At 35.5% G+C, this 288,358-nt stretch overlaps 8 protein-coding genes and 1 long non-coding RNA gene across 15 annotated transcripts in view; 5 read left to right on the forward strand and 4 right to left on the reverse strand.

Moving 5' to 3' along the window:
* Window positions 1-11,762: 11,762 nt before the first annotated feature.
* LOC120771270 (G-protein coupled receptor dmsr-1) lies at window positions 11,763-92,831 on the forward strand. The gene is made up of 7 exons (XM_040099193.1): window positions 11,763-11,783; window positions 54,886-55,275; window positions 66,460-66,631; window positions 66,916-67,042; window positions 73,078-73,266; window positions 88,004-88,216; window positions 92,360-92,831. The coding sequence occupies exons 2-7, from the start codon at window positions 55,015-55,017 to the stop codon at window positions 92,679-92,681; spliced, it is 1,284 nt and encodes a 427-aa protein (XP_039955127.1). The 5' UTR covers window positions 11,763-11,783; window positions 54,886-55,014; the 3' UTR covers window positions 92,682-92,831.
* On the reverse strand, window positions 21,042-39,874 carry LOC120773127 (the record flags this gene model as incomplete). Its single annotated transcript, XM_040102123.1, has 2 exons — window positions 21,042-21,508; window positions 39,794-39,874. Coding segments are annotated over 2 exons (375 nt in total), but the record flags the coding sequence as incomplete, so codon positions are not given.
* Window positions 39,839-81,535, reverse strand: LOC120771272. 2 transcript variants are annotated; one of them, XM_040099196.1, is made up of 4 exons: window positions 81,488-81,535; window positions 81,177-81,431; window positions 80,840-80,997; window positions 39,839-39,878 (listed from the first exon to the last, which is right to left on the reverse strand). In XM_040099196.1, the coding sequence occupies exons 1-4, from the start codon at window positions 81,533-81,535 to the stop codon at window positions 39,875-39,877; spliced, it is 465 nt and encodes a 154-aa protein (XP_039955130.1). In that variant the 3' UTR covers window positions 39,839-39,874. The 2 variants fall into 2 exon arrangements, with proteins under 2 accessions (XP_039955130.1, XP_039955129.1); XM_040099195.1 differs by lacking the exon at window positions 39,839-39,878 and adding an exon at window positions 80,477-80,768.
* On the reverse strand, window positions 92,831-143,373 carry LOC120771268 (Bardet-Biedl syndrome 4 protein homolog). Of its 2 annotated transcripts, none has more exons than XM_040099189.1 (11): window positions 142,594-143,373; window positions 131,655-131,955; window positions 131,446-131,585; window positions 129,934-130,046; window positions 127,760-128,050; window positions 127,293-127,446; window positions 124,475-124,603; window positions 123,223-123,307; window positions 117,956-118,042; window positions 115,182-115,396; window positions 92,831-93,147 (listed from the first exon to the last, which is right to left on the reverse strand). In XM_040099189.1, the coding sequence occupies exons 2-11, from the start codon at window positions 131,725-131,727 to the stop codon at window positions 93,115-93,117; spliced, it is 1,320 nt and encodes a 439-aa protein (XP_039955123.1). In that variant the 5' UTR covers window positions 131,728-131,955; window positions 142,594-143,373; the 3' UTR covers window positions 92,831-93,114. The 2 variants fall into 2 exon arrangements, with proteins under 2 accessions (XP_039955123.1, XP_039955122.1); XM_040099188.1 differs by lacking the exon at window positions 92,831-93,147 and adding an exon at window positions 106,459-106,887.
* Window positions 134,419-141,453, forward strand: LOC120771269 (solute carrier family 35 member F5). Its single transcript, XM_040099190.1, has 10 exons — window positions 134,419-134,591; window positions 138,744-139,371; window positions 139,445-139,585; window positions 139,925-139,978; window positions 140,045-140,278; window positions 140,345-140,527; window positions 140,585-140,735; window positions 140,811-140,970; window positions 141,041-141,292; window positions 141,355-141,453. Exons 2-10 carry the CDS (start codon window positions 139,282-139,284, stop codon window positions 141,401-141,403), a joined length of 1,314 nt encoding a protein of 437 aa, XP_039955124.1. The 5' UTR covers window positions 134,419-134,591; window positions 138,744-139,281; the 3' UTR covers window positions 141,404-141,453.
* Window positions 143,374-143,632: 259 nt separating the features above from the next.
* On the forward strand, window positions 143,633-146,913 carry LOC120771271 (peptidyl-prolyl cis-trans isomerase 5). Its single transcript, XM_040099194.1, has 3 exons — window positions 143,633-143,821; window positions 144,151-144,275; window positions 146,103-146,913. Exons 1-3 carry the CDS (start codon window positions 143,732-143,734, stop codon window positions 146,503-146,505), a joined length of 618 nt encoding a protein of 205 aa, XP_039955128.1. The 5' UTR covers window positions 143,633-143,731; the 3' UTR covers window positions 146,506-146,913.
* Window positions 146,914-162,104: 15,191 nt separating this feature from the next.
* LOC120772702 (sodium channel protein 60E) overlaps window positions 162,105-288,358 on the reverse strand; it is a 284,826-nt gene continuing 158,572 nt past the window's right edge. The window contains exons 3-31 of one of the 4 annotated variants that reach the window (XM_040101445.1): window positions 203,511-203,719; window positions 203,110-203,437; window positions 202,964-203,046; window positions 202,505-202,724; window positions 202,304-202,438; window positions 202,016-202,237; window positions 201,374-201,950; window positions 199,490-199,578; window positions 199,290-199,415; window positions 199,050-199,220; window positions 198,789-198,982; window positions 198,483-198,714; window positions 193,361-193,375; window positions 192,616-192,825; window positions 190,048-192,539; window positions 188,291-188,618; window positions 188,119-188,219; window positions 184,819-184,993; window positions 183,905-184,201; window positions 182,973-183,127; window positions 177,279-177,412; window positions 176,429-177,098; window positions 175,962-176,321; window positions 174,531-174,639; window positions 174,282-174,463; window positions 168,453-168,571; window positions 165,045-165,260; window positions 164,781-164,969; window positions 162,105-162,688 (exon numbers count right to left, since the gene is read on the reverse strand). In XM_040101445.1, the coding sequence (XP_039957379.1) occupies window positions 162,123-162,688; window positions 164,781-164,969; window positions 165,045-165,260; window positions 168,453-168,571; window positions 174,282-174,463; window positions 174,531-174,639; window positions 175,962-176,321; window positions 176,429-177,098; window positions 177,279-177,412; window positions 182,973-183,127; window positions 183,905-184,201; window positions 184,819-184,993; window positions 188,119-188,219; window positions 188,291-188,618; window positions 190,048-192,539; window positions 192,616-192,825; window positions 193,361-193,375; window positions 198,483-198,714; window positions 198,789-198,982; window positions 199,050-199,220; window positions 199,290-199,415; window positions 199,490-199,578; window positions 201,374-201,950; window positions 202,016-202,237; window positions 202,304-202,438; window positions 202,505-202,724; window positions 202,964-203,046; window positions 203,110-203,437; window positions 203,511-203,719 (8,904 nt within the window). In that variant the 3' untranslated portion in view covers window positions 162,105-162,122. Of the gene's footprint in view, window positions 162,689-164,780; window positions 164,970-165,044; window positions 165,261-168,452; window positions 168,572-173,887; window positions 174,025-174,281; window positions 174,464-174,530; window positions 174,640-175,961; window positions 176,322-176,428; window positions 177,099-177,278; window positions 177,413-182,972; window positions 183,128-183,904; window positions 184,202-184,818; window positions 184,994-188,118; window positions 188,220-188,290; window positions 188,619-190,047; window positions 192,540-192,615; window positions 192,826-193,360; window positions 193,376-198,482; window positions 198,715-198,788; window positions 198,983-199,049; window positions 199,221-199,289; window positions 199,416-199,489; window positions 199,579-201,373; window positions 201,951-202,015; window positions 202,238-202,303; window positions 202,439-202,504; window positions 202,725-202,963; window positions 203,047-203,109; window positions 203,438-203,510; window positions 203,720-288,358 lie in introns of all 4 variants that reach the window. The other 3 variants (XM_040101446.1, XM_040101444.1, XM_040101447.1) reach the window with 3 other exon arrangements.
* LOC120772705 lies at window positions 203,987-204,680 on the forward strand. Its single transcript, XR_005705082.1, has 3 exons — window positions 203,987-204,077; window positions 204,353-204,441; window positions 204,522-204,680. It is a non-coding gene; the product is annotated as an uncharacterized LOC120772705 (long non-coding RNA).
* Window positions 207,728-288,358, forward strand: part of LOC120772703 (mitochondrial thiamine pyrophosphate carrier-like) — a 150,410-nt gene continuing 69,779 nt past the window's right edge. The window contains exons 1-2 of one of the 2 annotated variants that reach the window (XM_040101448.1): window positions 207,728-207,871; window positions 278,947-279,051. The gene's annotated coding sequence lies outside the window, so the exon portion shown is untranslated. Of the gene's footprint in view, window positions 207,872-278,863; window positions 278,885-278,946; window positions 279,052-288,358 lie in introns of those variants that run through there. The other variant, XM_040101449.1, reaches the window with a different exon arrangement.

Here is a 288,358-nt window from a genome sequence, read left to right on the forward strand (position 1 = left end):
AACTCAGATCGAATTATGTGAATCCAACTCCGCGCATTACAAAGGCTGTTAATTAATTTCCAGCAAATTCCATTATTGAAGCCCTTGCTTACAATTCACTACCGAGAATAGGCATTAAGCTTAATTCGTTTTAATGTAAACTCTCTCTGTGTGCGTGAAATGAGGCAAGCGTATAAATTACCAGTTCACTTGAGATGCACTTAAAAATGCATTAGAGATAGAAGAGGACTGCGAATGGCTTCATTTATGCACTGGTGCAACATCTTTTACATATTATAATAGTTTTGTTCATCCAACGTTTGTTTGTAACTCGAAGGGTGGATTGAATTTCTGCCGATCTTCTTGTTGAACATTTTTCCTGAATCAAGAAGTTCTAATTTTTATATCCTGAATAAAATATATTAAGATTGCCACGAAGTTTGTAAAACCCAAAAGAAAACGGCGGAGATCCTATAAAATACATACGTATGTAGCCATGTCCGACTGCCAGTCCATCTGTATATCAGTGAATAGTTAGTTCCCCAGTTTTGGGGTATCGATCCGAAGTTTCGCACCCATCCTTTTCTGCCCAAGAAAAAACCCAGTATGGTATACTGATCCATTAAAATCAAGTTCTGTTATAAAATTTGAAAAAAAAAACTCTTCATGAAATGTTGCATAGATTATAATATTATATTATTTTTTTCTTCTCATAACATACTTTTTGGGACAACTCCGAAGCATTTCCTAAGCAGATTACAAGAACTTTTAAATTTCGACCGCGCCCAAACTAACCCCTACCTTACTTATTTGATGTTATTAAGTGTTTGTTGTTTAAACAAAAGCAGTCGTTCGTAATGACAAAGAAGCGAAGAGGAATCGTCGTAAAAAATGGATGCTGAAGCACATTAGTGGCGTTTACGGTAAGAGAACATAATGTTCAACCGGATTAGGTGAGCAAGGACATTGAGTGATAAGAGTAGTTAAGCATTAATGTCAAGAGCAGACTGAAATGGATACAGACATCCATTCTCAAACACGCAAGTGAATAGTTCAACACGCGAACTGTTCGTTTCTAAGCGACAAATAATGACTACAAACCGAATTAATTTGAATTAATGAATGGAAAAAATTAAAGATAAGCTATAGCTCCATTTTAATAAGAGAAATTTACTATAAGTACCTCAGAAAGTGGTGAGAAAATGGTGGATGCAAAATTTCCGATCGATATCTCCAAAAATGAGGGACTAGTTTGCATATATACTCACAGACGGACGGACATATGGACATGGATTAATCGACTCAACTCGTTACGCCGATCATTTGATTACATACTTTATAGGGTCTCTGACATTGTATACCTACATTGACTGCTTTCCTTCGATGGCGACAATCAAATATTGATTCAATGAATTTCAATGCGGTCACACCCTTTGGATGAGCCACGCCCAAGTGCCTCGGAAATGGATATCACGAAAGTTAAAATGACTGAAATTCTCAATCTCGTAACGGCTCACGGACTGAAGGTAATAACTGAGATAGTATCTTCTTCTTTACTGGCGCAGACACCGCTTACGCGGCTATAGCCGAGTTAACAAGAACGCACCAGAACTTTCCTCACTTGCGTGAACTTCTGCACATGGCTCCACCTTCGTTCGAAGTCGTAGATAATTTCGTCTTTCTTGGAGCCAGCATTAACATCAACAACAACGTCAGTCTCGAAATCCAACGCAAAATAGCTCTTGCCAAACATGTGCTACTTCGGACTTAGTAGGCAATTGAGAAGTAAAGCCATCTCTTGACTAAATAGACTAAATTCTACAAGTTGATGAGTCAACGTTACGAATTTTCGAGAGAAAGTTTCTGCTGAAGACATATGGTTCTTTGAATGGATGAAAACACTCCAGCTATGAGAATATTCGACGCAGTATCCGCCGTGGGAATCAGAGGAAGAGGAAGACCACCAATCCGTTAAAAAGACTAGGTGGAGAAAGACCAGGCTACACTTTGGAAAGAAGAACGAAGAAGAAGGAAGAACGACTGGCGCGCTGCTTTAACCGTGTAAGCGGTGTCCACGCTGGTAAAAAAGAAGACTTGCGTTCAATAGTTCTAGCTTCGAGTTAGCCTTTTCATTTTCAGGCTACACTTTGGAAAGAAGAACGAAGAAGAAGAAAGAACGGCTGGTGCGCTGCTTTAACCGTGTAAGCGGTGTCTACGCTGGTAAAAAAGAAGATTTGCGTTCATTAGTTCGAGCTTCGAGTTAGCCTTTTCGTTTTCTGATTATCCAACGACGGTTCATGATATTTATCGAGTGTGTGCTAGGCCTTTAGGAGGCCAATTGTGCAGTCACCTAGATTGATACTCACTCCTTACGTCCTCTGTGAACCGTCCTGAGCTTCTGATGAAGTTCATCAGTACAAAGAGTTTTATCTGTTCAACTTCAAAACATCGTCAAGAAACCATCAACCGATAGTTGATTCTTTTTCTGTACAAAGCTTTTGCAATCGTCTAAATGTTTTATAGTCTCCTCTTCTTCTGCCTCCTCACATCTTCTATGGGGCATATTTCCTCTTTTCCGGAGATTAATTGTAGGGTGGTGCATGCTGGGGCTAGGTTTATCGTGAAATAGAGTGTTAGATCCACTAAGAGATCAAGACAATATTTTACTATTTTTGATGTAATCCTAAGAGACTTTAGTTATTTCAAAGCCACTTCGATATCTGTATCAATACATATATTTCTTGTTGTGAGCATACTCTTTGTCAAACAAGCAGACTTTCTTTAATTGCTGCGATATCAGCTTGGAAGGCATTGTAGTGGTCTGGTAGGCGATTTTAGTATCTAGTTTTGCTGAAAAGATATCACTTACCACTTGATTATCTACTTTGGACCTATACGTATAGATGATTATCCTTGTGTTCCTGTCCACCTGACCCCTTTCCCATTCTTCTCTGCTTTGCTGATTTGTGTGTTTGGTACCTGCTTATTCAGGAAGCGAAAAGCTTGTCTGACAAGTTTTATCATTTAACAACAAGCTTGGTTGAAATTTGATATTTTGATTGTAATCACAGCTACGGAATTGTAGAAAATGTTACAGAAGACTTGAGAATCGTCGTATTGGTATCAGAAAGATGGCTATGGATCATTATACCCAAAAAATTAACCAATATATTAACCAAATCACTAACCAAAGCTTTAACCAAATCTTGAACCAAAACATTAACCAAATCTTTAACCAAAACATTAACCAAGTCTTTAACCAAAACATTAATCAAATCATTAACCAAAAAAATTGGATCAAGCGTTGGATTTGATTTTTTGTCAGGTCGTGTCAAATGTGTTCAGATGGCTTACATATGTAGTATATATTTATCCGCGACTCTATTTCAAAATGTCTCTGCAACTATACAGTCTCCCATTAAGCTATATGCATTTGAGGTTATGTATAAAATACCAGCCAATTCGCATGTGCCTTTGATTATGTGCATTGACCTTGTGACCAAACAAAGCCAAAAATCATATATAAAAGAAATGTGTTTTTAATCCAAATGCAGTCAAGTTTTAAATGAATTTCTTCTAAAAACACAATTCTTAATAAGCACAACTGCACACATGCACACAAACTTGTTTACTGTATGCGAAATCATAGAAAATGCGCTTATGTCTAGCCATTAAAGGTAATTGCCACACGAATCTATACAATTTCATTTCAGAAAATGTTTTATTTAAAGTTGACACGGTCACACATACTTGCATATATACACAATTACATACATACTTGCAGTCACATATATGTACATATATAAATTCAAACAAAAATAAATATTTTCTTTTGAGCAGAAGCACTTTGCTTTGTATGTGGCAGTTCAGACGGACCTGAGCCGTAATTCAAGTGAATAAAAGACTTCTTAGCTTCTCCGCATAAATAGCGTGTGAAGATTTTAACAAAACACACACACACGTGCACCTGTTTTGGCATTTCTTTGTTAAAACACAAATATTTAACGCAATAAAGCCATTTAAGCCTATTATTGTCGTTTAATAGCTCGAAAATGTATTTTATTAGTCTGTTTGAATTATATTTTCTCAATAACTCGTGCAATTTCTCAAATCGCATTAAATGTGTGTGTATATGACGTCTAAGTTTTATTGGAAATCTTCGCCTTTATTGGTGAGAACACCACCGACGTGGTTATAGCCGAGTTTACAACAGCATGCCAATCGTTCTTCCTTTTCGCTGTTTGGCGCCGATTGGAGATACCAAGTGTGGCCAGGTCCTTCTCTACCTGGTCCTTCCAACGGAGTGGAGGTCTTCCTCTGCTTCCCCCGGGGTGTACAGTGTCGAATACTTTCCGAGCTGGAGTGTTTTCGTCCATTCAGACGTCATGACCTAACCAGCATAGCAGCTAACTCTTAACTCGGTGAACTATGTCAATGGCGTCGTATATCTCGTACAGCTCATCGTTCAATCGAGTGCGGTATTCACTGTTGCCAATGCAGTAGCACTTGTGGGCAAGAGTTATTCTGCGTTGGATTTTCAGGCTAATATTGTTGTTGGTGTTAATGCTGGTTCCAAGATAGACGATTACGACTTCGAAGTTTTGACTTACAACAGTGACGTGGAAGCCAAGTCGCAAATGCGAGGATAGTCCCATTTGCTTTGCTTTTACAATCCTTTCATCATCCTTCGAGCAGCGTGGTTGTTGAGGTCAATGATATCAATATCATCGGTGCACGCCAGCAGTTGTACACTCTTATAGAAGATTCTACTTTCTCCAGGAGTAGTTTGAAGAAGGATATGAGTCGTTGGCTTGGACGTTCGATCGGTATCAACCCAATTGGATAGATTTCGCCATGGAGACTGAATTTTCCTACTGCTGTACCAAATCACCAAGCACAATTTTTACACCGTGGCGGAGGCAGTCGTCAAAAGCGCACTCCAGCCGGTCATAAAAGACATCTTTCGTCACAACGTATGTTGAAGAACTTTGCTTTGATGCGAATTGTGGCTAGATCCACCGCAATGAATGCCAGGACTCTCAAACCACATTTGCGCTCCTTTATAAGGCCACTGTAGTAGCTACCATCAGAGCTTAATCGTCTCAGTCCTTGTTCCGTCCATCGCACTTCTTGGACGGCGATGTTGTCAGCCTTCTAACGAGGACATCAACCAGCTAGGCAGCGGCACCTTCCTAATTAAGGGACCGGACATTCAGGTGCAACCGTAATCCTTAACATGTTTGTACTGGTCGTTATGAAAAGAGGGTCGTTCACTCGATGCTGTTTTAATATTTTTATTGGGGATGCTTTTTTATGTGCTTTACCTTCTCACTTTAGATTGCCTTCATGCGGATGTTTTTTGGCTACTCAGAGGATACTTGATCTAGACTAGAAGTGCCATATGTAAAATAATCGTTTCTAGCCACTCCCAAGTGAATGACGCTCAGAGAACTTTCCTCACTTGCGTGAATTTCTACACGTGGCCCCATGGCTGTATTGGAAATACTGTTTTAATTTATAATCGGTTGGTTTTACAACTAATTTCCAAAGCTTTTCAAAATTTTTGCATTCTTTTGTGCGCACGATAAATTTTGTCTACAAAATTTCCTTTAATTGATTACACAAACTTCGAATTGAACAATAAGTTATTTTATTACCACGATTTTTCATTTTCATATTCATATACATAAGTATACTATATAGTACATACGTACGTGGGTATAATTTTCCATTATACGCCTGTTGTCTACTTTCTAAATGAGATTTCGATAAATTTGTTTTGCAACTAATTTTGACTCATTTTTCCTATACAACAGCCACACCAAAATCAAAATTTTCCCAAAGTATTCATATACTTACATACTTTTTAATGGCCTGATAAATTCTCATCAAAATGTAATGGAATCTATTACGTGATTTACGTCAATAACTATGAAATGAGCGGATATTTGCACAAACGGTTTAGGGACACGCACAATTATAAATATTGCACCATCGTAGCCCATCAGTAAATTGTTGTATAGCTTACAGGACATGGTGAAAAGTCGTCGTTAATGATTTTTAGACTTTAGCTGAAGTGAAGTTTTTGAATGTGGAGCCGCTCTTCAATTGCATTACACTTTATTTTTCGCTTTCCCCTAACCCTTGAAAGAAAATACAATTTTTCGAAAACATAAATGTAGGAGAAGTTTAAATTGAACTCGGATTAGTAACATTATTGATAAAATATGCTTTTGTTCTTGGGAAGTTTGATCTTCATATGTCAATTTGTATATATTTGGCAGATGTTTGTTTATGAAATGAAAGATTTGTCTGACGATTTCTATATATTGAATCAATGGACACGTGGCGCAATCACCAAAGCGGATTTTTCAGTTTTGAATTCAGAAATAGGTCTCAAGGAGCCAAACTGGTGCAAACAATGGCTGAGCGATGACTATCGTTTCGTGTTTCGCCAAATAGTTAATCTCAATCTTGCTTGGGCGCATTCAGGTCTTTTAGTGAGTCAGCATTCACACGTTTCATACCCAAAACATTAATCAAAATGTCGGTCCATAAGAGATGTTGAGATCCTTTGCTGTATTTCTGATGCCACGTAGACGATTTTCAAGCACTGTTTCTTAAACTTTTTCAAAATTGTCGTCATTAGGCAAGTTTTCGATGACGTCAGGACCTTCACTGAAAGCTTTGTGCCACTCATATACCTGTGGTAGTGATAAAGTAGACGCCGCAAAACAGTTCTACCACATTTTGACCGATTCTGTAGTCGGAAACACAAAATTTTATTCCAATTTTTTTCATAGTTTTAGATATTTTAGTACAAGTCAGCATTGACAAGCTTCATACCCAAAACCTTAACCAAAATGTTGGTTCATCGCCCGGTTAACTATTTACCAGTCCCACTCAAGTTTGATCTTGAGTGTAAATGACAGTAAGAGAGATTCTTCCTCTTCTCTTCGTTTTCTTTTCCCTGAAATTCTCGTCTTCTATTTTCGCTTCTTTTTTCTTATCCTCTTCATGCAATTTGAAAGATCAAAGGAAGCGAAAATCTTATATATTTTGTAGTAAAGTGTTCAGAACCCTAAAAAACAACAATCGACAACTGACAGTTTAGGCTTGGTTAAACTGGAGTGTTACACGATAGAACAGCGTGTATTCATTATCATATCATATTTCATATTTCAAAGGTAATGAAAGCTTGGTGACCTCAGTGCGAAAATTTCATACAAAATATGGTCGGAATAGTGTTTTAACTTCATCAACTGTGAAGTTTAGTTGTAATGTTTAATTGTTATTTTTGGGGCACCCTGTATATCTATAAAACTTTAAAGATTTGTCTAGAACAAAACTAGTTCGTCAATACGACGCATAGTTTTCGAAAATTCTCAGCTAAGAGTTTCTTTCAAAATTCCGAAAGCATTTGACAACCTATGAAATAATAGGATGATGACATTGATCCAAAACTCTTTTAGGACGAATTATTTAGTTATCGATCTGTTTGCAATAAATATGTTAATTATGTAGAGAAGACACCCCACTTACATCTCGAAAAATTAAGGATCAGCAGGCTATGTGAAACTTGAAGTATATGCAAGAGAAGAGTTAGGTTTGAAAGGGTTATGTGTGCGGTAAAATCACGGATTGATCTGTGACTGTCCAGATGTATATTCTGCTTCCCGACCTTTATGATCCTCCCCTTTGCTTTGATAAATCTGATACATATTTTCTTCGTTATACTACAAATATGTACTAAATTCCATCTGTTTTGTGAAGACGTTGCTTCAATATTCCTCTCCAGATTTTTCAGAAATTATAGCTATATAAAAATACTGATGTTTTTATCATGAAGCGAGGTTTCTTTTTACCAGACTGGTTTGCTATTCGCCTCTTGTGCATTTTGTACTGATATTCCTGCGGCTGTATTCGTCGATGAGAGGGAGTTCACTTCGTTTTCCAACCGGATTTCTTCACGAATTCCACTTCTGGATAACCGTGCGACTTACAGGTACTTATGGTAAAATGAAGCCAATAGATAGAAGCCAAAGAACGCGGTAGTCTAAAAATGTGATCGCAAGTTCTATAATCCCATCGTAGTACTTAACATCACTTGACAAAAGCTAGTTGAGTTCAGCACCCAGAAAGAGGAAAGGAAGGGAAATATTCAATTCCGTAATAAACCATAGTAATCGTACATTTGGAACTTGTTCTTCTTGCCCACTTTACCTTCTTCTTATAGAGCTAGCAGCAAAAGTTTCACATTGAGCCAATGTATGGAACTTGCCTTAAGCCATTCGAACATTATTTTCGTCTAATCAACCTTCCTCCACCACTGGGTAACTGTATTTTTACACATTTCTGTTCTTGTATTTTTGTGTATATGCAAGTGTTTGCGTGTCAATTTAATGAAATTGCCTAAATTGTGGGCGGGGATTTGTCGTTGGTTAACTTTGACTGGTTGTGATGACATGTTTCTGTCTATCGATGAAATGATTAATTACAGCGCAGTGCAGCCATGCGTTGAATTTCTCATTTGTGCGAGTTCCGCTGTGTACCCCATTTCGGCATTCAGTGTAAATGAAACCAAAAGCCCGACCGAAAATTATTTGGAAATAACTGCAATGAGGCTTTGTTTGCCTTTGTTTTACGCTCGTTTTGTAGACAATAGCAAAATGGGAATGGAAAGAGATGAAAATAAATAGGACGTGTAAGGGTGTGTCATACTCGTTTGGAGCGAAATTTTGAAGAGATGTAACCTTAGATTTTGAATAAAATGTTGTATACCTTGAACAGTTATTCAGTTTGCCAGGAAGTTTGTTATGCGCAGAAGAAAAGTTCGGGGACCCAACAAAATATTAGATTGTCATATATCTTCCTTCCTCCTTTTTGTCTTTTGAATTTCGCGGCTACGTAGAAAGCGCTACAGAGCTTGCATCTGGCAATACTATACATTTTTGAAAGGTCTTGACATAACCTACAAAACGTCATGATTAGTTTGGATATTGCGTTCAACAGTTATAGACGTGTAAACATGGACGCCGAAATTCGCGCTATTTTAAAGTTTTCCTTCGTTAAAGGCACGTTCCGTGAGACTAATGGTGCTTTTGAGGATGATACTCTATCACTTCGAACTGCGGAGGAATGGTTTCGACGATTCAGAGCGGGTGAAAACGGCACCATGGATAAGCCAGCCGGCGGAAGACCTGTGACGACGAATATCGATCAAATCATGGAAAACATCGAGTTAGACCGGCATGTGGCATCTCATGACAACGCCCAGAAGATGGGAGTTAGTCACCAAACCTTTTTGAGCCATCTGCAGAAGGCTGGATTTTTGGAGGAAGCTTCTACGAGGCGGGTATTATGAAGTTGCCGTCTAAATGGAAACAGATTATCGAACGAAATGGTGCATTGTTGAACTAAATCCGATCGCTGTAACACTTTATTAGCATTGAATATAGAGCAAAAAGCGGAAGGGATGTTTGACAACCTAATTTATATAAATAACCAGCGTGTCGAGTTGAATCGAGTTAACCCATTTCAGATGTGGAAACTTGTGAAGGGTATTATAGCTTCGGTTCAACCGAAGTTAATGATTTTTCTGGTTAAATTTACATTTTTACCTTTTGAATTATAATATTTCAATTCAATTACCAATGACCACCATATTATATTTGCAACGAAATCGTACAGCATGTATCATAGGTGTGCACGGCGTATGAGTAATATTTTGCAAATATGCAATAAATCGCCAAATTTCTTTATTTTTTCAAGTGGCAACTTTTAGGACGAAAGTGATATATATCCGATATATTTTATTATATAACTCAATTCCAATAGAGCTAGCATATAAACAAAGGCAAAATTCCTTAACCCAACATACTGCGCTGGAATAAATAATTTTCCAACACATGCAATATTATGTTTTTTGTATTTTTGCACTCGTTTCATTGCACAATGTCTTTGGCTGATATTATTGATAAGTTGACAAACTGGAAATTACTTCAATTTTCTCGCTACCGAAAGTGGAAAGTGGCTAATATTTCATCGAAGAAAAGAAAACAATTATTTTTCACAGCCAATACATACATTTGTTCACATATGTATTGTTTTTGTGTTTTTCCACTTCTGTAAACAATTTCTATTGTAATCAAGCACAAGATAGAACAGATGTGAAAAATACGAAACTCGTGTGGTCTTTACTCCGCCCAAAATTAATAACATTTTTCAGTGCGTCAAAAAAAATTATGAGTTTGACATTAATGTGCGTTAATGTTAATGCAATTTTTCAGCCTTCAGTCATCAGTAATGTATTTTCCCACATCCTCCCACAACTAAGTAAATGCAAACCCTAATCAAAATTTCAGTTGACAGCAGTGTGAGGCAGCTAAGCGTGACAGCCAATGCTCCTCGAGCATCGTTAGAATAGAAAATTGAACTTCAGTTTATTTACAGTTTACAATTTATGGTTATTTCCTTACAATTTCCTCTAGTTCCTTGTAAAATGTTACGCATACGCCACGCGCACTTAGGTGGCTCTAGGATTAAATTGCTAATTCCATACAGTTGATGTGGGTAATTTTAGTTGAATTTTTAATAATTCTTTTTATTTCTTTATTAAGGAAATTATAAAATTTTTAACTTTGCTTATGCTTTTAGGTACTCGTATGATGGTTTTAGATGCTGTAGGGGGGCAAAAAAATAATTAACTCATAATAGCTGAGGATCTCGTAGAGTACTTTATATTATACTTAAATACTTTATAGCATTTCATAATTCCTCTGTCAGCCGTTGAAAACTTACTCAACATCAGTCATTTACATATACATATGTACATATGTAAGTATGTATATACAATTTTCTGAAACCTAATCTCTATAATGGATGGTATGATAACAGTAAATATTGGGCAAATATTCTATTATTTTGCTAAAAGTGTGCTTATTCGACTAAATTTTGGGATCATTATACCTGCGCATATATTTCATCGATTCCTTTGCTCTGTTGTTGCTTGTTTCAGTTGATATTGATTGTTGTTGTTGTTTTCATTGTATAGAGATTAATCACTATACAAATGGTTTCAAACAAAAAATAGTAGACTTTGTTTCCTTTGTGTGGACTTTGCTGTCCATGTATGTCTTCTCGAAAGTTTTTGAGGTTGCTCATACGCACTGGTGGCCATCGCTGTATGTACAATTTGTAACATGCTTGTGGTATGAAAGTGAAAGATTGAAATAAATCGAACTGAAATTTTGCACACGTTTTTATTTCACCAAGAAGTTGCTCATTTATGGGAATCGCCGATATTGGGCCTACAGCTGTCATACAAACTGGCCGATCAAACTCGAGTTCTTGTATAGAAAACTTTTTTATTTGACGCAGTATCTTCACAAAATTTGGCACGGGTTTATTTCAAAGCTATCGCTATAATCTCGGAATAAATTGTTCAGATCGAACAACTATAGCTTATAGCTGTCATACAAACGGACCGATCAAAATCAAGAAAGGATTTTTTTTACGTTTTTATGCTCAAAAAAATGGACCTGTGAAAGAAACTAAAGCTTAGGTGCAGTCGAAGTTTATTTTTTTTTTGTTTTATGTATTAAAAGTGTATCACTTTTATATATTTGAAATTTGCATTTTGTTCTTTAAAGCTTAAAAGAAATCCGATTGAAATAGTTAATTGAAATATTTTGCCTAATACTTCTCTTCTAGCAAATTTTCCAAAAAATAAAATAAATATTACAACTAATCCTTAATTACTGTATCATTTTTCTTTTTATTACAGAAAAACTATCTGATTTGTGGTAAGTAAAGCATTAAATTTTTAAATACTACTTTTGAAATACATACATACATAAATTTAAGTAGTTCAAGCATTCGCATACGAGTACACACATATTCACAGAATTTTAAGAATTAACCGAATTTCCAGAATTAGAATAAAGCTTGCTGCTACTTAAAACTTTAAGTACTTAATGCAACCTCAAGCATATTTACTTCCCCAACAGATGCCTCCTTGAGCATTGGAAATATTTTTTACTAAAGTGAATAAGTAAAATCAATTTTTTTTTTTTTAATTTTCAATAAAGCTTATAAATTGGGTGACGCAAGAATAAAAGTTTTAGCTAGAGAAGACGACCTTGGGCTTTTAGCCACGAAGTGATGTATTTGGAATACTACCCTACTTTCGTTGTTGTTGATAAATGAAAGGAAAATTAGAAAGTGCTTCGCTGTAGAGAACTTATGAATTCCCATAATCCACCTTAATTGGCACAACACAACAGCGGTATTTCTAACTCAAACAATAAACCTAAGTAATTTCCATAAACAGAAGCATACTTTTATGCGCGCTACTGAAATGAAGGCATTTTTTAGATCTCCAAATCTACTTTAAGCTTCCTTTAACCTCTTTAATAAAAAATTGGTGTACAATTTTCTAACTGGGCGCAACCTTTTTATATATTTTTGTCATTCTAATAATAAATTAAAGATTAAAAAAAAAATAACCAAATCAACCATAGCTATCTGTATACCTATAACGTGGGTATCCCTTTGGAATCAAGTGGCACGCACTTAAACGTTTCTTTGGCTTAAAAAATAAGGGTATATTGAAAACAGGTGGAAACCCTGTAATATCTTTTTCGTATTAAATCACAAATCGAAATGTCAACGATGCGAAACGGTTCAACGGTTTTAAATGAATTACTTTTTCACAAGTGGCAACTATCATTTTTATACTATTGCGACATGTTGCTACAGAGTATAATAGTTTTGTTCACCTAATGGTTGTATGTATCACCTAAAACTAATCGAGATAGATATATAATATATATAAATGATGATGACGAGAAAAGTTGAAATCCAGTTGACTGTCCGTCCGTCCGTACAAGCTGCAATTTGTATAAAAATTGAGCTATCTTGATGAAACTTGGGGGACAGGTTTATTGGTACAAATTAAAAATTACGCGCTCGTAGATGGGCGTAATCACACCACTGCCACTCCCACAAATTACAAATCTACAAAGTGTCATATCTCAGCATTAAATTAAGATATAAAACTGTAATTTGTAAGGAGTCGGGGTAAAAATTGGACAATGGGCGTCCACTTTTTGGTGAAATCAGATATTTTGCGACCCGACTGACCGGTTTCGACTCCATCTAGTACGTAGCATTCTTCTCATATTCCTATGTCAGAGTCTGAAAATAGGCGAAATCGGACTACACCCACGCCTACTTGCATTTAATACAATTTTAAAATCTATTTGATTCTTTCACTTTCCAATTTACAAATAAAAAATTTAAAATTTAGCACTGATAATTTCTTTATTCCACCTTATGTCTAAAAATTGTCCAAATCTAACTAAAACTGATTCAAGCTCCTAGGTACCGAATATAAGGACCCCAGTATCTATAGTTAGCTTTTGACCGAAAATATCGGTGTGTGAAATATACAATTGAAATTCAGACAGAATTCGTTCCTGCCAACAGTAATTCTGTGTATCAAAAATAGGTTGAGACGAGCCAATACTTCCCTTAGAACCCATATATCTAATATAAAGATTTTCGAACTTCCGAAGGACTTTAAGCTGCAAATTTCGGACAATATTTGAGTTGTCTCATTGATAATTACACAGCGTGTTTTATTTATAATGGTGTGTACCTATCTTTGTGCCTAAAATAAATAAAATTGACCGAAGACTTGTCGTAGCCCGAATTGTATGTAAAGTACCTTAATGAAATCCAGGGAATATTTTTTTTAGTATATGACATGATAATAGTTAATAAATACTATCCCAACTCCCATATACTACGTATAATGAGTAAGCGTCCAGTTGCAAGCGATCTACGACTGCTGCTGATTCCTGTCTTCTTTGTGGATGTAACCTTAAACAAAAAAAAACAAATTTCTCTTTAGAAGATATTGTTTGTACATTACCTGCAGGTGAAAAGATCAACGGTCGTTATTTCTTAAAATTTTGGTTGTCTTTGGACTGTCAGATCAACAAACTGAGAGGTTTTTGTGTTAAGAATAATCGGATCGTTGGTCACCGATTAATCATTGAAGCAAAAACGCTTTAATTTGAGGAAATTATATTTAAAAGCAAACTAATAAAAGGTGATCCATTTGAAGGTTCTCTACTCTTTTAAAGAAAAAACACAGAAACTTGAAATTTAATGGAAAATCTTTATTATCATTCGAAAGAACATACTTTTGCATTTCTTTTTTGAAGATTATCTCTTCAAATGTTGACCCGACTGCGTCTCATATGGTTCATTCGTTAAGTCCAATTTTAGACGACTCGTTCTAGTACTGAATCGAAGAGATTGAGATTGTCCGGAAAGACTTTAAACTCATAATTTCCTCTAGTTCCTTGTAAAATGCTCAATACTCAAATCGGATCAGTAGCACCCATGTTTAATTGTATTCAGTTTTATTATCATGCCGTAACCAGTTTTAATTCCAAAACATTGTTTTCTTACACATTTTCTAAAAGAAATAAATTATTGGTAACTTTAAGGTTTTATTCAGTTTAAAGTTGCTTGGACTTCTCCCGCTCCAATAAAGGCCTACCATCTGGTTCTTAGTCTCACTGGCAAGAGGACATTTTGCACTGTGCCTGTGGGCTCGAATTTTTCCACTAGATGCTCATTTGTTGATCTGACATAACGAATATGACGACCATAATTTGGACGTAGCGCTTTTGAAGTTGAGTTGACTCCGAATTTCGATAGTAAAATTTAATAATTTCGACTCGTTGTTGGGTCGTATATCTTTCCATGATGAAATGGCAAACCTTATTGAAGAGAGATTTCAAAAAACTGGGAAGAAATATGGCGTCATCTGCTGCCCCTATCGGTCAACTTTTGTAGCGTCCGTATTGAAAATTCCGTTATTAAAGTAGGTATTCAAACTTTATATATGTACAATTGTCATTTAAGACATATCTGTATTTATTGCTTTCGCATCTTTAGACTACACTCAAGATTTTCGACTGCTGAAAAAACAAATCTACTCTGTGGGAAAAATTCAATTCTGACTCATTAAGCTCACACTTTTGTGTCAAAGTTTCTACAAACTTCATACCACTCTTAATTAAAATCCGTGAAATACTTTAAAACTTCAAAGTGAAGAAGCACCTGCCATTGATGATGTTAAAACCAAAAAACCGAGGCACGTAACAATTTGTTACCATTTGAAGTGCCAATTAGACAGAGAAAACCGGAATTGCGCATGAAGTGTTTTCGCTAAAATCTTTGCATTTGTGAGGGTATACATAGTATTCGTTTGCTTAGTTACTTAAAGTATGTGAATCTACGTGAAGGAAATGGAAATAGTTTCGCCACTGTGTTTTACTCCAGAAAATGGCAGATGCCGTGACACAAAAATTTTAAATATAAAGTTTTATAAAATTTTTGGTATTCTAGGCATTTTTAATTGTTTTGAAGCCTTATCTTATACTTTGGTTGTAGACGAATATTTGAAAAAACACATTTTACAAAAATTAATGTCTTAAATTTCTGTCGTTTTATTTTTTAAATTTATAATTTATCAAAACACACATTTCCTGTAATAATCCCATTATACGTATTATTTCGTAACAACACGTTTCTAAAAAACCGCTTGGAGACTTCAAAACATTTCAATGATTCATATTGATTTTCAGTAATGAACTTCTTTCCACCAAATTTTGATAGAATACTTTACTTTCAAGCACATTTCGGTTAGTTCTTCAAATCTTTTATAATACATCTTCCAAATAGAACCTATAACAAATCTCCAAATCGAGGTGAGTCCCATTTTCTTTATAATTCAGTGAAATAGTTGGACCATTTGAGTTATAAAAAACAAAAAAAACTGAAAATACGAATATTGTTTGTGGTTCTGATACTGTAATAACCAATCGTGCGCCTTTTCGGTTTCGTCGATTCCGCTCGGATAATTTTGACGTAGACGATGCACCACACCTGTCAAAAATGTCCTTAAAATAATGGAAAACAACGAGTCTGACCGTCTTATAAGCATTATTCCTATTACCCAGGAGCTAAACATTGCACAAAAACCGGTTTGGAATCATTTAAAAAAAGGCTGTAAAGGGGTTGCATGGCTTTCCTCGGGTAAAAAGCATCTTTTTTTCAAAAATTTTTTCTCATATAGGAAATGAAATATTTTATTAGAATTTTAATGTTACAAACATAAGTACACTACACAAAAATTGGATTTTTGGCAGACATTTTTACAAAAAAGTTAAAATTTTGCGAATTTTTTTTTTCAAATAGTTGTATATAGTAGAAATAATAGAATATAATAGAAAATAGTATAATAGAAAAAAATCCTTCCTCCAGGTCCTTAAGAATTGTATCTGAAAGACCTGCGTAAAATTTCATTACGATCGGTTGAGTAGTTCTCGAGGAATCTTGCCAACCGACTTCAAACACACAGTTTCGAGAAAAACTCATTTACAGACGGTTTTTAGCCTAGCTAGCCTCGAGCGCAGAAGTTCTCAAAGGTGTATCTCCGAAACATATACTCGGATCAACTTGAAAGTTTAGGCCAATATTCTGGAGGTGTTATAGAATTTAATAAAACCATAAAAAAATCGATTTTTTGAAACCCGTAAACCCATGTAACCCCTTAACAAAGGAAGCCTTATGTATGGGCATCACACGGATTAACGAAAGAAAAAAAGTATGGTACAAATTTCCAACTGCGAATCGCAAAAAGGCGATGCATTCTAAATGGTTACTGTTAATGTGAAATGCATCACTTACGACAACGGGAAGGGAAACCCGGTCATGTAGAATGGCGATGAGCTGGCCCACACATGATGAGTATGGACGGTTAGGAAGTGTTTTTTTTATTTCTTTAGTGGGGTTGGCAAACCATAGTCTGCTATTAGTTACATACTCCTCTACGGTCGAACTCTTAATACGGACTTCTGCTGTGATTGAACCATCTGAAGAAAAAAATCGCCCAGAAGCGCCTAGCTTTTGCCAACAGGATAGGAATTATGTTCCATAGGAACAAGTTCAGGCAACACTCAACGACAGTTATGCATCCCGGACACGGATTTTTATCCATCCAAGGACTGTCAACTCGACACCATTCCTCGAAATTACTTCAGGAATGTTTTCTGACGCCACCTCAATCACCTGGTTGTGCAGCCTCATTTAGTCTGGACCTAGCACCCAGAGATTACTATCAGTTTCTGCCTATGACGAATGACTTTTCGTTCCTCGAGAGAAGCTTATGACAATCAACTGTCTCAGTTTTTGGCCAAGAAGAGATTGGCATCCTCAAATTAACTTCATTATGGCAACAAATTATTTAAAAACGGTGCTTATTTGACCTAAATCGGATCATTCCAGGTATGCTAAATTAAACCAATTTAATGCATAAAATAATGGCTTTATTTTTACTAGAATTTATATAAGAAAAATTTTCGTAACAATATAATAATATTTCATTCATGCATTTGGTGAGTTCAAGCCCACTGTGAGATTGGCAACAATCAATACGCCAATTTGTCACTTCTCTTACACTCAATGCGCAATATCGGCTTAAGATTCAAGATTTAAGGTGCGAATCAAAGTTGAATTGTAACGCGCCGTCATATACAAACATATATTACGGAAACGGAAGTGAACCCAAACGGATAAGCCAGTTTGGATTTCAATTTACACCCTTACATAAAAACCGAAGCAAAGACGTGCTTTCATCCGCACTTGACTTGACTTGACAACGTTTACCGGCAATATATTTTTGCGATTCCTTCATGCACCGTTATTGCGAGGAATGTAACCCTACGTCCGTCTTTAAGCTTTACTCTCTGCTGTCAGCTTTCGTTTATGTACTTATGTAGAATGCGTTTCCAACAATCCGCTATACTTTTCAAGCGCTTTGTTTGCAACCGCCACACGCAATCATCACCACCGTTTTGGATGGCACCTTTCTAACAATTACTGTTGCCACGTTTGTATTGCTTCGTTTGCCTTAAGTGCCGTTGTTATTGCTGTTGTTTTCATTTTTAGTAACTGTATTGTTGATTGCAAACATCAAAGCAATGCCATGCGTTGAAGTGGCAATATGGGTTAATGCCTCTTAAATTGTTGATACCTTTTGCGAAATGTTTCCACCCAACATCACTGCTGATGACTGAGATGATTGTTAGCGTATTTTTTAGTGTTGCCTTACTTTTGACTTTAATTGTTGGTGTAAGTGCTATTTACATACAGGCAATGTCAAATAACTAGCGGCGATGTAAGCAGCAATTATATATTTATATTCTATAAAGCGTTTAATCTCGTTTTGCTAAATTTAAGACGACTTTAGTCAAAATTACTACAAAGTTTTTTTAGAATGTAGTTTTGGCATAGGAATGTTAATGATTTTATCTTATGTGGGAACATAAATGATCCATTTCGAGGTTCCCTACCACTTGAAATTGTCTGCTAGCCGAAGTGTTCTCTGAATAAATCAATTGATTAATGCGATATGTGGAAAGTGGCGCCGTATTGGTGAAACCAAATGTCGCTGAGATCACCACCTTCAGTTTCAAACATCAAATAGTCGGTTATCATAAAGGGATAAGCCATAAGCCATTGACGGTTAAGTTCTCACCGACATCATCTTTGGAGAAATATGAACCGATGATTCCACCGGCCCACCAACCACACCAAACCTTTTTGGATGAAATGGCAACTCTTGACTCTTTTCAGGTTGCTCTTCGCTGAACAAAATTTGTGTCGAAAACGTCCAATCTTCATGGAACTTTTCAAGAGTCCATAGAGCTAAGCGATGTCACTTGAGAAGGTCGAACGGCTTCAGTTCTTGCACAAAGGTTTTAAATTTAAGATCTCAACGAAAAAGGCGCCAAGTCGTTCCATACGTCAGTCCGGGTCTCAAGATGGGTGATGTTGTTACGAATAGTAAGCTCAGTAGACCATAAGTTGAGCGAAGCAGGCGAAACACATTCTTTACAGAATGTGAATTTTTGTTATAAAATTTAAAGATTTGTAAACGTTGTTCAGGCGTGAGTCTTTCCATGATGAAAAGCCAAAAAATACTGAACAAAAATAATATGACAGCTTTAGACGACACAGGTGTCAACCGGACGATATTTCCTTACTACAAAAATGAAAAGTAAAAAATCTTACTTCAATGTTTTAGAATAGAGCTTCAATCCATTAAAAAACTGAAAACATACTCAAATTAGCTAATAATTGCAAGCTCTTTTATTTATGTATATTTTAAAATAGAGTTTCCTCCGATCCGCGAAATTAAAACCGAACCTAATTATACAAATTGGGTTCGTGCTTAAAAAAAGTTTAAGAAAAGGAACGACAGATAAGCAGATTTTGGGATAAATATACATACATAGTTCAATAATTAAAACAATAATGTCTTGGAGAAGTCTTCAATTATAACATGATCTTTAAAAAGCCCCTCTAAACTACAAAAAAATAATTTTTCTCTTCGTTTTCTTCTAAAACAAAAAACTGTAGCAAACTCAAACGATCACAATTCGCCAGAGTTTCCGCTATCAGTTCTTTGAAACTTGTTATACTCACCTTCCTTAATGCTTTCTAGTATGGTACGGTCGAGTATAGGTCTTCATATAATTTTACCGTCTGATCAAATTTGGACCGGATTGACAAAAAATAAAAACTGCCAATACAAGCGTGCCAATATTTATACCAATTTTCCGTACATTTTATAAGCCTCGGCTGCGATAGCCTTCAGTGCCTGTAGCCAATTTGTTTTTTTTCGGTTTTCCTTCACTTTTGGAGCATTCTGCAGTAGATTGTTGGAGGGTTTCGACGCTATATTAATAAATCCTCTTTATGACAATGATTTTTATTTTTTTGGTATAAGTATAGCATCGTCATACTTTATACCCAAAACATTAACGAAAATATGTTGAGTCTAACCATTTGAGTCATTAAGATCCTGCCAACTCTTTGATGTGAACAAGACAGTTTCCAAAACACTATTAACCCTAATTGACACATGAAGATCGAACTTCGGACGAACATTAGTCTAAATCTTCTAAATACGGTCTACATTTCAATATTGTTGTTTTTGCAGTGGTGTGAGTTGACGGTCTTTTAGCAGATATAAATCGAGTCCGCTCCGATTAAGTTGACCTGATTGATGTGGGCACCATTTCAGCTGCTTCTCAGCTAAGGTCATCTCATTAATCTGGAAACATCCATTCCTTTTTCATTCACTGAGGTTGAAATATCTCGACAGACTTACTTTCGAGTCAAGAGACATAACCGAAACTGACGATAGCCGTCTCAACACCGTCTCAACAAATTTGTGATATACTCAAAGCGCTTTGTCCAAAAGGGTTTTTATGATCCATTATATAAGATTTTAAGTACCACAACAAATCGGCATTTTAAGCTGTCTGTGTGAGATCTTTATTAAGGGGCCACATTAAAGATAACGTATACCTATGATACCTCGCTCTCCTCTTAAAACTTAGTAGCCTTACAATTCTTCCTTACATTTCTACAAAGAAACTTTAAAAAATGTTCCAGTATACTCTATCTTCAGCTATTACAATCTCCTTAAGTCCACAAGGGAAACATAAAAAAACATCTTAAGTATCAAGCAAACGACTTCTTTATCACAAAATCCACAAATTATCCATTATGTCAAAACCGCAATTCTCAAAGGGATTTTAAAAATCAGCAAAATCTACGAATGGCGAGAGAAAGAATAAAAAAACATAAAGAAGTCAAAAAATAGAAGAAAAACAAAAAGTAAACAAATGAAAGTAAAATAAAGTAAACCGAGAAGCAAAAGCCAAAGAAACAAGAAGCCACAAAGTGTTGATATTGCTGTAGCCATTATTGACGCATAAAAGGTTTTATTTCGCCGCGCTGAGACTGTAAAGTGTTTATTTTGCTGTGCAAAAATGCCTTCGAGAAAAAATTTTGTGGCACACTTATAAACAACAAGCTTTTGTTTGCTGGAAATTTTAAATATAAAAAAAATTTGTTTTTAGTTAGCGTTACCATCTATTTAAAAATAAACTTTATTTTTCAATTGGTCATTATTTTTGTTTGTATTCTCGGCTGTTGTTGCTTGCCTCACTCCTCTCAACTGATGCTTCACCTTTTGCTGTCGCTATTTTAGTAAAATATTTTCTTATAACTTGTTGTTGTTGCCATTTATTTTCACACCTTTGCCATCCGCTACAAATTGAATTGCAACAACTTTGCGCATTTACTTGAGATGCAGCGCAGAGTAGGCTGGCAAGTGGTAGGAAGGCAGAATCGAATGCGAAATGGCATGCGAAGTGTAAATTGGTGCATGCTGCGTAATAATTGGCGCATGCACGATGGGTGCATGCAATAGTGGTGCCGATTGGAGGACAGTTGGTGCCACCAGATGGGTTGTTGAATGCGTCAGCAATGGTGCATGATAGCCCAGACCCAAGGCAAGACCACGCTTCTCCTTTGCCGAAGATTCCTCAGCGGGCGCAGCTATGACCACGCTGGCGGCGAAGAGTACGATGAGCTGCGTGGTAGAGAAAGAGAATATTAGTAATTTTTGTTTAATTTAAAATTTCTAAGAAATCTTTATGGTTACCAAAGATCAAGGGTGCAGATAATATTTAAAAAAATCAGTTCAATAGACATTCAAATTAATTCTTTTTGTAATACCAAAAATCTTAATTAAAAATTGTTTTAAAATTTTTTCAAAAATACTGAATTGAATTAAAAATAATTTGTTTACCCCGCAAATGAGATTAAATTTCAGATTTTTTAAATTAATTATTTCGGATTAATTTTTATTTAAATTTAACAATTTAATTTAATTAACTTAAATTAAAAAATCAAGAATTAAGTAATTTCTAAATTTTGTATATTCATTATAAAAATATAATTAAAAATTCAATTAATTAATTTAAAAAAATGTAAAATTAATCCCATTTTTGGGGTTAAAATTTATTTAAAATTATTTAAGTTTTGGTTTTAAATTTTAATAAATTAAAATTAATTTAATTATTTTAATTAAATTTTTAAATTTAAATATTAATTATTATAAAAAATAATTTTAAAAATCTTAAAAATAATCCCAATTTTGGGGCTAAAATTTTTTTAGTTTAATTTTTTAAATTAATTATAATAATTAAAAATTTAATTAATTAATTTAAAAAAATTTAAAATTAATTCCATTTTAAAGGGGTTAAAATTTATTTCAAATTATTTAATTTTTGATTTTAAATTTTAATAAATAAAAATTAATTTAATTAATTAAATGAAATTTTTGAATTTAAATGTTAATTGTTATAAAAAAAAATAAAAAAAATCTTACAAAATAATCCCCTTTTGGTGTTAAACATTTTTTTACTTAAATTTTTTAAATTAATTATAATAGGTAATATTTAAATCTAAAAATTTAATTTAATTAACCAAAATTAATTTAATTAATCAAAACCAGAAATCAAAAGTTAAATAATTTTCAAATTTTTTATATCAATTAAAATTTTAATTAATTAATGTAAAAATTTAAAATTACTTAATTAATAAATTTTGAAATTTTCTATTTTTTAGTATGTCTATAAAAAGAACTGTACGTATGAATTCGGAAATTATTTCATAAACACCTTTTGTACTGGCAAATTTTGAAAATTTTCTGTTTTCTGTTCCTAAAAAGATGGCAATCCTAGCAAAAAAAAATTTAAAGATTACGTGAAGATGATACTGACGTTTTTTATATTTTGCTTAGTTTTAATTTTTTCGGGCGGGTGGCAATTCTATGCCTTTTTAATCCATTTCTCAGACGGAAACTGATTTTGGTTGCAAAATAAAGTACAGGAAAATAAACATCTCTTATGTTAGAAAATGTTTTTTTTTTGCTTAAGTCGTTTTTCGGTTTCTCCTTTTAGTTCAACTTACATATGTATATGAACTCTTTTTAACTAAGAAAAATTCATACCGGATTTTCAAAGGCCTAGAATAGCCTTCAATAGCCTATTGTGTCCTTCGGCTATAACCGCGTAAGTGGTGTCTACGCTAATAAAGAAGAAGAAGAAATCTCCATTTGACAATTTTTTTGCTGCCTTTTATAAACATAAGCCCATTATAGGCGAAATTCCAATAATATTGTACCAGATATTTTAATATGATCAAAAACAAAAACTTCTTGAAAAAAGGCGATTTTTTTATTAATTTTGGATACTACGCCAAAGGTTAATAGAAAATTAAAAAAAAATTATTAAATTTCTGGCAAAAAAGTATTGGAAAACATTCCTGTTAAATTCTCTTGCTATAATAAAAACACTGCAATTTAATTTTTTTTTACCAACATTAACATTACTTTTATTTATAAAAGCGTAAAAAGCTTCAACACCTGCTGGTTAACAAATTTTCGCATTTCAAGGCCGCTCAATTAAAAATTTTTTGCGACTTCACTTTAATTTAATTGACACGAACACGAATTTGATTCGGTCAACTTTTTTTTGTTTTTTACCAAATGTTTTTAATTAAAAAGTCCTTTTTCTGACAGCGAATTTCACAAAAGGATAATACGCGCACAGACTTACAGCAATTTTCATGTTGCAAAAATCTCCGATTGAAAGGCGAAGTGATTGAAGCTTCAAACTTCTGCTGTGTTTAGTGACAAAGTTAATACTATAGACTACTTGACGCAGAACTACAATATTTATAGTAAATTGCGTTGAGTTGCGACTATTGAAATCGACGCAGCAAAGCATGTGGTCAACGTGTGTGCCGTTTGTGGCAAGGTAAAAAAGTGAGAAAAAAATTTGTCTAAGAAATGTATGAAAATAAATTGGTGAATTAAAAATAAGAAATAAAAAACACTAGTGTTACACATTTAAATTAATATAAATAATTTATTGCAATAAATGACTAAAAATTATTAAATGTTTTTAGAAATTATTTGATATCTGCCACATTGCGAGACTCTCATATACATATATGTAACTACGTCCACTCATGCTTAGGTGGGTTTACCGTGATGAAAATGAATTTTCTAATATAATGAAAGATAAATAAATTGATTTTCGGGTTCTTTTGCACATTACTAACTAGAAACATTTGTACGAAATTATCATAGAAATTACATAAAATTAACATAGAATACTATATAGTATATTCCACCAGTGTCAGGTTAGTTAAATAAGACGCTTTTGAAAAGTATAAAACTAGATAATCAGTGAGAGATTCTTCTGAAGTTACTGTAATTAGCTGAATTATGTTTTTGTAATTTTATAATCCCGAATAACGCAATTATAACCATCGATTCCGACAGATTATCGAATCATCTAGATTAACTTATTGGATCTATAACTAACTTCTAGCAATTTACGGATTATATCTCGAAAGAACCACGCGAGCTTGGCCGAAATGAATTAATCCAATTCTGATGTAAACTTTAGGGCAAAGACTGGACGATAAGGCTATACAGCCGGTGTTTTCCGTATAGTTTTTGTCCGGTCTTACAACATGAGACCGAACGTTATCGTAATGGAAAGTTATTATCTCGTGTCTGGTCACAGATTCTGACCGCTTTACGACAGTTTCTCAGTTTGGTGAACTGTTGTTGCCAGCGTTTTCTATTAATGCTTTCAGCTTGTTTTAGAATCTCATAATAAAGAACGCAGTTTTAATACCACCAAATACAGAGCATTACGTAGGCATCATGCATATTCGGCTTTCCCTTTGATTTGACCTGGTTTCACTTCTGATTTTTTGCATTTAGCGTTTTCATAATGGATCCATTTTCATCCGCAGTCACAATCTGATGCAAAACCGACTTATTTTTGACTTATTTTTGCAGTGTTCAAAATTTTTGACTTGCAAAATCTGTTCTCAACGTCTAAATGGCTTCAATTCATATGATACTCAATTACTTTGCTTTCGTTTGTATGCAGCGGTTTTTAAATGTTTTGAAATTACTGCTTGAGTGGCTCCCAAGATTACGTGACCTCTTCTTGAGTCTGGGAATAATATGCTTCAAATTCCTCATCAGCAAACTTTTTTGGCTGCCCAGTACGTTCTTCGTATTCCAAGCCAAAATCACCATTTTTGATTCGTGCCACTCTCAGCTACAGCTTGTTTACAAATAAAATTCCACCCAAATACGATGACCTTCGGCTGAGGTTTTATTCATATTAAAGTAATAAAGCCTACGTCCTCGCAAAAACATTTTTCTAGACAAAAAGTTCGACATATTTGAGAGAAAATAGAATTTTCCACATAAATTTTGAGGTTATGTGAAAATGATGTCAACACAAAAGTTATAGATCTTCTTATTTTCTCTAACTATGCCATATAACATATTTCTATAAGACCAAAGGTTTAGCCAAAAATAGATATAAATCATTTTTAACTCTTAAAAATTCAAACACGCCACTCTACTGTCTCTTCCCGAACACAGACCGCTTGTAAATTTAATCCATTTCTGCCATTTTATGCTTCGTTTCCAATGGTTTTCAACCATTATTCTCTAAACTGCAAATGGCAAAAGAGCAAAATATTTTCTGTAAGCTAATTTTAGTAAACCACCATAGTCGTAAAAAACGAAACACTAAGTTTAACTGCCTCTTGATCAATTATTCATTCAATTAAGCACTAAATCTAGACTTAACAATTGTTATCCATATGCATTAGTATTGACAATTTAATAATTGACTAAATTTAGTATAAGGAATTGCTTAAACTTGACTCATTATTGAGCTTATGTTAGTTCAGAAATTAAAATGTACGATTTGTTAATTATGCTCAATGAAACCAAATTAATTTAGCGTGAATTATAACTCAATTAATGAACTATTAAAGTTCCCTTAACAAACAAACTAATCTAACTAATTTATTTATTATCGTAAATAGAATTCAATTAAAGATAATTAATTGACTTAATTAAGCCCATAACTGGATTTAGTGATAGCTGAGATAATGCCAGTTGATAGATTGAAATATATAATTAAGCATTTATTTTAGTTGGGACTAAATTGAAGTCTTAATTAATTAAAAAAATAAATAAAAAATAACCTTTTATAATAACACAAAGAGTTTCAGCCGTGTCATCTCACTAGCCACCTAAAATCATGTCTAGTTGCAAGTGATGTCAAAATTTCCTATTTGCTACGGAACCAAAGTAAAATACAGTCGGGCCTCGAATATCCGTGATCCGATTAACTGGTAACCCCGATTAACCATGATAGGCAAAGATCAGTTTATTGTTTTTAGTTTGCTTCGTGATTACCTCTGTTATCCGTGATGGCAGAATTTTTTTTAAAATTTTGTTTTTATGAAGTACAGAAGCAACTAGGAAGCCTCATGTTTTCAGTTGAAAATTTAATGTATACGTACTTATTTAATTTAAAAATGTTCATAACATAAACTTCTTCAATTGGTTCTTTTTTTTTTTGATGTAAATATGTATGTCCACCAATGTTCACTTGTTAAATAATAAAAATATTTAAAAAAAAACTATAATCAAAATTGTTATTTGATTAACCGTGAAAATCGATTATTCGTAACGCTTCTGGTCCCGACCATCACGGATAATCGAGGTCCGACTCTGTAACACAAAAAAACATTTCAAACATTCATCGGCTTGCAAATTTTTCTAAATAAAATCGTGCCACAATTTTCGACCCCAATAAATGAGAAAAAAACGAAAGTATTCGCGTTAGACTCACCCTAGTTAATTTACATACACACATGTATCAAAAGTACAAATACGACCAAATGTAGCGCTTAAGCGGATGTTTCTGCTCACTGAAGCAAGCGGCAGAGACCGAATAGTGGGTATTCATATGAATGTATCTATGTAGAATTATGCAACTGACTGATAGTTCGACAAATGACAATTAGTTAACTAGGCGTATATTGCAAACAAATATAGAGCAGTCACGCTGTATATCATGCTGACCGCTCTCCTTGCCACGCACCTGATGAAAATAGATTTGTATAAAAAAGCTTTACGCACACCAAATATGATCCGACTAGTCTAGTATATATATAAAGGGTGTTCCATTTCGAGGTTTCCTACCTTTTTGAAGAAAAAACACAAACACTTCAAATTTAAGGGGAATGTTTGTTATCATTCAAAATAACATTCCTTCGCACTTATTTTTTTGGAGAGTATCCCTTTCAAATGTTGGCCGCAGCTACGTCTCAGATGGTCCATCCGTTGAGTACAATTTTCGATGACTAGTTCGAACATTTCGACTGGCAACTGGCGAATGACAGGCGCGATGTTTTACTCCATTCATTTATGAAAGGCCATAATCGAAGCGGGATTATCCTCATAGACTTTTGATCTTACAAACCAGGTGTGATATCACACGATCTTAGTGAAATTATCTGCTCTATCAATAAATCTGTGGAAAGTGCTCCGATCACACCAAATAGCGCCGAGATCACGAGCTTAAATTTCAGGCATCAGTAATGGTTAACATGACTCGATAACGGTCGCCATTGACGGTTACAGGGTTTCTCCGTTAAGTAATAGGTTTGATTTTCTTCCGGCCCGACTGTACTTCGGAGCGTGGGCGCACCAACTGGATTCGGAAGAGGACGTTCCTAGGTAACGAACGAGCGGCTGGTCAGTTGTCTCCACGAAACTCTGTAAATCTGCCACAGACACGTTTATCAAGCAGGCTTACCCAGATGTTGCTTTAGCAAGAAGTGCTGTGTTTCAGTGGCACCAGGCCTTTTTTGGAGTCCCGGGAAGAGGTCGCTGATGAAGACCTTGCTGGGAGACCTGCGATTGTGTGCGCAAAGTTTTGATCTCAGATCGTCGACCAAGCATTCGTTTAATTACCCATATGTTAAATTTATCAAAATTTTGTTTCCTTACCTGAAAAGGCCGATGAAAGGGAAGCATTTGAGGCGACAGAAGGGATCCAAGCAGCATGCACCTCGGCTCTCAAGGCACTTCTGGAGAATGACTTCCCTTACGCCTTCAATGCTTGGAAATCGCGCTGGCAGCGCTGCATCGCAAGGAACTTATTTTGAAAGTTTTTAGAGAACTGTAACGGTTGGTTTTCGGACAAACCCTGTACGTGCTTACCGGCATAATTTTCGAAAAAGTGGACGGAATTTCCACAAGCCCACAAACCATACCTAAGTGTTGTTTTTCTGGCTGAAAAGGCAGCTCTTGAATCTCGTCAGGTTGCTCTACATTCCAAAAGCGGCAATTTTGTTTGACTACATACACATTGAGTAGGAAATGGACCTCATCGCTGAACAAAATTTGGCTCGAAAACGCCGAAGCCCATAGAGCGAGGCAATGTCACTTGGAGAGGTCGAGTGGCTTTAGTTCTTACGCAAACTGCATTTCGTACATTTTCAAGGTAAGGCCTCGACGTAAAATACGCCATGTCGTCCCATACGAGTCCGAGTTGCTGCTAACGACTCGACTCGACGACGAATCGACTCTCCACGGTCTTCGTGTGCAGTCTCAGCTACGGTTAAACAAGTTCTTTACAGAACGTGAATTTTCGTAATAAAGTTAAACGATTTGAAAACGTTTCCCTCATAAGTCTTTCCATGATGAAATGCCAAATAATACTGAACAAAAATAAGATGACAGCTTGACACGACTCACGCATGAGCTGTCCAAAAAAGGCTATTGAAAAAGTGTCTCTATTTGGATCACCCGTTATATATATAATTCTAGTAGTGCGCCACTTAAACCACTCACCATTCATTCATTCATTCATTTATGCATTTGTTTACCATTTAACTCGTTATGGCCAGCATCACGTGAGTTTAACTCACAAGTCTTTTATTGCAAAAACTTGAAACTGGTTTAATAGTTTCATTTTTGTGCGTGTCATATTTGAGTATTTCAACGCCAGTCTTGTTACTTTTGTCAATCAACGAGTGTCTTGTCATTCTCTTAACTCTCTTAATTTATTCACATATTCACACAGGCATACAAATCCATTTATTTATTTATATATTTATGCTATGCAATTTTTTGAATTTAACGCTTGGCGGTAAACTGGAATGCTTTTTCGCCACAAATTGTGTGTCAATTAAAAAAGCGAGAATTTAAGTGGTTAATTTGGCAATTAACATCTAATTAGCTCAGAAAATATTTTCCTATCAATAAACTGTACATTTTGTAATATGCAAATTTATTTATAGCTTATTTTGATACACAAATAAAAGTCTCATGGCTAGTACTAAATCAAGGGTACCTAATCATAATCAAGGTGAAGTCTAAGTGATGTCTAGGTGATAACAGAACATGAACTATGTAAATTAACACTAATGGGCGATAAGGATTTGTTGCAAAAATGAACGAGTACAGCTTAGTTTTATATTTTTTTAATGTGATTTACAGAATTGAAGGTTTTTGAGTAGTATCCCAACTCGTTATTAATATAAGTTGTCATTCGGTTTTTTCAAGTTTTTCGTATTTTGTGTCAGTGACTGCATTCGTAATATGAACTAATTTCATGGATTTCATGGGGTTTTAGACAGATGGTCCATATCCATTCAACTATTTTAGAAAATAATTTTTAGAAAAAAGTTTATTTTCCCAACTCAGGGATACAATCTTTTCAATACCTTTTGTCTTTTGCTACTAAATAGGCCCTAGCCTAATTTTATTTCTAGTGAGTATTCTTGTAAGTTCTGCAAATGAAAAAAATGGATGCCTAATTCTTACCATTTTTTCTTTCACATTAAACCTGAAGCTCTGCTTCACATTCAAATAAGAATATTTGTGTGCGATTACGAATTTCAAAGACTCCAAAAATGCTACGTAATAATCGCCTTTTCAATTTTTTCTTTTTCAAGATAGTCAATGAAAATTATTTCACCCCAAAATACAGAATAACTTGTGCATTGTGCATTTCTACGCCTTATATGCGGCTAATCAAGTGGAATACACTCGAATGTCTATTGATTGGACTCCAACATGGTATGGTCGGATCTTGTTTTATTCTTTGACTCAAATCGAAGACAATGTTCGGCACAACGGTAGTTGAACTGGTCTAGACACAGCTCAGGACCATGACTTCTTTGTTATTTTTGGTTGATTGTGACCTCGACAATTGTACTCAATTATATCCAAATATTCGAGAACACGTTTCCATAATATCTTTAGAGCGTCAGCTTTATAGAACAAATTCATTCTGCGGGCATCTAAAATCATTTTGTGGATTATAACTGCATTTATTCAGCTCGGTTTTCACAACGCTGTATACGTAACTCAAAAATTGCTTAAGCTATCTGAAGAAAATTTGGTAATAATGCTGCATTGTCTTACTTAAATGACTTTCTTTTAGCTAAAAGACTAAAGCAGTAGAAAGAAAATGGAATCAAGCTTAGATAACTATCCTCTTTATCCTAAGAAAGCTATCCTCTCTTATAATAATGACTTTTACCTCCGCTGGTATTCTCTATCCGATTTATATCTATATGGCAGAAATTTGCTGAAATGTCCGTCAGTATAAAGTTGAGATACTCTAACAAAACTGGATCAGAATATTTCCAAGTACCATCGGATGAAATTTATCTCCAGCTGACCAAAAACAAACCTTAATACATGGAATGATGAATACATGGTTTGAATGAATAAAAAGTAAAAAAATAAAAAGGGTTAGAGATGGACAATGGGCATGGCACCGCCCACATTTCAGTGAAAATCAATATCTCAGAATCTACTCGACCGATATCAGCCAAATTGGTACATAATGTTATCTTGACATTCCTATGTTCAAGTATGAAAATAAACGAAATCGTACTATAATCACGCCTACTTCCTATATAACACAACACAATTTTAAATTCTTTCTGATTTTTTTCGCATTCCAGTAAACAAATCAAATACCAATGCATGTATCGTACCAATTGCGAACTTTTTATCGAAAATATCGATCAGTCTGTGAGATATACTTGTATTACAGAACTCGTAGAGAATCCGTCTCTAAAAATATTATGAAGAATGCGTTGGATCGGAACCATGATTTCTTTAGCCCCCATATACCTAATAGAAATATTTCGAACTTGAAAAGTTGACTTATATCGCATATATCGGCAAGTTTTAGAGACAATTTAATTAAATTGAGTTAGCGTATTTTAATGCACAATTTGCAACTCTGATGATAAGATAAAAGATATGGTCGGATGAAAGAATGCCCGTTCTAAATGTGCTCTGTCCAATCCCCAAACTCTGAGCCAACTACCAAGTTATAAGCCTCTTTAAAGTCGCATGTCAGGTCTTATCGAGCATAGTGTTTGAAAGACTGAAGCTCACCGTCAACAAACGGATTGGACCTTATCAGTGTCGCTTTAGGCCTGGAAAATCAACAACTGGCCAGATATTCACGGATCGACACACTCCATTTCATCCTCGATTTCAAAGCTATTTTGACAGAACGAAAAGGAACTGCCCCTATGTCGCTATGTCTGAACTCGATATCCCCGCAAAACTACAAGTAATACGGCTATGTAAACTGACGATGAGCATTATCAGAACGTCCGTCAGGATCGGGAAGGACCTCTCCGAGTCGTTCGATACCAAGTGATGTTCCACACAAGGTGACTCCTTTGCAAATTGGCAGCGGCGAATACCGCAGTCGATAGAACGATGAGATTTACGAGATATTCGGCGACATTGACATAGTTCAGCGCATCAAGAGACAGTGCCTGCGCTGGCTAGATCATGTTGTCCAAATGGGAAAGAACACTCAGGCTTTGAATTTCTCGATTCAGTACCTGTCGGTGAAAGCAAGGGAAGAGAAATACCACCACTCCGTTGGAGCGATCAGGTGGAGAAGGATCTAACTACACTTGGTATTTTGAACTGGCGCTAAATAGCAAAAAGAACAAACGACTGGCGCATTGTTTACTTGGCTATAACCGCTTATGCATTGATTACGCTAGTAAAGAAGAAGAAGAAGGTTATAAAAAGTAAAAACTGACTTAAAAACAATATGGCCTGTTACACATCGTTCACTCTTCTATAGGCAAGAGGTTAACAAACATATATAATTGCAAATTGAGGCATCCAATTAAGCACGTTTGTGGCGAAACCCTTCGAAATTACAAAATTAACACACATGCACATACATTTACATGTACATACGTACATACAGAAGCGAAATGTTATGTTATTATCTGCTCGTGCGCAAATTAAATGCAATTTATGTCACTGCCAACTGCCGCCAATTGCAGCAAACGCGCCAAAACTGCTATAAATATCGGTGTATCCTCACATTGCCTGTTGACTTTATACACACAAACACTTATATGGCATACATATTTATGTAGATATATAACATTTATTTTAAAATAAACGTAGGCTTATCAGCGCCTGCAATCTCACTGTAATTACCATCGCAGCATTCGCTACAAATCCAGAGTTATTGCAGAGATTTTATTGCCAATACGTGCGTAGCTGACGCGTTTGGGCGCATACAAATACGCTTACAATCACACATAGAGCTAACCACCAGCTAATGGTGAGTAATGTGCCCGAGGAACAGCGTTAAAATTCGCATAAATCTCTGCAAACAGCTGATTTCCTTGCCCGCTCCTACAATGAGCACACGAGGCCACCGCTTTTGATGAATGTGTTATTAAAACATATTTTGTAATTTTCAAATAATGCTATATATCCAACATAGCTGGAAAAGACAATAACAATAAAGAATTTTGCAAGTGGGTGTTAAAAGCTCCGTAATTAATAATATCACGTATACGCCTAGGGCCACGCGGCGCATTAAATCACCAATGTCGGAAGCAATAAACAAAATTACAATGCAGGAACTGAGTGACGACCCCACACGTACACATACATTGATATTATACATTCATTTTTATTGACTGCCACACATTTATTGCTTATAGATTGTAAAAATGCCTCACGTCTGCACTGAAATTGTCTTACATTATGTGCAATTTAATACTTATTATATATATATATATATGTATATATAATACACAAAAGCATGTATTTTTCTCCTTGCACCACTGGCAGCACCACTTCCACAAGCATAAAGCCATTAAAAATGCTCATTACCTAGACCCATAACTCAAGTGCTTGCAGGCATCGGCGCAGCTATTGATCCAGTGGCTGGTGGCTGTGCAAGTTGATTAATTAAGTAGTGTGTAAACATATAAAAAAACGCAATTAAAAACTTTATCTGACCACGTCAATAAGTGGCACGCTTTACATTCAATAAGTCTGCCGCAACTCGTATTAATCATGTGTGAAGAGAGACTTGGTCTCCGGAAAATAGGCACGCATTTACACACTGAAATCTGATGGCTGCCTATAAGCCCACGTTCATTGAAAAGTGCGTATGAAGTGTTCTCCATCGGAGTGAGAGTAGCACGCAAGGAATATTGGCTTGCTGGTCTCGCTTAATTGACTACAGCTTTATAGTTTGTGGCTGAAAAGTATATGGATTACATCCAATACCTACAAACATGATTTCACTTATTTATATTTATTTCGTTTTCCGTTAAAATTGCAGTAAAAAGATAAAGCTTTCTTTTCTTGTAAATCATACAAAATAAATGAGCTTATTGAAAACATTATTTTTAATTACAATACATACATATGCAAGTTACTAAAAAAAAAGTAAAAATATGTTTGGCCACCCGTTCCCATCATTTCATTGCCTTATAAAATTTATAAGTAGAAATATGAATTGTTTTGTGAAGTTTTTGTGTTTTTTATATAAAGCTATTCACTTTTTATCCCTTTCTAATCTTAAAGAAAAAAACCTCAAATTTAATGGGGAATGTTTATTATCGTTCGAAAGAGCATTCTTTGGCATTTATTTTGTGATGATTATCTCCATTAAATGTTGGCCGCGGTTACATCTCAGGTGGGCCATCCGTTGAGCCCAATTTTCGATTCCCACAGGAAAGATCTTAACAGTATGATATGATACGATCTTAATGGCCAATCGACCAGGTCAAAACGTGAAATTATCTGCTCACCGAAGTGTTCTCTAAATAAATCCATTGATGGAGGCGATGCGTCGGAACTGGCGCCGTCTTGTTGAAACCCAGTTACTGCGAATGACGCCGAGTCGACTCTTCACAGTCTTGGTGTACACTACGGCTGCTATATTTTCTCCATTGTGCGCTGAATGTGGTCCAATTGGTCGAAAATTATCCAATAATGAATTCTGGGTCTCCAGATGGGTGATGGTGTTGCAAATAGTACGCAATAGTATCGATTATGTTGACCATAGGTTGAGCTAAGCACGCGAAACACATTCTTTAGAGAACGTGAATTTTCGTTATAAAGTTGAGTTTCGATGATAAAATTCCAAACAATACTGAACAAAAATAAAATCTCAGCATGACACGACTCACTTGTGATCTGTCAAAAAAAGGCTATAGAAAACTATTCAAACAAACGAGCTATGAAATCTTGCCTCTTCATAACATTAATATGGATTATTAAGAAGGTGATATAGGACTATGAAATTTATTCATATTTTGTGAAACTGATCGATGAAATGTAGGTTTTGAGCCCGTCACAAATTTATTGAGGCAATAGTCGCCTCGATTCTAGTCAAATTGCACATTCTGTAGAAGGTATGTCAACCATGATCATTCAACCTTATTCTAGTGAGAGCTGGACAGTGGAGGCAAAAGTGTTGCCACCTGCCTTTCCGCCATACAACTTTGTCAGTTTGCATACTCGAAAATATTTAACCTCACCACTTGAGTACCAATAGGACTGTGTCTAGTTACAATTCTTATCCTTGCGGCGAGATGAGCCTTGCTAAGGGCAAATGATTCAATAGATCACTTACGATCCACGCTGGGTCAGATGTATTTCGCACCCGCTTATGTGCTTCTAGCTGACCAACGCTTGCTAAACTCGCGCGAAGATGATGAGAATGCACTCATCGACTTTACAGTTTCGCCTGTTCAACTGTGACCAGTTGCCCAAAGAAATACAAGTATATTATGAAAGTACGACATCTACCAATGGGGATGACGAAATTTTGACACCTCGTGGCGGCGTGTTTTTAATAGATTTGTGTAAAATCATCTTCTTAAAGGTGGTCAATTTTTCGCTTAATAGCTTCGTCAACAAAAAAAATTTTCGCTATTGGGGTGAGTCAAAACCTCGTGTCGTTCAAGAAACACAATTGCAGTCCCAAAAGTTGACCGTTTGGTGCTAATTGTGGTATGGCGGTATTACTGGGTCTTATGTATTTCGAAAAGAGGCAAGAAATGATGCTTTATGATACGATGTTGCCGTTTTTTTCCCCGGAATTTGATGGAAATCGACCCCGACTCGTTAATTTCGAGAAATAACCCAGTCAAATAGCCGCTAAGATCATGCGATTTAACGGCTCTAGATTATCTGGGGAACGCTCACTGAAAGAAGCTATATATACTATTGTGTTTGTTTTTTTTGAACTATTAATTTTTTCAATCCCGTCACGAAATTTCCTTGGAAATACCCTAAAAAAAATTCCCTGAAAATTTTAGCCCTTAATATTAACATTAAGAACTGGACCAAGGCCTGTAAAAATTTTCCATAGAAAATACACTAAAATCGTGAGTTTTTATCTTTAAATTCCTACAGATCAGAGGAGAGGTGTTTTATGGCATCGCTTTGACGTTAGACGCATATTTCTCAGAATTGTTCACTCTACAAAAGTGCCCAGTGCAACCAAGACGTAACTCACACCGGCGAGGTAGTACTGGGCTCTAAACTCGATTTTTCCAAGAATTTCGCATTTTTTGTATTTATCTCGTAAATGACAGAAGCTATAGAAAAAATGTGCATTACAAATTTGTAGGAAATTTTACTTGCTACAAAAAAGGTCCGAGGTCAAAATCGCTATCATTAATACTTCTCAAGATATTCGGCTTTTTAAGTAATGCTGTATGGAATTTCCATAGATTTTTTATTATATACCATCTACTTACTGAAGACATACTTACTTATAACTTATAATTTTGAATTAATTCGAATTAAATTTTTTAAAAACAAGTCCATAATATTTTATAAATATTTAACCAGCAATTAAAATCTTCAAGCTGGCTGCAGACACAAAAGTCTACATACCAATTATTAGTGAACAATGTTATTGCTGGCAATTTTTAAAAATTGCAGATGTGAACCCCACCTTTATACCAGTACACCTGTCTATTGGTCAAGCAAACTTGAAAACATTTTTCCAATAAATTGCGCAAATACGCATACATTTTTGCAACGCCACCGATAATGATCAAAACAAATTTTTCGCAGTTTAAGCAATCGAATTGTGCAAATCTCGAAATGTAAGCAAAATAAAACGATTAGTGCAGAGATAAGAAAACAAGCAAGAAAAAAAATCGAAAACAAGTAATCCATTCGAATATGACAAATATATGTAATGCTGTGGCAAAGTATACCGCTCCATCACTCTTCGCCTCACACGCACATTACGTCCTCTGGCCACGGCTATTGGCAATCACAACTTAGCGACGTTGAGCAGAGTTGCATAAGCGTAAATATTTATTTTCATATGCACATTCTGCAGCTCTTTTACAGTCGGATTTCGCAATGCATCCGCGCCAGATCGCTCTTTAATGCTTGCGTGCTCTGTGTTGCAAGGATAACGATGGCCACTTGATTGCCATTATAGACTGCGGCAATTCATGCGTCACCTGGCAATTATCTCTGATGATGTTTTATGCATCTGCATTTTGTAAATTGCAATTTGTAAAATAAATGAAAATAGGTGAGGTCGACGAAATTGTGTAAAATAATTGCATGCGCGACAGAAGTGCATTTTCTTTGGCTATAGTATTATTCTCGTTGAATTTAACAAAGACAGAGAATTATTAATTGGGCATATTTCGCAATAAATTCTCTTGGACGTTAAAAATATATTTCATGCATTATTTCAATTATCAATTTCTGGAATTATTATGGCTAGCTTGTGATCACTGAAGTTCGACATATACATACGTGGGCTGCCTTTTATATTTCGGGATTATTGAAAATCGTTTTATTATTTTACAATTAAGATTTGCACATACAATGTGACAAAAAAATGTACCCGGAAATTGTTATTAAATTCCCTGGTAAAGGATATTTAAAAAAAAATTATGCCAAGTTGGTAGGACCGTCCTTAATTACTATGCCAATGAGCGCAATCTGTGAACCAGTTTGTTTACAGCAGCTGCTTAAGTCGGTACACCTCAGTAGTGCGTTGCGATTTTTACAATGAATTAAAATATCAAAGAAAGAATTTGTCTCGAACTGTCTAACCAGATTTCGTGTGCGGAATCATTGCGAATGTTGGAAAAGGCTTACGGTGATTCAGTTTTATCCAAAACACAAGCCTACGAATGGTACAAAGCCTTTAAAGGCGGTCGAGAGATCGTTGAAGACATGCCTCTTTCCGAACGTCCTTCGACCTTTTCAACTGATGAAAATATTAAAAAAGTGAGGTATATGGTACAAGAAAGCGACATCTCTCTCGTGCGCGTTCAAATGATTTTGATGGATATTTTGGATATGAAACGCGTTCATGCTGGAGTCGCTTCGATAAAGCTAAATTTTTTTTACAAAGAGTACCGTAAATAGGTCTCCTTAGGCATGCTTGATCGTGTGATTTCCGATCCCACATTCATGAAGAGCATTCTCATTGCCGATGAGACATTGGTTTATGAGTTTGACATGCAAACCAGTCAACAATCACCGGAATGGAACTAGTGGATCATTCGATCGAAGAGATGAAACAAAATTTGCTGAAGGAGCTGAAGGTCATCCCAAAAAGATCTTATGAAAAATATTTCGAAAACTGGATAAATAGTTGGCAGAAGTGTATTATATCTAGTGGATAATACTTAATTTGATATTCTGCGTTTTATTTCAAATTTCCTGTTACTTTATTGTTATACTGTGTACTTTTGCATGTGTCTGAACCAATTCTCGAAGCATATTTGGCTCCTGTCACGTCTAATAGACGTGTTTCGAAGCACCACTATCGTACTTTTTAAACGTTTTACTCGACCAATATACACGAACCTTTTTTTGTGCGATAGACAAATTGCGTAGGATCCAACGTGAAATTCTTTTTTAAAGTCAAATATCCATGCAATATGTTTTCAATATCGCTCCAAGATGGATTTAATGAAGGTTGTTCAAAATCAGTTGTTGTTCCGGAAATCGTCGATTCTCATAAGATTAACTTGTCCCCTTGGTCCTTCCTGACCTTAAATCATCTCTTAGCCACCGACTCATCGCAATTCGAACGCGACCGGTTTTCCTTGAGGTTGTCGTAAGGAACTCACTTTTTTATTATCTTGGACATCATAATTACCAAAATGGAATCAACGAAACCAAAATTGCGTGTGATTTTATACTATATACATACATATTATAGTACATCAGAACCATAAGACTTATTCAGATTTTCAGCCCTCTGGCTTGCGATTTCGCCTTTATAGAAAGAAAACTGCAAAATATGGCTTACACATATCTATTTTCTCTTTGCAATACCGAACCAAACATTCTCAAAACTGTTTCTTATCTTCTAATATCATAAGCTGTAACCCGAACGCACTTAAAGGTACAACGCGATATGCAGATTATTAAAGCCATCTATTAGAAAAATAATTGATTTCCTATTTTTAGATCTTATTCGTTATAAAGTTTTGAAAGCGGTGAAACCCCCATCAAATATTTGTTTATAAAGCAATTTATTGCTTCGATATCATATTACGATAAATCTGTTATTTAAATCTATTTCATTCATACAGTATCATATATTCCGCTATCTATTTTCATTTCGATGATATATAGCCAGAGTCTGAAATGCTTAAGAAAATTTAAACTTCAGCGTGAAATTAACTTTAAAGAGCAAAGTACAAGAAAAGTCTTCAACGTTGCCCTCTTAAACACACAAAATTAGTGGTACAGGGTTTCAAAAAGAGTAAAATAATTTCTTTACAAAACATAACATACACTAATTGTTAAGGAAATTCAAATATTTTTTAATCAGTGTGAAGTACAATCGAAGCAATTAAGTTCTGAATATAACATTATTCAACCACGTCTTCTTTTGCAAGAATGAATTAATTAACCTAATTTTCGAGAACTTTTTCCAATAAATCAAGTCGTATGTCATGAATAGCACGTTCAATATTGACTTATAAAGCTTGAAAGGAGTCTGGTTTATTGCTAAAGATCAATGACTTCAAATAATCACATAATAAGTAGTCTAAGTAGTGTTAAATCACTACTTCTTGGAGGCCATATAATGTCACAATTTCTTGAAATAATCGAATCTCCAAGCCGCACGTGCTGTCTGCCACTTAGCTTCGTCTTGTTGAAACTAGATGTTCTCAAGATCAAATTCTTCCAATTGCGGCCATAAGAAGTTGGTTATCATTGATTTATACCGCTCTCCATTGACAGTCACCAGTTTCATTTCGAAAAAAATGCGGGCCCACGAATCCACCAGAGCAAAAACCGCACCAAACTGTCAATTTACGTAAATATAATGGCGAAAGCGCAAGAAAAGTTGCAATTGGAAAAACGCTTATTTAGATAAAAAAATTTATTTCTTTGTAAACATTGTTCCTGTAGATTTTTCCATGTCGTTGGGAGTTCTTATAATATTTGTGCTATGCTCATTTGTTTGTTGCGGCTTTAGTGGTTTAGGAGATATGTACATTAAGGGGTTATATATAGTTTGGAGGTCGAAAAAAGGCATTTTTCAAGAATATTTCTAAGCAAACTATTTGGTTTATTGATTTGAAACTTGGCAGGTATATTATGACTACCTTAAACTATATTCACATATTTTTTATTGCCAAAAATAATTACCGGGAACGTTGATATTGCCAATTTTGCAGAGGTCCGCAAAAAAAAGGCCTCTTGCGGTGAGCACGATATCTGTGGACTGGATCATCTAAAATGCAAAAACCAAATAAATTTCATTAATATAATAAATAATCTATAAATTAGCAAAAATAATCTAGAATTAGCAAAAAAAAATTGTTTGACAAAATGGCGGCTACTCAACGCAAAGGTTCGATTTTCAACCAAAATTCGGGTCTTCAATTGTTTATAAAAATAAGAAATTTTTAATCGGATGGCGATATCCTTCGATTAATTACTAAAAAATATAGTTAAGAAGCTTTTGTAAAAATTTCAGACCGATCTTTGGTTCAGCCGTTTCTGAGAAATCTTGCTCACCGACTTTGAAAACACCGTTTCGCGAAAAACGAGTTTAAAGTTTTGAAAGCACTTTACATGTAGTCGGCGCGCCTTCACTAATGTGTCTATAACTTCGAAAATATTCGTCGGATCGACTTGAAATTTTGTGTGTGTATACTCAGATATACATACATATATATATTAAGAAAACGCAAACAAAGTCGATTTTTTGAAAATCCTAATTGTATGTAACCCCTTAAACTTATTAGAGGGCGGAGCCACACCCACTTTTTCGAAATTTTCTGCCCACAGGTGTACCTTGCCACTGCGATCTTCTTTACTGGCACTTTATAGGTTTTCGGTTAATCGCGTTTGTGGGCGTGGCAGTGGTCCGATTCTGCCCACTCAGAGACTATCGTATGTATTATTCTGAAATTTATTTGTAAATATTTCACAATAATCTTATCGGGTAAAATCTTAAGTCGTTTTAAAATAAAGCAGGAAACCTAGCGGCTAGTTAAGTTAGATTTTCTAGCTGATATCGAAAATTGCCACGTTTGCACAATTCTTGTAATGACGTTTGGAGTATTTTAAATTTTAAAGATGAAATAAACCTTGACGGAATATGTCGGCATGGGACTTTGATGCAAAATTTTTCAATTGCACGGCTAAAAGAATGAGAGTCAAATTCATCAATGGGCTAAAAGAGAAATAACATTTCTAACCACATCAAATGGATTCCAATGGGGTAATGGCCAGTAACAACTCCTTTATGTAATGAGCAAACTATTTTGGTTGACTATTCATTTTCCAAAAATAAATCGAAAAGTTCAAAGGAACCCCTACTCTTCTTATTATCGACATGAATTTATTTATGTATATTTGCTGGCTGCATGAGCGAGACATTGGCTGTTAATTGTCACTTCTCTCTAATAAAAAGCGTCACACTTCAACAGCCGATGTCAAACATATAAACGTGTTTATCAACATTTTGTCATTTGTCGAACTCATTCGATAAAGTATCACTTACCTAGTTAGCATGACAATTAAGTAGATTGATGTTTTAATTTGGGCCGTCAATTGTTCGAACGGCGCAAAAGTATGAGAAGCTACCGAATGTCTGTCTGTGGCAAGCAGTCAATCAACTAAAGGCTGCCGACCTGTCTGCACTTGGCTGTCACCGTTAAACAGTAGCGCATTTCTATGTATATAAATTCATCGGAAACGCTCACCGGAGCTGCTTAATTGCGCAAATAACTTTAATCGATTTTGCAATCACGCCAAATGTGTGTTAATAGTGCCGCAATAATGTCGTACGGTAGACCACCTCTATTTCGCACCACCGGCTGTTGATCCCCGCCTGTGGCTGACCAGTTGTAACCACTTTGTTTGGGTTGCTCTTGGCTGGAATATTGCGTCGCCTTCCTTGCTGCACATTGGCCCACTCGGTGCGACGTTATTCCGGCCGTCGGCATGACTTGTAATTTATTGCCTCCGAATGTAATTTGTGTGAACGATTGGGCGCCACAACCCAACGGATGTGTTTATGCACATAAATTATTATGTTTATATACCATTTTCAATACTGCCGACGGCAATTAAAACTCTATATGGCATATGGATATTATATGGAGTGTGTATGTTTGTAAAGTTTGTAATTCACGCGATTTTGTCGCTGGGTAGTGAAGCCAGTTATTAATTTGTTCACTTGTTTTACCTGACAACATAGTGGGCAGGGTCAATTACACGTAATTCAATAGTGATTGCAATTAATTAATTATCTGTTTACGGCTAAGTGTGAAAAGTCGAATGCAACTATGTTCACGAGTCAGTTGTAAAATGTGTTGAGTTATTGATGGGATTCCCAGTATTTTGACATAATAGAGCATGAAGAGAACAATAAGTATTTTACAAAGCAAAATGCAAGGCATTTTGGAAATTGAAAGACTTACAATATTGGATTTTCATGTGTAAATTTGCAGAGATGGTTCCAAACTAATTTTGTTCTTGTTGACAGCGATTATCCATATGGCACTAAATTTAAACAAATTAAACAAATAAGCAAACAAAAATCTATTCAAAGAAGAATCTAGATAATTTATTATGTGTTGCAAATGGCGGCGTCTTGTTAAAACCAAATGTCACCGAGATCACAAGCTTCAATTTCAGGCATCAAATAATCGGTTATCATGGCGTGATAACGATCGGCATTGACGGTTACGTTCCTATCGGCATCATTTTTGAAGAAATATGGACCGATGGTTCCACTGACCGCAATAGATATCGCTTGGGAAGGTCGATCGGCTTTAGTTCTTGTACAAGCTATATTTTGTACGCTTTCAATTTAAGGTCTCGACGTAAAATGCGCCAAGTGGTTCCATACGTCAGTCCAAGTTGCTGCGAACGGCGCCAAATCGATTCTCCACGGTCTTCGTGTACACTCTCAGCTACGGCTGCTATATTTTCTTCACTGCCTACTGGACCTGGTCTATTCGGTCGAATAGTATCCTATAAGATGGGTGTTGTGAATAGTATGATCAGTAAGCCGATTATGTTGACTAATAATACTATGGTACAATACTAAACAAAAATAGCTTGACACGACTCACGATCTTTCAAAAAAGTCTTTTGAAAAAAGGACATCTAGTTGGATCACCCATTAATATCGTAGTTAGGTGTGCTGTTTCTTTACAGTTTCCATGCTACCTTCTAGGTCGCAGCTGCAGTAAATACTGTTATAAAGCAGTCAAATTTTTGGCACATGCTTTCCAAAAGACTTTTTACCTTTTAAGACTTAGACTTTGGACTGTTTAATAAATCCTTGGTTCTAGTTTTGTAATACTTGGTCCACACCTTCTTCGCTATTTTGCAGCTTATTATTGATTTCTATCTGTTCTGAGCAATTTGTAAAAAATGTATATAAAACTCTCTTTTGATCGTCCTCAGCGCGTATGGTGGTAACTTCGCCTCGAATTTGTCGAAAGAGACTCCAAGCCTTTTCAACTTCTATGCCTTTTTCTTGCCGAAAATTTTCCTGTGACCAAGACCACAAATTATGGACAATTGAAGGTGACCTGCCAATGAGCTTACACCCTTCCTGCAATTGTAGATTTCGCTGGAACTGATTTTAGACGACGACAAGGCTAGCAATGCCGTCTGGCTATCTGTATTTACAAAAATACTTGTAGCCTCCCATATTTTTCAATAGAACACTACACATCTTTTTTATGAGTTTAGTAGACGTATAGAGAGATGTCAAAATCATTGAAGTGTACCTCCGCATCTACTTCGCTTTCAAAATAGAGGTAGTATCCTCGTCTCCTACTAAACATTATTTCCGTTTAAAGGATGTCACATAAAATATTGTTGTTTTAATGTGGGCCACAAAACCAGTGCTCCATAAGTCAAAATTGGCCTAAAGACGACCGTGTATATCCACAGCTTATAATATATTATATATACTTGCATAAATGAAAATTCGACTAAAAATCAGGGTGAGATTTTAATGTTGATTGTGGCTAAGTCGTGGTTCGAGAAGTCAAAAGATTCTCATATTTTGGCCATTTAACACGCAATCATACCACCGTATCATTTGAAAGCAAAACTGTGGAATTATTTCAGAATTGTGTAAGTGAACTCGAATTAATGGGGATAATTTGTGTAATTTCCCCCATCTTAGAGAAAGGTCGATATAGATATTTTGCAATACATTTTCAATTGTAAAATAAAGTTACACAAAATATTAAAAGTCCATTAAATCGACTTAGACTGTTTCAATTAGTTAGAAAAACTGGAAAACAGCACAACGATTCATAAAAAGTATTTTTTTCTTTTTGAAATTGTGTGTTTTTATTTTTTCTATACTATTTAATAATACTCAGTCAACTCCTTTGGTTGTCTTTGAGCGTTATTTCAAATTTTATCTCATCAAAGTGATTTTAAAGTATATGTTTGCATAGCCGCTTAAAGCTTAAATCAAATTTCCAAAGTCTAATATGTAAAGGACTACTTTCTTTCTGCTAATGGGAGTTGGTATAATATAAATATGTAAAAAGGGATTTAAAGCAGTTTAAATAAAAATACAGCAGCATGTTTTAAACTTTTCAAGAAACTTAAACAATAATATGTATAGTTTTATACATGAGTTTTAGCAGTTTAATCAACACTTGTTTAAGTAGCATTCATCAGAAATTTGTAAAGACGCTTATATTTTCAGTAATAAATAACATTTGGTTATTTAAGATAATATATTTCTATTCTATGATATATATTTGCAATTTTTAATTCCTCAACAGTTTGTAAGGGAAAGGGTACAGAATTTGCCAGCGTGACGTGCTGAGACGATTTAGCTATGTCCGTCAGTTTGTCTGTCTGTATACATACATATACTGACGTTGTTTTCATGTAATACGCTATTTAAGGCTTTTCTTCAATCGTCATCTGTTGAATTCATTTCGAAAATTGCTTTTAATTAATTTGATTATTCAACTTATTTATTGGTTTTTACTAATAAAGTGCAAGTAATAAATAAATATCCCCAGTATTTATGTCATAAACAAATTAATAAGTGAATAACAGCGTGACATTCTCAAATATTGTGCAGTCAGAAATAATTTTCAACGGGTTGAAAAATTAATATAGCTTCTGGTTTCAATGAGATTCAGTAAATAATAAAACCTGGCAGAGGCGGTCGATCTCGCCACACATAAAAATATAAAAACAAATGGTTTTTTTCGGCAAAACCAATTTATTTTATTCAAAATAGTCTCCTTTTGCTTCAATACAGCTTCTTGCACGGTCCAAAAGCATGTCGAACGAGATCGTTGGCAGGTATGGTCGCCAGTACGCCGGTGCAAACCTTTTGAATGGCCTCTACGTCTGCATAACGCTTCCCTTTCATGAGCAAATGCATTTTTCCGAAAAGGAAGAAGTCGCACGGTGCCATATCAGGTGAATACGGGGAGTGGTTATTGGTTAAAATGTGATTTTTGGTCAAAAAATCGTCTTTCGAATGTTGGATTCTGAGCAATTTTTGGCCGTCATTCAATTTTTGCGGAACAAACCGTGCACACACCTCCCGTAAGCCCAAATGTTTGGTTAAAATGCGATAAATCGATGTTTTGGAGATATTCAATTCCATTTCCATGAATTTCAATGATGTTTTCGGCTGATTTTTGATAAATTTTAAAACAAAATTTAATGTTGGCACCGTTCCGCACCGATAACACAAACATACTGACACTTAAAACGCAATAACTTCACTTCCAATCGATGAAATGTCATGAAATTCTCACGGGACCGATAAAGATAGCAGATTGTAACGCACCAGTCGACGTGTAGATGGCGCCACCAGAGGGCGTTAGATTCAAAAATTCCTGTTTACTTTGGAACGCACCTTGTATGTACTACTAAAAGCAAAAATAGTAAGACTTTGTTCATAATTTTAAAATTCTTAATTTATTCTTCAAAATCGATGTCGTCCTTTTCAAAGAAGTCTTCCTTTCCCCCAATACACTTCTGCAAACGCTATTCCAATCCACGACACAGTTGTTAAAGTAAATTTTTGGAATAGACTTCAATGCGCGTAGCGATTCATGTTTAATGCGTTCAATTGATTTAAAACGGTTTCCCCGGAGCGGTTGTTTGAGTTTGCTGAACAGCCTGAGGTCTTATGAAGCTAAATCAGGTGAATACGGTTGTTGCGGCACCTTATTGGTTGAAAATTTGTCGAAAAGCTCACTAAGACTCAATGCAGTACGCGAAGATGCATTGTCGTGGTGCAAAAACCAAGAATTGTCGACCCATAAGTACGATCTCTTTTTACAAATAGCTTCGCACAAACGACGCAAAAAATCAAATAGTTCCTTGTTGACAGTTTGACCGGTCGAAAGGAATTCGGAGTGCACCACACCTCGATTGTCGAAGAAATCTGTGAACATAACCTTGATTTTTCACCTGTTTTCACATGTTTTTTTCGGCTTGAGTTCACTTTTGCTACGATATTCGGCCGACTAATCGCTTGTTTCCGGGTCGTAAGCATATATTAGTCGGAAAGCTTTGTTTCACAGAGTTAACGCGACGCTGTTTTTCGAAAAAATCTAGTTATTTTGGAACCAATCATGCTTTCAGTTTTCTTAGGCCCAAATGATCTTTCAAAATGGTTTTCACTGAACCCTACGATATTTCAACGATGTCAGTAAGATCTCTGCCTTCAGAATTGTAATTCTCAAGCACCAATTTCTTTATTTTTATAGACGTGAGTTGATCATCAGTTGATGTTGATGGCCGACCAGGACGTGGTTCGTCATCAACGCATTCTGAACCCTCTTTGAATAATTCTCACCAAAAATTTGATTCGGCGGTAGGTCATTTAATGCATGCTTTCATCCCCGAAGATCATCACCGCTTCAGTAGAGGACGGCTGTTCTAGGACCATTTGAGATTTCATATAATTTTATTTAAAATAAAAAATTGATAGATCATATTTTAGGCTAACACACTAGATATGCACCTCAAAGTAAACATTTTTCCAGATCAACGCTTAGTATACTGCTAGGTAATGTCCACAATTGATTAAAACTTATATCAATTCTTCCGCTGCTCCTAAAATTTTTTTATAAAGTTTTTTTTTTTTGAAATTTGTCATAATTGAAAAAAAAAATTATTCCTGAAAATTTTGTTTCGTAACCTTTAATATTTAACCACTTTTAAATAGTCACCAACACGACACTGTGCAGTCCATAAATGACCCTCGCAAGTCATAAGCAAATGAATTGCCACTTATTGGGTTGAGTGAATGTTGACACATTTGTATTAAAATTTTTAACATTTTTACTTGTCTGCATTGTGACATTGGCAAATCGAAATGCTTAAAATATGAATGCAATGCTTACGCGATTTGCCATTCAAAAACGCTGATATCACACAATTGGACCAATTGTGATACATTGAGAACACGTAGCTGTCATAAGCTTGCCACAAATGGATTTGCATGCGTTTCGTACGCTTAATGAGAAGCCGAGAAACCGAGCGGGCGAAATATGAAAAGTTGCAGAAATATGCAAAACGCGTCAAAAGTGACACACCAGCGAGCGACGCTGAAAAGCCAGCACCTAGTCAATTAACAAAACATTTTTGACACTTCTGTCACGGTGCGTGCATGTTTGCATATACATATGTCTTTGTGGCAACAAATTGCTGCTAATAAAAACGGTAATATTTTTTCGATTAACAAGGCTGATAAGTGTTTATTTCGGTGCAAAGTCGCTGCAGGCGGCTTTGAAATTGGAAAAATTAAGTGGAAATTTTAATAAAAATTTTATTCAGAAAAAACAGAGAAAAATATAATAAATTAAACAAAAAATATTTTAGTCAATATATCGTCACTTACACTGCAAAATAACTTAACATTACTTTTCATAAGTTTACAGGCGAAGGAAAAACGATAAAATAGAAATCATTAATATTGAAAACAAAATTTGAGTTTTGGTTATATATTGGTGAGCATACACTCGGATACACGTTATAAAATGGTTGTATATTGGTTATCATACAAAAATTTGAGTTTTGGCTATAATTCGTTATATATTGGTTATCATACACTCACATATACGTTATAAAATGGTTATATATTGGTTACCATACACTCACATACACGCTATAAAATGGTTATATATTGGTTATCATACACTCACATACACGTTATAAAATGGTTATATATTGGTTATCATACACTCACATATATGTTATAAAATGGTTATATATTGGTTATTATATCTGACAACGATTTTAATTTTTTTTGATGATACGTGGTTTTGCATTTTCGGTGACGATATGTAGTTTTGCATCTTGTCGTGTCTGTTCAGCACACAAGCCCACAGCTGTCAACACACCTGCGCACTGACAGCCATTTAAATGCAATAAGCTTTTTTACAGAGAAACACACTATCCAAAAACAAGCTATGGCAGCAGCAACACCTCCATTCACAGCAATTCGACATTGATCGATCATGGCTGTCTGTTTCCAAAATATTTGCATCCATTTGAATATTTTTGCAAAAAAAAACACTTTTTTTCATATCTATTATGTAGTTCAACATCAACGAGGGGCATCTTTCAACATCGAATGCAGCAATTGCTTGTTTTTGTTGTTCTACTGTGTTGTTCGTAAGCTCAGTACAAAAACTGAACATGAGAAAATATTTTTACTTATTTTTTTGCCACATTTGTGCAGCAAAAGTTGTTGCAATCAATTTTACTCATTCGTGTGCACGCAACACAAAATTGATAGCGATAGCATCGCTCGAGGACTGTCTGGTACACCAATAGAAGATACATATATTCATATATCATAAATATATAATACATATATGTATATGTATATCAAAGAGCGAATGACTAGATTTGCTTATGAAAACGAATATAGCAACAAAAAGAAGAAGAGAAAAAAATACAAAACATTCGTACATACAACAAATATATAATACTATGTCATGCATTTGCTGGTGTGAGCACCAGCACGTGCCGTGATTTTGCCAACAACACAACACCCATGAACCCCTCTATTACGCCTCCATCGGCGCCATAACACTTCAATTCATTGAGAATAGCCAAGTCATGTGTTAATGCTTATTAATAAAGTTACTATCTGACAGCTGGCAGGTAATAGTAACCAACAGCAACAAAAACAATAACAAATAAAATAAAAAAAATTAACAACACAAACAATAATAACAACAATCTTGGCGTCATGCACTAATTGTGTCTCCTGAGATTCGTTTAGCTGACTGGCTGAGTCTAGAGCTCAGGGCTAGTTAGTTACATACACTTATAAGAATTATTTGGCTTTTCTTCAAGTTTACTGCTTTCTTCTTGAATTTATGCTTTGCTTCTACTATTTATGTCTGGCGACTTAAATTAGTTTGGTTTTGCGTAGTAAGGCAACAAATGCAGAAATTATTAAATTCATAAAATTCATTCACATTTAATTTCAAGGCTCTACTAAATAAATACAAGCAACAACAAGTAATGAAAGACAAAGTTCGGGTAAAACCGAACATTTCATACTCTTGCAATTTGCCAGGATTAAAGCCAGAGAAGTACCTTCGGGTATATAAGGTTTGTAGGTTATGTGGGGACTAGGCAGAGTTTTCACCTGATTTTAATCATTCTAAGCGCAGATATGCACCGTTATAAGAAAAACAAGCTCTTTCAGTTTTATCAATATAAATCATATATATATACATATATGTATATACCGCGGCGGCTAAGGGAAGTATTGACCAGATTCAAAGCATTTTTGATGCACAGTGATAATATTATCAGGAAAAGATTCTCTGTGATGTAGGACTGTTAGTAGGATGTTATGACCGACTTTGCTCGAAATCGATTGGATCGACAGATCACGAAATATGCGGATTCGCCTACAAGTGGGCGCTGCCATGTCTATCGTCCAATTTTGACACCGGCTCCATTAAATCTCTCTCATACCATTTCGGGGGTAAAATATCTCTGGCATATTTGGTTATTGATTTATTGCTCTTTTAAAAGTTTTTGACAGTACCATTATATGGGAGTGAGCGGTGTTACCATCCGATTTCATTCGTTTTCACACTGTCTGTATTTCTTATAGTATTTGCGCTAGGTGAATTTGTTGAAGCTTGAGTGGATTAGAAGACGGAGCTACTTTCAATATTACAAAAGAAATGTCTACAAGTGCTTTACTACTTCGATTCCCTATGCCAAATAAGAGTTTTATATCTTAATTTATTGCTTAGTGAAGACACTTTGTATGTTTTCCTTTAATGATCTTTTGTGGGCGTGAAAGTGGCCCATCTACGAATTCACAATTTTTTCTTTCAAGGAACGCGCGTACCAAGTTTTATCGGGATATCAAGTTACAGCTTGCACGAACGGACAGAGAGACAGTCAGCCTTAAAATAGTCTAACTTCTATCGCTATATCTTTAGGTTTACGAAAAAACCGTTAGAGAGAAATTTTATGCACGATCCATAAAACGAAATATGTTTTCTAGTAGTTGGAGGCGAGATCTGAATTTTTCTATTTGATAATAAGAAAAAAATAGAAAACCGGCAGGCGGAGGACCTTCCTATCACAATTAAGAGCCTTGCTTAGAGCTGTTTACCAATTAATTTTTCGGAGCATGAAGCGATTCGTTTTTTTAGCCACCCTTCTGTTCGCCGTATAAAAATGTGCATTTACAGAATTTAATAAATCGACAATTAATTTTCAAAATTTGAATTTCCTTGATTCCGTGTTTGATCTCCAGGAGAACCGCCTAAAAATATATTTGCCTGAAAGGAAGATTTTTCTGCTTAAAATTATCTCAAATCATAAACCAACAAAATAGTTTATTATCAAGATAAATAATCGAAGGACCAATAAACATTTTGATTTTTAGCAAAATAGCGGATTTCTAAAAAAGTCGTGCTTTGTGCAAAAAAATTACACTTCGAAGGGACATAAAAAATGGAAAATTTTATCAAAGCTCTTATCAATGATCCTCACCCGCCAAATATATCTATAGCGGTCGTGTGAAAATTCTAAGGCAACCGGTCTAACCGTTTTGGTAAGTTTTTTTCACCGACTCTGAAAACAACGTTTTGAGAAAAACGCGTTTCAAGTTTTGAGAGCCGATTACATTCAGTTTTTTTGCTTTATACCTAAAATATTAACCAAAAAGTCTGGAGTCGGTCCACAAGATATGTCGAGATCGTCTGTTATCTCTATGATACCAGCTCGACGATTTTCAAGAGGTGGATGGACGACTCGCATGAGGCACGTCTTCGATGATTTCACCACCTTCACTGTAGGCTTTGTGCCTTAATCTAATTCTCTTAGCGGCCAAACACACACATTAATTGACATATTAAGATGAAGCCTCATACGAACATAAAAAGGTTATACCAATCTAGAGAAAACATTTTTAGCGATTCGGTTTGTGCGCGCAGTTTATATAGACCAGTTCGGGTTAAATTTGATTCTGAGTCTAAGATATCCGAATCATGTCTGCCACTTAGATACTATAATTTGACTCCTTTACGCTACTAACGGGGCTTTCAATAAGGACCGATAGGGACATGGAACGACTCCATAATTTTTACCGCTCTTTTGACTTTTCTCTTCAGTAAGACTTGCAATTTCATCTCGGAAAGATAAACGATCCAACAACGAAATTCGGAGTCAGCAGTCTCAACTTTAATATTTATTTGTTTGGGTTCAACAAGCCAGTAAACTCTACTGATAACTCAGCAATGACTGACCAGTTCAAACTCAATATACGCCGAGTTATAATAGCTATGTTAGTAATTGGACCCTAATGTAATAAACTACTATTTACCTCGAACATATAATAAACTAATAATATAAGTAGTATTCGTTGACAAAAATTCCTTCACTCAAAAAATAGAATAACAGCACATTCAAAACCAGTCAGCACATAACCAAATTAACTTTAATTTATATATAATAATAATATATAAGATATGTAATTAAATATAATTGTTAAAGTTTTTACTATAAAAGTGCTATGTAACATTCCCAGTAGATGCAGCAATTATGTCTGGCAATTATGCGCTGCTGCAATCGTATTGATTCCAGGTCAACAGGTTATGCTCACGCCCAGCCGCCGGCCGCTTAAATTAGCACCATAAATTTTCCAATCTTGCGACTTTAATTGCCGCAATTAATGCACGCAATGTTGACGGAAAATTAATTAAGATTTTAATGGCGAGCGACAAATGATTGTATAAACATATTTATTCGCTGCTAGCTCTGTTTCTATTTTTTTTGTTTTTTTTTTTACGCAAAATTAATCGAAATGTCTTTTAAGAATTATTACAAAAATTATGAGAACAGTGTGTTTTATATTTCAGTATAATTAAAATGAATAGAATTAATAAAGCGAATATAGTCTACTAGTTACCGTAAGAAATTTTTGTAAATGCTCACATTTAAAGTTGAGCAAATTAATGAGGCAAAAGAAATTAGAAAAGACGGTAATATAAATATTACTTATCTGTCGAGATAGCGACAAAAGTGATTTCCATTTTGTTGAATGAATTGTTTTTTTTCTGGTACCGGACCAAATATCTAAGGAAACGAAAGCACTTCCATCCCAACAGTATAATACAAGATGTGTTCCAAAGTAAACAGGAATGTAGCGCCCCCTGGTGGCGCCATCTATATGTCGGCTAGTGCGTTAAAATCTGCTATTTTTATTGATTGTCCAGTGAGAATTTCATGACATTTCTTTGATTGGAAGTGAAGTTATTGCGTTTTAAGTGTCAGTATGTTTGTGTTATCGGTGCCAAAATGTGCTTCGAACAAAGAGCCAACATTAAATTTTGTTTTGGCAAAACTTTTACCGAAACGTTTAAATTCATGAAACAAGTTTATGGCGATGATTGCCTATCCCGTAGCAGAGTGCACGAGTGCTTTCAACGTTTTCAAAGTGGGCGTGAGGACATAAATGACGATCAACATGTGAGCCAATCAAAATCCGTAATCACCGGAAATTCCATTGAAACTGTGCGTGAATACATCAAAATTCAGCCGAAATCATCATTGAAATTCATGGAAATGGAATTGAACATCTCCAAAACATCGATTTATGGCATTTTAACCCAACATTTTGGCTTACGAAAGGTATGTGCACGGTTTGTTCCGCACAAATTGAGTGACGACCAAAAATTGCTAGAATCCAACATTCGAATATCATTAAGGAGGTCAAAAAGGACAAAAAATTCCTTTACACCTCTCGTATTCACCTGATATGGCACCGTCCGACTTCTTCTTTTTCGGAAAAATGCATTTGCCCACGAAAGGAAAGCGTTATGCAGACGTAGAGGCCATTCAAAAGGCTTGCACCGGCATACTGGCATACGAGCTAAAACACCCGTTTGGCATGCTTTTGGACCGTGCAATGAACTGTATTGAAGCGGAAGGAGACTATTTTGAATGAAATAAATTTATTTTGCCGAAAAACCATTTGTACTGTTTATTTTTAAAGTCCTGTTTACTTTGGAATGCACCTTGTACTTTACACCATATCCAAAACTTATCGAAATATATGTTGGGTTCCTGATGAAACTGACCAGAGTGACAAAGTTAAACTTCGACCACTCCTTCTTCTTAACTTTAACTACTTTTCCTAAAAACAGTTAAAACATCAACCAATATCCTTAGGCGAGGACTATTGCTATTAGACTTAGAGAACCTGTGTATATGAGGTGTCTCGGGCAGTGACACACTAAAATTTTTCACTACTTCGATTTTCGATCTATTTGCGGAGTGGGCGAAGTCAGAATTGACGTGTGGACGTTTCGTGGATGAATCGAAGTTAAGAGCAAGGCAGAGTGGTGTCTTCTACCGGGAGCCCTCCATCAGCTCCAATTCAGGCTTCAGATACTGTACCGTCTTTTAAGAAGAGGTGGCTGACATCAAGGCAGCAGTAGATATACTGCTCCGAAGTGCAGCTTCCCTCAGCGAGCTGTGCATTCACTCCAATAGCCGAGCGGATATACTAACTTTAAGCTCGCTGACTTTGCACTCAAAGTTAATTAAGGAGTGAATGATCTCATTAGTAATAACTTCAAGCTACTTCCATATTAGACTTGTGTGCGAGCACGGCCTCAGCCGAATCACCGGAAACTCCAAATCCGATGAGCTTGCTAAGGAGAATACCCTTTCCTCAATTTCATCCTTTTGAAAGCGAGCAGGTTTTACGTTGTCTTCTTGTGTTCTAGCGTTGTACCTTTGGAACTCCAGTGAGCTCAGCAAGTAGTGGTCAAAAACCAGAACTTGTGCGATGGTGAGATTCTTCTGATCCATTATTGGTTCTTAGCAAAGTCAATATTGCCACAATTATAGATGTTCTGCCGTAACACTGTTCAGTAGGTTCACACGCGGTGCGGTGAAATATTCTTTCGGAGGGTCTTTACCAAGGCGAGGTGAAATCATTTTTTTCACTTTCTTCTTTATTGCCCATCTTTTGTCAGACTGACTGTCACACCATTGCCGCGCCTAGCGAAGTTGTTGCGATGGATATTAATCGTCTTAATAAATTTGTGGTAAACACAAAATACTTCGTCGATCTATGCGTATCTGGTGATCCACTTTAAGGAGTTTATGAGTAACACAACGAACGAATATCTTCCAAAGTGTGATTCATCGATTTAGGATCAACTAACTTAATTAGATTTCTGGGTTGAACTCCGCAGCGATGAGGATCCCACTTCAGAACCGATCCTTTGTGATATCATTCGCATAAGTGTTGATTGACATACTTACACGCAGCTTTGTAAATTCGATTAACCAAAGATATGAACTCCTAGATCTTTGGTATAGTGAAAATTGAGTTCAGTTGAAGATCACTTAAGAAATCCGGAACAAATTTCCAAAAAATACAATAATGTGATGATTTCGAATATACCTATAATATCACAGAAGATTGGATATGCTGATTTTGCTGGTTTTACATCTACCTTGGCCCATGTAGTAGTAATCACTTGAGTACAACTCAAATACTGCGATCAAACTTATAAAATCAGTACTGAAATTAATATAAGAAAAAATATTTTAAAATTCCGTAGGGTATATTTTTAAAAGTCATGCACTTATCTTACAAATTACTCTTATTGTGTTATATGTATATGTCACATAAATTTTAAATCTAACCCCAAATCTAAGCCGCAAGAAATTACAAATTCTAACCGAAGTATTTGTTTCGCTTTTTCCAGTTCGCCGAACACATTTTTGCACTTTTCACCCACGCAACAGAATAGTTAATTCCTTCTCCTTAACTCAACAAGGACGCCTCCGCTCTTCCATTCATATAACCGGCGGCAAAACAAAACGAAAGCAACAAGATGACATCGAATACCGCTTTATTGAGTGCGGCAGCACACGCGATGCTGTCATCCGACCTGTTGCCCAATGTGAATCTCTCTAATTGGGAGAAACTGGTAACCGACGATGAGTTTCGAGATTTCATGAAACTAGTGGAGAAGTACAAGAATCCCAATCACACGCAGGAGACGACTCTACCTAAATGCCATGACTATTGCACTGGTGAATTATATCAGATGCTGCGCACCTACAATGGCGTGCATGGATATGTGGCTTTGATGGTAAGTCCTACGACATACTAATCCACAACTTGATATCTGTATGTGTATATGTATATATGTAATATACAATGTATTTCTCATATAGTTCAAGCTTACAGATTTCATTTTATATACACGCTTATACACACGTGATGTAAGCCAAAAGGGTGTCTCAATTTTGAAAGGCAGAGGCAGCAGGGTGCTCACGTCACTTTTTTGTCTTTTCTCATTTTGTAAACTGTTTTGGCGTCACCATTTTAATGAAAGTTTCTTTTTTATTCCATCACAATTTTAAATTTTGTTTAGCTTGACAAGTGACAGCTTCAATTAACTCTCGGCTATATTTAATCTGAGCATCTAATATGGTTGTGTGTGTGGATATATAGGGCGAGCATTTAGCTAAGTGAAGCAGCTTTGTAAATAAGTGTTGCAATATCTCTTCGCAATGTCAAATAAGACACATGTGCCTTGAGGACCGTGCCCTACATTTTAGCAGATTAATTTAGCTTAATGGCAATTTGTTAGTTTAATTTTTTAAATTTAAATTAGGTTCATGAATAATTCGAACTAGTTTAAAAACTAGTAATAATTGAAGAATTTTAAAAATAGTATCACTCCTGACCGCCGAAAAGTCAACTAAATTAACTTTTTTCTAAAACTTTAAAAAACATGGGGAAAAGCAGTTCAAGCACATGTGATTATAGTGGCTTAGTCTACAAAGGAAAAATCGAAAATTTTAGAAAAATAGCTATTTATGTCTTAACAAGTCCCTTTCAGCTAGATAATACATACCTTAATTTTTTAACTCTTTACTGGAGGTCTGCAAAATAGCCCATCGTGTTGGCGATATGCTCTGCATTCGACCAAAATTTAAGTTTTTTTTGATTATGGGGCCAAAGATGGAGAAGAGAATGAATGGACAACATTTTGTAGCCTACTTTTAGCATTTTGATCATGGCGATAGCTGAACAGTGAGCCGATGCGTTGTCATGATAGAAGAGTAGTTTTACCTTCGCTAACCCGAACCATTTTTCTGCAATTCAGCTCGAAAAGGTCCTTTAATTCAACACAATAGTGGCATGTAATATCTTATATTTGTCAAGAGAGATATAGAATTATATACATTATAAATGATCAGGGTGACGACCAAATTTTCTAAGTAAAAATATTTTAAGAATTTCTACTGGCAGTGTGAAAATGGATGAAATCGGAGAATAACCCCGTTCACTCCCCATAACACGGTACTGTTAAAAACTACTAAAAGCGCGATAAATTAATAACTTAATGCGTCAGAGACGTAAAAATTTTCCGTCGGTATGTTATGAGAAAGCTTTATGGGAGCCGGTGTGGAAATTGGACGATGAGCGTGGCACCGCCCACTTTTAGGTGAAATCCCATATCTTTCGAATCGACTTACCGATTTCGATAAAATTCGGTACGTGGCATTTTTTTCATATTTGTGAAAATTAGCGAAATCGGACAATAACCATGCCTACTTCCCATATAACACAATTTTAAATTCCATTTGATTCGTTCAGTTTCCAGTACGCAAATCGAGAAGCAATTAACATATTAACGAATATTTAGACCCCGGTACCTATAGTTGACTTTTGTTAGAAAATATCGGTCAATGTCTGAGATATGTGTTTGAAATTCCGGGATAGCATTTCTCTGACAAAGGTATGTCTGTATGTCAAAAACGGGTTGAATCGGACCAATACTTCCCTTAGTCCCCATATATCTAATATAAAGATAATGGAACTTCCGTGTGACTTTGTACCGCATATATCACCAATATGTGAGTTATCTCAATGAAAATTAGCTAGCGTGTTTTACTCATAGTTGTGTATCTTTGTGCCAAAAATAAATAAATTTGAGTGAAAACTTGACTTACCCCCCATATAACTAATATCAGGATATTCGAACATCCGACCGACTTTACTCTATATGATTAGTTATTTAGTATGTGTTATATAGTACATGTTAACAGTTTGTGGTATTGGCCCCAACTTCCGTATAATACACATAATGGTTTTCGTGTTTCTATCAAACCTTATGTGTCTGTCAGCATATGAGTTATATAGTATTTATATGTATATAAAATCGCTTGGATTTCGATCCTCACGTTTTACATCTTAAGGTATTTCCCTAGCTTTGATTCCTGATTCGAACTAATTCCTTCCTTGCTTGTTTGGAGTAGATTCATCAAAAGAAGTCCACTGTTACGACGGTTTCTTAGTATCTAGTGTTTAACACTGGATTCCTTTTTTGTCATAAGTCACGAAATGATGCAGACACTCTTTCGCCTTTTGATAAAGGAGTGCCAAACTGTAAAATGGTCTCGCGGCTGCAATTGTTGTTAGAGGTGAAAAAATGCGACACCAAAAGCATTCTTACATCAGTCATTTGAGATGATTATTCTTCCATTGACGGTCTAACAATACAAGATCATCGACATTTGCTCCGTATACTCACTGGCAGTTCCGTTAATGGCAGCTGGGCGATGTTTATTAAAAATCAAATGTGACCACATTGAAATTCATTAAATCAATTTTTGACGGCCGTTCACCGTTATTCTTCTTTTTCGATTGTTTCTGAATTCCACGCGCGGTCAAAACCAAACCAATCCGATTCGGTTGAAATTTTACCGTTAATGTGTTACACGAAATTACATTTCTTGATATAATAAAAATAGTAAAAAATTCCCTCGTGTCTAGTCGCATATTACAGAAGTGTGGTTCGATAGAAACACCAAACGACGCGATTTTGACACCCGCTGTTTTGACACATCTCTTCAGTAAGGTTTGCCATTTAATGATGGAAAGATATACGATCCAACAACGAGCCGAAATTATAAAAATTTACTACCGAAATTCTCCCGGCTCCTCAGCTTTAAGAGCGCTACGTTCATAATCGTTCTGTCTGAACACAGTACAAAATGTTCCCATGCCAGTGGGACGAGGAAGTGCTGCCGCTAATGCATGAATTAGACTATTTCCTGTGGGGCTACGTCTAGTCTATGGTTTACTATATGCCAACAAGCCAGTGACGATTGATGAACTTCGTAGGAATATCGAACGTGAAAATGCAACAGTATCGGCCGATGCATGCTTGAGAATCGGATCGGCTTGTGGTGGTCATGCAAAAGAAATTGAAACTTTTGTAGCACTCTTATTGAAAACCCCACCAAATATTATCTTGGCGCCATGGATGTTTGACTTTGCCGTTGATTTGGCTGGTTGGGCAGTTTTTTAACATGATTTTTTGAGTTCAGGGTTGTCGTATTGGATCCATTTCACATCACCTGCCACAATCCCATGTAAAAACAATTTTTTTCTTTAAGCGTTCAAGCAACATTTCTGTAATGCAAAATTTGATTTTCAACGTATCTTGGCTTCAATTCATACGTCCCCACAATTTCCTCGCTTTTGAATGTATCCAGTAGCTTAAAATATATTGAAATGGCTGTTTGAGTGACTCCCAAAGATGCTGCGTGCTTTTCTTGTATTTGACAAAAATCATCATCAAGCTATGCTTCGAATTCCTCATCTTTAAACTGCCCAAGGGCTTCCTCGTCTTCCAAGCAAGAATCACCACTTTTAAGTTCTGCAAACAACTTTTGGCACATGCGCTCAACTACATATATCATGTTCACCATAAACTTTCAGAAAAAGACGCTGACTTTCGGAGGAATTTTTCTTCATATTAAATAGAAGAATTCCGCACAGAAGGGAATAATACTCAAGTTCACCATCTTCTGGCATACCCTACGAATATACTTGTAGTTATAGGTCTACTATATTTTTTAGATATATTTATATTTTTAAATATATTTATATTTTTATATATATTTATATTTTTCTACTCTCTAAAAAATACACTGAAATTTCTGAAAGTCTTTAAATTAATATAAAGATAATTTTTAAAATCCATCTACTACTACTTGCTATGATCCTTAGACCTCTCTAATACTTAAATACATACATATTTACTTACGTATACCATATATATTACAACTTGCGAGTATTTTATTCAATTAAATTTCTGCATATTTAGTTGAAGGACACGAGGCAAAAAATTTAAATGCTGCCAAAGCTTTAAATGCTAATGAATTTAGGAGTCATGCATATTTTGACTTAAAAAATGAACAAAGAACGCCAAAACTCGAAGCGCTCACTCATGTATTACAAAGGTATAATGGGTATGAGTGTCTTAAATGCTAATGGCTTTCTTACAAAGTCATGCGATGTTTCTCGGTAAAATCTCCATTAGCCGCAGACGCTGAGAAGTGTTTGTAAATACTTGTATGCCCACGACACGCTGTGTTGTACCGCTACTGTTCACGTTGCATCTCATTTGGCTGCATAAAGTCCTTAGCAGGTGCGTGGTAGCTTACTGGTGCTAGGGTGTCCTAACACCCGAAATGCGCACCTTCCATACAGAAGCGCCACAATGCGAAGGGCAGCGACCACGCATAGACGAAGATGAATAACGTCTGAATGAATAGTGTACAAAAATAAACAACGTCAAATGGCAACGGGATGGGGTATGGTGCGAAACCAAAAGGCCAATGGCTGGTAGTAAAAGCCAAAATACAAACACACGCTCCATAAAGCGCTATAATTGCGCAAATAAAATGTTCGCATTGGCGAAAATCTTGTACTTATTATTGTTGTTGTTGTTGCTGTTGGTGTGGGTGTTTGTAAATGTTGAACTTTCAGACCGCGATGGTGGCTGTAATATGTACACACGTCAGCAAAAATAATAAACAAACAAATAAGCGAAAAATATACGCTCACTCAATTTAAACGCTCACACCAGCCGACACTCGAAAGCATTTGCCAACGATGAGTCTTCATTACATTTGTTTGTGTATGCAAATGTTGGCAATACTAATGTTGCAATAACAATGACCGCATTGCCCATGAAATGACTGCTGACGGTTCTGTAGACACTGTGTGCTCACACATAAATATGTATGTATGTGTGTTTGTTTGTATGTATGTGAATATGTAAGTGTCGGTGCTGCCATGCGAAAGTCCAGCATTGTGCGTGCCATTGTTGCTCCAACGGTCTTCTTTAATTCACTGCTTTGTTGTGGTGTGGACTCGCCATAAATCCTTGAAACTTTGTTACAACGCATGCACTGCTGTGACTTACCGCCTCACAGCTAACGTCTGTTTACGCTTGCCTTAAAAGTTGAGATTAGTAGCTGTCATTTAATGAGCGTTGGTGGCAGTTTATCATGTCTTCGTGCTTCATAAATGTTTTTTCCCTTCCGAAATGTTCATTTTTAGGCGAGGAAATTGTTAAAAATTACATTGCTGGCTGAAATTTAATTAGTGAAATGAGGCATACAGGAAATTTAAGGTGTAATGCAACTGCATCCAGCTTTAAATATACCAATTTAATGGACAAGATTTTCGACAAAAATAATCAAATAGACAAGAGTAGTTCTGTATGTTCGGGGGCTTATTACTTGTATGCCGAGAGTCAGCGGCAATTAAAAAAGTGTAATTTTATAAATTTAAAATAAATAAATTCTAATATTAAACTTTCATATTGATATGTATGTATGTACATATGTATGTATGTATACGTATCGAAATGAAGAAAAATAGCATAAAATATATTTTTTTGAAGAGCGTTTGATAGGAAATGCATTGGATTTTCAAAAAATGGAGGCGATATCTGAGTTCATCATCTGATCAAATTTGACCCGGACTGATATTTTCACTCATTTTAATATAAATTTTTATTGCCTCTTTAAAAAATAGGCACCGGAGTCAATACAAGCATGCCAATGCTTAATCCAATTTTTTATACAACATGTGTATAAGTGTATAAGCCTGAACTAGGCTGACCTTCAGTGCCTTCAACGAATTTTGGTTCGCTTCATTTTTGTAGCACTATGCGCTAGATTGTTGCGCAGTTTCGACGTCTTATTCATAAACCCACATTTCATCATCTGTAATAATTTTTCGTAATGATCTTTGATGAATTTGGATCTCCAGGTACGTGATCGTTTGTTCTTTGTAAAAGGTTCAGGTTGAGAAGCTACTATCACAATCGACAGTGAAATGCTTTTCTACTCATCAGCAACTCGGTATAAGGAAACTGTGGGATTTCACTTCAAGCTCCTTACTTACAACTGCAAGCAAAACCGTTAGCCAGCCTACCTGGCAATGTTCGAAATTTCTACGAAAAATCGAAAATTTTACAAAAGAATGCAGGTATTAATGGACGATTTCAAGATCGGAGCATACTCTTCTAGGTAACATCTGGAGATGAGAAGTCCGGTTTCCCAATCGATGAGGATGGAATAGATGTTCCATTACCCGATTATGATGAGGTTCGAATAGAAATTACCCGCTTGAAGAACAACCAAAGGACAGGATCCGATAGATTACCGGACGAGCTATTCAAAAACAGCGTCAAAGAAAGCATGCCCGATGACTCGAACCTAAGTGTGCTCTGCCCAATCCACAAAAGTGCACCCCCAATCCGCGCCAAATACCATGGGATAAACCTTTTTAATATCGCACAAAAGGTCTTATCGAGCATAGTGTGTGAAAGACTGAAGCCCACCATCGACAAACTGATTGGATATTTTCAGTGTGGTTTTAGACCTGGAAAATCTACAATCGACGCACCACCTCTTCGTCGATTTTAAAGCTGCATTTGATAGCATGAAAAGGAGTTGCCTTCATGCCGCGATGTCTAATTTCGATATCTCCGGAAAACTAATACAGCTGTGTAAACTAATGTTGAGCAATACCAAAATCTCCGTCAGGATTGAGAACGACCAGGCATGAACAATGACAATATCTGATGAGTCGGCCTTAAGAATTTCCAAGAGATAAGTTTTGCAGAAAAATTATGGTCCTTTGGCATTAGCAAAGGCGAGTACCGCAGTGGATGCAACGATGAGCTGAACGAGATGTACGGCGGCATTGACATAATTCAACGAATCAAGAGAATACTCCAGATGTGAAGGTTTTGGATTCAGTACCCGCCGGTGTAAGCAGAGGAAGACCTCCACTCCGTTGAAGATATCAGGTGGAGAAAGGCCTGGTTGCACTTGGTATCTCGAATTGGCGCGAAATAAGAAACGATTGGCGCGCTGGTGTTAACTCGACTATAACCTCGTAAGCGTTGTCTAAACCTGTAAAAAAGAAGAGAGGAAAAACTAGATTTGATTTTGAAGAAGCTCTTAAGAAAATCTTATCAATCTAGCCATGTCTGTCAGCGTGTCTGCATATATGGGAACTATTGACACAGTTCTAGGGATATCGTTGTGAAATTTCGAACAAGTCCTTTCTCACTAAGAACCTGCACACCGCCCATACGCAGACCACTATATAGCTGTCAATCAAACTGACCGATCCAAATCAAGTTCTTGTGTGGAAGCTTTTTTATTTCTGAAAGTATTTTATTAGTTCAATGAGGTCGTAAGGAGTTGCATAGTACTTTACCTATTTATAGGGATGATTATTAACAAAGTCCAAAAAAGTGAACTCAAAATAATCTGGAAAAATAATAAATTATGTAAGATAATAGAAAAAGTCCCATTGTATGTCACCAATATCCGTGTTATCTTACCACAAAACTTAATGATGATAGAAGTTCCACTCGAAACTTATCTGCACATGTTCACATATATCAGTATACACCGAGGTTCGTACCATATACAATGCACATACATATGTTCGACGAAAAGTCATTGGCGTTCAGAGATTTACTTTCATTTTAATTGAGTTGAATGAAGCAAGAGAAGTGCACAAAAGCCGACCACAACGACCGAAATGAACAAATAACTTTTGTGTATACATATTGCTTATCTAATTTAATGCCACCATAAATGTCAAACACATACGCACACACTATTTAATTACACCGCAGATATTTATTTCAATGCGAAGATTTAAAGAGCCGCACTGATGTTGCAGGCCATTCAAGTTAAATTACACTTTTCCATATAAAAGTATGTATAGTATATAGAAGCATAAACATGTAGGTGGGTGAGCGCTTTTGTGTGATAATAAAAAGAGTGGGTCCACAAAAACGTTAATACCACCGGAAAGTGCGGAAAGTGGCACTAATGATGCTAATTACAGCAAATGGCCGGCTAGTGCAAAAACACGAGAGTATTATTTATTTAACGCACTACTTACATATACATATGTATGTGTGTGTTTGTTTGTATATGACTGCTATGAGGAGCTCGTGTTGGCCTGCAGATATGAGAATAAATGGCGTGGAAGAAAACGTCATCAACAGCATTTATTTATTTTTCGTGTGAAGCGGGCGAAGAACCACCAAAAGTACGCTTGGAGGTTATTTCTATGAATGTAAACACAGTTTTTCTGGTCTCTACTTTATTAATTATATAATGAAGTAAGTTATTAAATAGTGTGTTATTTTTTATAAAAAACCCTTTTGAACAAAATATATGTATGTATAGCACTTTTGTTTTAGCATTTATTACTAAAATCTTAAAATTAAACTGTAATTAACTCCGATGTGAGTATAGTATCATCTGATTCAAATATTAAATTTTTAGCTATTTGATCAAAATTGACCCGGACTAAAAAAAACTACATTTTCTTATATTATAATATATCTAAATTATCGCCTTAAAAATATTAAATTTTATACTTTTTGATCAAAATTGACCCGGACTAAAAAAAACTACATTTTCTTATATTATAATATATCTAAATTATCGCCTTAAAAATGGGCTCATCTTCAATCAATAAAAGCTAATTTTCCACTTTTTCAATTGTATAGACTCAAGTGGGTGTCTTCAGCGAATTTATGGTAGAGTTTTGCGGTCTCGGCTTATTTTTGTAGTGCCATTCTGCTTAGTTTCGACGTCATACTCGTAAACCCAACCTCTCGATACCAGTATTGATGCGTGTGATGAATGTAGAGTTCTCAAAGCAGCTGAGCATTTATTAATTTACAACCTTTATTCGACATCGTTTTTCAAATATTTTGGAGCGAGTCTAGCACACGCTTCATATACAAGACATAAGTCTAAAATCATTCATAAGAGATTTTGAGATCTTCTGCTAATTTCCTTCTGCCAAAACGATGATTTTCAAGCACTGTTTCTTTAATTTGCCGCTAACTTAGAAAAAAGTTGTGATCGATTTGGTTTGCGCCTGCAGTTTAAATGAACTAGTTCGATACAAATTTGATTAGACATCGGCAAACTATACTGTTTATATTATACCGCGATTTGTCAGTCTTCTAAAAATAGTAATCAACTTTGAATTGTCTGGTACATAACTCAAACTTCTATAACTCGAAGTTATCCTTAACTTGATCTTATGAATTGGCAATAGAAGTCAAAATTCATACAAATTTCCTTCCATAACTCGAAGTTTCTCTAACTCGAAGCCTTTTGTGAAATATGGTGATTCGAGTAAGGAAGATCCAACTGTATTTTGTAACAAAGGAACACATATAGCCTATTTTTCTTCTGGATATAAAACTACAAGGTGCGTTCCAAAGAAAACTGGACTTTTTGAATCTAGCGCCCCCTGGTAGCGTCATCTATATGCTGACTGGTGCGTTGGAATCTGCCATCTTTATCGATTGTCCAGTGAGTGAATTTCATGACATTTCATTGATTGGAAGTGAAGTTAGCGCGTTTTAAGTGCCAGAATGTTTCTGTTATCGGTGCGAAAATGAGCCTCGAACAAGGAGACAACATTAAATTTTGTTTTAAAATTGGTAAAACTCTTACCGAAACGTTTCAATTGATGAAACAAGCGATGATTGCCTACCTCGTAGCAGAGTGCACGAGTGGTTTCAACGTTTCCAACGTGGTCGTGAGGACATATGTAATTGACGATCAACATGTGGGCCAATCAAAATCCGTAATCACCGGAAATCATCATTAAAATTCATGGAAATGGAATCGATTTATGGCATTTTGACCGAACATTTGGGCTTACGAAAGGTATGTGCACGGTTTGCTCCGCACAAATTGACTGACGACGAAAAATTGCTCAGAATCTAATCATCGATCGACGCTTGTGACCGATTATTTGATCAAAAATCACATTTTAACCATTAACCACTCCCCGTATTCTCCTGATATGGCACTGTGCGACTTCTTCCTTTTCGGAAAAATGCATTTGCCCACGAAAGGAAAGCGTTATGCAGACGTAGAGGCCATTCAAAAGGCTTGCACCGGCATACTGGCGGCCATACCGGGCATACCGGCCAGCGAGCTAAAACACTCGTTCGGCATGCTTTTTGACCGTGCAAAAAGCTGTATTAAAGCAGAAGAAGACTACTTTGAATAAAATAAATTGATTTTGGTGAAAAAAACATTTTTTCTATTTTTTTTTTAAGTCCTATTTACTTTGAAACGCACCTTGTAAATAGCACTGTAAAGTAGTATCCTCATACTATCATGTATGAAATTCAACTCACTAACATTGTTCTAGCTTTCACGTGCTGAAATTTTTGAAAAGCAGCTAGTAAAAAAAGATTGCTTTAGTGTCTTTATATAACACAAAGACAGCTTGTAGAACTCTCGCACTTCTCATATGCCGGAGTGTACTTACAAGTTTTAAGATGCCTCCGAAAAGAAAGTCCTAGTAGCAATCGCTTTTAGAAAAGAATGTTTGTTTTTGATCTAGATAGAAAACTGGGATCGAATCATAGAAAAACTGACTATTAATTCACATATGACTTTTTTATTCATATTTCAAAAGTTCAAAAAAATAAATTTCAAAATAATAGAAGCGTGTGTTGGACCGAAAAAAGCGGACCTATGCCGTCAAGATTTCTACTTGGTCGTTTCAAAAATAAAACTATGACAAAAATGAGGAGTAGTTTCGAAATGAGTGCGTTTAAAATTTTAAGTTAACACTAAACCAGCTGGTGACAACGCTAAAATTGCTATAATTTTGAATATAATTGAGTTTTGATAAATCCTTTTTGGAAGATATTTTGGTTTATTTTAGCTATCGAATTATAAATCGAAGTCTCGAAATTTTGATTTTTTTAATTTCCAGACAAGAATAAGTGCTGATACCGAACATCACCTGGAATACTGAATATAAAAGTGTCATTTATTATTATACAGTTTTCGGTTTCCCTGAACCCAGCCCTTACTTGTCATTTCAAAACTTGTCGTTCTGCACATATTATATTTCACATTATGTTTTTCTTGTTTATCCACAGATCTGCATATTCGGCACAATTGCGAACATCCTGAACATAATCGTGCTAACCAAAAAGGATATGGCCAAAGCACCAATTAATAAAATCCTCAAATGGCTGGCGATAGCGGACATGTTCGTGATGATCGAGTACATACCGTTCGTTTCTTATCAGTACATCTACATGAAACCAGGTATGTGTAATTACAGTTAACTACGCTTTATTAAATATTTACCGTATACAAATATGGCTATGTAAGTAAATAATTTGTATTTACAAGCGGTAATTTACGGGTGCCTTGTGGCTATTGCATTTTCATGCTCATGACCACCTGTCTCCAATTTCATTATAACTACCTGTAGGCACTTAGTTTATGCTACATAATTACTGTTATGAATTTGCATTTATCACTTGTTTGTTACAAAATAATTAACTGTATACACACGTGTGTTTGTGTTTGTATGTATTCGGTTTCAGGTGAGGAGGATTTCAGCTATGCCTGGGCGGTTTTCGTGCTTTTTCACATGCACTTCACACAAATCCTGCACACGATATCCATCGGACTGACGGTGACTTTGGCAATATGGCGTTACGTGGCGATAAGGTATGTACGCATGTGTGTTGTGTGTGTTGGCAATTAATTGCCTTGTGCACACATGTGCTTACCATGTAAATAGTTTTTGTTTCCGTTTTGCACCTTTACCGTTATGTGTGGTCATGTTGATGTTGTTCTTGTAGACATTTTTTTAAATCAGGTGTGTATGAGTTAGTGTTTGACGTTTTGCAAAGTCATGCATGTGCCCCTGTGGCATTTGTTCGTGTTAAAACTGGGTTCTATGCATAATTTGCTTTGTTCTAATCTAGTTTATAGTTACTAGCAGCACCAGCAAAATTGCTTGAGGTTTTCCATGCATTTAAAACTTTGCTTTCGAACATTTCTGTGTACATTGTTGTAATTACTTTGTCATATCCGCTTTCATACGACAGAGAGCATACACTTTGCCAAAATATTGCGGTACTTATCATTTATGGGCACGCATAACGTTTAGCTTCTACTCAGAGCACGCACTTTACATTTAGCATTTCAGCAAAAAGAGACCATTGAATCATGTCATAACGAGGCATCACTATGATCCCGAACAAATAACAAAGAAAACATTAACTTTCTAATAATCGGTATGTCCGTTTGACTTTAGAGTTCGAGCAAATGTTAACCTCCCATAACAAGTAGTTAAATCAACACATATACGAATAAATTTAAAGTACTTTAGAAAGAGCAATATAAAAAAATACGTTAACTTCGGATGCACCGAGACTATAATGCTCTTCACATATGAGATAGATTGCTATACAATCGGTCGTTTTGCATGTCAGCTATATACTATAGTAGTTCGATCTTAACAATTTCTTCGGAGTTTGTATCATTGCCTTTGACAGAAATCCATGCCTAATCCCGTAAAGATATCTCGTCAAATAGCAAAGTTTTCCGCATAAGGATTTGATTTTGGTCGATCACTTGGCCTGGCAGCTATTTCTAAATTGGACCGTTATCGGCGGTTCCGACAAATGAGCAGCTTCTTTGAGAAATATCTAATTTTTTTCATTTATTTTCTGCTTAGTTTATTGCTTCTGTTTCGTTAATTACGTGGAGGGTAAAATGTTTTTTATCTAAATGTTAACACCTAAAACTAATTCAGAAAAATATATCCTCCATAGTAATGTTAAGATAAAAAAATGAGAATTAGATTAGAGTCTATTGTGCCCTTAGAACCAATATGCCATCATTTTCGATCTTCCGGTTGACTTTACATCGGGTATAATACAAGGTGCGTTCCAAAGTAAAAACTGAATCTAGCGCCCCCTAGTAGCGCCATCTACATGTCGACTAGTGCGTTAGAATCTGATATCTTTATCGATTGTCCAGTGAGAATTTCATGACATTTCATGGATTGGAAGTGAAGTTATTGCGTTTTAAGTGTCAGTATGTTTGTGTTATCGGTGCGAAAATGAGCTTCGAACAAAGAGCCAGCATTAAATTTTGTTTTAAAATTGGTAAAACTTTTACCGAAACGTTTCAATTGATGAAACAAGTTTATGGCGATGATTGCCTATTCCGTAGCAGAGTGCACGAGTATTTTCAACGTTTCCAAAGTGGTCGTGAGAACATAAATGACGATCAACATATGGGTCAATCAAAATCCGTGATCACCGGAAATTCCATCGAACCTGTGCGTGAATTCATCAAAAATCAGCTGAAATCATCATTGAAAATTATGTAAACGGAATTGAACATATCCAAACTATCGATTTATCGCATTTTGACTCAACAATTGGGCTTACGAAAGATGTGTGCACGGTTTGTTCCGCACAAATTGACTGACGACCAAAAATTGCTCAGAATCAAACATTCGAAAGACGATTATTTGACCAAAAATCACATTTTAACCATTGACCACTCCCAGTATTCACCTGATATGGCACCGTGCGACTTCTTCCTTGAAGTCCTTTTCCAACATTCTGATCGTTCCGCACCAGAAATTTGATTCCGCGCACAAAACTTAATGGAACATCTTTGCTGAATAATTTCACTCATCGGACGAATCGACGAATGTACTTTATGTACTACAGAAAGACAAGTGTATACTAAGCACTAATGATTATTTTGATGAAACATTTGACACAGATGACACTGACAGAGTCCGTTGTGATTTACGTGAGTACCTGCCGGCGAAGGCCTAACCTCACGGCGCTTTCTATTTCTAGAAGCACGTAGATCAATAAAATGCGTCGATCAGCGCCCCAAAGCATAAATGTATTCAGCACTCATACCTTAGAGAACCAAAGTATGAATGCATTCTGCACTTATACCTTGGGAAGGGTGGATAGGGACACCCTAGCCGCCTTGGTCGGGTACGAGGCCTACCTAAAACCGGCCGCAATGCGACTCCACATTGGACAAAATGCCCTGCCTGCATTTAGGTTCAAACCACAGCCACCACGAATCTCCACAAAGGGCCAAACCCAATGAGCAGATTGGAGTAACCTCCAAGGGCTAACTGCTCCCTGTGGTACCAGGTTAAAGTCTCTGGTGAGACCTTGTAGCTTTTGCTACTACCAGTTGAGTCCCCAAAAACTCAATCACTGGTTGCATTTGTCGCTGTCGCAAATGCTTTATATTAGGTGAATAAGCTGATTATAATAGCACTATGTATTTCTGACTTAGACCATGCTGACATTTAAACCAAGACCTGTTATGTCAGACACAGTGCATGTGGGTTTTAGAGTTATATAAGTATAATTTCATTCTATAGTACTTCAATTAATTTTTCTTTTATTTGGCAAGCGTTTCACATTTATTTAAACCACATTTCATGTTCAAAAGCCGGTGCATGTGTATGCTTATAATTATCCTGGTCCAGACACAATTAGTGAAATAAGTGCAAGCACAGTTAAAATAGAATAAATAAGCAAAAGCCAAAGTCATTTGTACATAAATACACATGTTATTGTTAAATTATATATGTATGGGATATACACATGTCTATATGTAAGCTTCATTTTGCCTGTAATCCAGATGCTGGTAATGCGTGGGCGTTTCTCATAAACTGAGCATAAAGGATTCCATTGAAGACATCGCCCGCTGATCCTCTGATTGCTGTTCACATCACATTCACTTATATACATAAACACATACATTTGTTTGTATATGTCCATATTTATCCATCATTAACCACAAAGAAAACCCTTCTATTAATATGCGAAAATGTGCGTGCTGCATTTTCAGCACTGAAATCTATGCAGATTGGTTCAATTATAATTTAATCTGATATCAGTAGTCATTGCCATTCTCTCATTTTCTGGAAAATCGTAATTACAAGGTCAATGGTACGTATATTTGCGCTCAATAATAATGATATTTGTAAGTAATTTCTTGGTACGAATTGCTTGGAAATATGAGCCAATAATACTGTTGTGCCACGTGAGGATAATACAGAAATGAAATGACAAAACATATATGTACATATGTAGATTAGAGTGATTCAAAAAAAACAATTTTTTTTTCATTGATATAAAATTCATAAGAAATAAAAAATTTTCCCAAAAATAATCAAACTTCAACCGTTAATATCTTTTAAACGGTTGGGTTTACGAAAAAATCATAATAAACCTTTTCGGTAGAGCATTCAATTTCCTACAAAATCTAAGGAACAAGATATTTTTTCAAGTAGTTGGAAGCGAGATATAAATTTTTCTATCTGATAGTAAGAAAAAATACTGTATGTAGGAGAACCTTCCCGTTACAATTAAAAACTCATGTTTGGAGAGGCTTTCTTAGAGGAGTCTAGGAACCTATTTTTCCGAGTACGAAACGAAAAAAAAACTTTTTTTTGAATCACTCTAATGTACATATGTATATACATACATATGTATATACATACATATATATATTATTCAAGATAAATTTTTTGTTGCAAGGATTTTATTTTGATTGGCTCCTTTGTATCTTAAAAACTGAGGGACTAGTTCGCGTATATACAGACAGTAGGACAGACAGACATGGCCAACTTGACTTAGAGTCTTTGGCGGAGTGTTACAAACTTTGTGGCAAACTTACTAATATCGTGACAAAAAGTCCACGGAAATTGTAAATAGAACGCAAAAAAATCAGTATTTATTTTGCCAATTTTTGCAGTACTCGAAATACTTTTCATAACCACTTTTCGAAATGGCCTTCAGCTCCTTCAGCGACTTTTGTTTTATCTCTTCGATCGACTGAAACGCATTCCACGTGACTCGATGGTGCATCATCATCGAGTAAAATCTATGAAATGTTCTTCCACAATTCCGTCCGTTTTCGACGGATTTTCAAACGCAAATGGATCAATACGGCTAAATTAAACTCCTTATTGACTGTCTGTCCCTCCGAAACAAATTCATGATACACGAAAAAGCGAATATCAAAAACAAAAAAAAAAACAAACATTGAACTCGCCTAGATTTTTGAGCGGCTTTGGCGTGATTTTTTTGGTTTCGGCTTGTTTTTCCCTTCAATTCCAATGATTGTTGTCTGTTTGCATGCCTAACTCTTAAATCCATGTTTCGTCGGCAGTTATAATTCTCTCCATGAATGTCGGATCGGAATTATTTTTGAAAAAAATTCAGTTTTATCGCGACGAGTCAAGCAAGAACGCGTTTCTTACCCAAAATATCAACCTATTCGAACGGACTCTTAAGAGATGAACTCTCTTGCAATCTCTTGCACCATATCCTTCACTTGTTCAATATTTTCATCAGCTGAAGAGGTCGAAGGACGTCCATGATCCGTATCATGTCTTCAACGATCTCTCGAGCGTCTTTGAAGGGTTTGTACCGCACGAAGTCTTTTGTTTTTGATAAAACTGAATCCAACATGGCCAGACGCTGAATTCTACCATATCCTGCAAACAACTGAACCGCTTGAAGCAGGCGATCGACCAGAAGCGTTCAGAATTGGCCAACAGGAAGGGCGTAATGTTCCACCAGGACAACGCGAGACCACACACTTCGTTGATGACTCGTCAGAAGCTACGGGAGCTCGGATGGGAGGTTTTATCGCATCTACCATATAGCCCGGACATAGCGCCAAGTGATTACCACCTGTTCCTGTCCATGGCGAACGCCCTTATTGGCGTAAAGTTGAACCCAAAAGAGGCTTGTGAAAAGTGGCTGTCCGAGTTCTTCGCAAATAAGGAGGGGGCTACCACGAGGGGGTATTATGAAGTTGCCGTCTAGATGGAAACAGACTATCAAACGAAACGGCGTATATTTGAACTAAATCCGATGACTTTAACACTTTGTATAAAGCATTGAATAAAGAGCAAAAGCGGAAGGAAGATATTTGGCACCCTTATATATCATAATTTTTATTCATTCTTATGCTTTTTGACGTTGCGGCATTCCACTTTTCGAAAACTAATATTGACAGATACTCAAGATCAAATTTTAACCGTACTGCTCCATATACCATAGAATAATTTGTTTAATCCTGCATGCATACATGATTATGTTTCAAAACTATTTGAGATAATCGTCTTAAGATAACAATCTAGCAGACATACATACATTTACATCCTAAATAACTCATAAACCCAAAATGGTAAAAGTTCAAAGGAAGGAGTAAAAATATTTTCGTATTCATTCATCATACAATGTCGCATTATAATAGTTTCAGAAATGGTAAAGACGTTCGTTTAAACATATTTTATTATCCTCGAACAAACTGTTTTAATATTGAAAAAAATCTAGATATTCTTTTCATTCTTAATGGCTAAGGCACTCATCAGTTGTGTAGTATGTCCAACATAGAAGTAATAAGTAGTTGTAACTAAAATGTGTTCGCCTAAAAACCTACTTTTTGACAATGCTGGCAAAATAAAAAACAATTTTTTAACAAAATTTTGAAATTCTCTCCCTTTTCATTCGATTTACGGTTATTCTTACTAATTTTTGTTCCAAAAAATACAATTATTTTTTCTTTAAATTCGGTCTGCAAATTGGTTTTATGGTTTTTATTTGAAAACTGCTTTTATCTCGCTTCCGGCCTTCCTTTCGCTGTTCTTTTTATTTTTGTAGCAAACTTTTTCCTACTCTCTTTTTCAGACATCCACATGGACGTTTTGCGGCCTTTCTGCTGTCACATTGCACCGAGGCGATAATATTCTCCTTCATTGTGTCACCGATTGTCTGCTTTCCAACACTCTTTGTGTTCAAGGTGCGCGAGAGTTATGTGGAGGACAGCCAGGTGCCGTTGTATCACGTCTACGCGGACGAGGACACGCAATTGTACAGGTGAGTGAGCATACGATACTTCAATTCGAGGGAATGAAAATAGGTAACACTTGATATACTATACATACTAATAAATATGCGCGGTTGTGCTTGGGGACCGGTGGGAGCACAAAATTCAAGTAAAAATTCACCACTAAAAAAATAAAATTATATTTTTGGCATCAATGGGAAACAAAAGTTGGCACACTAAAGATACATTTTTAACTGAAAAATGTGGCGCGTGAAAAATGGGCAATTTTAACAAAATTTCTGACATATTACGTATAAATCAGAACGAATTTAATGACCTTTTCAAGCGTTGCTGCATAACGCTTTCATGGTTTACCTTTCTGTTAATACAGATATTTGTTCATACTTTTTATGCTATAGTATGTAGAGTGATATATGATGATACCCCACTCATGTAAGAACCTAGAAATGTTCCGGCATAACGGTTTTCAGACAAACCGATTGCTTCGACTGCCTTAGAAATCAGTACAATTGCAATAAATGCTTGCTTGAGTTGCTCTTGGATCGATTATTCGCGTAATTAAACCAATCCCAAGTCATTCACAGCACTAAAGCTTTATATACGTGAGCTAGAGTCTTGAATAAATGTATTACGATTTCGAATATTTTTAAATAAAAGTTGACAAGTAAGTTCAAGGATTTTTGAAGAGCTCAACGACTCTTCCTTATTTTCCGTTTAGTGAGATCACATACGCTTTTGTTTCTCTTTATCGAAATTCTCGAGGCCTTTGTTGAAGTCAACCCTTCCTGATGCCACTTACCGTTGGTGAAGTCAATAACCCTTTTGTTTAACTTTAGCGAGGTCCACAACCCTCGCTTAATGAGATCAAAGAGATTTAGGATATTTATTCTGATTTGGATTAGTCAGTTTGAGTGAGAGCTATAGGCTATAAAGGTCCTAACTTAGAAATATGTTCGAATATGTAGCGAAGTCTTAAGTAATAAGATATGCCAAATTTCAGGAAGATACATTGTCAAATAAAAAAGTTTTGCATACAAGTACTTTATTTTGATCTTAGGTTTTTCTGACAGCTATATGCTATAGTTGTCCGATACGGCGGTTTCGATAAATGAGTAGCTTTTCGATGAGTAAAAAACGTGTGCAAAAGTTCAAACCGATATTTCAAAACTGAGAAACTAGTTCGCTTATATAGAGCCGGACGGATAGAAGGACATGACCAAATCGACTCTACTTGTTACGCTGATCATTTATAACGGTTTTTTTTAAATAAGACCATTCAAAATAGAATTAAAAATAAAAATATTTAAATAAAACAAAAACGGTTGGGGATATCAATAAAGCTCTTTATTCCTGTGAAAGTACATTCGGTTCTATATATAATGAGAATTCGATTTCTTTTGTATGGTCACCACCGGCATACTTGCAGAAGTTCAAACACTGAACCCAATTTCCAACGGTTTTCAAGCATAAATCGTCCGATACTTCTGCAATTTCACGTTCTGTATTCGTATGAAGTTCATCAGTCGTCGCTGAGTCGTTGGCATAGACCATAGATTTTACGTAGCCCCACAGGAAATAGTCTAACGGCGTCAAATCGCACGACCGAGCCGGCCAATTGACTGGGCCAGTTAGTGAGATAACACGTTCACCAAATTTGGTTTTCAATAAATCGATTGTAAAATTCGCAGTGTGGCCGTGGCGCCGTCTTGTTATAACCACATATTGTCCAAGTCCATATCATCCAATTCGGGCCAAAAATGGTCGGTTATCATTGAGCGGTAACGATTTCTTTTCACATTAACGTGCCGATCTTGATCATCACGGAAGAAGTACGGTCCAATGACATCGCCGGCCCATAAACCGCACCAAACCGTAATTTTTTTCGGAATGCAATGCTGACTAATGGAGTACGTCAGCAATTTAGCCTGACAAATAACGCATATTTTGCTTATTGACGAAGCCATTCAACCAGAAATGAGCCTCATCGCTAAAGATGATTTTTCGTTGAAAATCCGGATCATTTTCAAGTTGTTGGTCAGCCCAATTCATGAATTTACGAGGTCAAGCGGCTTCAGTTCTAGCATCAATTTGACCTTGTAGGGATGTAGGCCAAGATCTTTTCACAAAATTCGCCACAACGACATCATAGTAATGCCCAACGCTTCAGAACGACGAATGAGATATTTGGGTCTTCCTCAATTCATAAGCTACCAGCAGCAATATTCTCGGGAACTTTCTGTACTGTGCCTGTGGATTCAAATTTTTCCACAAGACACTCAATTGTTGATCTGACAGGCTGGTTATGACGACCATAAATTGGACGTAGTGCTCTTAGAGTTGGGGCCACTGACTGCGAATTTCGGCAGTAAATTTTAATAATTTCGACTCGTTGTTGGATCGTATATCTTTCCTTAATGAAATAGGAGATATTACTGAAGAGAAATGTCAAAATAGCGAGGAAAAATATGGCGTCATTTGCTGTATACTTTTGTAACGTCCCCATTGAAAATCCCGTTATGTGTATGGTATATACTTTAATGGGTTTCCAATGCTTTCTTTTGGGTGTTACAAACATCGTGGCGTCAGTTATTTTTCCTCGTAGTGCTACTACAAATGATTTAAAGAAGCCCTTTTCACTGCTCTCTCTTGAGTTGAAGCTGTCATCTTGAACTTAATAAATACAAACTAAAATTCTAAAAAAGAAATCATTTGATGTAGGTTAAGTCAAGTTGTCACTACAGCAATTTCTCAAAGCTGTAATTCATATATACATACATATACATTTATACTTATGTAATTTGCCCTCTTTTAAGTGAGTACAGTTGAACTTGCCGTACCAAGAAACCATAATTAAATGAAAGTGACACTATGCAAATGTGTTAAGCTGAATGGCCAAGCTGTCTTAGCGGAGCTGAACTCAGTGTCTGACTCATCAATATCATCAACTCTTGCGTAGTGGCCAAGTTTTCGCTGATGCCAACTTGATTAAAGCTGTGCGCAGTTAGTCAATGCCATTTACACATAAACGACATTCATGATGAGAAAGATGACGGAGGAGAAGAAACACTAACGCAAAGTAAATTGTATCAAAGACGTTAGCTTTTCCTTTATCTTCTCATTGCAAACGTTAGCTCAAGCTGCAAAGCAAGTATACACTGAAACGACTAGTATTCTATCCTGCCGCCACATTTCAATTTTGCATTCCTAATGTCGTTTATACAAGTTCTGTGTAGTGGTGCTTTAACCACTTTAGACTATTTTCGAAATCTTCTACGTTAGAACGAATTTGTTCTAAGGCTATCTTGTTGAATGTTTTTTCTTAGAGGTTTACATTTTGCCATTAAGTCTTGCCACATTCTAATCGGATGAACTGGAAATATATCAACCGAGACAAAATGTTAACTTCGGCTCCACCGAAGCTATTATACCCTTCCTTATAGGAACTACATCCATAACTAAATCTGAAAATATAACCGACCAACAGTTTGTATCCATCGGAAAACGTTTTGCTAGTTTTTTCTAGCCACGTTTTTCTATATAAACAACCTTCAAGCCGAATAAAGTTTACTTATGAAGATCTGTATCTCGATTTTGATTGATTTTTTTTTATGACAGGTATATTCTTTAATAGTCCAATAGCGGAGGTTTCGAGAAATTAATAGCTTCTTGAAAGGATTTGGAGGACGTGTGCAAAATTTCAGATCGATAACAGTCCAAAGAGCTGAGCAGATGGCTAGTACATCGATTCAGGTCAAAACGAAAACGTCGGTCTGGGTATTAATAACGTCGCGACGAACTTAATATACACTGTGCTGGATATAAAAATTGTACTATCAATTAGATTACTTTTATGAGAGTATGTAAAGTCAGTAGTGAAACCAACATTCGGGAAATAATTAGTTAGAGAGACCATTTTTGTTGGAAACTGTTGTAGAACTGGAACTTCTGGATAGCCATACTAAGATATAATCGCAGTAGTTATATAACTTTTTATTAGAATCATGGCAAGTCTGAGACCTGAAAAAGCAATGCCAAAATTAAAATTTTTTTTTTTTAATTGAATGGTTCGAATCGAAAAAAAATTATTTGTATCGTAACTGAAAACCTAAATTAAACCAAAATAATTTCAAAATGCAAGTAGGCTGGCAATATTTTTATTTAACTGCTCCCATTATTGAGACTCATCCGATAACAACAACATATGATTTCTCATCAGCAATCAATATACTTACATATATTATTATAAACAAGTAAGGAAGGGCTAAGTTCGGGTGTCACCGAACATTTTATACTCTCGCATGATAAAGTGATAATCGATTATACGTCATTTATATATTTTTAAAATACTGTACTTTTGTAAAGTTTTATTCCGCTATCATCATTGGTTCCTAATGTATACATATACATATTATACAGAGAAGGCATCAGATGGAATTCGAAATAGCGTTATATTGAAAAAAGGCGTGGTTGTGAACCGATTTCACCCATATTTCGTACGTGTCATCAGGGTGTTAAGAAACTATTATATACCGAATTTCATTGAAATCGGTCTAGTAGTTCCTGAGATATGGTTTTTGGTCCATAAGTGGGCGAGGCCACGCCCATTTTCAATTTTTAAAAAAAGCCTGGGTGCAGCTTTCTTCTGCCATTTTTTCCGTAAAATTTAGTGTTTCTGACGTTTTTGTTAGTCGGTTAACGGACTTTTAGTGATTTTCAACATAACCTTTGTATGGGAGGTGGGCGTGGTTATTATCCGATTTCTTCCATTTTTTGAACTGTATATGGAAATGCCTGAAGAAACGACTCTGTAGAGTTTGGTTGACATAGCTGCATAGTAGTTTCCGAGATATGTACAAAAAACTTAGTAGGGGCGGGGCCACGCCCACTTTTCCAAAAAAGTTACGTCCAAATATGCCACTCCCTAATGCGATCCTTTGTGCCAAATTTCACTTTAATATCTTTATTTATGGCTTAGTTATGACACTTTATAAGTTTTCGGTTTCCGCCATTTTGTGGGCGTGGCAGTGGGCCGATTGCCCATCTTCGAACTTAACCTTCTTATGGAGCCAAGGAATACGTGTACCAAGTTTCATCATGATATCTCAACTTTTACTCAAGTTACAGCTTGCACGGACGGACGGACAGACAGACATCCGGATTTCAACTCTACTCGTCACCCTGATCACTTTGGTATATATAACCCTATATCTGACTCTTTTAGCTTTAGGACTTACAAACAACCGTTATGTGAACAAAACTATAATACTCTTCTTAGCAACATTGTTGCGAGAGTATAATAATTGCAAGTATCATAAATATTATAAAAAATTATCAATATCAAAATCCTCAAAGCGCCACCTTGTTCGCATACAAAGCATTCATTACCACTCCCACTCGACCCTTCGGGCAACAACAACCAACCTAAAAATCAGTAGAACTGAACAATCAATCGAACAGGTAATCATAAAAATCAGAAGCGGGTAGTATTTGTTATTTCAATAAGGGAACACTAAAATGTTTTCAAAGCAAACACTAATAAATCAGTTTATGCGATGTTCGACCTTGGCGCACAAATAACTCGTGTTCCAATTGCCTCAAAGTTCCTACTTAAAATTGTTATTGTGTTATGCATTTGCAATTTCTTACCCGTGGAAAAATAACAACATACCATAGTTTCGTTTACCTAGAAAATTTGTTGCTGCATAATTCGAAGTTCGTTGAAATTGTGAGAGAGACTTAAGAGAAGTTAAGGTGATCATCTTTTCATTTTCGAATTTCAATTGCTGATTGATTGATTGTTATTGTGATTGTTGTTGCTGTTATTAGTATTATTATTTTTATTTTATTATGCCTTTTTTTAATTCGTTAGTAAAGAGCCACTTTTCGAAGCTAAAGCGAGTTGTGACATTGTAAATATTTTTATACTTTATATTTATTCACTAGTAACTGAGTATGTAAATTCACTACTTAAGCATTTTTTAACTAAAAAATATTTGCTCGCTTTTTACTTCATAATAATTTCAGACACTAGTCTAATCCTTTCTAAGTATTATATTTCCAACTGAATATCAATTGAAAATTTATAAAGTGTGATCCATGTTCCCTACTTTTTTAAAGAAAAAGCACAGAAACGTCAAATATAATGCGAAATGTTTACTATCATTCGAAAGAGTATTTTTTGAAATTTATTTTTTGAAGTTTATCTCTTTCGAATGTTGGCCGCGTGGCCGCGTGGCCGCGTGGCCGCTTCTAAGATGGTCCATCCGTTGAGTTCAATTTTTAATGTCCCGTTCGAGCATTTCGACTGGTAACTGGCGAATGACAAGCGAAAAGTTCTGCTCCAAGGCCTGAATCACAGTGGGGTTGTCCACATAAACTGTGTGATATCACACAATCTTGGTGGGCAATCGATCAGCCCAACACGTGAAGTTATCTGCTCACCGAAATGTTCTCCCAAGAAATCCATTGATTGATGCGATGTGTGGGAAGTGGCGCCGTCTTGTTAAAACTAAAGCCGGGATCACGAGCTTCAATTTCAGGCACCAAATAGTCGGTTATCATGGCGCGATAACGATCACCATTGGTGGTTAGGTTCCCAGCGAAATCTTTTTTGAAGGAATATGGACCGAAAATTCCACTGTGCCACAAACCACACCAAACCGTTTTTTTTTTCTGAATGAAATGGGAGCTCTTGAATCTCTTCAGGTTGCTCTTTGTCCCAAGTGCGGCAATTTTGCTTGTTGAGCCAGGATTGAGCATTTTCGCTGAAAAGAAATTCGGTTCAAAAACGTCGGATCTTCCTGGAAATTTTCAAAAGCCCATAGTGCAAACCGATATCAGTTCTTTCATAAGCTGTATTTTGTACGCTTTCAATTTAAGATCTCGACGTAAAATGCGCCAAGTCGTCCCATCGACAGTCCGAGTTGCTGCGAACGGCGCAGGCTCGACTCTCCACGGTCTTCGTGTACACTCTCAGCTACGGCTGCTTTGTTTTCTTCACTGCGTGCTGGACGTGGTCTATTCGGTCGAATATTATCCAAGCAATGAACGCTGGGTCTCAAGATGGGTGATGGTGTTGCGAATAGTACGCTCAGTAGGCCGATTATGTTGACCACGCGTAACACATTCTTCACAGAATGTGAATTTTCGTAATAAAGTTGAACGATTTGTAAACGTTGTTCAGACGTAAGTCTTTCCGTTATGAAATCCAAAACAATACTGAACAAAAATAAGATCACAGCTTGCCACGACACACAGGTGATCTGCAAAAAAAGGGCTTTGGAAAAGTACTTCTACTTGGATCACCCGTTTCAAAGGAAATTCTTGATTTTCTGTAACCTCTAGCACACAGCTGCCTTTCTTCAGTAGCCTGTTGCTATGCATAATATCAATTGTGGTGTACGCCTACTATACACGTGTCAGTTGCCATACATAATAAGAGCCTAAGAAAGGTCCAGCCAAGTCAAATTTTAGGATTTGACATATTTTCTTTTCGCTGACACACTGAATCTAATTACTACATTGTCAAAAGCTAAATCAGAATTATTTAGATTATTTATTATCAGTCATATTTTACATAAATATACAAATAATATCACTCACATGCTCGAACAATTTTGATTTAAGGCGGCCAATAGTTTCTTGCGAGCTTCGATAATACATTTTATGAATTCAATATTATTGGTGGTCTCTACATAACACTGATTTATTTCGGCTTCTTTGTATAAACGCATACGTTTGTTGATATCATAGCCGATTAGCTGAAATAAGAAAAATATTTAGTATTTTAATAAAAGCAAAACAAGATGCTTGTTTTGATACCCAAATTGTTTAAACAATTTTACTAAGCGCGGTTATATATGTTTTCCTAGCATACTTTTATGCGCCCATCTTTTTTTTATCTCTTTTAACATGTCTTTGTTAGTGTATTTGAACTCACCAGCGGCATTTCCATTTCACTTTGACCATCACTCAAAGCACATGTTTTGCCATTGCTTTCGCATTCCACCAATTTATTTCGGAATTTGTAAAACATTTCAGCTTCGGTTTTATACAGCTCGTAGACATCGCTCTGGCCCGCTTTTTGGCTATATATTTTACGGCATTCCTCACTCATGTCATTCATATCGGATTCCATTTGGAAATCACAAGTATACCAAAAGTTTACGAGTCCGCTTTGCTCGCCGCTACAGATCTGCAAAGCTTTTGCTTGTGATATTCTCTTGAAATTGTCCAGTAAATAATACTTACAAAGTGAGAGCTTATGAAAACCACGAGTACGAATAGAATTTTGATCATATTTAAATATTATACTATAATGATGAAAAGAAAATGTTTCTGGAAAACTTTTGACATTACATACATAAAAAAAATAAATAAATAATGGTGTCGAAGTCAAAACAAATAGAAAAAATTAGTCAAAAATATGTATTCTGTAAAGTAGGTAGGACTGTTCCTAATTAAGAAGACATGCCTCCATCTCTGATGAAAATATTAAAAAAGTGAAGGAAATGGTGCTTGAAAATCGTCAGGCAAATGTTAGAGAGATAACAAGAGAGCTCGACATTTCTTGCGAGTCCGTTCGAATGGTTGTGGTGGATATTTTGGGTATGAAACGCGTTCTTGCTCGCCTCGTTCCGATAAAGCTGAATGTTTGTCAAAAAGTGTAGCGTAAACAGGATTTTTCGGTCATTCTTGATCATGCAAATTCCGACCCCACATTCATGGAGAATAACTTCGATGAGGCATGGGTTTATGAGTTTGACATGCAAATAAGTTAGCAATCATCGGATTGAAAAAAACGAGCCCAAACCAAAAAAGAAAACACTCAAAAATCAAGGTGATGCTCATTACTTTTTACTATATTCGTGAATTGGTGGATCATGACTTTGTTTCGGCGGGGCAGACGGTCAATAAGGACTTTTATTTGGCCATATTAAGACGTTTGCGTGACAATATCCGTCGAAAACGACCAGAATTGTGAAAAAGAGTTTATGAATTTTACACGATGATAATATACCATCGCATCGAGCCACGCTTGTGTCTGAATTTAAAGCCAAAAACGCAATTAATACCATCGATCAACAACCGTATTCACCAGAATTCTGTGTGATTTTTTCTTGTTGCCCAAATTGAAATTGTCGCTCTGTGGAACCCGTTTTCAGTCGATCGAAAAAATAAAACGAAATTCGCTGAAGAAGCTGAAGGCTACCCGGAAAAGTGCTTATGAAAAATGTTTGAAAAAATATTTGGCATAAGAGTATTATTCTGGTTCAGTTAACTTTGAAGACGACAAAATAAATATGGATGCATAATTAAATTTTTTTTCGTTTTATTTATAAAATCCGGGAACTTTTTGGTCACCATGTACCACATATGGTTTGTATAAGTATTTATCTACAATTTTTGCATTTACAACCTTTTTTATTTAACCTCAATTTGTATGTGAAAATCAAAAACATTAATAGGCCAGGGGGTCATCTTTTTCAAAAACAATTTTTTTTTTGCATTTTCTGTTTCCTTATACCCTTAGAATTAACGTAGAAATCCAATTTACTATTGAAAGGTTTCGAAAAAGGCCCACAAATAATAATATCATTCACGTACTTTTTTTGAATAAATTGGGTTTTTGTATTTCAGATGATCCAAACATGAGAAATCGTGTCCGCCAGTGAAAAAATGCATCTCATTCACCCAGCCATTTCTCCGACAGATGTCATCAAAAAAATCCGAAAACATTTCTTTATACACTCCACAATATACCTCATGATATGCGAAAAAAATTCTATTGTAGAATAAAAATTTCTATAAAAAAAATGTCAAAAAAACAAGCCAGATTGCCCTACAGACCCCTTAAATAATTTTATTTTTATCTTTTTCAAAAATATTTTTCTCTCGACATTTATGCTGAACTAACCCTTTTATGTCCCAAACATTAATTTCTTTGATTTAAAATATTCCTTTCCAGTGGACTTCCACCAACTATGAATGTTTTCACTTTTTACCATTTTCAAGGTTCAAGGCTTAGTTTCCGAAAAGGGCAACATAAAGTATGAACTCTTCCAATACTTGAGTTAATTCAATTTGATTTAGTACATCGTATTGAAATTATATATAGAAAGTAAATAAATATCAATAATGATTGGAAACACTGCACCGTGAGCTGCGGAAAAAATGGCACATAAACGATAAAACAGCAACAACGCATGAAATGAAAACTGCTTCTTCTTCTGCAAACGTATTGTTTGCTAATTGTTGATCAAATGTCCTAGGCAATCATAAAGGGGTGGTAAGAAGATATTTCTCTCTCCCTTTCAATGCACAAATATCGCGAAGTTCGAATAGTGCAATAACAATAATTGTGAAGCAGGTAATACAGTAACACAGTATTGAGTATTTGTTATTTCAGGAACGGCGTGAAAAATCGGAACTAATATGTGTTGCTTCAAGGAGTTGATGACTGAAGCATGTGATGGCACACACATTTTTCTCTGCGTTTCTACTTCGATTCTGCCGCGCTTTGTAAAGTCTTTTGGGAGCAACTTGACAATTGGAACGGATTATGACTATCAATAAGATGATAATGAGTGAATTGGAAGACAAACATACATAAGTATAATTGAAACATGCTCAAGTGTGTCTGATGGAGTGATGCTGCTAGTTGATTTGTTGTTGGGGTTTCAAGGCAAAGCAATGCAGTGCCTCTTGAATTTATTTATTTTTTTCAGTTTGTTTTTTATGAGAAGTCAGTTCTAATATTGTACCTGGGATAGTAAAATAATCAAAGCAGTATTAACGAAAAATAATAGGAAAACAATAATGTACTATATACTATAAAATATGTATGTATGTACATAACGTCAAATATTTGTAATGTTACATAAGATTCATATAATAAAATGGTGCTTTTAATAGGTCGATCGACCGAAGTTCACAAAATTTTCTTTTATTTCACATGAGCATCAAACGCAAGGCACCTCATTATAAAAAAAATACAAATTACATTAAAGAAATATCTCTGAAAATTATCCAGCATATCATTGGTGGCCTGTCCTGGGCTTATGAACACTTTAGCAATTGAAGATAATGTTTGTTGTTTCCTTGTGCAATTATAAAGATGAAGAAAATAATCGAATTCGAGACTCGTCACCTCCACAGCGTTGTTTTTTAATTCTTGCTTTGTCCTACATTTTGTATGTAAAAATCGTGCAGTTATACCAGGCGATCATAAATGAGCGCCGTTGCTTTATAGTAACAAAAAATATGCTACATTTAGTGTTGTTTTAAGAGCGATATATTGGCGAAGCGAAATTGGAACGAATTTTTGTTGTTAGAGCGATCTGTTCGACATAAGGACAACTGAGAATTACAATGCCTTCAAAACACCTACTGCGCTGTTTTGTGCGCCTAGGAGAAAGCGATACTTTTGATACTCGAATTATCGGAATTACACGGACATGAGGATCATTTATCAGAGATTTTCATTCATTTTACAATAACAAAACAATAGCACCTTCTAGTCTAGTTACATGAAAGATGAGGAACGAATTTTTGTTGCTAGATCATATTATTGAAAAATCGACGACTGCGCCTTATGCGCACCTGTTAGAAAAAAGGAAATTAATTCGCTTTTTCAGAGTAATAAACTACACATACATATTAGATAGTCGTTTCATACACTAGGTCAGTCACTTGAATTTGCCTCGAATATCACCACAATGCACCAGGCAATCATAACAGAGAGAGAGAACGTGCAAAATCGATATCGAAATTCGAACTTTTACATTTATTGTTGTTTAAGGAATCACATGAGAACTGAAACAAATGAATTTACTGAGGATACTAATGAGTGAGTGAGAACTGAAACAAATGCAAGTTGTGGAAATGATAGTAGAGAAGAAGTGAGTGCGACACCTATTGCGCTGTTATGCGCGCTTGGTAGCAGGTGATGCTCAACTAGAGGTGTTTTAGGGTAAAAAACGACCTTGAATTCTGCTGTATGTAAAATTTTAATCTTGTCCGAGTCTCCTTCAGATCAAAGCTTACATTTCCCCTACAACAATAGCTCAACCTACGCTACCGTCGCTGCTCTCGCTGTGGCTGGTACCTGGCGTAGACGTTGTGAGTGGGTTGAGTCAGCGAATGCCACGGTTTTTGCTGTTTGGGTACGGCCACAGCCTACAATATTTAACATTGTCTGGTCGTATGTTCTATGAACTATGGCAGACAATACAGACTGTGTAATTTGACTGCCAGCGTTCTGGATTAACTGTATAGAATTTATTGCTCCAGATCCTTAATGTTACTTACTGGTTTACCATAAGATGAAATAAAATTGCTAGATATTATGTGGTGTTTATACATATCTTTATTAACCTCATCATATGAATCGTGGATTAACAAAGAAATTTGTATAGATGTTTACCAAAATATGATCCAATCGGTTGAAAATATAGTATATTTATAATAATTAGCTGTTGATCCGAGCAGTTAATACTGCTGTTTGAGAAGATTAAGCCAATTAATGTTTTAAACGATTTTTTAACCGAAAGTTGGAATTTTATGCCAGTTTTCAAATTGAATTTGACAACCACTAAAACTTATCCGTGTTACCACTGAAATCGATTACCGTAATGCGCTTCGGATGACTAAAAAAATAAAGTTGTATACAAATAGTTATGTTAATTAGGTAATACTAAATTGTTCAGTATTTAATTATTTACAAATATTTCACATAAGATAACAAGATAATAGATATATTACAAATAACAGATGTCCTCCAATAGCAATATCTTTTTTGTCAAAACAAGAAAAAACTGTAAATCTGGTTGTACTAAAACTGCAATGTCCTCCACAAAAAAAGGTTTTCGTAAAAGGCCGATCAGTTTGTATGGTATCAAAAATAGGCCGAAAGGGACAACAAACGAAGTCATATATTTTTTCCCACTCTTTTGACTTTTTTTTTTTGATTTTACCATGGAAAGATATACGATCTAACAACCAATCGAAATTATTAAATTTCCTACCGAAATTCAGAGTCAGTGACCTCAACTTCAAGAGGGCTACGTCCAATTTATGGTCGTCATTATCACCCTGTCAGATCAACAATTGAGCGTCTTGTATAGTGGAAAATTTGAATCGGCAGGCACAGTACAAAATCTTCCCGTGGCAGTGTGACAAAGAAGTGCCCTTAGTGTCGAGAATATTGCTGCTAGCGTATGTATTGAAAAAGACCCAAATCAGTCTCTCACACGTCGTTGTCAAGCGTTGGGCATCTCTGTGACGTCGTTATGGCGAATTTTGCGAAAAGATATTGAACATCTTTACAAGATCAAATTGACGCAAGAACTTAAGCCACTTGACCACTAGAAAGCAACTACTTGAAAATAATCCGGATTTTAATCAAAAATTCATCTGCAGCGATGAAGCTCATTTCTGGCTGAATGGCTTCGTCAATAAGCAAAATATGCGTTATTGGCCAGGCAGCAATGCACACGTACTCCATAAGTCACCATTGCATCCCGAAAAAATTACAGTTTGGTGCGGTTTATGGGCCATATGGGCCAGAATATGATATAGTATAATATCTAAAAATCTGAGGGACCAGGACATGACTAATTGGACTCATTTCGTCACATTGATCTGCCATATGTAATCCAGTCATTATAGTAAGTTCACCTCGGAAGGTATACCCTACCATATGTAGGTTTTGAGACAACTTTAGGGTGTCAAAATACAAGTATTTACAGACATATAAATGGGTATATTGAATTCCGAGATTCTTACCTAATTTAAGCTTAAATGACTGGACTAATAATCCTATGATCTACCAAGGGGTTACATGGGTTTAAACATGGTGTAAAAAACTGACTTTTCCAACAATTTTTTTCTCTTATAAAAAATGATTTATTTTATAAGAATTTTTCATTGCCACAAAAAATACATTAACAAAGAAATTCTGAAATTTTTGGGAAAAAATATTTAAACCCTGCCATTGCAAGGCCATTTCCGATGACCCCTAAGAAAACTATGCGGCCGCGTTGGTAGAATAACTCCTTACAGGATCATCTAAAGTGAAAAAATTCGCCTTTTAGTTAAAACCTTAACTTAGCACTTGGACGAAGGAAGAAACTGAATTGTATTTTTGGCAGACATTTTTACAAAAAAAAACTAAAATTTCGCGACATTTATTTTTTGAATAGTTGTAAGCGAAAAAACAATCCTTCGTCCAAGTCTTTGAGAATTGTATCTCAAAGACCTGTGTAAAATTTCTTGAAGATCGGTTGCTTAGTTCTCGAGAAACTTTTGCCAACCGACTTCAAAAGTGCAGTTTCGAGAAAAACGCGTTCAAAGACGGCGCACTTAGCCTAACTAGCCTCTAGTGCGCAAGTTCTCACGGCTGTATCTACGAAACTATTACTCGGATCAACTTGAAAATTTAGAACAATATTCTAGAGGTGTTGTAGAATTTAATAAGATAATAAAAAAAACGATTTTTTGAAACTCATAAACCCATGTAACCCCTCAAAGAAAGAAGCCGAACACTATTGAGAATGCGTCAGAGGACATGATAACGCCACTTAACTAGTAGCTATTAATATTGTTTGTTCGATTCTCTTTCTTAGCCAGGCCTTGGCGAATGGAAGACAGCTATTTAATAAGAGATTTTTACACTATTATTATTGAATAAAATAAAATATTTTAATTTTATTAAAAAAAAAAGAAAAATTTATAAATAGTAAATTTCAATTTTATTTTTTCCCATAGGATCAACTTTTGGATTCACTCGGTGATAATTAAATTGTTGCCCTGCTGCATATTAACCGTTATCAGCTTCATATTAGTACGAGTGCTATGTGAGGCGTCTAAGCGAAAGCAAAAGCTGAAGGACTACAATAATCCCAATAAAACTGGCAACGCCAACGGTGGCAGCAGCTGTGCCGGAGAAGTTCCTTTAACGGAGCAGCGGCACACACAACGGTGCGTATGAGTAATATTCTTTTTTAAATTTTAGAAAATTTTTAATTATCATCATACATACAATGATCTGCCAAAAACAGAAATTTCTAAAATTTAAAAAAGAACCGATCTTCATGAAATAATTATATTAAAAGAAAAATAGCAGTTATAATCAAAAGGTAGCAAAAAAAGCAAAAACATTATACAGTCAGTATTTCCATTTTTTTTTTAATTTGTTATTATTTTTTAGTTTTAATTTATTAATTTATATTATTAATTTATAATTAAATTTTAAATTACTAATTTATATTAAACCACACTAACCAAAACTATGCAGAAAGTTAAAAAAGTAATAATTATAATCTGATTGCGATCTACTAAAGCTCGCCGTTTTCAGTTAATCTTATACGAAATTCAACAATTATCAGCAAGTTTCGCTTGAACCGTTAACGCCATTTTGAAATTCCCGCAATTCATAATTCAGAAGTAGTAACCTCGTTCAGTGAATACAAGCTAATCACAAAAAGTGCCGTGAAATTTTCATTAAAAAAAACTAGTTTCCAAGAAAATCAAAATCAAGCAATCGGATATGACTGCAGCTCGCCTGATTTTCGGTGGAAATATTTTGCTGTTTGCAAGCCTTGAAATTTCTTTCCAATTTCTATGAAAGTGCGTTTTGTTACATTCAATGAAGGTGCACTTGAGAATATGAAATTATTTAATAAGAATTATGCTGGCAATCGTGCAATTTTTTGTTCAAAAACTAAAACCGAGTTTACATATAAAATAAGTTAATTTTGCAAAACTTGCAGCATGTGTAGCAAATTACTGAAGTTCGAAAGTATGTATGTACATATCGTCACCTAAAATGCAAAACAACATTTTGAAATGCAACAAAGCTCCTAATCCGCTGTTGATTTGAAATAGCTACTTATAAAATATATGGATCATATGAGAGAAGAATGCCAACGCTTATTTTTGCAGTTTTGGAGCGCAATTCCCTAGATAGAGGGACAGTTTAAACACCATATTCATAAACCCGCTTATCGTCACCACTAATGATGCGCTTGATGAATGTAGAATTCTCAGTAACATTGCCAACCAACTCTTTTGCGCCCTTTCCTCGACGTCAATTTATAGAAAGGATTCAGGTCTTTTAATACGAGCCCACACGCTTGAATCTCTAGCTGTGTTCGTGATAAAGCATACTCTTTAAACACACAACTACTCAACGATTCCGTAGCCGTAATTTTACTAGAAACACTAAATTTCAAGCAACCTCGCTGTTCATGACAAGACTCGGCACAGAAATGTTCGAGTCAACAGCTGTCAAACAAACAAGAACTGACATAGGGAGATCAAACTTCACACCAACATAAAGAGGTGACACCAATCTAGGAAAAAAATAGTATTAATTGGGTTCGCGCTGGCTTTAAAGGAGCCATCCCAGTTAAATTTCAATAAGAAGGTATTAAAATTCAAACCGATTTCGAACCTTTTTAATCCTAGAGCAAGATATTTTTGGAAGTCACTGCTATAGCCGAATCAAGTACTTATCAAAACCCCACAAATACATTATAAAATCACTTAAAACTGTTAAACGGGCTCGAGTTATTCATCACTCCCGTCCAACGAATTATGAGGCTTAAGCTGGCTTGGTCATGTCGTCCGAATGGATGAAAACATTTCAGCTCTAAGAGTATTCGACGCAGTAGCCGCCGGGGAAAGAAGAAGATATCCACTCCACTGAAAAGACCAGGTTGAGAAAAGAAAACTTCTATAGGCACTTGCTTTAAGCAAACTTAGTCCCAACAAAACAAGGAAGAAGTTTCTATTCGAAAGATGTGAGAACGAAATTTAACATTCAGAAGCTCTGATATCCTAATTGACGTTCTTTTGGTCAAACAATATCAAACCGAGGACGATGACGAGTTGCCCTTTTGAGAAAAACACAATTTCGGCTTGGTTCTGAAGCCCTTTAAATTTCCACTTATCTAGACTTGTCCCAGACGTATCCAATGAAGTAACAACAAGAGTACAACGAATCTAACACCCTTCGGACTATTGACCGAATTTATCGAAATTTTTCGTTTTCTGCACCTTTTCTACCTTTACAAATCTCTCCTAGACCTAGCCCACGAAGTACCGTACGCAACGAATCTGACAGCCCTCGAACTATGGACCACATTTATCGAGATTATTCGTTTCCTGCAACATTCCTACCTTTACAGACCCCCAGACCCCAATTAACTTATCCTACGACGTGCGAGATGCAGCGATTCTAACACCTCTTGGACTAAGGACCGATTTTTTTCTGTTGCCAGCGACGAGACGAATCTTCGTAAGATTGAAGACTGTATCTTTGCCGTTGGATCTGTTAGTATTGAATAGTTATATGAATATACCGGGGAACTGCTCGACATTTTACGAAATACATACAAGTACAGCTGTTGACAGCTAATTAGAAACGCTCCCTTTTTTGTAGGTGGCTGATGAGTATAATGATAAAAAATTTTAATATACCGTTATTTATTTTCCTAAAAGTCTTGCTACTCTATTCATTACTAAATTCACTTTGTTTTGTAGTTGTGCAGTTGAAGTTCTGTTAATTTTTTCCCAAATATTAAACGCGTTACGATGTAGAAGGTGAATTAAGTGCGACAGCTAATTAGAAACAGTTGTTTAAAGAATTAAAATTCCTCAAGGTGTTAATTTTTATTAATAATAATTTCTGGTAAGAGTATGTCTCAAAGTGGCGGTTTAAAATATATTAAAATGTATTATTCAAGTCTTTTAACGAGTAAAAGCTGCAGCTGTACACCTGCCCTACTTGGTTACATTTTTGACCTTTGTCAGTCTGGAAAGGCATACAAACAAATTTCGAATCAGGTCAAATGCTAAAAAATTGTTTTCAATGCCCTTAAACATATACAGAATTCTAAAACTATTTTCAATATTGCACGCAAAGAAAAAACCTGAAAAACTTCAACAGAAATAGACCGCAGATTTACTCCCGAAGGAACCCAAAAAAAGAGTTCCACTGACATTCTACATAAAATTCAAGACGAATATTATGCCCAAATATCCAAGAAAACAATTACCCGGCATTTAATCGAATTTGGATTTCACCGTAGGGCAGCACGCAGGAAACCACTTCTGTCTAAATTTCGTAGACTTTTCCATCTCTTATTGATCTTGGACAATAAATCAATGGCAGTATGTTGTTTGGAACGATGTAACCAAAATAAATCGCATAGATCCTGATGGTCGAAGGTATGTTTAGCGACCACTCTATCAAGAATTTGATCCTTGCTATTCTTCACACGTAATGAAGCATGGTGGAGGATCAATCATGGCGTGGGAATTTTTTTCCTGGAATGGTGTAGGTTCGCTCCATATGATTGATGGAGTTTTAAATAAAGAGAAATACGTCGACATCCTAAAAAATGTCATTCGTCCATGGACTAAGGACAATTTGCCTGTTATATGGAAATTTCAACAAAATAACAATCCAAAGCACACGGCAAGGTCAACACAAAAGTTTTTTGTTGAAAATTCCATGAATGCTTTGGAGTGGTCTGAAGGGAACACATCTGTGTTGATATCAAAAAAGCTGTAGGTATCAAAAATATCACAAATATGGATGTCCTTTTTGATGAAATTAGGACGGCATGGCAAGCAACACTAGTGGTGCGCTGTCAACAGAGTCTTATAAGTCAATTCGCAGTGGATATGAAGCAGTATTAAAGTAAAAAGGTTAAGCAACGAAATACTAACTGAAACTAAGCAATATTTTTTGCTGATAAAAAATTTTCGTTTCTAATTACTAGTCGCACTCAAATCGTTGATGCCACACATTTTTGTTGAAATCTTAAAAAAATAACGGATTTTTAATTAAAATTTTTACTATTAGAGCCAAAGTTTAACGTAAGTTTCAATAAAATGAGTGAAAAAACGGTAACAATAAGTGATTTATTCGAAAATAATTTCACTTACTTCAAAATATGTCGCGTTTCTAATTAGCTGTCAACAGCTGTATATATTAATATTAAAAAATGATGTTCTCAATTGAAATACTAAATTATGTTATAACTAATATATTGGAATAAGTTAAAGAAACGATATTTCACAAATTACTTTAACTTACTTTCGTACACTCCACAGTCCCCCGAAATGTGATCGTCGCACTGATCGCACCACCATGCTGCTGGTCGCCGTACTCATACTCTTCCTGGTCACCGAATTCCCGCAAGGCATACTGGGTCTGCTGTCTGGTGTGTTGGAGAAATGTTTCTTCTTCGTTTGCTATCCACCATTCGGTGAAATGATGGATCTGCTGGCGCTCATCAATGCCGCCGTCGGCTTCGTACTTTACGGACTGATGTCAAAACAATTCCGTACAACATTCAAATCGTTGTTTTTCAAAAAGAATTTCGGCAGCATGGAGATGACACGATTGACGCGGGTCACCACGACGTGTGTTTGACTCCGGTGTGGAGGGTCACCTTAACTGCTTTAAATGCTGCAAACGCTGCAAGGACTGTGTCGATTGTTAAGCGGCTTACAACATACATACAGACAAACATATGTATGTGGGGATTAAAAACTATGCGGCTTTGTCGACGACGGACTCTAATGCGTGTTCGGTATAAGCATGCGTACATGAAATTTGTATACGTGTGTGCGTGTGCTTATTTGTATATATGTATATGTCAGCAAGATCATGTATATATATGTACTTAGTGCGCATTAGCGGTTACCTAACAATTCGTAATTTTAGTTCGCAACGAATTTACAGTTATGTGCAATATAATATGCATATGTATTTATGTACATAAGTAGCTGCATATATGTATTGTAGAACAGTAGCAGTTTGTATTGTTAGCGCAGTGCTCAGCACTTTTGTATTTATGTATTTTTTACAGCAAATCGCTAGAGTCAAGGTGTTCCTCCTGTTGGAAGAAAATGTTAATTCAACAGTTAGTTAGCTAAGTGCATATGTAAGTACAATTTAAATGTGTGTGAGTGTTGGTTTATGGGGTGTTTTATTCGCTCCTTAATTGAGACTGTCTGTTAATGGTTGATGCAAGTTAAATGTGTTTTTATATTTTAGCTTGTTAATTTTTATAGTGAATTAAGCTAGATTTTTTATAGATTCACTAATTTAATGTTAATAATTAAGATGACGTAAGTGTTAATGTACTGCTTTATACGAGAAATTCTTCATTAAAAAATATGAAGTATTATGAAAATAAATAAATAAATTGATTGAAATTAAAAATTTTGCCAAGCACAGCATTTGAAACATGCAAAATAACCGTTAATTAATAAATTTGTGAACTAAATAGTTATACCTATATTTATATTGGTGTGGCTATTATTACCAAAATTAATTTCTTTTTACAAACGGCCGCTGAAGTTTCAATTTTCGCCCTAAAAACCGCATCCAACGCAAACAAGCTCTTTATTTTCAATGTAGAAACATGCCTAACTCATGCAGCCAGGGATATTTGATTAAGCGCAAAACAAAAAAATTTAATACAAATTTTGAAATTTTTCCTATTAAACACAAAGTGTAGCTAAGAAGAAGAACGATATTCTAAATAAACACATTTTTTTGTACTTCCAACGGTACACTTGTTGATCATCGTCTCGTCTTAGTGAAGCCTTTATAACTGTGAAAAGTCAGTATGTAAAGCGGGTTTCTCAACCTAAGCTATTTTCTTCTTTTCTTTGGGAGTGATTTTTAAGTGGCGGGTGCCCAGCGCACAACTCTTAGATCGCCTTCAAACAGACATTCAGGATACTTGCTCTAAGTCTGGAAGTTGTGAGCTACTTGAGCCATATCTAAAAGAACCGTCTCCCGCCTTCAAGTGAATGGCGCTCAGAGATTCTTCTTAACTTGCGTGTACTTCTACACATGGCTCGATTTCCTCCTGTATTTTCGGCTGTAACCGCGAAAGCGGTGTCTACGCCAATAAGGAAGAAGAAGTACGTAGAGAGATTTGATGCTTTGGGTATAAAAATAATAAGTTTTTGGAAATTTTTTCAACTTAAAATTTCTATACATGAGCCAAGGAAAAGCGCTAACTGCGTTGGAAATTGAAAGAATTAACTTTTTAATGAATAAGACATGTTGAATCGGCATATTGCACTCAAAATTGGCGGATCTGAGATAGTTGTTTGAAGTTAAAACAAAACACGTGATAAAAAGCTTAGCTTTCGTGTCAAAGCCCGAATTCGTAACGAAGCCATTAAAAACATGCAGGCTAACTAGTGCGCAAATAAAAGAAAAAAATATGTCTTGCGTTGGAGTAACGACATATTGCGTGGTTTCTCTTGAACCAGAAGAATAAAATGGAAGAAAACGTTCGGTTGATCAAGCTTGTCGAAGATAAAGCACAAAGAAAAGAGGTCGGCGTTGCTAAAAAAAAATATGAAGAAAAGTGGGAATACGCCATATTTTCGAACGAAAAGAAATTCAACCTTAATGGTGCTGATGGTTTGAGCTTCTCCTGGCAGGATTTCGACAAAAAACATGGCCAAAGAAAGAGGCGCAATGCTATGTGATGACTTTACATGCAATTATAAGCTGTCGCTGTGCTTCAATACTACAAAAACTAAATCCAAGAAATATATGAAATGCTATTTGTCATTATCGAAAACAATGTAGAAACAGACTACATTTTTCAGCAAGACAATGCCGTCATACATTGTCGAAGGCAGCAAAAAAGAGTGGTTTAAGGTCAAGAACAAAATTTATTGGTCTGTGACCCCCATTTAGTACAGATTGCAATGCCATCGAAAATTTATGGTCCATACTGGCTTCAAAGATATACCCGAGTTTTATGCAATTTAAAATAGTTTCCGAGCTTAAGCAACGAATAAAAGTATGTTAGATGGAAATTGAACTTGATGTCCTTAGAAAACTAGTAGAGACAATGCGCTATAAAAGGTGTAATTAATTATTAAACTACTGACTATTCACCAAAAAATACCTTTCCTCTTGTATTCCTTACACAAAGTCATATGTGTTTACTAAAATGTCCAAGTAGTTTGAAGTTAATACCCAAAATAAATTATTAAAAAATTTAGCGAAATAATTAAAAATATTTCTTCATTAGTGCTGGGTGCTTTAAAAAAAAATCCGTTGTAATAAATTTTTTTCTCCAAAACAAAAAAAAATACAACTTTTAAAAAATTATATTCAAATACAAAATCTTTTGCCTACCAAAAAGGTCGCGCTATTTTTCATAAAGGTATTTCTTTAAAAGTTTTACACCGTTAAAGTTGTATATGTACGAGATGTGTTCAAAAAGTATCGCGAATTTTGTGTTTTTTCAAAATTTATTTATTTATTCATGAATATCTATTTTGTCCCCTTCAAAGTAATCCCCATGAGATATTATACACTTGTGCCAACGGTTTTTCCAATCTTCGAAGCACTTCAAAAAATCATCAGAAAGCGATTTTTTTAAGGATTTTTTCGAGAGGGAAAGAAAAAAGTGATTAAAGCCAAATTTTTAGGATTTATAGTTATATATTTAAACATCATTCACAAATTTTTTGGAAACGAAATTTTTGATATTCTGCCTTTAGGAATCAATTGCCCGATGCAACTCGCATGCTCATTTGTCGGACGGCGGGCAGGATGCAGGTCGCAATTTCTATCGAAAACAAAAAATTCAAAGAGATTCATATTTTTTAATAATTTATCTCCTAGTTAAACTAAAAAAATTCCAAAAAAGTGTAAAATTTTATAAATTTTTTCAAAATTAAAAAAAAGTGGTTTTTGACCAAAAAGTATTACTTTATGTTGTTTAAAAATATTTTCAAACTTGACTTTTCTTAGTTTTTTATTAGTTTAAATAGAAGATAATTTAATGCCAAGGAAAATAAACTTTGCCCCAACTCCATACGACTTTTAGTTTTTTTTTCTATCCTGCCCGCCAATTAAGAAAAATCGTAAAAATGAAAAACCGAGAAATCGCGCGTCAAAGTTTTCGCTTTCTGCCCAATCGCTCATATGTCTGCTAGACGCTCGGTCACTATTTCCCTTCTAGCTTCGAAAATATTTCGAATTCCCATCTAAAACTTTGGGGACATGTTCTTAGACTTTTTTCAAAGAGATTTAAGCATAAAAAAAATAATCGATTTTTTGTAGCTTCTTAAGCAGGCTCCTCCTAAATGCAGTACACCATGTCGTATGAGCAACACAGAAAGCATAAATGAATGTATGAATGCTCAATACATTTGATGTGTAACTTTTACTGCGTTTAATTTTTAAAGAAATGCTTTTTTGAAAAAATTATCCAAACCTTTTTTATATAGCGGAAATTTTAGAAGTAGAATATATATATTTTAAAGTTGAAGATTTATTTTTTTAATGCAAAATAGTATGAAAAATCCTACGATATATACCTGGAAAAAAGAATATGATTTTGATACAGTTTAAATTTCAAATAAAGATCTTGTTTGCGTTGGTTGCTTCTTCATTTTACAGCAAAAACTGAAATTTCAGTGGGCATCTGGATAAACAAATGAACTTGGGCAATAATGGACACCGTAATATACATACATATTAATATAAGCTTTTGAGCTAGTGAAATTCATCAATACGAAGTGCCATTCATTTAAAAATGAGAAAACAAAAATCATATTTGTATACATAAAAAGTATTTGTAACTATATACTAAATAATATATATTATATATGTATATATTAGTTTATTAAACAAAAAATGATAAGCTCAAATAATTTTACGAAAAAAGATTAACGATAAAAATATTGATATGTGTAAGTAATTATAATAATTAAATCATATATATATATATATATAATAATTAATTAATATGTAGTTATATAAAATAATTGAAAGATAGTTGTATAAAAATGCAAAGAATCTTTATTCATTTATAAAATGTTAATAGGTAGCTTTTAAGCTTGTAAAATAAACACAATAATAACTAACTAATCGGTTTTGTAATAAAAGCCGCGAGTACTAAACCTGTATATGCAGTTCTGTGCTATGTAGCTTATAGATAATCCATATTTGAATTTCAAAAATTATAAAAACCTCTATTAAATAACATTACATAAATACGAAAAGTTTATATAAATGAGTAAATATTTTCATACATAAAAAAAATAAAAATAATTAATAATAAATTGGTATAAAAATTGAAAAATAATATCTGAACTCTGCTGGTTTAGCAGCTTAAGCAAAAAATTTATTCAAAACTTAAAGGAAATAAAATTTTTAAGTACTTTTTATTGTGTAAAAACTTTTTTTGCATTTAAAAGCCGAAAATATTAAAAGTGCAGTTATTTTTCGAAATTCGCTCTACACTTTAACTTTTTAATACGCAAATACGTTGTGAAAACGTATCAACAATGCAGAGGCGGTTCAACTCCTATACTAAAACCAAAGGCCACTAACGCTAAAAGGGCTGATAACTTTCCCTTATTATTTTTAAATAAACATTTGAGCTATTTCACTATTTCCTATTGATAAAAAAAAAACTATGTCTCTTGAGAACCAAAGAGATATTAAATTTCTACGCTTAATAAAATAAGTAAGACTTTGTTCAGAATTTTAAAATTCTTAATTTATTCTTCAAAAGCTTTGTCATCCCCCACAAAGTAATCTCATTTGACCCAATATACTTGTGCCAAAGTATTTTCCAATCTTCGAAATAGTTGTTAAATTTCCGGAATACCCTTCAATGCGTTTATTAACTCAAAATGGTTTTCCCGGAGCGGTCGTTTGAGTTTGCAGAATAACCAGAAGTCAAACGGAGCTGTCAGGCGAATACAGTGGTTGCGGCTGGATATTGGTTGCACAATTGGTGAAAAACTCACGAAGAATCAATGCAGTTTGCGTCGGTGCATTACCGTGGTGCAAAAAACAAAATTTTTCGGACCATACTTCCTTCTTCTTTTTACGAATAGCTTCGCGCAAACGAGGCATAAGACACAAATAGTAATCCTTGTTGACAGTTTGGCCGGTCGAAAGGATTTCGCAGTGCACCACACCCCGATAATCGAATAAACTGACAACCCAACCTTGGTTTTTGACGTGGTTTTCTCAGCTTCGGATCACCTTTGTCACGGTATTCGGCCGATTGGTCATCTGTTTCCCGTTCGTAACTATAGATCAAAGGCTCATCGCCAGTAATAATACGTTTCATGACATTCTGGTAGCGCAAAGACGTTAACGCGACTTTGTTTTTTGAAAAAATCGAGTTACCAATTGGTTTATTTTATTGAACTAACTGTTAGTCATCAGTTGCTGTTGATGGCCGTTCTCTACGTGCTTCGCCGTCAGCTCGTTCTCGACCCTCTTTGAATAATTTGTTCCAATCAAAAACACTTGCTGACGACAAAGAATTATCACCGAATACCGTTTTCAACATTCTGAATGTTTCTGCTCCAGAATTTTGATTCCGCACATAAAATTTAGTGGAATTTCTTTGTTGAACAATTTTACTCATCGTACAAATCGCCAGATGCACTTTATGTACCTCAGAAAGATAAACGTATATCAAACACTAACACAGATGTCACTGACAATCGTATCAACCACGAAAACAAATATTTCGCCGAATGGGTTTTCGCGCGAATTTTGTATTAAAAAGTCTTACTATTTTCTGCCCACGTGGTGTATCCTTAAAATTTTACAACATTACCTTCAGTAAATTTTTTCTAACTATCAAAAATCTAAAAAAAAATCAGTAAATTCATTCAAGATTTTTCTTTTGAATCTACGATAGTATTATGTGAATGCTTTCCAGGCTCTAACCTGCAATTAGCTTAAACCGCCCCTGCATGTGACAAAACTTGAGCCAACAATATGGAGTCTTTTGATTTTTTACACAAATACTTCAAATAAAATTACGAAAATATTCACTTGAATTACGAAAATGTATTTTAATTAAAAAGTAAACGAAACTAATTGCATTTTTTGCTTGAAGTAGTGTTTCACGGTTCACTACAGCAGTATCTAAGCAGACAACGATCATTTTAAGCGCGATAATAAGTAATGTATGTATGTATATATGTAAATATATATAAGGCATATAAGTACGAATACATAGTTGTCAGCCTCTGAATGTTTGTAATGAAATAACACTTAAAAAGTCTAATTAGAAATTTTAGGCATCTTAACGCATACACAAAAACCCATCCAGCGCAGCATACGCCTTCTTAGTGAGCCCCATAGAAGTGTATTTTGCAGTTGGATATTCAGTAAACACTTGAATTACACATAAGTACCTACAATAAATCTTAAAATGAGACTAAACATATATTTATTTATATATATAGTATGTACACATTAGGACCAATTAACGAAAATTTGGCAGGCAGGTGTACATATGGGTGTATGCCAGGCAGTCACTTCCAATTTATTAGATACAACAAAAAGATAAAAAATATAATAGCTGTTCTTGTTGTATTTGTAAGTACATAATAATAATTGTTAATGGTTGTGGGAGAATTTTTACTTTTAAATACAATACACTGTTCAATTGGTAATTAGCGCCTATTAGTGAATATTTCGGTTTCAAAACAATTTGTTTATATGAATTTGTTAAAAAAGTAAAAAATTTCATTGATATTAAAGTAATCGTATAATAATATTTATATTGCACATTGGCAGACATATTTTTCTAATAAAAATTTAATAAAAATTTAAAACATGTTATATGTAAATAATGAGGAGCTATTAAAATATGATCATTAATGATAATGCTTTCAATTTTTCATCATTAACGAACTTTTCCGATCAAAGAACAGTATAAAATTAAGTATTACTCGTATAGGAAAAATTCACGTTAATCAAAAATGATTATTTTTTTCAATTACCTTCAATTACCATTGATTACTATTTGTATTAATTTAAAATATATTATTATGATTGTCGAATAAAAGGTCCTGTAATCAAAAATTATGATTACTTTTTAATTACTTTCAATTAGAATTGATTACTATCAAAATTAATTTAAAACATAATATTGTGATTGTCGAAAAAAAGTCCGGTAATCCAAAATTATGAGTATTTTTTAATTACTTTCAATTACAATTGATTATTATTTATATTTATATAAAATATATTATTATGATTCTGTAAAAAAATTCCGATAATCAAAAATTATGATTACTTTTTAATTACTTTCAATCACAATTGATTACTATTTATATATAAATAATAATTATGTTTGTCGAATTTAAAAAATTAGGATTGTTTATCCTAACATAAAGTTTGCATTTCTAAGTGATAGTAATTAAGAGTACTCTAAAAGTAATGGAAAACTAATTTAATTATTTTCTTATTGTTTATATATTATTTCAATATTAATTATTTCTTTAATTATTTCTTAAATTATTTCTAATAATAATTAATTATGGAAGTCAAGTAATTGCTTTTAATTACCAATCGAAATTTAAATTTAACAGCTCCTAAATAACTATTAATTTGTACATTAAAGTTTGTAGGCATAAGTAAAAAAAGAAAAGTGTAAAAAGTATAATGCACCCACATAATGCATTTGTGTGCATTTTGTATGATAAAAATTAATAATCGCGATTAATATTTTGAAAAAATTAATGTTTGAAAATAAAAATGAATTACGACTATGTACAGTATATGTATATATACAAAGGAGTGTTTTTCTTTTGTGGCAAATTAAGTAATAGAGCCTAGCCTTTAAAAACTAAATAGTTTTCCCTTAACTGGTTTTTGAGAAACTTCGCCATTGAGGCAACCGAGAAAAAACAAATGAAGGAAAGGAAATTCCTTGTAAAAAGTATTTTTCACTGAATTATTTTAAATCTTAATAAATGCAAAAATCTAAAATTAGAGGAATACTCTATAGACAGCTGGTAATATTACCCAGCTTACAGCAAAGGTCAACCAAGAGTCAAGCAATGATACCGCCGTTCGTAAAGAACCACAAGAAAATTTCGGTTATTGATATAGTAAATATTATTCTAAATTTGAAACTTAGCGTACATGTTTACATTTTTCGCAGAATCCCTAATCCTAACCACTATCATTGCTGCCAATTGCGCATACATTTTTAGAAAAAACAATGGATTTATTTCTGCTCCTGATTCGAAGAAATGATTTGCTTCCATTTGGCAACCGTTTACTTGGAAACGGTATATGAAATGACTTTTCTGTGTTTTGTTGACTTCGAGCTAAAGTGAAGGGTAACTAAGCTGATTTATTTTTAATCTTTCGAAGAATCAACCATTGTATCACTTGTAAAATAAAAGTAAGTAATTTTCAGCATTATTTTAGATTGCTTTAAGTGAAGTACGTATGTATACCTCACTAAAAGCTACAACGCGTGTTTGGTTTCACGGAAGAGTGATGTAGAGAATAATTCATTGAATAACTCTAGAGTGGGACGAATTATTTCTTATTAGTCTCAGAAATTTCCTAAAATAATAATTATTTGCTTAAAAACCACTTTTAAACTATCTAAGCTATGAATAATAAGTAGGTAAAATCAAATGAAATCGGATTACTTACAGTATGACAACTATATATTATATTTTGTTCTTTCTTTGTTAAAATATACTTTTCCATAAAAAATATAAGTTCACTAAGTATATGTCTATTAAATGCCAATTCGTAATAGCGCATTAACCGGAAATATCTCGTTAATTTTCAGAAAATATTTATAAATGTAGAAAAGGCATGTGGTCAATTAGTTGATTTTTTGAAGTAAAAAAGTATTGATCGCCGTAATATTGCTCTGCTATTCAAGTTTTTCTTTTCATTCTATGAATTGTAGAAATTGCAAAGCTTATTAATTCAAACTCAAGACAAGAGAAATGGCAAAACTTGTTGATGTTTCTGAGGGCGTTGTTTCAAAAATAAGTCAACCAATGTACCCTTTATGCATAAAAAAACACTTCTGGACGAAAGCAAATTTAGAACGTTACACTGGGAAGGCACATTGTAAGGCAGATAAAGTTTGGTGTGAATGAAAATACGGACCAAATCAGGTGTCAGCGCTTCCACAGAGAAAAAAAAATGTGACAAGTGAAGTTATCTGGCAGAAATTGCGGCAAAAAAGGATTTCCACGGATTTGTCGAAGTAAAAAAAAAACACTTTTGACAAAACGACACGGTAAATTAAGACCCGAATTTGCCACAAAAATATAAAACATTCGGCAAAGGATTTGGAGACAACTTCTTAGACCTTTGACTAACTGTATTGTTCAACCAACGGCGAAGTTTGATGGGGGTAATGTAGTGATATGGGAATGTGTGAGGATGGAGAGGGCAGGAGAGTGCGTAAAGGTTGACCAATAGATGCCAACCCATATTTCCTTTAAAACTGTTTGTGTAGGAGACTAGAAGAGTAAAACAAGGATGTGTCGGATGTAATCCTCCAAAAAGGTCTGGAACACACTTCTAGTGCAGCCATAGTTTGGCTTCGAAACAACGAATTTGAAGTACTGGGCCTCCCAATCGCCAGACCTCACTGATAGGAGTCAAAATCTTAACGATTCATGCAGGAAGGTGGTCGAGTCCATGTCCAAAAGAATAGAGGCAGTAGCCAAAACAAAATGAAATGATATTTAATATTATCAGGAAAAAAAATCGTTTGTGTTAACCAATTGATCACATGTGCAGCAGTGATATTTGTAACAATTCTATCAAATTTTTTGAAACAAAAAATGTGTTAATTTTAATTTACAACCTTTAACTATTTTGTAAATGAAATAAAATTAGATTGACATTACAAATAAAAAATTTACAAACAAAAATCTTTTTCGGGTACTCAGATGAGATAAAATAATTGACATACTGTATATCTTTCTCTATGCCTTATGTACAGAATATGAGAGTAAACATTTGCGAAATAAGTTAAATTTTTCTGAGGTCTCTTAAATGAGCTCTAGGGATTAGGACTGTTCACACTTCAGTCTACTAGTTTCCAACACATTTTTCTTCAATTTTCAATAGCTGAAAAACATGCCACTGAACTTTTTTTAACTCTTAATAGTAATACCAAAGATGCCTGTTCCTAACTTTCCATTCTCCAAATGGCATAGAAAATACAATTTAAACAGAGTTTTTTGTTGACTGAAAATACAGATAAATATTAGACGATTCAACTAAGATGCCTTGTAAAATACAGAGCTGATTATCCATGTGTTTCCGACTCAGCTTCATTGGCACTAAATAATCATATTATTGGACAAACTTTTAGGGTCAATATATGTACAATCCTCTCTTGACTGTATGACTTGTAACAACACAAACAACCAAATATTTATTTTTAAAGCTGTTCATTTATTTCCACACTGATATTAAGTTGTAAGAGAAAAGTCAGCAACATTAAAGCAAGCAAGAGTTAAGCAATATTGTAAACCAAACAAAATAAACAAGATATCTTAAAAATTGGCACAAAACACACTATACTCTTTGGTTAATATTGCTGAAAATCGATTTATTTTCTAATTTGCCAAGCACTTCCAGGAACATGACAGTAACCCACAATGCTGCTGGTTAATAATTAAGGATGCGCGCTAGTTATGTACAGTGTTGGTCAGATAAAAGTTGCCTCATGATTTTTATACTCTCGCAACAAAGTTGCTAAGGAGAGTATTATTTAAGATAATTTTAAAAGAAAATTATATGAATATATTAAAGCTGAATAAAAATAGTGAAGTGTGATATTTCTTTTTTCATAGGAAATTTCCATTTTCTCATACAATAAATTCGGAATATTCATAAAGTATTTAAATGAAAAAGCTGGAAATCGGTTTGGAACCTTTAAGGGGCTATACCAGTGTGCCGCATGAAAAATTAGGCGACTTTCGTGAATTTTTTTAAGAGAAAGTACGCGATTGAATATTTCGAACTTTTTTGAAAATAATAAGGTACATTTTCAGCTATATTTTGAGATTTTTTTTTACAAAAATGTTTAAAAATAGTGGAGTTATGGGCTGTCTTCGGAGGTGCCAAAAAAAAGTGCCGCAACTGCTGACATGATTCCGGCCAAATGAGTAGCTGAAACAAAAAAGTTCAAAAAGTTTATTAAACTTAAAGATATTTACAATACAATGACCTACGATCTTTGAAAAATATCAAAAATTACCAAAATGACGTAATTTTGAAAAAAAAAAATGTTTTTTTATGTAAAAATTGGTCGTTTTTTTAATGCCAAATTGACAATTTTTAGGTCATTGTATAGTAAATGTATTCAACAACTCAACTCAACTTCAACTCAGTTTTAATTTGAAGTCGATCGGTTAATCTCTCGTTGAGTTATGATGTCAGCAACTTTGAAAAATGTCGCTTCGAGAAAAACGCGTTTAAAGTTTCACTTATATCTATATGCTTGGACCTCCGAGCGGTCGCTTTTTAAAATGCTGCCATCCATAAACTATTCAAGATACGACCTTGCCGATTTCACAGGATATCTTTGGAAATATAAACAATCGAGAAAAGCAAATAAAAAAATTAATTTTTTTTGCAAGTGTCACACTGGTATAGCCCCTTAAGGTATACGCAATATTTATTCTTTCCGAAATTCTTTTCGGGGGTTTATTCTTAGACGTAACTTTGCTTCTTAAAAGAGACCTGTCAAAAGTGTCAACTTTGTGATAGTTTTCGGTCACCACAAGGGTTTGTACAGGGTTTGTCCGGAAAGTAATATGGCTGAGTCGATTTAAAAAAATTTATTAAACCAATCGTTACAATTCTTTAAAACTTGTCTAAATAAGGTCTTTTTGAGTCGATGCAGCGCTGCGAGCGTGGTTTCCAAGCACTGAAGGCGTCACGGATGGCATTCTTCGGAATAGCCTTGAGAGCCGAGGCGCATGCTGATTGGGACGCCTCTGTCGTCTCAAAATGCTTGCCTTTCATCAACCTTTTCAGGCAAGGAGACAAAAAAAGTCCGGGAGGCCACATCTGGGCTGTAGGGCGGCTGCAGAAGCGTTGGGTTGCCGGCCTTGGTTAGATAGCTCTTCACAAGAAATGCGGTGTGAGCCGGAGCGTTGTCCTGGTGCAAGTTCCATTCGGTTGCGATGTCTTGTCGGACCCGATTGACCCTTCGTTTGAGTCTCTTGAGGACTAAAACGTGGCGTTGACGGTTTGTCCAGGAGGTGCAAATTCATGGTGAACAATGCCTTTGATGTCAAAAAAGACAATAAACTTCGTTTTCATATTGGCTTTGCTCATGCTTCCGGTATTCATCAGCGACCTCTTCCCGGCCCTCCTAAAAAGCCTGATGTCAACGAAACACACCATTTCTTGCCAAAGCAACATCTGGGTAAGCCTGCTTGATCATTTTAACGTACATTCATACAGTATTTAATCGCGTACCTCTGCTCTAACGAACGCTGCATTTTCGGCTTGCACCACTCACAGAAATACGTCGCGCGAAAATGTTTGTCCTGACTCTCTAAATTAGCTAGGAACGCCTTCCACCGAATTCAGTCGATGCGCGCACACTCCGAAGCACAGCCGCGCCGGAAGAAAATCAGTCCTATTAATTACCGGACAAGCCCGGTACATAATTTTTTAACCCGTCTGAAAAATGTATAAAGTAGAAACTCTACCCTTAATCTCATATTTATACCCTGAACAGGATATATTTACTTAGCCACAAAGTTTTTAACACCAAGAAACGTCGATGACGCTCTAAAATTAATATATTTGTAAATAATCAGTGTGACGACCTGAGCCGACTTATCCGTCTGTCCGTCTGTATACACGCAAACCCTCAGTTTTCAAGATATCGATCTGAAATTTTTCATAAAAATAATTAATTTTTTATAAGAGAAAAAAATTTATGAAAAAGACTGTTTTTTACCCAAGAAAACCAATGTAACACCTTAAAATTTATGTGTACAGTCACCTTTACAATAGCTACGATGTTTGTAGAGTTGCCAACTTTTATCTGACCACTTGTGTACGTACAATATTTATGACATTTCTACTTTTTGTCTAATCTTTATTTTATGTATTTTGCCGCATTTCTAGAAGTATCGCATATCCACCGAAGTCGTCCAACTCATGTTGACCAAGTTGTGCGCGGCAAACAGCCACAATGCCGGTACCAGCTTTCCACACTGTCATCGCTATTGCTATGAGACAAAATTTTGCTCCCACTGTTCGTTTTATTTTCGTCACAACGTGCCACCGCATTGTCTGTCCGTCCATCATCCTCAGTACAATTGCTTCGAGTATTCCCCTCAAGCTGCTCACTGTCGCTGACGTTCGTGCTATTGCTGTTGTTACGAATGAGGTTACTAGTGCTAGGATATACTTTGTTTGGGGATTGTTGTGGTAAATGTTCGCTGCGGCCAACGCGTCACTCATGCTCGTGTCAGGCATTGACCACAGCGTTCACCTCAAGTGGCATTTCTGCGGATGACGTAGTGAGCGCAGCCGCGTGAGCAGCAGTTGCCAGTGCTCTGGCCTTGGTGTTGCGCAATTCCTGCTTATTGCCGGCTGCTTGACGTTTCACACCATAAATTCCATAGATGTCATCTGTGCTATTGTTGCTCATACCGTCGCCACCGCTGCTGTTGTTGCCGGTGTCAATATGTTGGCCGTCGGTTGCATCAATGGCATCACTCGCAGCTCCCGTTGGTGTTGATGTCAAAATGTTACTTGTTGGAATTTTCAGAAGCGATTTCAGTTTGGTCGCTTGGAATTTATACTGAAGTGTGGCGGCATGAAAGAAAGTCGCAAAAGCACGCAGAGAGAAGAAAGAAGAAACAAGAAGGGCAAAATTGTAGAAGAAGCAAAATGGGAAATATGAGCATGATAGTGATGACTCTACTTAAAGTTGGTGTCTGCAAGCACACTCAAACAGCCAAACACTCAAGCATAGACACTCACACATCCATACATACAGAAATAGCTGTGTGCACGTGTTGCTTGCATACCCTTACGCTAGAGACTAGCCGTCGCAGCGTGAGTGACAGTGTGAAATACTGGTACATAAAACAACAACTATCTACATTGAAAATGAAACAACAACAGCCTGGAACATCTGCGCAAAATGTCTAGCACTTTAAGTGAAAAATTGCTAATATAATAAGAAGTGCTTTTGTGGCAGCATGGCGCTTTTTAATTTTAGTTGTAAGCGCTGCAATACAAAGCCACACACACACACACACACAATGAGCAGAAATAAAAAAGGCCAAGTCAGGCTGAAAACGCAAAACACTTAATAAATGTTTGTATTCAACACTTACACACACACACACACCCATGCATGCTAAGTGCGCAAAGTTTTGAAGTGTTTCAAACAGTGCTCAAACTTAAGAACTTGCGGCATTTTTAAAGTCACTTTCAGTTTTATCACATCGTCGATTTATCTGCTGATAGGAAGTAGCAAGTCAGTTACAGTAAAATCTTCAGAGACATCTTTCTTTGTTTAAGTGAGATGGACTACAATTCATTAGTTATATTTTCAATAGCAGAACTGCTCAAAGCGAGTTGAGATAAAGTAAGTGATAAAGATGGCGACAAAAATAGAAATCCAGAAAGAAAAACGACCACGAATGAAAATAAGATAATACAAGGCGCGTTCTAAAGTAAACAGGACTTTAAAAAAAACAGAACAATTTATTTTATTCAAAATAGTTTCCTTCTGCTTCAATACAGATTTTTGCACGGTCCAAAAGCATGTCGAACGAGTGTTTTAGCTCGTTGGCCGGTATGGCCGCCAGTATGCCGGTGCAAGCCTTTTGAGTGGCTTCTACGTCTGCATAACGCTTTCCTTTCAAGGACAAATGCATTTTTCCGAAAAGGAAAGAAAGTTTTTGTCCTTTTTGACCTCTTTAATGATGTCCTTCGAATGTTGGATTCTGAGCAATTTTTGGTCGTCAGTCAATTTGTGCGGAACAAACCGTGCACACAACTTTCGTAAGCCCAAAGCCACCAGGGGGCGCTGGATTCAAAAGTCCTGTTTACTTTGGAACCCATCTTGTATGCGGTACAAAGTCACCCGGAAGTTCGAAAATCTTTATATTAGGTACTTTGTATGGGGGCTCAGGGCAGACGCGTTTCAACCCTTTTGGGATACATTATTAGTATCAGGAAAATATTATCTCTGAATTTCAATTTTATATCCCATACATTGACCGATATTTTCGGTCAAACATCAACTATAGATACTGGAGTCCACATATTCAATATCTAGGGGCTTGAACAGTTTTTGTAGGATTTGGACAATTTTTGGTCATAAGGTGGCGTACTCTAAAAGCATTATTCATGCTACGTTTTATCATGTAATATTAATTTCTTCTTAATTTTTGGGAAGTATGAAAGCGTAGTTGTAGCGCCTATTTTAGCGCTGTGACATAGAGATCTAAGAAGAATGCCACGTACTAAATTTAGTCAAAATCGGTGGAGCGGGTCCTGAGATATAGGATTTTAACAAAAAGTGGGTGGTGCCACGGCCATCATCTAATTTTCACAACGCCTCTCATAAGCCGTTAATGTCTCTGTAGTATTTATTTATTGATTTACATATATCGCTTTTAGTAGTTTTACCGTTATATGGGGAGTGAACGGGGTTATCTTCTGATTTCATCCATGTTCACATTGTCGGTAGGAGTTCTTAAAATATTTTCGCTAAGCAAATTCGATTATTGTAGTTTTAGTAGTTTAGGAGATATGTACAATAAACTTATTAGAGAGCGGGGCCATGCTCACTTGTTAAAAATTGTTTTGCCCACAGGTGCCTTTGCTACTGCCATCTCCTCCCATCTGCGGACTGGTGTAACAAATTTTTAATACCAGTTTACTTCATATTCGTGCCAAGTTTAATATCTATTTCTATAAAAATTTATAGAAAATTGGTTAGATTGGCTTGAAAATAGCCTATTCCGAAGGCGATAGCAAAAATTTGTATTAAAATTTTTGAAAATATAACTTTCGATTTTTGTCAGTCCAAGTCAAGTTTGATTAGAAGGTATATTAAGTGTATAGTAGTTGGAGGGATATAAATATGAGCAAATATTTTAATGCGAAAGCCATGCAACTTTTTTCTTATCAAATTACTCAAGTAAACATTTCGCAGAATTCACTGAGAATTAACCAAAACATATTTATAATTTATACTCTTGAATTATAAACTTTTGTTGCACTGGATATCACAACAAATGTCGATCGTTTCAAGTGTCCAAATTACGAATTTATACATGAAAGTATTGAATGTGCTCTTGTCTTTATGACATTTGCATTTCATAGATTTTGACCAACTGAGGGCTTATTAGTCATAATTAATTAATTAATTTGTTAAACTGTATTTTTCTGTCATGTTTAGGGTTCTGCGCCTCTTTTCTGCGCATACAAGCTTTACACGATCCGCAACTTCAAGCTCTTTACCGAAAATATACAAAAACTTATGCGGTTCATAAAAAACAAGCTTGGTGATATTTCGACTTACAGTCCTTAAAATGTACTGGTTTGCTCAATAAAAATAACTCTTATTTAAAGATACAGATTTTACCAAAATTATGACTATGTCGGAAATGGAAGCCTGGAAAAGTTTAGTATTGATAGTCGAAATTTGCCTAGGTAAGCATAAAGCGCGGAATTGTGGAGAAATTATGAATCAAAATATGCTGACAAATTTCAAGATAGAATAAGAAAACATGAGTATCAAGTAAAACTATAAATATATATTCACAGACTATTTTTGATCCTTAAAAAAAGACTGTCAACTAAAAAATTATAAAGGAAAAACACGTAAAATGTATTTAATTGAGATATAATAATTTCTCTGTTTACTTCGATGCATTCTTAGTTTCCAAAACTAAACTGATACTATATTCTGATTCTCGCAACGTAAAAAGAAAAATAGAGTTGTGAATCTCGTTTATTTTACAAAATCACGAATAGTGTAATGAATTGTAGCACATACATATATGTATATTAAAAAGTGATCTAATAGGACAACAATGTGAATACCTATAATATCTCTTCGTCTAATTGAGCGCACATAAGCTAAATATTTTTTGCATCTCTAGTATTTTATTGACTACTTTCTACCAAAATAATCAATTTGAATTTTCAGCACTAATTGCAAAGTATAAAATTCCCAATTTAATAAAACAAAATTGTAAAAATATAACTGTTTTTATTGCACTATTTTAAATATAATATTTCTATGTATGGTCTGTATATGCTAAGCGCCATGCAGAACATTTGTAAATTTCAACAGTTCATGGTAATACTTTATGGTAAAAGACTCGATACAGCAGTGGTGAGACAAGGATTTCTTTAAAACAGTTTTTTTCATATGATATTACGTACTTTGTTTAAGGGAAATGATTTAAGGTAAAATTAAAAGTATTTTTTTTTAACTTTAATAAAATATTTTGCTGAATGTATAGTATAGCTATTTCTAAACAAATCGGTTGGCCTTCTGTGGCACTAAGACGAACTTGAAAACAACTGCACTCAAATCATTTTCATTCCAATTATGTTTATTTTTTCTAAAGCTACAACGAACAGTGAGTTCATTTCGATCGTTTGCTAAGCTTTTGCGTTATAAAAATTTAATATCTTTAATAAGCGCATTAGTTCTTTTCACAAATTAAGCGAAACACTTCTTCTAGAGAGACTTTTTTTTAGGTTTTATCAACGGAGAAGACCAGAATCGCTACAGCAGTGACGGACCTTTTTCAGGTCCGCTAGAGATCGCGTGTAACTCAAAAAATATTTAATATTTTTGTTCAAAAAATTTCCTGTGTATTCTTTTTTATCTCTGTTGGACATCGCCTTATTTTTTTCTTCATAAAATTTCCTATATTCTTTTTTAGATCCGTTGGAGATCGCGTGTAACTCAAAATATATTTAAAATTTTTCTTCCAAATTTTCATGTATATTCTTTTTTAATTTTAAAATAAGTGATACAGTACTTTTCTTCACCCTCAAATCGGTTTATTTAGGCTGTCACACTAGATGAGTTCCTTAAAATCAAAATATGTTACTCATACGCCATGCCCCACAATTAAAAATTCTTCCTGACCCCAATGAGTGCATTATAATTATTATATAAATAAACGACATACATAAGCTTCGCAATTTACCGTTTATACACTAACACATTTGCTTTCTTATGTGTCATGAACTATTTCAATCTTAGCCAAGTTGCGGTCATAACCATTATCTGACCACTACTGTAGATTTGTACATACATGTGTGTGCTAAAATTTACATCTGGCACATTTTCAAGTATTACAAGCACAGGTACAATAATTTCAAATTTCAATAGGTAAAATTACAAAAGTACAAACATTTCTAATATGCTCTTCTATGTATGTATGTGTGTGTATCATACTAACATATGGTACATATACACAGCCAAATTGCGTGATTTCTACAACTATTAGTGCCACTAGATAACTTAATACTTGTATATGTATTTGTGTGTATTAAATTACTTTAGAACTAACCCAATCGATAAGCATTCACCATCGCACACATTACTACAATCAAATTTAAGTAGCCGCAACAGACGTAAAATCAACCAGAAAACATTTCATTACAAATTGCAGTTTGCCAGCTGGAATGGCAGGCAATTAGAACTTGACTCAAACAAGCTGCAAACTACAAACTGTTTAAAACACAACTGTTGATATATATGTAAGTGTATTTTATGCATACATACGCACTTCGCATTTGTATTAGTACCCAGCCAGCAATTAATGATATTAAAATTACAGATTTCTGTCGAAAATTTTAGTCAAATTTTAATTTTTCTAAAGTGTACATTTTTTCACAAAACCTAACGTTTTTTTGGCAGCCGTCATTTCGTCAAAAATTTAAAATTTGTGTACCTCCGATCTACCGTTTTGCACATGACTTTTGCAGTTTTGTCCCCTGGTAGCTGGTTCCATCGGGTTTTGATTTTCTTCACCATGCTTCTGTCAAGATCGTCGAATAGACAATGCATGGGTTTCCCAATGTTGATCACGTTTTCGGATGTAAGACGTACACTATTCTTGGCAATCTCGTCCACTATTTCGGATCGATGGTGGCCTTTGTTGCCTAGCACCCAGTAGAAGGTAAGTTGCTTACTTTTGGCAACACTTTCCAATGCTGCCCTACTTCCCAAGATATTTCTGGCCAATATACGATACCAGGTTACTTCGTTGATTACTACTTGGTAGATATTGACCCTGGAATTGCCTGCAGGTGTAGTAGAGGCCATCTCCGCGGCCTTCGCAATACCAAAGGCCTCTGTAAAATATACTGCAGTGGTCCGAAAACTTAAACGGTTGGCTTAAGCCTAATTCTGGACAGTATATTCCCGCACCAACTCCATCGTCCATTATCGAGCCATCAGTATTGATGTTTAGAGTGTTGCGCATAGCTAACATACCTATACGCCAGCCATCTTTTTCTATATTTATTTTGAAGTTGAACAGTGGGTTCATGTAGTCGCTGTTTGCCCAACTGCTATTGTCCACCGAGCTATGCCGAAAGGTTCTATATTTAAATCCTATTTTTTTTTTTTAAACGGAATCTTATAAGGTCTGTAGGAGGTACCAGAATATAATGAAATTTTACACATTTCATTCATTCATATTCATATGAAGAAACAAAGGGCTTCCGGAAGCATCGATTACCCGGTTTTTATACGACCAAGGACTATTATTTCGGGGGCCCTCCGTTATTACAACAACAAAAATAAAAATTTGCGAAAAAAGCAAATAGAAAAAAGAAACCCGTATTTTGATTCTGGCTCAAACTTGAAGAGTAGACGTTGATTAATGTGCAAGAATCCATTAATCGTCATCTAAATTCATCTAAAATTTATCTAAATTGAGTGGTTTTAAGCGTGTTCTAAAAAAATAAGATTAGATTAGGTAATAAAGCTGATTACCACACCTAAGGGAGTGAAGGATCCAACATTGACAATAAAAGAATCTCATAAATCATAAATGATTTGAACCAATCACAAATTTCTTAAGACGTTAAAAATGTTTAAATCTCAGTCTGACAAGAAAGTAGAGGAGAAAATGCACAGATGGCCCGAAAAACCTTGTAGCTGCAGAACAGCTGAGTAGCGCTTGCCAAACTCACACATAGCTCATAGATATAGCTAGAACGCAAGTGACCCTCTCTGGCAAAATCAACTGATTTGCAGTTTCCGGTGAGTAATTGATGCCGTTGATATAAAAATGAACCACTTCTTGCCGTGGACTCTGCTGAGAAAATAATAGAGAAAGAGTACTTTATTTTGTCTGCGAGTTCCCAGCGCTTAAATATGACGCAGGTACTAAAACTTTAAAACATATAGAAAAAACTCTTATCTATAAGTATATTCGGAAGGAATACTGATTAGTCTCAACATAATGACAGATAGTGATTGCTGGAATTTTCCATAATTTTATTTCAATATTTTATAAAAGCGATAACGATGGGTGATATATACTATCAAAAAATCGTAAAACTTTGTTCATAATTTTAAATTTCTTAATTCTATAACGTCTATATCGTCGCTGCCAAATTAATAACCCTTGGTCCCAATGCACTTCTACGAATACCCGAAACAGTTGTTAAAGTCAATATCCGGAATAAACTTCAATATGCGTAGCGATTAATGCCTTCAACTGACTCAAAACGGTTTCCCCCGAGCGTTTGTTTGACCTCGCTGAATAACCAGAAGTCACACGGAGCTCAGGCGAATACAGTGGTTGCGGCACGATGTTGGTTGAAATTTTGACGAAAAACTCACGGAGAATCAATGCAGTTTGCAACGGTGCATTAGCGTGGTGCAAAAACCAAGAGTTGTCGGCCAATAATTCCGGCCTCTTTTTACGAATAGCTTCGCGCAAACGACACAAAGCTCTCAAATTGTATTCAATGTTGTCAGTTTGGCCGGTCGAAAGGAATTCACAGTGCACCACACTTCGTACGTAGCTTTTTCGGCTTCGGATCACCTTTGCCACGATATTCGGCCGATTGATCGTCTGTGTCCAAGACCCATTGCCAGTAATAATACGTTCCATGACATTCTGGTAGTCGGAAGGCATTGTTTCATAGAGGTTAACGCGACGTTGTTTATGGAAATGAGTTGTTTTGGAACAAATCGTGCTTTTACATTTCTTAGGCCCTGTGACTGTTAGTACTCGATTCTCAAGCACCAATCCTTTTATTTTATTGACGTGTTGATCACCAGCTGAGGTTATCGTCAACGTGTTTGCGATCTTCTTTGAATAATTTGTACCAATCAAAAACACTTGTTCGTGACAAGCAATTATAACCGAAGGCCTTTTCCATTTCGGCATCAGAAATTTTGTTCCACAAATACAATTTTATGAAACTTTTATGTTGAATAATTTCACTCATCATAAAAATCGCCGAATGCACTTTATGCGCACACTACACACTAATGACTACTTTAGTTTACCATTTGGCACAGATGTCTGTGACAGTCATGCCAAACCTAGAACAAAATTTTTTCAAGGAATGGGTTTTCGCGCGAAATTTAAATTAAAAAGTCTTACTATTTTTTGCCCACGTAGTAAATACATGTAAACTATAAATGCGAACTATGGGTGATTATTCTGGAATCAAATAAAGAATAATTTTGCTAGCTGGGTAATTATAGCAGTAGCATACTCTAATAACGGCAAATGCTATATTAACGTCAACTACAACTAAAGAATGTACAAACTATGCATTTAACAGCTGTCAATTTCATTTACAGCTTACGTAAGAGATTATAAGTACGTAACAAAAAAGCAACAACTATATAGCCAAAGCAAAAATTCCACAAGTGTACCACTACATACATATGTACATATGTATGTATGTACATAGTTACAAACAGCGAGACAAATGCACAAAGTTAACAACTGCAAAATACCGCTATCAGTTCTAGCACCATTGCAAATGCAATAGCAGCCTCAAGAAATTACTTCGTCAACGCCAATTCCGCACCGCATAAGCCCATTGTGCTTTTTGCAATTGTTTCAAACTTACTTCGGTCGGTAGGAGGAGATCCTGCGAGGAGCTAACGAAGCGTGTAAATTGTTCCGTGGCAAGCGCAACGCGTCCGGTCTCGTAACAAAAGAGCGCAAAGTTCAAATGCACAAGTGGATTACGTCCGGCATCCGCTGGTTGTTGTTGTTGTATTTCACTCGACCGCTGAAATGCCTTGAACGCATTCTCGGTATCCTCCAACTTACGTAAACAGACTATAATTGGTCGCCGAATCGATTTGTAGCCAACAGTCAAGTTTCGAGCGTTTGGTTGTCGATAGTTTGGAGCCATTGAAGAGCGAGTTTTTGCCATCAGGCACATAAGTGCAAGTGCAATGGAAAGTAGGAAAGAAAATCAGTAATTAGAGAAATGCGGGAAGACAGTTTATGGTAAAGTTTGAGTGCAATTGTGTGTACGTTCAAGTTAAGTCGGGTGCAAAATGTCACAAAAGCTTGTTTTTGAAAAGTTAGTTCGGTATAACTTTCATGACACAATGCTGAATTAAGTTAGTTGTGGATATATGTATGAAGGGATGTTTTGTGGAAATAATTTGGAAATTAGTACCTAGGTTCATGAGTCGGTGAATATTTATGTAAAGATAATCAAAATTTTTGTAGATTTCGAAAGGTATAAGGCTAGCGGTTACAGGCGATTTAGAGTAAGGAGTCCACCCCTGCTTTCAAGTATGTGTTCTTCCACTTTTACATAAAAAATTTCGATATCTTAGTTTCAACCTTCTATAGAAGGTGCTGTGAACGAATGGTGAGGTTGATTGATTGATAAACGAGAAATGCAGCGCGACCTTGGGTCTTTTGTGCCCTCTTCTAAATCAAAAAGACTCTCCTAGCCCCAGCATATTGATAAAGTCCAATATTCTGCTGGGTGCTAGCGTAGCGATGTGATCCGTATTCGGAAACATGGATCCAAGGACCTTAAACCTGAGTCTGTAACCTGTTCTGGTGCTTCAGGTTCCCTGTCGCAGAACGGCAATTTGCGCAAGAAGCTAGGCCCATGTTGTGTAAATGCTTCTTTAGTTTACAGTGCCCAGTGTAAAATGCGACCAATAGTCTGAGTTTATCCCTAGGGAGGTGGATTGCATATTTAAACCTACTGAGGTTTTACCCCCCATTAACAACTTGGGATACCGCATGCCATCTAATTGTTGCTAATGCTTCTATCTGCCTACTACTTCTTCCTTGCGGAGCAGCTCCTTTATGGTATGGGGTCCGACTCCAGTGAAGGGTTCAGGTCCTATCATGTTAGTGGATGCTGCGAAGAAGACGAGCTCATCAGCCAGTTCGTTTCGGAGGAGACTGCTTTAAGTGTCGCTTGACTATCGCTAGATATGATTACAGATCATTGTGATAATTGCGTTGGAGGTTTATCTCTATGCACCGACTTATGGCAAAGACTTCTGCCAAAAAAATGCTCGGAAACTTCAAATAGATATAGAGAGCTTGGTGCGTTGTCTTGCGCCCTTCACCGATTCCCTTCGTCGTTTTCGAGCCGTCAGTGTACCACTTAATCGACTGTCTCTAAGCAGTAGCTCGAGAGTGGAATCATTCCATTCAGCCTGGCACGGGCATATTTTGTATTGTGCCTGCCGATTTAATTATTTCCACTAGACGCTCATTTGTTGATCTGACATGACGATTATGACGACCATAATTTGGACGTAGCGCTTTTGAAGTTGAGTTGACACCGAATTTCGGTAGTAAATTTTTACAATTTTGACTTGTTGTTGGCTCGTATATCTTTCCATGATGAATGATGAATGGGAGATCTTACTGAAGAGAAATGTCAAAAGAGTGAGGAAAAATAAGGCATCGTTTGCTGTCCCTATCGGTATACTTTTGTAACGTCCCTATTGAAAACCCCGTTATGTGTATGGTATATACTTTAATGGGTTTCCAATGCTTTCTTTTGGGTGTTACAAACGTCGTTACTGAAGAGAAATGTCGAAAGAGCGAGAAAAATATGTTATTTCTATCGGTCTATTAAAAAAGCCGTTACATCTCGCGTTGTTGATAGATTACCAAAAACAGCTATTGTAAAAATAATGAATTTCTTTCTACTAGACAAAAATCACCACCGCAACGCCATCTAGCAGCTAACTGAGGTCAAAAAGGGCGCTTAAAGGATTAACCACTGAAATTCTATTGAAAAGATTTTAACAAAAATTCCACGAAAGCTCTTGAAATTTTCCACAATTTGCTGCTTAAAGGGTATACTCGCATGTAGCGCTGATGAGTAGCAAAAGTTGAACTTTTCTCAGAATTTTTCCTTTCCATTTTGGCGCAGACGGCTTTCTCCCACCACTAAGTGCATTGCTAAGTGCATACTTAATGCGAAAGGAAGCAAGATGACGGTGGGTGGGTTAATTCGCAGCCACAATTAACACTTATATAACATAAACGGAGGTTAAAGGACTTCCGCCTGGCGGTCATAATAAGTACTTGTGAGTTAAGTAGTATATGTGTGCGTTGGTATGTGTGTATGGAAAATGCGCTTAAGCCGTTGTGGCTGCTGTTGGCCGAACTGATAATTACGGCAACGACAAAAGGTCAGGCCCCACAACCCCCACCTAGGGAAGTGCACGCTCAGCTGCTGCAGTGCGACCACTGAACTTAAATCATTTTCTGACATGTATTATGTGAGTATGCCACCAACTACCGCACGTAAGTGTAGTTATGAACTTTCTAAAAGTCAAATAACGGCTTGAGCAAGAGTGTCTGTATGGATTTGTCAAAGTATGTGAAATAGTGGCAACTTACTTCCGAGTAGCATGTAGCATTCAGCGCTGTCCTTGCGCAAGTTGATGGCCGCGGCGAGTGTGTGAAAGGCACTCGCGTATTGTTGTGCTGCAATGATAAAAATAAAGCTTTAAGTATTGTGTGTGCAAGGATAAAGCTGCTGTTGATTTGTGGATATTGGCGTCTGCTTAAGCGTTTGTTTACAATGAACTTAGTGATGGCTAATCTCATTGACAAGTCTGCTCAACTAATGACTAGCATGTCCAGGCGACTTGGCAACATTTGATGCTTAAATTATTGATTTATTTTTGTTGTTGTGGCATAATTAATTGCGTTTAGCTCCTGAGTTTCGTTAAATATTTTTTCAAATATAATGCCGTTTCCTTCCGATTACATAAATCCGATTAGTTTAAGAAAGTGGCGATCGATAAATATACTTGTAGATTTGTCATGACAGTTGTTCGCTTTGTGTCAACTTTATTCGGTAGTCTTAAGCTCAAGCTTAAACGGGAAACGCTCTCAGACTTTAATTTCTGTTCGAAGCAACTTCAAACATACAGCTTGCTCAATTCGGTCACCTCCCATGAGATGAGATAAATCAATCGTAAAAGGATATTATATCACAACTGCATATATGCAGCCTTCGGCCGGTTGATGTCGACTCAAGGAATCTCGTCTCCACCGGGGGAAAGCTAAATATTCGCTGTGGTAATATAACACCTTTCTACTCTTCTTTGGATGGCAATGTTCCACTATGAAATAAATTAGGAATCTAGCGTAGGAAAACTTCGGAATCTTATCAAATATTTATTAAGTGGTGCTCAGCTGAAACGAATAATCAACCAAGCAACTCTCCAATGATTACTAGGCGAGTAAAATAAAAAGCAATTTTTTGCAATTTTTGGCTGCCTACTTCTTAGTAGAGAAGAAAAAAATAAGAAGTTTTAGTATATGTACTCAATAGTGTAAGAAGACACTACTGTTGTGATTTCTCCAACTCGAACTTTTTATAAAACAAAAGGGCTCAACATTCTAAGCGACGTAAGCTTTCAATAGAAATCCCAACACTCCTTCATTATAGGGATTTTACGATTATAACATCTCTGGCTCAATCTAGCATTCTATCTTTCCTGGTAATACAGTTGAACTTAAATTAATAAGAATTCCTCATAAAATCGTATAATCGCTTTGTATGCCATATATACCATCTGATCAAATTTAACTCGGACTGGTATATTTTTTTTTTGCGCTCGCAAAGCGATTCGATAAGCAGTTTTTTTTTTTTAGATTGAAACAACCCTTTTTATGCTCACGTGAAGTTTGCTCCTCATATGTTAATTAATGGTTTGCTAGCCACACGAAAGATTTGTCTGGGAATTTTCACCATGGAAAACAAAACTGAACGAATTTGCTTCAAATTATGTGTTCTCAATGAAATCAGCTCTACAGAATCGTTGAAAGTATTGACGAAATGTTTGGGAAGGTCTACTTTATCACGACCAAAAGTATATGATTGGCACAAAGCATTCAGAGAAGGTCATGAAGTCATCGAAACCGTGCCTCATGCAAGTTGTCCATCCACATATATGAATTGCGATAACATCGCAAAAGTTAAGGAAACAATGATTGGAAATCATCACGTTCGCATCAGAAAGTTATCTGAGAACCGCAACGTCTCTTATAGATTATAGATCGTCTCAGCATATTTTGGTTAATGTTTTAGGTATGAAGCGTGTCAATGCTAGACTGAATCTGTTGAAAAAACGACGTCGAAAAAAGATCGCAAAAGAAATGATTAGCTACTTTGAGAACGGAAACAAACCAAAATTCTAAGGCACCCAGCCTAGGCAAGTAAATTGGATAATGGTAGATATGTTTGGGCAAAACTTTAGTTTAACACCACATGATGTCGGGAATAAATTGGGTATAGTCGGATAGAGGAGGATCTCCAGAGTTTCGCATTTTCAACTTTAAACGCAAAATATATAAGTTTCATGCGGCTATAACTATATATATTCTTGATCTGGAGAGCCTGGAATGGTATTCCAAAGCCGACCCCATGTTTGTATTGGCTCAGGGTTCTATTTTAATGACGATAATAAAAATGTATAAGTATTCAAATAAAAAATTAAAATGAAAAAGTAAAGTAGGGGTCAAATTTTATGAGATGATATTACATTCATGCCAATGATTGTTCGATTCATCATCGGCTTTTGACGAATCGAAGACAGCTACAAGTATTCTGTTGTGGGATTGTTTGCTAATTGTGTTTGTCAAGAATTCCAAATCAAAACGAATAAACACGTGAATGGATGTCCCAACACATATGTATATACGTCATGTGTATAGTCGTATATATGTACATATGTATTTAGTATGTTGGCATACATATGTATGCTTGAATGTTGGAATAACCCAAAAAAAATGTGAACCCAACACAATTTGAACACAGAAATGTCATTGACACTTAGCATTGTCTTGAAGAAACTTCACAAACTTTACTGTGACCTACGAAATGGGCGGTTTTGGGGAGAAGTGTACAAAACAAAACGGAATGTGGGCTAACTTGCGAAAGTGTTGAGGTTTTCAAATCAATGCACTTAATAGTGTCAAAAGGTTAAGTGTGGATAAAAAATCCATAACAGTATTATGTATGCACTTATGTCCATATTCACAGCGAGTCATCCCTTATTGAGTTAAAGTGCAAAAATGGGAAATGAACTCGCCAGGGATGTATTAAAGTGTGGAGTAGGCAAATGTGTTTAAAATCAATTTTATCTAACAATTTGTTTGTGCACATAGTTTCTGTATATAAAAGCATTTGCATTAACACATGTGTATGCATATATATACATACTATCTGTATTCTTTCACTTTAAAAATTTCACTGTAATTTTGCTGGAAGCTTATGCAGGGGCACATATTCAGTATACATAGGAGACTATAATTCCACATAAACAGGAAATACAAAAATTTGTATGTATTTATGAATTTGTAGGTTCACTTGCACTTCAATATTTTAATGAGAACCATATGAAAATTCCCAGCAGAGCTTCAAGGGGATGATTGCTATTGACATTCACAACCTTTGTTGTTGGCGGTGTCATTGACAAAATTGTAAAATGCTACTTATAAAAAGAATTCTAACTCTATCAAAAATATTTGAGTAACAATAAGCATAATATGTGTTTCCATGTAAATAATCATAAATATTGAAGTATGGAAATATAAAAACAAGAAAAAACTTCAAATGCACAGAAGCTTCTGTAATACCCTTCACTGGTTTATAATATACTAGAGGGTCCGTCCACGCTTCACTGTGGCTGAAAATACCATCCATATGATTTCTATTAGTTGGATTATAACTATTAGTTAAGGAGATTTTGAATTTTTGTGAAGCAGCTTGTGTAAGTTTACAAAAAAAGGGATCATAAAGCATTTCGTGTGTAAATAAAGCATTGCTTTTTGTGAAAATACTGTTGTATTTTGACTCATGGAAATCCGCCGATGAAAAGATATTTGCTAAGCTTAAATACGCGAAAGCTCTGGGCAAAGTGTGTGCCTCGCAAGTTCATAATCCAACAAACACAACGAATAACTGATTCTGAGAAGTGTTTGAGTGCTCTTTAATCGTAATAAAACCGAATTTTTGCGTCGGTGTTTGACAATAGAAACATAGCTCCATCATTTCCCACTGAAGTCTAATCGACAGCTATTCTAGTGGACTGCACATGATGAACCGGTTCTCAGGCGTGGAAAGACGACCAAGTCCGCTGGAAAGGTTATGACAGCAGTCTTACTGAGCCAGTTATAATCTTTTTCACTGCGTATTTGGTTGCAGTTTTTTGCTACTCTACTTAGCAATTGTATTATTTTTGAGGAAGAATCTGTTTAAAATCGTACGCATATATTCAAATGATTCCTATAAACATGGATTTTGAACAAATGCTTATGATTTGAAATATAAATTTTGTATTTATGAGTTTTATTAAATTTTGGTATAAAGAGGTAAAATGTATCCTATGTCCTTACGCCGGTTCTAGGCTACCTCTCCACCAATTTTCAACCAAATCGGTTCAGCTGTTCTTGAGTTATAAATGGTGTAACTAACACAACTTTCTTTTATTTAATATATAATATATTACAATATATAAACGTAACTGACCAACAGTTTGCTCTAACGAAAAACGTTTGTCTAGTTCTTACTAACCGCGTTGTTTGACAGACACCACATTTATGTTGAATTAAGGTTACTTTGTGCTCAGGGAACTTATTTTAGTATGTGAGATGTTAATAGTATGTATATTTAAAGTTACTCGTTACTGAACAATTTAGAACGAAAGTATAGTTTTTATCTGAATTTACTTATTTCGACATTGTACGCTTCGTGCATTGAGCACATTTTTATATCATATATTTTTGATTAATTGTAAAATATTTTATGAAAATATTTAAAATCACAAAACAGACCATACCTAAAATGTGGCATATAGTTTTACACCCAAAATGGTACAATGTTGACTTATAAGACACGGTGTCAAAATAGGGCGATGGGCGTGAAACAGGCCACATTTAAGTGAAATCACATATCTCCGGAACCACTCTACCGATTTCAACCAAAATCGGTTTATAACATATTCCTGACTTTACTATGCCACGTTATGAAAATAAGCGCAATCGAACTACAAATACGCCTACTTCCGATACAGCAAAATTTTAAACTAGCCCCATAAAAATGTAAACAAAAAGATCACTGACCCCAAATGTAAACAAAAGGATCAATGACTTCAAATTTAAACAAAGGGTGTTGACTTGGATAAATGTAAACAAAAGGTTGTGGACTTGGCTAAATGTAAACAAAAAGGTAATTGAAATCATAAAATGTCAATGACCCGACCTCGAAAACAATAAGGTCATTGACTTCATAATGTAAGTAAAGTGGTTACTGACCGCTAATTTAAACAAAGGTTGCGAACTTCGCTAAATGTAAACAAAAAGGGGCATTGGCCACATAAAATAAAAAAAATGGGTCATTGACCCCATAAAATGTAAACAAAAGAGTCAATGACCCCAAATGAAAACAAAGGTTATTGACTTGGCTAAATTTAAACTAAGGTTGTGATGTTGGCTAAATGCAGGCATGATCAGCTAATAAAATGCAAATTTAAAGTTTTTTATCTGCCTTGATCCTTGCAAGTTGCAAGAGTATATGTAAAATGCTCGATTACACCCGAATTCCGTCCTTCCTCTTTGCTGTAATATAATAATTAATTTCATATCACACTCACCAGTTATGTAAACTAAACTCAAATTATAAAGAGCATTGTAATTAAGCGGTGAAAGCCAGATGGACTTGCGCAGTGAAGAAATCGCCTGTAAATAAGAACAGAAGAAAAAAGTTAAAAAGCCACAGTAATATAATCATAAAATTAAAATATTGACAATAAAGGCCTCGAGATGCTACACTGATATGAAAAAATTGTTTTTAACAAGTAAGGAAAGTCTAACTTCAGATGTAAGTAAACATTTCATACTTTTGCAATGTGCAAGGGTCAAAGACGGAAGATCTCAATATTTGTATTTCGACGAAATCTTGAATGGATTACAATCAGATTTGGTTCCATAATTATTTATGTATGGGTCATAGACTCATTTGATTTCAATATTAGAGTTTCAATCGATTCAAAACTAGTAGTTGTTGTCAGACAAAGAGTTTCTATGAGTTTTATTAAGAAATCTCACCTTACCAATCTAAATGGTATAAAGTCAAGCGGAAGTCTGAAAATACTACATTTGGTATGTATGTAAGTGGAAGTTGTCTCCGGAATTAAGCTTTTTGAGGCCCAAGGATGGTATTCGAAAGATACGCTCTCTGATAACTCACATATTGAGGATTGAGTATATGGTATCAAGTCAACCGGAAATCTCAAATCTTTTTATTAGGTATAGGTATTGAGGCTAAAGAAAATATTGACTCGATCTAATTCATTTTTGTCACAAGGGTACATTATTATGAGATAAAGATTTTCTCCGAATTTCAATAATATATTTCACAGATTCATCAATATTTTCGGTTAAGTGTCAACCACAGGCACTGAGGCACTATTTTGACCATTTTTAGACTTCAAATGACACAGCTTAAAAGCACTCTTTATACAAAGTGTAACTGGAAATCAATTCATCTCATCAGGGTAATCCCTATACCCATCTCGAGTGGTTTTAGGTCTTACAAGTAAAATCTAAGTGAACAAAACTATTGCGAGAGTTTAAAAAAAGTTTACTCAGCGAATTTTTATTGCTTTACTTTCAACTAAGCATCTCAACTGAAATGGTGTTAATAAAGTTTTTATTTGACATTTATTCAAATAAATGCGAATATGAATTTCTTGTCCATGTCACAGCAGTGCCTTCAATTCTACTCTGCAGGATATCAACGTTTTACTTGGCAGACGTTTACTTCATTCGGGCCACATGAATATTATATAATAATAGCTTATTTTTATTCATATTTTATACTTCGTTTTCTTTCATACTACATACCGCAATCACTTTTTGTTTCTTCATTTTGAAAAAACACAATCCAATGTTATTCCACAATTCTGGTATGTCCGGTTCTGTCAAAGCGATTTCTTGATATTTTTCCAAGGCGCCGTCGACATCGTTTCGAGACTGTGGACATTGAGCCAATGTGACAGCGAAATAGAAGAAAGCAGAAAATTGTGAAAATGCGAAAAATAATTCACGAAACCAAAAAACTGTGCGCTCAACCCATATTTAAGAGAAAACTTGTGAGAATAAATAAAAAAGAAAATTGCAAAATTGAAGCAAGCAAACTTGTAAGCAAGAAGAAGTGGAAATGTGTTTATATCAAATTTGAAGTTTACAAGTTGTAATGCCTTTCAGCAATTATTTAAGTTAGAGCTGTTTAACTCTAAAAAATGCTCAATCTTGAAATGCCGTTAGGGCTGTTTAACCTTAATATACTCAATATATCGCTCATTTACTGGAAGGGTCTCGTTATGAAAAAACCAAAAAATTTGTTAGAAAAGCAAAAATCATGATATGTAGTATATGGGAGCTGTAGGTAGCATCGAACCCGATTTTATTTATTTTTGCCAATACCAAATACTATTAACATGCCACACACTAAAAAAATATTCCCTGGGTTTCATCAAGGTACCTTACAAACAATCACCAATCATATGGAGTAAAGTCAGATGATCGAAATCTTGATATTGGTTATATATTGGATAGGTCAAGTTTTCGCCCAATTTTTTCCAATTTAGGTGCAGATACTCACTGTTATGAGTAAAATGCGCTCTCTCATTTTCACGGAGATAACTCACATATTGACCGACATATGCGGTATAAAGTCACATGGAAGTGCGAAAATTTTTATATTGGATATATAGGAGCTCAGGGAAGTACTGACCCGATTCAAGCCATTTTACATACATACATAGAAATACTATTTTCAAGGAAAAAAATTTCTCTGAATCTCAACTGTATACACTGACCGATATTTTCGGTCAAAACCCAACTATAGACACTAGTTTTGGTTGGATTTGGACAATTTTTGGTGATAAGGTGGCACACTTTAAAGGAATTATTAGCGCAAAGTTTTATCCCGTTAATTTCTTCTTGATTTGCTATATGGGAAAGTAGGCATGGTTGTATTCCGATTTCGCCCATTTTCTCACTGTAACGTAAGAAAGTGATAATGATGGATTTTAGTGTGAGATATCTTACTTATTCAAGTTACAACTTGCATGGACGGACAGACATACAATAACGTGGATTTTAACTCTTCTCATTATGCTGCTCTTTTATATAGATAAATATATTACACTATATATAACTCGCTTAATTTAAGGAGATACATACAACAGTTAGGTGAGCAAAACTATTATACTACGTAGCAACAGATTGCAAGCGTATAAAAATATGCTTATTCTCTCTTGTTCACTTCTGACATTCATTAAACCGAATTCCAGTACAACCTATGTATGTAAAAGCTTAATGCGACGTGCGCCCAAATGTAGGCAATATGCATTAGCAAAGTATTCCTGTGTACACAATTTAGATAGGGAGAGAGAGAGAGGAGAAATTTTTAATTTCCATTGAATTTTAAACTCCCTTTTCATTTATTTGAGGATTTACACTTATCTTGCGTGTTGATAATAACACCGAACCACACACAATATCAAGTAAACTTACTGCATGCATCGCATTATCCTTAATAAACATATACCGAGTAAAATTTGTCGTACAACGCATTACATTTTCTGCAGGTAGTAAAGCATTCCGGGAAATTTTTTGAGTTAAATTTGCAGAGTTTGACAACAACAATACTTTATATAAGTACTTAAAGGAAAATATTATGCATATATATATATGTATTTACATACGAGTAAAAGTAACGGCGTAAATCATATTTTGAATGCAAAAGTAGCACTAGCTTTCACGCCTTTTTCGCCGAAGAATATATTATAAGAAAACGCAATTCGCTTTAAAATATGTATGGAGATTTCTATTAAAATAATTAATAACAAGAATAGCCAACGGTTTCAACCACCGAAAAACGTTTTGCTACAAAAGTTTCAACACTAGGACTTGATATTGATCGATCAGTTTGAATGGCAGCTATATGCTGTGGTAGTCCGATCTGAACAATCGGATCGGAGTTTGAGCTGTTGCCTTCAACAATAATTCACGTCGAATTCCTAGGAGGTATTTCAACAAACAAAAAAGTTTTACATACAAGGATCTGATTTTGATCGATTAGTTTGTATGACAGCTTTATGCTATAGACGTCCGATCTGCACAATTTTTTCGCAGATTATACCGTTGCTTTGGATAATAATCTATGCTAAATTTAAAGATATCTTGTCAAATAAAAAAGTTTTCTATACAAGAACTGGATTTGATCGGTCAGTTTGTAGGGCAGCTGTATCCTTCAGTAGTCAAATCGCGACGGTTTCCACAAACCAGCAACTTATTATTGAGAAAAGAAAGTTTGCGAAATTTCAGATCGATATCTCATGATTAAATCGACTCAGCTCCCCGCGAAAATTCATATACGCTTTATAGGGGTTTCGACATTCCCTTCTGGGTGTTAGAAACTTATCGTAAAACTTAATATACCCTGCTCAAGGTATAAAAATAAATGGAAAATGGAAACAATGTAAAGATTTCTTAAAAAAAAAATTTAATAAAATTAAGGAAAGAAAATCTAATAAAATAAAATGCAATTAATATCATTATCATTTTAATTTAAAACAAAAGTAGATATGCTTTAAAAAAATAAATAAAATATATTACACAAAAAATATATATGTAGTACAAACATATCAATCACCTGCAAAATGGCGCCATAAGCCAACAATCCTTTCGGACACTTCCTGTCCAAAGCGATAACTTCAGATAGGCGAGCGAAAGCTTTTTGGCTGTCGTTGGTTTTCAAATAAAGCACACCGATCTCGGTGAGCACTTCAATATTTTCGGGTGATAAGCTAAAAATATGCCGAAGTTTTTTCTTTAAAAAGTAGTATAACAAAGCTATCAACACCGAAAGTATTTTGTCATACTTAATTTAATTAATTTAAAATAGCAACTATTTACTAAACCCTCAGCAACAGCACACCTCAACAAAAGTAATTCAATAATGCATTCTGAAGTGTGTGAAAATAAAAGTTGCCAGAAAAGATAGTTGTAAAGTCAGTCAACACGCTTTCGGAGATGGTTACTTAATTCTCAATTTCACCACAACCTCAACCATACGAGTACATACATACCATACATATTAGGTATACTACACACACTTACAGCAAACAGTTCTCGAGCACCTCAATGGCCCTGGCATAGTCCTTTTCTTTGCGCAGTATTTCGGCGAGCCGTTGGAAACTCTCCAGCTTTTTGCCGGCCTGCACGGCCTTTTCAAAGTACATTTTCGCCTCGGCCTCCTCCTGACGTGCTATTGCCAATTGATTGGCAGCCGCCGCTGAGCGATGCAACAATTCACCGATGAAATGACAAATTTCATGGTCCTGACGTGGGGCGAGCTCTTCAGCTTCGCGAAAAATATCCAACGCCTGATTGAAACGACCCATAATGAAGCTGTAATGAATGATGGCGTCAAAAATGACAAAGAAAATGCTATTAACATTTACTTGCGAGTAAAGTGTTTAGTTTTTTTTTTTTGTTCATGATGTACAGCAAACTGATAGAGCTTAAGGGTACACACAGTATGAAATTTAAAAAAAGTCTTGTTTTTCATATTTCAATAGGTTTACCTTTAAAAATAATATACTGACAGAATAAAATAATTTCAAGTATTTTTTAGGTTGCAGGGTTCTAAAGTGTGGACGCTCAGATCCAATCAGTAGATATCACATTTTTCTGTATACACATAGGTCTCCATGAATGAAATGCAAATTTGGTTTTTTCATCGGATTAACTTCGACAGACCAAAAAACGTACAAAATGTTGGTTAAAAATCAACTTTTTTTACATACACCACTATTTTTTTTTTACTATACTTAGGTCATTGAACGGCCAATAGCTTTTGAAGAAAAATCTATTGTATCATATCTTATGTACGATATAAATTGTGACAAAAAAGCACCCGGAAATTGTAATTGAATTCCCGGGTAATGAGACAGTAAGTTGGTATTACTGTCCTTTATTCTTCTTTATTGGCGTACATACCGCTTAAGCGGTTATAGCCGAGTTTACTCACCCAAACTCTGAAGCCATTAAACCATCGTAAGCATCGTGAATTAAGAAGCATCGTGAATTTGCTGTCTTTGCCTTGGAAAAAATTTAAAACAATAGCGATTTTTTTTTTTAAGAAAGTCGTCTCCTCCGATGAGACTCACTTTCATCTAAGTGGTGCGCTAAATAACCAAAACTGTCGATTCTGGTGCGAAGAAAATGCACAAATTGTTCATAAACAACCATTATTTTAGCCTAAATGGACAGTTTGGTGTGGTTTTTGGCTTGGTTGAATCATCAGTCCGTACTTCTTACGAAATAAAAGCTGGTTACACTGTTACTGTCAATGCAGAGCGGTATAGAATCGATAAAAACCAACTTTTTATGGACGTAGTTGATAGAAGTTGATCATGACAACATTTGGTTCCAACAAGAGGGAGCTACATGTCACACAACACGTTCAACAACCGAATTATTGTGCGAAAAGTTTGGAGACTCGATTATTTCAAGAAATTGTGACATTGAATTGCTCCCAAGAGTTGTGATTTAACACCATTGGACTACTTCTTGTAGGGTTATTTGAAGTTACTGGTCTTTAGCGATAAACCAGACTCTTTTAAAATTTTAAGTAAGCAATATTGAACGTGCTATTCATGACATACGTCTTGAATTAGTGGAAAAAGAACTCGAAAACTTGCTTCATCTGCAAAACAAGTTGTGGAGGTCATTTGAATAATTTTATATTTGAATTTACTTAACATTTGTGTTTTTTTTTTAAGAAATATATCACCTTTATTGAAAAACCATGTATATTTATCTCATACCAGTTATTTGTGCAATTCACCACTCTCAGCAGTCTGGCGAATAGAAAACCGCTAGTATTACAATTTAAATCGTTAAGCTTTCAGTACGTATGTATGTACATATATTGATTTAAGCCATTAACATAAACATACATACATACATACATACAGAGACATAATAAAAGGTGAACAAATGAAGTAGCTCTCAGCATTTTTATGTGACATTTCCTTGGAAAAGAGATATATGAGCACATAATTGTTATTTCTACAAACCACAATGACACTATTAACCGACATATAACTACACACGTATGTATGTACATATGTATAAGATTAAGTATTTTATACAGACATGTGCCAATGGCTACGTATTTACATAAATAGACACACATACATATGTATGTACACATTTATACTGAAATAGACTCATACAAGTATGTACCTATGTTTAAGCACACAAAAGATAAATACATTTCTACTCACAGTGTTTTGCCGATCTCCTTGTAGGTCTCAATATTCTTGGAATTTAAGTCGAGCGCCTTTTGTAAATTTCGCAATGCTTCGATGTTGTTACCCTCTTCACGGTCAATTAAGCCCTAAGTATGTTGCCATTCAGATGATGGTCAGCAGGAAATTGGTGCGATAAGAAATATGCAGACAGAGTTAAGTACGAGTTTATTAGCCATGGCTACTTAAATATATATGTACATATACATACTTATGTGTATATGCATGCATGGGTGACAAATGGAAACCTTTATTGTCTCTTTGCATACAACGGTTGCTTTAAGAATTGAATTGCCAGATGATTTTAGAGAAACTTAAAATTTTCCATTTGAATAAAAGTGTTTAACATTAAAAAATGGTTTATAAGGCCTTAAAATAATAGTTAATTTAGTATTTTCGAAGAGAAAAAGGAAGATGTGGGCTTACAATATACATACGTGTAAAAAGCTTGAAAAAAATTTCCTTACTACAAATCAACTCGAAACTCGTTTTTATGACAATGAAGTAAGTTTACCATAAGCAAAACAAAAAAACAAAAACAATTGTTTGAAAATTCTACTCTGGCCATACCACTTGATTAGATATTTTTAATAACATAGATTAACATATTAAAAAACAAAAAAAAAAAAAAAAAAAACGTTAACTTCGGCTGCACCGAAGCTAATATACCCTTCACAGGTACAGTTCTTTTAGTAACTATGTGTTCCGTTTGTATGAAAGCTATATGTTATAGTAATCCGATCTAAACAATTTTTTCGGAGATTATATTGTTACCTTCAGCAGTAATCCATGTCAAATTTTGTGAAGATACCACGTCATATGCGAAAGTTTTCCATGCAAGCATTTGATTCCGATCATTCAGTTTGTATAGCAGCTACATATATGCTATAGTTATCCGATCTGAACAATTTCTGCGGAGATTTCATTGTTGCCTTAGAAAATAATCTATACCAAATTTCGTGAATATATCTTGTCAAATGTGAAAGTTTTCCATACAAGAACTTGATTCCAATCGTTCAGTTTGTATAGCAGCTATATGTTATAGTAGTCCGATATTGGCAGTTCCGACAAATGAGCAGCTTCTTGAAGATAAAATGACGTTTACAAAATTTCAAAACGATATCTTAAAAACTGAGGGACAGACAGACGGACATCGCTAAATCGACTCAGCTCAACATACTGATCATTTATATACATATATACTTAATAGGGTCTCCGACGCTTTTTTCTGAGTGTTACAAAATTCGTGGCAAACTTAATATACCCTATTCAGGGTATAATTGAATTAAAGAAACCATTATTAACCTCTTCAAGACTCTTTACAATTTGAAAATAATCTTTGGCTCCTGAAGATAGGCTTTTAATAATTTTCCTTCACAAATATAGCAGCATATGCCTGTAAATATTTTTTCATGCCTACTCATACACATACATGCATATTTGTATACCCACTATAGTAATTTTTACATATTGCATATATGTACATACCTTCACAAAATGCATGTATTCCGGATTGAGGCTCCTGTGCAGCTCGCGTTCGATTATTAGGCGACAGCGTATAAAATCACGCCGCGCGTAGTAGAGATGGAGCAACCAATCGATGTTTGTGCCAGCCGCCATGATGGGAACTAATTGAAGGCAACGAAATTTTAAAATAAATTTGTGAGAGACAAAAATTGGTCGAGCCATAAACGTACCTGCTTTGACTACCTCGAGCGTGGGCAACGTTATTACGTGCCCATTACACACAATCTCGTCCGCACTAGCCATGCGATTGATGTTAGTCAATAAAACGTATGACTCAGGAATAGTTTTCACTTTTTTATGATTCTTTGTTTGTTTGTTTTTTTTATTAAAACAATTTCCGTAATTAAGCTGTTGTGTGTTTGTTGCGTGGGTGTGTGTATGTGAGAAAGCCACGATTTTTCGTTTTTGCTTATTTTTTCTACAATTTGTCGTTGTAATTGTCTGGACTATGTTGGGTTTCGTAGTTTCCTTCTGAAAACATGTATAACACAACATTTAACGGCTAGCCAAAACAAATGCTCGTAACCATGGCAACCTCGCTAGGAATGCCCATAGTAATTAGAAATTCGTTTCAGCGAACTTTTGTGCTTTCCACGGAAATGTTTTGCTTAAACATACGGATAAGATAGAGATGTAAAGAGCAAAAATTTGGAAATTAACGGGAATTCGTATTCCTGAACGTGGACACAGGTTAAGAAGTGGCTTGAAATGAGATTTGCGTTAAACTCGTTTATTATGTGTGTTTACATTTATGTTATATAATAAATTATGAAAGAAATAGTATTTTTATACCCTTAACAGGGGTACATTACGAAGTTTCCACAAAGTTTTTAACACCCAGAAGGAAAAGTCGGAGACCCTGTAAAGTATATTTACATATAAAGGACCAGCAAGAGGAGACATGCCCATTTAACACATGTCTGTCCGTCTATCTCTCTGTAACGACGCAAGCTAATCACTCAGTTTTCGAGATATTGATCTGAAATTTTCCACACATCCTTTTCTTCATAAGGAGCAACTCATCTGTCGGAATCGCCAATATTGAATCACTATAAGATTTAGCTACCATATGAACTGATCGATCAATAGTAAGTCCTTGTATGGAACACTTTTTTATTTCAAAAGGTATTTCCACAAAATTTCGTAAAAAGTATTTTTCCAAAGACCATCATATCATAATTTTGCCATTCAAAACGATCGATCAAAATCAAAATACAAGATATTTTATGCTAAAAAATGCATCGGTGCAGTAGTGTTCTTTAATTTTCCAAAAAAAAGTTGCCTCTCAATTACACACAATAGAAAGGCAAATATCAACATAAATATTTTATAGAAAAAAAAAATAACAAATAAGTAGTTTATGTGCATACCAGCAAAATTTGTTTTTCTATTTTTTCCCACTACAGTTAAGTGACTAAACTCCTTAAACATTATCAATGGAAATTTCCAGGCTTGGCAGATAACTATTTAACCATTTGCAAAATTCATTTTAACCATAATTGTTTTTTTTTTCTTCTTCTCAACTATCTGAACGCATTTTCACAGCATTGAATACTTAAACAGATTTGCCAAAAGAGCATAATTCGTTTAAAAGCAATATAAATGCAAACATACCGGCTACTTTAATTGAATTTCGACGTTAAAACGCAAGTAAATAAAAATCTGTTGAGAAATGTCAGAAAATGTGTGAATGCATGTTTGTACGTGTACAGCCATGTTATTTGCAATGGAGCGGTAAATTCCAAAGTGCCAACAATTTTGTAAACAAGCCCGAAATGGGCATATTAAGCGTAAAGCGTTATTTTCCGCACAACTGCTTACAAACTAGTGTTTTTGTAATCTCTTAATTCACAGAAACGCCTACTCAAGGCTAAAGTCTATATATGTATGTATCACAGAAACGCCTACTCAAGGCTAAAGTCTATATATGTATGTATGAATGTATGCTAACTGATACTGATCGTGATCCAAATGCATTTCGCATACTTTGTACGATTCGTGGAAGCATAAATGTTACTCATACGTCCAGTTGTACGAAAATGGAATTGTGTTAAGAGCATAACGCCACTGAACCTCGAATTTGGAGCTGTAAGCTTTTAATACAATTTTAATCGCATTTCATAATAATCCGCGCCGAATTTGATGAAAATGTCTAGCTTAATAAAAAAGTTCTCCATAAAAAGACTGAATTTGGATCGATCAGTTTATATGCTAAAGTGGTGCGATATCAGCAGCTTTTTGGGGAGAAAAGATTTGCAAAATTTCATATAAATATCAAAACAAACTGAGTGACTATTTGGCATATATACAGACAGAGAGATGGACATGGCTAAATCGACTCAGTGCATTTATAATTATAGTTTAAAGGGTCTCCGATGTTTCATTTTACGTGTACAAAATTCGTGGCAAACATAATATACCCTGCTCAGGGTATAAAAATTATAGTTGGTTTGTATATTACCTTTCGAAGCAATAAACGTTTGCTATTGTGAATGGCTACTTAAACGCTGTTAGCAAAGACACGAACACAGTAAGATGAATAAGCGGTTAGCTTATGCGTCAACCTTTTTCATTCAACCTTTTTTTTGCCTCATCATGTTTAACAACTTGTTTTTATGAACAAACACTAAAGTTAGTAAGTTATAAAAAAAATAATAATATGTAACATACATATATTTTAAATAGTTTAAAATTCAAGAAGTCATCACTGGCGAATATTACAATTCCTACAGCATAAAAAAGCAACACTGCGGCGAGCAGCTGATTTCTTTTTCAAGCTACCAGATTGTACATAGAGGATAAACCGTCTCCATCATATGCTTGATAACACTTTATTTAATAATATAAGTTATTTACAAAAATTACGAACCAATTTGAATTATACAAATTATTATTAAAATGATAGAAATGTATTATTTTCAAATTAAACATTGCCCGGGACATTTATAATTTTATATATTTAACTGTCTGGCATCAACATTGGTTGAAAGTTTCTGGAGAGAAAAGTCAGTGTCGAAAAAGCAAAACAGTTTGATAGACAATTTTATGTAAATAGAAGATTTTATGTGGATTTGTACAACTATTAACTGTAATAATTGTTATAAAATGTGAGTACTTGTCACATTTGTTTACTTTATTTATGCCATGAAAGAATGTTAAGCTTATGTGTATAGAAATGGAGGCGTAGCTCTGCAACTGCAATATATTTTCGTCTGCTGTGTTTATTCCGTAGAAAAGTGTATTATAATTCATTTTTTATTAGCAAAACAAGTTATTGATGTGAACATTAAATGCATATGTGTATAAAGTTTTTTAAATAAACATGCATATCATATCGCTTAAGTAAATAGTTAAAAAAAGCCTCCAATGTTCTAATAAATTGCTATCTTTGATCAAAAAGTTGAATGCATATGAAAGTAAACATTCAAACATACTATTGCGAAAGTATAATATGCCGCTTCGATATCAAAAATGTTGTTAGCAATGGGGAAATGTTTGTTTAACTTTTTGCTACTCAATGTGTGAGAAATAATACCAAGATAGTTCAAAAAGAGATAAAATGGCATAGAAATTCAAAATCTGTTCTTCTATAGTCAAAAGTAGACATCAATAAATAAGCAATGTGTTCTGCATCGGTTTACTGATGATTTAATTAATGCAGATTTCGTTATAAGTTTCGATATAAAATTATATTTAATCAATAAAGATCTGGTAATCATTTAAAAATATGCATATATGTGCTACAGCATTACTTGGAAGCTTTTTACACACTTGGTTTAAATTGTTTACCTTAAACATATGTTATAAAACATAGTTGGGTGGTACTAAATATGTTTTTCATACCTTTAACAGGGTTTTTAAATTTTGTAACCCCCAGAAGGATAATTTGTTTATATATATGTATGTACAAATGATCAATGAGTAGAATTAACCATGTAAATTTTTAAGAAATCGCTCTGAAATTTAACACGCCAAGAATTGTCGGAACCGCCGAATATATACACGAAAATTGGCTTGAACCATTAAAAGGCTTAAATTTTAAAATATTTATCAACATATACATACATATATAATAATGAAGTTTATACAAGTGTAGCTATTAAAGGTCAGTAACCTACAGCTATCTTTGCTATTTATCAATATATAAACATATACACAAAAATTGCAAATTTTTTTTTGGAGTTAGAACCATAAATATCATGAATCGTTGGAAAACTCAAACATCCAACGAAAGAAACAACGAAGTGTGTACATATTTAAATATTTATGTATTATAAATATTTACAGAGCACAAATGATGAAATATGCGCCCTGAAAAAAAAGTGTATTGCTAAGCCAATTAATCCTAATTTCATTTTTACATTGAAATAGCTATTAGCCAGCTGCTTCAAGCGCTGTCACTTTTGTTGCATTGATAGCGGTAATCTATTTTGATTTAACAAGATTTCTATAAATCTGTAACTTTCTGTATGGTAAATATTTGCTTTTATTAATGGAGTGAGTACTAACATATGGATAAGTGTAATGTTAGAGTAATTATATTGATAGATGTTTATATACTAATAATTATTTTGTGATTACTTGTTATCAGTATAAAAATATGTAAATATTCACTAGTACTCCAATGAAAACTATGTGGTTCGGAATATATATTGGAAGGCTGCCAAAGTTACCAGAAATATATCCATGTAGTATTTTTTAACAAAAAAGTAAGTTAATTGTACTAAAATATAAAATTTGCAAAAAATTTGAAAAAGAGCAACAATTTTACAAGTGTATTGCTTCAATTTTCAACGAAGCACAGCACTCTAAGATTAGTATGAATGGGAAATTATCTTCTAAAAAAATTAAACTTATGCAAACTGTTATCTTATAAGTTCTAACTATCCGAAAACATAGCACTGAAAATTGTAATTGTGTGAACTCATTTTTGTATATAATCCAACAACAATGTTTTTAAACAAATGTAAAAAATTTTAATCTTATGATTTTACAATGCCTTATGGCAAGTTGTGAGTACCCCAATTGTTTAATTTGATTTATAACACCTTAAATATACTTTTAGCTACCATAAAAATGTCAGAAAAACATAACTGAGATATCGCAAAAGAAACGACGAAACTGGGAGTGTACGTGCCAATCAATATAAATCGCAAATTTAATACACTCAGTTTTCATACGACTCACCAAGAGATTTTGTAAGATTAAATTGGTAGTAATCCCGAAGTCTAGAATTATAGACCGTTGTTGACAAGGGTATGCCCTCTACCGTCAACCTCGTACTACGGAAATATGAATAATCGCAGTTCTTTTTATGTATGTATGTATCAAAAAGGAAAGAATAATGATATTATTTGATACTAAAAAAACAAATCCGGTTTTTCCAATACAAAACGTTAACCAATATACATTGTTAGCCGATGTGTCTTGCTTCTTAAAAATGTATTAAATTAAATTATTAGCCTAATAAACTTTAAGCAAATATTTCTTTTAAATGTCAAGCTAATCTTTTTGCGATTTTTATAACTTACTCTGGAATGCAACTACCGTATAGTAGACTTGCGATAAATTAAATAAATAAACAACGGTAGCAATTTTATCTTACGAACACAAAAGGAAGTTATCAAATAAACAATAGTTTTGCGACTATGTGATTTTTATGGCCTATACTTTGTTTATTTGAATCACTTTTCTTTTGTTTATGGGCAATTATGGCCAGTACGTGCGGAGTGGTAAAATGACTAGTGAATGAATACAGATACATATCGTCAGCGAAACAATGTCTTATCAAATTAATAACGAAAAAACGTTAACTTCATTTGCGCCCACGCTATGATACCCTGGCAATATTACGATTCTTTCGGCGGTATTTGTCATGACATGTAAAGAAACACAAAAAAAAAAAGGGTGAATTGCATATAAAATTGTGGAACTTTAAAATGAAATACATATCTCGAAAACTATGAGTCTGAGGACGGTATATGCATATACATTTTTTAATCCAGAGGACCTCTTCTATCCATCCGTACCATCAAATCGCGGCGCCGAAAGAATCGTAATCGTGCCGATACCCTTCACAAATGAAAAAGTTTTCCATACAGAATTTAATAAATGCTGTAATGATCTGAACTTAACAATTTGTTCAGAGATTAAAACGTGGTTCTAGGCAATAATACATGATAAGGCCCGTGAAGATAACTTCCGAAAAAAAGTGTTCCATACAAGAATTTGATTTTGTATGGCAGCTGTGTGTGTCTAGTGGTTCGATATTGGCGGTTTCGACGAATGCGCATCTTTTTTGAGAGATAATGACGTGCGCAAAATTTCAGAACAATATCTTAAAACAGACAGACAGACAGACATGGTTAAATTAACTCAGCTACAAACAAACACTTTGAATATAACCCTTTTTCCAGTGTGCTTGAAAATTTTTAAGTTGTAGAAGAAATAATACCTTGCAATTGTAATAACAAAACTAATTTTTAAATGAATATTTAATCAGAAATATGAATTTTCCATTAGTAGAGATAAACCGCAGGTGCCAATCACAAAATATTTGATATTCTTTTTTGAAATATAGTAGTAGTACCACTCATATCAAGTACACAATTAATATTAATAATCAAAGAGATAACGCAATGCCAAGTACCTCCTTAAAAAATACTTAAAAGACAAAGTAAAATAAAAATGATTATTTGTTTGAAATTTTTAAAAAACTATAATTTTAGCAGCTATTGTAGTATGCTAAATACATATATGGTATGCTTCCAAATGTCCATCCAAACTACAACAAAAAAACACATATTAGGCATAATCATCACCACCCGTCATCATTGTGTCTCACATTTAATACGTACGAACCAGTTTATTTGTAGGTGTGTAAAAAATTGAGCGAAAATCAATATAAAATGCACTGGAACATGCTAATTTAAGTATCAATGGATACTTGGTACAAAGATACATACACACATTGTAGCTACATATGTGTAAACATAAGATTGTTTGCTGATGAACACGTCATTTGTATATCAAATTCATATTAAATATTTACTGCCTTTGGCAGTTGAAAGCACAGGTCAAATGGTATATATTATATACGCAAAAGGGTATGGTGCAGGCAATATTACATATTATGAAAAGAATTACAATAAAATTAAAACGTAAACTACCCAAGAGCAACGGTTATAAATATTAGCACTTAATTTTTATATTTAAAAATCCAATTTACTCGAATGTCCTTTTCTTCCCTCTATTTTTAGTCCACTTCGTTTTTGCAGTTGCCCGCTAACAACAAATTGCACTTAATTTACAATATGTTGCTGCGCAGCATTTGGCGCAAACAGAGCCCTTTAATTATGTCAATGAATTAAAGCAAACGATTCAGTGTTAAAATAAAAGCTGCATGCAATGAAAAAGAAACGCCACGAGCCAAATTCAAAAATGAAGCTAAAACACTGGCGTTTAAATACAATTGGTTAACAGAAAGAAAAAAAAATAAGCAAAGAACTCAATTAAGGCACGAAATCGAAAGAAACACAACTACTCGAAACATAGAATAACAAAAACTTGAAATAGACAAAATAAAGTGCGCGCTAAAACTATAAAAATACAATCCAAAATAAACAAAAGTGTACGTACATTCTGCCATCTGCTGCCATCATCCACAGCGTAGACGGCACACACAGGAGACTGAGAGTGACAAATTTGGGTCAAAAGTTGAACGAGCGTGTCGTCACTCGTTACGCGCCGGCTAAACGACGCCGCACCGTCACCGACGTCTGCCGTGTAAACAGGAAAATGTTAAGCAAAACACAAAAGCTCATACTTGGCATCGTAATATTGTTGCTGGTCGATGTGATTTGGGTATCCTCTAGCGAACTTACAAAGGTAAATATATACTAAAATGCGCAATTGAAATTATAACCGTATTGTTTAACAATATTTTGTTAACTGCTTTCAGTTTCTGTACGAAAATGAAAAATTCGATAAGCCATTCTTTTGCACATATTTTAAAACTTCAATGTTTGCAATCTACTTGGTTGTAATCGGACTGGTGACACCCTGGCGTGAATCTTGTGAACGACAGAATGGTAGCTACTCGGTGAGTTTATATACATATATATATACTTTTATAAAACACTGAAGGGGCTCAACGCGCGAAACGAAAACTACAATTTGATTCCAAAAATTAGCTTAAAATATTACAAATTTATAACACCCGTGCAGCATCTATCGCAATATTTAACAATTTTGAACATAAAATTTGCAAATAGAATTTAATTTATTTAAAAAAAAACTCTTTATATCAAGGACTACCACCGGGACAGCATACTTCGCAATTATTTCACAATTTTAAATTTAAATATCACAAATACTTAAAGAAAAATATTTACAAAACATTACAATCAGAATTTCACTAATAAAAAAAATGTCATCATAGGTTATGGATCAAGTGGCTGATGACGAAAATTATTACTCAACCAATCCATCACTGGTATGCAGCGCAAACAGTTATCATAAAACTGTTCACTTGTAATAAAATTTTGTTTTTCTCTTGCAGAGTGACCCCACATTTATTCCCATTCGTTCTAGTGGTGCCATCTCCGGCACCGAGAGCGATGATTCCAGCATTCGCAGTGTACGTTTTAGCAAATTGGCTGAGGTGCGTGAAATGTCCGCACACGAGGCAACGGAGGCGTTAATGGCACGACTCTCCTATGCAGCTAGCATACGCATACACAGACAAAAATCACATCACAAGACCGCCAAAACGGCATTACTCTTCTGTGTGCTGGTAAATTGTATTTGAAATATTTTCCAAACATCGTTTTAAACTTTTTCAACCTTATATCCCTTACAGTGGTTTGTTGCAAACTATTTTTTCCAACTATCGTTAGAGTTAGGCGAAACCGCCATGGTCACTTTGTTGAGCTCGTCATCCTCTTTATTTACACTTGTGCTAGCGGCGTTTTTCCCTTCTGCTGTGGGTGACAAGTTTACAATAACCAAAATTATTGCAGTCGCAATGAATATGGGTGGAATTGTAAGTATATAGTATGCAAATGACTAAGGCTGTTTTAAGCAAAATGTCTTTTTATAGGTCACCGTCACCATTTCCGATATACATGATGCAAAATTTTCGCGCGGTGCACTCTTAGCGCTTTTCAGTGCATTCTTCTATGCCGCTTATTTAGTTTTCGTGAAGCGAAAAAGCGATACTGAGGAAAAAGTTGACATTCCACTATTCTTTGGTAAATTTAAAGACAATATAAATACATGCATACATACATACAACAAACAAACTAAATTATGTTTTAAATTAACAGGTTTCGTTGGTCTTTGGAATCTTCTGCTCATGTGGCCAATATTCTTTATATTGCATTTTCTTAAAATTGAGCAATTTGAGCTGCCAAATCAAAATCAATTTGCTATACTATTTTTAAATGGTTTAGTTGGTACTGTGATCTCAGAAGCGCTTTGGTTATGGTACGTGCTGTTTTTTACACTCTAACGATTTTTGGAATATGCTGAAAACTTGTTTTTTTTTGTATCACAGGGGCTGCTTCCTTACTTCTTCATTAATTGGCACCATTGCCATGTCGCTTCAAATACCACTCTCCATAGTATTTGATGTCGTTTTGAAGCGAAAACCATACTCTCCTATGTTTTATATGGGTTCAATACCAATATTTTTGGCGCTAATGTTGGTGGCATTGTTAATGCGCAATGACGACTCTGATCCCTTAATGAGGCTATTCAAAGCGATTTATAGGAAATTGTGTCGTTGTCGTAAGCCGAATATAGTCAGGTTGGTAGTTGAATTTTTATTGTTATGTATATATAAAACATTATTAAACATTTTTCGTATAGGATTAACGATGAGGAACAGCAGGAATCGCTAATTGGCAGCAATGACTGAACTATCTTCCAGTAATTATGCTCAGATTACAAATAAGTGAATATGTATATGAATAATATAGAGAGAAGCTGTTACTTTTCTGAAGCAGAAAAAGACGTTTTCTGAAAACGCTTTTAATTCTAAATAGCTCACTATGAAATTCATCAAAACTATGGCTGTATTTTCGAGTTTGATCTGAATTTTTATTAAAAGGGGAAAAATTGAAAATGAATCGCACAAAAAATGCATTCCCCTATAATGTAGTGACTAAAATGTGAACTACTAGTTATTTAATATTCTTTTGCGTTCAAATAATATGTACATGCAAAGAATTTGCTTCCGTTCTGTAAATAAACCTTTATTACTAATTGTGATATTACCGAAAACGTAACAGTTGCAAATTCGCTATACTCAAGTATTTTTTAAATACAAATATATATATTTTTTATTAATAAATTTTGCATTTTATTTTGTTTTATACGTTTTCAACATGTAAAACATAGTTAAATGAAATTCTAATAAGTTCATCCTTAGTAATCTCATTGTGTAGATATAATAAGTATACAATTTTTAACTGTATTTATACTGTGTATAGCTGTAGCTTGTTAACGTATGTAAAAATTTACAAAAGTTTACATGTATAGTATATTTAACAATAACACAATAATAAATATACATATATATAACCTTTCGGCTAAGTACTAAAACAAATAATAAATACAAAAGTTAAGTAATAAAACAACTGAGTGTTTTATGCGAGAGGGTTGTTGTTGTGGGAGCTGCAGAAAACATTTCTGCAATTGTTTCGAGATATGGTGCTGAGTTGACAGTCTTTGGCCGGATAAGAAAACGCGTCCGTTCCGATGAAAGGGTGAAGGTTAACGCATTCAACTACCATATATTTAAAGGAAACTATTTATATCAACTTTTCCTAATTCGAATTTGTCCTTCAAGAAAGAGCTATTGAAAGATCATACAATCATCGGATAAGGGTACTTAAGTGAAAGTGGAGAAAGTGTCAACGGATGAAATTTTATGCTAAAATCGTGAATATAATATGGGATTTCCTTTTTCTCGAAGAAAAGGATACAATTTACTATTTTCCTAGCTCCTTTTTATTTAAAATTAAACATCTATGCCATTATTAATTTCTATATCATGTTATCAGGAAAGGCTATTTATGTTACTAATCATATATATTCAATACATACCCAATGTCATCTATTCGTATGATTTTCCTTCATATTCCAATAATCAGTTACAACGGCTTTCTATGCAATCCGTTAAGCTTAATTCACAACACTACGGTTTTTAACACACATCAGCATTTTCAACAATACGGTCACTTAACACATTTCTAACATATTTTCTAAACTTATTCACTTTCTATATCAAAATAGGCACTAATTTTTTAAAAATTTATTTTTAAAATAACACGGGAAGTTAAAATAACACAGGAAACTAAACACACAGAAGCCTTATAATTTGGAGCGAATAACTATCACTAGCTCCACGAATGCAACCACAAAACAGTTTTCGCAAACATTTTCCAACTTTTGGTAAATTAATATTCACTTTTATACAAAAGAAAAAACAATTAAATTATGACAATTTATATTACAACAAAAGTCCACGGGAAGTTAAAATTCATGAGAACATATCAAAATTTAGCGCGGTTAACTGTCACTTAGATATGTAACATACGATTATCGATTAATCGTTATATGACGAAAAGAAAACATTATCAGTGCTTTCACGTTGATTGTTTTGAACGAACTTGCTGGGACATAATTTGTTTATTTTAAGTTCTAGCCACATTTATTTTAGATATAACTATTTCTGGTGCCTAATATAAGATTAAGGCCTTTGATTTACAACAATTCTAATATATCATTGCACAGTAAAAAAAAAACAAACAAACATACAATTGGAAGCACATCGCTAAAAATAAACAACAACTACACTGCGAAGAATATGCTAGCAAGAACATCAAAATTATTGTTTATCAATTCTTTTCCGTTTTGAACCATTTTCTTAACACTGGCGACGTGTCGTTTCCCTATTCCACGAGCACGAAGAAAGAAGAATCTCTGAGACCAATTGTTTTATTACGCTTTATAACACAAATTTGTGTGTTTGTGCATATCTTCTCCCAAAGATTCCACATTCAAGTAGCAAGGGCAGCAGCAACAAAGCGTATCGTAGCGGTAGTGGTGGCTATTGACATCAGCTGCCTGTTCATTTAATCGCCAACTGCTGACGACATCGGAGGTGTTTTTGGATACAAGTAAAAGAAAATCAAATCTGTGAAAATCTATACACTGTGTTTTGCTTACCGGAAACCGTAAGATGAGGCTTTATTTGGGATTATGTCTGGTGGCGCTTGCGGCCGGCATTGTGGTGGCTGATGAAAGCAAAGGACCCAAAGTAACCGATAAGGTAAGTATTTAATTTATTCCTGAACAATAAACGCGCCCGTGTTGCAAAACGATGCGTTCTTTGTGCATCTAATATACATAATATATACATACATATGTATGTATGTGCATACTATTTTTTATTTAATATTGTTTGAGTATAATTTTTTGCCTAACTTGGCATACATTCAAGTTTCTTTCATCTTCACGTCATTTTTTAGTTTACTTCCTACCGTATTTCCATTGTTCCGTTTGGTTAACCGGGTTCTTTGCTGTGCAAATATTATTATACATGGTTAAACAGATATACATGCATACTTACTTACATATATATTCAATTTGATTGTTTAGGTTTTCTTTGACATCACCATTGGTGGTGAACCTGCTGGACGCATTGAGATCGGTCTTTTCGGCAAAACAGTGGAGAAAACCGCCCGCAATTTCAAAGAATTAGCTGAAAAGCCAGAAGGCGAAGGGTAAGTGTGCTTTGAAGCAAATGTACACATATAAGCTAGAGCAGTGCATAAACAATTTTAGCCCTCTATTGCATATGCATATTATTTTGCTTAAACCTACAAGCATTTTCCTCATAAGGGGATGATTGCAGTCCATTTCATGGTCTTATTGCTTTTAGTGAGGTTATGTTTCCAACCGCTTATTTAATATAGAGATAAAAAAGTATAAAATTGTTGTAAGTTCTGCTGACTTTGCAAATGACAACGTTTTGGTGCATCAAATTTTACTTACAACAAATATTCCAAGTAATGTGACCATATATACATACGTACATGTATGAATATAAGTATGTTGAAATCTGGAAAATTATTGTGACAATCAAAAATTTTGTTAGTGTAGCATGGTATAGTTCTTAGTGAGTTTTGATATTTTATCCTGTCATTTAGAATTATCTGCCAAACCTTCTTGTACATACATATGTATGTATGATATGAGTATATACCATATGCATAGAAGCTTTTGTTAAAAGTCTAATTAGGTTTGGTCTGTTCACGTTTAATTTGTACAAAAATAAAAATAAAATAGTTTTTTTTTTTATTCTTTATTGAGAACATAATAGTTGCTTATCAGTAACCTACTAAAAGAACACCACTGTGCCATTAACTAATGTCAGTGTTTGGTTGTTTTATATGTACAATTAAAAATTTTATATTTATACCCGGAACAAGGCATATTAAGTTCGCTAAGTTCGTAACACCTAGAAGGAAGCGTCGGAGAGCTTACAAAAAAAGAAGTTGCTAATTTGTAGAAAACATCTATCGTATGTCATAGGAAATAGGTATATTCATACAAACTGAACGGTCAAAAACAGGTCCTTGCATGGAAAGCTTCTTTATTTGACATTATAACAATATTTAGCACAGATTTTTACCCAAAGCAAAGCTACAATATCCGAATAAACTTTTTTGATCGAACCACTCTAACATATGTACATGTACAGCTATACTTACGTATCAACTGAACGAGCAAAATAAAATTATTGTATGGAAATTTTTTTATTTGGATATTTGGTATTCCGTGCAACTGAAGTTAACCTTTTTTTCTTGTCTGTTAAGTAAACCCAGCGTAATGCCTACTATCAGCAAATACAAGCCTGTGATGATGCAGTTTATCAGCATTTCAATCGCGTCGTGCCAGAGCATTTTCTTGTAATGGGGTCAAACAACTATTACTCCTACTAAAAGTAAATAAGAAAATAAATTTACTCACTTTAAACAATTTAAAGTTAGTAGTAGTGTGTAGTACTTGTGCGTTGTTGCCGGCCACTCAGCTAATTGGCTTAGCAATGCGAATATGATGTGATCATAGGCATATACTCAATATACACATGCAGATGGGAGGCAATTGATGTTTGCAAACAATAATTGAGCGCTGAATTAAATTAATGTGAATACGCTATGCACAATAAAAACTATTGTACTAAAAATATAAAAAAGCGCCAAGCAATATTACCCGGCCATTGGGTCAGCCGGGCACTAGCAGCTATGGTAATACAAACTACAAGCATAAAAATTCTACATTTTTATTGCTCTATTATTGTAGTAAATAGTGTAAGTAAGAATAAAGAGGGCAACATAATCGAAACTACGGCAACTGCATATGAGAACTGTACATAAGTATAAACATGCCTATTTTGTGTGTGTGTAAACACATAGTAGCTGATGATATTACTTTGTTTATGAGATACCTGCATACATATGTATGTATGCTTTACATATAAATATGTCTACTTTTAATGAAAATCATAAACTAAAGTATCTCATTTATCTCTTTTATTCACTTTGCAGCTACAAGGGCAGCAAATTCCATCGCGTCATTAAGGACTTCATGATCCAAGGTGGTGATTTCACCAAAGGTGATGGCACTGGCGGTCGCTCCATCTACGGTGAACGTTTCCCCGATGAGAACTTCAAGCTGAAGCATTATGGTGCTGGTTGGTTGAGCATGGCCAATGCTGGCAAGGACACCAATGGTTCACAGTTCTTCATTACCACCAAACCAACTTCTTGGTTGGATGGACGTCACGTCGTTTTCGGCAAAGTTTTATCCGGCATGAGCGTTGTACGCAAAATTGAGAGTTACGAAACTGATGGACGTGATCGCCCAGTTAAGGATGTTGTGATCGCCAACAGCGGTTCCATACCCGTAGATGAGCCATTCTCCGTGGCAAAGACTGATGCTACTGATTAAATAAGTTAGCGCAGCCAAAACAAATACAACAAATACACACACAAACACAAACTTGCATGTGGTACAACGAGGAGATGACAAGTACTGAGTTAGCTGAAGGCGCGGGAAAGTAGTTGGCGAGATTAATGTTAACATTTGCATATTGCGAAAGTTGAATATATACATATATATACTATTAAGAGATGAAAAGCAATTTTATTAGTGTTATAAAGAAATGAAAACAAAAGCAAAGTTAAAAGTTTAAATAATTGAAATACAATAAACTTTTGAATGTTTCCAAACACTTTAAAATTCACGAAAGAAATTTCGCAATAGTCGATAATTCCTTATTGCAGAAACGAAAAATTGCATTTATTACATTGTACTAACATTTTATGATTCATCAGCATAATTAAATTTTAAAACACACAAACACGTTTTTTTTTTTTGTAGAGGGGGGAAATAGAAAGTTGGTCTTCAGTTCATTTCAAATCGCATAAAGCTGCTAATCAATAATATGAATTAAATACATTCAGACAGACACAGTCATTTGAAAGTCCAATTTTGGCACTTCAACTGGCGAACCGGTCAATGCACCCACATGTTCGCTCTTTCTGCTCAAGATTGACTTTAACGCTTCTGAAGCTGCAAAGTACAAAGTTAAAGCGGCGTCTCGTGACTTCAATACCAGCTTAACCTGTCTTTTGAAGGGCGCAATGGTAACCGGTTTTGCGCTTCATTTCACTTTGGTGTCATTTCTTGCCGCTTATTATTGTCCACACTTGAACTAGCACACATATTTTCTCAAGTATCTATGTCTCTATATTCTTTAAGCTTTTTCTAAAGAGACAGCCGTGCTACAAAACTCAATTTGCACTATGATAATTACCAGTATACATATATAGGTTAACGAATGTATGTATGTCAACAGTGAAGCAAACATTGTAAGCAACTTTTTATGTTAATTTTGCTAAGTAATTACATAGGTATTTTGTAGACATTTGCACTTGGCGTAATGAAAAATTGTTCGTGATAAATCAGAACATACATACATACATATGTATGTATGTACTATGTGTGTAAAAAGAATTTATTATTGTTATGAAATTTAGAACGTAGTTGTACCATTCGATAGCTGTTATTTTGAAATCTGATAAGCCCGCTTTAAACAAAATTGTTGGCATATACATACATACATATTAACAGAGCAAACTAAACGAAAGTATATACTTTGGCAATTTAAATTTGGTCCCTTTAGTAGACAGCTAATTTGAATATTGGTTTTGCGTATTTTCGAAAAGACAAGAATCCAAACAGATTCTGTAACACCACTGAAAATCAGAATTGGAATTCTGACAACTATGCAAATCTGTCGTGGATTCCACAACAGCCCTGATTGGTAGATAATTTCATAATGACTCTTTCATAGAAACCCTCCTAACCAAACGGGAATCTTATCGTCCAATAATTCTTTTCTCCCTCAACATAGCTTCCGTAAAAATCTCCATGAGAGGGGACGATCCTCATAGCGTTGAATTTGTCAAAAGTCAATCATACAACTTAAGGACATCGAACAATCCACGCTCCTTTCAAGGCAGTTTTTCAACCACCAAGGAATGTTCATCATCTCGTACGCAGATATTGACGGCGGCAATGGAATCGATGGCGTCTGTTCTAAAGTAAAGGGCTACCTATCCGACCCTTCTCGCTCTTCTCTGCAAGGAATTTGACACTCTACCCCTCTCAATCCACAGCGACGATATTCACGAACTAGACAAAGAAGCACAGACTGGATCTTAGCAACACAATAGATGACATTAAAATTCCGACTGTTAACTTTCACTTAGATTTTAGGTGTTACATTCGACACTTCTTATACACCTCACGCATACCGCACCGATATATTCGCCGGGACGTAGTGAAACTTAGACGATGAAGGTTTAAACGTGTCAAAAGAATGAACTCCGGACGATTACAGGATGCCTTTTGATGTCTCCAGTTGAACATTTGCACAACGAGGCCCGCATGCTTCCGGCTAAGGTACTTAATGAGTTCCTCTTCAAGCAATTTCTGCTGGGATGCTTTCACAGAAAGATTAAAGTGGAGCCACCAACATCTTCACCTTCTCCCTCTTAGTGAATGGCGTACTTGGAAACGAAGACCTCGAGTTGCCCCGATAATCTGGAGTGGCTCTTGCGCAACTTCGTTCTGGGTACTGTTTATCCAACTCTTACCATTTTCAGCGAACCTTACTCATCTAACACTCCTCTCCCTATGGTCCGACCCTTTCAAAGCAGCACGTTTCTTGGATCTACCATTATATAACTTCGATGACACTCAACCAGAATCTTACCCTATTTCAAGCGGGAATAGACAAACGTTACAACAACAACAACAAACTCTCCTTCTATTGCTAAAAAACTGGAACAGTGGATTGTCATGAAGCGATTATTCATAAGCTTTTCTTGAAGCGAATTTTCACAAGTAAAATCATTCGTTATATTCAGTGTCCAAATTATAAAGCTTCTACAATTCACTCGCGATTGTACATATGTATGTATGTGGCCTGACCAAAGCCAAAGCAGGTCGTTATTGCTTACATCAAATGGTCCAATTGTTGACGTACAGGACCGAATTAAGCACAGAAATCGCTTTAAGTGCTAGGCAAGGTTACGATAGTTGTTCTGCTTCTGTTCGTATGGTCTGCGGCTCCTGCACCAATAAGCTTTGACGTTTTCGCGCCGTCGTTATATCACTTGATTGTACATACTATTGTTTTACAGTAGGACGAGCCTAGAATCGTCCATTCAACCTTTCTGACCCTTCTTTTTGAAGTTTACCGTTTGGTAATAATGTCCCTTGGGATAATTGGTAGTCATATTTCATCGCTTAGGGCCTTCGTTTGTTGGGACGAGACTACCTTTGCTCTGCCAAACCCTTCTTATGCCATTCGAAACAATGTGTGTTTGAATGCTTGATTGATTACTATGTAGGAGAAGTGACGTGAGTTCCAGCCTGACATCCAGTGCTGTCGTTGAGCACGTACGCATTGCACCCGATACGCAGATGCAGACAAGTCGCTGCAGTTGTACATCCACCCGATAATCCTTAGCTTGCAATTCCAAGATTCCCCGGGAAATCGACCTCTTCAACTGATGAAAGTATTAAAAAAGTAAAGAATATGGTGCTTGAAAATCGTCAGGCCAAGAGAGCTCGACATCTCTCGTTAGTCCGTTCGACTCGTCCCATTAAAACTGATTTTTTCCAAAGGAGTACCGTAAATAGGTCTCTTTGGACATACTTGATCGTGCGAATTTCGATCCCATATTCATGGGCATTATTATAGCTGCCGATGTGACATGGGTTTATGAGTTTGACAGGCAAACAAGTCAACAAATCATCGTAATGGGACCCGTTTTCAGACGATCGAACAGATAAAGCCAAATTCGCTGAAGGAGCTGCAGTCCATCCTAAAAACTTCTTATAAAAAGTATTTTGAGGACTGGAAAAATCATTGTCATACGTGTATTACATCTGGTGGGGATTACTTTGAAGGCGACAAAATAAATATTGATAAATATATAAATGTTTTGCTATTTATTTACAATTTCCGGGTAATTTTTTGGTCACATTATATGTACCCCATCTAGTATGTCTTCGCCGACATGTGATAACTTCCTGAGGCCGGTCAGGCATCTATGCCTGTTGAAAGGGGCAATACTGATTTCTGAGGGCTGTGACGCCACCTCAGTGGCCACCAGGTCTATCTTCTATATTCTGCATTTGCTTACTAAAAAAATAATTTCACACTTGTTGATTTAATTCACTTTTATTCTCTTTTCTTCTCAATGATTATCGCAAAAACTTAAATGTTTAAGTATATTTAATAATTCTCAAATATATGTATTTATATATGCTTGTTTGTTGTTGTTTATTATTATTTTTTATTTTCAAATTGAAATCTCGTCTAACCACTGCTGTTGGGCATCTGTAATGACACACTTTACAATGTACAGGTCTGTATGTATGTATGTATGTTATGTTGATTAATTTATTTGGATTTAATTTCACGATTTAGTTTCTCCTATTTATTTGAATTAACTACCATTTTTATGGGTTTCTTTTATATCTTGCTTTTAGTAATATGCAACACGAATGAATAACTATTTTTGTCTGTAATTAATTTTATATTTTTTTTAGTGTATATGTATGTTTAATATGTTTCTATACGGTATTTCGTATTTCTTTGTTTATGCTTCATTTTGATTTGCAATAAAATTTTGCTTCTGCTCACTTTCACGGCTTTATGAGTATTATTTTCACATACTTTTTTGTTTACTTTTCTTTCGATTTCTTGTTTTTGGTTTTTTGTGTTTAAAGTCTTAAACATTTAAACATTATTTTTCAATGTTCAACATGCAATTGTTTTAAGGGATTTTCTTGCTATTTATCATTTCTGATTTTTTTTTTATAATTAAACATTAGTCAATCAACTTTACTACTTACAAACTAACATTTTTTTATATTTACATTAAATTTATTAATTTCAAAAATTTATGCAATACGCTATTTATTAATATTTTTTTATTTATAATTTTAACAAGAATTTGAATTCACTTTATTTTTTTTTTCTATTTTATTGGTAATATTTGCTATTAACTTGTAATACTTTTTCGCACATGCATTGCTCAAATGATTTTCTTGTGTTACTTTCAGTGTTTTTTTTTTAATTTTTAATATTTTTTAAATTTTAAATTTTTTAAAATTATTTTTAACATTTTATTCATCCCAGCTTTAACTACTTTACGCTTGTTTTTTGTACTTTTATATTTAAATTTTTTTTAGGTTATGCTTCCATGCTTTAATTTGCCTTTTATTTTTAAATATAAACTTTGGTTTTTGATATGACTTCGTTTCGGAATGAGTATAACAGTATTTTATTTGTAATGTTTCACTATTTTTTTGTTTTATTTTTTGTATTTTCGTTTCAATACAACTATTTGGAAATAATAAACATTTTTATTGTTAAATTTTTTTGGTTTTAAACTTACATATCTAAATTATTTTAAATATTTTCTATTTTAACACACATGCACAGACATACATCTTATTAATATTATAAATATTTTGTTAAGGAATGAAATTAATTTTTTTTACTATTTACTGTTATTTGTTGTATTTTGAGTATGTAGAAAATTTCTATTAATCCTAATTGTCTCTTTTTTGTAATTTTTTTTTGTGTATAAACAGTTGTTAGTTCATGAATTTTGTTTTTTTTTTGGAATAGATAGTTGAGAAAATCTTGCAGTTTTTGGTTAGTTTTAGTTCACTAGTTATTATTGTTATTTTTTAGTTTAGTGATTTAAAAGACAGACTATCAAAGTTGTAAAATTCCCATTTGGTTGTGTGTAAGTTTTATTTTTAACATTTCGTGTCAAATATTTTTTAGATCAGCTGGTGTAGAGATTTTCTTTATTTACTAAAATTGTTTCTTTTATCAAAATTTTAATTTCAAGCCTGGCAACGAAAGTTAAAAGATGGGAAATGTATGAAAGAAGTTCACAAGTCGCGTTATTTTTCATATTTTAAATAAAAATCACAAAATTAGCTTTAAAATTCGTTTATTTTTGTTGTGCAATTGAAATTTCCAAAACCATACTGCAGGTTTTATTTTATGTTATATTCGCTTGTGCTAATCGGTCAGCTGTTTTTGTTTACATTTATCATAAATGCTGCTGAGGTGAATATTTAACGCATTTATTAATTGAATAATAACAAACACGAATAATACATGTGAACTTCCCAATTATGGCTCGTATCTAAAATATATTAGCAAAATTTAAAAAGTGGGCCTTTGAGGAAAATGTATGTATAATAGAAAAAGTTCTTCTTTTGTTAAAAAATTCGTATACCTAGTGAGGGAAAAAGGTTGAAAAAACAGCTCGAGGTTAAGTCGTTTAAAAATTGAAACCTTTAAATAAAGGTTGAAGGAAAATCTCTACCAAATATAGTTGATCGCCTCTATGGATGGTCGATACAACTGTTGTGAGTGGTATCTATTTAAGTCTGTGATATATATTTTCTGAAATTTTTCAACAAAACGTATAATAATATCATCGATAATAGATTGGACATCTGCTGAGAAGTTTTAAACCGCAAAATCTAGAGAGCAACAAAATCGTTTAAAATTTTCTGCTATAAAATCATTGACGTGGAAGGTACATTCAGTAACGCTTGTACGGCTGTAATGATAGCTTTATTTTGACGTTGATCAGAACATTTTGGCCTAGTTACCTTGCTATTCCTTAGCTTTGTGATAGAAAGCATCCTATTCCCCTTGCTTTGGGTCCCCTTGATTAATTAATTAACACTTCTACGCGACAGGGAAAACTTTTTGTCTGTTATGCGGATGACCTCACTGTCCTCAGTTCAGGAATGCACATTAATTGTTTATCTCGACTTATAGAAAGGGGTCTTTAGATCTCCGCCAATTGGACGAAGAAGAGAACACATTAGCCTAGGGCTTTCAAAGCCCTTTTAATCTAGAATTCCTGCGGAAGAGCAATTTCCCCTAAGAGGGGTTTGCGACTCCACATGGATTTTTGAAGCAATGTACCCCAGGTGAACACTTCAGGTCTTCAACACAAGCAACACAGGACATTAATTAATTTGGTAAAGTGTTAAAGGTGGACAGATCAGAAAGCTCCTATTTTCAGGCAAAAGGAAGCTTAGTAACATTGGAGAGTTCATCAGAGTTCACCTACACTTAAGACCCTACCGCAGAAAATGGGAAATGTGCATTCTGTGCCCTATAGAGCATGCGTCGAATATGGTGAGACGCCAGAACATTATCTATGCGATTGCCCAGCCACGGAGTTGCTAGATAAACCTTAATTTGGCTATCACCCAGGAGCACAATGGACTCAAGGATGGCATATGTATGGACGCTAGCGGTTTAATGCCCTCGCGTCTCCTTTTTTAACCAACCAACCAAAATCTATCAGACCGGTTTAACCTGAACATTGATAGCAATAACGTTATAACACAAAATTCATTGAGGGACCTCGGCATTATGATCAATACGATCATACACATTGAAAAGCCCTGTGGTAAAGCAGCTACAATGACTGCGGTCCTGTCGAGAATCATGGCTAACATTAGTGGCTCAAGCCAAAGTATTAGAACTCTGCTAGCTTAAGTTAGCCATTCAATGCTTATATGCGCAGCTCCGATATGGGGGACAGCCCTAGAGTTGCCTGCGCGTTTTGAACTGTGTCTCATGAAGCAATTGCTATCATTCTCATCTTATGCCACCGGATATAGTGGCCTCTGAGTTAAGTAGAGCTTATGGTAAAACAACGGCCATAAATAAGTGCCGACAAGCGCAAAAAGGAGAGAAAGACAAGTCTCGATGATTGGCAAAAGCAATGGGATGCGGCAGGTAAAAGAAGATGGACACATAGACTAATTAGGAGTGTACCGACCTGTGTTGATAGACGACACGGTGAGAGAGACTTCGGTTGAATAGTTTTCGGCAACCCACAAGACAAGTTAAAATTTGAAGACTAAATTTGTGCCCACTTTTTTATGAAAAAATTATTCGTTAGCAGAAATAAAAAAATGTAAATTTAAACAAACCGAAATGTTGAAAAAGCCTTAAAAAATAGTTTTAACACTAATCTATGTACATTTTTGTTAATTCTACATTAATTTTATGCATAATTCTCAGCAATACACATACAAATATAAAAAGAATTTACATATAAAAAACAAGCTTCCTTTTGCAATTCATAAAAAGTGTACTTATTGTCGTTATATTTATGAATATTTTTTATAACCATGTTTTGTCCTTTACAATTAATTAAACATTTGCTTCGTTTGCTCTATTTTCTATATAACTACATATGTTATATATAAATTAATTATTGACTACTACAAAGCACACGATATTTATGTACTCACAGGCTGTATTTAAGTTATATGAAATTGGCGGTTTTTTATTTTATTTTTTTTTCATTTCATTTTTATATTTAAGTGCTTAATTGTTATTATTTTTTATAATTTTTTTTTAATTTTAATTATGAAATTAATTATTAAATTTTAATAAATTAAGTCAAATAAATGCAAATAATTTTTTAAGCGCTTTTTGGCGCAAATGCTTTCAGTATGTAAGCATTTTTGAAATTAAATATGAAAATTAGATAAAAAAAATTAGTAAATAAAAATTATTAATTTAAAGTAAATTTTAAAATTTAATGCACTCAATTTTTCTAAGTTTTCTCTGTATTGTGGCTTGGAATTTATTTTTGGGAGCTTTGGTTTGCAATTTTTTCGGTTATGTTTGGTATTTATAACTTATTTATTTTTGTTTTTGCCATTTCAGTTTTGTTTTTAATAGAAAATGTATATTTGTAGTTGCTGCAAAAATTACTACTCTCAATAGTGATTGTCCAGATACAGAGAAAGTGGGAGAGAATCAATTCAATTAAGTTACTCGTTTCAATTACTTTCTTTGTTTGTAAATATCTACAATACATATATAATTACATAAGCAAAATGTTCAGCTTTTAACTACTCATGTTTGGCAAAATCTTTGTAGGGAAGAGATTCGTTATACTGATATAGTACTAGATGTGTGGGTTCAATAATAGAAATTAAGAAATTTTACATAGGAAAGTGACAAGAAAAATATTAAAAATAAAGAAAATTATAAAAAATGGGGAAAATTTTAGGAAAAAATATAAATAACTGTTGTTTTATACTTCCAATCATAAACAAATTAAATATTACGTTTCAATATCAAAATAAAAATGCAAAATTATTCTGTAAAATATATACAATATATTAAAATTATTTTATACTTATCTTAAATACTAGATGTATGGGTTTAATAATATAAATTTTATTTAGAAAAATTGCAAGGAAAATATTAAAAATAAGGAAAATTATAAAAAAATATAAAGAACTAAAATTTTACACTTCAAAATAAATTACAAATGAAATATTATATTTCAATGTCAAAATGAAAATACAAAAATATTCTGTAAACCATATAAATAATATTAAAATGATCTTAAAATATCGCGCTTATTACAATGTTTAGAAATAATAAAATAAAGCAAATTTAAACAAAAATAATGAAAACAGTTTTTTCGAAAATTTAATATTTTTCCAAAATTATTAAGTTGTTTAAGTAAACATAAAAATATTTTAATTTTTCATAGACTAATTTAAAAAGCTAAGTATTAGTGAAAATAGAATTTTTCAAACTTGTTTTTTAGAAGTAATAAAATTAAAAAAATTAGTTTTCGAAAATTCTAAAATTATTAATATTTAAGGATTAGATTATAAAGCAAACTATTGACGAAATTAGAAATTTTAATTTTTTTTTAATTTTCAAGCATTTAAATTAAAAATTTTAATAATTGGAAAAAATATGCTTCTAAAAAAGTTTTGTTAAAAAACATAATTTAAAAAAAAAAACTTAAAAAATTATAAAAAAATAAAAACGAAATATATATTTATGTTCATGTTCTATTGTACTACAACAAAAAAAAAATTATAAAACAAATAAAAAAATTAAAATAATTGTAAAAATTTTCTTAAATAAAAAATAATTTAAAAGTAATCAAAATTTTGAACAAATAAAGTAAAAGAACAAAATATATTATTTTATTCCATTGTGCTTTAAATTAAAAATTATATGCATAAGAAATAAAGAAATTAATAAGAATTGTAAAAGTTTTCTTAAAAAAAATTTTGAAAATATAAAAATAGTCAAATATTAATAACAAAATCAAAATTAAAAACGAAATATATTATAATATTCCATTGTGCTTCAAAGAAGAAACAATTATATAACAAAAAATTTAAAAGTAATTTAAAAAAGTGTTTTTAACAAAATTTCTTAAAAAAAAAATAAAATATCTAAAAATTATGAAAAAATAAAAACAAAATAAAGAAATTAAAAATAATTGTAAGCAAATAAAAACTTTAAAATTAAAAAAAAAAAAATAAAAAAATAGAAACAAAATTAAAAATAAAAAAAATATTTATAACGTAACTCATTAATTAAAAAAAAAATAACTATTTAAAACAAAATTTGTGGAATTTTAAGAACAGAAAATGTGCCATTGATTAAACCACTTAATATCCAAAATATAAAAAACGTAATTAAATTTAAAAAAAATCATACAAATATATTAATAATAAAAGTAAAATTTAAAAAAAAAATTGATAAAATGAAAATAGCAAAAAAAGTAACAAAATAAAAATAAAATCAAATACAAAATCCAAATATATCAAAAATATAACACATTACACAAGCTATTTACAACGAGATGTTACACTTTTAAGAACAGAAAATGTTCCATTGTTTGAAGCAAATTGTATAAATATATAAAAATATATAAAATATATATATAAATATAATAAAACGAAAAAAAAATTATAAAAAAATACTGATATTAATTTTTATTAAAATTTTGGCAAATATAAAAATTAGTAAATTAACATAATAAAAATATAATCAAAAATGAGCTCGAAATATATTAAAATATAACTTTTTACACAAAGTTTTAACAACAAATTCTAAGTCTTATAAAATATATACTTAAAAACCAACAAAAATATTTTTGTATAAAATATTTCATAATTAAAAACATGAAATAAATAATTTAATTAAGAGTTGAAGATGAAACTTACTCTTGGCACTCGCAATAAATTTAAAAAAAGTTCTCATATGTTCAAAAATTATTATTTTTTTTTAATATACATATATTAGAACACATTAAGAAAACATAAAATAAGTAATTTAGTTATATTTGCAACAGTTAAATCTGAATCTTACAATATCAATAAGCCCTCGAAAACGATTTTAAAAAAATATATCATATGTATATTCAAAAATTACTATTTGAAAATTTTTATTTCTTTTGTCAAATATAACTTGCAGTTAAATTGTTAAATTTAATGAAAAATAACGGCATAAAATATATATTTCTGTTTTTATCAATAAATATATACACTTATAATAATAATACTTCTTATTTATTATTAAATAATTATGAATTAATATTTATGTAATGGAATTTTTTGTAACAACTACCTACGCTTCTACATAATTATTAAGATTAACTAATTATTTAATAATAGCCTCAGAAAAATTTTAGTTTTCACATTTGTTTTTGTTGTTCACTAACACTTTGGCGTTATCTTTGCAGTTGTGTTGTTGGTGCCAGCAATGGCAGCCAACTGTTTTGAATTGTACTAAACGAAAGTTACATAAGTATTTACACGAATAAAAAAATATTCTTTGAAAAAAGTTTATTTATTTAATTTTTAAAATTTACTTACAGTAAGCAACAAATGTACAGAGCATTCAATTATTATTTTTTTTATATTTTTTTTATTGAAATGGTGATTGACTAATGTCCTAAATTTGTATAAGGAAAAACTTGCAAAGTGTTGTTATTGAAACAATAATTAATATAATTAAAAATATATATATAATAAATCATTGAAACAATAATCAAAATTAAAAAGAAATATTTATTTATATAAATAAATTACAATTTTATTAGGCAGTATATCTGAAATCTTATAATTGATAGTTCCAGTTGAATTTAATACACAAGCAAGTATGTAGATACAGCATTAGCATCTTATACCTTCAAACTCCTGAAATTGTTCAGGAGTTATGGACCTTTGTAACTATATGTGATATCGGAGAGGGGACAATAGACCATAAGTCGCAGTGCAAAATCTCAATTAATTTCTATCTTCCTCTAGATTCGCCAAGCGCTGGAAATTAGCGAGTTGAACAAACTATACATGATGTTCAAACAAAGAGGAACTAAAGTTAGTATACAACAAAAAAAAAATTGTGAAACATGTGTTATCCAACGGGTGTGTTTTTGGAGGTGTGGCTTTCAACGACTACTATTAACATCACTTTTCACAGACTTGGTCTTTTTGACTTGATTTATACTCAGTTTGGTTATGAATTTTATAATGAAGAGACTTTCCCAGGTCCGTCGATTGGCCGGCCGTGGATCTCGATTTTCACAAAAAAAGTTTGTACAGCGGTGAAGCTCCCTTTTTGTTGAATGGGTGAGTACATTAATTAACAAAATTTTCGCATTTGGAGTGATCATAATCCAAAAGCCATTGTTCAGACGCTACTATTACATCCTCAAAAAGTCACTGTTTGGTAAACTACATCGGAACAAATGAATTATTCTTCCAAATGAAGCCGGCCATGATGTTGATGGGGAAGGCTTAAGAGCCATGATCAATAACTTTTTCATGCTTGGATTGAAGCAATGACACTGCAATGCTTGCGGCAAGCAGTTCTCGGATCGAAGCGTCGAAAATGATTCAGGATCAGGTACGAATTACTGGGGCATGGTTTAAAAAATGGAATATGGCCATTAATACAGATAAATCTATACAAATCACATTTACAAAAAAGACTCCTGTCCAAATATTATTTTTAAAACAATGAAGAGATTCCTAACAGCAATACAGTGAAGTACTTAGGCCTCCATCTTGATAGAAGATTAACGTGGAATAATCACGTTAAGGCAAAACGAAAAGAGCTTAAAGTAAAGACTAATAAAATGTACTGGCTTATTGGACCCAAATCTGAATTAAGTTTTGAAAACAAAATTTTACTTTATAAAGCCATACTAAAGCCGGTCTGGACGTATGGAATCCAGCTTTGGGGCTCTTGCAGCAACTCAAATATTGAAATATTACAGCGTTATCAGAACTTAACCCTCAGGAAGATTCTGGATGCTCCTTGGTTTGTTTCAAATATCACAATTAACAACGACCTAAATATACCAAGTGTCAAAGACGAAATTAGAAAATTTAGTTCTAGATATCTTGAAAGGCTGAGCAATCATTCCAACCCTTTAGCTATTGCGTTATTGGATGAAACAGATGAAATGTTTCGACTGAAACGATTTCATATTCTAGACCTCCCGTACAGGAAATAAATAATCATTAGCTTAAGCTAAGTATAGAATAAAATATTACTTTTGCGCCCACTGGGGTCCAACAGTATAAAGTTATGTATATTTTAGAACATTTGCTTATTGTCTTGAATACAGACAGATTGTAAATAAAGAATTTGAGAAAAAAAAAAGGATTGAAGCACCTTGACTTGGACGACATTTGGTTCCGATACTTTTTCGCTTCGCTCTATTGGCTCTTGAAAAGTTCCAAGAATATCCGACGTTTCGAGACAAATTTTATTCAGCGTTGAGTTTCATTTCTGACTCAATGGTTATGTAAACAAGCGAAATTGTCGCTTTCGGAGCGAACGGATTGACCAACTGAGAGGTAGCCGCAACCAACATTTGAAAGAGATAATCGTCAAAAAATAAATGCCAGCAAATATTCTTTCGAATGATAAGAAACATTCCCCATTAAATTTGAAGCTTCTGTGCTTTTTCTTCAAAAAAAGTAGGTTAACTAGAAATGGATCACCCTTTATTTTTTCTATAAAAAATATTGTATAATAATAAAATGAAATCAATAAGAATAAAATAATCTACAAATAATTTTCTTCCAAATTTTGAAATATTTTAATGAAATGTGGCCTAAACGGGTTAGTGAATTTTTTAGTAAAAATTTTTTGGACTTAAAATTTGATATTCAAGTTTTTATTCCGATTTTGGCAATATAGTATATAAATTGTATTGAAGACCACCTGTTTAGGGTATGTAGTATAATGGTTCTGTGTGAGTTCTAGTTGAAAATGGTTAAACAAAATGTAAGGGAGAGAAAATGTATATGTGACCTGGTCTACGGAAAGGGGGCTTAGGTGTCAAAAAAATCAATTTTAACGAGAAACTGACGAAACGAGTTGTTTATTTTTAACAGCTGTTTCCCAGAAAACTAGTTTTCGCACGTTAGCTCCCTTTTCGTAGACCAGGTCACATATAATAAACAATTTTTAATTTTAATTATAAATTTGGAATTGACGTTTTTTTAAATGTGGTATTGGTTATTAAACATTTTATATTTTATTTTTCAATCTGGTATTTCGTTTGGAAATTTTAAAATAATTTTTGATAGCCAGTTTTGGTATTAAAAAATAAAACAATTTTAATGCATTGCAGCCCTGGTCCTAATTTATAAATTTTCGAGCATTGCATGCATCACCAAGGATTAATTCATATTTTTGTAATACGTTATTTTTTATATATTACGTTTTAAATGTAAATAATTAAAAAAAAAAAAAATAAATGACTTGAAATAAATAAATGGAATAGGTTACAAAAAGAAAAAATTCAACAAAAATAAGAGTTATATTTTAAAAAATTATATATTAATAATAATAAAATATAATAAAAACATATTATTTATTGTGGCACAATAATTTTGTATGGTTAAAATAACTTTAAATAATTTTTAATTTTTTGTTACCACATATTAATCTAATCTTCTTTTAGTGCTTTTAATTCAAATATTGCACCAATATTCTTCACATTATATTTTAAACGAATTTTCAAAATGTCAAATGTGTGTATGTATACCTAAGAGCTAGCTAAAATTATGCACACCTTTATTGATTTTGCTACTTACATACATATATACATTTATATGACTATGTACTTAAATTTATTTACATGCAAAAATGCAACAACCTCTAATAACAACATCTGCATATTTAACCTCAAATATTTAGTATACATATGTATGTACAAATCCATATCTATATATGCATATTATATGTATGTGTGTATATTAAGCCTATATATAAATTTATAACGCTAAATTAACGGTAAGTTTAACATTCGCTATTTGCAAGTTTGACGCAACTTAGACTACTTGAACTTAGCTGCTATTTACTGCTTTCTCACTATTGTTTGTAATTGTTAACATTTGATTTCCTTGTATGTTAATTGGTTTTTGTTGCTGTTTTCTGGTACTTATTTTTATTTTTTCTTAATATTCTGCTTTCATATGAATATTCGCTCACGTAACAACTACATAAATATTATGCTAATTATGTTAAATTCATTTTATTTTTGTTTTTGTAATGCCTGACACACACACGAATACGAATAATTTATATTTCGTATATATATAGTAAATGTATGTTTGTATGTGTGATTGCAAAGGACATTGAGTACTTAATTGTAATACCTTGAAGCATTAACGAATATGGAAACACGCGTGTGCTTATATGAGTGTGTGTGTTTGTGTGTGTGTGGGAGTACGTAGTGGGATTCGTATCAACAGCTTGTACTTAACGCATATTTGACAGATAATTTGGCGCAACGGCAGATGGCGGGCAATAATCCTCATGCCCGAGATTGTCAACTGCCGTGTGTGTGTTCGGATTTCGTTGCAGCATTGGCCGGAGCGTCATGCGCTTGCTGTTCGTGGCCACGCTGCTCACGGCTGGGTGGTGCCGTGGCTGTGGCCGCAGCTGATGTGGAAGCAGTAGGTGACATTGTTGTTGCTATTGATGATGGCGGCGTTTCATTATCTTTTGGCATATCCGGCACCGCACAGGCATCGGCCGCCGACGTCGAACTGTATGTCGACATGGGTCGTGAGCTACAGCAACTGGTGCTCGACGAGCCAGAGCTCTCGGTCACCGGTGCTGTTTGTAGTGAGGGTCATCTTACCGCTTGTGCACCTTCATCAGGTGTGTCACTCTCGCTGCTGTTGCTGCTGCTCTCGCGCATGCCTGTGGGTGTGCCTCTTGTTGTTGGTGATGTTGGTGTTGCTGCAGTTACGTATGATGGCGTTGTCGCAATAGGAAGCGCAGGCAGTACAGCTTGTGGTAGTGGTAGTTCCTCGGATTTGGGTGACTCTTCGGTTAATGTCTCCAGCACAATGATTTCATTGGCATCCTCTGGATTATAATCGTAGAATACTTTCGATGTGTCACCCTGTATATTAACATCGATTGGTGCATTCAAATCGATCGGTGTGGGGGGTGAAATCTCTACCGTTGGTCCCATTGAAGTCTCAGCGGCAATTAGTTCATCATTCGTTGGTGGATAATAGTCGTAAACGTGTGCTGACGTTTCGGGATATTCGTCAGAGAAATCACCACGTGGTGGTTCTTTGGGACTATCCACCATTATTTGTACGACCGGCTGTTGCATTGGTAGCAATTCATCGAAGCGTATGTCTTCAGAACCCGGGCTAATATGTATTTGCGGTGGTTTGAATTTGTCTGTGAGAAAAGAAAGTAAAAATATCAAAATTTAATTCAGTGTGTTGTTCTTGAAATCCTTTTTGATGGAGTTATGCCGAGTTTGAGAGCTTTCTCAGAAGGCCGTTTCATAAGATCATAGCGCGCGGTAGAACAGATTTTGCAAAGTATTGGAAGATACTTTTCTAGACGGAAGTCTTATTCAACACAACCTTTAGATTATTGATCGCTATAGCTGGCTACAGAAGTTTTTGAAACGTGGTGCCCTAATCGAGGGTTAAAAAGTAAGACTTGAGAGTTATAGCTGAATAAGCGAAATAAACCTTTTTAATCAAAAATCTCTTAGATCTCAGCGACTATTTTTTTAGTTTCGACATTTAGTTTCGAAGATCAATATGTTTTAATATTATAAGCAGTTCTTTCTCCTACATTCTACGATTACGTAATCTCAGTGGGTTTTACAAAGAAACTTTGCATAGTCCTTATTCTCAAGCTCTTCAGAAAAATTATTTTTTATACTAAAACTACTTGACTGAGAAAATCAATGATTCCCTATTGAAAATTATTGAAAAGTATAGTAAGAAGAAAGATCTATAACATAGCGTTGTTTGTTTTACACCGAATACACAAAAAGAAAAAATAAAGTAGGCTTAAGAGAAATATTTTTCGTAAAAACAGTACATTGCTGAAGGTGCGAAAAGACTTCCTAATCCAATACTATCCGAAGAAAAATTAAAATGTTTTCCAAATTCAAAAACAGTTCTTGGTGGTTGGGTTAACGATCGAACACACTATCAACGTTGCTTGTAAGAGCGGAAGCGGTTTTTAAGACCGACACTTAGCACCTATGGATATATGCAGCGAAGGTCGCTCTAAAACTCCAGAAAGCAGGGTATGTAAAAGAGTTCAAACATAGCTAAAATTCGCTTTTTATTCAACTTCATATCTGAAAACTTGATCCACTGTGTCGCAGAGTTTACACCCAATGTCTTTTTTTGTCTACATACCGATGAAGGATATATGGACGTAGCAGTCGCAGGAGAAGAAGCGCAGTCAGCTTTTTCACTAAAGGGTCGAAGCTCGGAGGAAAGGTTGTAGGGGAATCTACTGCAAGGAGCTGCTCTCTGTCCAATTTAGCTTTAAACTACTGGATCACTGCAGTGTGTTTTAGTTAGAATTGGCTGTTATTAAAACAGCTATAGATGTATTACTCCGAAATGCACCCTATATCAGGGAAGTTCGCATTCATACCCACAGCAATGCGGCAATACTAGCTTCGAACTCGCTCACTTTGGATGTCATTAGCGGAATCGCTGGAAACTGTGAAGCTGATGAGTTCGCAATTTATGGCGCCTTCGTCCCAATTGCACCCACTTGGTGTGGGAACTAGCTGGATCCCTGTTGTCCACTATCTAGCAGACGTCGAACTAAGTTAGCAGCTGTTGAACAATGGCCAGCTTCTGTGGGACTGCGATATCCTTCTGACTTAAAATAGAGCTCGGGAGATCCATTGAACTATTTGCTCTCAGCAAAGTTCATCTTGCCATAATCGTAGGAGCTCTTGTTGGACATGTAAGCATTCTATAAATATCTTAGGTCTGTATGGCAGAAAATGGGGTCTTCTCCAGCTTTTGTTAGATTTAGATTGAGACATATGGGCTGCCATACATTCGGCGAACCAGGATGGAAAGACAAAACTGATATTAGTCACCTTAAGAAATCAGTGGTAAGCTCAAAGCACTTTCCCGAGTTACTATGGTCCTTATGATAAATATGAGAGTTTTAGGTACGTCCATGAATAGGCGTTATATGTTGGCCAAGTGAGATTGCAATAGGGTCGGCTTTTAACCTAATCTAAATAAAATTAAGACTGATAGATTTTTGTAACTGTAAATATTCTGAAGAAACTCAAATTCTGGAAAATTTATTTCGCTAATATTTTTACTGTTACTGTAACAATTCGGAGTAATATAAAAGTGTTAAAAAATATTTAAGAATAGACATACATATATACTATATACATTGATTCTTCTAATTTGGAACAACATTTAACAACAACACAGTTACAACAGTTAAACAAAAAATATTCAACGGCGAACTTAATTCAACTCACCAATTCCGCCTGCTGGGGACATACCACCCGCACCGGCATTCTCCTCATCCTCCTCCTCTTTATACTCCTCACTCTCCCTATGCACCAATACGTGGACCAATGTTGAATTTTCCGGCCTTAAGCCCATCGGACCCGATTGCTGGTCAGGTGATGGTTTCGTTACGATCACTTCCGGTGCTGAACCATCGGCTGAAACAAATCAATTTGAAAGGGTTTTAAGTGAAATGTGCTCCAGTGTTTGTATAATACCATCGACACACATACAGACAAAAGCATTTTTGTTAACTCTTAAAGCGCTTTGTGCTGACAAACCTCTTTCAAGCGGTGGCTTTTTACGTATAAAACTGGTGGCACGCTTGCGCGTGGGCGTTGGCGCTATTTGCGTTGGTAATGGTTGTTGTTGTTGCTGCTGTTGTTGTTGGGTTTGTCTATCGGTGGCTATGGTTGTGGAGGAAATTGCTGTTGTTATTGGTGAGATGCCTGCATTGGTGTGGAGGGGAGGTGTGTGAGAAAAACATTTGAATTTGCATAGAAGGGCGAAGGCGAAACATTAAGAAATGTATGCATACACAAATATACACATACAAATACATACAAACTTACACATATACGAATACGACTTAAATTGAGCTTATGCACGCACACACACGCGAACAAGCAGCAATGAAATATACACATAGGTACATATTTACAAGAAATATACATCTATACACACACATACATACAAAGTACACACACACAGCGACTTAAATTTATACATATATACATATATTGTTTGTATGTATATACATATATATGGAGAATACATACATATACTATATGTTTGCATAAAATTATTTACGAAATGTGTGTGAGGTGAATGGATTCATTTTTACAGTGTGGGGAATGGCTTAAAATCATTTTGAACTTGAATATGTTTTTGAATTTTCAAAAAAACAAAATAAAATACGTTTTATGTGTCTATTAGAATTTACAATGGGGAATGGGAAATGGCGGTGAAGGTGGAGTGTGCTTTGACATACTTCCAAGGTTAAATACGACAGAGTACAACTAATGATGAAATTCCATGAATTACATAAGTATTTACAGTACAAAGAATGTTAAAAAGGTGTGTGTGTGTATTACGTTTTATATACCATCTGATCAAATTTTATCCGGACTAATCCATATAAACTGCGGGGGCAAAACGAACTAATAAAAAATTTATCAAAACTGCTACGATTTTATCTTCGTGTGAAGTTTGATTTCCATATCAGATCGGATTTTAGATGGGGTCTTAAATTAAGACCGAGACATAGTACCACGAAGTGGATATAGCCAGCGAAAGTCACACTAAGATCCGGGAGGCTGAGCATATAAAAGAGTCCAAACATAGAAATTCTGAAATTCACTTTTCCTTCAACATCATACCTAAATACTTAAGTCTCCGTGTCAAAGAGTCCACACCCGATGGCTTTTTTTCGGCTCACATGCCGACAAGGAACATGTGGACGGAGCGATGGCGATGGAAAAAAGTTAGTTTTTTCCCTGAAGAGTTGAAACTCGGAGGAAAGATTGTTTTTGGCTGCCAGATCACTGCAATGTCTTTTAGGCAACATTAGCTTTGAGCTCGTTCACTTTGCGCTTGCTCACTTTGTGATCAAAGTTAGTAAAAGAGTGTCAATTATTCCATATTCTGTGGACCTGGAGACTGGTTAAAGTGACGTTAATATCGAAGACCAGTAAGAGATTAATAGGATTTCAAACCCATTAGCCTATGTTGGAGATGCTCATGGAGTTGTACATTAGAAGCAAAATGACAAGCGGTAAACTACTAAGGGCTCAGCATGTATACAATAAAGTCAGGTCGGTCGAAACTGCTTTGTACGATGCTACATAGAGCCCTTATGCGCAAGGAATTTGCTGTAGGCACCTTCAACAATATGTTTCCGAAGCCCCTGATTAAGGCGCTTGAAAAGTTTCCCAAAGCAAAATGGAAAATTAATAGGAAAATAGGTCCTCAAAACCATCTACGAGCTAACCGAACGGCTTAGCCGTCGACCCAAGTAAAACAAAAATGGTATTATTTACTAAGAGGTATAAGATCCCTAGTAAGATTCTCCACTCTTTCGGGTGTTCAGGTCTTCAACCTGTTGATAACGTGAAATACTTACAGCTTATCCTTAATAGAAAGCTTTCATGGAGCCAAATATTGAGAAGAGAGTAAGGAAGGTTACCTTATATAGCTACAGTGGACCTAGAAGGAAAATGTGGGGACTCATACCAAAAGCAGTGTTTTAGCTCTACGAAACCGCAGTCAAGCCAATTATGTTCTATGGTGTATTCGTCTGGTGGAGGGCGCTCGAAAAGACTACACTTGCTTAAAAGCTTGAAAGCCCAAAGAGCGACTTTCATCGACAGTATCACTTATTGTCATTTTAAACATAGCAGCCCGATGTGTTATCTAAGGCTCAGTAAAGCTGGATAGATAAAGGATTTCGAACCAGGACACGCCGATATTCTTTCCAACTTTAATTGCATTCCTGAAAACTTGGTTCACTGACCCGCAGAGACCAGTCGGGGTGACTTTTTCTATGCTCGCATATCGATGAGGGAGATGTGGATGGAGAAAAGCTGCTGGAGAAGAAGCGCTGTTAGGTTTTTCATGGATGGTCAGAGGGAGGTTTTCTGTAGGGAGCTCTCTGTCAATCTTAGCTTTAGATTACAGGATCATTGTAGTGTCTTTCAGGCAAAAGTGCCTGCTATTAAGGCGGCGGTAGAAGTACTACTACGAAACGCAGCCTCTTTCAGGGAGGTGAACATTCAACTGCAAAGCCAATGAGCTAGCCAGAGAGGCACCCTTGCCTCGCTCACATCGGAATGGGATCGAGTTGTATCTCCTTTGTTATCTTTTATTCTAACACTTGACCAATGGGCATCAGATGCGCTTAGCAAAAGTGCTGGTTGACGACCAGTGCCTGTGTGACTGCGAAGATATCTATTGAGCAAAATTACCGCAATTGTAGGAGTTCTAACTGGACGCTATTCAATAGACATTCGTACGTTAGGCTTAATATCGTGTCGGACGCTAGTTATCAAAGTTGTATAGAAGACGGTAAGACGCTTTCTCCTTCATTGTCCAACTTTTGCAAGACTGAGGCTGAAACATGTCGGTAGTCTTACCTTCGGCGAATAGCCGAAACTGATATTAGCCGTCTCAACAAATTTGTGACAGGCTCAAAGCGAGTCATCGCTCACGGTATTTACCAGTTTCAAATCCCTAAGATTTTTTCTGTTTTTGAAACTAAAAAACTTCCCTTCGAGGTACGCGCTATGAGTCCAAAGGCTATCCCATTCCAGGCTTTTAACAAATGTATGGAAAATTGCGCAGAACATTAACATGTTTGTATTTGCTCAGGAACCGAATTCAAAGACGATAATAAAGATTTGTACTAAAATACTTGAAATGTAACTTTTGGGCCATTCTGGTTCAAATGTAATCAGATGGTATGTGTCTTACGTTTCATTTAAATACCAGCGTTTATTCGTGTTCTGCAGTGGTTTGTGGTGATTTTGAATTGTTTTTTTTTTTTAGTTGTGCGCTTATGTGCTTGCATGTGTTAGTGCGTTAGCATGTGTGGGTGTGTGTGTGCGTTAATTTTGTTGTTGATTTTACAATTTTTAGATAATTACTTTTTCTATGCACTGATGGTGATGTTAAGCTATCATCGACAGCATCCTGATGGCGCAAAAAGAAATTATAAAAGCTTCGACGGCGATTCGATCGAGGCGCTTCCACGAATATGCTACCGCTTTTGTGACACATTGTATTGTTGATGTTGTTGTTATTTGTTGTTGTTGTGAGGTAAATTTATTTTTACGATTTCATGTGTGGCAATTTATGAAGCATAATACAGAATTATGAAAAAATATATAAATGTAAGTGAGACTTTAGTAATTCCTTAAATATTTGCTTAATTTCATTTATTATTTTTTTTTTTGTTTTTATCCCATACATAGAAATGTACGTTTCACTGTTATCGAAAATGTTGTAAATTTGCAAATTTTTGACGAAATCTTTCAGTTGCTACAACACAGGGCACACTGGGAGTTAATAGATTAATATGCATACGATTAAGATATAAATAAAAGATATAAATATTATAAATTTATATATTGCTAAGCTAATATATGCACTAACAATGGAAAACACTTATTATTTATATGCATTAACAATGGACTTATGATTTTTATTCGAAATTTTGAGGTTAGGGGTTTTCAGTTGGAAAAATATTCATTAAAAAATGATTTTTTTGATTATTTTTTCTTATTTCTAGCTAAACGCAGCACATGTATTTACTATCTAAGGTATTTACTTTTATATTAAAACTTTTCTTTTTCCACTATTTTATTTTTTTCTTTCTTTATTTAATTTTTTTCTTTCTTAATTTTATTTTTATTTTTTTGCATAAACATGAATTCCTATAAACGTTTCCATTAAGAATGTTTCATAAACCGCTCAAGAAATTGTATTATTCACCGTATTTACTATACAAAAAATATCAAATTAATAATTTTCCAAATTCGAATATATTTAAGGGGTCTTGTGTTTATAAAAACTCTGCTAGTATACTTTAGGGCGCTAAAATTATTTTTCAATTGGTATAATACTGAAAAAGTTTCCATTGTGTAATATGTTGTATAGTTGGACTGTTTAAATCAGTCAGCTTCCGCGGGTAATACTTCAAACCCATATTTCTCGAAACTGTACTTTTTTTTAAATTAGGCGACGATGCCATTAAGATACTACTGCACGTCTTCTTATGCTTTATTGGCGTAGACACCGGCGGCTATAGCCGATTACTGGCTACCGACTACTGCACGTAAGCAATTAAAATTTCAACTCTTCACACTAACATAATTTAGTTAACTATGAACGACTCAACTTGTTAGCCATGTCTGTCTGTTTGGCCGCCTGTATAAATACGCATTAGTCCCTCAGTTTTTTATGTCTCGGTCTGAGATTTTGCATACGTTTTATTTCGCATTAAGAAACTGCTCATTTGTCAGAACCGCCATTATCGGATAACTGTAGCATAAAGCTGCTATACAAACTGAACGATCTGGAAGAAGTGCTTGTAAGGAAAACCCTTTTTATTTTACAAGAAATTCGACAATAATTATTATCCAAAATATCACTACAATTTGCGAACATATTATTCAGATTGGACTACTAAAACACATAGCTGTCATGCAACTGAGTGATCAAACTCAAGTCCTTGTATGGAAAACTCTTTTATTTATCAAGTTATATTCATGAAACTTAGTATATATTAATATCTAAAGCATTGCTATAATCTGAGAAGAATTTGTTCAGATCGGACTGCTGTACTACTACTATACAACTGATCCATCAAAATCTGAATAAAGCTAGGAGGGGTATACTCTTATAATATTAAAATGCACCTGCAGGGAATGCAGTCGAAATAATGTTTTTATTTATTATTTTAATTTGCTTTCTCAGATGTAGAGACCCACCTGAAAAGGGTGATTACGAAAATAAGCTCTGTAGCCATCATTTTGTATCGAATAAAACCATGTTTAATAAAGCCCAAAGAGAAAAAATCGATTCTTTATTTCTTACTCCGAGAATAATCTCTCAAAGTTAGGCGCGTTTTGAAGCCTAAACTCTTAAGGAAGCCTAAAAGCTGAAAATTTTTATCATTTATATTCATGTCATTTAAGTTATTAAATAACCGAAGTATCTGAATGCCGATAGTCCTATGGCTCACTAATGAAACTACATATTAAATATTTAGTCCAAAATGGGTTTTGGCTTTCGAATTATTCAATTTAGAGATGTAGGAGAAATTTCTTTGCTCGGTACACTAAATTTTTAAGGTTCCTATCTTTGATTAGCGTAAAAAAGTTGACCAAAGACATACAAACATGCGTGAATTAAACATTCCGTTTATGCTTAATTTGATTAAATATAGTATTTGAAAGTAAAAATGGGGACTAATTGTATACGACATCGAGGTAAAATATTTTTGATAACATATTGAGAAGCTTAAAAAGTCACAGTTAATTATTTAATAACAGTTTCAATAGTATTATATTTGTTTAAAACATTTCTAGGTTATGATACAAATATCTAATAAAAAAACAATAAATCTATCTTAATTAATGGTTTTATGGTCACTTCCGAAGGTGAAGGTAATTTGAAATTTATAAAAAGAGATTAGTGATCGGTTAGTGAAAAAGTAAAAGTTGAAAGAATTTCAAAATCGATTTTATTTGAAAAATTTGAAGTATGAAAATACTCACTGTATTTAAAATATTTTGCTTTTCCCGGATAAATAGTGGCGAAATACATATTTGATATGCTTAAAATTACTTAACATTGTTACACAAGTAAAACAAAACTCAAGTAATATTGTAACTTTGTACACGTAAAATCAAATACTAAAACACTAATGGCAAACCAGCTGCTTTAAATTCCCAAATAATACTTATATAAAGAGTCATACAAAAATATGTTAACTCCTTGGCGTCCGACGGAAAATACCTAATCGCGCATCAGTTGCAACCGACGCACCGTTACTATGACGTTTTTTGCTTGACTGTGTTGGCTTCTGACTCAAGCTTCGTATGTTGGCAGCAATATCCTTTTGTGTCATTAGGTCTTGAGCAACGGACTGTCTATATCGCACAGAGTTAACATTTCATGTGTTTGATAGTATACGACGTAAGAATTAACGAACTTTATTTCCAAAAGCTCCCAAAACAATCTATGCCAACATTTTTTAGATCGCCTGCCTATGCCGTAGGTACTTCGCAGTTAATCTGCATGGTATACCCCACACATTAATGAGTTGTAAACTTTAACGGCTGCTGGACATTGAACATGTATTTTCTGGCCTCTTCGCTCCCTTCTCTTGACTGTAGTTTGCTTAGTTCTTTTCGTTCGCCTCTAATTGCAACGGAGGTAAATCAATTATCAAAGTATATTATCATATACTTGTACTTGTTCTTACTCCACTCATTTTCTGTGAGGGACAAAACCACTCTTGCTTTTCCACTTTGCTTTTCCACTTTGCTTTTTCTGAGGAAATGCAAGGAACTCACTTTTTTGCGATTAAGTGGTTTGTTGGTTTGTACCACATACAAATTTGAATTAAATATGGAATTATGAATTCAAATATAGTTTAAATGTACGACCAGAAAAATTTGGTCGGCGTGTTCATATCTTCAAAGAAACCAATAATGGCCCCACTAATAAGTCAAACTGTGAAATCTAGGTTGTTTTCTCAGTTTTTTTTTTTCGATTTCCGCAATGGTTCTTCAAGAACCGCGTTTTGAGGAGGAGCCAAGGAATACGTGTACCAAGTTTCCTCATGAAATCTCAATTTTTACTCAAGTTACAGCTTGCACGGACGGACGGACGGACGGACAGACAGACATCCAGATTTCGACTCTACTCGTCACCCTGATCACTTTGGTATATATAACCCTATATCTGACTCTTTTAGTTTTAGGACTTACAAACAACCGTTATGTGAACAAAACTATAATACTCTCCTTAGCAACTTGTTGCGAGAGTATAAAAATTAGAAATACTAATGTTATCTGAGATTGGTCAACTATGGGTTAAGGTAACTCTACAACTAACCTCAAATACTTTAAAGTTTAAGACAAAACAGCTGATTTGCTATAAATAGAAAACTTATATGGTAAAATTATTTTGAAGATAATGAATAAAGATTAATTTCTTTCTTGATAGCAATATTTTCATAGATGTATGTACAATAACTTAACTTAAAATTAAACTAACTTAAACATCAGCCTTACTTCTTTATTATTATTATTTAACTTTTTTCGTACGCCATTTTGTCAGTAAAACGAAATTTTTCTATAGATAAATTCCCAAACGTTAATTGATATTTTATTTCGCACAGTGTTGCTTCGAACGTTGCTTGTTTTCTGCGCCTAACAATATTCAAAATGAATTTTCAAAATTTTAAAAGTGACGAAAATTCATTTTGAAGATCGTTAAGCACAAAAAATTAATAACTGCACTTCAACCGACGTGGTTTCTTTATCAAACATAACTCATTCAGCACTGGAAAGTGTCGTATTTGAGTGAAGCTCAAGCGCTGAGCGTGGCAGCGTGCGTATTGCAATGGATGAGAGTGTTTTTGGAGAGCAGAAAAGTGTTCTATTTAGACAGTTGTTTTATGTAAGTAAGTATTGTAGATTTATAGTATGGACTGTTTTGGAAGTTTTGAGGGTATTTAAGATATCGCTTTCATTGAACTATGTGGGTAAGAGTTATTTTTATAGATAGTCAAGTGTGAAATTTTTATTTTTATAGGTAGTCTGAGTGTGTTTTGAAATTTTTATGCAATTTTTTGTTCGTCACTACAAGCATAATTAACTATTTTGCTTCACTTATATTACAGCTCTAAAGAGTTTTCTATTTCTATAGAAAATTAATACAATGAAATAAGAATAAAAATAGTTTAGGCCACTACTTACAAATTGTACTCATCGAATTTGTTTACTTTTCTGTATAATTATGTACTATATTTGTTGTTTTACATAACTGTAATAATTGCAAAATGTTGTTAAATTATTGTCAAATATTTTCAACGGCATAAAATAGTAGAATCAATCATTCGATGGAAGTTCGATGGTGAATATTTCATTTTACAATCATTTTGATATACAAATGTACATATGTATGTTTGGATGAGTGAGTGAGAATATAGAGCGAGCGTGAACATTTTCTTAGGCAAATAGTACATATGAGGAGCATGTACAGTTGTTGTAGAGACCGCTATGATGCTATGAAAGTATGCAATCAATTATGTAGATAAGTATGTATCGAAAATAAAGTGAGACCAATTTTATATAAATTTCATTTCAATTAGTATGCAATATGCGCCTACAAAGTAGTTTACTTGATTTGCATTTCATATGAGCTAAATAACTGAGTTGAGTATTGTATACTGAGATAGTTACATAATATGCATGGTTTAGTTGATTATTATTGATATTGGGCTACACTAGACTATACAGTAGATATGTATGTGGTATGTTGTTGTTAGACTACCGCCTGCAATTACCTCTTTCACAATCATTGTGATTCGCTAATAAATTTAAATCACTTGACTGTGAGCCACTTTGTAAAACGTTTGAGACCATATCTGCGAGCAATGACTCATATGTTAGGGAGAGACAAGAGGACATTCTAGAAATAGGACTTAAGACACAAATTTACAATTTTTTTTTATAAAACAAACAAAATGCTGTGGCATAAATTGGGTGGCTAAGTAATTGTAAGTAATATATATTATTTTAGAATTGTATTTAGTATATGTCATGGTATTGGTTTCGTCAAAAATTGCAATGCATTGCGTATTAATTGGAAATTTTTCGTTTTATCGGCACCAATTGTTGAAAAATTCATTTAGCTAATTTATTTTTTATGTGTTTATGTGTAGGTAATGTAATAAGTACCGCTTGCCGAGTTCCTCGCTTTGTTGCTTGATGTCCTTCACCACATCATCGGCGCCAGAGACCAGCATTAGCGGCAGATTTAACCATGGACCGGCCAATTCGCTCAGATCGGAGGCATCGGAGGCGCGTGAAGACTTGCGCGAGGAGGCGCGGCTGGAGCACTGAGTGCCTCGACGACTGACCTGCCATTTCAAATAAAAATTAGTATGTTTGTGAATTTTTTGTTGTTAATAAATAGTTTTGACTTACTTGTAGATGAAAGAAATTGAGCGCTGACAGTTTGGACTGCCAACCGCCGGGGCTCGATGTCTGCGTCATGCTGTCACCCGAGTTTGAGCGCTCCTTCTCCTTCTTCATGCTGTAAAGAAGACAGAAATTTTTAGAATGCACTGGCAGTGGATACGAACTATGATTAAATCTTCGCTGCTGATGTCACGTTATTAAAGCGACCAAACGAGCTCACTTTACGTAATACCATTATCTTAAACTTGCAACGAGATCGAACTTCGGAAATTCAAGCTAAAAAATTTTGGAGTATTTGTCCCGGAAAGTTATAGGACTGAGTCGATTTAAAAAAATTTATTGAACCAATCGTTACAATTCCTTAAAAAATTTGAAAATAGGCTCCTTCTGCGTCGAAGCAGCGCTGCCAGCGCGATTTCCAAGCATTGTAATCGTTACGGAAGGCATCCTCCGAAATAGCCTTGAGAGCCGAGGTGCATGCTGCTTGTATCCCCTCTGTCGTCTCAAAATACTTGCCTTTCATCGGTCTTTTCAGGCAAAGAAACAAAAAAAGCCCGGGGGGACCACATCTGGTGTGTAGGGTGTCTGACGGTGTGAGCTGGGGCGTTGTTGTGGTGCGACTTCCAATCGGCTGCGATAGCTTATCGGATCCAATTGACCCTTCGTCTCTTGAAGACTTCCACGTAAAACTTGACATTAACGGTTTTGGTCCGGGAGGAACAAATTTGTAGTGGACGATGCATTTCATGTCAAAAAAGGCAATGAGCATCGTTTTCACTTTGGATTTGCTCATTCATCAGCGACCTCTTCCCGGTCCTCCAAAAAGGTTTAGTACCACCGAAACACACCACTTCGTGATAAAGCAACATCTGGGTAAGCCTGCTTGATCATATCGAACGTCTCTGTCGCAGATTTACCGAGTTTCGTACAGAATTTAATCGCCTACCTCTGCTCTAACGAACACTGCATTTTCGGCTTGCACCACTCACAGAAACACGTCGCGCGAAAATGTTTGACCTGACTCTCCAGGAGCTCGAAAATAACTGACCAGCCGCTCGTTCGGTAGCTAGAAACGCCCTCTACCGAATGCAGTAGGTGCGCGCACACTCCGAAGTACAGTCGCGGCGGAAGAAAATCAGTCTTATTACTTTCCGGACAAACCCTGTAGTATTTTAAATATTGTCAGCCTGGTATGTTCAGGATCTTGGATTCAGATCTTTGGAACCGGTACAAGTGTTCCGGGAGAATACTCAGAAGAAAGAGACAGTTCAGATGCTGTTATAACAGCGACTCATTATTTAAAAGGATATAATTTTCGATTTTCAATCCTTTCCACGACGAATATCTTTTTTCTCGAGCTTTAAAGTCATCCCGAACTGAATGGGAGTTTCCAAACGACCTAACCGCATAAAAAACCCTAACAACCGCTTAACTTACCGCTGATATTCGCGCCAGGCATTTTGTATGGTTTTGGCCGCCTTCTCCTGACGCTTCCATATGCGTGTCGACGAAACAATTTCCAACTCTTTGCGTGTGGGGAATTGTTTCTTGAATTTCACATCCATTTGTTCCTGCAACTGCTTGAAGTTGTCCGTCTCCTCAACATGACCCAACACATGTTTGACTAGTGCGTGTAATATATCAAGGCAATGAATTTTATTACCCCTCGATATCGGCAAATTGAATGAGACCAACGCTACAGTGTTGGGCTTCGAAATGCCAAGCGGTGGATCGAGCGAGGCAATGAAATCCGAAAGTTGACCAAAGTGTATGAATTGTGTAGCGTGTGGGTCGTATCTGTAAATAGCGTTTAATACACATAACAGTATATTATTGTGTGTGGATTTCAATTGGAATGATGATAAAGTTAAGTTGTTTTATGTAAGTAAGTATGTAATACTAACTTGGACCATCTGATATAGAACATTTCCAAATCGTCTTCGACAATACCGATCTCTTCCTCCTGATGTGCCTGATTGAAATTCTCCAAAATAATTGCAATGTACATGTTAATCACAATCATATAACTGATTATAATGAAACTAGTAAAATAGGTGATGGCCAATAGGGGATGGCCGCAGTCTCCGTTTGTTTGCTTATTGAAGAAGGGATCGCAATCGGGTGGTTGAATCATCAGTGATTCCAGCACATCATTCCAACCAGCGGAGGTCATTAGCCGAAACAACAGCTGCATGCTGCGTCCGAATGTCTGAAAGTTCACCATATCATCTAAGGCGCCCTGCAGCTTAACATGGCCGAACAGTGACATGCCCAATATAGCATAGATGAAGGTGATCAATCCCAATAGTGCGCCAATATTAAATAGCGCCGGCAGTGAGACAACTAAAGCGAACAATAGTTTACGTATACCCTTGGCCGCTTTAATAAGACGCAGTATACGACCGATGCGAAAGACGCGTACCACACGCAATAGGGTTGGGCTGATGGGCAAATCGATCATGATATCCTCCATGAGGATGCCGAAAATTGAGGCGAGTACAAGTAGGAAATCGAAAACGTTCCATGGCACAGTAAAGTAGTGATAACGCAAACCGATGATCTTGACGATCGCCTCTGTTGGGGGAGGCGAAACGAAAAACGGGATTTTAGTGCAACACAGTGGGTACAAAAAAACAAAAAAACAAAAATACACAAGAAATAGTAGAAGAAAGCAAAACACGCACATTATAGAAACATGCAAGTGGTTAGTAGTACTAGGTACACTAGTTCTAGATAATTGTTGACGCTACTTACCCAGACCAAAGACGGTGGTAAAAAATGCATTGCTTACTTCGAGTATGAAAAACACAGAATGCGGTTGGTTGTAGTGCTCGATACCCATGGTTAACATATTTAAAAAAATCAATACAAATATGGCTATTTCGAATCTGTTTTGTTGTTATTGTTGTTGTTAATATTATTTATTATTATTATTATTACAGTTGTAGTTGTTGTTGTTTTTTGTGTTTTTTGTTCAGTGTTGTTGTTGTTGTTTTTTGCACACGTTGCCAGTTATTACAATATTTGCAGTGTTTTTGTTGTTGTTTCAAGTTGTGACGTTTACATGTAACGTTAGCCGTAGGGAGAAGGGGGGAGAAGAGTTATTGAAAAAAGTACACATTTTAGTCATACTCATTTGGAGGAAATATACATGTTAACTGTCATAAAAAAACTTATTTACATAACCCAAAATATTTTCCATTTTTATATAAGAAATTAATTTGATTCAAACTAAATGAGCATAACAGAAAAATTATTTCAAAATTATTCTTAAAAATTGTGCGAGTTAAAAAGGCTTTCATATGATATTGAAAAGGCTTGATATGTCATGTGTCTAGCACTACGCAAGTATTACGAAAGTGAGGCAGTTTGCTTATAATTATTTCAGCAATTACTACATATTGCAACTGAATAGTTCTACTCTATTTGCGGTAAAAATTTTGATTGAAGGAGATCTTGCTGCTTATTTAAACGTAAAAAGTAATATTTAAATTTATATAATATATCATATTTTAAATACTAATAAAATCATGCAAAAAACCATTTGAATAAAGTTGTTCCAAAAATGATAGTTGCCTACAGTAATACTACAACTATCTGATCAAATTTGAGCAGGACTGAGCTATTTAAATAAACTGCGCCCTCAAACCGAAAACATAAAAATAATTAAAACCATATCTTACAAGGTGCGTTCCAAAGTAAACAGGACAGGACAGAACAAATGGTTTTTTCGACAAAATCAATTTATTTTATTCAAAATAGTCTCCTTCTGCTTCAATACAGCTTTTTGCACGGTCCAAAAGCATGTCGAACGAGTGTTTTAGCTCGTTGGCCGGTATGGCCGCCAATATGCTGGTGCAAGCCTTTTGAATGGCATCTACGTCTGCATAACGCTTTCCTTTCATGGGCAAATGCATTTTTCCGAAAAGAAAGAAGTCGCACGGTGCCATATCAGGTGAATACGGGGAGTGGTTAATGGTTAAAATGTGATTTTTGGTTAAATAATCGTCCTTTGAGTGTAGGATTCTGCGCAATTTTTGATCGTCAGTCAATTTGTGCGAAACACACACCTTTCGTATGCCCAAATGTTCGGTCAAAATGCGATAAATCGATGTTTTGAAGATGTTCAATTTCATTTCCAAGAATTTCAATGATGATTTCGGCTGATTTTTGATGAATTCACTCACAGTTTTGATGGAATTTAAGATGATCACGGATTTTCTTTGGCCCACATGTTGATCGTCAATTATGTCCTCGCGACCACTTTGAAAACGTTGAAACCACTCGTGCACTCTAGTACGGGATAGGCAATCATCGCCATAAACTTGTTTCATCAATTGAAACGTTTCCGTAAAAGTTTTACCAATTTCAAAATAAAATTTAATATTGGCTCTTTGTTCGAAGCTCGAGATAACACAAATATACTGACACTTAAAACGCAATAACCTCACTTTCAATCGATGACATGTCATGAAATTCTCACCGAACAATCGATAGCAGATCCTAACGTACCTGTCGACATATAGATGGCGCCACCAGGCGGCGCTATATTCAAAAAGTCCTGTTTACTTTGGAATACACCTTGTAGTTCATTCTGCAAGACGGCTACTGTCAAAATTTCAGCCGGACTCGCATTCCAATTTGAAAAAAAAATCAATATCGGTTGGTGACTCGACTGTTGGCGATTATATAATCGGGTTTTTGACAAGTCACGCGTAGGTGTTTTGAAAACAGAAACAACAGTAGAGTAATAGCCTTGACAGACGGCAGCGTTAATCCGGATTAACTGCGCACTTAATCAGATCCAAATTTGTAGGTGACAGACGGCAGCTATGCGAGTTTGAAACTCTCATAAACAGCTCATTGTCCTTTTTATAATATTTTCAATGAAAATTGATAGAAGATAAACATTACGGTTGTTAGCCGACCAATTTTTACCAAACCATTTTTTATTACAAAAACATATAAAAACATTATTTTTAAAACTGCATCATAACATAGAAGTTTTATTTATATTATATTGAGAATTTGATAAACAGCTGTCAGTGTTGCTTGTATTTCATTCACAATAGATTAAAATTGGCCATTTTTAACAATGTTGCCAACGAAAATCTCACAAACTCCCTAAAATTTTGAGAGTTATTTTTGGATTCAGCAACGGAGTTAGCTGTGGTAAGTCCTGAATTAATCCCGAAAAATGCAATTAATCTGGTTTAACGCTGCCGTCTGTCAATGCTATAAGCCACAACAGTCCTTGTGGGTCATAAGTTGCATGAAATATTGAGCGTAGGTATACTGACAGCGTGAAAAAGTTTACTTATTCCATTCAGCAGTGTAATTTCGAGGCCGTCGCGCAACATGAACATTGCATTTCACTCGGCGAAGACGATTATTGTTATTGTTATTTTTTTAGTGGTTATCAAACACCAATCCAAACAGGGTTAGAATTGTCTATAAGACTATTCCATCGGCCGGAAGGATGTTGATGAGGACAGTGTTTGGCATTCGACCATCTGTATAATGCAGAGATCTACTACATATGCTAATTGGTGCATTGATTCGATACCAAATTTCAGTAAACAAGACAATTTTAGGGGGAAAAGAAGTTCTTCCACCTCTACAAGGCACCGGCCTACACCTCCGCTGTCGTCACGATCGAATTAGACTGCGAACTGCTGCGCCATTCATTGTATTCTCCAGATTTGGCTCTGGGCGACTTTTTTTTTTTAATATAAAAGGTCCTCGCCGTTCAAATATTTTGGGCGAGTGAGAAGGTTATCACAGCGTACATTATATATTTTCTGAAAATTTATTTTTCATACGGGTTAAGAAAATTAGAGCACCACTGGGTCAAATATATCGAAGCCGATTTTAAAGTACTTATTTATTTATTAGACTAGATATTCACCATGCGCCAAATCTTGGAAAGACCCGTGAAAAGAGGATAGACATCCCACACCTCTTTTCTTTCAAAGCTAGTTTTGACAGCACGAACAGGAGCTGCCTATATACCGCTATGTCTGAATTTCGTATCTTCGCAAAACTAATTATGCTGTGTAAACTGACGTTGAGCAATACCAAAAGGTTCGTCAGGGTCAGGACGGACCCCTGCGAGCCGTTCGATACCAAACGAGGTTTCAGACAAGGCGACTCTCTATCGTGCGACTTCTTGAATCTGCTGCTGGAGAAAATAATTCGAGGTGCAGAACTTATTCGAGTAGGAGCGATCTTCTATTTGAGTGTACAGTTGCTGGCGTACGCCGACGATGTTGCTATCATTGGCCTCAACAACCGCGCCGTTATTTCTCCTTTCTCGAAACTGGATAAGATAGCGAAGCAAAAGAAAAGGCTAAAAGGAAATATTTCCTGTCGTCAAAAAAACAAACAGCCGTCGCACTCGTGACTTGGCTTGCTTCCACGTCACTGTTGACAGCCATAACTCCGAAGTTCGTCTATTTTGGAACCAGCATTAACACCAACAACAACTTCAGTCTCGAAATCCAATGTAGAATGATTCTTTCCAACAGGTGCTACTTCGGACTGAGTAGGCAATTGAGATTTATGTAAAGTCCTCTCTCGAGAAATAAAGACCAAACTCTGAAACACACTGAAAACACTATAGCTCTGAGAGTATTCTACGCAGTACGCACCGTGGGAAGCAGAGAAAGGGAGGAGGACCTGGCTACACTTGAAATCTCTAATTGTAAACTCGGCTATACAAAGCAGACATTCTTAAAGGATTACTACTCCTCACGGACCGAATAACTGAACTCCATCTGGTATCGCAAAGGACCAAAATTAATTTATGCGAGGCTCATTGGCCTACCAGACTAACTTAATCTAACCTATACATTTTAACTGGTCGAAATTTAGTATTTTAGCAAAATATATGTATTATAATAGTAATATAATTAAGTTAATGAAATAAAGAAGTATTTAACTGGATTAAATAAAATAAACATACATATATACAATACATCTATCAAGCAAAGAGATGTCATTGCAAAATGATGTAGGCAACAGCAAGCAACAATGCAAGGAGGCAATGATGATGATGAGATTTTCACAATGATTTGTGCGCAAACTTAACACGTTCAAAGGTTAAGACCGTCCATATTGAACCGGGAATACGTAGAAGGTGTTACATACAAACATACTGAGGGAGTTGTGAGACTACAAATAAAAATTTAATTCGATTTAAATTGGACCAAACGCATCAAGGATAAATTTACATACGCAGGACCAGATCGATGCAATACATTTACAGGGTGAGTCAGTTGGTACAAGCACAATTTCTTTAATTTACATACAAACGACACTAATATTGAAATTTTATACTACATTCGTTAGATATACATAGGTATATAGTGGTACTAAGAAGTACATAGCAGTAGCTAGTTAGTTTTGGGGTCTTCCACTAGGCTTACAGCACTCCCTGCTTGGGGAGACTACAAACTGTAGAATACACCGCAACAATGGCAACACAAGTAATAGCATCACGCGCGGAGATCCGCGGAAGAAAGCAAGTGTTTAAATAATTTTATCACCAAATCATACGATCATTCAGCTATTAAGACAGCTAAAGTTGTTTTGTGGACGTGTGTATGCTTGGAGCGAGAGCGCAACATTGCCGACATGACAATATCGCAATTGACGAGTTATTTACAGTTATGAATGTGCCTTACCATATACTTTTTGTATGTAGTATGTAGGTATGTGTGTATGAACGAAATTGTAACACTTTTACCAAAAAATTGAAGAAAACCACTTTGAAAGATTATAAGCGGTTTCGATGCAATCATTAACGCTTCTTCGCAAAAATCAAAAAAATATATATATTTATGTATGTAAGTATGTTAATGACGTAATCAGTTTAATGCTGGTGGCAGAGTTAAGTATTGGAATAAACAGAGCAAGAGAGAGAAAGAGAGTGAGACAGAGATAGCGCGCGTAAGAGCAACAAGTATTTGAGTTACGAGTAGTCTGTAAGCAAATTTTGAGCAGAATTTCAACATTCCAAATTCTTAATAGACTAAATTGTAGCAGAGTTCCCAAAGTATTTAGTAAAATATGTTAACAGAGCGAGTTAGCAGAGAGCGAGACTGTTAAAATTCGAGTAAGCGAAAATTATGCACTGCTAGTTAATGTAGTTAATGAGGTGTTACTGTACTTGAGCATTACTATGGCAAATAGCGGCAGCTTTTCTGAACTAAATGTTGTGAATGCAAAAGCGTATTGAAAAAATATGTAAAATTTTAAACTAAAAAATTGAAATTGTTTAATAAAAAAAAGTTAATAAAAAATTTGTTTAATTATTTTTTTATAAATGTATGTATCATATGTAGTTAAGTAGTTGAATATAAAGTAAAATCGAACTGAACATTGAAAACTGAAACTGAACGTAGTTACTATTTGGTATAAATCATACTTTTAGCATTTGATCATTACCTTCTCGAATTCGATAAATCATAAAACATTGCTAAAAAATGATTTATTGGTCGCTTAATGACTTTCTGTGGTTTTTTTCGTCCCAACTTTTTCATGGCGGTGTAATAGTGTTTTTGAGATTCGGTGAGAAACATTTCCAACACTCCTCCTTCATACTATGGAACGATGAAAGTAATTGTTTTTTTAATATTTACATACATATAAACACAATACATATTTTTCACTTATACTAAGTACACATACGGTAAAAAAATGTGGCTGCGTGTGTGTATACATATGTATTTGTGTACATAAATAGTCAAGTGTGTTTGCCATATCAGAACACGTTAATAGTATGAACATTTATACACCGAAAATAAAAGTGAAAGCGAAAGTACTTTTCGGTAAAAGTTGCCACACTTGCCGAAAAGTACTTTCTGATATTTTAGTTTTTTTTTATATATTTTTGATCTTTATATCCTTTATATTGTTGAATTTTATATTTTTTGTTTTAATTTTGTATATCCTTCTCATATTTTTTATTTAATATTTTTTTATTTGTATTTCTATATATTTTTATATTTATATTTATATTTTTTTATTTTTACATTATTATTTTTTTTTTTTTTTTTTTATATATGTAATATTTTTATTTATATACATATTTTTTTTCTTATTATTATAATTTTTTTTTTAATTTTTCTGTGTTACATAAACTTTCTGTATAATAATAATTTTTACAACAATTTTTCATGTATTTTCAAATAATTTTTCCAAACAAAAATTTCTCACAGTGTATAAAAAGAATATTTAGTAAATATATAAATAGCTTATTGTACATACACATATGCATAAATATGCTTGCGCTTATATCTGTACTAGAAAATATTTAATTTTAGAAATTTGCTTATGTCAAACCTGTTTGTCATGCGCCAGGGACCCGTCACACTTACCTTCTTCTTGAGCATATTGAAATTATCGATAATAACTCCAATGAATAGATTGAGCGTGAAGAATGAGCCGCAAACAATGAAGATCACAAAGTAAATATAGGCGTAGAGATTGGCCTCGCGTTGCGGCTGCAGATCGACGCCGCGTGCATCGACCGCATCGGCCATAACCTCCATCCAACCTTCGAAGGTGGCCACTTGCAGCAGCGCCAGATAGCCCATGCCGACATGATCAAAGGTGATCTTCGAATTGATCCATGTGTAATTTTGTTTAATGCAATCGGCTCTGTCGTTCACTTCCTGTACGACGGCGTAGACGAAAAGAGTGGAAAATATTAGTAAGAGATATAAAATTTTTTAGTTTAAAAATCGAAATTAAATTAAATAAAATTATATATTATAGTTAAATAAATAAAAACTAGACATTTGAAAAAAATATATAAAAAGAAACATTTAAATTTAAAATAATTTTAAATAAAAATTTTTAATAAAATAATATTTATTAAAAATGTTTTATTACAAATAATTGTAGTTAAATATTTTATGACAAAATTTGTATATAACATTTATTTGAAATTCAATTTAAATTAAAATTTTAATAAAAATAATATTTATTAAAAAAATATTTTTATTTCAAATAGTTTTAAATAAATATTTTATGACAGAACTTTTAAATAAAAACTAAACAATTAAAAATAATAATATTTATTTTATAAAAAAAGAATATTTTAGTTCCAATAATATTAATTAAATATTTTATATCACTAAAAGCAAAAAATATCATTGCGCTTCCGATCCTTTCGCAACGAAAATTCAAAATTAAACATTGTTCAAGTATCTCTGTGTGCCATTTTGTTTTTCTAAGTGTAGTGTTTGCATATTTAAATTTGTAGGTTATGTCCGATTTATTTACTAACCGTCACTGGCAGCAATTCACCATCATCGTCAAGGCATTTGAAAAATTTACCACCGAAAAATTGTACACCCATTATGGAAAATATCAACCAAAAGACTAAACAAACTAAAAGTACATTAAAAATTGACGGTATTGCATACATGAGAGCATTTACTACAATTCGCATTCCTTGCCACCTGGAATAGAAATAAAACGAAACAGATTCATAGATTTATGGGGGGACATGTTTAACATATTTACATATTTTTTTCTTTTTAACTGTAAATCTCTTTATGTTTTCGAAAGTTGTTTTGTTTTTTTTTTATTATTTTTTTGTTTTGGTACTGAGGATAGGAAGGCGTTCAAATACATACACACATATATTGGGCTACTTTTGGAGAACAGAAACAGCAAGTAATATGGAAATTTACACATACACACAGTTAACGAGAACTTTAATTTTAACTTAAACTAAAATTTAAAGAAATAATTTCGAAAAAGTAAAATAATAATATTTTTTTGTGTCAAAGTCAAGCCTGTTTTCATTTTATTGCTGGAAATCAATAGTTATTTAGGAAACTCATATCTTTATGAACAACTGGAACACTTTGAAGACTCACGTCTTTTTTAACAATTGGAACACTTTATGTATTTGTAAACTATAAACAATATTATTTTTATTTCTGCTTTGGAGTCCACCTTGATTCACAGTTTTATAAATAACTGGAACAGAATGTTGAGAAAGACCTTCGGTGATAATCGTTTCGTATTGTCGCGAGCAAGTGGTTTTGATTGCTTCAAATTATTCAAAGAGGGTCGAGAAGGCGTTTACGTCTAATCAGAACCAGGACGGCCATCAACAGCAACTGATGATCAACTCGCTAATAAAATAAAGGAATTGGTTCTTGAGAATCAATGACTAACAGTCAGAGTTCTAACAGGCATCATTGGAATATTTGGGATTAAGGAAAGTGAAAGCACGATTGGTTCCATAATCACTAAATTTTTTCAAAAAACAGCGTCGTTTTAACAGACGATCAATCAGGTCAAAAATCAAGATTATATTTACAGATTTTTTCGATTGTCAAGGTGTGGCCCACTTCGAATTCCTCCCGACTGGCCAAACTGTCAACAAGATGTACTTTGAGTGTTATGCGTCATCTGCGCGAAGTTATTCGTAAAAACAGGTCGGAATTATGGGCCGACAACTCTTGATTTTTGCACCACGATAATGCACTTTAGCAAATGCATTGATTCTTTATGAGTTTTTCGCCAAATTTTTAACCAATATCATATATATATATACCACCGTATTCGCCTTAACCCCATGTGACTTCAGGCTATACAGCAAACTCAAGCGGAATCGTAGCGATTCTTTTCAAAAAGAGTACGATTATGACCAAATTTAAAGCCAAAAACGCAATGAATACCATCGACCAACCAACGTATTAACCAAATTTGGCTCCGTGTAATTATTTCTTGTTTCCCAAACTGAAAATGCCGCTTCATGGAACCTGTTTTCAGTCGATCGAAAAGATAAAACAAAATTCGCAGAAGGTGCTGAAGACCATCCCGAAACGTGCTTGTGAAAAGTGTTTCGAGGACTGAAAATTTGTTGGCATAAGATCAGTGATCAAAAACTTACGACAACTTTCAAAAATTTTGCTAACAGGAAGATACACTCAATGATGACCGACAATTATAGTCATACCATAAAGAAGTCTAGTCTATAAAAAGATCACGAGACTCAAAGGATAAGAAATCTTAAACCAGCAAACTTGCTTATTGGTACATCTTTTTTCTTCTTTAACACTTCAAAACTGATTTCCAAAAATAAAAAAATATAATTTACTCTTTTTACAATAACTTAATAAAGCATGCAAACAAATCGGTTAGTAATTATTTGGTTCTAATCAAAAAAAATTATGAAATTCATCAAAGGATAGCAAAATGACAGGGAAAGTGGTGTTGGTGAGAGGAAAAGTTTTATGTTTATGTAAGACTTGGTGCCGTATAGCAGTAGTGAGTACGAGTAAGACATACACATACATATACCGGGAGGTGAAGTGCAAGGTGCAGACTTGAAGCCAATAACAACGATTAAATATTGTAGGATAACAACTGACTACAACAACTGGGCACATGAATTTTGGCTAGGCGAGACACCGATGCGGAAGGCAAAGTGTAACACGAATTGCTCTGTGTTTGCAGCACAAAAAGTTTACAGGAATTAGAATTTTTTTGCAAGAATTTTTCTGATTATAATATTTTTTTTTTTAATTATTTTTTTTTTTTTTTTTTTTTTTCTTTTTTTTTATAATTTTTTTATTTCGTGTGCTCTTCCGATCTTATTTATATTTTTTTTTGTAATTTTCAAACTTTCTGTGTGCAAATACAACTGTACGCAAATTCAAAAAAAAAATCACATGTCACATACAAGCTGATTGGGCACAATTTCCAACTTCTGAATTTCGACAAAAATACACATTACTGTTAGTTACTGGCGGCCTAGTAGGTGGTACAGGTTGTACGGTAAACGGTACATATTAACGGTATGCTTCAATTACTCAATTACACAATTACTCAATAACGGGATATATTCATTACTGCTACTGCCAATAAATTTGTGTGAATTTTTCGTTTTAAAAGAGCGCTATACGGTACTTTCAGTGTGGCATTATTTACTTTTTTATTATTTCTATTCGAAATTCATAAAGAAGACGAGATTGTATTAAACACTTCCAAATTGTATTTTATAATAATATTTTTTTTTCAATTAAAATACAGTAAGCAAGTTGGAAAGCATAATTTTTTAAATACAAACACATACAAACATATGTATGTAAGAATATCGAAAATTAATAACGGTACAAAAAATGTGCATACAAGCTTGGTCAAAGACAACGTTGTAAGAAATCAGTGTCGTTTATAAGTATATACTATATAGTATGTTATGTATGTTAGTAATAGTTAAATGTTTAAAAAGGCAGACTGAAATCTGAAAGTAGAAAGTTGATGCATAATTTAATATTTAAGGATTTAAAGAAAATTACACAATTACCAAAATACATCGATAGATTTATTTGAGCAACATTAGCATGGAGCATGCCAAATTTAGTAGTCTATAGTATATAGCACGTATGTAGTATTAATAGCATAAGAGAATACACATTTAAGAGCGAAAATATTAGATTTTCAATAAAAGTATGTAAATATAGTATTTCGAACTTCACTTTCTTTACAAATGTACCATCATTAATTTGCTAAGCAAAATTGTAGACACAAGCTTACGGTTACTTCGTTTGCACACCGATTAACTTACCGTGATATGGCACGTAATGGACGTAAAGCTCTCAATGTGCGTAGCGAACGCAGAACCTTGAGATTCTCATTCTCCTCAATGAGCAATGAGAACACAGATACCTGTGTATAACGAAAGAGCAAAAGCATTAAATACTAGCATAAATTCTTACTATCTTCAATTCTCTACTTACGAAGACTATAATGAAATCTAATATCGTCCAAAAACTGGTGAAATATTTGGAAAACCCCAACGCTAGCCATTTCAAAACCATTTCAACGACAAAGATCAGACAAAATGAGAAGTTCGTCCAGTAGAGTATACGTTTCAGCGTTTTATTGCTGTCCAAGTAGATGTCCTCGAAACAGAGTGTGATGCTCGACGCGAATATGAGCACTAGCACAAACCACTCAAAGGCTGGAGTATCGACAACCGCCAAGACAGCCGTCCTTATGCGTGTCCAATGTTTGGCGCTCTTCGTGTCCATGCACGACATGAACCATGGACAGCGAAAGTAGAAGCTGTAATGAGATTTTTTGTTGTTTTTCATATATGACAGGGGTGATAGATTGTGGAGAAATGAAAAGAGAAGAGTAGATGAGCCGGAAAAAGAGAAAAGTAAGTTGTGGAGAGAGAGAGAAGAGGAAGGAAGAATATAATTTTAAAGAAATATACATAATTTTAAATTTTATTTTTTAAAACATTTTGAATATAAACAAATGTTTTGGGAAATACCATAAAAATATTAAAATTAAATCATTTTAAATATGTATAATAAATAAAAAATTTACACAGGTGTCAACCCTACCATAACAATTTTAAACCTAAGTTTTCTCAAATTCTTTTTCGTTTTATAATCGTTTTAGAGTGTTGCTTATATCATCAATTCAAATTTAATAAATAAAAATTTAGAAAGGTGGCAACCCTACCAAAAAAAATTTTAAATATGAGTATAAGCTTCCTCAAGTTCGTTTATATGATACCCATTTTGGAGTGTTTCTTTATATCATCAATTTCTTTGACACCAAATTTATAAACAGATGGCAACCATGTTCAACTGAAATCTTTTTTGAACCTAGTTTATGGGTTTCGTTTGGTACCCATATTGAACAGTTTATTTTATTTCACTAATTTAATTTAATAAAATTAGTTAAAAGTATGGCAACTCTTAAAATTATTTCCTTTTTAATCTGCTAAGTTCCATAGCCATACTGAAATGATTATTATTTTTGTTTTAGTTATATATGTAAGTAGTTAGCAACTACCATCTAATTTTTCATCCAAAAGCTTTCCGATATTTCTGTTGTTTTTTGTCTAATCGAATATTTTTAAAAACAAATTCAAACAGGTGGCAACTTACTAAACTTATTTTTAACCATAAGGTCTTTTAAACACTTTTGTATGATACCCGTTGTGGAGTGTTTCTTTATATCAACAATTTCTTTGGCTCCAAATTTGTAAAAAGGTGGCAACTATTTTTAACTGAAAACTTTTTTAAACCTATTTAATTTGATACATACATATTGTACAATTAATTTTATTTTACTAATTTAATTTAAAAAAATTGTTTAAAAATATGGTAACACTACAAACGCCAACCCTTGTCAGCTGAAACCTTCTTCTTAAAGCTGCTTAGTTCAGTACTCACGTTATAATTAAGCGATTATTTATACTAATTATTATATATATTTTTTATGTTATTTATATAAACAGGTGGCAACTACGCTCTAAATTTTGTTCACAACCTTTTTAAAATCTCTGTGATTTGTTCTATTTTATAGCTAATAAATTTCTTTTACCTAAAATTTTTCAACAGGTGGCAACCTTTTTTAATTTTTTATTTACCGTGTTTTATGCTACGAAAATTTTAAATTTTGAAATATGTTTGTTATGAATTTATTAGACGTACAAGTAAAGCTAATAAAATCTAAATAATCTACTCATACTTACTGATCGTAACACTTCTGCGGGAAGCAATCGTCTGGCACTTTCGGTGTTTTCGATTGTCCGAAACTTGGAAAAGTCATGGGATCATTGTATGCTCCCTGCGAGTTACGTCTCCCACCTACTGTGAGATCGTCTACGTAGGAGACCAGACAATGCCATGGTTTTTCGGTCAGCCGCGAGAACGCCGACTTCTGTGTTGGTTCGGCGGTCTCCGTTACCATAGCACCGCTCGCAGATGAGCGTGCACCCGGCACGCTATAACCCAGTGCCAGTACCGAACTGGTATCGGCAATGCCGCCACCGCATGAACTATGCGATTCAGTGCGTGTGGATTGAAAGGAAGCGGCTTTGTCTAGAGTCGATTGAGGATGCTCGGCGAAGCGTTTGGCGCGCATATCGCCCACATCGCCGGCAGCCCTTGGGCGGATGGTCGTGGTGGTGGTGGTGCAAGTTGTGGAAATGGTGGTTCTTGTTGCTGACGGAATTAGTGGTTGTTGTGATGGTAGTAGTGGTGGTGGTGGTGGGTCATGTATTTTCGAGGCGTGGTAATGTTGTTGGTGCTCAGTGAGTGCCGCTAGCGGCGGCGTGGTCTTGATTGAGGATATTTGTGCTAGTGTTGGCGGTTCGAGCTGCGACTTGAGCGATGTTGGTGGCGTTGCTGGTACAGCCACACCGGACGATGCCAATGAGCCGCCGTCACGTTGATTACTCTGTTGACGGCTCAGCTGTTGCTTTTGTATTAGCAAATTCTCATATGAATTGGTGCTTTTCAGCGATAAGCTATCAAGTCGGATGGCGTCTGTTGTGAGGCACTTGCGTGGCAATTTCTCCGACTCCATGCGCAGCGTTGATATGGGTTTCTCTTCTTCAGGTACTTCATCGACACGTTCGATCAGCGATAATCGCTTGAAGCGGTCAAATTGTGCCGCAAACTGATCGCTCTTATGGCGTGCGAACGGCGATTTGGCTGCCGCTGTCACCGTAGCTGCCACGGCCATCGATTCGATGGTCACAAATGGCGCATGTATTTGATCACAGATTTTGCGTATTTCATTTGATATGCTAAAGTCTTCGTCGATCTTCCGTTGCTTCTCAAGGCTGCGTCGCTTGATCTTCACCGAATTGCGATCAGTGCTGGTGAGCAGCGGATGCTGGCGACGCGGCACTGTCGATAGGTCATAACTATCATAGGGATTTAATGGATGTACCACCTCATCGGCGGCTGCACGCTCTGAGGCGCCTGTTATCACCGCAATATGATCGAGTATGGCTTTATTGGCTTCGTCGGCCGCCGGCGAGGGTTCTGAGAGTGTGGATAACCGACGCTCCAACGACGTGGTGGAGCGTTTAATCTCCTCCAACTCTTTCTCAAAACTCTGTATGATATTATCGAACTCAGAATGCTCAACCAGTGGCAAGACCTCGTCCTGTCCATTGCCATTGCTAGACGGGTGGCTACCATTACGGCGCTGCTCGATCTGTTGCATTATCGAGTTGGATATATAGCTTAAATTCGATTTGATGCTGCTGGTCGACGGTTTGCGTTCCTCTTTACGCGCATCGACAATCAGCGAATCGGTGTCGGCATCAACATATGCCGAACCATAACCGACGGTTTCGCTGAAATAATTGTTACTATTGTCCGCATCATCTTGCAGAAATTGAAAGAGCTCCTTATGCTCACAGTTCAGCAATTCGTCACGCAAGTTACCCTGATGTGAGAGCAGCTCCTCGTGTTCCATCGAGATTGTATTCAGTGAATGACCGCTCGAGTGTCGTCGCACACCCATATGCAAGTCGTCATCGGATTTCAGACTACGTGACGGTATCAGTGAACGTTGCGACTGATCGCTCGATTGCGACAGTCGATCTAATGACTTGCGATAGCTAGGCGAACGCGTCAGCAATGACTTCTGATACTGCAGATAAGCCGCGTCATGCTCATCGCTGCAGTAGCGGCGTGACGACGTGTCCTGCAGTGAATCGCCACGCATAAACGAACCGCTACGCTGATCATTCGCATATGGATCGGTGTCAGTCGAATTATACTGGCCCATGAGACGCAGCTCAATGGACTCGGTGTATGTGGGCTCATCACGCGAATCGTTGTGTTGGGTGCCGAAACCGGAAGACACTTGATGCAGCAGGCGACGTTCCGCTTGCGGATAAAGCGTATTGTAATCGTTGCGACTATTATTGTCTAATTGGCAGGAGCTGGTGGTTGTTGTAATGCCATCGAAGGAGGGCGCTTGCTGCTGTAATTGCATATGATGCAATTGTTGTTGCTGCTGCTGCTGTTGTTGTTGCAGTAGCATAAGTTGTTGCTGTTGCTGCAATTGTGTTGGCGATTGCAAGTGTTGTTGTTGTTGTTGGTATTGCTGTTGCTCGGACAGCTCATGCTCACTCTCTACGCCATCAATGATCGTGTGCAATGCATCCTTCAAGGGTATTTGAAAGCCGAAATCCGAGCCGGACACCGGACGATTCATGGACTCCTGCGCATTTAAGTGAGAAAAAGCGGAAGAGAGCGGGTTAGAAAGAGTGTTATAAATAAACAGTTGCAACACCCACCTGATAACTTAATCTATGCAGCTTCGTCTCGGTTAGTAAGCTCGGCTTCTCGATCACCTGCGCCGCCGCCTGCTGCGCCTCCATGACGATCTGCTGAAACTTGGTCGCATATTTGCGCTCCTTGCGCTCTTTACGCTCCTGCCGCTTCTTGCGTATCAGATCGCGTACACGCTCGATGCTGCGCGCCAATTTCGACTCTTCGCCGACTTCCTATAGTGTGGAATGAGTGAGAGAAGGAAGGTTTTTGGCGTGAAACAACATTTCTTATAGTTTCTTTGAGGTTATGAAAGAGAAGCTTAGGAAGTTCATGAAAATTTGAAAATTTAGTTATTAAATTTTATGCTTGCATTGGCGCCAATTCCAGGCAGCGATTTCGCTAGTTACTACTGACAGCTAATGGGTGTTAACGGTTTTTTTTTTAGAAATTTTTCAGGGTTGCTAAGCTACCAAACGCGCCAATTGGGTAATTACCGTTAATTTTTTTATTATTTTTGCAACTGCTACTTAAGGTTTTAGGCATGCAACAACAATAAATGCTTTTGATTGTTTGGAAAACTACAGTTAACATTTAGAATTTTCGAAAATTGTACGACCAAATCAAAGAGCAACAACAAAATGCAAGCAATTTTTAGTAAATATATAAGTTTTAATTTATTTTATGGGCGCATTAATTATACAAAAATATAAAGTGGTTGATTTTTTTGGTTAGTGGGTTTTTTAAATAATTTATATTGCTGGAAATTACCTTCTTTTTGAAAATCTGTTTATTTTGTGACATACATATACATTTTATTGTTATTGTTTTTTTTTTTAATTTTTAAGTGAATATTGTTTTGCAATATCATTTTCAACATTTGCGGTTTAAAGGTGTACAAATTTTTCTCAGAGTTGCATTTCAACACAAACGGAGCGGCGGGCAGTACATAGTTTTACATACACATACACATATGTATACATATATATTATTAAGTCGAACACATTGTGGTGCATATTTTTAGTTGTTGTAGTATTATATATAAATACATAGTTTGGAGTTTTATTTAAAACGTTTATGACATTAGAAAATCAAAGAAATTAATAACAGTATTTGAGTGGAAAAACAATTAATTTTTTTTTTAATTTTATTTGTGCAAATATTTTACATTTGCAAAAGCAGTTTTCAGTTTTTAATTTTAGAATGTTTTAAATTAATTGTTTTTTGTTTTGTATTTTATAATAAGTACATATATATATAAATATATATTTTAATTAATTGTATTGTATTTTAAAGTAGTCAGTTTAAGGCACGCAAACACACACAGAAATCAAGATCAAACACAGTTTTGGGAAAGTTTGTTTTTTAAGTTTTTTTTTTAGATTTTTAAGGCACAAAGATATGAAGGATCGTTCGCAAGTTATCAACAGTTGAGCGGGGAAACACAGACGAGTCGAAGAGAGGAAGACAATAGATAGAAATACATACATATATTTATTTATAGGTTATGTTAAATAATTAGTTTTCAATTGAGTATATATTGTTAAGCGGTGATTTGGCGGTGTTTCAATATTTTGAAGATTTACATATACAAAATGGTTTGATTTAGAGGCAATTTTATTGAAATATTTTTAGCGAACAAATTGTATGGGGGTTAATAATTTTGTATTATAAAAAAATATTTTAATAGTAAAAATAACGTCTTAATTAAGTTTTCTTAAAACTAAAAATAACATTTGAATAAAATTTTTTGGCAAATTTATAATATTTTAATTTATTGTATTTGATATATTACAATTTTAATAAAATTAAAAAAAAATTTTATTAAAAATAATATTTTGAGATAGTCTAATAATTATTAAAAACGATTCTATGCAGGTTTGCGAAATTTGTAAATCAAAAAATTTTGGAATAAAAATTAAATTAAATTTTTTTTAAGAAATTTGAGATTAAAAAATAAATTTTTAATTAAAAATTGACAATCTTTTTTATTTTGAAATTTTGAGATTAAAAAATAAATTTTCAAAATTTAATTTTTTTAAGTTTCTAAATTTAGTTTATTATTTTGGGAGATTTTGGGATTAAAAAAATTAAATTTTTAATTCCGAAAATAGGATTAGAAACTATAATGCTATTTAAAAACTAAAAATTTTAATTCAAAACTAAATTAATAATTAAAAAATTTAAATTAAAAACTGAAATATTTGAAATGAAAATATAAAACTGAAAACACAATTTTTCATTCCAAATATTTCAGATTAAAAACTGAGAAAATATCTTTTAAATTACAAATAAAAGGAACCGAAAATACATGTTTTATAAGTTGAAAGCTGGGACGAAAAAAAATTAATAAAAGAAAGATTTTCATTTTAATCAAAATTTAAATTATAATAAAATAATTCAACTAAATTTAACTATTTCTAACATTAAAAATTAAAAATTTTAAATGAAAATTTAAAATTGAAAATAAAATTTTTTTTTCAGATATAAGAAAATATTTTTAAATTAAAAATAGAAGTAACCAAAAAATATATTTTTCAAATTCATAGCTGGGATGAAAAAAAAAAATAAAAAAGAAAGACTTTCAAATTTATTTTTATATAAAATTAAAAATTAAAAAATATGAAAAAATAATTTAAAATTTAATGTTTTAAAATTAAAAACATATTAAAAATAATTTAAAATTTAATGTTTTTAATTTTGTGCTCTTCCGATCTTTTTATTTATTAATTTAATATTTTTTAATATTAAAAAATTTAAACGGAAATGAAAAATTTTAAATATTATTTTTGACTCCACACATCTCTGATTAAAAACTGAGAAAATGATTTTTAAATTAAAAATAGAAACAATCAAAAAATATACTTTTTTTGCTATTAAAAATAAATTTTTAATACCGATTTTGGGGTTCAAAATTGATTTTTTTGTTGAATTTATGATAAAAATTTGAAATTAAAAAAATTAATTAATTATTTGGATTAACAAATGCAAAACTTCAAATCAAAAGCTGGAACGGAAAAGTAAAAAAATTAATTATTTACATTTTTCTAACGGAAAAAACTATAATTAAAATTAACAAAATGCAAATAAGACAATAAGGTGAAATGGTAGAAAAAAATTATGTAAAAGTAATAAATTTTAAATTCTAACAAAAAATTGTAATTTTTAATTATAAGGTCGGTACGATTTTTTTCCAATCAAATACAATTTACCATTTATTTTTAATTTTTAATACAATTTTTAAATAAAATTTGTTTTTTTTTATTTCGGTATTTGGGATTAAATTTTTTTGTTTTAATTCCAAAATAATTTATTTTTTTAATTTTTAATTATTAGTTTGGGATGAATATTTTTTAAACCAATTCTATTGATTCATTATTAATTAAATTTTTTTGGGTTAAAAATTTCAAAAAAATTAAAAAGTTATTTTTAGCTAAAATCTACGACATTACAAATTAAGAAAAACTAATTCATATTAATTCAGAATACAATTATTTTTAGTGCATTATTTGCAACCCTGCATACGCTGTCAATTACAAATACTTTCAAATAATTCTAACCTCAAAATTCAAGTATTATATTTCAATTCATTATATTTAATTTCAGCGCTTATAATGAAAAAAATATGTAATTGAGTACAATAATATTTTTTTATACATACATATGTTTACTCATAGTCTGTGTTACAGTCTTTTTCAATCAGTAAACCCAATTTTAAGCTCTGTACTTTTTGTTACTCAAAATATTGAAACAACTGCTCAAATATTAGAAGGCAGTAAACATGTGTATTCTTGTTTTGTCATTGAAAAGTTTTTGTAAAGTGTGTGTGTGTATTTATTTGGCACAATGCTTGAGTATATAACAGTATTCATATATATTAGTATGTAGATATGTATGTATATTAGATAATATGTTCGCAATTGTATGCTTAAGCTGTTTTTTATTGTTTTTATAATAATGTAAAAATATATATTTTAGGTCTTCGGCATTCGCACAGAAATTCAATTAAATAAAGAGAATAAAAAATATATATTTTTAGATGTAAAAGTTTATAAGTGCTTTAAAAAAATATAAAAAAATTGTAATATGAAAAAAATAAGAAAAATATTTAAAATATAATAATTTATATTAAAAATATATATATATTTTATTTTGACAAATATATGCACGTTTTTATAGATTATTATAGTGAATAGTTCATTATAAAATATTTTTTTTTACAATCTTAGGATTTTATTTCAAGATTTCAATTAAAAAATAGTTTAATAAGAAAAGTTCCAAGAAGATCCGACGTTTTGAAGCCAAATTTTTCCAGCGATGAGGCCCTTTTCTGGCAAAATTGCCGCATTTCGGACAAAGAGCAACCTGAAGAGACTCCAAAGCTGCCATTTCATCCAGAAAAACAACGGTTTAGTGTGGTTTGTAGGCCGCTGGAATCATTGGTCTATATTTCTTCAAAAATGTAACCTTCAATGGCAACCGTTATCGCGGCACGATAATCGACTATTTGATGCCTCAAATTGAAGCTCGCGATTCGTCGACTTTTGGTTTCAACAAGACGGTGCCACTTCCCACACATCGCATCACCCAATGGATTTATTGAGAAAACACTTCGGTGAGCATATAATTTCACGTTTTGGGCCGGTCTATTGGTCACCAAGATCGTGTGATACACCGCTAGACTTTTACTTGTGTGGATATGCAAAGTCTAAAGTCTATGCGGACAATCACGCTTCTATTCAGACCTTGGAGCACATGCTCGAACAAGTTATCGAAAATTGTACTCAACGGATAGCCCATCTGAAACGTAGCCGCGGCCAACATTTGAAAGATATAATCTTCCAAAAATAAATGTCAAAGTATGTTCTTTTGAATGATGAAGCCTGATCCATTTCGAAGTTCCCTACACATGCTCGAAGGTTTATTTCCCCAGTAAATTTGAATTTTCTGTGGTTTTTCTTTGAAAATGTAGGGAACTTCGAAACGGATCACGCTTAACGTATGAAAAATCGCGAATAGGTACTATTTTTCACCCATACGGGTACTTCCCATATTAATAAGAAAAAGTAAAACAAATTTAATGTAGTTATAATGATATAAGACTATTAAATTGAGCAACAAAAATATGAATAAATTAAATAAAACAATATACATAATTAAATATTAAAAAACTCAGTTGTAAACTATTTACATCTGTGAAAATTTTAAATTTAAAAAATAAGTTAATATAAACTATTATAAAAAATAAGTACTCGTATAACAAAGGAAATAAACGAATTTTGCAAAAAAAAAAAAAATATAAATAAATAAAGACAAAAATTCTATATAATACATTTAAAAGTAATTTTCAAACTGATGATTTGTGCAGCTGAACACAAAAAACATCAAAGTGCAAAGTTCGAAAATAGAGAAATACACACACGCACACAGCTATATTAAAAATATATGCAAATAGCAAATAATATTCGATCAATGCAAAGCGTTTACACATTTTAAATTCATGGAATTTAATTTAAAAAAACTCAAAAACATTATTTAATACAAATAATTTGCATTGTTTGCACACTAACACCAATAAAAATCGAAAACTAACAAACATTTTTTTCTGCTTTTCTCTTTGCATTTAAAATTAGGTTTGTTAGGTGATTATTTTTAGCGCATAACGGAGATTTTGGTTTGTATTTTATGGCAAACGATTTAAGTGAGTTTTAAAATTTCGGGTTTTGCTTACATTTATTAATATTATTTTTGTTTTTTGTTTTTTTGACAAGAACCACAAACATACACATATATATTTAGTAAGAAAAACACATAATAAACGCGCACACCGTTTATTCGGCACAGTTAAGACGCTTATTTATAGGGAAGTGCGTGAAAATTTTGCATACTTTACCTCTTTTTTCGACTTCAATTCCTCCGAATTGAAACTGTTGAGCAACAACGCCAAGAACAAGTTTAGCACCATGAAATTGCCCATCACTAGCGTTGGCAAGAATATGGCAAAGCACGATGAGGCGCCCTGCTCCTCCTCCGCACGCATACAATCCCACAACGGCTCAATCCACTCACCACACAATATGCGAAATATCATCATGAACGAATGGAAAAAATCGTTAAAATTCCACCTGCAAGCAGATTTTCATAAATTCACAAAAATTAATTCGGAAATTTGTAAATAATTTATATTTCATTGACATGCCTTGGCACTGGGTCTGGATCGAATTTTTCGGGTGTGTAATCTTTCGAAAACAATTGCATACCGATCACAGCGAAAATATATATGACTATAACTAAAATCAGGGTAAGATTACCCAAAGCACCTATTGTCGATATGATAATGCTGAGCAGGACCTTCATTGTGGTCCACGATTGCGCTAGTTTGAGCACGCGGAGCTGTTCGTAAGTAAATTAATGAGTAATCTTTATACATATAAATATATGAAAATCAAGCGCTACGCACCAAACGCAAGCCCCGCAGCACACTAAGACCATCCACCAACTCAAATATAATGTCTAATAAACTGGCTGTCACAATGATCAGATCGAAAATGTTCCAGCCGCATAGAAAAAAATCCTTCGACAATGCCATTAACTTAATGATGCATTCGAATGTGAAAATCGATGTAAAAACCTGTTGGAGTAAAACGTGTATGCTTTATAAAATATAATTGCAAGTGAAAGTAATATTTGAATTACGCACTTTATTGCCTACGTCTAATGCATTGCGAAAGTTCTCACTCATGCCGTGATGCTCCATGGCTAGAAATGCCGTATTTAGTACTATGCAGAGCGTTATGGCTAATTCGAAAAGTGGATCACGCACCACCTGCAATATATGCAATATAAAAACAACAACAAATAATAAAAATTAAATAGACTTGATTAAATTGAGTTATTTACCTTGTAGAGACAGTTCTGGAACTGCAGCCAACCTTCATAGTTGACACAGCATTGTATGCATCTATCACAATTACGATCGGGAAGATCATCTGAGAAAAGAAAATATTGATAAAACTATATAGTATAGTAAATAATAAAAAAATACATGCTCAGTGCCATCTGATCAAATTTGAGCCGGATTGACCAAAAAAAAAACGTTTTCACATATTTTTATACAAATTTTTAACCTTCAAAGTAGACTTCTTTTGAGCCAATAAAAACATACCAACAATGCAATTTTCCATATACATGGAAAGTGAGAGCGAAAAAACCCAAATTCGCTCTCGACTATTTTGGGGAATATTGGACAGTTTCAACGTCGTATTCATGAACTCAGGTCTTGTCACCAGTAGCCAATGGATTTGATGAATCTAGAGTCTTCGACAGGTTGCCAAGCATATTTTGGTCGACCCGAACAATAAAGAAAAAGAAGAAGAGCTTTAACGCGCTTGTATCCAATAGCCGCTACACAAGAGGTGAATCTGAAACCATACTCTGTTATGGGGATGACAGCAAAAAAGTTCAAGGAAAAAACACGGTAGTAAGCGCTCAAAAACAGGGTGGCTTGGAGAGAGTCTACAATTGGCACCCTTACCTAGAGATGACATCATCAAGAAAATTAAATTTGAAAAGGGATTTTAAGTCTCACGATTCTGAGAAAATTAATGGAAGTACTCCATCCTTGAGGAGTACTTTCGTAGAAGCGCAATGTAATGGTATGCAGACGGCTCGAAAACAGCAGTTAGCATTTTTCCAGCTGAGGTTTATGCGATTAGCAGACGAGCAGAGATTATTCCAACGATGAACTGTCACCGGAAACGTATTGTCACCCTCAGTGTTAGTCAAGCGGCACTTCAGGCAATCTCGTCCGTTCAAATCAAATCAAAAAAAGTACACGAGTGCCTGGAAATGCTTAGCAAGATTGCCACGGAAAACAATATTCCAATAGCATGGATCTCTGGGCATAAAGAGATTAATGGAAATGAGGGAGTCGATCTCCTCGCGGTATGGATTGGTACGATACGACCGGACCCTTATTTTAAAACTTACCAATCCGAATGAGGTTAAATATCCGTTCTGACACCCCTCTCTCTATGGTTCGACCCGTCGAAACAGCACGTTTCCTGGGCATACCTTTGGATGAGCTCGATGACAACTTATCTGAACCTTAGCACCCAAACAGGAACTAGATGACCGTTGAAACAACAACATACGACCGGAACGAGAGGAGTAACGGAAAAAGGAAAGGGACAGCAGAAAACGCTACCGACAACAAGTCCCTAGGCTTCGAAAGACGAGGCTGTTTCTGGAGAGTTCGATACAAAACGGTTCAAGAAAGTTAATACTCCTCCAGAACAAATGAAGGATTTCATGCAGGTCACTGCAGGCTGCGGTGTCATCTGCTCAATTTAGAATACTGTTCACTGCATCAGTGTTGCTTCTGCGATCAAAGAGCCGAGACACCAGAGCTCAAACTCCTTACTAAACCTTTTTGATTTGACTGGGTGAAACGAAGTGTTGTAATAACAGGAGAGAACACAATAGACCACGGGTCGCAGCGCATCCCTCAAACTTCAATCAAACTATCTATCCAAAACATCAACCAAAATATGTTGAGTCAATCCATAAGAGATGTTGAGATCTACTGTCTCTCTGATGCCATCACGAAGGTTTTCATTCGCTGTTTCGTGAAAAATGTTATTCTTATTAACAGAGCTGAATGGTCTACTCGCATGAAAGAAGCCAGTTCGACGCAAATTTGATCAGAAGATCCAAAAATATTATATAATATTTTTACATAACGTATTTTTTTAAAATTTAGTATGCAATTATTCATTCACTCACCGATCACCACAATTTCCGAAGAGAATTCCTGATGCAGCGCATAAATGTTATGCTTCTTAATGCGCGCAATGTTGCCATTGCACTTGATGAGCCGCACCTCGCGCGGCGACAGAGCCAACGTCACCGAGGTCAACTCATTTGGCAGCTCCACTGTGGATACATTGACCATTTCGGTGCCGGTATCCTGTTCTTCATGATCATCCACCACACCGGAATCGTCTTGCGATGACTCGCGATTCACGCCACTCGAATTGGAGCTGGCCTGACGGCTGCCAGGCAGCAATTGTCCTTTATAATCGGATGGATATAACATATTGGGATTTTTATTGCCATCGTCTTGGAAGCAAATACGTGTGCGAGCAGTCTGCGCCTCTTTCGGTGTTAGCGCTTGTGGTGTTTGTTGTGATTGTTGTTGTTCCTTTAGCTGTTGTTGTTGTGCAATGGGTGTTGACAGCAGTTGTTGTTGCTGTTGTTGCTGTGGGGTTGTGGTGAGCTGCAATTGCAGCTGTTTGGGACGTTCAGCATTGCTGTGGCGTGGACTGGGACCTGGGCTGGGCGTAACGGATCTACTTTTATTCTGTGAAATTGTGTAAAATATGTGTAAATATAAGAAATTAGTTTAAGAAAGTTGTGGCAATTTACTTGGCCATTTCCGTTGCTATCGTTATTGTTGTTGGCACCGTCTTTTCCGCCTTTAACCTTTTTTCGGCGTGTCTTCTTTTTGCTATACGACGCTAGCAGCACACCCTTGCGCGAATCGATCTTCTTTTTATTGTTCTTATTTAATTTTTTTACATTTAAAACGGACGGGTCGAAGCTAAATGTTGAATCATCGCGATGATCCAATAAGTCTTTCTTGCGTTCCTAAAGGATATATTGAAAAAATACATTTTTAAATAAATGTCCGTAAGTTGGGTTATGGCAACTCACTTCGTTTGTGATTTCGGCTTCTTCCTCGTAACTTAGTGCAACTACGGCTAACATTAGATTAATTAAATAAAATGAGCCAAAAAACACAACCACGGTAAAAAATGACACACTCATGGGACCAGATGTGGCCAATACCTGTAATAATAATTTTCATAAAATATAAAAAAAATAATTATTTTAAATATCCACAATAATGCTCACCATATTGTAGACATTCTCCCAATAGTCCAATGTAATCAATTGGAAAGTCGTTAACATGGACCACATAAAGTTATCGAAATTCGTATAACCATGATTCGGGTTCTCACCCACGCAAAGGCAAGTGTAGTCCGTAGGGCAGTGGCGAGCGCCTGTTAAATTGCCACAAAGCATTGGCATTTCCTCGTCGTCGTACAGCCAGTTGTCGGTGTCGTTGATCCAGCTGTTGAGAACACAGGAAAATGCACATGGGGTTAGGGATAGTCAGACTTTTCAAAAAACCTGCTTTTTATTTTTGCATTTTCCTAAGTTTAATATCTTGGACATATTCTCTAAAAAATTTTAAGTAAATCTTACTCATTTTATTCTATAATTAGCAAAGAGTTCTTAAAAATTCTTGTTTTTCCGTGTCTATGCGTACACCTAACCCTAAAAATATTTGTGAAATAATTCATTACGCACCTGCGCCACTCCAAGTCTGTGGTATTAACCCAATCGTCTGGAAGATTTCTCACACACTTATTTCTCAGTTCACCCATATAAACCTGTTGTGAAGAAATTTGATTTACTATATCACTCTAAAAGTTACACCGTTACTTTGTACACACCTGTAGTGCGAACAGTGCAAAGACCATTAAGCAAAAAATGGTTAATGTCATGACCTCGGCCAATTGGCGGAATGAGTGCAAAAGTGCATTGATGATAGTCTTTAGTCCTGGCATTATTGAAACAGTCTTTAGGGCGCGCAACACGCGAAATGTACGTAAACCGGCCAGATTGCCCACCTCCATGCCGATAGTGGCATAACCACTCGTTATTACAACAAAGTCCAGCCAATTCCATGGATTGCGCAGATAGGTGTACTTGTTGAGTAGGAAGCCTTTGGCAACGATTTTGATTACCATTTCAATGGAGTAAATTGCTAGGAAGATATATCTGCAAACAGGAAGAGGATGTGCATATAAATATTATATGCTGTGGAGGTTATGTTTTGCTTTACGAAACTTACTCGGCCTCTTCCACCGTCTCGGTCATAGCTAAAAAAATGCAGTTGAATAGAATTGTAGCCATGACGCAGTAGTCGAAGAATTGATTCGTTGCTATGTAGACGCAGACCCGACGTGCTGTACTCCATGGGTGGAAAAGGAAGAGACTTTTCGTACCGGTGAAGCGGTGTATGTAGTTTTTCCGAAATCGTTTGGAGACTACACAGAATGTCTACAATGAAATAAATAATTTTATTAAACAATTGTATAAATACGTTGTAAATTCTTAAAAATTAAATTTTTTAAAACACTTGAAAAGAACATTTAATAATTGGACGCTTAACCGTGCGCTCAAATTAGAAAAGCCTGACGGGCGTTTAATGTAACTAATTTCCTATCAGCAAATGCACCGCTCTGCGACATCTAGTGGCGTTACCAAAAATACAACCCTGAACAATTCAGCGCATGCGTTTTATCAGCCAAATGTTGGTAGCGCTGCTCACAAAAAGTTGTCTTGCGAATGAAGTTCCGTTCATCTTTCTTTCGTTCTTTAACCGTCTTCGTGTGAAGAAAGAAAAATGAGAGCTAAGGTAATTTTGCCATAAAAGTGTACAAAGTGTAAAAATATATGTAAAAAAATTTAACCAGCAATTGGAATTTGATGTTTGCAAAGTGTTCAAAATGCTTATTTAAAATCAAGTAACTTTAAAATACATTTTACATTGGTTTAAAAACATTTTCGTGCGGCCGGCCGCCATTGCTGTAGATTTCGGTATACACACGTGGTTGAATTGACAATTTTGCTGAAAATTTTTTGCAATTTGTGAATTTTTCTAATTTTTTGTGTATTTTCTTTTTATTATAGTGGCGTAAGAAGCGTATGCGGAGGTTGAAGCGTAAACGCAGGAAGATGCGCGCAAGGTCCAAATAAACTCGTTGACGGCATTGGAGAATGTAAGTATTCGTCATTACAGCGTGAAGCGCTAGCGCTCCAAATGAATTGTAACTAATTCTCATTTCATATTTTGTTGCAGGTTTTTTACACGCTTCAACCTGACATCCCATTAAAAAGCTTCGAGTAAAAATTTCGCTCCCAAATTTTTGGGCGCGTTTCGAAAAGTTTGCATTAAGTGTAAATTGTTTGAAATAAAGAATTTCTTTAAATTTTTGCTGGAGGTGAAAAATTATAAAAAGTGATTTTTATTATTTGCAATGGAAGGTGGACTTCGTGATATGCTACATATAATTGTAGATTTTAGAATTACTCAGTTAAAACATTTGTTCAAATAGTATACCACGTTTTAAGCATAACCTCAAACATATAACAGTGACAAGTCAAATAGTAGTTGTTGGTTTGCAAGGCGTTCACAGATGAAAAGCATGTGTTCGAAAATTGGATATGCAGTTTTTATGTTTATTGAACGAAACGACGGTCTTCTGTACTTGGAAATAGAGGCATTAACTGGTGTTCGCAATAGTAACTGAATTTTTGCATTCTTGGGGAGAAATTTATTCTAATATGGGACATCTGTCCCAATAGTATTGGAAGTAATTAAGCAAAGTTGTGTTTTAAAATTTGCCTGTTACCAAAGTCGGCATAGGAAAACATGTTAGCCAGTTGAAGTTTTGATGTCATATTGTTTAGTAATAAGTTTAAGACAACTTGTTTAGTTATTGTATTCTTCTACTCAGGCTATATATTAAAATAATGTAACGGTCCATGCCCGAAGGCCCTTAGATTGAACAAAATAGTCAAAAAAGTTTTTAGGTAATGTGTTGTTAGATAATTGGGTTTGAAATGTAGTCACTTTAGCTTGTAGTTTGGGATCGTTTTAAAGATTTGTAATTTATGGGCCGAGTCATTGCTTGTTTAGCCATTAGTTTAAGAATGTTCTTAAGCATTTGAATTCTTCCAATAGTTAATGCTAGTAATGACAAAAATATTGATATATACATATATATGAGTGACAGAATCCTGCAAATATAGAAACTGCCATCAAAAAATCCTTTATATTGCTGCAGTTATTTATAATATGCGATAGGAAACATTCAATTTTGCAGGAAACAGGTTAAGGAGTTTCGCTTCAAATCTAATTAATGTGCAAATATTTGGAAACATTGAAGTTCCTTTAAATTAGCTAAGTACGCACTTTACAGCAGCATTACACGTTCCTCAAATTGGTTAGGATTCGTTGAGTAAATCTTGGCACTTGCATTTGTAAGTTAGTAATAAACCAATTATTTAAATATGGGTACAGAACTTGCAAATATAGTAACTGCAATTGTAAGTTAGTAATAAACCAATTATTTAAATATGCGTACAGAACTTGCAAATATAGTAACTGCAATCGGAAAATTCTTCAATTTTGCAGAACACAAAATAAAGAGGATGAGTTTTGCTTAAAATATAATTAATGTATAAATAATGGGAAACATTGAAGTTCCTTTAAATTAGCTTTGTATGCAGTTTGCAGCGGCACTACACATTCCTCAAGTAGGATAGGTTTAGTTGAATAAGTCCCGTCACATGTATCTATTTCAAAATTTGAAAAAATCTTGTAACAATAGCAAATTTGTAATTTAAACAAATGAATCGCTTTAATTTTTTTTTCTACTTGAGGATTCAACCAGAGAACATAAATGATAATTGTTATAAGATCATTTCCAAACATCGAAATACAGGGTCCAGATTTATTCAACTAAATGAGGAATAGGTAAAAAAACAACGAAGGCCGAAGCAGCCAGTTCCTTTAGTTTCATATTCTGTTTGTATTATTTTACAGGTCATATTTAAATAAATAAATAAACAATTTTATTGTTCAATTGTTTTATGTTCTCTGGTTAAACATGTTGCCATGTTTGAATGTTTGGAACGTACTTCAGGGATGATATTAATAAGAATGATTTCCGGTTGTATAAGCTCAATTATCGTAAAATTAACAATTAACATAGTTTTTTGTATTCACTAATAAAAACTTCCTAAACTATTAGTATAAAGGTTGTGAGTATCACATAGCAGAAATGAACATACAAAATTTTATGTGCGCTTCATTTCAACGGCGAATTCGTAGTTAAATATTTTTTGCTGATATAGCTTTATACTTTACTAAAAACGAATGACAGCCATGTGATGCTGCTTGAATTTCGTCGATCCAGTGTCGTGTCAGATATCAAATATTTCTGTGTTTACTACATATCTTAGTTTTAAATAATAACAGATTTGGAATAAGCTTTCGTTCAAACAATTTAAATATACAAATTAAACTTAAAGATAATTTGAACTTGAAAGCACTTCGACAAATTATAACAATTGACATAAAATTTTAGTCTTTACATCTGGCAAAGCTTTCAGTGTCGGCAACATCTGGCTTCGAGTTTCGAACACCCCTTCTATTGTTTACATTCGTTTCGCCGCGTCGTTTGCTATCGTATGGAAAAAGTAGCTTATAGCGTGGTCAACAAGAATATTTGTACATTTTGCGGTAATTGTGTAACAGAAAAAGTTGCGAATTATGCAATTTTGAGACAAAATTTGTGTTTTTATAATAAGATAATAATTTGGTGAGTGAAATCATAATTAAAATATCCGCAAAAATGCGGCATAATTGTCATTTAGTTAAATGTCTAATATTCTTATTGGGATGAGCTTACGGTTATCGGAGTGCGAGTGCTTATTCTTGTTGTTGCGCCAAATGATGCTTTTGCGGTTAAAGCGTGTATTTTGTGCATAGCAAATTGTGCGTGAATGTGCTAATTTTAAACGAAGCTGTCCACTTATTATACATTTATGCATGTGTATAATAAACTGTTTGAAAAGCCTGCAATTTAATGAAATTCTACAAATAATTTTGCAAAATGGTGCTTTTCCAGCACTTTCAGTTGGTGTTCTAATAAGAATTCGATGTTATTAGTTAAAATGAAAAAGTTCTATGGTTTGTCTGGTGATATGAGGATTTCCATAATCAAGGTCGTATCAAATAATGTTAATACACAAAATAAATGCGCTCTAATTTTATTGAAATGACCACAGCTGTACATTTTTTTGTTGCGCATTCTTTCGAAGTTCTCTGCTTTTGCTGATGTGACTTCGAAATATTCTTGCTTTTAGCTTTTTGATACGGCGTTCCAATTCGCTCCGCCGGTCAAGTTAGCCTACCAAATACATAACTTGTTTACCTACTACAAATACCGGCTGTTGTCTTTGTGTTGTTTATTATGTAGTACATATCTAGACGGCGTGTAATATTTCTTTTGTTTGCCAAGAGTGGTTGAGAATTGATTACAATTTTTTGTGGAGCTTCTTTGCATACTTCAAAATTGTTTATATTGGTTCACTGTCAAGATTAGGTAGATGCGTTAGCAATTATCTTTAACTGATTACAAAGTAAGTCGCATGGAACTGATACATTACAAAAATAACAATTGTATTTACGTGCTAAACATCAACAAATAGGTAAAAAATAATAATTTGACTACGTGACACTACTCTTATACAAATCAGAAGGCCTCCTGTAGCGGAAGTTAGTTAGTTCTTGTGGAAATTTTGTAAGTTTTTCTATCTAATGTATGCACAAATATTATTATATAAATTTTTATCTATACTTGTTGATATAACATAATTTAAACCTAATTCTAGTGCTACCAAACATTTACATATTTGAGGAATGAACTCAAAGTAGCACGCATTAAGTGTATGTACGTATGTAGCTTATGGTTTAGTTTCCTAATTTGGCAGCGTCTGGCTTAAATAGAGATTTCACAATTGTTTTATGAAACATGTTAGTATTTAATTCAATGAAATTATTCCATTGTCCACAGTTGCCAAGCTGGCCCAATTTTTGGTTTTTGCACATACATACATACATATGTATATGTATGTACATACATATGTAGTACGTTGTGTATACGGCTGCCAAAACAGCTGTTTGAAATTATTGCTATTGGGCTGGTGCTATTAGTAGAAAAAGTTTTAATTGATAACGACAATCAATAATGCTCTTTTGTGCCGTTTTCAGATTTACTTTCAATCACTTTTGATAACAATTTTATTTATGTACATATGTATATACAATCTACTTTTTATATATTAGGTGAAATATAGCCAATAAATTCATGAGACGCTATCTAGAATTTTCATTATAATGAAACAGAATTTGCTTTAATGTGGAGAAAAACCTAAATTTTAAATGAAAAGTTATAGAAAACATTAATTTTTTATTTATTAATTGTTAATAGTAATATTTCGGCAAGACTAAAATTAGGTGTGCGACTCGGTAAAATGTGTGTATATAAAGAGAGCGCTCAAAAAAATATATGTTTATAAAATATAGCTCGAATGCCGTTTGTGTAAATTGTTTAGAAAATTTGTATGTACAAATACTTAAAAATAATTTAAAAGTTTTGTCAAACATACATATTTCAAACTTGAGTGTGCTTTTCAAAGACAATAAATTTATTAAACACGTTTTTAAATATAATCGATTAGATTTTTTTGTTTAAAAACTGGTTAAAAAGGTTTACTTAGACCAAAAAGCAAATGATCAGCAGCAAAAAAAAAAAAATATAATAAATAAACGTGTATAATTAAGCAACGAAAATTCTGTTATGAAAACGAAAAGTATGCAAAAATACGATAAAACGACTGTGTTTCTCTACTTATTAGGAAACTTACATACAATATCAACTATCTCAAATTATATTAAAATATATAAAAGAGGAAAGAAACTTTCCTAAGATGCTTAATTAAAGCCACGTTGCGGCAATACAAGCTTTCATAGCAATAAAATTATAACAATAAAAGAAGCGCCAAAAAGCAACTGCAATTAATGTCTTGAGACAATAAGCAAGAGTAGAAATTGTCTACATGGAAGAAATTATTAACTATGTGGTTATATTGTGGTAGGGTAGAGGTGTGGCAAAGCGTTGATAATATCAGCATAGTCGGTTGGTACGCTCATTAAATCTGCCACTGCTAGTCTCAAGCAGCTGTGTAGCAGCAAATAGGCGTCAAGTGTATAATAGAATTGCGAAGATAGCATATAATTTTGTATGACTATATCTTTTCTAAGGAAAATAGCGCATAACACTAGGCAGTTTGCCTTTGTTGACATTAAACTTGGACACATCTTGCAAGCATGTACATACATATACATATATTTTGTCGCTTAAGTACCTACTTAAGTAGGTAGAAGATACTAGTTTGTGTAACAGTGTGTGTGTGTGTGTGTTGAAAAAAAATTTTATCCAAAGTGTGAAAATTGAGTTCAGCAGCACATTAAAGGCGCGCGCAGTGGCTGTGACTATTGTTTGTTAGACAACAAAAGCAATTGTTTCGTCAACTATGAAAAAAGGAATAAATAAAAAGGGTTAACCGAAGCTGTAATACCATTTAGAAGAGCTTTTCTTAAGGCTTAAAAGGGTATAGAAATCAAATAAATAAAAATATAAAAAATAATTTCGTTCGGTCACTTTGTATGGCAGCTATGTACATATGTATATATATGTACGTTTATATGTACTTATGCTATAGTTGTTCGATCTGTCAATTTTGATAGATTGGAGATTGTACATGTGCCTGGGATAATACAACGCTAAATTTCCTAAAGTTATCGCGTCAACAACAGAAGTTGTCAATGCAAGGACCGTATTTTGATCGATCAGTTTGTAAGGCAGCTATATGCTACCGTATTCCGATATAAGCAATATGCTCGAAGATTGAATCGTTTCCTTAAACAATAATCTATGCCAAATTTCGTGAACATATATATATTCCATACAGGGCTTCAGTTTGATAAATCAGTTTGTATGGCAGCTATATCATATAGTGGTCCGATATCGACTGTTCTGACAAATAAGCAGTTAATTGGGGAGAAAAAAACATGCACAAAATTGCATATCGATAACTCAAGAATTAAGGGACTTTTTTCTTTGTGCTACAAACTTAACATTCACGGTTCAAGGTATAATTGTATATATGTACATTATACATACATACATACATATATATTTCATACACATAAATAAATGTCTGTACGTATATTATTAACAATCGCTGATCTTTCGTATCATCCACTATCCACCCTTCATTTCGGTTCCACGCTTTTGTCTAACTTAACTTAACTAACTTAACTTTTTGTCGGCGAAAGCATTGCGCGTCCTTGAGAGTGCCATTCTGCTTGCCGTATTATAATGCATTCCTTTTTTCATTTTAATTTTTATTTTAATTTCAACTTTATATTTTGCAAACTGTATGCCTATTTCTTATTAGCATTGCATACTTGAGGGCGCAAAAGGGCGTTTACCAACAAATTGACGCGAAAATGTTTATTGCGGGATTTTCAAAGCATTACAACAAACCAGCGAATGAAAGTGAAAGCCACTATTTTGCCAGTGTTTGTGTGTGTGTGTGTCAGAGTGTACACAAACCGCTTGTCATGTTGGGCGGAAATTAAAGCGTTTATGACGCAGCAAATTCCGTCGTCTAACTGCCAGCCAGGCTTTTACAAACCCATTGGCGCGTACCATTTACCTTTACACCGCTTCTCTCTCTCTCTCTCTCCCTCTCTCTCTCTCCACGATTTGTCTATTTTCCACTTAACCTTTTCAACTTTCACTTTATTTTATAAATCAAAAAGATTTTTTTCCATTGTTGCTTTTACCGTTGCGTTGCCTGTTATCCTTTCGAAATTTCCTCGCGCTCCTTTGGCAGTTCGTTAGCGCGTCGCTCTTTGTTTCTATTTGTTGTTGTAAATTTATGTTAAGTTATCTTAATGCCATAAATGCTAGCAAAAACGGTTCATTTCCGTTTCGCAGCTGCCATTTTGCCGCCTATGCCGGCGTGTCCTTCACATCTTTCCGAAGTCGCGGCTGCCTATTTATATTTGCCACTCGCGTTGTTGTTTGTTGCGGCGTTCCCGCGCTTTGTCAGTCAAAAGCACAACCCATTTCCACTGGCATTTTGCCTGATTTACTTTTAATGGCGGCGTGATAAAAAGTTATTTGCATACTTTGAGGCTTCTTACCTTCCAGCTTCATATTATCTAGGCACCTTTTAACATTGCACAAATTTACTCATTCATTTGTGTGTTAGGTGCCTCAGCAGGGTGTATTTTTTATTCTGGAACACTTTTTTAGACACAATTTCATTAATCGAAACGAAATTAGAAAACATTGGCTTCGTACGCGTTCCGTTTTTATGCCCAATGCCTTAACATTGCTCAGTACGTACCAAAAGTTACCAATATTTTTTTAAATAAAACTTCCTAAGATTGAGAGATAGCAATTGATAATTGCGGTTTTGCACTGCGACCTTTGGTCTGTTGTGCCCTCTCCGATATAACATATAGTCACAAAGGTACAGCACTCTGAATAATTCCAGGAGCTTGCTCCCTGCCTGCCTCCAGGTGATGTGCTCCCTGTCCACGTAAGTGGATCCCCAAGCCTTGAGCCTGCTTCTACAAATTGCTGGACTATCTATAATGAGGTGTCCTGGAGTTTCCGGTTCGATGTCGCAAATCCGGCAGTTTGCGCAAGAGATTAGGTCCATGTAGGACAAGTGTTTCTTGTGCGTGGCGTGCCCGGTAAAGAGCACGACAAGAAGGCGGAATCTGTGTCGTGGGACGTTGATCATATTTTTAATCTTTAGTCTTTCACTAATGAGTTTGAAGGATCCGTTCCTACGACAGTCGGGTCTACGTAACCGGAAAGTACCCGAATTTTTTATTCGGCCAAGAACTGTCAACTCTGAGTTGGATCTCAGGCAATTTGACTGACCATTCCAAATATCTAGACTTGAATTCCTAAACCAATTCCAACATACTTTTCTGACATTGCTATCCTAACCCGTCGTCTCTTTTCGGGACCTACCGTTACCTGGGGTCGGTAGAAATTTACAACCTCCTTTCACTAAACAAGGGATAAGTACCCACAACAGCAGAGATCGAAAATGAGCTCTGCAAACGCTGGTCAACAACCAGAACTTGTGCAACTGTGAGATTCTCCTGACCTAGAATCTCATCTCATTTCGCCGCAATGGATGGTGTTCTGACTGGACACTGTCGGTCGCCTTTGCCAAAGCTGTATGTTGGAAGGCGAGGTGGCATCATCTTGTCACTTTCTACTCTATTACCCGGCCTTTGTCCGACTGAGAATGTAATATTTTGGTAGACACACGTTCGGCAACCTAGCGAAGCAGATGGGATTGATTTTAATCGCACTTTTCTGGTAAAGTCAAAGTGCTTCGTCGCTTTATGAGGTTCTAGAGATCGACTTTAAGAACTTTATGGGTAACGCAAAGAACCAACAGCTGTCCGTGTGATATCCGTCAATAAGGTGAAATCTACGGCCTAACCTAACCCAACCTAAACTAAATTTCTTGTTTAATGTCATTGAGACTTTTGTAGACTTGTCTAACGATGTACAGTTGGTGGACATTCCAAAATATCTTAAATTATTCTTTCAGTAATAATTTTAAGTCACATAAATTCTTCGAATAGCCTTCTAATAAAAGCCGCTGTTTTACAATTTTTACGGCCTTTAGCTCTATCCCACCAAAAACTGTATGAGGCACAGTCTAAAACACCAAAACCTGTGTTCATAAATACCCATGCGCCCGTGATGCGCGGGGTTTCAAATATTTTCCCACGTATAGACAATGTTCAAAGCTGTAAGCTTATCATGCGACATATTAATCGCTAAACATAACCATTGCTTCTTATCAGCTTTCGGTGCTTTTGACATTTTTACTAGTCAAACGTCATCTAACTGCAAATAGCGACGGCTTCCCCCAACAACAAAGTCTGTAACAGCGTTCCGCCATCAACTCTTATCATTGCCATCATTATCTGCATCATGGCATCGCGTCAGCGCGTTATACTACCGTTATTATATGATTCTCTGCTCGTTTTCTGCTCAGTGTGCTCCTACAACGAGCATAAACAAAGTAAATTTATTTATTCATTTTCGTTCATGTTTTCATTTTTATTAGGCCTCATTATTTTTATGTCTGTTCCTTCCCTTTTCCGATGGCTAAATGGTTTTCGACGTCTTCATTAAGTTCTGCTTTTGCTTTTAACTGTTTCTAAGCATTTTCGGTGCCCCCTTTTTTCAGTTGTCTCTTTTACGATTCGCCCCTTTTATGTGCTTTGCATTTGCGGCCTGTTTCTTTGGGTTTCTCATTTACTTTGTTTGGTGTCATAATTACATTAATTATTAGCTTAATAAATATTTATGCTAATATTGACAAATTTGACGGCGAATTTTATTTTATATTTCGGTAACAGATAATTTGACCTGTTTTACCTTGAAGATTTTAAACGGATTTCTTTAAAAAATTAACATCGATCTGGTCCCGTGTGAGTCCTTCATAAAATTTGATCTTGGAACATGCTTGTTATAAGCCTCGACTGGGATGGTCTACAGTGTTTCAAATTTCGGCGAATTTTTGGAACGCCATTCGTTAAATTGTTGGACAGTTTCGACCTTATATTCATGGACCCACGTCTCGTCACCAGTAATAATGTTTTAGATGAATGCAGAGTCATCTCTTTTGCGACTTCTACTCGACGTCGTATCTTGCATTATCACGCTCAGTACCCAAAACATTAACCAAAATGTGTGGAGTCGATCCTTAAGAGATGCTGGGATCCCCTGCCAACCCTCTGTTGCCAACACGACGATTTGCAAGCACTATTTTTTTTTACATTTTCGATGATTTCGATATTGTCATTAACAGAGTTGGATGGACGCCTCGCATGAGTCGGGTTTTCGTTCACTTCACATTCACTGAATATTTTGTTCCACTCAAATACTTCGTTCGTGATAAATTAGTATGTTGTTTTTGTGCTGTCTATAAAAGTCTCTTTCGGTCACCCACTTAGTTCATCGAGGCTCCCTACTTTTTTTAAGAAAAAACGTTTCAAATGGTCCATCCGATGAGTCCAATTTTCGATAACTCGTTCGAGTATTTCGAAACATGGTGAATAACACGCGTGATGTTTTGTTCCAAGGCCTGAATTGAAGCGGAATTTTCCGCATAGACTTTAGACTTTACATATTCCCACAGGAAAAAGTCTAACGGTGATATCTTGGTGGCCAAAACGACCGGCCCAAATCGTGCAATTATCTGCTCACCGAAATGTTCTCTCAATAAATCCATTGATTGATGCAATGTGTGGGAAGTGACGCCGTCTTATTGAAACAAAATGTCGCCAAAATCACGATCAAATAGTCGGTTACCATGACGCGATAATGATCGCTACTGACGATTACGTTTACACTGGCATCATTTTTGAAGAAATATGTAACGATGATTCCACCGGCCCACAAACCACACCCAACCGTTGTTTTTTTTTTTTTTTGATGAAATAGCAGCACTTGAATCTCTTCAGGTTGCTCTTAGTCCCAAATGCGACAATTTCGCTTGTGTACATACCCATTGAGCCGGAAATGAGCTTCATCGCTGAACAAAATTTGCGGCGGATCTTTTTGAAACTTTTCAAGAGCCCATAGAGCGAAGGGACGTTGCTTGGGAAGGTTGAGCGGTTTCCATACGTCCGAGTTGTTACGAACGGCGACGAATCGACTCTCCACTTCAGGCGTAAGACTTTCCATGATGAAATCCCAAACAATACTGAACAAAACTAACACGACACTTTGACACGACTCACGCGTGATCTGTCAAGAAAAGTACCTCTACTTGGATCACCCGTTATATGAGACTAAGGTTACGTTTAGTTCTATTTTTGAACATCATTCATAAACCTATTTCCTTTCAAGAGAGGAACCAAAAACGCGCCACCCTTTATCTCACTAAAAAGTTTATTAAACTTTCCAGCTTAACCTCCAACAAATTTGCTAACAAAAATACTCATTTCCAATTCAACGACCACAAAGTCACTAACACTTCACGAAAAAACCGTTAGTGGATATATACGCAAATATTTAGAGTCTCGCTGAGCGCTTTGTAAACAAGTGGCAACCACTGGACAGAAATTTAATATCTGTGAGCACTACTCAAAAAATTACACGCAAAAAATGCGTAAAAGGATAACTAAATTACAGTTACGCAGCAAAAAAACAACCAAAAGAAATGAGAAAACAAATGTCGAAACAGCAGGAATTTAATAATGGCGAGTGGAAACAACAAAACAATTAATTTCATGCATTTTAATTTCACAATGCGCACATAAATCTTCCACTATCTGCTGCCGCGGAGCGTGTGCTGGACCGTAAAAAGGATAAAAGAAAGAAGGGTAGCGGAAAAAAGTAGACGGAACAAGTTGTATGAGAATTAGGCGAAACAAAAACAAGCACATAGTAAGAAAAATAAGAATGAATTAGAAAAACATGAAACAAAAACAAAATAAAAGGAAAAAGTTGAGAATACAAAAATAGGATATATAAGAAAATAATAGAATAAGCGCGTAAATAAGAAAAAAACGGAAATAATCAAGATAAAATAAATAGGAAAAAATAACAGAAGTATGAACAAGGTTATTCAAGTAAGAAAAACTAGAAAGAACTATATGCAGTTATGGTCAAAATAGTAAGATCACTTTATGGAAGTGTAAATTTGGTTAACACCTTAGGAATTCTTGTACAGGAACTATTGCGTGCTTTGTGGAAATTATTTTGGCATCGGTAAAAAAAATAAACGCTAAAAATCAAGCTACTTGCTATAGTGAATGGAAAAAGATGAGGTCAGTGGGTCAATTAATATATAGTAATACCCGAACTAGTCCCTCAATTTTTGAGATATCGATCTAACTATCATTAGTCGAAACGCGCCAACATTGGGTCACAATAGCATACAGCAGTCACGGCATTTTTCAATACTTCTGGAAAGTATTTTTGATGAGAGATAGCCTGATGAGATATGTATATCCTAGCGTTGACGTATATCCATGGCGCACTAAAGGTAATCTTCACACCGAAAGTAAGACGGAGAGACTATTCATTGGCGAAATCCTTTGGGCCAATTAGTCTCACATCCTACGAAATACATATTTTATAGATCACGAAATAAGGTCGAAGGCGTTGAAGATCGTACCACTACATGCGAATCAGCATGTTCTTTGGTTGCTGGAGAGCTGATGCTATGCGCCATCCTAGACATCGAAGATGTTTTTGACGTCCACTAAGATAGCTGAGGCCACACCAGGGGCTAATAAGATTTCCTCTCGACAGGACAAGAGGTTGCCCACAGGTTAGAATCTATTAGAATCTATTATGGGGTCTAGTCGTTTCTTGATCTGCTGACAAACAATAGGGTCCGGTTGCGCACAGGGTGTAGTCTCATACCGCTTTTATGGAGTCTAGTCACTTCTTGATCTACTAACTAACAATGTGGTCCGTTGTCAAGGGTACGCGGATGACATTGTTGTATTAGCGAGAGGGAAGTTCCGGAACACTGTCTGATCACAGATCGTGTAAAGTGGATTACGCCGGTCCAAGTGATTGTGCATCAGTCTTTGTTTGAATATCAATCCGTCGAAAACGATTATTTTCCCGTTAACCAGAAAAAGGTCCCCGCCGGGCCTTAGAAGCTTATGGTGGCATAGAATTAGAAATGACTCTTGGGGTCACATAGATTTGTTTCATTCTGGATGTAACTCTTCGATGGAAGCAACATGTGGATCTGGACTTAATTAAAGCTACAAAAGTTCTCATAGCGTGTAATAGACTCGCTGGGAAGTCCTGCTGCAAGCAAGGACTATTCGGTGGATGTTTGCCATGAGCATGTGAGACCGATTGTTACGTATGGAGCGGTGGCTTGTGCTTCATCAGACTTCTGTAGGACTTGAACTTGAACTATTGAAACTGCAAAGTCTTGTCTGCGCCTGCGTATAGGGTGCAATGCGTGACCCACAGATACATAAGATATTATGCTGGAACTCACAGCACTCAACTTAGTAATCGGTCCAACAGATAAACATACAAAGCTTCAAATGGCAACAGAAGAGTTTGGCTGTGGGAAGTTAATCTCCTCCCAAAGAATGAAGATTCTAAGTAGACGAAGAACCTTTTATCTAGCCTCCTATTTAATATGGGTCTAGTTCCCTTTTTAATATGGGTGTATCCTCCTATTTAATATGGGCTAGTGCGAACTGTCGGTTCTGCGACATGGAGTATGGAACTCCCAAGCACCTGATGTCAGACTACACAACAATCTGTAGACGCAGGATTAAGGTCCTTGGGTCCATGTATCTGAATAGGGATCACATCGCACAAATGGCTCCCAGCAGTATTTATCAGTGTGCTGGTCCTATCTGTACATCTGTCATACAAACTAATCGATTATAATGAAGCCCTTGTATGGAGAACTCGTTTATTTGGGAGGAATTAGATCATTCCAATTAATCCCTTTCAGTAGTTTTTAGGGTATTTGCGAAATCTGAAAATATGTACCTCTTGTTTTGGCCATAACTGTAGCAAAAGTTACTGGAAATGTATGAAGAACAGAGATAGAAACTTTGTACCGTTATTATGCCATACAAGTTTAGTTTAGTGAGTGTTTTCATTTGGTTGGAATATGTGCATCCTTTATAGATGAGCGGGTGTCTATTTATGTATATTTGTGTCTATGAAAACTGCAGGTGTGTGTGTGTGTGTGCGAGGATGCTCTGTGATTATCCTCTTCATTTCAACTTTGAACACACTTTTTATGCCTGTGTATGTGTGTGCGTGTGTTTGTACGCACTTCTGACCAAAGTAAAATTGCTCAAGTACGAACTGGTTGAAGAAAAAGCATGAAACAAAACGGAAAACAACTTTTTCATTCTCAGCACTTTTAACAGCCTGGCAACATGGCGAGTAATCAAGCGCGAGTGGCAACGAGAGAAAGATTGAATGAAACAAATAGTTAGTTGCCAGCAACTTTTATAGTTTTTATCTGTGTTTGTGCGCTCGCACACACACACACACACACACACACACACACACTGCTAAGTGCCAGCAAGAATCTGCAGAAATAACATTGGCTTTGTATTTACTTATTCTTACTGCTTTGTTGATTTTCATACAAAGTTGTTGTTGCAGCGCATGCTCTCGAGAAACAAAGCAGAAAATTAAAAAAAAATAAAATGCGAAGAAAACTTTACTCTTATTGCTGCAGTCAAGCGAAATTTAAGCGAGCAAAAACAATAGCGCGTAAGTGGTTGTTGTTGGTTTGTTAGTCGACAAACGGCGTTAAGTAACTTTAACACACACGCACACACACAAACTAGCCGGGAAATTAATACACGCACGTATATATGTACATGTATATGAATATATACTCACATATGTATACCTATATGAGTGTATGTGTGTTTCTATTTATGTATGTATATGTATGTGTATTTGCGAATTTATTTATTTGCTCCTCGGTTTAGTTGTGACACCTCAAGCTGTGCAAATTTGTTGTTGTCACTTGACACTAGCTTTTCACACAACCGGTGTACAACAGCAACAATAACGTTTACAGCAACAACATCAACTATTGTTTCTATAACAACAATGGAAAATTAAACTTTACTCTGAGCAAAGATAACCGCTTTATTTGTTAGGGCTAAAGTGCTAAGTAAAAGTGAGTACTAATTAGTACAAATTCATTGTTTGAAGTAAACGTAAAAATGGTTGGAAAGGAAAGCGAAAGTTTTACTAGGACAACTTAGTGTGTCAATTACATAATGACATTAAAGTCCAGTAAAGTCTAGTGGTTTGAGATTTTTCATTTTCTCCGGCTTAGTTAATGGTCTCTAAGCGCATATTAATTATTTTAAATATTTATTGCTGTGGGCAAAAAATAGTAAGACTTTTTAATTAAAATTTCGCGCGAAAACCCATACGGCGAAATATTTGTTTTCTAGGTAGGTAAGACTATCACTGACATCAGTCACATCAAAATAGTGATTAGTGTTTAGTATACGCTTGTCTTTCTGAAGCGCATAAAGTGCATTCGGTCATTTTTACGATGAGTGAAATTATTCAACAAAGAAATTCCGTTAAATTTTGTGTGCGGAATCAAATTTCTGGTGCCGAAACGTTCAAAATGTTGTAATGTTGACCTTGGTGATAATTCTTTGTCGTAAAAATTATTCAAAGAGGGTCAGGAACGCGTTGACGACGACAGGACTAGGACAGACATCAACTGATTATCAACACGTCAATAAAATAAAGAAATCGGTGCTTAAAGATCGATGATTAACAGTCAGAGATCTTACTGACATCGTTGGAATATCGTAAGGTTCAGTGAAAACCATTTTGAAAGATCATTTGGACCTAAGAAAATTTGTTCCTAAATCACAAATTTTTTCGAAAATCAGCGTCGCGTTAACGTTTGTGAAACAATGTTTTCCGACAACCAGGATGTCATGAAACGTGTTATTACTGCCGTTGAGTCTTGGATCCATGCGTACAACTCGGAAACAGACCATAAATCGGCCGAGTGTTGTGGCAAAGGTGAGCCCAACTCGAAAAAACCACATCTAAGCAGGTCAAAAATCAAGACTGTCATCTTAAAGTTTTCTTCGTTTATCGAGACCGAGACCGGAAATTGTCGTTAACAACTGTTTCGAAGATTGGATAAAATGTTGGCATAAGTGTGTTAGGGCCAAGGGTGCTTACATTTAAGAGCAAGACTAAGATTTTGAAGTGTAAATTAAGAATTTTAAAATTATAAACCAATTCTAGTAAAGGTATAGTGGTGACCTTAGAATTCGAATCCAGGACTGTGCCGAAACGCAAAATCCCCACCCGTGTCTTAGATTATTAACTTTAACTAGAATATTGTCAAAATTTCATGACATTTCATCCACTCGTTCTCTTGTAATTGGTCTCAAAGTGAAGCTAACTTATGGCTGGCAAGGTTGGAGCCAATAATTTTTTTAATTAATTTCATGGACTACCTCGAACATGGTAAAACAATTAATAAGCAATATTATTGTGAGATTGTGAAGATTAAAGTTAAGCGCAAAAGCAAAAGCAACGTAAACAAGCCCGTTGGTCCAGAATTATTCAGTTTGTGATTCGATCGGCACATAGAAGGAGTTATGCTGTGAAGATGTATCTAATCTACCAATTTCGCCAGATTTTGTCCTCAACGATTATTTCCTCTTTCTCAAACTCAAAAAAAGATTTCACTCAAAAAACAAGCCTATTATGAGCCCCGATATCGAAATGTTGGAATGTTGTTAAACAAAACAATCACTTTTTAGATGGAGATTAGTTTGAAGAATAACGAATGTACATAAGACGCATTTGTTATGGAATTTAATTTAGTTTAGAAAAGTGTCCAAAGAAAGTATCTATACTAAATATTTGTCGAAAGTAACAGCTATTTGGACATGAATTAGAAAGTTCGCCCTTAAGATATAGCGCGTAGAATTTATTATTTATCGTACAGTCTTCTTAGAAAACATATCTGCTATATGCTATAGTGACTCGTTCTGCATAGTATCTTCGGAAATTTTATCATTGCCTTAGACAATAATCAATGTTGAATTTGATGAAGATATCTCGTGAAATGAAAATTGTTCAATTTGTAGCTGGCATTCATATGCTATAAGAAACCGATCTAAACAATTTCTTCGAAAATTTCCTCATTGTTTGGTTGTAAGCCATGTTAAATATCGTGAAGTACCTCGTCAAATTATAAAGTTTTCAATACAAGCACTTGAACTCGATCGATTCGTTATGCTATAGAGGTCCGATATTGGCTGTTATTCCTTGAAGATTGTCTCTTTCAAATTTTAGCCGCGGCTACGTCTCAGATAGTCAGATAGTCCATCCGTTGAGTCCAATTTTCGATGACTCGTTCGAGCATTTTGATCAAAGCGGGATTGTCAGCATAGACTTTACATATCCCCACAGGAAGAAGAATAACGGTGTATTATCATACGATCTTGGTGGGCAATCGACCGTCCCAAAACGTCAAATTATCTGCTCACCGAAGTGTTCTCTACATTGATTAATGCGATGTGTGGGAAGTGGCGCCGTCTTGTTGTCGGTCATGAAAGCGCGATAATGATCGCCATTGACGGTTACGTTCTCATCGGGATAGTTTTTAAGAAAATTTTCATTTCGTCACAAATACGGCAATTTTGCTTGCTTACATACCCATTGAGACAGAAAACGGCCTCATCCCTGAATAAAATTTGTCTCGAAAACGTCGGATCTTCTCGGAACTTTTCAAGAGCCCATAGAGCGAAGCGATGTCGCTTGAGAAGGTCAAACGGCTTCAATTCTAGCACAAGCTGTATTTTGTATGCATTCAATTTAAGATCTCGACGTTAAATGCGCCAAATCGTTCCATACATCAGTCCGAGTTGCTGCGAACGGCGACGGGTGGTTTTACGAATAGTGTGCTCAGTACGCCGATTATGTTGAACATAAGTTCAGCGAAGCGGCCGAAACACATTCTTAGCAGATCGTGATTTTTCGTAATAAAGTTGGAACGATTTGAAACGTTGTTAGGGCGGTAGTCTTTCCATGATAAAATGCCAAATTGAACAAAAATAACATGACAGCTTGTCACGTGATCTGCCAAAAAAGGCTATTGAAGAAATTACCTCTACTTGGATCACCCGTTATAATTGTGAGTTCGCAAATTAGCACTTCACTACGCAAAACAAATAGTGCCTAATGTGTTCTAATTTTCTAACAATGTACTTGAAATATTTTCACTTAAGTGTAATTATTTTCTATATTAATTTACTTATGATTATTTAGAACTTTAGTATTAGTATTATTCACGTAGTGTCTTCATATATACGAGTAGTAGTACAGAAGGCAGCAAAAATAAAATGTTACGTACACATGTACATACATATTACATATATTCATGTACTTATGATAAAAAAAGATTTATTGCGGCTCTTGCCTTTGCTTTCATTCAATTTTCTCGCTGCAACAACTGCTTTTGTTTCGGTTTCGGTTGCGTTTATTGCTATTGTTGTATGATTGCAGGCAATCGCTGGTCAAAACGTCTGCTTTGTTTTCGCCTTTGTCGCGTCACGTTCTGAGTTTTATTTATTTCACCGGTTTTTATTATGCATTTATATATTTATTTTGCATCTTTGTTCTCAAAACAAATGCGGTAATTTGAATTTTTTGTTTGTCGGCAAAGTGGAAGGGGAAGCGTTAAAGCAAGCATTGCGCGGGTGTTTGCTGTGTGAAATTGTTTAACCGTTTTTATTAAATTTTACGCCTCTACTTTGTAGAAACAAAAGTCGGTTATTATTGCCGAAATGATTATTTCTAAATAGCTGAGCATGGAATTAGGGTGGAATGCATTCTCGTTGGTATTATTTTTTTCATATTAAAGTGAAAGCTTTTTCGTTGAGAAGAGGCAATATTTGAAATTACGAGTATAATTTGCTTATTTAAAAGGCGTAAAACCAATTGGCGAAACTTTCTTTACCATGTCGAACTGATTCTTAAGTATTAGTCGGTTTTTGTCTTTGGAAAAAACCTGGTTATTTGAAATTAACCGTTAAGCAAGGTCAATTTAGATCTGTTCTTCGAGAGGCGATCCTAAACTTAAAGTTCTCCAACTTCTACCGCAAACCGTAGTCCAATGGATTAAAATTTATACTTCCAGACGGCCAATCATCTGCAGTCAGAAACCAGGAATATTGTTTTTAAGTCACTGCTGTATGCCTTGTGTGTTGGAGCAGCATTTTGATGGAAGATCTAATTCTCTCCATCTTAGAGAAAATTTCATAACTACTCTACCACGCCGTCTAAAACATCCTGCTGGTACACTTTCTCCTTAGTTTTAACCTCTTTTTCACAGAAGTGTCTAAGTGTAATGCCCTTAGAGGAGACTCACCATTACATTAGCTGGATGGTGACAAAGTAGGACCCTTAGTATAGCATATTGCTTCCAAAAGATGACCAGTTGACCGAAAGTAGGCTTTCATGTGGAGATCATCTTGAATATGTCTTGACATTGATCAGCTCGATATTCATTTTTCTTTGACAGAATTCTTGTCTAAATGTCAATTGTCGGAGTTTGGTCAGTCAGTCTGTCTCAAATCGGCTCAGAAAATATAATATAACTCGAGTCAAATTATGGAACAGACCTACTGATATAATAGAAATTAGCTTCTCATTGTAATGTCGTTCGAAAATTGGTATAATCTGATGTTTTTCTGTCCAGTTAGATTTTAGACAGGAATTTTTAAAGTAAAAACTTAGTTTCAAGGACCATAGCGACCAGAAAAGAAAGTACATCAGTATCCTTCGACATAATTTCCATCTTGATTAATGTATTTATTGTAACGATCATCCAACATTTCATAACTGGTTGAATAGTGCAAAGCTTTCAGGCCTTCAACAATTTTTTCACCTCTTGATCTCTTCATTTGAGTGAGATCTTTTTAATCAGACTGCTTTTTGGATCTGGAAAGAGGGGAATAGTCGCTGTGTAAATATATGGTGAATACGAGAAGGGCACTAGTTCACAGAGTAAATTCTTCATTTTTGAAATCGCATCTCAATGTTTTGGTAAAAGAGAAATCAAAATATGATTTTTTTTAGGTTAAAAAGAGCAGAGTTGGCATTAGTTTGAGAGAAATAACTGGAAAAGATTGGAAAGAGTGTTCTTGAAACTTCGACAGTGTTCCTAATAGGGCTAGTATTCTCGCAAGGATTTTTGTTTGGTTATACGGCGGTTATACCACTTTTATAAGGTATACCACTTTTATAAGGTTCTTATACTCTTTTTTTATCGATGTCAGCTTGCTATCTTTTTACAAGAGGGCTCAACGTTATCCAGCATGCTATATATTTTATTATACCAGTATCATTGATACCATTTTCATTTATACCGGTTTAACTTATACCAGTTTAATTTATACCATTTTCATTTATACTATTTTCGTTTATGCCAGTTTCATTTATACCAGTTTCATTTATACTAGTTTCATGTATACCAATTTAACTCATACCAGTTTCATTTATATCCGTTACATTTATACCAGTTTCATTTATACCAGTTACATTTATACCAGTTTCATTTATACCATTTTTATTTATACCATTTTCGTTTACCCCAGTTTCGTTTGCACCATTTTTATTTATATCATTTTCTTTTATACCAGTTTCGTTTATACCAGTTTCATTTATACCAATTTGTTCGATTAGGCACTCTCCAAAATTTGATGAACCAAATTAACTATTTGGATGCAAGAGAGTACTATGTTTCCAACATCTCATGAAGTTTATATAATTAACTAAACCACTCTAGATTTTTACAAAAAATTATTATAAATTACAACTACAAAATTGTCATCTAAATTATTCGAATCTTTTGTATTCATTCTATTATATTTTTACCTACTAGAGATTTTCTTACTAGCATTATGCCTGTAGCTGTTTATGCCACACTATTTTTATGAGTGTGTAATGTTGTCACGCTTTTGGAAAGATGATCTTCTTATCCGGCTGTCGTTGTTAACATAAAACATTACCCTTGTCCAGCGTTCAAAACGACCCAGCTTTATTTACATTGTATGCACGTGTATAGTATGTCACGTTGCCTCATAAAAAGTGCATGAGCTCCGAGCAGCAATTGCTTAAATTAAATCTGCGCTGCTCAAAGCAAAACTGCTGACAACTTGTTTCGTTCACCCAACACTCACACACTTACAAAATTATGTATAGCCAAAAAAAGTGTCTAGCGCATGTAGTGGATATTTAGTAACACTGCTTAAGCATCGCTACAAGGAAATGTTTCTCACACGCCCGAGTGGCTGTAACAGCGCTAAACGAGTGTCATGTTAATTTGCAACCGGTTTGTATAAATAAAACGAGAATGCTAGGAGCAGCGTTAAAAATACTAGCACAAGAATAGGGAGAACAAGATGAAAAAAAAAAGAAACGCAACAAAGCACAACACTTGTTGTCCACCACATGCGAGGGTGGTTTGATAAGTCAGTGAGTGCGCTAATTTGTATCTGCTTCTGACTACTACGAAAATTTTGTATGAATATTTGATATTCTTACCGTTTTTTGACTAAAAGAGGCTTGAAAGATATCACGTAGGTTTTTCGTACCATTATTTTTAGTGATCCAAAAGGAAATCATCACTGTTTTGTTCGGTAATAATGTCACTTTCATAGAAATCCGGCTCCCTATTGGCAAAAAATCTAGAACAGCTGATTTTTACAAGCTTCGCTTGAGGCATCTCAACCAAGTTCCTGAAGCTTCGCTCGGGTCTGCAGGTGGCCTGATGGTGCGAAAATGCTCTAATATCTAATTTGTTGCAATTGCTTTCATTAGACAGTCCAACTGTTACAAATAGCTGTCCGAATTAAGAGTGTGATCGTAGGAGAGCAGGTGACAGTAGATCATTCCCTGGCAATCCTACAAAACACATAACAAAAGAAATCCCGGCTTGATCTTCGTTTGCGCGGGCTCACAACGATGCGACCACATCCGTTGCTACTTCACGTTAACAAAATTTTTTATCCGCTTCAGTCCCTGGGTAATCAAAATAGTGCTTACATGACGGTCGGACTCGATGATTTCCATTATTTCATCGTTATTTTCGACAATTGGTCTCAATACTGCTTTAGAGATTTTTAGGTACGAAATCTTATCTTTCTAATGCCATATAGCTTAACCCTATCGCGCTTTTAAAACGCGAGATACTGATTACTAAAGCCATCTAGTTGGAATAAAATGGAACTCTGAATCGTAATATGATTTTAAAAACATCTGCGAAGATATTCATCAGATGTTCTGAAAAGTTGTTGCACCTTGGAGAGTACAGCTCTCATAGACCAGTCCACGACCTTACAGCTGTGTTAAGATGTCCGATAGCCAGATAATGCCAAAAACTGTTCGTATTCGAGGGTAGATCTGTATTTTCTAAACGCAAGCCTCCTTAGATTATTACTTACTTTTATATATTATTCTAAAATGACCAAAAGTTTTAACGGCCAGTATCGTTTATATCTACTATCGTCTGTTCTTAATCAAATAACAGCTGATCGGCGCCATTTCTCTCTTCGTTGATTTTGAGAGCTTTAGGATTCACTAAAATGTTAAGAAAACGGAATTGCATATATCCCCGCCTATTAATTCAATTGTGTGTTTAATGGTTTTCCTCTTATTGGCCCTCAGTATTTTGAACTGAAACGCACTGTTTTTTGGCAAAAATATATTGTTTTTAAAAGTCATGGAACTATCAAACTGCACTGGTGCGAATGCTCTAATAAAAAATGGCATGTAAGGAATGTCCGCGTTTGGCTGGAACCGAAAATTAAATACTACCAAAAATTGAAGAAATGTAAAAGGCGTGAAATATACCAAAGTTTCTTTGTAAGAATCTGTTATATAATAAAATTAGGCTTGGGCAGCAGTAACGGAGATGTGTATTTTAAAGTCTGCCAGAGTGACCGAACTAATTAGATATGTATATAGGGTTTAGAAGAAAAGATTAACCGATTTAACCATAAGGGCGGAGATCATAATGTCTGGCGTAGGAAGGTCAGGAGAAGGTAGGAAGAGAACAGTTGGTTCTAATTGGTTAAACTAATTTTATTAAATAATCTGACATAATGACTGACATAACGAGTTTTTCAATAAGAGCGCTACAAAGGGTTTGGGATATCAAAGAAATTCTTAACTCCTGTGAAAATACATTCCGTGTCATTATGCATGGAAGTCGATTTCTCTTACATGACCACCATGGGAACGCTTACAGAAGTCCAGACGCTGAACCCAATTTTCGACGGGTTTCAAGCATAAATCGGCCGAAACTGCTGCAAATTCACGTTCGATATTCGTACGAAGTTCATTAATCGTCGCTGGCTTGTTGGCATAGACCATAGACTTGACGTAGCCCCACAGGAAATAGTCTAACGGCGTCAAATCGCACGGCCAATTGACTGGGTATTTCGTGAGATAACACCTAAATCGGTTTTCAAAAAATCGATTGTGACATTCGCTGTGTGGCATGTGACGCCAACCTGTGGGAACCACATATTGTCCAAGTCCATATCATCCAATTCCGGTCACAAATACTCCGTTATCATTGAGCGGTAGCGATTCCCATTCGCAGTGACGCGCCGATCCTGATCATCACTGGAGAAGTACGGCCCAATGACGCCGCCGGCCCATAAACCGTACCAAATCGTAATTTTTTCGTGTTGCAATGGTGGTCCAAGTAATACGTGTCTACGCTGCCTAACCAATAATTCATATTTTGCTTATTGACGAAGCCATTCAGTCAAAAATGAGCATCATCGCTGAAGATGATTTTTCGATAAAAATCCGGATCAGCATCAAGTTGTTGCTCAGCCCAACTCACGAACGTACGACGATTCTGGTGGTCCAGGGGATTCAGTTTTTGCGTCAATTTGATCTTGTAAGTATGTAGGCCTAGAGCATTTCGCAAAATTCACCACAAATACGTCATAGAGATGCCCCAACGCTTGATAACGATGTGTCAGAGACTGATTTGGCTCTGCCTCAATTGATGCGCGAGCGGCAATAATATTCTCGACACTACGGGCACTTCTTTCGCTCACTTGCACTGGAACATTTTATACTGTGCCTGTGGATTCAACTTTTTCCACTCTACGCTCAATTTTGATCTGACAGGGCGATTATGACGACCATAAACTGAACGTAGCGCTCTTGAAGTTGAGCCCACTGACTCCCAATTTTGGTAGTAAATTTTAATAATTTCGACTCGTTGAATCGTATACCTTTCCATTATGAAATGGCAAATTTTACTGAAGAGAAATGTCAAAAGAGTTGGAAAAATGTGGCGTCGTTTGTTGTCCCCATCGGTCTACTTTTATAGCTCCTTTTGAAAACTCCTTTATATTTTTTTCGTTAAGCTAGTTTACCACTTCTGCAACATGTTACCAGTGTATAAGAAAACACGAACTATGCACATGCCTCGGCATGCCGAAAACAATAACAATAGCAATAGCGAGCAATGGAAAATATTTATAACACTTACGTAGCACTTAAAATTCGCTTAAATTCATATTAAAAATGAAGAGAACGAGAGCGAAAAAGTACTGAGTACCACCAAGCAGAGTGCAGCGAGGAGCTCGAATTTATTTGGCTGCTTGTTAGTGAAATAAGCAAAGTAAATAACTTTGATTTTATGCACATAAATAGCGAGAGTGGGCCACAACGATAATCTGCTGTTTACAGTTAACTCCGCTTGATTGCTGCTTGGCTACGAGGGCGCCTTGCCTTGCCTTTCCTTGCCTGCTGCTCATTACTCAAGTGACAGCATTTTGTTGTGGCTACATTTTTCCCTCCTTTTTTGTGGTTTTATAATTTATTTTATTTGGGCACTTGTGTAAGCTTTAGGAAGGAATCTAGAGTAAATATGACAAAAATGAAAGAGTGCAACAACAACAACTTCAAATGCACAGCATGCAAAATATATTTCGGATGCACACAACCGCACTGCAGACAGACTTGGAGTAGCAAAGCAGCGAAGCATTCGCAGCTGGCGGTAAGGAATAAGGATGTTGGCAGCGATGTGCAACAAAGCGCAACAAATTGTCATGTCCCTTTTGGTTGTTAGCATCTGTATAATGCACTTTTTTTAAATCTCTGTCATTTTTTTGAAATGTTTTTATTTCTTTCCATTTCTTTATACTCTTGCAACATGTTGCACAGAGTATAATCGTCCTTTGTAGTACCTGGTATTAATCGAGGGTTACTTCTCATGTAAAAATTCTTGAAATCGGTCCTGTAAAGCGCACAGATCCCGTTTATGGCGGGTTCTTCGATTCTATTGCTATCGATATAGTGAAAATTCCAGTAAATTTGTGAGAAATCTCCGGATAGCTTGAAGCAGATTAAGATAAGACCAAACCCAATACCTATAAGTACCGAAAATAATGCTTTTTACGGTACTCCTTTTAAAAAAATTCAGCTTTATCCGAATGAGTCAAGGAAGAACCCGATTCATACCACATATATCCACCAAGATCATTCGAACGGACTCGCGAGAGATCTCTCTGCTCTCTTGCCATCTCTCTAACTCTTGCCTGGCAATTTTCAAGCACCATATTCTTCACTTTTTTAATATTTTTATCAATTGAAGAGGTCGAATATTGATAAAACTGAATCACCAGCAGCGTTTTTCCAACATTTTCTTTCTTCTTCTTCGTAAATAATATAGTAGTCCTCCTTCTTTTGATTTTTTTGTACTTCTATTTTATTGTATATTTCCAAATCTTATCAACTTTTTCTCAATATTGCTTTAGAAAAATATGTATAAATAAAAAATATTTCAACTAGCTTTTCAGCCAGAAAAAGTATCATAATTCCTTTATATTTTTCATATGGAAGGAAGAGAATACTGTCACTGCTATTAAATGGAATATTCATGCACCCAACCGCATTCGCTTACTCGTGACTGCAACTCAACTGCCGTTTGAAAAATGTTTAAAAGTCATACGTAGTATATACATATGTATATATAGCGTCCATAAGCAACCACATAACAGTGTACATATGCAATGCACATATTTAAGGCGCCCATTTGGGAGTCGCGCTGCCAGCTTTACTAGTTCATCGCCTCAGCCAGATTAGCCGAATGCAAGCGCATTTGCCCACAATGCGGTTTGTTGCTGCCATCATTGACGGTTAACCGACTTGAAATGTATTTGGAAATGTGGCAAATGGTAATGCGGAAAACGGCTGGCGCAAAAGTGGAGCCAGCAGTTGACAAAGCCCGCGATAGTATATGCTGTGTGTTTCGAGTGTGGACATAAATTTTGAGGGAATTTCTCAGCGGATTAGTTGTAGAAATGCATAGAGCGGATTAAACTCGTTGTACTTCACAATTATTATATTGTATTTTAGTAAAGTTGTTAGCTTCTTTTTAGGCGTAAAACGAAAGCCATTGAAGTACTGATTTTGAGGTTAGGTTAAGTTGAAGACTTTGAGCCACATGTGGCCTTAAACTGAAGATTCAAAGCACAGTGTTATTAAAAATTTTAACTTTGAACTAGGTTTCAAAGCACTTAAATCATAGAGTCGGTGAATATTTCGGTTGAAGGTACGTTGGGACTATTCTATCATTTAAAACACACCTATGAGCTGAATCGTAGACAGAAAACCTTGTAAACTTGATCCTCAGCTACAGTAAGGGTTGAGAGGCTTATAGATAGACTTCGTGTTTTTGGGTTTTCCGGTTAATCGATTTATTATTTTTTATATAGAGTTTGCTGAGTTAATTTACTGAAGTTTTCACTACTAGCGAAGAGTGTTTTAGAGTATTTTAATTAGCAGTGTCTCTGGTCTTTTGCCCTTCAAATCACAGCGTTTAGTTGTTTATATGATTATTGGTAATACATAATACAAGAAATGGAGTTGAAAACTGGGCCTTCCGGAAGTATCTGACCGTGGGCACTTATTGTGACTTTAATAATAAAATCTTACCTTTTCAAGAGATTCCTCATATTCTGCTATGTAAAATTACTCCTACAAGCTTGTGAAGGAATGTTGCGGTACTAGAAGGTCTATTATGAAATACCACTTTAAAATCTCTTCAAAATCTCTGAGTTTTCGAAATAACTACGTCATTTGCTGTAGTTTCCGCTTAATCTGGTTCGTCGTAGTTGGTTTAGACTTTCCAATATGCTCTACCGGCTTAGACTCATATTTGTAATATCTCAGGCTTCTTTGTTATAGCAAAAATATGATTGCAACTTCGAAAAGGGAAACCATGCCGGTTGAAAACTGTGAATGACTGCAGTTTCTGCCAAGCTCCATTTCCATTTTGAACGACTGAATTTTCTTATTTCTTTAAGCAGATTCCGAATTGAAGAAAGAATTTGCCGGCATGTATTTTTGATAAAGTGACGTCATTGTAGCAGATTTCTCTGATTCTCAAATACAACCAGAGTTAATAGGCTTACTATGAGCAAACAATAGTAAAACTTTCTTCATAATTTATTCTTTAAAATCTATGTCGTCCCCCTCAAAATAATCCCCTTGGCTCCAATACTCTTGTGCTAAAGTTTTTTCTAATCCTTCAAACAGTTGTTAAAGTCAATTTCCGGAATAGCCTTCAATGCGCGTAGCGATTCTCGTTTAGTGTCTTCAATTTACTCAAAACGGTTTCTCCGGAGCGGTCGTTTGAGTTTGCTGAATAGACAGAAGTCACATGGAGCTAAATCAGGCGAAAACGGAGGTTGCGGCACGATATTGATTGAAAATTTGTCGAAAAACTCACGAAGAATCAATGCAGTATATGACGATGCAAAATTTTTTTTTTTCGGCCTCTTTTTACGAACAGCTTCGCGCAAATGACACATAACACTCAAATAATTGCTCCATTTTGACATTTTGGTCGATCGGAAGGCATCCGGAGTGCGCCACGCCAACTGTCAACATGACCTTAATTTTTGACCTGTTTTGATGTGGTTTTTCGGCTTTGTCCCACCTTTGCCACGATATTCGGCCGATTGTTCATCTGTTTCCGGGTCGTAAGCATAGATCCAAGACTCATTGCCAGTAATAATACGTTTCATGGCATCCTGGTAGTCAAAAAGCATTATTTCACAGACGTTCACGCACACCTGTTTTTCGAAAAAATTGAGTGATTTTTGAACCAATCGTGCTTTCATTTTTCTTAGGTTCAAACAAACTTTCAAAATGGTTTGCACTGATCCTTTCGATATTCCAATGATGATAGTAAGATCTCTGACAGTGAATTTTTGATTCTCAAGCACCAATTCCTTTATTTTATTGACGTGTTGATCATCAGTTGATGTTGATGGCCGTCCTGGACGTGGTTCGTCGTCAACGCATTCTCGACCCTCTTTGAATAATTCATACCAATTAAAACCAAGAATTTTAAATTAAAAAAGTCTTACTAATTTTGCCAACAGTAGATATAGGGTTTTCTGGGTAATACTCGATTTTATAAGAAATATTTTTCCGACAATACACGGCGTTAAATCATGAGTATATTTAATGATGTTCGTCTGTTGTTTTATAGGCGAACTAGTCCCCTAGTTTTTTAGATATTTTACCCGAGAAGCTGCTTATTTTTCGGAACCATCCTCCTAGAGGATATAACTACCATACAAACTGAACGATCCGAATCAAGACCTTGTAAGGGCAACTTTTTTACAAAATATCTACACGAAATGTGTCATTGACTATAGTACAATCTCCGAACATATCAGATCGGACTAATATAATTTATAGCTGCTGTACAAACTGATCGTTGAAAATCAAGATGAAGATCATTGTATTTTTTTTACAATAAAAATGCACCTATGAAGGGTATTGTAGTTTCGGTGCAGTCGAAGTGAGCGTTTCTTCGTGTTCTATTTTGATAATCAATACCCTAATTTTTTTTATAAAATAATTGTATTAAATCTGCTCTGAAATTGCCTTTAAATACTGGAAGCTGATATACAGAGTTTATGGTGGAAAAAATGCAGTCGGGCTAGAAATAATATGCATTTAAATCTTTGCTAAACACTTTGCATAATTGAAGCGATTTTGTGGTGTTGCATATTTTTAGGCACGCTTGACGCTCTGACACTCTTGACCTGCCGCAATACCTAATAGATGTTAATGCATGCAGATTCGCCATGCAACACCAGCGCGGAGCGACAGTGTCGACGACAAGTGCAACAGTAGCAACAAAAACTGGCGAGTGGACGCTGTACTCGTAACTATGAAAGCAATTTGCATGCAAAATGAGTCAACGCAAGGCGATGCGCCTGAATGTATGCCACTACAATGAGGGTTTTTGCAGCAACAGCAGCCACTGCGGTTCGGAAATGCACACACTTGTACATGCACTTGTATATATGCATATATAAATATGTATGGGTGTGTTTGCGGCTGCGTCTGTGCGTGTGTGCAGCATTGTTAAGCTAATTTAGATTTAAATAAAGAAGTGTGTGTTACGCAACCACATGCAAGGGCAATTATCCGCTACGCCAACGCTAAAACGAATACGCTTAGTTTATTTGTTTTTGTTGTTGTTTTTGTGCATATGCGCTTTGCATTTAAATGCACATTTCAGTTGGCTGCTTTGATTTTAAATGTCAACTGCAAACATTGCACTCCTAGCGGCACATATACCTCGCGTTGTGTGCTTTTAGGCGCTAATGCGTGGCAACTCATTATCGTTGCACGTGGTAGCATATTTTTCGGCCATTCAAACGATATAGTTGAAATTTTCATTTTAATTATATGTGTCCACTTTTAGCGTATTTTTGGGGGCACAACCGGAGTCAGACATAACCGTAAATTGGCTGCCATTTTGCTTCGTGTGCTCTTTTGACGCCATTCGCTTGCTCGCTTTGTTATCTCCGTGCAGCATGTTGTTGGCTTTAGTTGTGGCTGCGGTATTCAATAGCAATAGCTCCTAGTCTCTCCTTTGTAGGTCAGTTGTCCACATAACCGTACATTGTTCAGCGCTGTCTGTGTCAAATATTAGCAGTTGTGATTTTCGATGCAAATTTTAGGCGTGATATATACATATGTGTAAGGGCAGTTGCTGTGTGTGTGTGTGTGTGCCTGAGCCGTTTATTCACGCTCAATTGTAATTTCGTGATTTAAACTGTTTGGTCAGCCTCATCCCATTTGCCTGCGTGCTGATAAATAATATTTGAGGCTAATTTTCCACGAGCTTGCCAAAGCTTTGGTGTGCTTACTAGATTGAATATAATTATGCGTTATAAATTAATATGTATAGATTAAATTGTTTTTACAAAACTCCTTCTAAAGCTGTGTCAAAATAATTTAAAGCACTGCATTTTTTTATACTCTTGCAACCTGTCGCTATAGAGTATAATAGATTTGTTCACCTAACGGTTGTACGTACCACCTAAAACCAAGCTAGATAGATATGGTTATATATTACTGATCAGGATGACGATGATGAAATTGAGGAATAGGTGGTGTGTGTCGGTCCTCTTTTCACGGTTTTTTCCAAGATTTGGCGCATGGTGAATATCTGGTCGGTTGTTGATTTGCCAGGTCTAAAGCCACACTGATTAGTTCCAATCAGTTTGATGACAGGGAGCTTTAATCGTTTACACAATACGCTCGATATAATCTAAGTATATGCCATGTCGACGATAGTTATTTCACGGTAGTTGGTGCGGATTGTGGGGTCTCGCTTTGTGTGGATTGGGCAGAGCACACTTAAATTCCAAACGTCGACTATACTCCACAATGGAGCTGATGCATGCTCTTTGTCAGCTCATTGTCGCCGTGTTTAAATAGCTCAGCCGGTAATCCATCGGCCCCGTAGCTTTGTTGTGCTTCAGGCGCGAACTTGCTTTTCACACTTCAGCATGGTCGGGCAATGGAATGTCTGCTCCTTCGTCATCGACTGGGGAATCGGGTTCACCATCTCCGGGTTTTATGCTTTCACTACCGTTCAGGAGGTTGGAAGAAGTGTTCCCTTTATAATTTTAGAATGCTCTGAGCATCGGTTACTAGATCACCTCCTTGGGTTCTACAAGAGTATGCTCCGGTCTTGAAACCTTCTGTTAGTCGCCGCATCTTTTCGTAGAATTTTCACGCATTACCCCTGTCGGCCAGCTTGTCAAGCTCTTCGTACTCACGTATTTCGGTCTCTATCTTTTTCTGTCTGCAAATGCGTTTCGCTTCCCTCTTCAACTCTCGGTATCTATCCTATCCTCCACGTGTTGTGGTCGATCGTAACGTTGCGAGGTCGGCAGTCTGTTTTCTCTCTACTGCGACACGGCACTCTTAATCGTTCCAACTGTTCTTTTGCATTTTCCGAAAACCAATGGTTTCGTTTGCAGCTGTACGTAAGGAGTTTGAAATGCCATCCCAAAGTTCCCTCATACCGAGTTGTTGACTCGTGTTTGCAGAGAGCAGGTGTGCAAGTCGAGTCGAAAATCGTTCGGCTGTCTGTTGTGATTGTAGCTTCTAGAAGTTGAACATTCCTTGTGTTTACTGACGTGCGATTTTTGCTGCACAGAGGCGGGTGCATGTTTTGGCTGCTATAAGATAGTGGTCCGAGTCGATGTTAGGAGCTCGGAGCGCACGCATATCTAAAACACTGGAGACGCGTCTTTCGTCCATCACAACAGGAACGATCTGGTTGATGGCTTTTCGATCCGAAGATAGCCAGGTTGCTTCATGTATATTCTTATGCTGGAATCTAGTACTACAGATGGCCATATTTCGTGTCATAGCGAAGTTGATCAGCCCATTTGGGGATGTTTCATCATGAAGGCTAAATTCACCGACTGTGGTGCCAAAGATACCTTCACCAATCACGATTTTAACATCGTTGCCGGAGCAGCTTTCATAGGTGCGCTCCAAGCGCTCACAAAAGACATCTTATCATCATCCATCCTCCTCCGATGATTTCACATCGTCCTTTTCTTTCGTCGGGGAGTGGGCGCAAATAAGCGATATGTTGAAGAACTTCGCTTTGATGCGGATTGTGGCTAGACGTTTGTTCTCCGGTGTGAATGCCAGGATTCGGCGAGTGAGTCTCTCTCACACACCGAATTTGCGCTCCTTTATATGACCATTGTAGTAAATGCCACAAGGCCTACTCGCCTCAGTCCTTGTGCCGTCCATTGCACTTCTTGGACGGCGGTGATGTCAGCCTTTACTCTCACGAAGACATCAACCAGTTGGGCAGCGGCACCTTCCCAATTAAGAGACCGGACATTCCAGGTGCATGCCCTTAAATCGTTATCGTCGTAATCAAAAATGTGTTTTCTTATCTGAGGCTGTTTACGCTTTTTCATTCGTAGTGTTTTTTACGTGGCGGAGAGAATGTTTCGCCTTCTCACTTTAGCTTGCCTTCAAACGGATGTTTTCTGGCCACCCAAAGGAAGTCGTGAGCTGCTTGAGTCATATGTAAATGAATCGTTTCTGGCCACTCCCAAGTGAATGGCAATCAGAGATCTTTCCTCACTTGTGTCAACTTCTACACATGACTCCATCCTCCTCCGGTGATTCCACCGGCTCAAAACCAACCCAAATTGGCTCGAAAATATATTTTTTAAAATTTTCAATAGCCCTTAGAGCGAAGCGATCTTGCTTGGGAAGGTTGAGCGTCACTAAAATCTAGACGTAAAATGCGCCAAGTCGTTCCACTCGTCAGTTCGAATTGCTGCGAAGGACGCCGAATCGTCTCTCCACGGTCTTCGTGTAGAGTCTCAGCTATAGCTGCGATTCGAATTCGGTCGAATATTACCCAATAACGAATGCTAGGTTTCAAGATGGGTGATGGTGTTGCGAATAGTACGCTCCGTAAGCCGATTTGTAATATAATCAGTATATTAGTTGGAATCACCGATATCGCGTTACTATAGCACATAGCTACAATCTTCGAACATTTTGTTCAGAAGGGACCATATGTTGAGCGAAACGCGCGAAAAACATTCATTGAACGATTTGTAAACGTTGTTAGGGCGTAAGTCATTCCAGGATGAAATGCTAAACAATAATGAAAAAAATAAAATGACAGCTTGACACGGCTCACGCGAGATCTGTTGAAAACCGGTAGTGAAAAAAGTACCTCTACTTGGATCATTCTATATTTTTCGTATCGATTGACCAAACTTTTTCGGAACTCGCTTCATTTGCACACCAAACACGATGAGTTAATTTATATCATAATACTGGTATTTACAGTTAGTTGACCCATTTGTACGTGGTATAATTCTACTTTCCACATATTTGCAATGTCCGATGCTCACTCATTTTCTTATTATGAAACTTGTTCTCGGTATAAAACTAAATCTTTTACTTATTTGCTCAATATTTCTTTCAAAAATTCATTGAAAATATTTCAAATTCGATGATTTTCTAAAGTTTCCTTCGAATTAATGACAAATACTAATTAGGCGCACCAATTACGACTTCGAGGGTTATGTGCTTATGTTTGTTCGTTATAATTGCCGCAAGCATCAACCACAAAAGCCATTAAATTGTTCCTTGCAAGGCGAAACTTCCATAACAACAACCAATGCGAAAACATATTTATATAATCTAGATTTCATAATTCTGATCCATATCGATTTCAATAATAAGGGCAGCTTGCTTTCTACCGAAATGAGTTGCTTAATTTTTAGTAATTATTGATTCAATTATATGGCAAAACAATCTCGATAAGCATGACAACATAATTAAGAGTACATAAAAGCCTGAGATTGCCAAAGGCGGCTGCTGGGGACGGCAGCATTCACACATACACACATATGTCTCCCCGCGTATGTTTGCGTGCGTGTGTCAGAAATGCAGGGCAACACGACGAGCGATAGCTTGAATTGTAAACAACGGCACAGATGATGTGGCAGCAGCGCTGCTGTTCGTTCGTTCCTGTGGCAACATCAACACAATGTGGCAGTCAACAACCAACATACAACAACAACAGCTACAACAACGTCGGTAGCAACATCGCAAATACCCGCGCACCCAAAGTGCCACATTGTACCGTTGTAAAGTAGGCTCTTTGTGGACACCGCCATTTCTGTTGTTGTTCTTACGGAAACAACAACCGTTAAGCAACTTCCTCCTTTCACTTGACACCGAAAACACTAACAACATGCTGGCAACGTCTAGCTGTTGGCGCTAGTGACTGAGGGAAATTGAATTTGTAGCCGTTCCGTAGTTTCTCCGTGGCTGCCAAGCTTTGGAAACTAAATTGGCAGTTGATTGTTGTTGTTCCGTGTGTGCTTTGTTACGTGTGGATCTTAGGTCGTTTAGTTTTTGACAGTGTTGCTTTGGTAATTACCGTATTGACTTAGTAAACTTTCGAAATTCGGTCTTTGTGATTTTTTGTTTGGATTTAATTGAAGAGAAAAGTAGGTTCTGAAAAGACTTTGGCTGTGCAGGCATCTTAAAAGTGTTGTTTAAGAAAGTTCAAATAGTAGAAAGACCAGGAAATATTTGAATATTGTTTTCAGCTTAAAATTTGAGTTTTAAGAGCTGTTACACTGTGCAACAAAAGAAGAGCTATAAGTATTTTGTTCAAAAGTGAAGTTTTTTAGTAGTTTTTGTTTTTTAATTACTAAAAAGCGATGGAAGCTTACATAACAATTTGTAGCTATTTAGGAAATATTTTTTTCTAATTATTTTAAGCCTTGGCCCGTTAAGTTATTACTACCCCTTCCTGTTTACGCAAAATTCGCCTCAAGAGAAGTTTATGAAAATCGACTATCGCAGTTTTCTAGGCAAAAAAGGCCTTCTAAAAAGCCATTGCACATTACAATATCGAATTCCAGTTTCAAATTAAGTGAATAATCCTCTTCTCTTCTTTTGAAGCAAAAGGAAGTATTAATTCATCAGTATTGAGGTATTACATCTATAATAAAATAATCCTTTTGCATCTTTCAAATCTTATTATAAACAATATCTATTAAGAAAGCTAATGAAATTGTCACTGAAAGTCTTCTTAAGTTTTCAAATTGGCTTTAAAAACTGTGCAAGAAACCAGAAATAGGTACAGGTGAACATTTGTTCACTCAATAACAACTTGAAGTAATATCCAGGTTTGACGATGAGGAAAGTTTTGATATGTTTTTGGTGGGATTCTGCGGCCAAACTCTAGATAGCCCAGATGTGGTCAACTTTGACATACAGAAAAGAATTGTGCTCCATCAGGTTAAGGAACCAAGCTCACGGTGGGAGATACCTATGCATACAGCTTACAGCCCGGACTTGGCTCCTATTACTACTTATTGCGGTCAGTGACGAATTATTTTGCTGTTAAAAGACTGAATGGTATCCATGAGAGTGGCATTGTGAAATTACCTTTAAATTAGTCATAAGTTATCGAACAAAACAAAATATTCTCAGTTTGCCAAATAAAACGTTCCATTTAATTTTAAAAAATAACGGATTAATTTTTAACAGACCTTAGGTTAGGTTAGGATAGATCGCTGATTTAGAGAGATTGCACGTAGACTGCTATCTATAGTCCTTTGTAAAGTCATAGGGAAGAAGAATTCCTGTGTTCGAACTTATAAATTAGCAAAACGCTTAGTAGCAAATAGGATTTTGCAAAGGCTAGCCTCACTGAGGGAAAAGAGATTACTAGATCTCCTGCGATCAATCTTGGGACAAAAGGCTTTTTGCGCATGTACCGATGGTGGACCAGCGCTGGCCAAACTCCCGCAAAGCCCAGCTATCTAGTAGTAGAGAGTACGGAGGCACCGATCCGCTCCTATTCTACTGATAGCGGTTCTAGGGTGCCTTTCCCTGCTAGTTCATCAGCTTTACAATTCCTGCGTTTCCGCTGTGGCCTGACACTCATACCGGTCTTATCACATAGACACTCGATACTGTTGATGGCGAGGTGGAGGTTAAGCACTCTTGACCAACCCTGAACACACTGCTAATGAGTTCAAGTCTAGTATTGCCGTCCTCCTATCTGAGTGGATGGTCACTTCTCTGAAGAAGGCTGCACCCCGGACCTTATATTTAATAAAAGTCTTTTTTTACCAGACCTTATAAAAATATCTATATTACTGTTTTCATATATCAACTGGCTTTTCTATTAAACTTCGAGTTTTTGGCTGATGAGAAATTAAGACGAATTTCATTGCTTTTTACAAAATATAATTTGAGGCATAAGGAAAGCCATGCAGTGAGGTCCTTGCCCTTAATAAAATAATCCCTTTGTTCTGGTTTCTATTAAGGAAGATCATAAAATTATTTAAAGGACCATTAAAAGTCTTCCCAAATTTAATTCTTTTGGTTTTGAAAGCTACTAAGGAAGCCAAAAATAGGGATGGAAATCAGTCGATAACTTGTAGTAATATCTAGCCCCTTTTCTCAGATAAGAGAAACCATCCATTGAGGTCGATGCTTAAACATCTGCCAAATATTTCTTGTAGTTCTTCTTTCTTATTGTATTTTGATGTTATTCAGTAAATGGAGTTTTAAGCCGAAGAGAATGGTAAAATTCTGAGTGTATTTCTAACATTGCCCTCGAACTTTAGCCTGTTTTTAAAGGTCTTTTAAGTGGTACTTTGAAAACGATTTTATATCAGAAATGATAAGCTTTGATATTACTGCTAGTTTAACATATAAGTAAAAAAGTCTTTTTAAAATTCCTTTGGCATGACGCAGAGTTTAACCCAATAAAAGATTAAAAAAAATCAACTAATTGCTTTCTGAGCAAAATTTTTAAGGCAATCAACACATCTTTCTTTTATTCCAAAAGTGTTCGCCATTTTAAAATTGTCCCACTTTTATTTATACGAGCTCGTATTGATGCAAATCGGAAAACTTTCGCTTTTAACACAGCAATCAGCACACAGCTTTTGGCTGAGCACGCGCGTTGCAGCACTTCGTATGCATAAACACGCCGACTCAAGGCGAGCATTAAAAACGGTGTCGGGCGTTAACTACAATTTAATTACTTTTAAAAACTGCGTATCCGCATTAAAACAACTCACATTCAAGCTGCATAAAACTTTTATCGAAATCAGAGCACAAAAGTGGCGACAGGCGGGAGAGACAGTGGAAAAGGATTACGCAACACATGGGTGGCGTTATGTTGCACATTGTAGCGCATGCAACAGCGGCGCAACGGAAATGGAAGCTTTTGCCTGACAGCTTCCGGCTTTTAACGCCGCCACATGGCTCCGCGACAAATGCCGTTGTAAAGCGGACCAAAGCGAAAGAGCGGCGAAAATGTGCGCGGAGAAAGAAAGTGAGTAAAAAGTAAATAAAAAAAAAGTCGCCAAACGAATAACAAATTACGAAAATTAAATGGCAAATTATGCAGTCGCATTAACAGACTTCGTGTGCACTCGTTTGCCCGTAGTTATGTGTATGTATCGTACTTGTGTGTGTGTGTTAATTGCTAATATAAATATGCGAATTAAAGCACGTGGGCGCCAACAACTTTCATTGCATTCGAAAAGCGCAGAGATAATCAACCAGAGTTGCGTTGAGCACCATTTACATAGCCGAGCCATAGCAACGCTCAGGCTCCTGTGGCATCGGCGCGTTTGCAATTAATGCGTGCCGCTGCTCACACAATCTGCGCAAATGTGTTAAATTACTCGCATAATTATCGCAATGCTGGCGACACAACAAATAGCTTTGCCGCACAAAATGTTCAAGGTGGCCCAGACATGGCCAGCATCCACAACATACCATTATATACTGCATGTATGAAAGACTAACTGAAAGTGGCACTGCTAACGAATTGCAGCTGGATGTTGTTGAACAACTTTGGCGCTTTCGAAACTTTTTATTTGCAATTCATTTGAAAATGAGCGAAATTAATTTATGTGTTTTCATGTGCCAGGTAGAAAGAAAAGTTTGTACCGTTTTAATGAGAGGACGCCAGTAGATTTGAATTCATATGTGCTTTAGTTAGACCCTTCCTTTTAAAGACAATATAAACTGCTGTCGAACAATTAGTTTATGAGGTAAAACATTTTGAGTCACGCAAGTTTTGGGTTTATGAGAAAATTTAGGAATAAAAGGAGTTTTGTGTGTTACTGAATCGGCATTTTTGAAAAAAAAAAATTTGCTGATACCAAAAAGTTTCTTGATGAAGATCATACCTATTCTCCGAATGTGGTTACCTTAAATTCTTCTCAAGAGACTGCTCATTGGGAAGACAATTTGTCCAAGTGCAGAAGTAATTGCATAGACTAATGCCTTATTTGAAGCAAAGGTTAAGCTATACTTTAAGAATGGTATCGACAAGTTGAGAAATCTCTATAACAGGAGAGTTTATCTTCAATAATTCTATTCTATAAAAGTATGGGAACTTTTTAGTATATCCGATACATGTGTGTAATGGAGAAATTTTAACCAACTAGGAACAATCTTTTAAAAATAGCTCACAAAAAAACTCGGTCACTGTAAATGCCTATTTTCTGCCTCTACGTATGAGGACGGACCGAAAATGACTTAACCTCACCGTCCGTAAGTCCGACTTACAATTGCTCACAAAAAGGCGCAACCTCAGAGGATAACCTGACAAAAATCCACGTACTCATATAGACAGAAGGCCGACTGAATGAACCCTATATCGGTTAGGCAGATGAAATATTGGACATGTTGAGAGTTCGTGACGCGGCGAGAACCGTGGATGCTGTTGTTATTGTCTGCTGAGTTGACAATCCTTGGCCGGATAAAAAATCCGGGTTCCTACCGGTTACCCAGACGCGACTGTCGTGGGAACGGATCGTGTATGCTCACTTCGGACCACTAAGGCAACCGTGAGATCACTTTAAAAAAGTATTTCATGCTGCTTGAGCGCAATTCGATGGAGTTTCTGTGTCGTATTGTGACCGTTGACAAAATATAGTACGAACAGTCGAAACAATGGACTTCACCTGTCGAACTTGTTGCAAAGAAGGCGAAGACTGGTCTAACAGCCAGAAAGGGGATAATCACTATTTACTGAAATTTACAACGATGTCAAAATGTTGGAATAATCCGTAGCCGAATTGTACAAAGTGTGTTCCAACGTAAACAGGACTTTTTGAATCTAGCGTCTCCTGGTGGCTTCGTCTATATGTCGAATAGTGCGTTAGAATCTACTTTCCTTTTCGATAGAGATAGATATATGTACGGTTATGCATACATAAATGATCCGGATGACAAGACGTGTTGAGATCCGGCTGACTGTTTGTCTGTCCGTCCGTCCGTCCGTGCAAACTACAACTTGAGTAAGAATTGAGATATCTTGACGAAATTTGGTACGAGTTGGTACCTGTGGGCAAAAAATTTTGAAAAAGTGGTCATGGCCCTCCTCCTAATAAGTTTAATGTATATATTTCTTAAACCACTTAAACTACAAAAACCAAATTAATCTAGCGGAGATATTATAACAACTTCTACTGACAGTGTGAAAATGTATGAAATCGGATCATAACGGCGATCACTTCCCATATAACTGTATTGTTAAATTCACTAAAAGCGCAATAAATCAATAACTAAATATACCAGACACAATAATTTTAATTTTTACCTTCGAGATGGTATGAGCGGACTTTATGGGAGTCGGGGCCAAAATTGGACAATTGGCATGGCACCGCCCACTTTTAAGTGAAAATATATATCTCGTGACCCGCTCGACCGATTTCAAGCAAATTTGGTACGTAGAATTCTTCGCATATTCCTATGTAATAGTGTGAAAATGGGCGAAATCGGTTAACAACCACGCCTACTTCCCATATAACACAATTTTAGGTTCAATTTGAAACTTTCATTTTCCAGTATATAAATCAAGAAAATATTAAGATAATGAGATAAAACTTTGCATGAAGAATGTCTTCAATATATGTCACCTTATGACCAAAAATTGTTCAAATCCAACAAAAACTGTTCAAGACCCTAGGTACTGAATATTTGGATCTCGGTAACTATAGTTGACTTTTGACCGAAAATATCGGTCAATGTGTGAGATATACATAAGTATAATTGAAATTCAGGGATAATCCTGCTTTGACAAAGGCATATCTATATGTCAAAAATGGGTTGAATCGGGAGAATACTTACCTTAGCCCCCATATACCTAATATAAAGATTTTCGATTAAATTTCCGGTTTTACCCGAATTTAGCGCTTCCTTCATTGTTACAATTAATATTCTTCAGTTACTTCAGGACTGTTAAAAAAAACAACAAAAAATTAATATTTTTCAAAAGTTATATTTTTTTATTCAAAGTAGTTTCCTTGTGATTCGATACAGCGTTTAGCCCGGTCAATTAGCATTTCAAATGAGTGTTTAAGGTCATTTTTCTGAATGCTCTTGAGAATATCGGTCGTCGCCTTTTGGATAGCTGAAATGTCCTGAAACCAGTGACCTTTCATGGGCAAATGAAGTTTTCCAAATAGGTAAAAATCACAGGGTGCCAGATCAGGTGAGTAGGGTGAGTGATTAATGGTTAATATGGAGTTTTTTGTCAAAAAATCAGTGACAAGCGTCGACCGATGACACGGCGCATTATCGTGCAACAGGCGCCAGGACCCTGCCTCACGGTATTGTGGTCGAGCACGACGAATGCGTCACAAAAGACGCTTCATAACACCAAGGTAAAACACAGCATTAATCGTTTGGCCAGGTGGGACGAACGCTCGGTGTACAATACTCTCGGAATCGTAAAAACAAATCAGCATTGTCTTTATTTTTGACTTCTGAAGACGACCGACTTCTGATCGTCACAGAGGTCCTCACGACCTTCTTGGAATCGCTTAAACCACTCATGCACATTACTACGGGATAGGCACTCATCACCATAAACTTTTTTCATCATTTGAAATGTTTCAGTAAACGTTTCCTCAAGTTTAAAACAAAATTTAATATTTGCTCTTTGTTCAAAATGCATTTTATGACCGATGACCAAAAGCTGCTGTCACTTTTTGATCGATAACAACGATTGTAGTTATCCAATTGTCTTACAATTTTTGCGAAATGTCAACAAGAGATCAGACTTTTTATTTCATATACCCACCAATAGGTGGCGCCACCAGAAATAGTTATATTTAAAAAGTCTTGTTTCTATTGCGACAGACCTTGTATATTTGCTTATGCTTACCTTCTATCCACCACTAATCAATCACCAATTGATCAAAAAATTTAACCTAAAATTTAAATTTCAATTTTCAAAGCCATGAATTCGAATGAAATTAGCATTTTTGCCACCACAAAGCGCGATTGCCAAGCAATTTCGCCTACACTGTGCAACAGCATTTTGTATTTAGACACACTTCGGCGTTGCCACAGCGCAATTACACAATTTCAGCAATTCGCTGATAATGAGAATAATTGCGGTTGCCGCTTAAGCTGTAGCAAAAGCAACAACAAAACAACAACGAATGACAACAACAGCAAATAATGTGTCGAATAACAACAATTGTAGCGTTGAAATGCGTCGAATTGCGTGCCCAAGTAGATATCAATAATTTCCATGGCATTGCCAGGCTCAGCTCCTCATACATACATACAAATTTACATGCCAAAGTGGTGAATGGATAATATTCGGACATATGTATATTTCAGCAAAAGCCTAAAACAACAAAACAAATATTAATATTACACACGCACACACACACGCACATACATACATTCAACGACGCACATGTCGATTACCGTTACGTTTGGTGCTTTGTATTTGTGGTCAGTGCGTGTGATTGGTTTGTGGCAGCGGCACTGGTGGCTACTACAAATGCTGCTGCTGTTGTTGTTGTTGCCACTTCATCGGTCTCGTTGTGTGCTGAGAGCGAGTGGCGGCGCATAAATTTTGGCATGACGCTTATGCCAACTAACACTGGCATTTCCTGCCATTTCAGCTGCTAAATCCATTTCTTTGCGCGCCAAATGTGAAATATTTTGGCATTTCGCTGGTTGGCGTGTCGCCGCAACCACAAATCATAATGAACATGCCGTGGCTTTTGGCATTTTAGCTGTTGATGTATTTATTTCGAATTTTCTTTGTTGCTAATGCCACCCAAATCGTTGGTGTTGTTGTTTTTGTTACTGTTGTTGTTGTTTTTTACGTTACTGTTGTTGTTGTTGTTTTTGTTACTATTGTTGTTATATGCTGCACCATGCCGTTAATATCATGTAGCATGCAACAGCAGGCACACCACCACGTGGCCACCAGAAAAATGCCCGCACACTCACCAGCTTCCGCCTTAACCCCCCAACCTTCCTCGACCCCAACCAACTTTCCGCCTACGAGCGTCTAAATTGACCACAGGAAACCGTTTGGCGTGGCATGCATTCACAACGACATTGTGGCATGCAAGTTTTTCAACCACTCACGCTCCCTGGTAGGTGCTTGTGTGTGCAACAATGTGTAAGCTGGATTTAACCTGTCCAAAAACCAAAAAAAAAACGCACATATTTCTATAATTCCATCACCGTGGCCTGTGCTGTTCTCGTCAGTTCAACAGTGAAGTTTGCGTGGGTGACAGCTGGAAAAAAATATGATTTTTGACAACAGTCACATGAATTATGACCTTCCGCGCATGCTTATGCGCCAAAATGCTGTTGCCCAGCTGGTAATGACCGAAACGTGAGGACCGTTTCAACGGAAATTAAAAGCGTATGCGCTCCCGTTGGAAAATTCTAGGGCACTCGCTGCTGCTTTGGCGTGCCACGGGGAAGTTGCAAATATCCGTTATGATTTTGTTGATGTGTCACAGTTTTCATTTAATTGAAATGTTAAATACTGTGGTCCCCAAAACTAATCAAATTGTTCATGGTAACTAAAAGATGGTTAGACCGCTTGGTAACCTGTTTTAGAGGTAAAATACAACTCTAAGGCGTTACAATTTCTACTCTTTTGAACTTATTTCAGCGGGTGTTGGAACAAATAGTGATTTAATCAGCGAAACATTGTCTAAAGAAATATATGTATATTAATACCATATACCTCTATATATGGTAAGCCCAAAAAAGTACTAGCTCCCATATTTATATGCTTCCTCCTTCCTCGTTAGAATTCTAATGCAAAGTCATATTCTTTCCATTCAAAACCAGCGTTCTCGAAACTCTGTTTTAACGCATAAAAAAGTAAGGCACTCGTAAATGTTTTAGGTTAGTTAGGACCTCATAGATCCTAAAGTCGAAAAAGGGCTTTGAACCTATCACAAATTTCTTGAGATGACTAATGTCAGCTTCGGCTATGTCTCCTGACTCGGGGAAGGTAAGACTGCTGAGATGTAAAAGTCATGCTTTTGCCCATTTCTAAACTATGTAAGTCTATAGGCATATTTGTGGCTCTGTACTCCTTGCAAGAATAACAGCAACCAATATAATGTATTACTGTGGACAAAAAATAGTAAGACTTTGTATTTAAAATTTGCGCGAAAACCCATTCGTCCAAATAATTTTTTTCCAGGTTGATAAGATTGTCAGTGACATCTGTGCCAAATGTCACATCAAAAGAATCATTATGTTTTAGTATACGATTGTCTTTCTGAAGTATATAAGGTGCATTCGGTGATTTTTACGATGAGTGAAATTATTCAACAAAGACGACGCATTAAATTTTGTGTGCGGAATCGAATTTCTGGTGCCGAAACGTTCAGAATGTTGGAAAAGGCTTTTGGTGGTAACCGACCTGTTCCTGAGTGAAATGCCAATAGTCAAGTTTTTTTTTTTTAGGGAGGCCTCATCCACTGCTTAAATGGCCGTAAAAAGCCCTAAAAATGTTTGAATAAGGGTAGATCAGTTACAGCCAATTATTCCGTCTAACCGATAAATTCTAGCTTAGCATAATGAAAAGCTTCTGTTGTTATTGTTTTAATGGTTACCTAGTCCCCATTAGGGTGGTAAGGTTCAAATAAGCTCTCATCGAGGTCATCCAACTGTAGGCCCAGAAAACGTTCTATTTCGAAGAGGTCGGACCATAGAGAGAGGCGTGTAAGATGATGATGATCGTATGTTTGATATGTCGGTGTCGATTCTGGATAAGTAGGAGCGTAGCCTGATACAGTATCCAGAACGAAACTGCGCTAGGGTCACTCTTGATTCTCGCAGCAACTCGAGCTCTTTGTCTGCAATGGGGGGTTGTTTGACTCCGAGTGCGCCATTCACTGAGAGGGAGTCGTTGAAGGTGTTTATATTTCCACTGTGAATGGCAGTCACTGCATGCCTGACGTTATTTGTCCATCGGTCCAGCCATTTTGGAGAAATATTCCTCGTCGACTCTGAAAACAGCGTTTCGAGAAAAACGCGTTTAAAGTTTGGGAGCCGATTACAGTGAAATAACAAAATTTACAAACACGATCATATCTCTGAAACTATTTACCGGATCATCTTCAAATTTTTGTAGAATATTCTGAAACATGGTATATGTACATTAGATATAAAGATTGATCGATTTCGAAGCTCCCTACTTTTTTTATTAAGAAAAAACACAGAAACTTCAAATTCAATGGGGAATGTTTTTTATCATTCGAAAGAGCTACTTTTGGCATTTATTTTTTGAAGATTATCTCTTTTTCAAATCATGGCTAAGTCTCAGATGGTCCATCCGTTGAGTTCAATTTTCGATGACTTCATCGAGGATTTCGACGGGTAACTGGCAACGACGCGCGTGCTGTTTTGCCCAAAAGCCTGAATCAAAGCGGGATTGTCCGCATAGACTTTAGACTTTACATATCCTCACAAGCAAAAGTCTAACGGTACGATATCACACGATATCACGATTGGTGGCCAATCAACCGGCCCAAAACGGGAAATTATCTGCTCACCAAAGTGTTCTCTCTAAATCCAATGAATTCATTCATTTTTGAAGAAATATGGACCGATGATTCCACCGGCTCACAGACCACACCATAACGTTATTTTTTCGGAAGGAAATGGTAGCCCTTGAATCTCTTCAGGTTGCTCTTGCTTGTTTACATACCAATTGAGCCAGAAATTGGCCTCATCGCTAAACAAAATTTGGCTGGAAAATGGTAGATCTTCTTGTAACTTTTCAAGCGACTATAGAGCTAAGCGATGTCGCTGGGGAAGGTCGAGAAGCTTCAGTTTTTACACCCGCTGTATTTTGTACGCTTTCAATTCAAGATCTCGACGTAAAATGCGTCAAGTCGGTCGGTAGGCCAGTTCGATTTGCTACGAACGGCGCCGAATCGACTCTCCACGGTCTTCGTTTACACTGTCAGCTACAGCTGCTATATTTTCTTCACTATGTGCTGGATGTGGTCTATTCGGTCGACTATTATCCCATAATGACATTCATTCATCTCAAGATGGGTGATGGTGTTGCGAATAGTACGCTCAGTAGGCCAATTTTGTAGACCGTAACTTGAGCGAAGCACGCGAAACACATTTTTTACAGAACAAGAAGTTTATAAAGAAAGTTGAACGATTTGTAAATTTTGTTCAGGCGTAAGTCTCTCCATGAAAAAATGCCAAACAATATTGAACAAAAATACATGACAGCTTGTCACGACTCTGGCTTGATATGTCAAAAAAGTTGATTGAAAAAACTTGCTCTACTTGGATCACCCGTTACTAGCAATAAAATTGTTGTGAAATTCACAAGTAGATGTAAATCTTTTAGTAATTAAATCTAAAACTGTTAATATTCAAGATAATACATGCCTCGATTTTGAAAAGCTTGTGTGGAAAAGCTGTTAAGAACAAAACCTGTAATAAGTCATAATTCCTAAACATCATCCAAATTAATGCCCTTATGAGTAGCATACTTTTGGGCGCATTGCATTTTTAGAAAATTAAGCAATGTGCGCGCAGTCCATTTGCCAAATAAGCAACTAATTTATGCACTCAACTAACCATATACATACATTATATAATATGTGCTACTAAGAATCCAGGGACCTTTAGAATACATACATAAATGCAACTTGCATGCATGTGTGCATGTTTGTATGCGCGGGTACCGTTATTTTTCTACAAAGTTTCGCCAGTAAATTGTTTGCATTAACCCACTTCTGCCACAACTGCTACTTAAATATGATTTATTAACGCCCTTGATGATCATATGAAAATGCATACACACACACGCACACATTTCCATAAGATTTTTGTATATGTGTATGCAAGTGTGCTGCGTGGCATGTGCGCCAAGGAGCCAACAAGTTGGTCACAAATGCATTGCACTAAAATAAATGAGTTCTATTTGGAATCCCAGCAAAGTAGTGTGCAATGCAGTGCAGCAAATTTACCGTAACCCTCTATCAACAGCACTACCCACCGCCTCCCTGCTTCACGAGCAGTTTACGCCTCTCCTACACCGCCTCGCGTTATACTTGTAAATGGGTGCCGGGAAAATCCCGCTTTTGCCACCTGACGGCAAATAATTTTCGATTGTGTTGTTGCTGTTGCTGTTGTTGTACGCCTAACGAGTAGCTTTTGTTTTTGGCGTGTCTGGTGCTACTGCCGCAAAGTGCCACCGTCACACGCCACGTTGATTGGGTGCAACGCAGCGTTGCTATTAGCAACATGTTGCCCGCTACTGCCGCCGCTGTTGTTGTTGCTGTTGCTGCTGCCACTGTTACTACTGTTAGTTTTGCCACTCTTACAACTTCAGCTGGCATGTGGACGCGCATGCAAAGTGATTAGCATAATTAATTATATAATTTGCATATAAATTCACTGCATATTTGTGACTCGCATATTTGCTTCATGGCAAAGGAGGCAAAGGCGGCGAGGGGGGGAGTGTGCGGTGCGCTGCGTTTGGTAGTCGGCATCTTATTCAGCGCTCGTTAATATGTATATAATTTTTAATTGCCAGTCAGGCAGTTGGGGACGCTGTCGCTTTGCATTTTCTTTTCTTTACCGTTACTTTTTCCTTTCGCTGTTTCTGCGCAAAACATTAAACATAAAACGGTACTTAAAAATGAGTGTTTAAATTGTCTAGAATTGTGTATTTGGCGCAAGGTAACTAACCCCATTCAATCGTTTCGCACACGTTAAGACAGCTGAAGGGCGAAAAGTGACAGCGTTGCCACTTAATATTATATTTTTTGTCGAATTTTTATTGAGAAAGTCAAAAAGGTGATTTTGGCAGCAAAAAATAAATTCTATTTCAAAGGTAGATTTATGTTTTCTTCTTCTTTACTGGCATAGACACCGCTTACCCCATTATAGCCAAGTTAACAATAGCGCGCCAGTCGTTTCTTCTTTTCGCAACGTGGCGCCAATTGGAAATTCCAAGCGAAGCCAGGTTCTTCTCCATCAGGTCTTTCCAATGGAGTGGAGGTCTTCCTTTTCCTTTGCTTCCCCCGGCGGGTACTGCGTACGATATGATCTACACAGCCGCTGTCTCTTAATTTGTCAATGTTGTCATATATCCCGACAACTGCGATATTCGCAGTGACCTATGCGCAAAGGACCATAAATCTTTCGCAGAAACTTTCTCTCGAAAACTCGTATCGTCGACTCATCAGATGTTGTCATCGTCCATGCCTCTGCACCATATAGCAGGACGGGAATAATGAGTGACTTGTAGAGTTTGGTTTGTGTTCGTCGAGAGAGGACTTGACTTCTCTGTTGCCTACTTAGTCCGAAATAACACCTGTTGGCAAGAGTTGTTCTGCGTTGGATTTCGATTTATCTTATACTTTATCAAAAACGCTCATACTAACCTCAAAAAATTTAACCGGTTGAGTATAAGTAACCATGAAACACGCTGGAACTGCACGGAAGAAAGCATGAGAGAGACACTGGAACACCTCCTCTGCTGCTGGTCGGTCTTTTCTAGAGCTCGTCTTAGATATCTAGTAGCTTTACAGTTCAAAAGGCTTGACGAGTTGTCAAAGTAGATATCAAGTCTTGCTTAAACTTCGCAAAAAGCGTAAGTAGATGTCGAGTACGACGAATATTTCTGCGAATTAAACGGCAACTTCACTTCTACTGGGTGCCAGCCCACGAAGGCATCGTGAACGAGATGGATTGCTAACGCCCGAAAACGTAATCAACATTGAGAAATCCATGTATTGTCTATACGAGGATCTGGATAGAAGCTTGGTAAAGAAAATCAAAACCCGATGGAACGAGCTAGCTGGATGTAAAACTGCAAAAGTTATGAGCAAAACGGTAGATCGGAAGTCCTCAAAATTCTTATTGACACTCGATAGAAAATACTCTACGAACCTGATCGGAACTAACTGGTTACTGTCTGGTAGCGACATACGTCCGCAGAATGGAGCTGACAGTACGAGAAGACTGCACGAAATGTCTAGAGCAAGGCACCAGGGAAACAATGAAGCATCTCTTGTGTACTTGTCCCACATTGGCAAGACTACGCTGTAAGCTTTTGGCATTCCGACAGCATGATGTATTGCAGGAGGTATTGCACACAGTCTGTTAAAATTCGCGTCAAGCCCGTGCGTTCTAAAGGATGACTATTTTTCATGGACCTAGTAACTGCACCCCATCTGGTATCGCAAAGGACCACAACTGGTCTATGCGTGGCTCATTGGCCTACCAGATTAACCTTTCGGCATTCGGCTTTATAAAGGACCAGCAAATCTATGTATGATGTGACAGGCAGTCAGGACAACCTAACTTAACAAAGCACTAGTTGACAATATGGCTTTAATGGTATATATTTTAATACATACATATATCTAGCTGTAAATCTAATCTAGGATATAGATCTTGTACGGATTTTTCGTCGAGCTATTCATCATCATATTCTTATCGATTGTCTTACACCATTTTATTGAGATTTATTAGATGATTTATGTCTAGGCGTGAGTTTTTGGTGAATTTCGATAACGAGCTGGGCGGATTTTGTTCAAAAATGAGTAAGAACATAATCATTTTAATAATTCTACTAAACAAGCAAAACTGCTTACTAAGCTGTTAGTTGACAAGCCCTGGCAAATTGTACCAATGTGGCAACACAGTGCCACCACCAAAAAAGTGGTGCTTAAAATATTTACATTTTTGGCATTTTCTTTCTGTGCCACTTATGCCATTCACTTTGTTCACACAATTAGAAACACGAGTTCCAGATCTCGAAAAATCGCGTGCGCAAATTTATGCCACACTGCGTTTGGGTAACTGTTTACTGTTGCAACCCAGCAGTGAAACTAATTAGTTGCAAACTAACAAAAAGGTAGTGAAGCAGACCGGTCTTGGACAGATTTTTTTCATTATATTATATTTAATTAAATTTTTTAAGTAATGTTGCTATACGAGACTTTAATTTTCAGATTTGGATTAGAAATACACCAGTCTCATACTAGTCCAAAATGTAAAAAAAGTCTGGTTAAATTTCTTAGTTTATATTGATTAAATTATAAAGCAAACATAAAAAATCCTTTCGTAATCTCATTATATCTTAAATACTTTGCTACATTTAGCAATTTCTATAATTTCCACCAGTACTTTGTTTTGGCCACCTTGCCGAATCTGAGCAGTGTTGGCCGTATGCTCTACCAAACTAAAGGTCTGGTGTTTGCTGCGTCCAGTTAGCTAAACCGTCGCTACTTTCAATGAGAAAATGTTAATTAGTTAGATACTTTGCGTGTTGAGCTTGTGCTTACCTACACTATGTGCTATTTTGTATATTAAATACTCTGTGCTCATTTACATTTTTATTTCTCTAGCTGCTGTGGCAAGAAACCTCAAGCACCAGTACTATGTATGTACATAAAGCTGGGTTCTTGAAAGGCGTAGAGCAATTGCCTTCTATATATAAAGATCTTTCTTAACAAGATCTGACTTGCCAAGTCAACAAGCGTGATTATTTTAGAAGAATAGATAGTTCAAATTCAGTATAAAAACGAAACAAATCCGTTATGTTTGCTTGCACTGACTTTTCTATGACGCATTTTTATATTTTCTGAAAAAACAAGCCGTTCAATAAAATAATAGTTATTGTCGTTAGGTGTCGATAAATGAAAAAAATAAATAAAAATTGTGATAAGTAAATGTATTTAAGTGGTTTACAAATTTTCTGATGAAAAGTTTTTTTTTGAAATCCCAGTGATGAAAGAACAGTGGGTAAAGGAGGAAATTGTTCTACTGAGAGAGATAATTGATAATAAAGCTAAGAAAACCAGACAGAATCTACAGGAAATCGAAGCAATAGTAGGATACAACTCAAGAATGATTTACAATGCTGTAAATTACAATGATAAAGCAGAGAATCTTGGTGGAATTTTTGTACTTTTCAATATTATAGGACAGACAGATTATACGATATTTAAAATCAAGTCCGAACATCCACAAAAGTTATAAAAATTGTCGCTTACTACAGTTACAAATCATAGAAAGGTATTTGAAAAAAATTTGAAGTTAAAAATTTTCCCAAAAGTAACTCTTTTGATGAAGAAAGATGTGGCTGCAAGAGTAAAGTTCGCAAAGGAACATTTCATTTGGCCACATATCATCAAACTAGCTGTGGGGTGGTTTCCTTCAGAAAGGATTGACGTAAGGTTAGATGGCTGATCAAAAAAAAAAAAAGATCGCACGTGGACTGCTATGTGTAGTCCTTTGTAATGCCACAGAAAGAAAGAACACCTGTGTTCGAACTATTAATTTGTAGAACGGTTAGTGGCCAATGCAAACTTGCACAGGCGTTTAATTTCCATTTCTGTAAGCTCGGTGGGACGTCCGAAGGTATGCGCACCTAAGTGCTTAAATCTTGACCGGCCAAACGCGGGACAGTCAAGAAGGAAGTGTTAAGTTGTTTCCACCTCCTCCATGCAGCTTCCGGTAGGATTTCCATCCTTACTGCGTGGACGCCAATAGGGTAATGGCCCGTTAAAAGCCCCACTACTAAGGAGAGGCAAACCTTAAAGAGATCACCAGACCTTTTGTCATCGATCTTGGGCCAAAAGGCTTTTGCGACAGCGCATGCAAGCTTCCGTGAAGTCTAGCTATTGAATAGTAGACCACAAGAGCATAAAGGAGCACCGATCTTTGCTAGCTCATAAGCTTTACAGTTTCCTGCGATTCCGATGTGGCTTGGCATCCATACCAGTCTTATCACAAATGCATAACTGAGTTCAAGGCTAATATCGCCGCTCTGCTATTTGAATGGGTGGTCATTTCTCTGAAGGAGGCTGCACTCCGTAGCAGCAAATCCACTTCTACCTTAATGGCTGCAACTTCGGCTTGAAAGACAACTTCCACCTAAGCTTTGACTCATCCGTGAAGAAGCTCACTGCACCTCTCCTCCAACGGCTTCTTTCCACCCACAACTCCCTCCCCGGATTATAGATAGGGAAGAAGGCGTCAGAGTTCGGTTTGGCGACTCCATGATCCAGGGGATCCGTTATGAAGTCAAAGTAAGTGAGGATTTCCGAGTGTTCAGACCCATGTTCTTTTAAGAGCCCAGACTCTCTGAGTCTAATGGCCGCTTTCGCAGCTATACACCTTCCCGCGAATCTTGTTAGTAAAAAATACAAAAATATTGAAAAATAAACTTTGTATACGTTGAAATAGCTAAAAATTACTATTATTATTACATTATTATTTCAATGAACACAGCTGTATGTAAACATGGCTCTATGCTTAGAAATATTATGTTTTACGAAATGAGATTACACGAGAAGCCAAAATCGACTATTTTTCAGACCCTACCAATTTAAAAAAATAGTGTCAGTTGTGTTTCAAATACAATTTTTTTATGTTTATCCGACTTTGACCACTTCTGGCATCTGTTCCATAAGTTTGAACGAAGAATGATCAAAATATTGTTTCTCCCAGAAATTTGATTCCGCTTACAAAATTTAATAGAACTTCTTTGTTGAATAATTTCAAGCATCGTAAAAATCGCTGAGTGCACTTTATGCAGTTCAGAAAGACAATTGTATACTAAACACTATTGATTATTTTGATATCTTTTTATCTTTCGTTTTCGATCCCACTATGATTTATGCGCGAAAATTACCAACCCTATGGTCTATTGCGCCTAAACTCTCTCAAATATGCACACAAATAAATACAGTAAATGTGTATATTACCTAATACTTAAATACAAAATGTATGTCACCATAAGTAAGGAAAAACACACAGACATACGTAACTGTAAATCATAAGTAGTATAATCTTCGAGCAATTGAGCTCGCGGCATGCAAATATCATAATGCAACAAGGCAAACGGCAGTAAATCAGTAGAAATGTTCACGCAACGCAAGCAATCAGTTGCCAAAAGCAAACGCGAAAAACATTGAAACTTAGCAAAAAGCAAAAATCGCAATAGAAACCTATGTTTCCGCAATACACCGTGATCACAGCGATTTCCGCTCGAAAGTAGCATTGCCTTCGATGCGTGTGTGTGCACTTGAGTGCCATCACGCGCATGAGTGTAGCGAAATAGACTGTAATGCGACTGCTATCATTTTAAAAACATTAACAACAGCAACAACAACAGTAGCAGCAGCTGCAATAACTGCAGCGAGTGAAAGCCGCAGGCAAAACATTAGCGTAATGCTACGCAGGCAATCAGCGGCAACTGCACACACATCCACATACATATATGTGCCGGGGTATGGGTGTGTGTGTTGTAGGAAGTTGCACTCGAGTGTGCCTGCAGCAGGTAAATGACGAAAACGAAACGAGCTGAAGAGATAAAAGAATAATGGCGGCACTTGGAAGCTGCAAGCGGCAGGGAGAGTCGGAGAGTGAGAAGGAAACTGGGCGACTGGCTGACGGGGAGTCTGCAAAGCAAGTAGTGGCAGGTTGTTCGAGGTGCAGCAAGACAAAATACACTGCAGCGGAATGCATTAGCACAGTTTGTGTTTTTTTGCAGCTTTTTCTAAATTTTACATCTGTTTCCCTCGTTTTTCTCTCTTTTACACCACCAGCGAGGTGTGCTGAATGCAGTCATTCCTGCAGTTGTCGTAAAAAATGTTACGCCACACTTGCCCGGCTTTGTTTATTTTCCTTGTCACTTCACCGTGATGCACAACCTTTGCTGTGAAAGTCGTAAAATAAAACGGAATGAGCAACAACAGCAGCAGCAAACATGCTAAGCGCTTAAGCATCCACAAAGCAAATGGCCAAATGGCCAGCTGGAAAATGTCGAAATCACAAACGGGCCAGCTTAAAGTGCAAAAATTCAGCGACCGTTAGTCACACCGTCATATCGTTTTGGCTTCACTCATTTGCGCCTGCATTGTTGTTGTTGTTGCTTGTTATTAGCACAATGCGCTAACTAACGACAAGCAAACACTCAACGTTAAGTCCTAGTATCTGTCTGTCTGTCCGCTTGCAACAGCACTGTGAACAATTGAATGGCATTGTTGTTGTTGCAATTGCAGCACTAACACATTTTGTGACATTTCGGCGACAAATTCACTTGGTTCTTTTGCCATCATTTGCCAACAGCAATAATATTATTATGTTGACGTTTGAGAGAGGGCGTCAAATTGAGAGTGGCTTTAGTAGCGGTTTTATCAGCAAAAAAAAGTACAATTTATGTGATTTTCGCTGTTAAAAGAGACATTGAGTTTTATGCGATTTTTCTTTTGTCAAAATAATATTGTGGCTTTTCATAAAATTTTTATTGCTTTATCTCTGTGGCCACTTCGTTTTTATTAATTTAATAAAGTTGGATGAAACAGAGTTCTAGAAGATAAGTGCAAGCAAAAATTGAGGTATTTCACTGTGCTCTCTTCTTCTATGCAGATACATGTAGAGCGAGCTGAGTTAACTCTTACTATTGTACATATCACTACCCTAAATAATTCCACAGCAACAAACAACAAAAACTTTCTGTTGGAAGGTTAACTTCTTAAGGGGTTACATGGGTTTACGGGTTTCAAAATATCGATTTTTTATTGTCTTACTAAATTTTATAACGCCTCTAGAATATTGTCGCAAAACGACTTATTTTTATAGCGTTCAAGCAGCATTTCTGACATGCAAAATGTTTTTTCAAATGTATCCGGCTGCTTTTCAAAATGGCTTTCTACTATAGGTGACTCCTGAAGGTTCTGAGAGCGTTTCTTGGATTCGGCAACAATCTTTTGATTGTAAAGAATAAATTAAGTATTTTAAAGCTATGAACAAAGGCTTACTATTTTTTGCTCTTAGTGCTATATATTTTGCAATGTGGCCCCAATTGGAGATTCCAAGCGAATCCAGGTCTCTCTTCATCTGATCTTTCCCACGGAGTGGAGGTCTTCCTCTTCCTCCGGTGGATACTGCGTCGAATACTTTCAGAGCTGGAGCGTTTTCGTAAATTCGGACAACATGACCTAGTCAGCGCTGTCGTTGTCTCTTGATTGAACTTGAACTCTGTCAATGTCGCCGTATATCGCTGTGAGGGAGCGCAAAGGACCATAAATCTTCCGCAGAACCTTTTTCTTGAAAACTCGTAGCGTCGACTCCTCAGATGTTGTCATTGTATGGAGTTTGGTTTTTGTTCATGGACTGCCTACTCAGTCCAAAGTAGCACCTGTGGCCAAGAGTTATTCTGCTTTGGAATTCGAGGCTGACATTGTTGTTGGTGTTAATACTGGTTCTAAATTTTCTACGACTTCGAAGTTATAACTGTCAACAGTGACATGGGAGGCAAGTCGCGAGTGCGACGACTGTTTGTTTGATGACAGGAGATATTTCGCCTTGCCCTCGTTCACTATTTGACCTTTTCAGTCTGGAGAAAGCAGAACTAATGGCGCGGTTGTTATGGCCAAAGATATCAATATTATCGGCGTACACCTGCAGCTGTACACTTTTATAGAAGATGTTACCTTCTCTATTTAGTTCCGCAGCTCGAATTATTTTCTCCAAGAGTAGATTTGAAGAAGTCGCGCGAAAGGGAGTTGCCTTATCTGTAACCTCGTTTGGTATCGAATAGCTCGGAGAGGTCATTCCTGATCCTGACAAAGCTTTTAGGATACCAAATTTAGTCATAGCGACATAAATTAGCTCCTTTTCCTGCTGTCAAAAGCAGCTTTAAAATCAACGAAGAGGTGATGTGTGTCGATCCTTTTCACGGGTCTTTTCCAAGATTTTCCAGGCTTAAAGATAGTTGGGACAGATTGTGGGGTCTGTATTTTTGCGGATTGGGCTGAGCACATTTAAATTCCAATCATCGGAAATTCAAATCCGACCATATTTCACAAAAAAGCTAATATATACTCTTATCAGTTCATCGCCGCCGTATTTGTAAAGCTCGGGCAGCAATCCATCGGCTCCCGCCCCTTTGTTGTACTTTAGAGGGCTAATTGGTTGGGCAATACAATGTGGTTTCCAAAGTAAACAGGACTTTTTGAATCTAGCGCCATCTATATGTCGACCGGTGCGTTAGAATCTGCTATCTTTATCCAGTGAGAATTTCATGACATTTCATTGATAGGAAGTGGAGTTATTGCGTTTTAAGTGTCAGTATGTTTGTGTTATCGGTGCGAGCTTCGAACAAAGAGCCAACATTAAATTTTGTTTTAAAATTGGTAAAACTTACTGAACTTACCGAAACGTTTCAATTGATGCAACAAGTTTATGGCGATGGTTTAAACGTTTTTAAAGTGTTCGTGAGGACATAAATGACGATCAACAGGTGGGCCCATCAAAATCCGGGATCACCGGAAATACCATCGAAACTGTGCGTGAATTCATCAAAAATCAGCCGAAATCATCATTGAAATTTATGGAAATGGAATTGAACGTCTCCAGAACATCGATTTATCGCATTTTGACCGAACATTTGGGCTTACGAAAGGTGTGTGTACGGTTTGTTCCGCACAAATTGACTGACGACCAAAAATTGCGCAGAATCCAACATTCGAAGGACGATTATTTGACCAAAAATCACATTTTAACCATTAACCACTCACCGTGTTCACCTGATATGGCACCGTGTGACTTCTTCCTTTTCGGAAAAATGCATTTGCCCATGAAAAGAAAGCGTTATGCCGACGTAGAGGCCATTCAAGATGCTTGCATCGACATACTAGTGGCCATACCGGCCAACGAGCTAAAACATTCATTCGACATGCTTTTTGACCGTGCAAAAAGCTGTATTGAAGCAGAAGGAGACTATTTTGAGTAAGTCCTGTTTACTTTGGAACGCACCTTGTATAATAGATTGGGGAATCTGGTTCGCCGTCTCCTGATATTATATTTTCATTGCCTTTCAGCAGGCTTGAGAAGTGTTCACTTCATAATTTTAGAATACTCTGGGCTTCAGTTACTAGATCTCCTCTGGCGGTTCGACAAGATTATGCTTCGGTCTTCAAACCTTCTGTTAGACGCCGCATCTTGTCGTAGAATTTTCGAGCATTACCCCTGTCGGCCAGATTGTCAAGCTCTTCATACTCACAAATTTCGGCCTCTCTGTTTTTCTGTTCGCGAATGCATCTCGTTTCCTGTTTCGGCCACTCCCAAGTGAATGGAAATCAGAGAATTTTCCTCACTTGCGTGAACATGAACACAAAATCTTAAATCCTTGTTTAAATCTTAATAAAAGCATACTGTAAATATATTGACTTCAGCTGGAAATGCATATGTTGTTGATGAGCACTTATGTCAGCTGTGCCTAAGCACAGGGTGTTAAACTCGAGTTTACTTTCGACTTTGAAGTGCATTGTTGATGAGATATACTTGGTGTTAATAAACTCGTTTCACCTAGAAGTTTATAGTGCCTACATACTCCCATATAAAAAAACCATCTGTGTATGCGATTTATATGTAAACTGCGCAGTTACACCATTAAGAGTGCTTGTAAGCAGGAGTTAATGTTATTACAGCGTTTAACGTTCAGCGCTACAAAAGACGCCAAAGGCGTCAAAGCATAAAAAATAGTTAGCAGAGAATTACGAGTGCGAATGCCACTTGAAAATTTCATTACTCTAAAGCCGATTAACCATTTCAGCCACTTGTGGCTTCGTCTTTATTTCCTTTCGCCCGCGTTAAAGCGCTTCCTGTCATTTTAATTGCTTCCACTGCAGCCGCTGGCCACGTGGCTGCCGATATGTGCCAAGCGCGCTGCGTAAGCGCTGTTTTTACAAGGAACTTATTTCGAATCTGTGCTGAGAGTGAGTAAAATCTGATTTTTTTCTGAGTATACATAGTTTCTAGTGACCGGGGCGAGACTGTTAGTTTTGAAATAAAAAAGTTATATCTCAGAGAGGCGTAAAATTAACAGTAAAAGTAGTTCAATAAAAAATTTGTTGCCCCTTTTTGGTGTCTTCTAGCTACATTTACCGAAATAGTCTTTGGTAAAAAGTTCGTATCATGAGTTGCTAAGGTTGTCACTAAATTTTTATTGGATGTACTAAAAAATAATATTATCCTTTAGAAGAAAAAGGAATAAATTAGATTTAAGTATACCGTCACCTAAAATGCAAAATAACGTAACATCACTTTTCATAAGTTTAACGATCAAATAGAAACCATTCATATTGAAACAAAATTTGAGTTTTGGTTATACAACGGTTATAAAGCCTTTGAGTTTTGGTTATAAAATGGTTATTGATTGGTTATTGTCTAACTAAAACTCCCAAATACTAACTTGAAACACCTTCTCACCTGTATGCTTGTAAATAATGTATCTCAATATGCACACATGCCCAAATACAGATCTAAACTGTAGATCTATGTGTACAAGCAACACCCTGTTGCCATTTGGCTAAGCTACTTTTCATGTAATTCATTTCATGACATTATTGCGTTTCTAAAGCTACTTGCTCCACCATCAGTTGTAACCGTAGTTCCAGCAATAACAACAAATAACAAAGACGCACAACAAATGCTATACATTTTAAGATCCATTTTATATCCTAAGTTATATCCGGTTCCCAGTGGCTAAGTGTGCTTGATAGCTAATGTGAGCGCTGTGCAGCGCGCACAAATCCTCATATACAATACACATACATACAATTGTGTAACATTGCAAGCGCATTGAGTTGTTTGCTGGCATTGCTGTTACTCCTGCAGCAGCTTGATCTCTATTTTTGATGTCACTCGTATGCTGCCATGATGTCTGTTGTGTTGCTTGGCATATATGAATATGTGTGTGTGTGTAAAGAACATTTGGAGATTTTTTTGCTGTTGGCGGGAAAATTGTAGGTATATATTTACAAATCCATTCGAAGTTGCTTGCATATAATTTATGCTGAAGGAATACTTATGTCTACCATACAAACTAGTCGTTCAAAAGCAAGTTCTTGTATGGAAAACTTTTTTATTTGACAAGATATCATTGCAAAATTCGGTATAAATGATTAACCAAGGCAAAGCTACAAATTCCGCAGAAGTTATTCAGTTCGGACTATTATAACATATAACTGCCATACAAACTGATTGCCCAAAATCAAGTTCTTGTATGAAAAAGTTCTTTATTTGATAAGATTTCTTCACGGAATTCGCCACAGATTGTTATCTTAAGACATCAGTAAAATCTCCGAAGAAATAGTTTAGATCGGATCACTATAGCATATAGCTGCCATACAAATTGATCAATCAAATCAGGTCTTTGTATGAAAAAAATTTGTATTTTGATAAGATTTCTTCATGGAACTGGGTACAGGTTATTGTCCATGATTTCGCTACAACTTCCGAAGAAATGATTTAGATCGGATCATTATAGCATTTAGCTGCCATACAAATTGATCGTTCAAAATCAAGATAAAAATCTTTTTATACCATTTTATGCTATAAAAAATACGCCTGTTAAGGGTATTATAGCTTCGGTGCAGCCGAAGTTAAATAACGAAAATATAGATAAAAGCAAAAAGCAATCCAAGCTAAAAAAGTATTCCGCTGAATATTATTAATTAAAATAATTCGATATATTTGAGCCAGAAGCTTTATCTAGTGTTTTATCCTGTTAAATTGTTCTTACAAACTTTAGCTTTCTGCTTGCTCATATTTACAAATTTTTATATGTATTATATATATGTAGGAGCTTAAGTAGTTCACACATATAGTTCATACATTCCACCTAGATAGGTGCATCTAGGTTAATACCGCTTGAAAATGTGTTCAAGTGTTGCTTGCAACTGAAAATCTGCAAGAATTCCTGAAAAATACCTCCACTTAAACACATACATATAGAAAATGCGCGCAACTCACATACACAATGCACTTACCAGCATACATGCTAGCTGTGCGTGCCACGTGGCGTATACGTAACTTATTGCACTATTTTCATCTGCTCCTTTGTTACACTTTGCTACACTACTGCTCGTAAACAAATAAAAAAATCATTAACTCAAGTGAGAAGTGAGTAACTCTACGCGTAAATGGCTTTAGAAATAGATTTACATTTGTGTGCTTGGAATTTGATTACTCGACTTGTTGTAAGTCTTCAAGGGAGGTAGCGTGGATTTTTCTTTTACGCGATGCGCAATTCTCTTTGTTTAATGCAAACTTTAATCAGTTTTGATTTATATTAAAGTTAATATATTTTGAGAATTTTTTGTAAATGTAAACTTTAATTATTTTTGCTTTATGCTGAAGTTACAGTTTTTTGAAAAAGAAAAACTTTAAATGTGGTTATCCGCGCTTCTAAACTCGTAATAATAACAGTGACTGTATTCTATGTACATCTGTGGTGGGAAATCTCTCAAATCTTTCAGTAAGTCAGCATTCAAGGAAGTCATACCATCGCAATAATATTGAAAAGAAATGAATTATTTTAAGGGGTCAGATCGGTATAGAGCCCTAAAAACACATCTAATATAGACAATTTCATCTGGGGGTAAGGAAAATGTTATCGAATTGTTCTCCTTCACGCTTTAGGAAGCATGCTCCGGTTTTGAAACCTTCTGTTAATCGCCGCATTTGTTCGTGGAATTTTCGAGCATTACCTATGAACTATCCAAAACCAAGGATAACCTAATTAAAGACTTAATATGTTAGTAAAAACTCGCGCCTTGAGCACCAAAAATGGCAGTCAGTTCTCCGCATTAAAATGCAACTCTGCAATCTACTTTATGATATAGGGCACAAGAGACAAGAGATAAGGTCACGATGCAATCGTCGACTATCTATCTAGGTATAACATCCACTATATACTGAACGCTGTTGTTCCAGCCTCTGCCAACTGCATTTAAGTAACTCAGAATGCAGAAATTGCTTTGGGCAGACCAGAGAAAGAAGTGCAAACAAATGAAGAGCGAAAAAATATGCACTTCTGTTAATTTTTTTTTTTTTTGGCGTGTACGCATAAATGACTCTTTCTCACGGGAAAAGCGAAAGCAAAATAAGACAAAAAACAATAGTGTAAACGAGGGAAAACTACAATAAGCCGTGCATTAACCAAAGGTAGAGGAAAAAAAATCATTAAGCGCGCTCATATTTAATAGCTGAGTAGGGAAAAGCAGTGAAATAAAATATAAAATGTGAAAAAAAGATCGCAAAGCCGCAACAGGCAAAAGCGCGCCGCAGCTGACAGGAAGGAAGTAAAACAGCGCAAAGTGGTGCGATTGTAAATTTTAATTTACAATGTGGACTTTTTAATTAATGACGATGTCAGCAAAGGTAGCGAGTGGTAGCCAGAGCCAACTAGCCAGACAGACAAAGAGACCGAGAGCTAGCCAGCCATAAGATTACTGGTGTGTGAAGGGTCATTGTGGATATGGGATAATGATGATGGTATTGAAGATTGTGATGATAATGATGGTGGTGGTGATGATGATGATGATAATAATGATGATCATGTATTGCGTTGCGACGCTGATATTAATGATGAAAAAGAATGATGTGTTGGCGGTGATTATGATGCTTGTGCTGGCGCTGAGATGAGCATATTACACAGATAACACACATTTCGTCGCTCACCTTCACCGTAATTGCCGCTGGCGTGCTGCTGTTGCGGCCGTGTCTGCTTAGCCAGCTGGAAATGCAAGCAGTGCTGTAATATCGCGCCACACAACGGAAGTAGCCGCAAATGAGGCTTTTACAAGCTTTGAATAAGGTGTATTACAGTAGAGAAATATATGTGAAATTTTGGTCTAGCATTTTTCCCCAAAAGAAGCAACTCATATGTCGGAATCGCCGATATTGGACAACTATAGCATATAGCTGTCATACAAACTGATCAATCAAAATCAAGTACTTGTATGAAAAAGTTTTTCATTTGATAAGATTTCTCCACGGTATTCGCCACAGATTATTGTCAAAGGCAACGCTACAATCTCCGAAGAAATAGGTTAGATCGGACCACTATAGCATATAGCTGCCATACAAAGCGACCGATCAAAATAAAGTACTTTATGAAAAAGTTTTTTATTTTACAACTTTTCTTCATGAAATTCGGCACAGATTTTTATCCAAGACAACGCTACAATCTCCGAAGAAATGGTTAATATCGCACCACTGTAACATATAGCTGTTATGCAAACTGATCGCGCAAAATCAAGTCCTTGTATGAAAAACTACTTTATTTGATAAGATTTCTCCACGGTATTCGCCACAGATTATTGTCCAACGCTACAATCTCTAAAGAAATTGTTAAGATCGGACCACTATAACATATAGCTGTCATGCAAACTGATCGCGCAAAATCAAGTCCTCTTATGAAAAAGTTTTTTATTTGATAAGATTTCGTCATGAAATTTTCCACAGATTATTGTCTAAGACAGCACTACAATCTCCCAAGAAATAGTTTAGAATGGACCACTTTAGCATGTAGCTGCCATACAAAGTGACTGATCAAAATCAAAAAAAGTACTTTTTTATAACCTTTTATACTACATAAAATGCAACTGTGAAAGGTATAACAACTTCGGTGCAGCCGAAGTTAAGTGTTTACGTTTTGCAATGATGTTTCAGTAATCATCTCTATTTTACCCGTACTTCCGTCGTTTGTGTGCTTTTAGTCATTTACTTTGCCATTTTAGCATTTCCCACACTTTATTTATTGTTGTTGTTGTTTCTAAAAGCCATCTGTATTTTATTTAAGCCACTTATTTATTGTATTCTATGCCGTGCTCTTGATTTCCCAGCGGATGCGCAACTAACCGCTGAGTGGCATTGCCATGTTGAGTTGCCATTTGAGCGGCACTTTGAATAAGTTGCCACAAAAAGTTGCAAAAAATAAAATCACACAAAAAAATGTACTATGCATAATGTAATATGCTATTTTACAACACTCAGATAATTTCCGGTCTGCTCCACATTCCATTTGCTTTAATTTTTTCCATCGAAATTATTCGCTTTTCTAAGAAGTCCCTCGATTTTTTTTTTCTTCTTCTTTCTGCATAAGACAGGCAAATTGAATTAACATTTACAAGATTTTGGCATTTTTGCGAAATATTTCTTGTTGCTTTGTGCCGGCATGCGCTTTTTCCAGTTTCTTTCGCTTCACGTTTTTTTCTTTTTCTGTTTTGTTTATGGCAGAAAAGTGCTGTTGTTGACCTTAAATTGTAATCTCATAATGGCCCTTAGACAATTTTTCGCACAGCAAGATGAAAATGCCAGCAATTACTTATCGTAAATACGGCATTTCATGTCACCGGATATTATTTAAATATGTTTAAGCACTTTTGTATTAATGAAGGTGGAGGGCTTTCATCTTTAAAGGAGATGTCTTTTGATGTTAAGTCTGTTTAATATTTCCGGTCATTAATGTTGAAGTGAGTTACTTCGCAAATTTTTCACAGGGAAATTATAAATATTGGAAGACTTCATAAAAATTATTAGAAACAATTGTTAAGGAGAACATCTAGAGTGGCATCCTAAAAAATGCGACTTTTGGCAATTAAAAAAGTTGCAATATTAATTGTAGAAGAGTCGAAAAGGGGTTTACGACCCCCATAGTCTATTGGCTTTATACAAGCGTCATCCGCCTCATACTAACATTATATTATTGATCAAAAAGTGCTGAATTAAAGTACAAGTACAACGGGCTTGGTTGCTGGGGATTAAGGACGCAATGAAATCTTCTTTAACAAAGTCTTTGGAGGTTATAATTGAAACATTCAAGTGATGTTTGAGACAGTTTATGATTTTAGGTCATTGGAGTCCGACTCGGCGTCAACACAGACCTGGCATCGTACTCGGCTTTGTTAATGAACTCGGGTTAAGCTGGCAATGTGACCGAGTAAAAGATACCCACGTGGGACTAAACACATCATTTTGATTCCCCAGTAGAGCAGATTGTGCCAAAAGTTCTATGATTGACAGTTCCTACGGCGAAAACTACATATTCACTGGCGGATCAAAGGGTGAAATAGGAACAGGAGCAGGCTTTTTCTGTAGTAATCCATACATGGAATGTAGCTTCTAACTAAATGACTACAATTCGGTCTTTCAGGCCGGTATTTTGGGCATAACAAGAGGTGCCAATTGGGCTTCTGCTCTAAGCAGCAAATTCATAAACATTCTGGTGGATTACCAAGCGGTAATTAAGGCCCTCCGTATTGCCAATACAAAGTCTCATTGCGTTAGGTTATGCAAGAAGGCAATTAATATAATTTTAGCAGGAAACACAGTTAATATTATTTTGGTACCTGGTCATATATGAATAGAACGAAATAGAAAGGCAGACCTGTTGGGCCGCTCGGAGGCACAACCCCTCTAAGCTCCCCGAGGCTATTCAGTTCAATCAGCTTCTTTAAGGCTTGTTTGAAGGAGTGAACCCTAGAGGAACACCTCAGATCTTGGAACACAAAAACCAAGGTCGCACCACAAAGTTACTTTGAGGTTGTGTTGATGGTGGGGAGACTAAAACGCTTCTAGTTTTGGGCTTGTTGCTACATGGAAGAGCTCATCACAGGGCATTTACTATTAAGATCCCACCTTCAGAATATGGAAATAATGGATTCGTCGGAATCGGCGTACGCGGAGGATGATGAGTTGCTGGAACATTATCTATGCGAATATCTAGCCTTCAGTCGGATGAGAAGCTACATATTCCACTGGCTTTAAGTGCTGGGTTAGAATAGAATGAGGTCTTTTAATAAACCTACTGAGTTAAAATTATATTTTTCATCATTTCACGCCTCAGATGGACTATCGGATCGGCAAAAGTTAAAATTATAGTTTTCATCATTTCACGCCTCAGATGTGTCTTAACACAAGCAGTTTGCGAAAAATTATGATGATTAAAGTTAATATTTTTCAAACGGCAAAAGGTTTTGGGAAGATAAAACTATTCAAAGATCAGACTGTTCAGAACTTTGAAATTGGTTTATGACCAAGCTAAAATAAGATCAGCTGTCTATGGGTTAACATGGGTTTGAGGGCTTCAAAAATCGTTATTTTTGTTCTCATATTTAATTCTATAAAATCTTTAGAATATTTTCGTACTATTTCAAATTGATCCGAGTACTAGTTTTAGAGATACAGTCTTGAAAAGTTACGACTCGAGGTCTTCTATATATCTGTACTCAATTAAAACTTTAAACGTATTTTTCTCGAAACTGTGGTGTTAAAGTCGGTTGTCAAGATTCCTCGCGAACTATCCCATCAATCTCAACGATATTTTTTACACACTTCATTGAGACATAATTTACATGTGCGAATGCATTTTTTTGCAATTACAACTATTAAAAGCTTCGTCAAATTTCAGCAAAATTTTTATTTTTTTTTTTGTAAAAATTTCAACCAAAAATAGATTTTTCTTAATTAAAATTTAAATTTTTATATCGAAAGGAAATTATTGAAAATAAGCCGCATTTTGCTCGAGGCGACCGTTGTATTTATCGAAAAAATAATAATAACTGTAATCATAGTTATTGGCAAAGAGAGATTATCTGCATTGTAATCTGTAAACAAATATTTACCATTGACTATATATATGTAGATTTGAAAGATTGTATAGTTATTTAAAATAGAAAAAATCCAAAAAATCGTATTGCTGCTTAATTACCAAAATAAACGTTCCTACCACTTGATGGCCCGCTGTGCACTTGAAAAACATAATAAATTATTTTAATTGCTACGTTTCTTATTTTTATTAACATATCCTCACCTAAAATGCAAAATAACGTAAGACCACTCTTCATAGGATAGAGAAAGCACTCATTTTGAAAAAAAATTTAAGTTTTGGTTATAATGTGGTTATAACACGGTTACTTACTGGTTACATATTGGTTATAACTGACAACAGAGGCTGATAACTTTATGCTACATACATATAATCCTAAGCAAACAAAGTCAATTTCGATTTTTTTCATGATAACAGCGAAGAAAAACTCTATAATAGGGACCACTCATAAAACAAAATTCGAGTTTTTGTTATAAAGCGGTTATAAAACGTTTGAGGTTTGGTTATAAAACGGTTATATATTGGTTACCTGACAGCAGAAGTTGAAAATTGTATGCCACATACATATAAGTAATATGATGTAGTGAATTGTAAGCAATAAAAAACACAATTTCGATCTTTTTGACATACGTTATTTTGCATTTTCGGTGACGATATGCACTTTTGTGTGAAATTAAGGGGTTTTGACCACAATTTAAGTCAATGTTTCTCACAATCACAATACGATTTGTTCAAGTTCATCCGAAATTGCTGCACTGCAGTCTAAAATAAACTTAACTTTCGCATTTAATTTCGTAGATTTTTTCAAAAGTACGTGCGTTTAAAAACACGCAAAAATTTGCTTTCGTCGCCGTCTGAATGAAGTTCTATAAAAACAATACAAAAATGCCAACCTTAAGCTCTTTTGTTTTTACTTTTGCTTAGCAACATTAAGCAGTATATGTACGTGTGTGTATGTGTGTGTGCATATGTACTTTTTAGAGAGCTAATTTGGCTTTGAGCCAAAACGTGAGCACCACATACGTAAATGCAATAAAAATAGTTCTTCAAATACTTTGTGGACATGCGTGTGCTATATACTATACAGATTGATAAATAATGGGTATTTAATATTTATTGATGCTTGTAATTATTGAGCGAAGTGTGTGATAAATTGTTTTAAAAGCTATATATTTCATTGTCTCATTAATTTGAAGCATTAATTGTTACACATGCATATGAATATTGGTATTATATGTAGATTAGTGCGGGTCGATTTTTGTTCATAAAATCGTGTTTGTGGGATATGTACTAAGTAACATTCTGAACAATTTTGCCTAAGAGACTGTGGGTCTTAAACTGGTTGCGAGCGATTTTTAAGGCGAAATTCAAAAAATCTGAGTAATCGGTTGTATGGGAGATACGTGATATAGTTGTCCGATCTGACCTATTTCGATATATGATGAATAGAAAATCAAATTGCACCGACGTATTAAATTTCATTCGGATATCTCAAAAACTGACACAAATTTTTATGGTCCCTAAAAGGCTTCGTTTTAACAATCGCTGTCTCGAAACCGGTTGTAGATCCATAGTCTTTTAGACAAAGTTGTTCAGAATGATCCTGAATACACGATTTTTCCGTTTTTTTTTTGGTTCCATGTAAATTATCCCACCCTAATGTATGTATGTATCACCATTTGGTGTGAAAGCATTAATTTGAATATAATTACAATATAAATTGCATTGGTGACTGGTATTAACGTTATATTAATATTTTGGATATAAATAAATATAATTATGTGTGATTACACATAATTATAAACCTTGATATACATTTTTCAATACAACCTCCCCGTAAATTTCCAAACCACTTGTCATCTCACTGTGTTAAAAATGTCAAATCACCGAGAAAATAACGAAAATTTGTGTGTCACTATTCACTCCATATAAAATATTTACCCAAACTCCTGTAATAAATGTAAAGAGTGGCTCACCGGAAATTCACCAATACATACCTGCAAGGAAAAGAAGAAGAAATGGCAAAGGTTAGTTACATATACACACACATTTATATTTACTACAGTTATTTATTATGTACGAAATTGAATTTCATTGTCAAGGGCATGCGGGCAACAAGTACATAACGCTAAATAACATGAACATAAATTTTGAGAAAATTGTTATAAAAAGTTGTCGAATTATTGTTGTTGCTGACACGCCGTCGAGTCCGCTGTCACCAAACAAAGTCAAAATTCTGCACGAGTCCATCAGCTGGCGACGCGCCAAGTTTTGCCGAACTGTGGCAAATAAATTGACCTCAACTAACTTGTGCTTACATCAAACGCTGTGTTGTTGTTGTTTGGTGTAGGTGGGTGGGTGTGTGTGTGCTTTGCCACAAGGCATGTATAATAATACCGTTTAAGCGGGCGAGCGTGAAAAAATATCTTAAATGTTATTGCCTTTTTGTGAGCATATGCCAAAAAGTGATTGTGGTGATTTCCATGAAATTCACCGCAACATGTTGTGGTGTGGCTGTTAACGGCAGCTGTGTGCGGTGTTGCACACTTTAAGTTTGATTGAAAGCGCATTGTTTAGTTTTCGTGAATTTAATTTAATTTATTGAAATATTTAAGCAATAATTTTTGGATGTAGGGATAATGAGTGGTGAAAAAAGTTTCGAAATTAAGCAAAAAATATGGTTTATGGATTAAAGTATTTCATAGTCAGCACAAAAGTGATGAACAATTTTCTTGAGATTTTCGTATCCTTTTACAAATTTTTTTTATGTTCCTGGGTTTTTTGGACAGTTATTTCGTATGGACTAGCCAAAAAAGGAAAAATTATGTTTACTAAAATAAAAATATCATTTCGATAGTTCGACTTTTACTTTTGAACCTCACTCTTTTGGCAATTTTTGCTTCCGCGAAGCCCAGCTATCTAGTAGTAGTATACAAGAGGATGCGGGAGCACCGACCTGCTCCCATTCAACCGATAGCGGTTCTAAGGTGCCTTTCCTTGCTAGCTCATCAGCTTTACAATTTTCTGCGATTCCGTTATGGTCCCGCACCCTACGAGTCTTATCACAAAGACACTATTGATAGCGAGGTTAAGGAATTCTCGACCAACCCTGAACGCACTGTAAATGAGTTCAAGGCTAGTATCGCCGCTCTGCTATCTGAGTAAATGGTCACTTCTCTGAAGGAGGCTGCACTCCGGATCAGTAGTTCGGCTTGGAAGACACTGCAATAGTCAGGAAGTCTTTAGCTGGAGCTCCTGACAGTAAACCTCTCCACAAACCTTCCCCTCAAGCTTGACCCAAGGCTAGTAACGCCGCTCTGCTATCTGAGTGAATGGTCACTTCTCTGAAGGAGTATGCACTGCGGCGCATTAGCTCGGCTTGGGAGACACTGCAATAGTCAGGAAGTCTGAAGCAGGAACTCTAGTCAGTAAACCACTCCACAAACCTTCCCCTCAAGATTTGACTCATCCGTAAAGAAGCTAACTGCCCCTCTCCTCCAACGGCTTCTACCCACTCATAGCTCCCTCGTCGGTATATTGTCAGAGAAGCAGCCGCCAGAGTTCGGTTGGCGATTCCAAGATCCAAGTGATCCGATATGAAATCAAAGTGTGTGAGGATATCCGAGTGTGGCTGAGGACGCCAAAAGGGTAATGGTCTATGAAAAGTCTCACAACTAAGGAGAGCTTAGCCTTACTGAGGACAAAGAGATTACTACATCTCCTGTGATCAATCTTTTGCTTCATACGTTCAACATATTCTATAAAACAGTCTTACATAGTTCACTCAAGCACCGATGATATCCCAAGTATTTGATCCTCACCGTCGCTTTATAGACACTGGTTGATCACAGTAAAGGAGAAGTTGATCACATTTTGGTGGCTGAGGTTTTCAATTTACTTTACATGGGTAAAATTAGGGAGCATAAACTGCATGATAAAGTGCGAGTTGTATTTACTCACGGGTATGAAATATGCACTGCATTTCACTTATGAAAGCTAAGGGAGAATTGCTTAAGAATGTTGCGTCTTGCATCTTGCGAACCCTTCTGAGTTCAGTGTCGAAAAACATTAGTCTTATCGTCTTCATGCAACCCCATCTGGGTGCGTTGGAGTTGTTGACACGTCGTATCGAAATTACTTAATGCCTTAGATGCAGCAGCTGCGGGACAGAGACTTTTACATGATTACTATGGTGAGTGTGAGCGGAGTTTAGTGTTATGGCGTGCAGAAATATGAATTTGTCAGTTTGTACAGCTGATTGCTTTGATTAACTTTTGGCTTAAAGTTTCAACAAAGGGGATTTTAGCTGGGGTTGTGAAGTTAAAGTTGGATGGCAAAAGGTTTTAGTTTTTCGTTTTGGTGTTTTAGTATTTTGAGCGGTTTTAGAAGCTTACTGAACGTGAAGAAATTTTGAGTTTTTTCTCTTTAGAACGAGGCTAGAATTGTGCATTAAAGTGCGCGTAATAAAGCCAACTTATATGAATGCTGCAATGCTACAGCGGATTAGACTGGGAATGAGTTTTTTTCGCTATGCTTCCCTACAAATAATGTTTTTGAGGAGTCCCAAGTGTACTTTAAGACAAAAGCCACGTTTTTTTTTTTTTGGAAAATCCTAGATCTTTTTACCAATCCTCTTAGAAAATGTGAAAAAGTTCCCGGCCTACCATAATGAAACAATTTTTTTTATTTTTGGCAATTTTCGTTTATTCGTTATTCAACATAGTTCCCTTCAAGGGTTATACACCTATAATCAGTAGATCCTTCAATTTTTCGATACCATTTTTGTATTATGATTTGTTCTCTGCTTCAAAATAGGCCACAGTTTCGACGGTCTCTTCTTCATTCGATAAAAATTTCTTCCCAGCGAACATTCTTTCGACATCTGAGAACCGGAAATAGTCGCTGGGGGCCAAGTCTGTAGAATAGGGTGGATGCGGCAGCAATTCGCAGCCCATTCATTTTGCCATTGTTTTCATTGATCAGATACACGGTGCACTGGTTTGATGATAGTGCACTTTTCTTTTCTATAAATGCGGCAGTTTTTCGGCTATTTCCTACCTCAAACTGTACAGTAACGCTATGTTGGTGATGGTCGTTGCCTTTTCAAGGTAGTCAATAAAAATTATTCCATGCGCATCCCAAAATACAGACGGCGTAACCTTGTCCACCGACTGTTGAGATTTTCCACGCTTTCGGGTTCATCGTGTGCGGTCCACTCGCATGTCTCTCGATTGGACTTCGAAGTGAAGTGTTGGAGCCATGTTTCATCCATTGTCACATATCGACGCAAATATTTAGTTATATTATGCTTGAACATCTCATAACACTGCTGCGTAGCATCAACTCGTTATTGTTATTCGTCAAAAGGAAGCTCGCGTAGCATCCACTTTGTACAAAGCTTTCTGATATCCAATTTTCGTGAATGATATGATCAACAAGTTCAGTTGATATTTTTAGAGTGCCTGCTATCTTGAACAATAATATGATAATACTGGTTTGCGCCCCGCTCGACGAAGGAGAAGGAAGATGTGACCAATGATGTCTACTAAGTGCGCTTGGAGCGCTTAGATGGCTTGAGAGTTGTCCCCGCCACGATGTCAAAATCGTGCTTGGCGGGTTAAACGCCAGTGTGGGCAAAGAGGGTATCTTTGGCACAACGGTCGGTAAATTCAGCCTCCATGATGAAATATCCTCAAATTGGTTGAGGCAGATCGATGTCACCGGGCCGGAAATATGGTTATCTGTAGTATGAGATTCCAGCATAAGAAAATTCATCTACTCATCTCATCTTGTCATAGATGGATGACATGTCTCTAGTGTTCTTGACGTACGCACGCTCCGAGGATGTAACATCGATTCGGACCACTATTTTGTTCTAGCAAAGATATGCGTTCGTCATTGTACTGCAAAGCACGCCTGTCAACAAATACAGGGAAGGTACGACGTCGAAAAGTTACTATCTCAACTGACAGCGAAACGGTTTTCGAATCGACTTCCACTCCAGCTTTCTGAGAACACTCATCCGCAACAGGATATAAGGGAACTGTAGGACGCCATTTCAGACTGCTTACGGAAAGCTGCAAGCAAAACCATTGGTTTTCGGAAAGGTCGAAAGAATAGCTGGTACGTTGAGGACTGGTCATTCAAAATATTTTGTGGATAATTTTGTAGTTTTCGTCGCTAACAACCATTTCTGGGTGTCCACCGCGCCTTTTTAAGGTTAAGGCTAACTAAAAATCATATGGATATCAGGCCGGCGACTTTTCATCTATTGACCGGTTACATACCTCAATTCCTTTCCTGGGAATTCTTTTTTTTTGAAGAGCGGTCATGTTTAGTAAATTTAAGTTAATTTGTTTTTTTTTTTTGGTGGAAAACATTCAGCTCCAACAAATTTTTGTAAAACCAACAAATAATCAACGCCAACAAAAACAAAAACTACTGTAAAACTGTAATTAATTACTCATACCACTTCATTTTTAATTTGTTGCATGCCATGAAATAGCCGTTATTTCTTTTACAACAACTACACACTTATGTAGTGGTCACCAAAAATTCGACTTCACTGCCACCAAATGCAGCCAAACACGCCACCGTCAGTTGTAAATCAGAAATTTAGAAAGCGTAAAAATTTTATGCCAGCGCATGTTCTTGTTGTTTGTTGTGCACGTGCTACAAAAACACAAAATCGCCAGACTAAGTGCGCAAGCCGCTATAATGCCTACCTTTATTGCAGCAACACTCACATAAATCGTTTGCATTGCCGCTTATGCACTTTTGCTCCGCCATCGCCTTTTTAGTGGGCGATTACATTTTTTATGGCTTTCGTGGCAGCAACGATGCGTTCGCATATAAAACCGACGCTACACAATTTGAACTTCTGCCCGCGAATGTATGTGCAGCCAAGCGCCAACAAGGAGCATAAGGTGAAGTGCCGTGATGTGCTGTGATGTGCTGTGATGTGCTGTGATGCGGCGCTATGTTATGTGTTGTTAGCGTGAACGCGCTAAGGAAGCATTTATGTGGCAATACCGTAAAACTCATAAAAATCCAATTTTTTGGTTTCTTCCTTTTTTCGTGTTTGCATGTTGCGAGTTCGTAAAAAGTGTTAAAAAGTTAGGGTGCAAATAAATAGAGATCATAAATATGCTTGCTGTTGAGTAATAACGGCATTTCGTCAATAGAGCGCTAGATACTCATTAACTTGCAGTGTGTAAAGGTTAGAGTGTTGGCTCCCTAGAATGTTTTACTAACGAGTGTTATAAAAAGAGGTTACATTAAAGTTAAAGTCGACGTTTCTAAAATTAGAAAAAGAAGGGATTTTATGTGGTACTAAGTGCTATCCAAGAAGAAAACCCGTTATCATTCGAAAGAACATTTTTTGGCATTTATTTTTTGAAGATTATCTCTTGAAATTCCGTTAGGTCCAAATTTCGATGACTCCTTTGAGCATTTCCATTGATAATTAGCGAATGACACGCATGATGTTTTGCTCTCAGACCTCAATCGAAGTAGGTTTGTCCACACATCTGTCTTGTTGAAGCCAAATGTCGCCGAGATAACGAGCTTCAATTTCAGGCATCAAATAGTCGGTTATCATGGCTTCATGGTCATGATTCTACCGGCTCACAAACCACACCAAAACGCTGCTTTTTCTGCCCTTGAATCACTTCAGGTTGCTTTTCGTCCCAATTTTGCTTGTTTACATACCCATTGAGCCGGAAACGGGTCTCATCGCTAAATAAAATTTGTTTCGAAAACGTCGGATCTTCTTGGAACTTTTCAAGAGCCATAGAGCGAGGCGATGACGCTTGCGAAGGTGGAGCGGCTTCAGTTCTTGCACAAGCTGTATTGTTTACGCTTTCAATTTAAGTTGTCGACGTAAAATGCGGCAAGTCGTTCCAAAAGTCAGTCCGAGTTGCTGCGTGAGGCGCCGAATCGACTCTCCACGGTCTTCTGTACACTCTCAGCTACGACTGCTACATTTTCTTCATTGCATGGTGGACGTGGTCTATTCAGTCGAATTTTATCCGCTAATGAATTCTGGGTCTCAAGGTGGGTGATGGTTTTGCGAATAGTACGCTCAGTAGGCCAATTTTATAGACCATAAGTTGAGCGAAGCACGTGAAACATATTCTTTACAGGAGCTGGGTCGGAGCATCATTGAAGGAAGTTTCGTGTCAGTACAAAGACTTCTATAAACCTTTCAGTGCAGCTCAGGGATGGCAATGGACTTCTGCATTAGCTCAGCATAGTGAAACAAGAATTGATAATACATAGCTTGTTATATCTGAGCTTCAATGGACTTGGATTTGGGAGTTGGGTTCTTCTTTCAAAATGTTTCACAATGAACGGGTGTATATACATTGGCCAGTCATTTAAGCTTAAATTAGGTAAGAATCTCGGAATTCGATATACCCATTTCTATGTCTGTAAATACTTGTATATTGACATCCTAAAGTTGTCTCAATCGAATTCCGAGGTGAACTTGCTATAATGACTGGACTAATACAGTTATAATGAGCTCCTTCTGATTCGAATCTACCATGTTGAGGAAGTGGGGCTGTTGACTTCAATTAGCAGATCAGCGAAGTAAGAAAATACTAAAAATTGTTCAATTCTTTGATTCTTATCCGACGGGCATTGTTTTGAGTTTATGGTGTTTAAACATGTACTTCTTTCAAATATACCTTCTTTCAGTTGTCAATATGACTTTAAGCTAGGTTAGGTTAGGGTAATCTGGTAGGCCAATAAGCCGATACCAGATAGAGTTTAGCTGCTAAGTCCATGAGGAGTTGTCATCCTTTAGAATGTCTGTGCTTGACGCGAATTTCAACAGACTTTGCGGCCTCACTATCGATAACTCCTTCAGTGTATGATACGCGGGGACCCCAGTTGTTTAGAACGTAGTCTTGCCATTGTGTCCCTGGTGCCTTGCGCTAGACATTCCCTGCAGCCTTCTCGATTTGTCAGCCTTATTCTGCGGGTATGTGTCGCCACCAGAAAGTGACGTTAGTACAACTTTATTGGTAAAAAACTTATTTAGCATGAGTTACCTATATTTTGGTGGATATCTTTAGCGATGCATTGATGTTAAGATTTAAAAAACATTTAGCTTTCTTATTTAGGAGATTATCGAAGGTACTATGTGCGGTTATAGCATCGGACATAATTTCTGCAAAATTTTGGCTCAGTTGGGAGTGACAGGTTAAACTTTTTTTTCCGTCACTGCTGACGGTCATTTGCCAAGCTCCAAATGAGATTTGAATAAAAATGTGTGCTTTGGTAACGTTACAAGGAGTTCCATACTGTCTTAGGAGTTTGCAGAAAACGCATATACATTCTAAATAAAAGAGATGACTTAAACGACCTTTCTAAGGGTTAGAGAGTTGTGAATCGAACAAACCCTACCAAATGTGCAAACATAATGGCAGCACATGCTGCTAACAAAAATTTATGACAATGAAGAGATCGGTTATAACCATTTAGTGAGTAACGAATTCAACTCGTTGATTTTGCTACTGTTTTCTCATATACATTTTTTGACGATAGAACAGCGTTGAAAGACAGCGAGCAGATACCATATGGCGAATCGAATACCCTTTTATATACTTTCAATAATTTTTTGTACTAAAATTTAATATACATATTATGCTTAAATTAGTAAAACTATAAAAATGATGATTTCTATATACATACCAACCAAATTATTTTTCTCCACTGCAGTTTTAAGCGACTTTCTTAAAATAATTTCCTTTCGCTCATGTGGAATATTTGCATCGTAAACCTTTGACTTGCAATTTCGGTGCGGCGAACAGACTTTTTGTGCTTGTAATCACACTAAATGCTCATTTTCCAAATAAGTAAGCACATTTAGTGCATAACGGGAACGTCCACCAACGCTGCTGGTGCATCTGCATGCATTTTGGCACACACACAGACTCTGAACTGCATGTCAAAGTAAAATGGAATTTCGTTTCTCCTTCTGAAGCACTTCTCCATTGCGCCACTTATGCATGTGTATGTGTGTTTGTGCACATGTTGATGCTTGTGGCTACTTAAAGTTAAGCACTTCGATGAAAAGGCGTTATGTTTATGGAGGTTACAGGCATAACAAGTGCTCGGGCATGCTCGGCATAGTCAGATAATAGCATAAGCGCATACTTGCATAAACGTATACTTGCGCACACACAATAACAAGAGCATAAATATTATTGGCGGTGGCGTATGAGTGACTTTTTAAGTACACTGCTTGGGCGAGTGCACTCAGCGAAATATTTTTGCAGCTTTCTATACAAATTATATACATACACAAAGGTTTTATATGTATGTGTGTGCTTAAATTGTAATGGCAAATTTATAATTTTTTATTTTGATTTTTTTTGCAGGCTATCAAGGTGTTAAAGATTTATGCAAAAAATAGATGTTGTGATCAAGCACACCCTCACTGTATAACTACCTACATGAATGCTGCTGAACGACAGTTAGTTAAGGTAAGTGCTTGTTTTATTATAGTAATTTAAGAAATTAAACTATAATATAAATTTTTTTGATGAAATTTGGAGCTTAAATAAAGAGTAAAGACATTAGTTTGGAAATAGTACTTTATTCGAAAGTGAGAAAATACATTTCTTATATCATAAAAATTGTGAAAAAATTTTAAAAATATTTATGCCAAATTTCGTAAAGATATCGTCTCAAACAAAAAGTTTTCCATGCAGGCACTGGATTTTGATCGATCAGTTTGTATGACAGCTATATGCTATATCGGCCCGATTTGCACAGTTTGTCGGCAGCTTACACTATTGCCTTGATTAATGATTTTTACCAAGTCTGTTGAAGTTAACTTCTCAACAAAAATAGTTTTTCATACAAGAACTTGATTTGGATTTATAAATTTGTATGGCAGCTATATTATGTAGTTGCCTGATATCGGCGATTCCGACAAATGACGAGCTGCTTGGGGAGAAAAGAACGTGTGCAAAATTTCAGTTCGATAGCTGAAAAACTTCAGTAAGATATTGACATACATAAGTTATGGTACAACCTGTATTGTTTATCCAAAATTTTGCATCTATTTCAAACGCTGTGCTTGTGTTCATTGCATTGAATTTGAAATCTGCGAGTTGTTGTTGGTCTCATAACTAATTTGCTGTCATCTCATTTCATAGTAATAAATTTTATATTATAAAGTAAATTTTATATTAAAAAGTTAGTCACTCTGCCTAATCATAATACATTTATTGTCCACTGATATAGTATAATTGTTTGTATATGTATAAGTAATAGTACTGAAAGTAGTCTAAGTCCTTACATTTGTGACTGATAGTGAAATTTTTTAGTCTTATTAAAGTGATATTTCACATTTCTGATAAATTTTATTATTTATGTATGGAATTGGTTTAACCACAAATTTTTTTTAGGCCCTCACCGCATAATTCCATTTACCACATTTTTTTAATAGTAAATCCCTCTAAAGCTGCACATTGCTATTGCCTATAAATAAAATAAAAACGTATAGTTTTGCGCAGTATTAACGCGCGATTGCCTCTCAATAAATAGCTCGCATTTTTTCTTGCACATTTTTGTATTTGACATATTTACACACCGAAAAATGTGTACATAAGCGCATGCGATACTGCAGCACATATGTATATTTATGCCATATAAATATCTACATATGTATATACTGAAACTGCATATTTGAATATGGGAAACAAATAAATATCGTTGCATACCAAAAGGCGCGCCGATATGTTCGCTTGCATGTGTGGACATACAAGGCTACTTACCATATTGTTTATACATATGTAAATGCATAAGACTACATACTATATATCGCACTTGTTAAGTTAAAGTTTAACAACTTAAAATTTCCAAATTTTAGTTTTTTGCAAGAAAATAATGTGCAGTGGTCATCTCTACCTACTGTAAAAATCGTACAGTGATTTGTCTAGTCTTTCGTTAAAAAAACCGTTATGACTCTTTCTTTGTTTTCAGAATGACTTCTTTCGACTCAACTAAAGAGTTACATTTTTAGTTGTCTCCAAGTGTTTTATTAAATTGGGTCGTTAGTGTATCACATAAAGTGTAACATTTTGAATTGTTACACAGAGACAACTCAAAATAATACCACTATGTATATAAAAAAAATTTCAGGAAAAGAGTAATAACTCAAAAATTTGTTATTTTCGTGCAAATACTAAACAAATAAAAATGAAACAACGGTTATATTATTTTTAATGATATTTTCGTGCAATTACATTGTTTTTTCTTTGTAATATATTATTAATTTTTACGGAAACAGTTTTTCGTCTCTACTGAAAATGTTCAAATTTTGAGTTGTTACACTTTAACTTAACAAGTGCGATATAAGCTCACATGCTTACTCTTCGTACTGCAAAAGTTTTTGCGTTTAACTATTAGTGGTTATTGATGGCGATTCATTTTTTATAACAAATTTGAATTTTTTATTTTTGAGTTGTTTCCATAAATCCCCACTTGCATTGTTTAATCAAATACAAATACCACTTTGGTCTATAGTGTTGTGTTATTTTTGGCAATTTATCCATTGTCGGTTGAGGTATTGAATATTTTATATGTGGCGGTCGCTATTGTCCATTTAATTTCGCAAATACTCATAAATACTTGACCGACGTTGAGTGTTGGTGCTTAGTATTTATTTATTTTTGTTTTTTTTTTTCAATTTATATGGGCAGCTTTGCCGGCTATGAATTTAATTAAAAAATTGTTGTTTACTTTATGGTAAATTCTGTTAGGAATATAAATCATAGTAAACTGTTTTTTGATTTTGAGTTTAAGGATTTTAAGTATTTTTGTTTGTACAATTTATTAAATATAAAATATGTTTATGCTGTCGAAATATTATTCATTTTTTACAACACTATACTGAATAAGCTATTTTGTAGACACTTTAGCGCGCGTCAACATAGTTGGCTGAGTATTTATTGAAATGCATTCCGATTTTTTTGTTTTTATTTAAACACACATAAGTTTGTTTTAGTTGTGAAAGAGGTTCAAAGTAAAAAATAGAGGTTCGACACGTATTCAATAAATGGAAAATCACACAATCTTTTATGGTGATTTTGCACAGCAAGTCTTTTAAACTTAAATTTTATTAAAACTTCAGATTGAAGTGGCTCTTAACAACAACCGATTCTTTAGATTAAACTTTAGTAGATTAGGTTAACATGTCGATGCTAGCAGGGATCCCACTTCAACAGCTTAGAACGTCGGTCCGTTGTGAATCCTCATAAATCGCCAAAGTGCTTTCAGCCTATCAAAAAATGTGTTAATGCTATGTCTGCTAGTTCGCCGAAGGTAAGACTGCTGACGGCGAAATAATCTCGCAATCACCCGGAGGCTGGTCGTCGTCCGTCAGGTCTAGTGTTAGTTCACAAGATGACAACGAAGATCCAATTTGTATCTCTTCCTTTGTGGGCGGGGCAAAGCGCTGCCCCTCTTGCTAGCTCATAGCCTTAGCAGTAGCCTGCGATACCGCTATAGCCAGGCGCCCATACTTTGAGACAATTAGGGAGCTCAATGCTAGTATTCTCTGCTCACCTCCAGTTCTGCCTGCAAACCTTTACAGTGGTCCGGTAGCCTACAATTAAGCTTGTTGGAGCTGCTGGCAGAAAACTTCCACTCCAACTTCCCTCATAGCTGTTTGCGTGACTCTCCTCGTCCACATATCTCTCATCGGCATGTGAGCTGAGAAAAAGCCGTCAGAAGTGGTCTCTGCGACACTGCGTTTTCAGTTGAAGTTGATACAGAAGATAATTTCAGCGTCTCCATGTTTGGCCAACGTCTCAAAACTAGGTTCTCGGAGCCTTGAGGGACCTTCGAAGCAAAATGGCAATAAGTGCTTTTGTTTCTTTTGTCTATAATGCCCAGGATATGCCAATGAGGCCGACGAGAGCCGCTCATACACCTAATATGCACTCTCTGAGCCGTCGGAAACTGCCAGAAAAGCTAGGGAACCTTGTTTCGAAAATATCCCTTGGCTGAATACTTTTAAGGTATTAAGGTGTTTGAAATTCAGTTCAGTGATTTCCAAATTGTGTGCGACGAAAAATTATCCAGGGACTTGCCATGGAACATAATATAACTAGTTCATTGAGCGAGTCGTCCACGCAAGAGTAATTCGATGTACATTGAGAAAGATATTTGAGTGTATTCGAAATTAGTTCATGTCCTCTGATACAAATTTCGGTTACAACTTAATTTGTGAATTTCACAATTTCAATTCCAGCACCGTTTTGCGAAAATTGTTGCCTACATTTAGGAGGAAATTATTTTTGTTACAAATTTTGGTAATTGTTTTATCCAACTTCTTTTGAGCCAAAAATATTTTGAAATAAGGTCAGAATTACAATTCCAACACCGTTTTCCGAATATTGCTGCCTACGTTTAGGGGCAAATTATTTTTTCTTGCAAATTGTGGTGAATGTTTTTGGGTAAAAAATATCTTGAAATAATTTCAGAATTTCAATTCCATCACTGTTTTAGGATTCCATCATATTTAGGAGGAAATTGTTGCCTACATTTAGGGCAAAACTAATTTTGTTACAAATTTTGGTAATTGTTTTATGCAACTTCTTTTGAGCCAAACATATTTTGAATTTTTTTCAGAATTTCAATTTCAACATCGTTTTCTAAAAATTGTTGCCTACATTTAGGGGCAAATTATTTTTCTTCCAAATTGTGACGAATGTTTTTGGGTCAAAAATATCTTGAAATAATTTCAGAATTTCAATTCCATCACTGTTTTGCGAAAATTGTTGCCTACATTTAGGTGCAAAGTCTTTTCTTTACAAATTGTGGTGAATGTTTTAACCAACTTTTTTGGGCCAAAAATATTTTAAAATAAAATTCAGAGTTTTCTTTTAAGCCAAATAAATTCAGAACCACACGTGCCTGCAAATTTATTGCACAAGCAATTTAATTAAACAATGTACACGCATTTTTACATATTTTATTTATCTTTTATTTACTTTTACCAGCATCAAATTATTTACAAATGCTGCTGGTGTTAACTTCCAAAACATTTTCCTACACATTTCCATCCGCAAAAGCATTGTCTTACGGCGGGCATTCAGTCTTTTATCATAAAATGGAAATTCCAATATTTATGCATGCAACATGTAGCGCCGCCACGCCAGAGTATTTACTTTCATGCATACGAATTTTATTTATACAGTCAACAATCACTGCATTATGGCCGGATGTCGGTAGGTTGCGCAAAACACATACAAATTCGTTTATGAGTACACACGCGCCATAAACACACACACACACACATACGCAGCCACGTGAGTGTGCTGTAGTGGGGCGTGGGTACAGTGCTGTGGCTGCACAAAAATATTCCTACAAGCATTGCTATATGTATGTATGTATAGACGCTCATAGCATGCAACCGGCGCTCAAATTATGCATTGCCTTTGTTGTTGCTGTGCTTGTGTTGGCAACTTGTGCGCCCTTCGACACCACAGCCTGGCAGTAATTGTATATTTATACGCACATGTTTAAGTAAAATTACACTTACGCACACATACACATGCAAACATGCAGTTTTGCTGCGATTGACTGCTGTGGGCGCCTGCAACTATGCAACTGCATTTGCGGTGTAAATTTAAACATTTTTGTTTGCAATTTTATTTGTATTTGTTCATTGTGCATGTTTTGCATTCTTCAACGGTAATTTGTTGAACTGTGAGCTGTAAGCAAAATGAGGGCAGCTGCGTGGTTGAGTGCATGATTATATTTCGGTGTGTCGAGGAGTCAAGTTGGCAGGATTATTGTAATATTTATTAAAATATGCAAGCCGTACCGTTGCAAATGCCTAACATTTACATGTTCGTTCTTATACTATGCACGTAGTCTATGAATGACAAATCTGATTTCGCAAATGTAGACAACAATTTTCTCAATTTCTTAATTGTAGTAAATAAAACTTGTGTGGAAATATATGAAAAATATTTAGAAAATTGAAAGTTTTGTATGGTAATTATGCAACTGTAAATAAATTTCGCAAATTGTTTTGTTTTATTTGCATTTGCATATGAAGGTGTGCTTGTATATAATCCTTCCACAGATTTTCAGAGAAATTTTTATTATAATTTCATATTTAAATAATTTTCAGAAATATTATGTATTATGTATGTTTGTAAGTCCTAAAACTAAAAGAGTCAGATATAGGGTTATATATACCAGAGTGATCAGGGTGACGAGTAGAGTTGAAATCCGGATGTCTGTCTGTCCGTCCGTCTGTCCGTCCGTCCGTCCGTCCGTGCAAGCTGTAACTTGAGTAAAAATTGAGATATCATGATGAAACTTGGTACACGTATTTCTTGGCTTCATAAGAAGGTTAAATTCGAAGATGGGCAAAATCGGCCCACTGCCACGCCCACAAAATGGCGGAAACCGAAAACCTATAAAGTGTCATAACTAAGTCATAAATAAAGATATTAAAGTGAAATTTGGCACAAAGGATCGCATTAGGGAGGGGCATATTTGGACGCAATTTTTTTGGAAAAGTGGGCGTGGCCCCGCCCCCTACTAAGTTTTTTGTACATATCTCGGAAACTACTATAGCTATGTCAACCAAAGTCTACAGAGTCGTTTTCCTCAGGTATTTCCATATACAGTTCAAAAATGGAAGAAATCGGATAATAAAAAAGCCCACCTCCCATACAAAGGTTTTGTTGAAAATCAATAAAAGTGCGTTAACCGACTAACAAAAAACGTCAGAAATACTAAATTTTACGGAAGAATTGGCAGAAGGAAGCTGCACCCAGGCTTTTTTAAAAATAAACATGAAAAAAAAAATCATTTTGTATTCTACATGAATGTATTTATTTATAAAAAAAAGCCGGAACGATTAGTTAATTACAACATAAAAAAACGCTAAAATCAGTGATTTTTCAGAGAGTCACACTGAGCCGATCCCTTAATGGGTTAATATTGTTTTTGTGCGCTTTAATGCTGAGCGAACATATTTTTATCAAAGTGCTCTACTAAAAATGTTTAACAAATATTTTTAAATGTGTTTTTTCGATTAGTTTTTCATGCACACTGTTCTCTCTAATCTTATTGTTGGCAAATTTATTATAATTATTCATTATAAAATAAATAATAATAAAATAAAATCCTTATTATGTTCATATTAAACAATGGTGTTTAGTATTTTTTTCCCTAGAAACACTGCAGCTTCATTTTATTGCAGTTAGTACTGATGAAGAGCTTTTTGATAATTAGTTAATTAATATTTTAATAGGGACTGAAAAGTAAAATTTAAGCCCGAAAAATAAATTTCTGATTGATTGATTCAATTATTCAAGATTTTCCTATAAAATAACTATGTGTGACTGTGGAAGCAGCTACTTAGGCTTATTTACTTTTCATCAGCTTCACAACCACAAAATCTTAATACAAAATCCATTAGAACTAATTGAAATATAATAGAAGTATATATGTATAATAGAGTGTTGTTTTTTAACTATTCATTTTTTTCAATCTCGTCACGAAATTTCCTTGGAAATACCCCAAAAAGAATTCACTGAAAATTTTAGCCCTTAATATTAACATTAAGAACTGGACCAAGGCATGTAAAAATTTTCCATAGAAAATACACTACAATCGTGATTTTTTATCTTTAAATTCCTACAGATCAGAGGTGTTTTATGGCATCGCTTTGACTTTAGACGCATATTTCTCAGAATTGTTCACTCTACAAAAGTGCCCAGTGCAACAAAGTCGTCACTCACACCGGCGAGGTAGTACGGGGCTCTAAACCTGATTTTTCCATGAAATTCGCATTTTTTTGTATTTATCTCGTAACTGACAAGAGCTACAGAAAAAATGTTCATGACAAACTTGTAGGAAATTTTATTTGCTACAAAAAAGGTTCGAGGTCAAAATCGCTATCATTAAAACTTCTCGAGATATTCAGCTTATTAAGTAAGGCTATATGGAATTTTCATAGATCATATGTAATAAAAAATCCATGAAAATTTCATACAGCCTTAGTTAAAAAGCCGAATATTTTGGGAAGTATTAATGGTAGCGATTTTGCGCTCGGATCAGTTAGCTTTCAAACTTGGCAAATGAGCTTGAGGCAGATTCTGAGATATGAAATATTGTTTATTTCTACTCTGCTGATAGCTCACGAAACTTCAGTTTTTTAAATGATTCTGAGGAATGCGACTCTAAAGTGTCTACACAAACAAAGCTTCGCCAAATAAGTGTTGATATAGTACGCTATAGTCATATTAAATGCATATTTTAAGTTTTGGACTTTCTCCTTAGTGAAACATAAACCTTTATTATCACAATTCACCTTCTGTTGCATTAGGATAAATTAGGAACTGAGCTTCTCTAATCTGTGAAAAAAACCAATCAAAATGTAAAGAAAGCGCTGAATGTAGCTGTATTACTGAGTGAAAATTTTTTGTATTTTGTATATAAATAATCAGCATGCTGAGCTGAGTCGATTTAGCCATGCTCTTTGGTATATAGTATGTTTGCTAGTCCATAGCTCAGTTTTGGATATATCGATCTGAAAATTTGCACACGTCCTTTTTTCCCCAAGCAGCCGTTTATTTGTAAGAATCGCCGATATTAAGCCACTATAGCATATAGCTGTCATACAAACTGAACGATCGGAATGAAGTTCTTGAATGGAAAGCTTGTTAAATTGTGGAGATATCGCCTAGAAATTTGGCTTGTATTAATCTTTAAAGCAATGGTACAATCTCCGAAGAAATTGTTCAGATCGAGTTAGTATAGCATATAGCTGCCATACAAACTAACTAACCAAAAGCAAGTTCTCTTAAAGAATAATTTGTATTTGTGAAGGGTAATATAGCTTGGAAGGGGTAAGCTTCAGTGCAACAAAAATGCACGTATTTCTCTTGTTTAAACTGGTGGTATATGCAATTTTTTTAGCGCCTAAATGTAGGCAACATTTTATTAAAGCTGTTTTGAATATTGCATATTTTAATAGAAAAGTGCTTAAAAAAAATCAATGTATAAAACAGCTGTGATAAATTTATGTTTTATATAACCAATATAAACTCCAAGAAGGTCGCAAAATGCCTGCAACGTTCCATTAATACTTATTGCGCAACCCTGCAGCACGCAAACCTCTTTTAATTCGTAAAATTTATCGGCTTTGTCTTCACAAATTCACAAAAGGTATATAAACCTAAATGGAAAGCAGAAAGAGACAATGCAGAATACCATACCAGGAGTTCTCGTTGTCAGTGCAAAATTAAATGAAATGAAAACTTCAATTAAAATCGCCCAGCAGTGTATGCCGAGGTATGCAAGGTCCACGCATCAATTGGCTAGCTGCTACAACTCTAGAGCCTCAACTGCTTGTTTGCCTTTTGTGTCGGCGACTGTGTCAACATTTATGCGTGTGTTATTGTCAATGCGTTGTTGTTGTGTTTGCATGTACACTCAGTGCAATAACGCTTTGACATTTTCAATATTCGGTACTTTTTTTATGGTACCACTTTTGGTTTTGTTTTTGCGCTATTCAGCATTTCATTGCTATGTGGTTGTTGCTTTTGTTGCACGAAAAATTGCTCAACCACGCTTGTTCTTGGGTTTAACGCTATATCTTGATATATACGCTCGAATGTCTGTGTGCCAGTGCGTTTCCGCTTTTTGCCCGACAAGTCTTACTCGAGAACCCCTTTTTTTTTGCTTGCGGCAGTTCTCTCAGGTATTTTGAATTTCGTGCTGTAATTGAATTTTATTGCTCGGAATGCAGCT

This window comes from Bactrocera tryoni, chromosome 3 (genome assembly GCF_016617805.1).
Source record: "Bactrocera tryoni isolate S06 chromosome 3, CSIRO_BtryS06_freeze2, whole genome shotgun sequence".
Taxonomy (NCBI): domain Eukaryota; kingdom Metazoa; phylum Arthropoda; class Insecta; order Diptera; family Tephritidae; genus Bactrocera; species Bactrocera tryoni.

Bases quoted from the DNA above. Each gene is read 5' to 3' on its own strand.
- LOC120771269 (XM_040099190.1), top strand. From the start codon at position 139,282: ATGTTAAGCAAAACACAAAAGCTCATACTTGGCATCGTAATATTGTTG. The intron at 140,279-140,344 runs GTAAATTGTATT...TATCCCTTACAG, and splicing joins CATTACTCTTCTGTGTGCTG to TGGTTTGTTGCAAACTATTT. The intron at 140,971-141,040 runs GTACGTGCTGTT...TTTGTATCACAG, and splicing joins TCAGAAGCGCTTTGGTTATG to GGGCTGCTTCCTTACTTCTT.
- LOC120771270 (XM_040099193.1), top strand. From the start codon at position 55,015: ATGACATCGAATACCGCTTTATTGAGTGCGGCAGCACACGCGATGCTG. The intron at 67,043-73,077 runs GTATGTACGCAT...TCTCTTTTTCAG, and splicing joins TGGCGTTACGTGGCGATAAG to ACATCCACATGGACGTTTTG. The intron at 73,267-88,003 runs GTGAGTGAGCAT...TTTTTCCCATAG, and splicing joins GAGGACACGCAATTGTACAG to GATCAACTTTTGGATTCACT.
- LOC120771272 (XM_040099195.1), bottom strand. From the start codon at position 81,535: ATGATCAAAATTCTATTCGTACTCGTGGTTTTCATAAGCTCTCACTTT. The intron at 81,432-81,487 runs GTAAGTATTATT...AAAGCTTTGCAG, and splicing joins TTTTCATAAGCTCTCACTTT to ATCTGTAGCGGCGAGCAAAG. The intron at 80,998-81,176 runs GTGAGTTCAAAT...TTCTTATTTCAG, and splicing joins GTGAAATGGAAATGCCGCTG to CTAATCGGCTATGATATCAA.
- LOC120771268 (XM_040099188.1), bottom strand. From the start codon at position 131,727: ATGGCTAGTGCGGACGAGATTGTGTGTAATGGGCACGTAATAACGTTG. The intron at 131,586-131,654 runs GTACGTTTATGG...GCCTTCAATTAG, and splicing joins GCTCGAGGTAGTCAAAGCAG to TTCCCATCATGGCGGCTGGC. The intron at 127,447-127,759 runs GTAAGTGTGTGT...GCATATTTTTAG, and splicing joins GTGCTCGAGAACTGTTTGCT to CTTATCACCCGAAAATATTG.
- LOC120771271 (XM_040099194.1), top strand. From the start codon at position 143,732: ATGAGGCTTTATTTGGGATTATGTCTGGTGGCGCTTGCGGCCGGCATT. The intron at 143,822-144,150 runs GTAAGTATTTAA...TTGATTGTTTAG, and splicing joins GACCCAAAGTAACCGATAAG to GTTTTCTTTGACATCACCAT. The intron at 144,276-146,102 runs GTAAGTGTGCTT...TTCACTTTGCAG, and splicing joins GAAAAGCCAGAAGGCGAAGG to CTACAAGGGCAGCAAATTCC.